General features: G+C 37.4%; 3 protein-coding genes and 1 long non-coding RNA gene across 14 annotated transcripts; 2 read left to right on the top strand and 2 right to left on the bottom strand.

Moving 5' to 3' along the window:
- Positions 1–26899: 26899 nt before the first annotated feature.
- BIRC6 (baculoviral IAP repeat containing 6) lies at positions 26900–213413 on the bottom strand. Of its 7 annotated transcripts, none has more exons than XM_074863354.1 (74): positions 213017–213411; positions 196667–196848; positions 193680–193817; positions 193097–193290; positions 191067–191178; positions 189370–189452; positions 187958–188180; positions 187697–187857; positions 185802–185860; positions 183073–184467; positions 172624–172773; positions 167701–167926; positions 163236–163396; positions 160511–160642; positions 159134–159265; positions 158699–158877; positions 158010–158140; positions 156981–157142; positions 156740–156871; positions 156388–156485; positions 155021–155168; positions 150519–150652; positions 149262–149408; positions 148539–148726; positions 147591–147905; positions 147070–147169; positions 146391–146605; positions 146010–146218; positions 145353–145699; positions 144184–144403; positions 143115–143248; positions 140434–140571; positions 139549–139676; positions 138819–138950; positions 136663–136878; positions 136106–136289; positions 135557–135712; positions 135075–135208; positions 133280–133433; positions 132405–132521; positions 131271–131425; positions 129962–130088; positions 129044–129154; positions 122586–122719; positions 121469–121596; positions 119453–120015; positions 116245–116420; positions 115556–115652; positions 115177–115371; positions 113103–113303; positions 112187–112466; positions 109712–109968; positions 108406–108514; positions 107697–107918; positions 103929–104709; positions 102863–103006; positions 100972–101101; positions 98119–98250; positions 95623–95790; positions 93525–93698; positions 89876–90072; positions 87401–87701; positions 84480–84697; positions 81984–82148; positions 79830–79998; positions 50501–50711; positions 42345–42490; positions 41401–41511; positions 39982–40199; positions 39161–39322; positions 37619–37696; positions 32657–32845; positions 29336–29470; positions 26900–28286 (listed from the first exon to the last, which is right to left on the bottom strand). In XM_074863354.1, exons 1-74 carry the CDS (start codon positions 213267–213269, stop codon positions 28107–28109), a joined length of 14583 nt encoding a protein of 4860 aa, XP_074719455.1. In that variant the 5' UTR covers positions 213270–213411; the 3' UTR covers positions 26900–28106. The 7 variants fall into 7 exon arrangements, with proteins under 7 accessions (XP_074719455.1, XP_074719460.1, XP_074719456.1 ...); XM_074863359.1 differs by having other exon boundaries at positions 148638–148726; XM_074863355.1 differs by having other exon boundaries at positions 149274–149408.
- Positions 68578–72207, top strand: LOC141941140 (uncharacterized). Its single transcript, XR_012628230.1, has 2 exons — positions 68578–70328; positions 71455–72207. It is a non-coding gene; the product is annotated as an uncharacterized LOC141941140 (long non-coding RNA).
- A 1759-nt stretch (positions 213414–215172) lies between the features above and the next one.
- Positions 215173–231293, bottom strand: YIPF4 (Yip1 domain family member 4). Of its 5 annotated transcripts, XR_012628227.1 has the most exons (8): positions 230989–231293; positions 227323–227476; positions 224321–224492; positions 222175–222252; positions 220219–220332; positions 219550–219697; positions 218112–218230; positions 215173–217811 (listed from the first exon to the last, which is right to left on the bottom strand). XR_012628227.1 is itself a non-coding variant. In XM_074863353.1 (7 exons), exons 1-6 carry the CDS (start codon positions 231071–231073, stop codon positions 218492–218494), a joined length of 606 nt encoding a protein of 201 aa, XP_074719454.1. In that variant the 5' UTR covers positions 231074–231283; the 3' UTR covers positions 217676–217811; positions 218455–218491. The 5 variants fall into 5 exon arrangements, 2 of the variants coding, with proteins under 2 accessions (XP_074719453.1, XP_074719454.1); XM_074863353.1 differs by lacking the exons at positions 218112–218230; positions 219550–219697 and adding an exon at positions 218455–218494 and having other exon boundaries at positions 217676–217811; positions 230989–231283; XR_012628229.1 differs by lacking the exons at positions 218112–218230; positions 219550–219697 and adding an exon at positions 218260–218366 and having other exon boundaries at positions 217696–217811; positions 230989–231285.
- A 656-nt stretch (positions 231294–231949) lies between these two features.
- Positions 231950–247461, top strand: NLRC4 (NLR family CARD domain containing 4). The gene is given in 8 exon segments (XM_074864619.1): positions 231950–232022; positions 241204–241329; positions 241332–241465; positions 242785–243331; positions 243334–244353; positions 244356–244760; positions 246380–246463; positions 247235–247461. Coding segments are annotated over 8 exon segments (2616 nt in total).
- The last annotated feature ends 9360 nt before the right edge of the window (positions 247462–256821 follow it).

The following is a 256821-nucleotide window of genomic DNA, read 5'->3' as shown; positions in this document are numbered from 1 at the left end:
CTCATCACAAGTCTTATTTTTTGTATAGAAATCTAGTGAATGATTATCACTAGTCTACATGGCCTCAGCCTGCGACTTTAAAAGAAGAACTTTGTAGCAGTATATAACTGGTTATATAGTTACTCTATATCATTCCTTACTTAAATCCAAATCATCAAAAAGCATTAAACTCAGCTCAAATTAATAACAAATCAGTAACACCGTGGTGCCAGGAGCAGCTCGGCCAGCTCATTGGTAGCGAGGATCCGTGTGTTTGTCCCTACAAGCTCTCAGTTCTACCTGACGGGCAATGTGTTCATCGTGTTTTCTCTCAGGCAACGTTTGCACAGGATCGGGAAGTTAGAACATGTAAAATCAGTTTTTCAGCTCCATAGGTGAGAAGAATGATAGTGTTTCAGATTTAAAGTAGATTAAGAGAGAAAACATTAAGCGGGATTAGTAACTAGGGATGTCTTTTGCATAAGTCTAGGTACCTGCATACCTGAAGGTGGTTTGGACACAGAGAGGCCGTTGAATTGGCTTAATAAGATGTGAAAAGAGGCGAGGACTGTGCTTTGGTCTGTTCCTGTGTCTATTTCAGCACCTGTCCACATACCGAGAGGAACACAGTTCTGCCCCATTGTTTCTGAGCTCTACACTTTCATCATGTGCATGAACATCAGAAGAGGAGAAAAAAATCCCATGCCCTCATTCAAAATCGAATGAAATAGTTGAAACAATAAAAATATTCTCTTGGAGTTGCTACTGAAACTTGAAGGTAATCAAGTCAGAAACCAGAAAACCATCACAGCGGTGGGCAAATTCTTAATAAGGAAGGATGAATGTTCTGAAGATGACTGTACTGTAAAGGTTGGAATTAGTTTTGCTATTAGGTCTAGTGCGTAGTATCATGAATTAGCATATTTGTCAATCTTAGTTTGTTAGCCTTCAAAAATTAAAAATATCTAATATAATCATTAAAATTTGAGGAAGACAATGCAGCTTTTTGTTTAGATGACTGCAGTAGGTTATTGCCTGTTTGAGCTTCAATATGCAGGCTGTTAAATTTAATTTTAAACAGATTTATAGGACCAAAATGCAGTTAAATAAAAATGTTGCTTTTCAACTTATTTTCTGACCTGAAACAATTCATTCTATTTATATCAGTTTTTACAAGAAAACTGATAGAAATTTATATAGTTAATAGATAGCCATCAACTCACTGTCAGTTCCAGGAACTGTCAACAAAAGTGAATGTTCATCCTGGAAGTAGTGTGTTACAGAAATTCTTAAACATAGTAAATAATTCAGTTTCCATGTACTGTGTTAGAAAAATAGTGAAATCCATGAAGCTTATTTTATTAAATTCACTGTTAAAATGTAGAATGTCTGAAATCAAAATTATTTTACTTGCTTACTCTTTGTGTGCGTAGCAATAGAATTGTGATTCTGGATGAAAAATATACTAGTCAGGAGTTAGGCTAATTCTTTGTTTAAATGTAACTTACCCAGTAAAAAATTTCTTTACCTTCCAAGTAATAGATCTGCATCAAATGTACATAGATTTTCCAAAATTAAATGGATAAATTCTTAAATGAGGTCTAACTAAATACTCCTTTTCACTACCACCACTTTTTTTTTTTCCCCAGAGAATTCAGAATGTCTGTCAAAATACAACTACGAATTTAGTAAATAGATGAGAAATACATTTGCATGGTCTTGTTGAGAGTATGAAAAAATTCCTCTTGTGACATTTTCTGATTTTTTTATTTTCAGGCAGAACTGGTAAAGTAAAATTTTCTGGGAATAAATAGTTGGGACAGGAATTGGACACCAGCAGGAATTACTACAGTCCTGACTGCCAGTGGACTGATTGTTACTGCTGATGTGAAAGATGTTTCTGATTGTTTATCAGTTGCCGTTTGCCACAGACTTTCTGAAGTCTGCTGCTTAAGCTAGCTTCCCTAAATGATTTAAAGAATATGCATCTATTTCTCAAAGAGTAGTCAACAGGTTTTGTTTGAATTTAAGGATTGCTTCTGCCAATTAGCTCAAAGGGAAGTAAGCCTTTTACAATACACTGCTTAGTCAGTGGCGTGGAGGTAGAGAAGCTACATTTCTGATGTGCTAAAATAATAGCAGTTAGGAAGTTCTTCTCTTACTAACAACTTTATAAAGCAGTAACAGGGAGAGGTGGTGTAGGCCACTGCACGGCAAGAAAAGAAAGAGTGATTCAAACCAGTCTTTGAGAATGTACAACAAAGAAAATTATCCGTTGCAAATAGCCCTGGACAGCAATTCTCTGATATTGTGGTGATGCTCCTAAAAGTGCTGACATTAATCTTCATTGATGAAAATATTACATACTAATGTTACTGTATCTCTTTTTGTATGGTACCCAAGATCAGTAAAAACTTAGACAATGATGAAGTAGGTCTCGAGTAAATATATACTCTGTAAAACAAGATTGTAAGATCTGAGGCACAGTCTTCCCACTCTTAATAGGTTAGTTTTTCTTAAATTTAGTCATCCATTTTACTATTGTGTTTCCTGATATCCACAAATAGCAAATGTTTCTCCATTCCTTCTTTCTTCTTTCTGTCACATCAGAACATACCTCATCTTAACTTTTATAAACTAATTCTTGCCTGGTTAATCAGCAGAAATTTGCTCTGCCTCAACTACATCTAAGAGTTTTTAGACAAAGAATCCAAAGTTTACATGAAAATAATTCACTGTTCAACAAACGAAGAATTCAGAAATTACTCTTTCATTAGATAAGCATGTCGTATCGTGCCTGAGTTTGCAAAGGGTTTAATGCCTCCTTAGATGAGCTCACACAGAATCATTATCTCATGACGTCTTAGTTTTTTATACAGCAGCATTGCCTGTCTTTCTTTGCTAGCTTCAAAAAGAGAGAGAAGGATTTAAAATCAGGGTTTTTTTTTTTAATATTAAAGAGCTTTCATTCGTTGGATTCTCTTTGTTGGTCTGGAGAAAAAAAGCCAAACAAAATTGCTTCCAAACACACTACTTCAAACAGAAATTTTAGCTGGAATGGATAGAATATTGAATTAAAGCTATATGATAACTTTAATCTCTTTTGTGCACTCAGTAACATGATTATATTTTTGAACACAGAGTGTGAAAAGTGCATGGTCACCTGTAAGCAGAAGTATGTTTTTGAGATTACTTCACATTTATGGATAGTTCTGGTTCTTGGTATGCATGTGTGTCACAACCAGGTCAGGGTGGCTGCCATGCTTCTACTGTGTCACAACTGTGAGACTGTGCTGGCATGGGACTGGTAGGTTAATCAGAAATAATCAGAAACTCTGATTACAACAGGCAGTAAATGATGAAGGGGTGATGAGTTTCATATTCTGAGAACCTAGTTGAACTCCTAGCATATCGTCTTTCACCAGGGAACAGTGAAGCTCTTGGGTAGTCAATTCCAATTGTGCTTGAAAAATCACTTACAGTGCTGATTTCTATGTTGGTCCTCAAAAGTTTGAGGTATCTCTGTGACTTTCAACCTCAGTAAGGTTTGGTGTGTGAGTTAAGAGAATAAGGACCATTGGTCATCCCTGTTTTATAACGTAAGATTTGGTGAGTACTGTGAATGAAAGGGGGTATGTGTGTGGATGTGTGTGTTAATTGCAGAATATTCCATGTGAATAAGCAGAAAAATACCAGATATGTTTTTGTGACTATTTTTAAAACAATATAATAAGCAGTTCTCTTCAGCTTTCTGTCTTAGATTCTGTAAAACAAGTTAAATTGTTATGTGATTAAGCATTAATGCATTTTACATAAATTGCATTCCAGAATTGGTTTAGAGCTACAGAACAGTCACGCAACTTAGATGTTACAATGTACCTTCCAATATGCTTCTTCCAACTAATTAGTGTGAAGAATTTAACTTTAATAGTGGTATTAGCTTAAATGCTCCATGGTAAGTTATAATGAGGGCCAGGAACATCCTGTCTGATAAGTGTACTATCCCAAAAAACTTCCAGTTGCTTACAGCTTTGTCAAATAGCACAAATATGTAGTTTGATGTTTTCTATTTGGAGAGTGTTCCTTAGCTTGGACTTCTAAGCAAAGGAGGTGCAATTTATCTTTTTTTTTTAAACAAGGGCACAGAAAAGTTTCTTCCTGTGTTTTCTATTTTTTTCTCTGAAATGTGTGTTTTGGATGAGCAGGTATTTAGTGATTAGGGGCATGGTGCCCTATATGTCCAAGAAGTACTTTTTTGCCATCTCAGTTTGAATTTGTGTTAAGTGAAAGTTCAGCATGGTTTTGCTGTGTGATAGAATTATAATAACAGACAAATAATGTTTAGGTGTGAGGACCAAGTATTAAGGCAGGAGGCCTCAAATTCTCGAAGCATCTGGAAATGACAGAAATTTAGTTTTCTACTAAATTTAATCTAGATAATCACTTGTGCAATATTTATGAGAAGTTAATGTTTTACAGTGATTTTGGATAACATGGAGCATCACTGAGGATACTGTTGGTCCTCCAAAGTTTGAGGTAGGCAAAACTGACTGCAAATGTTAGAAGTTTCAAAGAAGAAGGTTCTAGCAAAATAAATAACCAATTCTGGCTCAGCCAGACCCGGTACACTAGATTATAGAGGAGGGAAGTGGGCGGAGAGAAAATATTCACAGTTAAAACACCAATAGGTCTCACTGGCCTTTAGCAACCTCAAATCTGCACTAAAATGAATTTTTGTATTCTCCGTAATGAGTTTCTCCCTAAATCTTTGAAACTACTCTCTTATTTGAGGATTATCTGTCCTGGGAAAAACAAAAGCAAGATAAATGTTCTCTTTCAAAACCTGCATTGAAATTCCTGTCAATATCTGCTATATATTTATAATCTGACACAGTGAAGGATTGATGAGATCATTAACAGTGGACTAAGATGACTCATTTCCCTGTCTTTCATAACTGCTTCTGCTGAGCTCTTTACTTCTCCTGGCTGCCCAAAGGAGAAGCTCTGGCATGTTCTGAGCAGGCTTCCAGAGAGTTGGGGGAAACTGGCCCATTCTTTTACAGTCCTTCTTTTACAGGTGACCAAGGGATTCTTCAAATCTTACAAATTTTCTGTGCCAGCAGCCGTGATATACTCAAGAGATTTTTTCATTCATTTTGCACAGTCATTAATCATTAGACTCCACAAACATCAGGAAATCTGCTAGTGTCATTCACAATCTCTTACTTTCCACAGGCAAAACTCTTGGTATTGATAAGATCAGGATTTGACTTTCATTGTCATGTGTAACTTATGTACAATCTCTCAGATCCTATGGTAAGGGGAACGGTATCTGTTATATTCCAATCCCCTTCTGGGTTTCCTGTGGCTAGTAGGATGAAAATAAGTTCCCATAGGTTTTTTCAGATGTTCTTCTCAGTAGCAGAATTATGCCTTACTTCTGTTGCTGTGGGAAATTCTCTCTTGTTTCAGCTGTTGTAGGTTAAGGAACATTCTCGTAGGGTTATGACTAGAGAGTGGACTAGAAATGTGTATGATGAGAAATCACTTTTTATATCTTGTTGCATGCCCTAACTCTGCTGATCTATTATACATCCATTCTGTTCAAAGGCTAATTGTAGAAATTATTAATAAAAATTTAGGAAATGGTAAGGGATTAGTCCATGTCTACATATTAATTTATGTTCTGCCACAAAATAAATTACAGGGCTTTGTGACCATACTTTGAACATGAGAGAAGGGAAAACACTCATAGTCAACTTGTTCACTTGAGAGAAAAGCAGTTGCTTTAGACTTATCTTGCATCTCAGAGGAAGACCTATTCTTGTTCAGCTTTATGAATAAAAAAATAATTAAAGGCAATTTATAAAAAATAATTAAAGGCAATTTTTTGTCTTTTATCTAGTCTTGAGTCTTGGTTTTAGGATATTTGCCTGAATTGCTTAAGGTTCTATTTGGCTATGTTAGCACCTCTAGCTTTACTGATAAAGAGTGGCCTGAAACAAATATGGTCACTTTACTAAGGATCAAAAGTAGGCTAAAAACAGATTTGCAGTAACAAATTTGGGGGGAAAAAAAAAAAAAAGAAAAAAGCTTATCAGAAAGTTGTTAAAGATGTGGGAGTCTATTAAGAACTGGAGGATACTTTTTGTCTTCATATGGATTCACACAGAGCAAAAACATGTCAGTGGTCTGACATCCCAGAGTGGCTTTGAATTGTCTGAATCACAGAGCTGCATCATAATGACTCATTCTCATTGCATACTGACATCCCTGCTGGGAAAGAACTGCTGTCTCTCGCTTGTAGTAATTTCAGTTTGCACACTTTTGTTTTCTCTTCTCACTGAAGTTTTTGTTCTTACAGACATCTAGAGTTGAGATTGCCTTCTTCAAGAAGACAGGCACTGTTTTGCAGGTGCAGTAGGTAATTTACTTCTGTATTAAGAGCAAGTATTTACTCCACCAAATGGAAAAGGAATATAAAATCCTATCCAGTGTCTCTAGGGGCTTTGCTAAAACTGAAATCCCTCCCATGTCAGTGCACAAGAGGGTAGTAACACAAGCACCAGTTGCAGATTTTTACTGTTTGTGTACACCTTTCCTTTATACATGTAACATCTAAACCCTTTAGAATAAATAAAACAAGAAAGTGAGTAGCCACTGAAAGAAAAGCCTTTCTAAAATAAGGTGATCAAACAGTGCCATGGATTTTTTGTATTCAGTTCCACTCAGCTCAGAGCTATCCTGCCTGGGGTGAAACAGTATATATCCTGAGTTTTTCCCCATCATAGATCAGTCCTCAAACAAGTGAACCAGGAATGGCACACACAGAGCAGATGCTTCACTAACCACATGTTCTTCTAATCATTCTGGATGTAGATGAGACATTGTTTTCAGGGCAGATTTCCAAATTTATGCTGGGGGGGGGTAGAACCCAAAACATCCTTTTTTTGGAAATTATAAAATTTTTTTTCCCCTTCTTATGCTTACCATCTTCTGTAACCTTGGTGACACAGTGGGTGATCTGTCCTTCCACAAAGTCATTAGAAATGCTACTCACTGCATTGTTCACAGGGACTTTTCAGGTGTATGTTAGTATTACTGCCAAATCCTTGTCAGCACACTCAGGCTAAGAGCATATGACTGTTGATGTCTGGCAGTAGTCCTACAGGATTTGCTTCTAAAGATTGATAAGTCCACACAAGATGAGGAGAGATCACGCTAAAGAGGAAGAGTGATAGTGCCCTCCTGAATACATCTTTTCTTAGAACCTCCAAGGAATAGGTTTTGGGTCTCTGCTGCTACATGTGTCTCGATAATATTCTCAAATCTTCTTGTCCAGATTTTTTTTTTTTTTTTAAACTTTATGAATCCATTCCTTGTCTTTTCTTATCCAGGAAATTGAAGCTTAGGTTATTTGATTCAAGTTTTCCTTTGGAGTTGGCAGTAATTCTAAGGCTGAGGGCCAATTCATCGTTCCCATGCTGGATACTCACATGCCATTTCAACCTTTAATGCAGTTAAACTTTGTAAAACTGTTTAGCTAGCTTTTTCCCTTATTGTCAAATAATCCTTCTTAGAACCCATTTACAAATTCTTCTCAGCCAGAGCTTTTCAGAGTGGTGAAAATGCATTTATACATTTATGCTTATGTTTTAATGAGTATTTTTTTAATTACAAAAATCAAGTATAAGTTAAAATTTCCTCAAATTAAGTAAACATGTCATCACATAGTTTCTGAATGCTCAGAGGCAAATTCATTAACATTTCTTGAATCTTAGGGACAGGTGGTTTGGGGTTTTTTTTGTTTTTTTCCTGGCAATGGCTAAAGAGTTAGGGAACCAGAAGTTTTCACTTAAATTTCTTAGCCTTATTTTTTCTTTTAATCAGTAATTCTCAAATTCTCTCTGGTTTCTTTCTCAATTTTTGTCCTTTTTTTAATGAACTAGACTCTGAGAAAAGAGTTAGAATGATATTTAGTCAAAAAAAGAGAAGCCTTAGAGTTCATGTAGTCTTCCCATTTGTAATAGTTGCTATAAAGACGATGTTCAGCACACACATTCAAACTTTTGTGGTCTTCTGAGGGTAGGAACTTTGCCTAAATGATCTCCTGACCTCCCTAATGAAGCGTTTTCCTTGTGGTTTTGTCTCCTCTTAAGTTTTTCTCTGAACTTTGAATCACCTTGATGGGGGAAGGTTGCATTCACATTTGGTGGCTATGAAATACTCTTTGCAGCTGTACTGGGATAGAAACAACTTTCATCAATATAGAGCTTTACTGGTCTGCTCTGCTGAAGGTGTTAGTCCTAAGGGAGATGAGATCTTTCCATAGATGGTTGTGATCTGATAAATGAGTGTGTGTGTTGTTTAAAACTGTGTATTCCATTTGCAGTGCTGCTCAATCATACTTCAATACTTTTTAGTCTAATGATTTTAGACAAATGATTCAAAGCATTTAGTCAAGTGTGTCTCAAAAAACCCAGCAACAACAAAAAAGAACTCTTCCTCTTCTTCTTCCTCTGCTCTCTTCTTTTAGCTCGTTATCTCAGTCCCCACTCTGCACCCGGGCAGAGCCCCAAAATGAATAATTCTCCTTGTGGGAATGACATTTGCATGACCTTAGAAGACTAGGTAGAATTATAGCTTTGATTGGAAATTGCTGCTGCTCTTTTATTGGTGGTTTTTAAAGTTATGTATTATTCATTCTTAATGGCATTAGATGTTTCATCTTCTAAAATAATGCTTTATTACTTTTCTGTAAACTTAGAAAGGTTATCAACAATTGTGTGTTGCTTTCCTTCTTTTCTATGGATAAGTATATTTTTTAACAGCAGACTATAGATTGCAGAGGCGACATTGAGACATAACTGGCATGGAGCCAGATTCTGATAGCATCACAGTGTGGTATAGGTCAAGACTTAATTTAGTCTGGCTTCTAGCGTGAACAGATTCTCCTCTAATGTCATCATCTCTTTGCTCCTGACATAGAATAATAGCTATTTCTATTTACATCTCATTTTCAAGCCAGAAAATTTCTATGCTAGTACTAAAAAGGGAAGAAAGGTACAGGATATAGTGTCCTTGCTATAGTTGAATTGTTTCTGGAAGAATAGAAGTAGGTGTTAGGGACTTGATTTTCATCTTGCTCTCTTAAAAATGAATAAATAAAGGTAAGATAAGGTTTGTATCTTTAAGCCGTCTAGTTAGTGTAGCAATATATGGTCATTTATGTTGTGAAGCCCTCCAGTTCCTAACTTAAATGAATCTGCTGCAAGAATTTAGTGTGTGAAACCTGAGTTTTGCAGAGACTATAGGTCTTTGATAGAGAAGTTACACCTAGCTTATACTTGTAAGTAATATTGTGCCTTGATCTTTTTTTTTTAAACATGTAGTAGAATTTCAAACACATTTTCATATCTTCTAGTTCCTTACTTCTTGCAACAGTTTTCTCCTTAAAGTCCTTCTTGACAAAGTCACAAAATGTATTCTGTCTGTCTCTTTCTTTTTTTTAATAAACCATACTGTCTTCCACTTCTGGCATTCAAGTTTCTGGTCTTTCCAGGTTTTCAGCTGGTTATTTGGGAACTCTGCTGCTGGTTTTGTTTAGTAGTATTTGTATCATCTTCTCCTTACTGCTTATTGGGATTTGAGTTTTATATGCATGGGATCTTTAATCACCATTTTTTGGCATCTTAACATCTTGAATTAATTTAAGCAGATGAAAGAGATCAATAGGTAAGGTCTTAAATATTCTTGCTAGCCAGATGCTCATATATTTTGCATGCAGAAATCTTCCAACTGCTGTCAGGTTGACAAATGAATTGAGTTTTGAATGTGTCCCCTGTTTGCTTTAATGGCTGAGTGTTCAGGTATTCCAAACCCCATGTTCTGTCTCCACATTGAAGTGTGTAGGCCTAATAGCAGGGAAGCTTCATATTTATTATTTTAGTATATAGTACATTTCTGTTTTAGTGCTGTCAGAAATAGTTAATTTTAAACATTTGTAAATATCTTCGGACTTAAAACTCCAAACACAGAATCTTTTAACTGCTTCAAACTTGCACAGGGGGTACTTGGGGGAGGAGGAGCTTATTTCAGTAGCTGGCTTTTGAACTCTAGAATTAAAAATTTAATTCTTTGTTACCTGTGTTACCTCAAATTATTTTTTGAATTTGCTATAAAGTTGCTATAAATCAAAACTGTCTCACCTTAGTGTATAGATATTTCAGTTAGTCCTAGATATTATTGCATTATTTCAACCTTTGCAAACAAGCTTAACAAATCTATAGCAGTTACTATATTCTTTGATATTATTTATGGTAAGGACTGGTACCAAAATACACACACTGTCCTGCTGTAGGAAGGTCCCACACTCGGAATGTACAGAGTACCTGTTGTCACAATGTAAAGCCTTGAGATTCTTGACACATAAGTTGGAAGGTAGTGCAGCGTGTGGGAGCAAAATTTTAAAGACATTATGAAGTATGCTATCATTATACTACTAGAATAATTGTTGTAGAATTCAAGACATTAGATATCATAAAGATTTTATTGTTGCTTAATGACTTAGAAATACAAACATAGGGAAATCCCATGGGTCTAAGCACAGTCAAAATCTCTGCCAAGGTGCAATTTGGAAAGATGCCATTTAACCTCCAGGAAAAGATCCTGCCAGAAGCTTGGACTAATAACACAGTGTTCAGACTCACTGCCTAAATAAATAGACTTTACAGCCTATTGGATGATGACGATACATAAAAATATATTAACAAATCCCAGTAATGGGATAATACCAACATCTTAGACCTACCTATGATTGAAAATAAACAGAGCACTTAACATAAGGGAGCAGAAAGAAACTATTCAGGCCCTGTATTACTGTTCTTTCTAGCCTGATTTCCCAGGGAAAATAGATCTATGCAGTCTTGTCTTGCTGACTGTCCTCATTTAGTACATTCAGAACCCACTGTTCAGCCAAAGTTGAACAGAAGCATAACTTGCCTCTAAGATTATTAAGTTTTTTCTAGGTTTGTGGAAAAGCTGGATAGATAAGGATAAAAGAAATATGACAGCCCCAGTTTGTGTCTCCTACATGAAAACTTTTGCATTGCTATGTAACAGAGAATTCAACTGTGGGAGCTGAGGGGAGGTGGGAAACCATTAAATTCCCTGAGAGCAGAAAAAGCTTCAATTGCAACTTGCAGTCAGCTGAGACACCAATCAGTTGGAAGCCAGGCCTTACTGACTCTTACGTATGCAAAACTCCTGATTTAGTTATATCACCATGATCCTTAAAATTTCTGGTCACAGCACACAAATTTGGAAACTGTTTACTTTTCCCAGTAATTTTTTCTATCTTAATTTCTCTTTGTGTAAAGTAGTTTTTTGTACTTACACTTATTACTGCTTTTCCAGTGTTGTAGTATCCATGTACATGTAGGCTAAATTCTGCTGCCATTGGCAATGGAAGCAACTATAGTTCACTTTTGTCCTGTATTGCAATTAGTGGTATCATTGTCTTTCATTATATGACAAGCTTACATTCAAGCCTTTTTATCAGTAAAAATGTGTGGCTTAAAATCTCCAGATTTCAGTTATGAAACAGAATTTGTGACTATAACTCATGCTGATGTCTTCTGGGGAAGGAAGAGGAAGATTGGATTCTGATGTACAGTGATTTTCTTTGTAAAGTTTTTCTGTGTCTGTCACTGTAATGCTAGTTGTTGTTCTCAATGTGTTCTAGACTTTCTAACATGGAAGATGCATTACTTTGCTTGAGGTTACTAGCACAGTCTTGAAAAAAATTTCCAAAAAAAATACTAGCTAAAGAGAAAAGCGTGAGAGGGAGACATGAAAGGGAAAAGGCTTTATATTTTTCTTTATTGAGTCAGATCTGCCAAAATCCTTGGATTTGAAAGTGACAATTATTTTCTTCTGGTGTCTTCTTAATTTCTCTTAGGATGCAATATATAATATTATTGAAATATCTTTGATTGGTAGCAGGGCGTTTATGAGTAGGATATGTACTATTGTCCATGGACTTGCAAAGTTTATCACTTAAACTAAAAAAAATTGTGAAAAAATGAAATAGTCCCATAAAATACCCTTCCCGCACCTGCCCTTGCAGTGAACAGCTGAATGTTGCCATTAGGCTGTGTATATTTCAATGAAATTGAAAGTTGCTGCTGCTACAGGGACACCTTCTTGGTGGTTCCCAGCTGCAGCAGCACTGGCCCCTTCCTTTTCACATTTAATGCTTTGTCTGGACCCAGGAAAGCAGCTGTCAGTTTCTGGAACAGAATTTCTTTAAGGAAGGGGTTCTTGTTCCTCACTATGTAAGAGGAGGTCACAATTCTAAGCTACAATTTTTAAAATGCTGACAGGGAGGGTAAGGCTTCAGTCTCTGGATGAGTGTTTGAGGCTGGAATTTTCTTTTTTGAAGCTGTTTTCAAATCACACTTTAATTATTAAAAAACCCCAGCTAATAATTTGAAGCAGTGGTAACAGATTAAAGCCAATCAGAAATAACCAGTTTTAAAGTAGTTTCCTTTGAACAGTTCTTTACAAAACTTTCTCTTGGGCACCAGAGCTATGCTGACAGTGGAAGTCAAGTATAAAGCATTCTGTCTTGTTGCTTTTCTGTAAAGAAACCTAAAGCAACAGTAAACATAAAGAAAATGTTACTACTAGTTTATTCATTTGCATAACTTACAGGACTCCTAAATCAGTTTGTAGCTGGCTTCACATTTTAATGCAAGAGAATGTGAAGTTCAGCTTTCATGGCAAGAATGATTGTAGGTGACATTCAGAACTTCTCTTCTGAACCCACCAAGAGCTTGGGGACAGTCAAACTTTTTTCCTCCTTGTCTTTCAAATGGCAAAAGCAACAGCCATGTCCAAAAATAACTACTGAAAAGGATGTAATGTGGAAATCCCCAAACTCTTGAGGATTCATAAAAAAGTTGTTTGCTGAATATGACTAGAAGCTGTCTGCCTTGTGGGTTCTTTTTAAAGAAAGCAGCTGTCCCTGTTCTGATCTTTTTTCATCCTAATGATGTTTATCTATACACCAGAACTAAAAGTGAGATAGATTCCTTGCTCACATGTGTTTGAATATAATTCAAGATGGAAGAGTAGTCTGAGACACAGAAAAAGGATCAGTTCCCAGAAATAATGATCTTCTAGTACTTCTAGAGGCTTCATAATTTCCCTAGGCATGAGTGAATTCACAGCTTCTGTAATGTGTGACTTTTTGAAGAAGATGAAGTAAAATATAATTGAAATTTAAATAAAGCCAATGCTAAAGCTTACTGCTTTGTGTGTTAATGCAGTAGCAGTCTGCATTTTTTTTTCAGCACACACTTCAGTGCTACTGTGGTCAAATATCTGTGCTTGAAAAATTTTACGGATTTTTCAGGTGGAATACCTACCTTTAAATTTTCTTATAGTTTTTGTAAGTGAACCTCACAGCTAGTATTCAAATGTCTAAATGAAGTGAGAGAGATGTCTTCTTGATAAATATTGCTGTGTGGTGTGAGGCAATTGGTTTTACTTAGAGTTCTGGCAGCTGGTAGATTTCAAATGTGAGAAACTTGGCAAGTTCAGTGCAGGATAATCTTCAAGCTGCAAGTAGCTTGGATGAAGCCATAGGATGAAACAAAACCAAGAATGACTTCTCTTGAAAGTGATTCATCTGCATTCACCGAATGTAAGAAAACCGAGTTTTCTCTCTGATGTTGACAGTGCAGTTCAGCGCCACCAGCTAGAGCTTTGCTTACAAATAGAGTGCTTGCATAATAGAGTGCTTGCAATTTTTCCTATTTGTAGATACAGTTTTTGAATAGAGAACATTTCAGTAATGGTTTTCAAGCTCACCTTTCTTTCTGAATTTCCAAGGTTGCGTTGTTATTTATTCAGATTAGGGTAGGACCTCTCATAGACCCTGCTGTGCCAGTCACTATACAAACTCAGCATAAGAGGTTTATCAGTTTTCAGAGAAATAGTAGTCTAAATTCAGTACTGCAGTGGAACTGCTTTTCTTACTCATTTCCTGGGAAGTAATTTCCTTATTTTTAATGAACCATATTAAAATAGGGCCTAGAAACCTTAATCACAGCAGAAGACTTGGGTAATAGTCCTTGCTACAGGACTGGCAGGCCAGTGAGGTAAGTGGGGGGCAGACAGCTGGCAGGGCAGGGTCCCCCCCAGCCAGGGCCCACTGCCCACAGTGCCTGAGCAAGGCAGGACCACAGGCTGGGCACAGGTTCCACCAAGTCTAGATCATCACAAAAACTCACAGTGACAAGGCAGGTCCAAGGTCAGGCCAGGCGTTAGGGTCAGCAGCTGTGACAGAGCTGGATACTAACACTGTGGTAACCTAGCTCAGGCAGAGACTGATGGCCCTGGGCTGGGCTTAAATAGAGCTCCTGGGCCCATGGGCACAGGGGTGTGTGGAGGCCTCAGGTGGGGCTGGTCAGGGCTGTTAAGGCCTATCAGTGTACTAGAGGCTCTGACAAAAACTCTTTCAGTGTTTAGGATAGGAAGATAGAGTTGATATAAGATGTACTTGGAGATGCTGTGCAAAGCTAATGTAGTAAAAGAGAAAATAATGTTTTCATAAGCCAGCTGTGTGAACAGCTGCATCTTGTCTGATTTTATCTTTTTAATGAAAAGATCTGAATGCTACGTAAATAACGGAAATTGCTGCAAACCCTCCGTGTATATACAATCAGTATGTTGCAGGAGCTGTCATGGTAGATACTGAAAAAGGATGAGAAAAGAGTGTTGAGAAGTGGCATTGCAGACAAGCCTGGAAGGGTTTTGTTTTAGTTTGTCCATAATGCAGTGTGAAAGATAGCATGAATGTGTTTGTGGAGGAAAGGGTAAATAGGTGATGGAAATGGCTGTTGCTAGCTGCGTGAGGGATCAGGCTGTACCAATTTACATACATGTATATTAAGAGTTCTAGTATCTTGTTCAGGAGGTGATGAATAAGGGGAGGGGTTGGACATTTAAGAAAGAGGCCTGATACATTATTGTTACTGACAAGGAAAGTAATTAATGGTAGCATTTTATGCTGAGAGTCATGTTATGGAAGAACCGCTCTGTAAGTTGTGGCAGCATTGATGGTAGATGTCAAGCATCTGGACAAGAGGTCCAGTGGCTGACCAAGACTGGTTTGAAGTCTGCTTTGTTTCATTGGAGTGCAATAGAATTTTCTAAGCAAATGAAACCTAGTTCGTGTTCTCTCCTCTCCCACACAATTTACATCCTTTTCTCCAAAAGACCTCTTGGTTGTTTTGGAATAAAGAGCATTTCAGCCTCATAGCTCAAATACAGGGCAGATGGTGCCCTTGCAGAATTTAAATAAGATATCAGCATGTTGTCACCTGTAAGTGCAGTGGTTAGAGCAGTTCTGCAGTGCAGTCACTGGGATGTCAAAAACAGAGGAAAGAAATTTTACTTCAGCAAATGCTGCATACAACAGTTTTACAAATTGGTTAATGCTATTTGACTTGCTGCAGTGCACCTGGCAGAAAATTATTAGAATGAGACACATATGCACACAAAAGTACTGTGAGTTTAAAAAAAAATATGTAATTGGTTTCTGCATGTAGTAGGTTGAGGGAATTGGAGGGAATTTAATATATCCATAACTAGCAGGTTTAATTTGTCAGCTTTTAGCATGGCTTTAGACATTAATGGGGCCCAGTATGAATTTAAAAAAACATACTACCTTTATCATCATCAAGAATGAATACTCAGTTTTCTTAAAGTACGTACAAGGTTGTCAGCTGCAGTCTGTTCCTAAAGTGAAGGCTATATGGAGAATGTGTACCTACATTTCCACTTTCATTTGTGTTACTATTATCATTATCATTTAAACATAATGTTAACATATTGCTCAAGTGAATCATTGTTTCAATTACTGAATTCCATTTTATATTTTCTTCTTAAAAGGGGCAGAAAGGTAAAGAGCTTGAAAAATAATTTAGATGGACACAGCTATTTAGGGTGCCATTTCAGGAAAAAGTGGTGAGGTTTTTATTGTTAACCTAGAAAATACTATAGGATTGAAGAGAATTGAGCATCCAAGTATGAGACAAGTGCTAAACACTACTTAAATAGTCTAGAGTGGAGAGCCTCACATTACCAGAACAGACCATTTTTTAAAGAAAGAAGTGAAGCTTTGCATGAGCAAGGAGAATATAGAAGGGAAAGAACAATGCAAACATTAGAAAAGTTGGTAATAGTTTTTGCAGTGAGAATGAGATAAGTGAATGGAAAAATCTATGAATTGATAAAGGGAGTCACACAGGGAAACAGCACTTGAGAACACAGTGTTTGAGTGTAAAATGTTTTAGTGAGATAAATTCATACTTGTTTGAGTCAGTGCTTTTTTGGATTTGATTCTGTGTTGTGTCTCTTGAGAGTCAGCAGTAAAGATTCTGTTTTGGGGAGTTACACCACCCAGATGCTGATTGATTGCTACCAGGGATTGTTCTCATTTAAGGTGGCATCTTCCAAGATGCCATTGAACCAATATGCAGCTATAGATAATCCAAAGCACTTGACGTTGCACATTAATCTATTTCCTTTCCTTTCTCCCACCTCAGTATTGACAAATTAATGAAGCTTACCAAAGCTCATCAGAAGAGACCATGTCATCCCTGTCAGAAGAATTATTTTATTTGATTTTGCTTTTCTGTCATCATCAGTGGGCTCACACACAGCCACAACTGCAGAAATACAATCTGTCTCTTTATGAAGGATAAGAACAGAAGACAGGGAAAAAAAAAGAGTTATTGTCCCTGAGGTGGTTGGGTTTTATTTTGGTGTGTCATGTGAGAGGCAGAAGAATTCCCAGACAATATGCAGACATATGGAAAAAGAAAGATTTTTGTTTGTTTTCTGTGTGTATTCAGGAGGATGCTTTACTGGTGATGAATTGTTTGGGGTTTTGTTTGTTTGTTTGTTTGTTTTCCTGATCTATGCACTAAGGTTTTTCTGGTGCAAGGGCATGTTAGTGATATATCTCACCCCAAAAATATATTCCAGAGCACATCTAGAGGAATTTAAAATTGGTGAGTTAATCAAGCTGAACCAAAATGAATAAACATCACTGGTTAAAGGGTTAGATTGAATTCACCAAGAAACTGTCCTGTTCTAATGAATCAAATTACTTTAAGGCTCTATTAAAATCTATAAATAGATTTTTTTTTTTTTTTTTTTTTTTTTATGGAGAAGGAAACTGGCAGTTATAGGGTAAGTTTAAAAATTAGCAAGGTAGAAGAGCTGAGGCTGTACTTGCATGAGCAACTGAGCTGACCAAAGAGCTCACTGCCTCTGAAAATGAGAGGTCTCACCACCCTGCCCTCCTGTCTTGCTTCCATCCACACTGCCCTGTCCCTTCCTTGGAGGTTGCTCTGCTACCCAGGAGACCCTTCCCTTGGCAGGCTGCAGTTCCTGACACATTCCTCTTTGGACAGGCGGGTTTTTGTCAAGGTGAGGATGACACTGTCACAGTGATGGCAGCGGTCAAGATGAGCACTGGAGCTCATCTGGCAGCTCAGCTGTAGGAGTGCAGCTCTGAAGTGAGGAAAAGGTAACCATCCTCATTGCCACAGCAATGATCTGTTAGATCAAGTCACGCCATCTCATATGGCTGTGTACTGTGCCTCAGGATGAAATGGATAATTAAAACATTTGTGTTAAATATCAAACCTGCTTAACTGTTTTACAGAAACAAACTGCCCTGACAAAATTGCTTCTCCTTTGGAGTCAGGTGTTGAAGTATAATTTGAACATGAAAAGAAACAAATCATGAACCAATCCATATTTTTAAGTGTTAGTTCACTTTGGCCCAGAGTAGGTGTTCTGCAAGATGGTATTTGTTTCTTTGGGGTATCTAATTCGTAAGTGAAGATGTAAAAGTCTTTTGTGCAAAAAGCTGCTTTAAAGGAACTGATCGGGAAGCTGATAGAGCTACAGCCCTGCAACCATTAGAGGCTGTGAAACCCATTTTAAGAACTAGATAAATGCTGAGGGGATATCCAGCTTTCCATTTTATCTGTATCGGAAATAGCTGTTTTAAAGGGGACTTGCTTCTTTCATTGCACCTGGTCTGGGTGGGCTGTAGCACACCTCTGATTAGATCAACTGTGTGGAAAGAGAATTGCTACGCCGTATCCAGCGTGGCTGTGGTTACTGAGTATACCCACTGCTGCAGTAAGGAGCAGGAATTAAAGCTACGTGAAACAGATTTCCATTTTTTTTCTCCAGTTTATATTTCATCTATTTTACCCAATGGAAAAAAAGAGCAAATAGAAAAAAAATGGTTTGAATCAAACCAAAGTCAGTAATTTCTTCCAAAGCCTGTCTTGGAGAGATCTTACACAAAGAAACAGGGAGTAACAGCTTTGACTTCTAGGCTTTGTCACAGTCCTTCCATTTTGCATGATGCCATATGTATTTTTGTTCTACCAGGCTGCTGTAGGATTTCGAGTTACATTTTGGTTAAGGTATAGACTGCAATTCAGGCAAGGTTGGATGCTTTTGGGGGGGAGAAATAAAATTCTGTTTCTCTACTGTACTACTGTTTCATTGTTTGAGAAACCTTATGCACATAGTCAAATTAGATGCAAAGCTAATTTCAGTTAAAAGAATTTGTGTGTTCAACTCTATGTACATGTACAAATGGTGAACATGAAGTGCTGAATTATTGCTCACAAATTGTCCTTAAAAAGAGGAATGAAATTATACAACTTGCAAAGTTAATTTTTATTTTAATTGTCTTTTACAAATTTCAGAAAATCTTACTATTAGCTGGAGCTAGATTTTTATTCTAGAAAGGTCTTGGGTTCTTACTGCTCAGTCTGTAAAAGTGTGTCTCTGTCAATATAGTATTTAGGTCTATTTTATGAAAATGAAAACCAAATTTTTCATACCAGCAGCTGACATCAATCATGCCCTGCCCATGCCCCTGCCTCCCCCCCCCCCCCCCCCCTTTAATGCTAAACAGTGTTCCAAAAGGAAAATTTATGAGATCACCTATTTAGACTCTCTGACATCATTCTGTCATGGCAATGAAGTGATTTACGTGGAAAAATGTATTAGCTCTGCTTTTAGACAAAATGAGTTTATGATGATTAATGGTTTTACTGCAAGTATGAGAGAAACTGGAAATGACCAGCCTTTTTAAAGTGAAACATGACCTATGCTCAGTTTTCCTCCTTATTTTCTTCACCTATTGTAAAATGGTTTTGGTTTTGAGTAAATTAAAATGTACAAATTATGTCTTGTAGCTGAAGTAAGCTATAAACAGAGGGTATCCATGGTAACATCACTATATAACTGGAACTAGAGATAAAAGGGAGAAAGCAATTAGCTTGAAGCACAGAGTCTAAACTACCATGATGGTAGGGGACCTAGATCACATATTCCATGAGTAGTAGTTGCTGAGGGAGTTAGATGTTTAGTTTGGGGAAGAGCAGGCTAAAGGGTGATCACCTTCAGCTGTTCCTCCTGTCAGCATTTCCATAATTCTATGATACAATTGACTTTGGGCAGAGGACTTAGTATACAGAATGGTCATACGAATGGCAAAATAATATTTTAATAAGAAAGCAAAGAGCAAATCATCTTTCCTGATATATACCTTAAAATGACACTTGAAACATTTCCTTTAGCTTCATACAGAGCTGTCTTTTTCCTTAGATGTCATATAAATAACAAGTAACACTCAAAGGCCTAAACTAAGATGAGAAGATGATGTTGAATAAGAACTCTGAAATATTTACTTTGCATATGCTAACTGAAACTAAAACCCAAAGGCCATTAAGGCAAAAGCTGTTCAACTATGGAAAAAACTTACATTTAGGAAAAATGTAAATAGTGGCGTTTTTTCCAGAGGGCTTATGGAACAAATTCAGTCTGATAAAAAGAAGGCAAAGGTTGAGGTGAACGCTGCTGGCAATTTAATCTGCATGACTACTTTGCATCAGTCACAGGAAGTAATATTTGGGAATGAATGGAGAATAATTTCTTTACGACAGATCAAGCATGCTTTGCTGTGGGACCCCAGATTCTGACCAGGAGGACGCTTAATCACAACCTGTGATGAATGCTGGAGCACTGAGCATTGTTCTGCTGCCTCAGTGGAGCTTTGATGCATAGAAGCTCAGTGTGTTGAAATGTGGAAAACGAACTGTTAAAACTGGATGAATTTATAGTCATGATTTGTCCTTAGTGACATTGACTGGACAACTGTCTTTGAGAGCACACTTGGCAATGGAAAATCACTTGCTGTTGAATTCTGTGCCTGAAAACGCATTTGCAAGTAAAAGCAAAGTGTATTTAAAGTAGTAATTAAAAATACACTTATGCAAGTCATACTAACATTTTCAGGAAGACAGCAGTATCACAACAGGCATTTTAACTGTGTTATTTTTATTCAGATGATTAATCCATGTCTTGCATTAGGCATACATTGAATTTAGCATTCTACTGCAGTTCTCTATATGCAATCTTGAAATTTCAGCAGTATCCTTCATTGATTTCTGCCAGCAGTACAGACTCTTGAGAGCTCTTCAAGATAGAACCATATTTCCTGAATTACACAGTTGTTTATCAGGAGCCATGTACTGTTGTTCTCCTATTCTTTGTTTAAATGGTTTGGCTTCTCCTCTGATACAGGTTATTGATGTTCAGTTCCCTGCTGTGTGTTATTTGTTCATCTGGCTATTTGTTTTCTAACATGAATGATTTCCTCAGAGGAACAGGTAGAAAAGAGTGGAAGGAGGTTTAACATATCAGTTGGCAGTGCAGATACAAAAGGATATTTCGTTCTCTAGAGTACCTCTGCTTTGCTCTGCATTTGCTGTCATCAACAGCAATTGTTTGTGACTGAGTGTATGTTCATAGTGTTGTGTGCTGGTTTTGGCTGGAATATAGTTAATTTTCTTCACGGTAACTAGTATGGGGCTATGTTTTGGATTTCTGCTGGAAACAGTGCTGATAATGCAGAGATGTTTCTGTTATTGCTGAGCAGTGCTGACACAGCATCAAGGCCTTTTCTGCTTCTCAGAGCACCCCGCCAGTGAGTAGGCTGGGGGTGCACAAGAAGCTGGGATGGCTGACCCCCGTCATATTCTATACCATAGGATGTCATGCTCAGCATATAAATCTGGGGGAAGAAGAAGGAAGGGGGGGGATGTTCAGAGTGATGGCGTTTGTCTTCCCAAGTAACCATTAGGTGTGATGGAGCCCTGCTTTCCTGGAGATGGCTGAGCACCTGCCCGCTGATGGGAAGTGGTGAATGAATTCATTGTTTTGCTTTGCTTGAGCGTGCAACTTTTGCTTTACCTATTAAACTGTCTTTATCTCAACCCATGAGTTTTCTCACTTTTACTCTTCTGACTCTCTCCTCCATCCCACTGGGGAGGAGTGGGCGAGCAGCTGGGTGGGGCTTAGTTGCCAGCTTGGGTTAAACCACATGTTGGTCTTTGTGTTTGTTTTTTTTTTTTTTTAAACAAGAGTACAATCTGTATCAAGCCAAATCATTACTTGGATGTAATTTCCACCTTTTTTTTCCCGTTCTGTCATATGGATCAGGTGGTCTCTATCAGACCCTTCATGTCAGTAGTGTTTAAAGCCTCCCAGTGAGCTGTATGACAGAAGGTGTTTCAGTGTCTGTGTGACCTGCCTGCACACTCTGTTGCTGTTAGTGATTATGAGACAGACAGGATATGTGTTGAATTGAATCTGGATAAAATTTTTTTCCCTAGTCTCAGGCTTCTATAATGCTATGGGACTTATCCAGAATCCCACATGGTATGGCAAAATTCAGCTAGCCAGATGGTCGCATGATTTCTCTTGTGACTGCTGCTGAGCTAGACACCAGCCCCTGAGAATTTCATTATCACACCAAGTTTCACTGGTTGAAACTGCCTCAAAATCCAGTTGAAATTTGCAGTGACAACTAGTAGTTGAGCGGATGGATCCTGTTGGCAGGCGTATCATTTCCTTTCCACCAATCTTGCTGTTGGCTATTAGTTTTTGATCTGCCATGTCACCTCTATTTCCTCTTGAATCATTGCCACAGTACATTGCCAGCAAACATTTGCAAGGTTTTTAGGGCGGCCTGAACTGTAGCTGTAGCCGGGATGGAGGCTGGGACTCGCATCCCACAGGGCTGTTCCCAGCCAATGTGCACAGGGATCTGGCACCCTGGCTTCCCTAATGTGAGAATGCTGGTGCTTGGCTGGGCTGGTTGCACATATGTAATGGTGATGGCCTTGTTACATCCTAAATTAACCACACTGGTACCCCTCGTGCAGTGTTAAAGAGTTGCTGCTGTACTCTGGGCTTAGAATTGTGCTGTGCTGGGCTTTAGCTAAGACTGCTGTACAGCTGTGTGGCATCCAACTCCTTGCCACCTTCCTACAAGGTGCTTAAAATAATTGCAGAAATAAGCTTATTACTATTACCAGAGGTTTCAAACAAAGGAATTTTGACTGACAAAGTCCTGGAAGTTTGCACTGATTTAGGCATGGGCAAAGGTTTTCTGTGGCCGAAAACTTTACAGTTTCAAGGGCAGAGAACACGACTTCTGGAGACATCCAAATCATTGTTTAGGAGTAGGTTGCAAGACATTTTCTGTTGGTATTCTTTTTCTGAATCATATACTTGTTTAAATATCTGAAAGAGAATAGAAAAAAAAGGAATACACCCCCACCCCCACCCCTCCCCTTTAGCTTTTCCCATTTACTCTCCTGGTAAATGAGGAAATGCTTAATGAAGCAACAAAGGCAGTCTTTAATGATGGCAAATTGAATTTTTTTATGATGAGATTTTAGTTTGTTTTAATTTTCTGATTGGGGGGGTTGCATTATTTTTTAAGAGGTGTTCATATATTTGCTATTGGGGAACTGGGATGTGGTTGTTTTCTACCCATAGAGCTTTATGCAAGGAGTTTATGAACTACTGAAGGCTTTGTGCATGTCTGTGGATGTGGGTCAGTAGGCAAGGAAGAGAACAATGAATGGAGGTGCAGGACAAATAAATTAAAAAAAACGCAGTAAGTGATTAAGCTAGAAGTATGGAGCACAACAGTGGGAACAGGAAAGTGCCTGCAGGTGTTTAAATGCAGTGAGACATGATACGTTTGAGAAGCATGTTCCTCATGTAAAACCATGTCTGACTTGTTGCTAGCAATCTTACTAGATCAGTCCACTTGTTACTTTTATATTTGATTTAAGTATAATTTTGGGCATTTCTCTTGAGGTTTAACAACATCTGTTTGGAAGTCTCACCACAGTTAACCTCATTTCTAAATGTCTTTGAGGGGGACAATAACATGACTTACTCCTAGGAGATTTTCTTAGGGCTCTGCTTGCACTGGTTCCCAAGATAACTCAGCTGTCTTCCCATCAGAAGCTTGGCTGCTAAATGCCCTGCATGGTCTCTGATAAAGAACCTGCTTCTTTCCTTTCCGGACTTTTGACTAAACAACCTTAAATACAAAATTTTGCTATCTGAATTACAGAAATGTTACCAACTCTAGCATTAATATTATCTAGACATTTGAGGATGATATTGTATTATTAAATGATATTGATACTATAGGCACTCTTAATGTAAACAGTAAGTAGCATTAATACAGCTGGAAAACTAAGTGGACCAGCTTATCACTTTTCAAGAGCCAAAAAGTTACTTCTGAGGCAAGCAGCGCGGAAGAGATTGCAGCCTGCAGAGATGACAGGACACAATATGCAGAACTCTCTCAATCAAGACGGAGCATTGCGGTTTGGGATTTGTTTTCTCTGAGCCTTTATTAAAAATAGAGGCAGTGGTAGAATTATTTTAGAGCTCTACTATAGTAATTCACCAGGTAGATATTGTATTTTCTGCATTCGTGTTCTAGGAGAATAAAACAACGGCAACAACACAATCTCTGGGGAATGAAATGTTTTTACTTGTGATTCATTTTAGTATTGTGGAACTTACTTTTACCCCCATTCAGCTTATTGTATGACAGAAAGCTCATGCTCTGATATAAACACCTGCACATTCCACCTAATGTTGTCACTATCTATGGAAAAGGAGAGGAAAAATAAATCTCAAAATACTTTTTTGAGGACTTTTGCGGACTGCCAGACCTGATGCATTTATACACGTATATGTACGTGTGTATATACATGGTAAAAAAAATGATTATAGAACGTGTATCTGAAACAGCTTCTATACCTTATACTTGTTTCTTATGGTAAGATAAATGTAAATCTGTGTCTCCTTTCCATTGAAAAATGCTGCTAATTTCTGTTTTCTAACTACAGAAAGTCGACAGTCCAGGAAGGCGAGTCCACATGATGGTGACTGGCTTCTGGAGAGACAAATAAGGAAACAAGAAAGAACACTTCTAAACCAAACTATTACAAAGGCAGCTTGGAGGTAAAAAATGAGGAAGACATGCCTGAGAGACTGCAACTAAAAACCTAAGCCTAAATAATTCTTCTTCAGAGAGATCAGAGTAACATAGCATAGTCCTGGCCTAAAAGTAGGTCAGCTAGATTTGTGTTCAGATATTTATGGGTAAACAAGGTAAATTAATAATATGGTTGTTTGCTTATCAAGTTGTTTGCCTCAGGATGTAAAATAGAACATTTATTTATGTAATACCAGAAACATTTTGGAAAGAAAGGCTCCCCTGAAAAACATCTATGTATAGGATTAGATAGTTGCATGGGAAAAAAGATTGTTTTGTAGTAATGTTTTCTTAACAATGTGATTCCTGCCAGAAACTGAACACCCTATTTGATGTAGCGAGCAGAGGTTAAGGCCATTGTAAGTAGTGTAGTACATTTATTTCCTGTATTGTATGGGACCTTTTTTTTTTTTTAAGTAAAGAATTCAAGCTCTATTGCTGCTTAATAGATCATCATCCAACAACAGTACTGACGACAGACCCACACTGAAGCTCCCTAGAAGCTATCAGTAGTCCCAGTGCCTTACCTGTGTTGGCATGACTTTACCTGCTTGTGAGGGAGCCTCCTCGACAGGCTAGCAGATGTGCACAAGCTCTACCCTGAACTTACATCAAAGATTTAGAGAAGAAAAACAGTAACAAAACTCAACCAACAATGCCAAATAGGCTACTGTAGACCCAGTCAGTCTATAGTCACACATACTTTATTATGCTAGTACCTTAACATCCAACATATAATTACTGGAGTGGAACTTAGAAGTTGTTTACAGGGTTCTTATGTTTCAAATTTTGTTTTTTTTTTTTCTAGACTGTCATCTTTGGGTTTTTCTGGATAGCAGTGGTAGGATTACAGAGGAGCATTAATCCATACATTTATGCACATCTTCTACCCAAAGAAAATTCCAGAGGAAACCACTAAATCTTGCAGAGGTATCATTCCTGTCTGTATACGAAGAGTACTGTGTCTACAACTGCAAAACAGAACAGTTGTTTATGCACAGCAATCAGTGTAATGAGTGGTTTGCTCCATGGAGCACAAGTTCTCAGACTGCTGAGCTGTCCTCTCTTCAGTAGATAGTGTAGACTGAATCAATCAGAAAAGCTTGGCGTTACTGTCTGTGAAGCATCAGGAAAGGCCATGGACTTATTTCGTGGTGCACTCTTCCTTCGGCAGAGCGACTACAGTGATTCCAAGGGCTGGTAACATCACACTCTACACTGCATGGCAATGTGTCAGCGGTGAAACCTGGGCCAAAGTCAGCACTGAAAACTATGGGCTGAAGTTCCATCATGATCTAATCAGCAGTTTGCTGCCCTTCGTGCTTTTGAAAATAATTTGTTGATTTTTAAAACATTTTCTAAAAAAACAGCAAAAAACACAGGACTGTAATGTGATGGTTAGAAACTGAGATCTATCTGTACAGGTTTCTATTCCATTTGATAAAGTGGTAAAAGATGAGGGGAACTGGTTAAAAAAAAAAAACCCTTCATTGTCTACGTACCTCATAGAATTTACTGTGATTTTACTGGAAAGTGACATAGCTACCTTCTGTGTTCTATCTGAAAAACTAAAAATATGTATTTTGTATCTGTTGCCAAGTTCACAATTTACTAGACTGTAAAACAGTCACAAGTTATTAAGGATTGAATTTCTGCATTAATTTGGTACAGTACCCTTCTAGCTCAGGTTAGAGCAAAAACAAAAGGATATTTGGTACATGGATAGAATTTAGTTTAATATCCCATGCAGCTGTTTACATCTGCTTAATTAAGCAGCAGTGACTTCACATTAGCATTGCTATGATACCATAAATACACACTAGAGAAAAAGGTACATTCGTGTTAGCCACCCTCTTAATCTCAAATCACTGCAAGTTAGGTACGTTTTATTTCAGTGTTGATTTTTAATGGTAAAAGAAGTCTTCACGTTTAAGGAGGCTCTTCAGATCTGATACATTCAGGTTTGGTACAAGTGCCAGGATTTTATAAAAAGACTATGCTCCTGTAGGCAAACAGTTTAAGCACTAAATGAAGAGCTTTAATGGAAACCAATATATTTGGAAGTCAGCAGGTAATTTTGCTTTTGGAGCCTTTACAAGAGTATCACAGTCACTTTGTACAGTAATAGAAGGGAAATAAATACCCATCTAGAAAAATGCAGTGCTATTTTAACACTGATGAAGTTCTAACATTTTGACTACGTAGCATAAACTCTTTGTTTCGTGTATTTACCAGCAGCTCTGGCACAGAGCTGCTTGTTTTGTTTTTTGATTAAGGATCCCCAGAAGTAACATAAGACGTGCCTAAGTAGGCATTTTGAGAGGTATGTACAATCAGGACAGGCCTTGGATTAACACAACGTATCAGCAGAACAGAAAAATTGTACTTTGGTCAGAACTATCAAAGTCTGTTAACCATCAGCATAAGAACACAACCTCAGTTGGTGCCATTTTTAATGATTAGAAATAATACATTGTAAAACAAAAAGTGAAAAAATTCCAGCGTGATACTTATAAACAAAGAACAAATAGAAAACAAAAAAGTTTCGGTTTTGCCTGATTTATAGTATTTATAATACAACAGATCATTAGTCTGAGGTAATACCAGTAATAAATTTTTAGTCCTTCGAGGACTGCTCAAAAATTAAGAACAGTGATAGTAATGCATGTTATGTTAAAAGCAAGACTTGATTATTAAATCAAGCAAATCCCTTACTCTTTAGTCAGGGATCTGTGGTTGCAAGTATAAAATTGGAAGTAAGTCTATACAGTAGGAACTACAGAACGTTAGAGTCCTGCGTGGCACGTCGTTAGTCCCTGTCAGTACTTAAGCATACAGCTGATTATGTAAAAATCAGACATTTCAACAGAGAAAAGACTTTGTTCCAGAATAGCCCTTAAGAAATTTAGAATACTGTTAGTTTGCATAAAATAGCCAAACAAAAGATGAATTCAGAAATCCAAATTTTGGCATGAGGTAAAACCATATGCATTTATTTCATCTGCATTTTAGAATTAGTAAGCATAAAATTAAATATGTTGACTGTAATGAATTCAGTCATACAAGTGCAAGTCTTCAGCTAGAACGTATTTTATGGCAGTTTATTTAAAAAATGTACCAGTAAATCATAAAAGAGGGATCATGTCCATTTAACGTTTATTGAAGTATACAGGAGGTTTTCTTTAGAATCAAATATGAGCATGAATATATGGCCAAACGGAAAATCTATCAAATTCAGTGAAAATTTTCTGACTTTAAATAGTAGCTGTAAGAATGACCAATATATATTCTTTGTTACAACCGCCCTCACTCTACAAGTAAAAAAAAATAATAAACATTCAGTAAACATTCTTTCCTAAGGTAGTTTCCCTTATATATCAGTGATTTATCCATTTCTTGTATACATAACTTTTTAAACATACCAATCAGTGGTTCTCACAATTGAAAAATAAAAGCACAAAAAAGTTTACACTCTTGTACAGGTAAATAAAAGATCATCTTGAATTAAACTGTATATCCTTAAGGGCATAGTATAGTTTCAATTTTATTACCTATTACATAATTAGCTTCTTACATACAAATATTGACATATTTGGCTTGTGCTTCAAAGCCTTTGTGTCTAGAAAGTCCATGTCAATGCAACTCATAACTTGAAATCACTGGGGATATCTTTACTGCTGCTGGGTTTAACCTGTTCGTGCAACATAGTCTCTTCTGAACTTGCTGTGGCACTGCATTTTTCTGTGGAGTCGTCAGCGTCTGGATCCAATCCTTCAGGACAGGGAAGTTTTAGAAGTTCTTCCCGCAACTGAGCTGTATGACGCTGAACATACAAAAAGAAGCGTGGAAGACCACGGTTAAAACAATACTTTTCATAATGTTAGACAATATAAAGCAAAAAAAAAAAAAAAAAAAGAGTAAGTAGAAAAGGTTTAAATGTACTGTTTCAATGACTGGATAAACTTTTCCCCTGTGATTAAGGATTGGTACTTTCCTGGTTGTGACAGAATAATTAGAAAGTGCTGTTAGGGACAAATTAAAGTTACTAAACAGAACTGCAGCAAACAAGTGCATTGATGTAAGTGCTACGCTATTTGTCTTGCAGTCAAGTCATATCTGTGTTCTGTGATAACAGCAGAAACTGGCGTGGACTAGGCAGGTCATACAGTCAAAATGTAAATTTCTAAAGAATTCAGGACGAGATCTGTTACAGAGACACAGAGATTTGTATACTGATCATAGTAACTAACAGTAATTTCATTTTTGAAGACCAGTCACATTGAAAGAATACAAGTCTAGCAGTACAAAAAGAAAGCTTTAAAAAAATTTGTTTTGCTCTTCAGGGGAAGAAAAAAAATAATAATTATATAGGTCTGTTGTCTGTGTGGACACAAAATACACAAATGATAGTACTTGGTTAGGAAGGAAGCAAACCTTTATAGTGGTTGTAGCTGTTGATAAAAGTTAGCACAGGGCAAAACTAATTGTAATGGACCACAGTTTAGTAACTGTGCTTGTCTATTCAAACAAGCTTGTTTTCTGGCAAGGAATGGGTTGTAGTACAACTTTATCATAAACTCCCACCCACCCTTAGAGAGAACAAAATAAACTCTGTCTTACATAAGTATTTATAGAAAAATAGACAGGACAGGCACTAAAGGAAAATCGTAACTTGTAGAAAAAAAAATCCTGAGGAAGTGGAGTGAACATACACTTTACCTCCTGACAGTTCAGAGACTTTGGTTTGTTTACATGTTTTAAAGTTGCTGGGGTTTTCTAATATTGTTATTACAAAACTCAGCTGCTGAGCAATTTCATTGCCATTTGTCATGTTTGGATTAAAGAACACAAAATTACAAAAGCAAGTCTTACCTTCAGAGCTGCTGCATGATGGGACATAGTCCTGCCTACCCGTTTGTCACTGCTGTACTGCTGTATGTCTGCTATCCACTCCTCACACTGAGCCATGATCTCCACTCTTTTCAAGTAAAAATGTTTGTGAATGACCTGCAAGAAAACATTCCAAATGAAAGAACAACGTTCATTGTCTTCTAAGAACCATATGCCTTAACAATACAAAATCTGCAAGACCCCTATGAGTCCAACTGGATATAAGCAAAAAAAAAAAAAAAATAAATCAGTACAAGGATAATTCAGCATTGAACTAGACTGCAGATAAATTGTGGAATTTCTGTCCCTGGAGGCTTCCAAGGCCCAACTGTAAAAAGCCCTGAGGAACCTGGTCTGAATTAATCTGATCTGGTTTTGAGGAGGTGGTTGGCCTGGTCATCCCTCCCACTCTGGATGAACCTCCTATTTAATGTGCAGCCTGCCATTTCAGCATTCACTTGTTACCTGGGTGAAGGGTAAATAAGTGCCAGAAACACAGTATCACACCAGGGAAAAGAAAAAGTAATAGAAGGTTAGACACATTCTTCACATGATCTTGCTATGCAGGTACTACGTATGTATGGACGTTCATGTTTGCATAGGAGCAGGGTTACACAGATCAATGTTGAGGCTTTTATTGTTGTTTTCACAGTCTTATTTTATGAAAGAAGCATAGGCAGGAAGTACTAGCACCAAGTCTTTCTTCCCTGGTCACTAACCCACTTGCTGCCTGAACAGAAAACAGAGAAGCAGAAAGTGTCCACAGTATGAGCACAGGAACATAACATGCTTCTGCACAGAGGAGGATCACACCAGCTGCTGTGGAAGAGGTTGCAACCACAGTTACATGCCCTAGGCAGAGACAGCACCTCTGGGGACACTGGAATTCTCAAGCAATAGTAGTTGAGCTGCCCACAGTTTGAGTGGGAATCAGTATTTGCGTAGTAATTTTGGTATTTCTGTACAGATTTGAGTTTAAAACAAACAACCAATCAACCCTCAGACAAAGTTGTGAAACGCCACTTGGTGTTGGCTTTGTCTTAAAGAGTTTTCTAACACTGCCTGGTGAAAGAAACAATAAAATCAAAGAAATTTTACTGAGCCCAGAGAGTTCTTGGCAATAGTGCAACATAATTGACAAAAATCATCTTTCCCCCTAGAGGTTACAGAATATAGCTATCTTGTCTAAAGAAAAACTGCATATTGAAAGCGTAATTGACTTCAGTTCTGGATGCATTCCTTATGTCCATAGTGGAGCTTGGAAAAACTCCCAAAGACTGGCAGTTTAGATCTCCTGAGCCTACCTGTCTAAGACACTGAAGGGAAGACACTTCAGGTTTGTGAAGACACAAGATTTTAGGAGCTGAAGGATGTATGTTCTTTCTGAGACCTCAGTTTTCAGGGGGCCTTTGCATTTATGTTACTGAATGATCATCATTGTTAAAGTTCTTAACACAACCCTACAAAAAACCCTGAGGTCTGAACAACAAGCTAGTCTCTCAGAGAAGTGCTCAGATAATCTATACTAGAGATGTATTTTCATTTAGACGGGGCCCCAGATGTGTTCCAGCGTTCTTCCAAAACTTAGCTGTTGCATCAGAGAAAAATGCAATGCTTTCCAGGGCATAATTTCCATTTTTTGATATGCAAAGATACATGCCACTTTACATAATGGTAGGGAATATGTATTCACAGACATAGAAGGGGAGTTCTCATGCTGCACAAGTTGATAAGCTACTGGGTAGGACCCCAAGCTTAAGCTAGTATGATTGTATTTTTAACAGAAAAGCAAGCTATCTTAGCCTCAAACTTCTCCTTACAGAAGCAGGCTATCTTCCTCATACTGTCCTAAAGACCTCAACACAGAGAAACATAGAAAACTGTATATTGGGAAATGAGGAAAACTGCAGTTACCTAAATTGTAACAAACCACTTTGGATGCAAAGCTTTTAAGGGTTGGTCAGTTCTCCTCCGTGCAGAAAAACTCTTGTCTGTTCACAGGTTAACAGAAGGGAGTTTCAAATGTTCAAGATAGCAGTTTGCAGAGGTATCTATCTCTTAATGCTACTTTTCATTTACATGTGGCTTAGCTTAACTTGGTCCTAGCTACACACCACATTTAACTCCTGTTCATGCAGGTAGAGTGTCTATGGTTTCTCATTCCACAGAACACAGTAATGTTAATGGAAAAAGGCTTTTGCATTCCGAAGGATGTTTTTACAGACAGCAAGGAGAGGTTGGGAGACTACACTCTCACTTGGATGCCACACTTAGCAATGTGCATAATCCTAAAATAATTATGCTTTTTCAGTATTTTAGTCTACAGACAATTGAAAGCACAGGTGATGCTACAAGATGGTTCCACACTTCAATTTAGAAGTGTCAACAGTTTTAGTAGTTCAGAGTAAAATGTGGTTTTCTCCCCAAGTATTTTCTGGTAGTACCATGAGATGACTCATGTTTGACCCACCATTTTGCATTCATGTTCATACAGATTCTCTTACTTGGTGTATCTTTGACTGTCTTTTCCTTGAATCCTTTGCCATACATGTTCAAGTCCCTGAGATCTAATTGACTTTGAGAAAGGAGTTAGACTAGAGATGCTGAGGGAAGTCCCTAACAACTAAATTATTTGATGATGCTATGGGTGAGTTAGTCTATTTTCAGGAACGTAAACAAACTTGATTTCTTTCAAATAAATTTTTTAAGACAGGGTGAATGCATGAAGATGAGTATTACTTTTATCAGCATCAAGACAGTTGTTTTCAAGGGCACAGATTTCTAGTTTAGCACAGATACTTTGTGGATCCTTCCATAAATAACATTCAGGTTGGTATTTGTTTTAAAGTATTTTTCCAGTTTGCATTGTTTTGGTGTATCCAAAGTGCTTCCTAATACTTGCTTCAAATTCATGTTTCTTGGAAAAATACTTCCTGTTAGCTGTGCTGACTAACAAACACCGAGTGCCCTTTGTTGGGCCGATCAACAGTTTTCATATGAAATGTAAAAGGTACCACCTGGCATGAAGAACGAGCCAAGCTGTATGAACCATGTTTTATCAAACTGTGCACCAAGCCTCCTTACAGGTCACTCTCAATTTGTGTGCATTTCTCCTTCCCAGAAAAGAATCTGTGAAGCCAGATGCATCCTTATTCACTTCAGTCTCTAGAGTGAGCTGCCCCAGGGAATACAGAGGCAGCTAAAAGGGACATCTCAGGCATGATGTTTCCAAATATTTGCATTGTTCTTAATACTCGAACAAGATCAATAAACATGATATTTACTGTGTTTCACAAAACCTACCTCCTTAAAACATGGCGATGGATTTCTGATTTGTTCAAGCATTGCCCACTTGACTGTTGCCTGTCGTATATTTCCATCATACTCCCTGGAGCTCTGGGTACCACTCGGAGTACCTCTTGATCGTTCATAACCCGGTTCATTGAAATATGGTTCTGCTACCAGTATTAGGGATTGGACAGACACTAACACCTGTTAAGAGAAGAAACTAAATATTAAAATTGTGTCATCCACCTGTTTTTACAAATATACATAGTTTGCTCACCTTATATACAAAACCACTTTAACGGCAAAGTACTGTCATTTGTAATACAGGCTACGTGCGAGTAGGGAATGTGCATGCTTTCAAAGCAAAACTGTTACTACACACAAAAAACATTAAGTCCCTCGACTGTGTACTTAGCTCAAACACCGAGAAAATGACAAATATAAGTTAAAAAATAACAAAAATACAAATATAAGTAAAAGAAAATGCTTAAATGAAAAGATGTCTTCTTGTACCCTTTTGTGAAAGAAAGCGTATTTTTCAAGTTCTCAGTCAACAATTCTTGTACTTTGCCTGTGGTTGAGCTTACTAATTCTTCTAATTCTGAACTAGATGGAAAAGGAACAAGGCAGGTGAAATGAGAACCACTGAAGTTAAGCTTGGTATACATGCTCTCCCATTTTTTCTTTCAAAGGCATTCAATTGATTTAGGTATGCTTTTAGCCCTTTAGTTTCAGATTTTACATTTAACACTCTGTGTCATATGCCATTAAAACAAAACCTCAGTACTTCTCTTGAGATAGGAAAGAAAGTATTTTCAGTACTCTATTAACCAGGCACCAACTATTCAGTGACAAGGAAATGACAATTTTCCCACTTTCAATTTTATTATCAAATACATGTGGGAATAGATGCTACATACGTACAAGGTATCTAAGTATATACCCAAATACTCCTAATATAAAACAAATAAATAGATAGATATATAGGGCACTTAGGAATCCAAATGTATATCTATTGCATATTCATGATTTGATGACTGGCTAATTTTTCCAGTATTACAATGTTCATCCCTGTCAACTTGTTGTTGTACTTAATCAAAATTATGTTACATGCAAAAATGTTATACAGCTAGAAAGACACAGTTGACTTTTTAAAAAAAAAAAAAAATTAAATGAAGGATAGGTTTTTCTTATGTACTTAGGACCAAGTCCAGCAAGAATTTTAGGGATTACAGAGCTCTGTGACACAAACCTAGTTCCAGAACTGTAAAGAATTCAAAAAAGGTGATTTGAACACCTACATTTCCTTGAGTATTTTAAAACTGATGATATGCTACATGCTGAAGAATGGCATTTCCAGCACCTGACATACTTAGGTGCAAGACATCCACTGCAGTAGATTAAAAATGTTAAGGCAGCTGTTTCTGCAACTGACTCTCCTCCCAGCCTACATACAATTTAAAGCTTGAAGCCATTCCCTAACTTAAGAGCCCAGTTTGTGAGTTTGGATATGGAAGACAACAGTCCTTCTTTTTCGTGGAACATGCAGAACGTACCGCTTACATCAGATAAGATACCGTGTCAGCGACAGTTCAAGACTTTGGTTCTTTCACAGGGCAGTGCCCCAACAACTAGTTAGTTGTGCTCTGTGCTTAAGTGTAGCATTCGCTCAGAGTTTCTCTTGTAGCAAAGCCAGCACAAAAGCATTCCCACCTTCCGTACTCTCTGTGATGTGTACTCACTCCATAGACGCAATGCCAAACCAGCAACTCCTATCAAAGCCACAGCCCAAGAATCAGCTGAATGACCCACATTAATCTCAGTCCCACCATCACCTCAGAGAAACACACCCTTATCTTTTTGGTGTCACGACACTTTCCGTTTGTAGTGGTGTAGTTGCTGTGCTTTAACCATAGCACAGGAGGGCAATCTAGAGCAGCTAAGCCTTTATCCTGATGGACAGGGCTGTGCAGTGGGAAATGTGAACTAGCATCACCCGTTGGGCTGAGAAGGGAAATAAGCTTTTCTGTTTCTCAGGCAGGTGCTCCAGTCAGCTGCTGTTACATGGTATCACAGGCACTATCACATTGTCCCCCTGTGCCTGCCATGCAGTCAACTAGAAGCAGCAATGGCTATTTTGTGTTACACTTGCAAATTAAAATATGGTTAAATATATTAAAATATAAAGAATGTGCCTCACAAATCAGGTTCCAGCAAGCCAATGGTCACTTATGACACTAAAAAAGGCCAAATCTTAATGCAAATATGCTAAGCCAAAGTACAGTGCTTCAGGTACCTAAGGTGTTTTGGTGACCTGTGGCCTTTACATGTGTCTGGAAGTAGTTGAGTTTTGCTTTTTTTAATTTTTTATTTTAGATACTTTTTTTTTTTAATAGCTATGGTAGAGAAATTTTACACTATGCAGCACTGTACTTTCTTGGCTGTAATAACCACTTGTTACTTTGAATTATAATTGGAATGAATGAGAAACTCTACACTGATCTTCCAGTTTCATTTGGGTTACAGAATTTCTGAAGTATTTTGGGTGGTCTGAGAATAGTTTAATCTCTGTGCCAGAAAAAACATGTAGTGCTTAATTCTTTCCAAGCAATTTATTTAGTCCTACAGCTGTTTCCCATTTAATAGCTATAAAAGTGTTTTTCTCCCAGAATGGAGGGGGGGACATGGGACTTTTTCCAACAGCTTTCTTACCATTTTCAAAATGAAAGCCTAAAAAACTTTTAAATTTGAAACTTAAATGCTGCAAGAGAATTCTAACAACCAAACCTAACAATTTAATCTAAGAAAAAGGAGTTTAGTTAAAATAAGACTTCCTAATACTTGCACCTTTCTACACTGATTTTATAGTTACAATCCAGAATTTCAGTTCATCTCTTAAGAAGTATCTCGGGAGAGTTACACTATGTAAGGAACCACAACTTAGATCTCCAAATTGTAATTGATCCGTGAAGGGAGAGGGAACATTAATATCTCCAAGAATGGAAATTCCACAATCTCTCTTGGACACCTGTCCCAGTGTTTGATTACGCTCAAAGTGAAAAAGTTTTTCCTAATATTTAATCAAAATTTCCTGTGTCTCATCCTGTGTCAATTGGTACTTGTCCTAGTGCTCTGCATCTCGAAGAGGTGTCTGGCTCCATCTTTGCTGTACCTTCCCCATTTAGGTACTGAAGACAGCAGTAAGATCTCTTTGCCATTGGTCCAGCCACTTTTCCGCCCACTTATAATGCACATCTCACCAGTTTGGCTACAGAGGTACTAAGGGAGAAGGCAGAGGTCTTGCTGAAGTCCAAGTAAGCTACATCCACTGCTCTCCCTGCAAGCAGGTTCGGCGCTGCTTGCCCCCAGTAAATCCACATTGCCTGTGCTCAATCACTTTCTTGTCTTTCATGTACTTGAAGATAGCTTCCAGGAGGATCTGCTCCATAATCTTCCCAAGGACTCGGCTGTTGCTGACCAGCTTGCAGGTCCCCAGATCCTCCTTCTTGCCTGTCCTGAAGCTGCATGTAAGAGTGGCCAGGAAGCTCCCTTGAGTCTTCTGACCTTTCAAAGACAAGAGCTAGTGGCTTTGCAGTGACATCAGCTGGCTCCCTTGGCACCTCCGATGCATGAGGTTTGGCTCCACAAACATGTGGGTCCAATCTGCTTGAATACCGTTTTCTCTGCTATGGGTAATTCCACATTGTCACAGACCTTCCGAGTGAGGGCTCAGGGACATGGGAAGTCAAACCTTATCCCTAATGAGTGAGGCAGAGATGACCTCTGCCTTTTCTATGTCCTTGTTAGTAGGTTCGCTGCCCCACTGAGCAGCAGGAAGGCCTAAGGAAAATGTGTTCTTTTACTGCCAACATACTCATAAGAAGCCCTTCTTGCTGCTCTTTATATCCCTCGCCATTTTCAACACCAGCTGAGCTTTAGTTTTCCTGATTTCTCTCCTGAATGTTTGGCTGATATCTTTTTATTTCTCACAAGTAGCCCATCCCCTCCTTCTACCTGTTGTGTACTTTCTTTTTGCAGTTGAGCTTAGGCAGGGTTCCTTGTTTACCCATCCTGGCTTTCTGCCACTCTTACTTGACTTTCACACACTGGAACAGACCGTTCTTGACCTTCTAGGAGACTGATCAACCAGCTCTCCAAGGCCAATTCCCGAACAAACTGAAATCTATTCTGCTGAAGGCCAGGGTTGTAATTCTACTATGCTGAAACAGAAACTGTAGTCTTTTAGGATTTGGAATGGAAAATATACCTTGTGCTATGTATTAATTACTCCAAGGAAGGAATAAATTCAGGAAGTGCCATAGGAAATAAGGCACTGCAAGCTTTACTTTTATTTAATGTATGTGCTTATTAGTCAGTGTGTTTCTATGACGTAAAGCTGAAAATTATAATGACTGTATGTCCCAATAAATTCCAGTTTAATTTAACACTAATTGTTACTGAACACAGTAATCCTACACTTAAACTCCCTCCAGCTTTATTCCTCTATTCAGCTTACTTGCAGACTCTGGAGGAGTACCTTTACACTTCGCACTAGCGTACTTTGCTTTCACAACATGGAGCCTCCTTTGTCTTCACCATAAATACCTTGTGATAGAGACATTATGTGAGTTCCAGAAGGTGATGCCATCCTCCAGTCTTTTTTTTTTTTTTTTAAATAAAATATTTGAAATCATCCAAGCAAAGTCCAGGCAGTGCAGGAATAAGCTGCACACATGAACTGCCATTCTTCAAGACAAGGCAAATAGAAATATTGGTTGGAAAGAACACTTTGAAGAACTTGTCTACTCTACAGTGTTTCTTTTCTAGTGTTCCAAGGATGTTTTCAGGACTTTTGTCTTATTTATGCTTGAGGAAGAAAATTCTTGTTTAAAAGCACTAGAAAAAGAATCCTTAGGACTGACCGACCAATTACTACTCCTAAATGACATCTACTGAAGAGAAAGAAGAAATGCTCACCTGCAAAAAACTTGATGTTTGGGGATTCCATTTCTCTTCTGGCCTCCCATGCCATGTGTTAAGTATGCTTAAACACACCTGAAAAGGTGACATTATTAATATCACAGACAAATATGATAAAATTGTTCTGCTTGGGCAGAACAGAATGTTAGCATTTAATTTTTTTCTGACAAACTTTTATATAACTGCATTTAAAAGACATATTTGTTTCCTATGAAACTGATTGGAAATGAAAGCAGATAAAAATAATGTGGATAAGCAAGAACAGCATGTTAATAAATGAACAAGGCAAGGTATATTACTTTTCTTCACGGAAAACCCAGATTCTAGTGGCTCAAAAATAAATGAATGATGAATACTGTTTGATTCTTTACTTTCCTCTTTAAATACCCTTCTAACACTTATTGTTGTGGTTTTTAAAGACAATCATTCTGCTTAAGCATGTGAAAGGTGGTTTCTGTCACATAGACTATCAAGGAATTCAAAATATTCCTTAACTTTTATGACTGATCTGGACTTTAGGGAAGTCTATGGAGTTCTTGAACCTTATCACAAAATGAAACAATCAAAGATAGGGAACACAAAGAAACAAAATAACCAGAAGAAATTCAGAGGCAAGTATTTGCCAAGACTTAATGTTAGACAAAGAAGAAAGGAGTTAAAATCTCCAGTACGAATTACATTCTGTGTCCATGTTAAGAAAAAACCCCATGTCTAGTACTGGAAAGGAGTATTATAGCTTGTGAAAACAGGGAGCATGTGGAACCTGTAAATGACGGTGGAATAAAGGAAAAACGTTAGCCTATGGATTAAATGTTTACACACAGAAAAAAAGCTATTTAATATTAATATATTTAAAAGCTATTTAATATTAATATATTTAATATAAATAGAAGTTGCATCTCCCTGATATGCACTTGACATTTTGTTAGTTCTTTGGAGCTTTTAGAATGAGCCACAACATACCAAGGAGATGGGAGGGAAGGGGGAAATCTTATTTGTTTTAACTTTTACTATTTCCAAAAGCTTTACTGTCTTTTGAGAAAACTAGCACTAAGTCAATATTTTAGAGTTACATTTTCTTTTATAAAGGATACTGAGGTTAAGGAAAATCTTTATCTTCCCTCAAGAAAAAGGACTTTTGCATTGAAAAAAAGACACAAGGCACTTGGCAAACACATCCAGTTGCAGCTGATAGTAGTGTGCTTTGTCCATGGAAAGGGTATGTCAGCTAGCCAAAATAGACTTCTGCCTGGTTAATTTAGCAAAGAAGGTGGAAAAGAACATTTTTCTAGGTCAAAGTTACTTGATTTTTGGTCCAATCCAGCTCATAAAGGCTTTAAAAAAATCTCCAGATTCAGAAAGGAGATCATTCTCATCTGAAACTGTTAAATCACTCTTCATTTCAGTCTGAAGACCACTTTTAACCGAACAGCTTCCTCTGGTACGTCAGGAGTGGCTGACCATTTGATTGCAAAAGGAAAAAAGTTTCATCCGTTTCACTTCCTTATTAATCTATACACAAGAACAAAGCTGACCTACCTTGCCATCATTGTAGAGGTTTGGATTAAATCTCACACTGTGGCCTCCAGTTGTTTCCAGATTCACAAGCGGAGGGGAATTAGGATAGTCTTGTGGAAAGTATACATCAAATTCAAAGCAACCATTTGCGTAAGGGGTGTCTGCAGGACCAGTAATGAGAACCTACCATTGTAAAAGAAAAGATGACAGTTTTCAAAAAGTGCATCACACAGTTGAGATTTTTGTAGGTTATATGAAGCATTTTATTTCCACATGCTACTTACCAGAAAATACTGTTAGCCATCATAATCATATGCAGGCTGTCAGTCTGTTCATTTTGATACTCTGGGTAAGTGAAGCCCCCTGCTAACGTTCATTTCTCCAGATTACAAATGGAAAGCAAAACAGACGGAGCTAAAACTCTACCCCCTATTGGATGCTGTTAATAGAATTTTTCTTCAAACTTCAGGTCCAGAGATATTCAGTGCACTTCTCCATACCTACTGCTTTTAATCGACTTAAATGGTCATATGCAAATAACCACTTTGACCACAAATTAAACTTCTCCCGTCAGAACAGCTAAAGAAGAATGAACCTTGTTCTGTGAAGCCTCCTTGGCTAACAGAGCAGTCCTGGGGTAGGTGAAGTCTCCTTGCCCCCTGCCAAATTATTGAGAAATCAGGAGCAGACTCTAAAATTTACACTACTACTTATGTTAAAGTTTGGACAGCAATTAAAATACACACGGAATACTTCTGGTTTTTCTTAAGATCAAAGGCACCTTCTTAAACATTTATATGCCAAGCTGAGGGAGGGAAATAAAAATAACTTTGCTTCTTTACCTTCATAATGTCAAGCCGCTCCTCATCACAACGTACGAAAACGCTGGATGAAGATGAGAGAGGCAGTGAGGTTGAAAGAGTCACAGCTTCTTGAGCAAGACGTCGGGCTCTGGCAGCACTGTTGGCGTCACTTGCATTTTTTACCTGAGACATGTAGTGGTAATTTACTTTAAAAACCAATTTTCCGTCATCATCTTCAGAAACCATTTCAAATGTATCTAGAAGAGAAGAAAATTTTAATGCATCAGGAAAACAGTGAAGTTAATAGATTAGCCTTGGATAAAGATTCTGAGTATTAAAACCAGGAAAGTTTAATTTGCATTATACTAATGCAAAAAATATGTATTTTGTGAGTTAACAGTGATCACAGAAAACAAAGCATTAACAGTCCTGGGTCGAATTAATTTCTGCAACAAATTTACAAGCTTTCATATGCAACTTGTCAAATGTACACCATTTCTGATTTGGAAAGCTACCAGCTACTCCAGACCAGGAATATAATGATACTTATGAATACATAATAATACTAATAAAGGGATCAGTGTGAAGCAGAGTGCCAGCAGTACTTGTGTGGTGGTTGCAATCTTATTAAAGAATCATAAAAAAATTAAAGCGAAGCCAGTTTTCTTTAGTCACTTACTACACAAAATCTGCAGCACGGCTGCCAGCGTGAAAAGCTACTGCTACAAACTTCCCCACCTCCTATTCCTGGCATATGCTCCACAAACATTTGGGAGGAAAATCCCTTACAAATACAACAGCAAAGAAATGTGATTGCAAATGCTGTCACTGCAACTCAAAAAATACTCATAGAACATGTTTTTGCAATACTTTTCTAACTCTTTTTGGATGAGATAGTATTTGTTCTTCATGATTTTTTTTTTAACATGTTCCCTTTATGGTGAAAATAAGCACCGATTTCCATCACATTTTCCAAATGCAACATACTGCACTCTGTGAAATGACACAATGAAGTTTATTACAGTTTCATTTTAAAAAACACATTTTGATCTGAATTCTATTCCTTTTAAAAAAATAAAAGCTACATTAACAGACATCTATATACAGTCATATGTGAGCCTTAAAAAAAAAATCTACTAACATTTCAATATAATTTGAGGACTGAAAGACTCACAAACCATTACTGAAATGAAAACATGAACACCACTGTTGAATTCATCTGGTCCCTCGAATTCATCTAGTGTATGCTTAAAACATTTCTTATTAGGTCAAAGGGTGCGTAAGGTGGTACCCTGAAAATACAGATTTATATAATTTTCCATATGTGAAAAGTATCAGTGGTCACATATATAAGAAAGTTGGTAACTTTTAAAAATAATTAGGGATTCCATCCAACAGATTACATATTTCCTCAGTATCTCATTTCTAAAACACAAATATTCACACTTCTCAACCTACCAAACTGGAGCTTTTTCATGACAGCCACATACTTTTCTTCAAGAGACCGTAAAACAGATAAAGGCTTGGGCTTCACAGCAGCCTTTTTGGAGTATTCAGCCATCTTCTTTTCTGTTATAGAAAATGTGATGATTATTTGTAGTTAACCATGTAATTTTGAGACAAGTACAGCAAGCATTTGGGGATTATTTAACTTGAATTCTATGGTCTCAAAACTGGGAATCGCAGTATACAAATCTGGTTTACTTAGCACCATATATTTCATTACCTGAATGGCTCACAGTAAATAAAGTTCATAATCTCATTTTAGAAATAATTCATGACTGCTGCTGCTGTGAATATTCTTTTATTATTTCTTCTAATGTGTTGTTTTTTTTTTTTTTTTTTAACTTAAAACAATAAGTAGGACATACACTTGTGTGGATGGACACTCACACATGTATTCTTGATACACACTCCAAAATCAGGCGCTGATTATACACGCCTTTTTAAAATCCACCCCCTTGATTAAGCTGCCTAATCTTTAGTTTTCTTTAGTAGACAGCCAGATGGTCTTTTGAATGTCTGCGGGTCCAATCCCCGATTTAGATTTTTGTTCTGCATTCATCTGGTTAAGGATTCATCTAATTCATAAGATTTAGTTTTACCAGCAAAGGTTTTACTGTTAAAGGTCACATATGTTGTTTTCTGCCAAGGCAAAAGAAAAAAAAGGTGCTGCATAATTGGGCTGAAAGTCATGACATGTACTCTAACTTAGCTGAATGATTCTGTTTCCTGGTCAAAACATCTAAGACTACCACAAGGTTCCAATTGCCTTTGAAAACGTAGTCTGTGGCTGGGGGCAGGAGGGAAGTACTTTTTCTTGCTTTTAAGCTAATTTATCTGTTAATGAATGTATTACAAATAAACACCATACCGTATTTATAGAAGTATTTCTATTTTACCTTGGTTTGCTTGGCGCAAACTAGTGGTAGCAGCATAAACTATCTCCGCAGTCTTTTGGATGTCTGGTACCAAGAGTGTCAGTCCCTCTGGTTCTTGATCAGAAGTATCTGGTTTTACTCCTGCTTTAGCTTTGTCTTTTTTAGACCTGTTTTGGGCAAAGAAATAGGATATAGCACGAGGGAACATTTTTCAACCAGTCATACAGTACTCAATGTATTTGTCAACAGGAAAAAATACCAAGGATTAAAGGATCAAGATTAAAACAAGTCTTCTGAAATAGAGTGTCTCTATGTATCTCCAGGTTAATCACTGAATATAGCAGTCAGCTGTGACAATACTGAACATACAGTCTTGGTTTGACAAAAGAGAAGTAAATCTGATATGAAGAGCAAAAATAAGAATACAAAGCCAATGAAACTAGTATACTAGTTTCTGCTTCAACTATTTAGTACTTTTGACTGTTATGCTGCATGCTGACCTTATGTTTGCACATTTTCAAAAAGTATTAGGAAAGCTTACTGAATCAACGTAACAAAGATCATGTCATGAATGTGCATTTCATCCACCCACGCAGATCCTCATGCAAAATCAAGTCCTAAATAGGTAATGAAGTGCTTTTCCCTACTACACAATACACTAGCAATTATTTAAAATACATGAATGGTAAAACACTAGGAAACCTCTAGTAAAAATTCACAGCATGTCTATGAACTACAGCCCGGGCATCACAAAGAGAGTGGGTCAAAAATGAAGTCTGTCTCTCTCTGCAGTTCTTTTCTGGGCTATAGAAGTTAAAACCTTTTATTTCAACATTATTTAATGTAACATAATTTTAAATGTCTTACAAATACAGAAGGCATCTGTATTATACTGGATGTTTATAATCACTATTGCAAATTAAAATTTCAATTTAAACACCTCTAATTTTTATAATGAAATAATGTGAAAATACAGTATATACTAACACCATTCTTTGATAGAAGCTAGCTGCCTAGCAATTTAAGATATATTTAAATATTTAGATTGTGACAGCCCAGTCTTTACTAGCATATATATTCAACTGTTGAAATGAAGACATGGTATTTGATAATATTGTAACCTAAATGTGCATATTTAAAAGCTTCTAAGAGGTAGTAAAACTTACATTATTATCCTGCAAAACTTACTGAGATTTTAACGCTAACAGCCCCAAATAATTTTACTGCAATTTCCGTAAATTTTTTGTTTTAACAGCACTTGTCCATTTTAATGGACAAAGTCCACTTTTGAAATGGACAAAGTCCTTTTTAATGGACTTGTCCAAACAAGTTCAATAGCCAAGCAGCACTGGTTCTCTTTCCCCCTACCATACCTAGGCACAAACCAGAAAGCTATCTACACAAAAAAGATAAGCAATTTAATGCTTTGATGTCCCAAACATATTTTAGCAGCTACCCCATACTATATCCTTTCTGTATTTTAATCTAGACTGAAATCATGCATAAAGAATGAGTCTCTAAACTATTCAGCAGAGGTGATTACAATAATACTGAAAGTCTTTATACTGTACCTAATCAAATGAGAGTATCCCTAGAGTGCATTAGTAACAAAATTCATTACTGCAGCATGGTACATTTTCCCAGTTCCAGATTTAATCCAAATGATGTTAGCCTGCTGTTGACTTCAAGCAATACCGAGCTTTCAGGTGCTCAGAGTTAAGAGGAAAGCATCAGAGCCAAACAGTGTCATTTGGCATTTGGGGAACAGTCTAAGACAAAGAAGCAGCAGCTGCCTCTCCCATTCATACTTCCCCAAATCCTCATCACTGCCTTTTTCCTTGCTGAAATCCAGGCCAATATTTTTAAAATAATCTATTAAGCAGGTTCAGAAATGCATATTTAAGACAACTAAACCTCAGTGATAACCTCTTTTAACATCACAGACATGCTAGCAGCCACCAGTCCCAAGAAAGGTGTACAGATTTAGAACTGCTTCCTGTTGATGTAGAATCCTTAAGCCACTTACTGCAAAATCCCTGGAGAAATTTTGGCTAAAAATGAAATGTCAGTGGGCTTAACCAAGAGAAAGATGCGTAAAAAGCAATAAAAATGTGATTGGTGAAGGTACTGAAAGTGAAATTAATTCTTACAAAGTTATTTTCAGGACAGTTATCTTGTAGGTCTTTCATCTTCCACATGGTTTTACAATTTAGATCACCAGGTTTTTTCCTTCTACTTGGTCTTAGAATGAAAAACATTAAAGTGTTGGCCTCATTAGACAAAATGGTTAGCCACATGCTTAAAACCTCCTACAGATATACTGAGTTACTGACAGCCAACTAAACAAAGGTCGAAGTCACTTAGGGTGTCCGTACACCTGTTGTGGCCTTGTGGCCTGCTGTACGGATCTGAAGTAATAAACACTTTAACAGGCTCTGACAGATTCAGAGGTGAGAAACAGGATTTTCAGGGGAGTGCAAACATCACTCTCAGGACAGAATTACAGCATTACTGAAGATGATTTTTTTCTTGGTCCATAAACCTATTTCTTAGTGTAATCTGAAACACATGGTGTTGCTTTGTGTGTACATGAAAAAGCAACCTGGTGACCGTTCTACCATTTGTGAGCTTGTATATCATGGGCAAACCAAATTATTAGTTGAGAAAACGTCATCCTCCCTTCTTGGTGTCATCTCCACTTCCGTACTGTCGCTGCACTCCTGACTGGATTCAGAGCTGCAGCGAGCTCTCTCCAAGCTGTGTGTGACAAATGTTTCAGAGCGACAAGTAGAGTCCCAGCTTGAGAGAGGGAATTACAAGACTTGCCCAAAAATGTATGAATGAGGAGATGAAATACCAAAATTAAAGTGATAAAGCCAGTAAGATCCTCCAGCTCCTTCCCTGCACTCTAGCAGCCTGCATATAAGTTTATGTATGCAGATAAACGAACAGCATTATCAAACTCCTGAGCTCTAATTGTCTGGTTTTCAATGGTATTCCAAAGAAACATGAGAACCAATAATATTCATAAATAATACACGATGGTCAAATATATAACCATATGAATATTTTGCTGTGTATTTTCTCTATTTTTAGAAAACATTTAAATGTCTGCATTATACTGTACATTTCTTTCCACCAAGATTCTGCTTGTGAAGCAAAATTTAATGGTTATTTAATACAGGCCAAACGTCACAATTTTCAGAGTGGAGCAGGAGCCAAATATTTAATTTAGACTTAGAAACTTCCCCATACAGTTTTTCAACCATTGAAGAAAAAGCAGACAAGATCCTGTCAACTCATATTTAAAGGGATGACAGTCACTAATATATTTGCTAGAAGAGACAGCAGTGTGCATGCTAATAATTTAAGCCATTAATTTAGCTTGTGTTAGAAGATGACAGCTTTCTCTTCATGCTGTGCTAAATGAATAATGAACGATACACTCCCAAGGCAACTTTAATTTTTAAAGCCAATACTAATACTTACTCACCCATGCCTGATACTTAGAGGTAAACATGATGATACCGAATGATACCTTTATCAAAGTACTCACAAAAGAAAGCCAGTGAACCATTCAGCCCCTGTGTACTACAGGGACAGTGCTTATAGCAGAATTCTGCTCAGTTTTATACTGACGCTCACTGTCTTGGAATAAAACTGCTGTAGGTTTGCAACCATGCTACCACTCAGCCCTCATGGTCCCCCATCTTCTGTAGGTTTCCACAGGTACCAAGCAGAAGCCCATTCCTCCCAGTAATTCGTGGATTCTTAAACCAATCTCCTGAAATCAGGCAAAACAAGCCAGGGACTGTGGCTTTGCAAACAAACACTGGAGAAAGCTCATAACCTCCTCTGAGATGGCTCTGCATACCCTTCCTTGGGGCTTCGAGCACTGTATTTACAGCTGGAGACTTCCAAACCAGCAAAGGCTGCAGGACTGCTCCCTGCAGCCAACCAGCAGCTCCCAACATGAGCTTGAGAGCGCAGCAAAAGAAACTGACAGTTGTTTTGTCTTTTAAAGAAGAATAAATTAAAACAAATTAGGCCTCAATTCTTGGGACCCGATTATAAAGAAAAATCTTTTTTTGCAAAATGCACCCTTTCACATAGAAGTTCTGCAAAATAACAGTGAAGACAATGAAAAGCCATAGCAAGGAAAATGCCTCAGGCCTACCTGGTTGTATCCTAGCATCCCCATGCAACAGAGAAACATCTAGGTCATAACAACAATTTGATAGGCAGGGCCTGATACATTCAGACAACCTCAGAACTATGCAGGACTGACCCTTAGTAGCAGGGTGACAAGCAATAGAAGTGTGAAGATGACAGAATTCAGACCTCCCTCAAGCAGTTATCATGGGCTTGGCCAGGGTGATGTGGAAATGAAAGCATAATTAGGAATTTTAGACATAGGCTTGCTATACTGCACACAACACAAATAAGCCATCAGCTTACTTTGCCAAACTGAACAATTTGCCATGAAGCTCACCTAGCAGATGGTGGTTCAGCCGAGCCTGCTTTGCTATACAGCAGCAGTTCTCTGCAGCAGAGGGCTCTGCCCTCATAGCAAACAAATGTCTCAAACTCGGCCCTAGTGGCAACCCATTACACAGCCCAACCACTCTCACATTAGTGATGGCTTTTGACTCCTTAGCAGTCCAACAAGCAATCATGAGAATCATCTCATACTTAATGTCTTCTTCACTATCCAGAAATTTCCCAATTTTCTAACAGAATATTATGCCCTTGAAAGTAAATGAAATCAAATGCTAATTGGAGTCCCAAACCCAAACTGTTCCCCTTAAATTCTGGATTCAACTGGACACTCATGCTCCAACATGGAGATGACATTTGGTAGACATGCAAGAACTACTGCTGTTCAGATAAAGGAAAGTTTTGTCTTTGAAAGTAGATCCCATAATTATGTTGTTGTTCTGGCATGTGACCTAAAAGGGGCAGCAGATTATCCTATTTAAGAAGTTCATGCCAACACTTACTTATATTGTTGGCACACGTTCAACTAAAATGCTGAGAATTACAACCTTCCACCCCAGTGATTCCGGGCTGTTCAGGCTGTTGGCATTTTCATCCATGTCTATATGCCGCTTTAAAGACAAACAGTATTATGCTTCAACCAACCAGTGAAAGACCAAGATTTCTTTTTGTGCTGATATATCAAAGTAATACAAGAAAATTGTACAGATAATGTAACTGAAACCAACCATGGAAGTTTTTTAAAATTCATCAATTATGAAAATAACACCAATTGCACTTCTAGAACTTTGTTTTCAGATCCTAAGCTGACACTGAAGAACTAGTCATACTGCATTTTATTTTATCAAATTAAAGAGAGCTTATGAGTAGTAATCATGTGCCATTTTCACAAAGAAACTTTTTAGAATTCAACCCTGGGAAGTGACATGAGAAGATACAGGTTTCCATGTCCATTAAATCTGAGGCTAAGAGATGACCACATTAGTAAAAAGAAAGTGATTGTGGTGAACAATTTTATACATACTGGAAATATCTATTCTGGAAATGGATTACACAGAAGTCAAATATATTTTCTTTTCTATTTTAAGACAATTACATATACTATGATCCCCATAATACTGCCAGCAAACAAAACCTGACATTTTTAGATGAGTATTTAACATAAAGAACTGTTATTTGTCCTTCCTAATTCTCTTTCTTTTGCATTAAGTCAGCAAAAAAAAAAAAAAATATCCCACCACAGGTACACTACATGCTTGATATGCAAGACTGGCAACCTCAGTCAAGAAGGATTAAGGGAATTCATGGGTAAAGTCCAGTCCATCAGCAGTTACTAGAAGGAATTCCCAATAATAGGATTCCTACTCAGAAAATCTCCCAGATATTGGTTGGTAAATATTCACAGTTTACAGTGGGAGGAAGAACATTCTACACACCCCTTTTCCTGACACTGTATTTATCTTCTTTTCATGATGTTTCAGCATATGCTTAGTGACAGCGCTAAATTTTGTGGGGAAGGACAGGTATTATTTCCTAACAAGTCATCTTTAAATTGAAAGCAAATAAACAGAATCAAGAAACCAATTAATTGCTGGAAGCAGAAAATTATTAAAAGAAAGAAATTAAAATTTGTATTGTAGCATTTGCTTTTCCAAATTCCTCCGTCAGGGCAGAAAAAGATGATTCAGCCATTAAAACCCCGCAAATCCTTGGTTCTGGAAACTAGAATGGTTGAACACATACAGAAACAGAGATGGAAAGTTGGTTGTGAAATCTGTACCAGCTACAGCACCTCCCAGAGCAGGAGGTACGGGGAGGCATGCTGGGGCTCCTTCTGTGCGTGCTGGTCTGGTGACTGTCCCTTCCAACAGCAACCACATGCAGCACTGACTTAATCAGTCAAATGACTAAACACCAGGTCCTCTGACTTGTACCCTGCCCTGTGGGCCATAACAAAAGAGCAACATTTCACAGAAGATGACAGTCAGATCTCAGTGATAGCAGCATTTCTGAAGAAAAGAAGCCAGAAGTTTTACAGTGTGAGAATTGATGGTAAAAGCAACCATGAAGTAACACTGTGTGAATCACTCAGCAGTGCTCTGAGAAGATGATTTGACCTTTGGAACAGTCAGAAATGGCAAAAGAAACATCAGCAAGGTAGAAGTAAGTAGTTTAGCCTGTTAAAATAATACAAAGCTGCATTGTATTTATCCAGAATGTGCAGTTGTTCTTTGTCAAAGGAGAATATTTAGAGGGAAAACTGATTTAGCAGTATGGGTACTGGTTGTTACTGAGTAGAACAGGAAAAAGAGTGCTAGTCTACATCTTATTCTTCTCCAATATCTATGGCCCAACCAGCTGGAGGGATAAATAGGACAATAATACCAGGTTTGACAGAGCAAAACTGTCTTGTAACTGTGGACCACACCAAAATCATCAAGGAAGAAAACCATCTAACAATTAGTCTGGGCCTGGAAGTGAATCTATCTTTATTATTGCCTTTATAACCATTTTACAAAGGGAGTTACCTAGAGGCTGGTCTATGGTTACTGAAAGAAACTGTCACTCATGGTTTGTCTGTATGTGTTTCCTTAAAAAGTCTGCTGAATTCTGGAAGGTGTGAGAACAAGCTCAGATAGCATCCTATTGCAACGCTCACACAGCCCGATGGCATTACAGCTGAGATGGGATATTCAGACGCTTTTCCATTTGTTTGCTAATTGCTCTGCCAGACTGCAAGTGTTTGACAAGAACTGTCAAACACAGAGTTTTCTCAGAGGAGGCTGGAAGACCCTGAAGTCTGGCATGGATGGCTCCACGGCATTCGTTTGTAATTTCACATCATCTTCAGCATAGCGGCTCCCCTTGGATGCCTGTGCTAATGGACAAACTAGCTGTCATAAAATCACCAACGTATAGAAACATGTTTTTCATATATAGCACCCACAGATACCATTAGTCAAAAATTTTCAACCATCTCTCTATAGTTAGGGTTCTTATCACAAACAGTGACTCCCAAATCTTTTGCCTCCTGAAACTTATTCTTCCTGACAGAAGCCAAAGGGCTCCTTCCTCTCCTAACCAGTTAGCCTCCAACAGAGAATCCACTGAGGAACCCAGTCCTCACTGAATGGGTAAAGCAGCACAGAAGCATATAGAAGATAGTTAGGACTTCTCTTGCAAAAACTACCATTTGGTTTGGTCCTCCCCAGTCCCACTCTTTACAGAATGGGATTCTTCAAGGAGGAGGAATTCTGCTTCTTCCCAAGGAATGCTCCTGCCTTCAGACTGAGAGCAGGAAATGCAGAGTCCTGCAAAATAAAGATTCACCTCACTGAAGAGAGAAAGAAATTTAAGAAAGATGTGAAGCTCCTAGATTCTTGAGCAACAATCCTCTTTCTGATCAGTGAGCAGGTAGTTACCAATGAAGTGACAAGAGTATGCAAACCTACCAGCTTCTTGGTGCCATACAAAAAACCCCTTCTTGTAAACAGTACAGTAAACCAAAATATATACATATAAACATAAACCTAGATCAGATAGATGCTATGTTTTCACTCTGGACTGCAGCACCCATTCAGATAAATATACAGAACTGAATCTTCTTTCACTTCTATATTCATAATATGTAAGTATAAAATACAGTTTAAATGAAAGTGAGGGATGATAAAAATGATTACCTCAGTCGATTGGTATAAGTGTCTACACAGGTCTTCATTTTAGCCAGCAAAGTCCCAACAGAAGCTTGTGACTCCAACTGTTCTTCCTCCTCTTCACTACTTTCTCCCGACAGAGGAAGCAGTAATGGTACCATCGATGTGCAGGATGCAATAGCACGGAGTAATTCTAGCAGAGCTCGGTAAAGGGGAACATGTCGGGCCATATCCAAAACTAAGAGAGAAAAACAGTTTACAAAACTTGCTAAAACTGAAGACCCTTCCACGCTTAATACAGATGTTTTAAATAGAAAAGATAGATTTTAATAATTATTAAAATATCAATATTTCATGATAAAAGACAGTATTTTTAAAAAGCCATTTATAATTTGTGTTTTAATGGACTTGTCCAGAAAAAATTGCATAAGGTACCTGGAAAACAAAGGTTAGCAAAAACCACAAGAGGACAGAGGTGCTAACAAGGTACAGAACAGGATTACCACATGCTAGTAGCTTAATATACAATCCTGGCTCAAGTTGTATGCCAACAGCAATCGCAAACAAGTATCTGTGGAGGAAAAATTGTAACCTATGGTGAAGCAGGGTAGCATTTGCTGATTCTAATAGCTTAAACATTAATAAAGAAAGACTTTCATATCACCCACTTTATTTATAGTTATCTCCTCCATTGGGAAAATTTGTCTGCATTATTGCAGGAATATTTATGGTCATGAAATAAATGAAATTATCTACTAAGAAGTCTAGCTTTGCTCCTTTTCATGGAGAAAGCATCATTTTAAAAACCATTATGTATTCTTCAGAGCATGCAAAGGCTCTGAAGAAGATGCAAATTTTATCTGCATACATATGAACCACAAAATAGTAAAGATGAATAAGAATATATATTAGGTAGGCAAACCTCACTGTCTTAGGGCTGCCCAGTGTGATGTATACGTATTGTAGAAGTAACTGTGGGTAGAATATAGATATCAGGTCCTCTGACTACGAAAGACAGGCAGACACGCAATTCCAATGGATTCTCTAGCACCACTTTGTTTTTCATTTCCACTTGCTTGGACAAATATGTAATGGATGTTATTTCAACTGACTTTGTATCATTAATAGAAATCATGAAAACATAGCAATACGCAGATACTTTAACACAGCTGCTTCCTCTGGCCCTAGGACATGCTATTTATAACCTAACTGCAGAAAAAAAATCGCTCTAGTTCAAAGAATTTACAAATGACTGAGTTTATGAGAAAATAAATTACGCTTTTTCCAGCAAAACCCCCCCAACAAACAAAGAGTCCCTGACAACTTGCATTAGGACAGAACAAAGCACAGAACCCTTTAACATTTCATTTAGCACATCTCACCTTCCAAGCTAAAACAGATCACAAATTCTCATCTCTTGTCACCAAACCCTTAGCTCTAAGTACAGCATGATGGGACAGTATAAATTGCCAAGCAAAATTTAACCAGCTGGTTTATCCAGGTTTAAAGCTGGATTTATCTCTACTAAGAGTTCTTTGATCAACAGCTTGCTATTCATCTTTTGAAGCTATTACAATGGCAAAAACTCTCAACTGGGTGAAGTTCTGTTGTGTTGGAACAGGAAGAAAATTTACTGAAATGAAGCACTGGTCTGTCAGGCCTTGTATGATGGCTCTAAAAATATCCTGTGTCAAAATATTCCACATATTTAAAGCAAACTCCATTGAATTTAAACATTGGCATTAAGAAAACTAGTTTCAATTATTTGTCAATTCTTATATTTTATATATTTTTATATATATCTCCATTCCTTATGCTCAGCCTCTATTGAACGATTGCCCACAGAAAAATCCCCACAGTGTGTAAAATGGCCTTAAAATAACCACCGATCTGATGATGTGTGAATTTAAAAAAAAAAAAAAGAAGAAAAAGTGGTGTGTGTGTGAGAGCAGGGCAAAAGACAGGGAGAAAAGGAGACCATAAAGCCCCATAGTGTAGCCCTCATCAGAAACCACCTCCCACCTGAAGTGTTAAGGATCAAGCAGCTCCTCAATTTAATCAATAGTTGTTTATTATGAAGATAGCGAGTGAAGGAGAGATACAACCGCTTAGATAACCACAGCATTTCACTTCTGGAAAGCTTTTATTTATTTATTTTAACCATTAGATTTTCCTGAGGTCAGAATATATAATTTCAAATCCTTCAATGTTTGCTTGCCCTTTTCTTTGCCAAATGGATAGTTAAATTCAAAATTACTGTCAGGAGAGAAACTGAACTGACATAACTTTAAAATGGGAATGTTTTCCAGAAAGATAGGAGAGAATTTCTGGTTTTAGCAGATTCAGCTCTCTTGCACTGCTTTGCAATTGTTCCCATGTGAAACAAATGAAATACATTCACTTGGTTTCAAATGAAACAATCTTTTAGGGGACAACTACCAATTTCTTTTACCTTAATGTTAAACTCTTTGAAACTCAAATTTCTTGACATCATTATGTGTCTTACACTATTTTTGTCCAAGGCCTTTATTATACTTACTAAGGATTATGATCCATGCAAGTGTCTGTCCAAAATGCCAGACTCCTCGCCCCGCATCCCCAATCTGAATCCTAAATATGTTTATCAGGACTGGATATCTGGATAAGTACCAGAAAAACTTTCTCTAAAGAACTCAAAATTGGCAAATTACTATTTATTACCTTTACTTGGCAGTTCATCTACTCCTTGTGCCTACTTTGCTTTCAGTTGAGATTGCCAAACTGACCACAGTATATGTTTTCTGCAGATACAGCTGTGCTTTCTGAAATAGGTTAAGAAGACTTGAGCATTTTTAAAATATCTATATTTACATGTAATTAGATATTCCAAATTGAATAATGCTCAATTTTTAAGACACTATGTTTAAACCACTAGGACTACAAGATACTCCTTTGTAAAATACCCCCCTGGCCCAGATCTACTGTTTGCTAAACTGTCTGTCTCCTCCTGGTGCGGCCAGTTGCATCTCCAGATGTCCTAACAGCACCCTTCTGGACTGTCAGAGGCTTTGCAAGTCCAGCAGTGTTCAAACTAGAACCTCAGTGTTCAGGCTGTACTACTCAAAATGCATCATCACCTTTACTGCTTTTAGTGTCTGCAGCATATTTAGTTGGTTGGGATTTACGATAGGTGTCTTCCCTTTATGTATTATTATGTATATATTTGGGGAGAGTATTTCAGAAATATAAATGATTCAGCTTTGTAAAAAAAAAAAAAAAATTTAGATCCTGTAACAAAGTCCTTTAAAGTAACTGAATCAAAAGACTAAAAACACAAATAAAAATATAAAATACAAATCTGCAAATTAATGAATCCTATTTCCATCAAATAGAAGCAATGGAATCTTTGGACTATCATCCTCACATACAGGCATTTTACCAAATAAGACAACAGAAATTTGGATTTTAAGCAAATATGAACTTTAATGAAGAACAAGTACTAGAAGTTTTCTTCAAAGTGTGCTATTCCTTGGGAATCTACCCATCTTCTTTCTGCCTGACTGAATTCAGAAATGCAGGTGTAGCATAACATTTTACTCGAATTAAATGAGGTAGCTTCTTGTGTAGGAAAGAAAATTCAACACATCACAAAATAGAAACAAATACTTTTGCTTATAGCAGAGCTATAATTTGAATAGCATTAGCACATCTTAAATATGTCAGAATTTTTTTTACATGGGTACTTCAGTTGTATAAGAAGGCACTAACAGCATTTAATTGATATGGGCATGCACATAAGCACAGCAAACTGCAAATACACAGCATTCCCAAGAAAATGAAAACAGGAGATTAAAATTCTTGGCTTTGTAAGACTGACAGATGTATATATTATCCAGGATTCTCTGATATCCCAAAGTCAAAAACGTTATTAAAAAATGACTCTTCTTTTCCAAACAGCTCGGTTTGGTGCTCTGACTCCTGCGCTGAGTGCACCTGGACCATCCTGGCTGCTAGACACAAACTGGGGGTCTTTCACATGTGTCCATTTCTGTGCTGTCGGTGCTCCCTGATTCTGTGGGGCAGTGAATTGTTGAGGAAGGTCCAACCCCCAGTACCAGACACCAGTTCAGAAGCTCCCCCTTGCTGACTCTCAAACAGAAGTGCTGCCCGAGAGCACCTATCTGAACATTTGCTAGGTTTCCTGAGCATTTCTTCAAATGACTACTGTATGCCACATACTTACATCAAAAGAGAAGTAAATATTATTTTATTACTAGACTCAGAGCAGGGATTTGCACTCAGTTTTTATCCTGCTTCCTTGTCTGCCTTAAACAGGGCTGGCAGGACAGGGCTGCCTGGCGACAACAGTGTTGTCTCAGAGAAGGCTCTAAAATCAGTGTCTGGAACAGGGCTTTTGCACCACCTGACTTCCCCTGCGAGCCTCCTAAAGTGCTTCTCAACTTGCATTCAGCAAATACACCGCATCTCACCTTTTGGCTATACCAGTAGTTAACCAGTTCAAGCAGCAGAGCACGAAGCAGAGCACAAGATAAAACTGCTGCTGAACCTGGAGCATGAGCAGCCAGCTGCGAGAGACCTGTAAAATGTCCCCTTGCCAGCAGCCGGGAGGCAGCTGTGACAGCCCAGGGTGAGGGAGTGGGGCCGGGAGGTGACAGAGAACAGCAGGGCAACACCACCACGGGGTGGGTGGCAAGACCATGACAGCAGTGCTCTTGAAGGTTGATAATCCCAGTGCTACCACAGACAGCTGATTTAAAGGATAGTAACAGCAGCATCCTTATTACCACCTTTGTTTTATTAATTGCAGGAATTATGAGTACCAGAAGGATGAGTGGATATGTCCAAAAACCAGGCCAATGTCTTATTATCCTTGATAATTAGCAAGCAAGTTCGCTGTAACTGTTCTGGACAATAGGCAGCACGCATATATACTCACAGTTCACGTCAAAAAAGTGTCTCGTAATTCTGCATTTGTGAAAAGCAGAAGTCTCAGAAATGTCACTGCCATTTACTAAGATAGGCAGGGATGGCAAACATCTGGAAAACATCTCATGGTTTAGTGGGACAAGGTCTTGTCCCTCCCTCCCATTCCTTTGGGTAAATAAAGGTCAAGTTTTAGTGGAACCACTACAATTCAGTGAGCCTCGTACCACAGTATTTGCAATGTAGAAAGACACTAAAGGCTAAAATAGGTATAAACCAGACATTTCATAAAACCAGATCTCCCTCACATGCTAATAGTAAGAAGTCTGATTTGGGGTGGTGGTGGAGGGAAGAGGAGTCTGACAAGTTATTTTAAGAAGTCTTGACTTTCAGAAACTGCTGAACATCCTGTCTTTTCAAAACTGCAGGCTTTCATAAATGCCTAAAGGTCATGAGATATTAAGGTACTGATCACATTTTTGAAAACTTCTAGACACAGCCTACTTATTCCTGGGAAACAACTGATTAACATTCAAAGATTGCGTGTGTGACTTCAAAACATTTCAATGACTTTCCACACGTCTATTTATTCATCACCAACGTAGATCTATTTCTTACAAAGACCTAAGACTACCCATATGCAATTACAACTTTAATATAATGAAAAAGCATATGAGGGCAGGTAGTTTCATAGGATCAAGGCATCACCTTCAATTGCATACATATCTGTAAGAAGATAATGGCCCAACTGAGTCTAATGCTCCTTTGCTTTCTTTTAATATTATACAATATTCAAACAAAGAATAGCCAGGCCTAATGGCCCATTAAATAGATAGTACTGAAGAGCAATAAATTTTTTTTGCAATTCATTTAACATCCTCAGTACAACTTAACTGGCTATGAATAAGATTATAAAACTTATTTCCATTGCAAAGGATATTTAAAACATACCACAAAGAATATGCAAATTTATTTTAAAATAAAGGAAACTATTAATATAGCAGATTATACCCCCAATCTTCACATTTTACAGCAGATAAAAGAAACAATTAGAGAAGAATAGTTTGTAAGAAGATGATGAAAAGTTCAGCTTTAGTTGCATCTAATGTGAAGGCCTTCTCACTGTGATTCTCACTATGACCAAACTAGGAATTCCTACCCCAAAGGAGCTTACAAACTTGATGTAAAATAAAACAAAACAAACACTTGAGGAAAAAAGCCAAACACCTCCACCAGTTTTAAATATATCATATTGCCAGATGCATGCTCTCCTTGCTTCTGTGCTACAAGAAAGCTGTGTATATAATGCTCTCAATCTACTGTACATTATTTCTCATTTACAGACTTGCATCATTTAAGGAATTCTTTCAGTTATTTTAGAGGCCCACAAATGTATGGATATTTCTTCTTATGTGCAATTTCTTACTTGTGACCAATCTACATGACTGACTTTCTGCCTTTGTTGAAGGAAAGAAGACTGTGCTGGCAAGGCACCACTGGAAACTCACTCCAAATTACAGCCCTTCTATTTGTTTTCTCAAAGAGATCTGCCACTGCAAACATGAGAGGGATGGTCATGAATGGACAATTCAAAGGAAATAACTGAAAAGAAAAAGACATTCTGGAAAGAATGACTATCTAAAACCAGGAAATGTAAATGTAAACAAAAAAATTCTTGCAAGTAACTACAAGTGTGGCTTATATTTAACAGATCATAAGAGGGAAAAATAACAGGTTAAAACTTGAAATTAACAAATTGACCTCTACAATCAAAGATGAAGTTGAATTCTGATTTTATAATTACGCTCTCATCTTCCATTCCAAGAGGCCTCCACCTTGCATGCGGTAGTTTCCAGTGACCCAAGAGATGCCTTCAAGTCTCATTTCATATTTTGTTTTGGATCTATTTTTCTCCTATTTCCATGAGAATTTATATCTTCCTGGAAAGATGAATGGTTGTATTTTGTTAAATATTTGCCTAGAAGTAGCCATCTAGGCCTGCCTCAGTTTTAAGTAATGCAGAAGAAAACCACTGACGGTTACGTAGAGCAGCTATATTATAAAACTGTTCTATTCACATCATGCACAAATGTTCAAAATTTACTACAGTGTATTCAAACCTCCCCTGCAAAAAAACCCAGTACCTTTGTATTCCAAGACACCTATTTTTTCTTTTATAGCAATAAAGTTTAAAGAACATTGTCTTATTTTACTTTCAGATTCTTAAAGTGATGAGACCATTCTCATTACCATGCTACTTACTCAAAAGTTTAAGTCCAATGTTAAGATCATGACTGCAGTACCACACATACCTGTCACTACATTTTTATTTTTTATTTTATTTTACATTTTTTTACCTCTCAATAATTTAAAAATAGATCTTAAAGTTCTGCCAATTTTACACCATTTCTAAAACAAGCTTAGTAATTACTGAGGAGATATTTTTAATGCCTCAGTATGTTATTCACAAACCTAAAACCCATAGCCATGATTAAATTAAAGACTTCAGCATCTCATTATCATATTAAAGACTCTCAGTAGCTACAAACACCGCTGTTCAAAAAAGCCACACAAAGGAAACACTCATTTTGTATTTTTAATTAAAACCTTCAGACACAGTCTTGTGGCCACAGATACTGCCAAGCATGAGTGAAACATGCTGTCTTTCCAATAGGGCCACATGTTTTTTTGCTAAATATTTTAAAACCAGAGCCTTTCCTCAGCCCTCCTTTACTGCATCTTTGCAAACATATGATCTACAAATGCAGTCCACGCTGCAGGCAATAGTGTCAGTTCCAAATACGTCATGCTCTGCTGCTTCTTGATTTTCTGTTTCAGAATCAACCCAGGGCAAGCCTCTTTTATAATAGGCCTAATTAACACCCTGTGTTCTGCTCTGTTTTGATAGAAAAAACAGATTGCCTACAGAGTATTTCAAAATCAGATCTCTTTAAGAAAACATCAGCCTTTGGGTAAAAATAAAACAAAAGCTTTCTAAATACTGTCATAACAATTTAATTACCCTGACTTTTTCTTCATTTTTCTTTATAGGAATAACAGAAGCATTTTCACAGTACCATTTTGAGTATCAGAAAAAATGGCATCAGAAAAAACTAGTCCCCTTGTATAATGAAGCAGGGGAAAGAGGAGTTAAGTCCCCTTACAGGTCATGAGTTACAAATCCTATGTCAGAGCAGTAAAACAAAGCAAGAAGGGTGGGCGTCTGAATTCAACACATAGTGTCAGGCTCCAAGTTGGTTATTATTATTGTTCAAATACAGCCTTAAAATTTTGCTCTTCTGATGTCAGCACTGAGCACATTAGCAGTTAAAAGAAAAAAAAAAATCAAATCGGATGTTAGGAAAGGTGAGAAGAAATTAGAAATTACTTAATGAGACTGCATTCAATCATTAGTACCACTTCAACACCATATGCATTTTCCCTCTTTCTCAAGGAGACAGAACTGGAAAAGGGACAAGAGAAAGGCAACTAAACAACCCAAGGTACAGAGTGAGCTGCTGTACTATCTAAAATGAAATAAACTAAGACTTTGCAGCCTCAATGACTAAGTGTATCATAAAGGTTTTTTAAAATTATGAGTGGTAAAAAAGTGAATAGAATTGGACTGACCAATATATTCAAAGGAATAGGCGCACCATTAGAATAAATAGTGCCACTTGTAAAACAACTGATGCTACACAACACATCACTTAAACTTTGGAAAAGCTCAGCACTAAATGCTGGGCAATAAATAGTTACAGGTTCAAAAGTAACTGGGTAAATTCATGTATGAACAGGCTATCAAGGGCTAATAAATGAGGAGATACCACCCTTGACCACATACTAGCAATACCAGGGCACTACCTGTGTGTCAGCCCCATCCCTATATTCTCCCATAGGCATCTGTTATTGTCCACAATTGGTGATAAAGTAATGGGCTAAGAACCTTGGTCTGTCTTGGCATTGATATAAGTGTCTTCTAGGAAACTGGGAAAAAAAATAATCACTTAACTGCAATATAAAAGGAAAACTGTGTTCAATTACAGAAGCAAAACACATTGCTCAAGTTAGTTGGTCGGTCATCTGGAGTTAGTGCAGTAATGTGGCTCAAGGGAGCAGAGACCATTGCTCTTAACTATTTCAGGTTTGCTTATTTTTAAAGAATATTTGATTTTGGTGAAGTTAAGTATTTTCAGAAAAGCTTTGTTTACAAGTAAAGTCAAAGAACACTTAAAAACTTGCCACAAATTTATTCACAGATCCAAAAAAAAAAAAACTTTGCCAAAAAAAGCACCAGGCATTATTTCATTAGGCTGTTGAGTAACAGTTGAGTAAACAACACAATTTCCTGTATTTCAAAAGGACAGGGAAAAGAAACTCAAATGTTATAACACACATAAAAATCAAACTGAGCTTTTAAAGCAGGAAGTGACTACTAAAACCATGGTCTCCAAATATGGTCCCCAGTTTTGGAGATATCACTATCTTCATGCCACATTCTAGTCCCTGATAATGGAATCACTGTCTGCCATTAAATAGTGCTCCAGTGACCTTAAAAAGGTGGTCAGGTAATGAAGGGATGCTTCTTGGAGGCTACAGAGCCATCTAACATGGGGGCTGGGGAATACATCAAGTAAGAATAATTAATGAAAACTAAAAATACAAAATTCTATATTAATTTTGTTTGTTTGTTTAAAAAAGAATGGCACAGTAGGCATTAGTGTAGAAAGGATGTGAACAGAGTACTGCAGAGGAAGTCCATACTGCCATGGGATCCAACCCCACCATAACTTTTAAGAATCTCTCCTCTCAGAGACTGCTGGTTTTATCCAACATCAGTTCTTTAAAACCAACAAAATATGAAGAAATATAATTAAAGCATAAAGTTATAAGCAAATCATGTTTGTACCCAAATCTAGAAAACAAGTGTAAGGAAGCATCAGTGTAAAGCTACAGGATTGCTCTATATTATCCAATAAATACATAAGGAAAGGCATATGTAAAAGAAAGATGTAAAAAAAAATACATGCAGAAAGATACATATAAAGAAAGGCATTCAGAGACTGCATGAGAATAAAGTTTTTTGACTGGTCCGGGGATAAAATAAACCCTTCTTATTAATACAAGTCTTTACTATGACATTTAGTAAGATAAAAAGGACTAGTAACTTCTATTTGAGGTAGATGTAATGAAATAAATCTAGTATTAAAGGTAAGCTAGAAGTGTAAAATTAATCTTCCACTTAGCCAAGAAAATAAGAAAAATATTTTCTGTAGAGAAAAAAATTACAAGATTTAAACATTCTGCAGACAAAACCATTCTTGAAAAAGTAAAAATAAACCCAAAACTTGCCTACCACCTCATGTTAAGGGTCTCAAGTGCAGGCACTCCACAGAGATGAAAGGACAGGCATCGCTACCGTAAGAACATGAGGCAGGACTTTTAAGGAAGTTAATCTGGCTTTCATCATCCCTGCACTGGAGGAGGGAATAGTGATTTCACTATTTTTGGCAGAAGAGTGGGCAAGCAGCCACCTTGAAATGGTCTTCAGTCTGAGCGTTACCCCTTTCAGCCCATAAATGTCACTAGTATTTTAGAATAAGATGGGACTTGAAAATAAGATGGAAACCTGCCATTTCATTGCACATGCTGTAGAAATCAATGTGGAAATTCAAAATTAGATAATGAAGTTGTGGGGTGTTTTTAAACCATTACTTCAGCAGATGGAAAAAGGCCAAGACTTGGGTCTTCTGTTCTAACTGTCAGCAGGGGTTACCAGCATTGTTACTGAAATGAAAGGACATGCGGTTCTTGTGCTTTATGGCAAACTTTCCATATGTGTGAGCACACCTAGAAGATCATGTCCTCGGGGAACAGAAAGAAGACTACTTACAAACCTCATTCTGCCTTAAGCATCTAATTATTTCACTTGGCCAAGATGGCAGAGCCCCTGTGCATATGCAAAACAGAACCTTTATCACTTCAGTATATTTTCTACAGAATAGTTGGTTGTTTAAATACCAAGATGGGTTTTTGGTAAACATGCAAAGCGCAGGCTGAGGAGAAACATTCAAGCCTAACAGCCTCCCTGAGTCTATGTTAAATGAAAGGTAACCCCTTGCACTCAACTGTATATTGAAAGTGCCTTAGAGTGCAAATAGCTATGTGGTAAATTTATTAACCAGTTTAACTGAGCACCACGTTTGATGGGGACAATCATCTCTGTGCCCAAGACTTCTGGAATAAGAGAATTTGCGCCTTCTGTGCAACCTCCTGCAAGTTCCTGCATCACTTATTAAAATGGATCATCCTCCATTATGTTACAGTATAACAATAAAGACTAATTAAAAAAAAAAAGAAAATATTCCTTTGTTAATGAGTGGTACTATCTTGAAGTTGTCCTCTAGAGAGGACAGGAAGATATAAATACTATTTAAAAAAGCTAGAGTTTGTGTGTTGGAATAATCTACCAGAGATTAACTCTTTCTTTAGACTACTCTTTCAGCCACAGAGATCCATTTCCATTTGACTTGTACTCAGTATTATGAATACTTTCAGAGAAGAGTAGGAAAGGAAATACTATGAATGGGAAATGTTTGCATAAGTGTATGGGAAATGCCAGGTATATTTACAAGATTTTATTTTCAAAAACAGGAGAGAAAAGAACACAGAAGAAATAAAAGAGACTACTACCACCCATAATAATGAAGACCTATCATTTGACCAAACAAATGAGATTTTCAACTGCTGAAAACAAAAGCCGGCCTTCACCTCAATGTTCCGGTAAGTTCATCTTTAAATGCATGCCGAGCTACACAACCTCAGCTGACAAAACTCTTCCCTGAAAATACAGTGAGCTCACTCTTAGGAAAGGCAAAGTAAAAATGTCTAGAACTAACCCCAGCAATCTGCTCTGTACATGAACAGAAGGAAAGGTATTGCTAGTTTGTTTGGTCAAGAAATTTTTAGCAGCTTATCCAATTGTGCTGCCATTAATTGATAAAGCCACTAATATGGAAAAAGACAAAACAATTGAAAATGCATTACTTGCAATCCTTTCAGGAGTCTCTCATGTCTACCAATAAAACAAATGGTTACCGTATCTTTAGCAACAAGGACCAGGAAGGCATGAGAGTTTAAAAAAAAAAAAAAGAAGCAGATTGTACATTTCTGTGATAATATATGGAACCATAGGACATCTAGTATGGTGCCACATTCTCCTCTGATGTCATATTCTCTTCTCAAAAAAGACTGAGTCTGTTGGTGATGAGAGGCATCATTTTAAAAATTAATTCTTAATGCCTCCAGTAAAATGTGTGAATGTCTGCAGCATGTGGTGCTGCACAGCAATCTGTTCCAGACACCCATCACTCATTCCCAACCATGAGTACCAAGTCTAAATGAAACCACTTGAGATTTACTGTCTGACTAAAATAAGAAAAAATGAGAGGCCCAATAATATTTACTCTGGAAATTTTGAAAGATGCAATGTGGTATCTCAAATTTTAAAGCGCCTGCTGAACGTCTTTACCAACTACACTCGGAGAGGAAACCAGTCTAGTTCTTAAAGACTCCCAGTCTTGTCCTATAAGTAGGAATACAGCTGCCAGTGTTGGCTTTCAATTAATGAAGGGAAAAAAGGAACTCCTGGATGAAACACTCATGGGCCTTAGCAATGGGATAAACGGACCAGGAAAGCTTAAGGATAAGCTCCCTACACTTTAAACAAGGCATAAGCTTTACTGCCTTGTGCCTTGAACAGTCATGACAGTGACCTGTACTGTTTTCTGGAAATTAAACAGCTATCACAAGATGGTGACAATCTGCTCTCGGAGAGAATTTCATGGAACACGTATGGCCAAAACTAAACACTTCTGAAGACAACAGCCCCTACCTTTTATTTCTCAAGTGAATAATTCAAAATAAACACACAGAAATTCTTCAGGAATGAAATGAACACCAGCTGCATCTCATATGATTTGTTAGCTTCTACACATCCTTGAATCAAGGATCAGCATCTAATTGCATTTCTTCTGAGAGCTTATTAAAAAAGGTAACTTATCTGTGGGAGGCAGGAAGGCAAACACCACAGTTTAGTTTCTTTTTACATCAAACATATTGCACAGTGGAGTGCAAGGCATCAAGGTCTGTCAAAAAATATATATTTTTTTGACACATTAGTACCAGAAGAGTGATGTCTAAGTGGATCCAAAGAGGAATCGTATAAAAATTACAGGTCCTTGGCAGGCAAATACAGATACATAAGCAGTCTGTTGCTTATGCTTCCAGGACACTCATACTATCCTGTAACCACAGAGGTCCAGAACTTCATAGTAGTCTCCAGATGAGAAAGAAACCTTGTTTACTTATGTTTTCAGGATTGTCCTGTAAAACACCTTCAGTGGCTTAGTCATCACTTGGAAAATTTCTGTGATTTAAGGCTCATAAAGAGAAACAGACAAAAAACCCCACCCCACTCTTAATTCCAGAGTAGTATTTCTGAAAAGCACTCTGCATTATTTAGGCAGCAGGACAAAGAATATGAGTGAGAAGCAGCAGAAGGAAGAACAAGGTGAGATGCAAGAAGTCCAACTGAAATCTAGCCTTTACCCCTCCTATTTCTCACCTGATAATTTCTTGACTAACTTTCCCACAAAACTCCCTTCCTTCTGGAAAATCTAACATGCACTTTAATTTACTGTGATCAAGGGAGTGGGGCCAGAGGTTGCAAGCTAGTCTGAAGTATAGTCTGTACCTGCAGCTGCAAAATCCACCACCAGCTGTAGAAATCAATGAAGAGCTCTCCAGTTAATGGATTTATGTTTAAAAGTAATCTAAAACAATGTGCAGTACAGAAAGAGATAAAGACTGAAGCAGAAGTTAGTCTCTCAGTGATCTTTGCTAAATAATGATTTGCTGAAAAAAATACTTCCATTAGCTCTTTGAAGTAAGTAAACTTCAGTCTTCAAAGGACCAAGTGCTTTATCTGTCATGCAGTCCAGCACCCAATTACAAACAAAAACTAAGCTGCTTCATTCTTCATAACTAGGTTCTTAATTCTCAAAGATCTCAATACCATGATGTTTCAATACATAATTAGTAATTACTTCCTATAAATTGCAACAAACTTCTGCAACACAATAGAGCTACAAGTACAAATTTACAATTCATTCTTTCATAAATATTTTATATTATTAACCACTCAGATAATAGGTTTTGACATTTAAAAAAAATTCTGTTATTAAGTTCTACTAGGGAATAGCCTGCTACTTTAAATGTTTTGAAAATATAATAAGCATATATATTCATGTTCTTTTGCAATAGAAAATAGATTTCATGAGATAATAATTTCATCATCTTATTCCAAAACTATTTCCAACTAAAGATGACAAATCAGAAGAAAAAAATGTGGCAAAAGGTGCTAGGATGGTCGTATCTTCTAGGTTTGTTTTGTTTTTTCAGATCAGTCATCTGGAAAGTCATATGAAAAGATTTGTTCTTTCTCACAAGGTAAGATGCTTTAAGGGCTTTGGAGAAAGAGGAACTTTTTTAGTACTGCTCTTCTCTGAGAGCCACTAGGATCAGACTAGGATCAGTTCTCACTACTCTGCTTCCCTTTGCTTGCCCAGTAAGGACCCAATATTCACTTAATGGACTCCTCTAACACGACAGAATTTATCAACATGACAGCTCAAAAACCTGATACTTGAAAGCCCTAATATCCTTCCAGAAGCATGCAGCCTACACTCAAATCAATGTGAAGAAATAGTCCCAGGTACCTGCTGTTTTTGACCTCTTGAGCTGCAGAGAACAGCACTGAATCATGACTAAAGCATTTTAAAAGTTACAAACCTCTTTCTAAAGGTACAATACCCATACAAGAGATTCTTTTTGACACCAGTGAACAAGAGAAAAATGAAGATTGCCTGATATCCCATGTGAGGCTAGAGACTGAAGAAGAGAAAAAAACTTCTCACCTTTTTTCCATCATTCCCTTCCACCATATCCAGAAGGTAGCCACACTCAGCTGGGGCTGAAACCCTCACCTCTAACTCAGGAACATTCATCAGTCACCAACTTCTGAGTTGCTTCAGTTCATCATGAGAGTGATTAAAACGTTCCCTCAAAACAAATAATGTGACATGTCACTCAACACCCTCCAAAGGCAGATTGGCTCAGTTTTTCCTTAACTATTACTCAACTGTCAAACTTGCCACTTCTCTTGACAAAATACCAGTGTGCATTCTGACTGTATTCACAGACAACAGAGCAGTGGTTGAGCTTGACCAGTCTTAGGAGAAGCTGGTGTCAAAAGGGGTGTGGCAGAAGAACCTGTACTACTCTGTGTCCATTAAACTGATTTCTTAATACAGAAATGTTTTAAAGAAAGTGTGAGAGACTGGAATAGGTAAATTTCTGGTAAGTGAAGACTGACAGGTGGGAACAAACTAGAGGAACTTCTGTAGTTAGCTACGAGAAAATTCTGAATCTTTCCAAGCATATTCCGGGTTAGTAACTAGGTTACAAAAATCAGGAAAAAACCCCAAACAATAGTCAAAAGGCATTGCAGTTCCTCAATCAGGAGGAAAACAAGATGTAGACACAAAGTTGAAGTGACAAAATTCAATGTTGTCAAAAGTCAATGCTGAGACGAAACACATCAAAGAGGTGTGAATGAGAACAGTAAGAAATCTAAAAGTAACTTGTGAGCTACAGATGAAGAATCTGAGTTCTTCCTCTTTTTTCAATGGAAGAGTAAAAAAATACTTTGAAACCTGGTTCAAACTGGCTATGCCCATCAATACTGACTCAAGGGCATCACACATCAATCTGTATCATAAAAAATAGGCTAACAGCTCCCACGAAGAAAACAGCAGCTGTGCTTAGCTCTCAGGAGAGAGAAAAAAAAAAAAGAAAAAAGAAACCTAAGGAAGAAGAAAGGAACGTGGATATCTGCTTCTCAGTTATGCTAAGCAAACCAGTTCATCTTAATTTGTGCATACTATTGCATCTCCCAACAGATACAGCTTTGCTCTGTTGTTCTGCAATTTAACTGAAAAAGTGTCCGATCTCATAAAAAGAAGTTTGTGGAGGCTGTCGAAGAAGAAAATTAGAACGCATCACCTACAGGATGCATGTGCTACTACATTTCACGTAGTTTCCTACATCTTAGGGAAAATGCAGAACAACTACAAGGGAAAACAGTCTTCATGGACAACTGATGTATGAATGATCTTTTGGATTTCATTACAGCATTTTAACTTAAATAGATTTTTAAGTCTAGACAGCTCTTCACATTTTTCTTTCCATTTTCTCCTTCAAATCTTCCTTTACACTCTGCTTTAACTTGCAACCTTCTTCTGAGCATTTGCTCTCTATAAGGGCAAACAGTATCTGACTCAAAACATGCTGTTTTAATGAAAAAATACAGCATATAGAATAATTTCAGCATACATGAATATAACAGTTATTATATATATCCATAAAAATACATGAGAAAAAAGAAAACTTACACTTTGGTTAAACATACTTCTGTGTTCCTTTTGTAAATGTGATGTTCTGGGTGTACTACATTACTCATAGCAGTAGCATATAGTAGGGTAATAATCATCTAAGGATCAAGACTGCAAATTCTTGGATTTATACCACTGAGTTTTTACAAGATATCCTGGCAACTTCCTCTTGAAGTATGAATATCCTCAAAATATGACATACATTTGTATTGCCTAAGGTCTATTCCCATGCAATACAAATGCTCAAACATCAGCAGTAATGAACAGGATGACCTCTAATCTACAGAATTTGTTCTGCTCTTGGGATGCTACATAAATCAGTTATGAAGAAGTTGCCAAAGTCTTACTAAGTGCTTGAAAGCTCTGCCTATATGGAAGTAACAGAATTAAATTTAGGATCTTTTTGGATACCAGTGTCCAAACGCAAATACTATGTAACCATGTAACGTTCACCCCAAACCAGGTGGTTTTATTACTGACTTATATAAAATGTACTCCCAGACTCTAATGCTATTTTACACAAAATGTAAAATCTCCCCATCTTTCCAAATATCATCAAATATTAAGGATAAATCAAGGCCTTTTCAAAACAACCTATATTACTCATTTCACTCACATGAGAAATCTGGCATGAAATTTTACTGGAGATGCATTGTAGCCATAAGGAAGTTATTTGCAAATACCGGCTTCCACCCAACATGGATGAATCCCTTAGGCCTAACATTTTCTCAGTTATAGGAAACTTGACAACCTCACTTTTTTTCTTCCCAAACAGCAACTCTTTGCTAGCACTGACATCTTAAGCAGCTACTGCCCCATTCCTTTTACTGTGCTGCGCTAGAGATTTATTTTTGGCCAGGTCTGTTTTCCAAACCAGTTCACGGCATGTCTGCACAGACACGCATATCAATGCAATGGAAGGATGGGAGGGGAGAAAATACATCAAACCAAGTTCCATGGTAAACATCGGATCTGAATCATGGTGTGCAGGAGGTGTTGCTCCCCCTTGACTGCGTGCAGAGGGAGCCCAGAGAGATTTGTTTCCCTGGGTTCCCCTTAGCCAATGAAGTTCCAGTTGCATCACAGCTACAAAAATGGCAGACTGCTATGAGACCTCAACCATGGCAATAACCAGGCAAAGAAATATTTTGTGAATCTTTTGCTGCTCTCTGTGGATACATCTTAATTAGCTGGTTATCCTGCAGCAGAGCTGCTTAATTTACTTTATTGTCGCTATTTATACTTGATAATATTGCAAGAAATTCTTCTGCTGACCTTGAATCTTTATACCTGGTTGTGTTGACAAGGTGACAGATTCCTATCCTCCAAATACGTCATTCATCTTTAAATAAAAGATGCACATTGCACAATTTCTTCCCTTTTACAAAGGAAAGGGTTTGATTTTTAACACAGGACAATGGCTTGAACACTCCATTATTGCTAGGTGCTCTCAGCAATGTGAATGGTCATAATACACAGGTGAAAATTTCCCCATCTTTGTATCTATGAATCGATCTAAATGAATACAAAAACATGTTCAAGATATATAGACAGAAAATGATTCCAGGAACAAGTGAAGTTACAGCAGCCTTTTCAGAATAAGTGAAGAGCTTAAAAGGAAAGACCATATACATATATTGGAATATATTTTAAGGAAGCTATGCTGGAGAGATTTAACCTAATTACTTAATTCCTCTAGAGTCAAGCAATCTCACTGAGGCAATATTACTTTCAGGATAAAGGGCAAATCATGTATAAGTCCCATACAACTCATGATACTTCAAACATGGTATTTACCATTAAAATAATGCACATGTAAAATATGTAGTTTTGTCCATTACTAAGAAACCAACGGATATACTTAGACACTTTAGAAAAATAATGAGAAAAAAAAATAATATGTAAGTAAATTAATTTGAAAATGCAAGTATTTAAAGCAATGATTTTACCCTCTTTTGCTGAATTGCTTGATATTGTAAGTATTTTTTTAAAAATAAGTTTTCCAGGATATGTAAAATATAGCTGCCTTCATAACAAGATGCTATGCTATACCAATGAAAACACACTGCATTGGTAGCCTTCATGGAAAGTGACTGAATAAAATTATTTGTAACACAGATACTTTCAGAGGTTATTAAAATTGTTGCGCTTTATCTGAAGAGACTGGGAAGAAGGGAAGACTTTGCAGAGCTCCTCCCCTTTCCAACAGGGCAGGCAAAAAATACCCCTCTGATTTACCTAGGAAAAACTGAGTTACTTCTTCCTATGAAATCAGAACAGGAATATCTTTAAGTCTGTGTTTTCATTAATTACACACTAACCTGCATTCTTTAGGTGGCAAACAAAAAGAGGAAAAGCGTTAGAAGTAGTATTTCCCATAGAAACAATTGCCTGTCAAACAAAGCATAAAAAGACAAAAGGCAGAAACACTGTTTCAGCTTGAATGCCTTAATGTCACCATTTGTCACGCAGCACTTCCTCCGAAAACCCCGAAGTACAGTTAACTCTACTCCTCTTTACACCACACACTTCCTCCACTGGTACAGGATTAAAATGTGCAGGGCCTGACAATGAAACAGCAGAGCCATCGCACATTGTTATGCAACTCACTGTCTGCAAGGGTGGCTCGTAGCTCCTTCTTTATTCAGCAAGTGCCAAGTGCATGTTTAATCAATGTCACAGCTCACCACCGTGTGCAGCTAAAGCCACTGTCATTCCTCTCTTCAGATGTGCCTGGCTAAGTTATGCAATGCTCCGAAGAATACCTTGCCATTCTTTCCAGAGGCTCTGAACGCAGGTGTGAGACAGCGTTCACACTACTGCCACTAAGGCAGACTTCTTTTCATCCTTTTCCAGGCTGGACTAAAATTACATAGTGTGACTGCACGTACTTCGCTGCATTTGGAATTACAGCATGTCAACGTGAGAAAGCCTCTTCAGACGGCTGCCACAAAGAGTAAATCAAAGGCTGGGTTTTTCTGAAGTCTTAATAAATAACTAAGTATAACTGAATAAAACCAGAAGCTGTTTGGGTTTGTTTGGGGTTTTTTTTTGTTTTTTTTTTTTTAAAGACAAAACTGAACAGCATGCATTTCATTGCTCTGCATCATCTGAGGAAAAAAATCCTCAATTTTAATGAGAATTAGTCAACAGCGAGGATCAGTACCAGAAAGGGTTTTACTGTTTTTTGACTACACTTGCTTTACTGGATTACTGAGAGAGGAGGCCAGACATTTGGAAGATTCTGTAACATTATCATCCTCACCGATAAACTTCTTCATCAAGGAACTGTTCATGCTCCTATCTGGTCTGTCTCAGTGAGGACAGCAGCCCCTTCATGAAGATAAAAGCCTGGTTTGCCACTGAATTGACGAGTAAGAAGCATGTCTGATGACATTTTATTCCTGATGCAATGTAGGGTAAGAAACAATTTTTTTTTTTAACCTTTCTGTGAGATATGCTCTGAGCTGTTGGTTTTAATTAGACTCACAGCAGAAATATGTCTATCTCCAATGATTAAAGATGTTTGCCAGGAGAGAAAAATGCTATTGCACCATAAAATGTGATTGCAAATCTTCAGTAAATTGGGATTATCTGAACTAGTGGAAATCCCAATCAAATTTTGGTTTAATGTTAGAAATTTCTGATCAATAAGGCTAAAACAGCATAGCAGATTATATGTAATATCGACATCTCAGCCACCAGTGAACATAATTTTACACAAAGTATGTTTCTAGAGGATATCTGACTACAAATTAAGAGTCCAAGAGCAGCTAAGTAATAGAGACGACCTGTCAACTTCACTTTTGTAACAAAAAAGGTAATAAATCATACAGGCATCTGTAAATATCTATCTCAAATCCTTATAGTGCATAGAATTTTGTTACAATAAAGTACTCCTGTCCTTTGGCATACTGCAATAATAAACATATATAATAATAACAACCTTTATATATGAAGAGACAGACATTTTCTGTTAAATGTTTACTGTTGCAGGGATGTCCAAAAGCTGATCTATTAAACAATTAAAAGGAGAAGATCTCACCTGCAATTGCCTGTTTAGGGCTCACTGGCCAAAAAAAGACTGTGATACTATAATTAAGGAGGCATATTTTCCTTGTTGAAAAACAGTAGACATGAATATTTCCAACTGTTTTTGTCCTGTGACAGTTAAATATTTAACAGCTGAAAATTCACATAATGTCCCCAGGCATTTCAGAGTATCTGGCAATGTCCACATACCTGCTTTCATCAATTTAATGTTTCATAAGGAAACAAAATAGCTGTCTGAAGACAAATTTTAAATTTCTTTTATAATAAAGCATATTAATTGGCTTGAAGCATCAAGCTATTTTTCACTCCTATCAAATCTGTATCTACAGAGCAATTACTTTTAACATGGACACGTTCATACAAAAAGAAAACAAAGAGGAATACATCTCAGCATTAAGAAATATTGTGTAAAGAAGTACAGAATTGTTTTTTAAAAGATCAAAGCTTGCATGTTTGTCAGACCAGATTTACCATTTGCTTTCTTTCTTCTAGCTAGCTGCCAGAATACTGGTGAAGGTATTTGCAGGAAAAATGGGGACCTCTGCCATCACAACACTGGAAGATGTAAAAAGGCAAGAGGAGAAAGAGGAAAAAGAAGAATCTGTTTTAGCACTGCTTGGGATTATTGGAACTGTGCTCAATTTATTTGTTATCGTTTTTGTGTACATCTACACTACACTTTGATGACATTTTTGAACATCAATTGCACAGCACACAGTGCAAAGACCAGCGATGGTAAGAATGATTTCTAAATTTAAAGCAAAAAACCCCACTGTCTGAAAAGATTATCAAAAACATTCCAGAGCAAAGTGTCTGGCTAAAGGCACTGCATCAATGACTGCTAAATGTATCTGCGAGCCCAGCTAGGGTTCTAAATTACGTAAATGAAGGCAGATGATATTCAACTTCTCATTGATAACAGATGAAATCCAAATAGCAGAAACAGAGATGGCACTGTTTTACTCCCAGCAAACATGCAAGACACAGGAAATGTAAGCAAACACTGAAAACAATCAGAAGATAGAGATTAAATATATGAATACATATAAGCAAGCCCCATGATGCTTTCTATGGTTTTGTGCAATATGTCTCTTCATAGCTGAGACCCGAAAACAGACAAAAGGGTTTTATTTTTAGATCACCATAATCTAGGCTTATAACTTACACTAATGTATAAGTGTGGAAACAGGAACTGTTATACCAAAAATTGTAATATTATAAATAAAATTTTAACTATTGACTACATTCTGCAGCATTTTTGTTAGTCTTGTGGAAAGCTGAAAAAGGTTACATTTTCTTGCCTTTACTGAATCTGTATTTGAAATCATCATGCTATACTATGTGCTTTTCTAATTAAAAATCCTTTGAAGTGGTGTGAAAAAATAAAGAACAGTTTCAGTACTTCTTTTAAGTAGTATTAATAATTACAATGACACGCTAATACATATTCTCCAAATGAAAAAAATCTTGCTACATTTTCTATATCACCATTTTTAGAATGTGTTTAACATAAGTCAAATACAAATTTCATGTTTTCATCCTGATGCTTATTTTCAAGTAAAATAAAACTTATCACACAAGGATTCATGGTGTTGCATGGAAAACAGGTTTAATGATCTTTGCCCAGAAGAGTGTACTCTCTCCTTCTGGAAAAGGTCCTGAAGATATTTTCCCTTTTTGTACCGTTTATGATTGAGGCCTAGAATTGCAACTCTTACGCACACTTCATGGAACATGCAGTTAGACTTCTGAAATTAAAACTATTTCCATGTTTTAAATTAAACCTATGTATGTCTTTGAATTAGCTCCAAAGCTGCAGACAGTCTGAGATCATGTAAGTTTTTGTATACATGAATATATCTCACATTTATCTTCTAATAGAAAAGCTACTTTTGAGAGCTTATGATTAAAAACACAGTAGAAAAAACACACCAAAAAAAGGGAAACACTGATTTTAATAAATACCGTTCTTAGTATTACATGCGCCACAAAGGAGCAACGGAGGAGCTGCAGTTCTGAAAATCAGCTCAGTTCCTTCTCCTAGGCTGCAAAGCTACATCCAGCCCTTCCATAAAATGCCAAGCAAAGAAATACATCCCTTGTATAGGTGATAGCTTATTACTGTATAGAACTTCATAACTGCTAAACCGACCGAGCCTTTGGAAGTCACTTTAAAACAAGCACATGCATAAAATAAGGTCAGGGATCTAGACCAGAATGAATTTGGCAATGATATTTCAGTCAGCTGCAGAAACTATGCTGTAACACTGATTTATGGATGAAAGAGGTGGAATACGGTATATTCTGGTTTTGCAACTCTGAGTCAATACTGGCTCAACCAGAAGAAACGATAAACTGAGCTGAGGCTGCACTGGAAGGAAGCATGGACAGACAAGAAAACTTATTCACTGTCCATAGTCTACAGCAAGTCTCTAGTATTGTATACTCATTTTCAGTATATGAAGCACCAAAGCATTCTGTACAATTAAGCTACATTCTAGAGGAATTATGCAGGTTATTCACGTTTATTTAAACTGTAGAAGAGAGTCAATACATTATTAAATTTTTCAATGTACTTCTTATATCTACATACTTATGGGTATTATTGCATTAATCTCATAATACAAGGATATTTGAGATGGGTCTTAAAATGAGAGGTTACAAGAACCTGAAAACTGAACAGAAATATGAAAGTCAGGTAGAAACTACTGCTGTTTATTTTGATCCTGAAGTTATTTAAAACTTGTAAATTCTGTGAAATAAACAGTTTTATTTCATGTCATTTCAGTGCATAGCTCTCTTCTCAAAGTTGTGAATCAACTAATACTCCAGCACTGGAGTGAGATACTGCACCTTTTTTTGTAAACACTTCCAACAGCAAAACAGATAAAAAGCAATCCCAAAGTTATAACCAAACGTGTCAAAGGTTCAGCATCTTTCTGTTACCAATGAATGAGTTCATTAACATTAATGAAAACTAGTGGAACTTTTAATTTCGGTAATTATATACTGTCTATATAAACTGCCATTGTACTTCTAATTTCAATTATAGCAAAAGGCTTTGACCCTCTGAAGGAAGGCACAGGGTAATAATATCATTAGAGACTGCCCGGATGTACAAGTCACATTTTATTTTAAAACAGAAGGCTAATATCCTCTCTTAACAGGTAATACTTGTGCTCTATACGCATGTGGACTTAATTCTGGCTTTAGCTAAATGAGCTCCAGTATACAGCTCTGGTGCTTATACCTTTAATCCGATATATGCATAAGAATCTCAACAACAAAAAATATCTGAACAGCAGCTACCTGTTATTGGACACAGTAAAAAGTCAACAGTCTAGGCAAAAGCAGAATTTCATGATTCAACGTTTACACTGCTGTAGTACCTTCACACCTTCAGCAATGCATGACTGAAGATGTAGTACTCTTAGCTGAATGAGCTCAGTGTACCAACTTCAGAGGTCTGTAAGGGAACACAAGCTTCCTAAAGTACTCAGCCTACTCAGTCCAGTGGAACCAGACTGCTTTGCAAAAAGTAAAGCAACACCATATAATGCCTTGAGAATAAGTACGACTAATTGAAAAGAAATACTCCAACAGGCAATCTAGTGTAGTTCAAGTTCTGAGGTAAGGAGGCAACTTTAATGGACTCAGCTAACAAAGGTATATCAAAAGAGCCACAAGAAAGAATTCAATACGTTCACCTTCAACAGATTTGTCCATAGTACTTACTGAATAAGGTTCTCAATGAGGTATTTGGCAGCAGGATAAAGCAGCACAACTGTTAATGAGGTATTTGGCAGCAGGATAAAGCAGCACGACTGTTAATGAATCCACAAGTCCAGGGTGCGACAGTACTTGGTAAACTATGAAAGGTGCATTAAAAGCAAATATTGGACTCTTACGAAGTGGAACATGCTGGTCAGTAAACACAATCCTTTTAGTAAAGCCCTCACACAGAAATGCACCATCTCTTCTCAGCAGTCAAACCAAGGAAGAATGAGCTAATCTAACACCGCAAGCTATGCTAACCACATCACATGAAGTCTTTGTCCACCAAAGAAGGAAGGGTAGCTAGGAGAGCTAAGAGGGGAGCACGCAAGAAAACCCCAGCTAAAATCACAGTATCAACTGCTTCTGTAAGCCCGGGAATTCAAGCAGGATTCTGCAACTTGCTATGAGGTCTGTCTTCCAAGGAAGAGGTAGTACCAAACCTCTCTCCCTCTTTGGCTTTAAACAAGATTAAATCATCTCAAGGTTTGCTAGATACTAGTTTAGGGGCAAACCAGCACAACTATATTGTTAAGCAACAAGAGTCTACCTAATATTGTGGTATCACTGATAAATGCCAACTCCACTGGGCTTTTTACTATCCAAACCCATAACAAAACACAGTCCCTGTCCTAAAAGTCACTTGATTTTCTTTCTGTTTCATGATTCCCTTCCACTGTGTTCTCTCTATAAACCTTGTTAGCTACAAAGACTACTATTACTACTGCTTTCTTTTCTCCCACTTTTAAATACTAGCTTGTATTAGTCTTCATAAACCTAGGGTTCATCAGTCAAATAACTCTTACTTCTATCAGCAAAATCTAGACCTTCAAGATAGCCACATACTCCAGCTAGAATCCGATGGACACCTTTGCTGGGAACCTGTTGTTGCAGAGTGAGAATTTTATTGTGCATTTTGTTCAAGGAGAGAAGTGTTCACATATTTGAAAGAATTCCTGCAGCAGTAATTCTTTCAAATGAAATGTGCCGTATACAAGACAACAGTGAAACGGTTTTACATGACAGCTTTTGGCGTGAAATGTGCATAAATGTGTGGTAATGATGTTCCATGATACAGAAGAACGACAACAATTTTACAAATGTAAACATGAACTAAGTCCTTAGGAATAAACACAAGTGTAATAAAAATATCTCAACATGTTACAGAGATAAGCATTTTTCATTTATAAAATGAAAGATAATAAAAGCTGCAGTAATGCCATAACAAGATATGAAGCAAACACAGGAAAAAATGATCAAGAAATGGGGTGAGGATTACAGCAGCTATTGCTCCTTGTGACTAGGGCTATGATCTATCTTCCATAATAAGGTAAGTCCTTCATAGACAGATAAACCCTCCTTCTCTACAAGAAAAAAGCAATTATGGAAAGTAATGAAAATGGTCAGTTCACAATTTTCAAGGACTTCACAATCACCTTGCTCTGATGCAGATGAAGCTGCAGAATGTGTCAGAGCTATCTGGTTTGCAATGATCTGCTTCAAGGTGAGCTTTCTAAAAGACTAAATGATATGTGAGCACTCCTTATCTGATCAATATTCCTTTTATCTAGAACAATCTATTCCATGTATGTTTTGGGCAAATTAAGCAGGGATAGCAAAACATATTTAAGCAACAAAAAACCTAGATAAATTTCTAACAGTGACATAGGCCAATTTTATATTCTGATACTGGAACTGTTCAAGAATTTTGCCAAAACAACTTTATAAGCAGGACGTATCATGCTTGTAGCTAACTGAACACATGTAAACAAAATATAAAATTCTCCTCAATACCAAAATACTTACTATTTTGTATCACCACTGTGGTATCAGCCTACTGTGCAATAAAGGGAAGCAGCACATTTGCAGCTTCATTGCACATATTTCCTATAAAGAAAATTTTTTCCCCATAATTTTACACATATAGTCGATATATATGTGAAGATCACTGTTACCGCAACCATTAACAACAAAACCTAAAATCTAGTAGAAGAATACCTCCAGCATAAGGGTAACCTTTAACTGGTCCCACCAGCATCCATTCAAGTCTGAGAAAGTTATTGTTGCTGAAAATTGCTATTTTCTGTCAGCATTGTGCTGGGCACAGTTTGTTCCTGCTGGGGTGCCAGAACCTGGTAACACTATTAGCATTCTGTATGCAGTGCCCTAATTTCTCAGTCCAGCATATTACAGGAAGAACACAGTTACCTGCTTCTTCCACATGAAAGTACCTTTTGACAGCAGAAGGTACACTGATCTGAAAATTACAGTACCATGGACATGAGTGTTACTACTAATGCTGTTCCCTTTCCTACTCCCCCTGGGTAGGCACGCAGCCCTACTGGAGAAGAAATAGTATTCAAGATAGAGAAGCCTAAAATTAGATCAGGTCTAACAGGAAAGACTCAAATATGTTCTACTACATTGCATTGGTTTTAGAGGTTTTAAAAAATAAAAATAATTTAAAAAAAAGTCGCTTCCACATTTCAAATGTTTCAACTATAAACACATTGTTTAAGTGAATTTTTCAGCCTTGTAAGCACTGTATCAGAGCTTAACATAGCCCCAGAGCTTCTCAACCTCCGTCTCTCTTGTGACAGCCAGGCTCTCTGTTAGCTATGTCTCCTGACACTCTGGCAGTGACACCGAGAACCCCAGCACTACCTCCAACTCACACTCCCTAATGTGAACATTATCTGTCTGCTTTTGAACTAAACAGTAACTACTGCATTGGAATTATGCCTGGCTATCACTAAGACAAACTGTTTTCAGGGACTACTTTCAAACTAAATGCATCTGACTCAAATATTCACGAAGAGATTCTTTCCAGAAGTCATCCTTTTTGCACATTTCATACTGATATCCTATTACGTTTTCAGAGACAAGCCTGACTGATATAAACCTGAAAAGTTTTTATAATTTTAAATCCAGAAGAACATTGTTAATTACAGTTTTATGTATAGACTTTTGAACAAACACAGCAGGAAACATTGAAGACTATTGCTTGGATCAAAGCATAACAACCTTCAGAGTTTACAGTTCTAAATTCCAATAGAAATAACCTCATCATTTGTGAATTTGTAATCAGAAGAGCAGGTAACAGCTTTTTGCTGAAAAGCAAGGTTTTGCTTTGCTTTAATACAGTTTAGCTGCTACATTAAGAGCTATACATCCATTTATGAAAAAGCAGGAAGCATCTGCTTTGTTCACTCTTTACTAGTTGTTAATTCACAAGCACATTTCAACATCCCCTGCCAACCACAAACAACAGTAGTCCAGCAGTGGAAAACATACCTAAAATGAACATTTCCCACTGAAACTTTGCTTTTTCTTTGTACTTTGGGAAAACAAATGGTCCCTGAAAGCCAAACTAGTTTGAACTTCTCACCATCAGTCACATACCTCATCTCTCCTATCAGTATCTGACTGTTCTTCCCCAGTTAAAGGTGACTTATACAGACAGATATGTTTTTCTATTGAAAACAGCAAAAAAGCAATTTCAACAGCTGCAATTCATTTATAACTCAGAACCAACAGCTTCATCCTTTAGATAACATAGCATTTTTGCCAGGTCTTTCCATGATTTTTCCTTTCTACCTCAACAAAGAAGAATTTATAAGTATCTGTTAGAATAATTATTGTTTCACTTTATCACTTACTTTATTGTTTTACATTATATTTTCACTTGCAATAATGAGCCTGGTGTACAAGCTACACAGTTCATTTTCCTCACTGTAATATGTGCAAAACAGAACCAACAAATTCATTGCAAAATTAGGGAGATGTGTCAAACTGGACTGGCAAGTGAAATATCTTCATATTTTTATTAGGCCTCAGCAGACTTTTTGAACTACTTACAGTCCATCATACAAGATTATGTAATGCTCTAGTTATTACAGATTAAAAAGCCACGTCTTGTTTTAGCCACGTTCTTGTTTTAGTCCTATGTAGCTTTGTAAATACTTAAGACATGGATGATTCTCTTTTACCTCTGAGATAAAATATACTCTGTAATTAAACAGGAAGCTATGACATTGTTTCAAAAAATTCACATCACCACACCCTACAATTGGCATCCAAAAGAACTGCAGTAATGTGACAAGAAGTTTACCAGTTACTCCAAAAATAGGACAAGCAAAATAAGGTCCAAAACCAAATTTTTCAGATTGGGAACAACTTCTGCTACTTAAGGATTAAATTCATCTTTACAAACAAACTCACTCAACAAAAATCCAACCTAAGGCTCAGCCAGTGTTTAAAAACTTCAAAATTGACAGTTATCTAAAGAAAAAATGCTTATCAGTATCTTCATACTAAAGCCTGTCATCTAGTGAGACTGAACATAAACCACAAAACTCAGTCTGTTGGTTTTGCCACTAGTTCCACACTGGCATTTGCTTAACTCATACTGCTTGACACTACATCTTGTACAACTGAAATGGTTTCCACAGCAAGGTACAACATACTGGATGAAAACTACCAAAACATCTTTGTTTTAAAATTATGAGTAGAAATGTGATGACAACATAACTCTTTTGTTTTTCCTTTAAAAATCCCCAACAATTCTGTTGTTCCCATATATTTGAAATATTTTGCAGTTTTGACAAGAGGCTTATTTTTGTATTTCCTAAATAAAGCAGAAAAAGCTCTGGTCAAAATAAAAGACTATTTCCCTAGTATGTGCAACATTTATCAACTTCAGGCATATACTTGCTCAATTTTCTTACAAAATTAACATTTTACTTCACAGTAAGATTCAGGGTCTTGTCTAAAGTAGTCTCCACGTATATTCTGTAGAACTAAAATGTAAACTTTTCAGATGGAAATACTGTTTTCCTGTTAGTTTCAACAGTTTAAGAATTAAATTTCAGATTTTAAAAAGACATTCAAACAACGAAGTTTAAACTCTTACAACAAATGAGTATTTCAATGAACACTAACATTTTGTTTGCTAAGGCTCAAGTGATTGTTCCATTAGTACAATTCTAAATTGGCAAATGTACTGAAACTGCCCCAAACTACCTATTGTTTACATAAAAACTTATTTATCAGAAGTAAGACAACTTTTGATTTAGGAGACAACGGCACATTACCTGAATCGTTGCGGAGGTATGATGACATTGCTGGGATGAGGCAAGACTGACTGAGTAGCTCTAGGAGAACAGATGGAAGAGCACTGCTATTTTGTCCTCTACCCTCATGGCTAGTTTGGGTCTCTCCGTTTGATGTACTCCCTGCAGGATTTATGTAACTGGCAAGAACCTGAGATACACAAAAATATTTAATCAAAACTGATTTATTTTAGGTAAAAGAACTTTGACTTTCCTCCCTTAAAGAAGATGCCATAATACTTCACTAGCTGTTTTTCTGATTTAGTACTGGTATTTATTTCAGCAGTCCCAAAGATGTCTCAGAAGAAATTCTGTACAGTTATTAGATCATGATTCCAACTTTGGCTAACGATAAAATTAAATAACTATTACAATTCTGAATGACTTTAAGAGATCAATTAGTATGAATTTTGACAAACCCACTGGAGTTACTGAAAGCAGGAGTTCATGAGCTCACACCACAGACATGCAGCTGATCGGTCCCATCCACTTTAGAACATCAACTAGCAGCAAAAGATTTTTTTTTTAAAACTACGAATATCTCAAAACCCCTTTCTTTTTGGATGGGACTTCAGTGACTTTACAGATGAAACCACAACTTACAGTGAGCATGACAGTTACTAGGCACACCCACCTGTGAGCACAGCTCTTGCAAACACAGAGCAGCCTTCCCCTCAGCAACGGCAGGGGAGTCACCTCACGACTGCACACCTGCTCCTCCCAAGGGGAGCTCTGGCTGAGTTCACAGGCCCTTCCACGTGCTGTAGATGTAAAACCTAATGTACTTCCATGGGTCTGATTTGTGTGGCTGTACTCTCAAATTTAGTAACTTCGAAGGCTTGAACGGCTGTATTATGTGAAGTCTCAGGGGCTCTATTCCCATTTTAACCTCTTCTCCTTTCATTCTCCCTCTTTGCTCTAACCCCATTTTTGCTGCAGCATCTTATCAGCACTCCGTACAACAGAATTTTTCTAAGCAACTTTTCTAGAGAAGGGACCAGGGAAAGTCTGCTGTACAACTGGACTGACATCTTCAGCAAAATGCTGAGGGGTTTTCTACTTCTTCCTCCAATTGCTAACTGCCCAAATCCAATGCCTCCTTACCTCTTGACTTATCACAGTTATGACTAAGCCTCTGCATGGCACAATACCAAATACTGCCTAGAAGCTTTGCCAAGAGTAATTCAGGTGATTTTTCCTCTTTCTTGCTTAGGAAAATTGTTATGGATTTTATTTGTTTTGCTTTTGCAAGGGACATGATACAAGTGCCTTGTAATTTACAGTAACTGAAATAACTGATTACATCAAAATGATATCTTCATCAGTTGGGGCATGGGCATTTCAGAATTTCATCTCCTTTGTGATCTACCCTAGCAGTGAGGTTAGCGAATGCATTTGAGCTGACAGTTCTGTGAATGAAATTTTTGACAACTAGATAGAATCTCATCTTCCTGACACTGACCTCAGATACAGGGGTTGGCTGCATTTCACAATGGACTGAAAAGCCTAATTATGCAGAATTTTCTTCTCCTTAGCATAAGGCATTCGTAAGGCATCAGAGTTTTACGAAGATCTGGATGTTTACTGGTGATTTACTATTGTAATTTAATGGACATACTCATGATTTTATATTATGTCTGAGTGAAATGTTATTGTATTGGCATAACACATTCATGGACACTTGTAACAACTAAGTGCATTTCCTTAAAGCAGAGCAAAGATATGCGAGAAATGAATAGGTAAGATTATTTGGCACACAAAGCAATTCCTATTCCCACACCCTCCCCCTTTAATGTACAGCCTTTACTTCTGACTGAATGCAGTGATGTCAGAGATATGCAACAGCTCCAGGGAAATACACTGGAATGCTTCTTGGTTCACTGTCTATTCAGAGCTGTCACACAGGCTTACCCACACAGGTCTTTTTTATGCAGCAGCCTAGTGATGTTTGAAAACAGCCTCACTCCAAATATAATCTATACCATTTTTCATGTAGACAGGCGGTTGTAAATTATCTTTTGCCCAAAATACCATAATTACTCTGCTATATGACTGAAAAAATACAAGTTCCATTTTTACCTTCCAGTCCTAATGTTTCAAGTGCTTATCATTAATCAAAATTTTATTGTTACACACCTGTAGAAGGCAGGTCACATGCTCTTCTTCTAGCCTTTGCTTAGTCAAAGCTTGTTCAACATCCCATCCTGAAGCTGTGGAGCCTGTTCCAAAGCCTGTACCCTTAGCCCAGTACAACTGTTGTTCCTCTGTTGATGCACTGTTGTGTGTACTTGACACCTGTGGCTAAGTTAAAAAAAAGAAGGTCACAAAATATTTCATGTTTTTTATCTTATGAACATTGTCTTTAGAAAGCCTTTGTTTTGCAAAAGAATGCAATCCCAATTTATTAAGTTTATAAAGGTATCGTCGGGATCCAGTGAAATTCAAAGCTTTAGACAGGAAAGAGACTGCCACATACATGAAGTCCTAGTATAGGTCGGCACTGAATTGTTCCAAGTGATTCTTCAATTTGACTAGGACTATAAGCCCATTTTTGTTCTCTTTTAAGATACTATCACTGCTTATATGATGAAAGGTATTAAAATGCTACTTAATCGATATCATGCTAAACATCAGAGCTCTGTAATTATTACTATTTAACACCTAGTCAAGTTTAATAACATAATTAGATGAAAGGAACGGGATTAGAAATGTTTTCAAAAGTACACAACTGAAATGTTAAGATGCTCAAGCATGCGCTGATTTTGAATAAATGCACCAAAATAGCAAGAGGTGTAAGTTACATGTACAGCTCTGCATGGGATCTCTGGGTCACTGCAACACACACTATTTCCTCTCCAGATAAGAGGAGGGAAATACCCTGTCCTTAAAATGTTCCGAGAGATAGCATTTTCCCAAAGATGCTTGCACAGTTTTTTCCAATGGTCTGCCTCACTGCATTTTACTAACATAACTCCAATATTACATTGCCTAGCCTTTATGAAACTATTTAAGTACTTACGTTAATTTTGAAAGTTTACCAGATCTTTGGGGGAAAAGATGCAGAAAAAATTCTGATAAGCAATTTTAACTACTGTTTTCTTAATTATTTATTTAGCACCCTAAAAAAGTGACCTCATTTTCTGAAGCAATGAACACTTGCTACTTTCATTAGAATTACTCAGTGACAATTAGCCTTACTAGAAAACAGGTCATGTGAGTAGCTGCCCGACTTTAATTTGTAATGTCTGTTTTACAGCTCTGAAAACTTTCGTCTTCTGTTCAGACCTTCTTCAGATTATACATGAAGGAAAAGAAGTGATGCATGAACAGATGCAACGGTAAAAAAAGTGATCACCTATGAAGTACCATACTGACGGCAGTCTTGAATCAGCATTTAACTTTTACATTGGGAATGTAATGCTTCTCGGTGATGAAATAGCTGTGGTGTTATTCTCGTGTAGATATTACTCATTACATCACTCACGAACACATTGTGTCTTTAACACTCAAGAGGACTGTCATGAGCACTGACTTAAAGCACTTAAGGGAAAGCCTAGCCCCAGAAATACAAGCCTCAGTGCAGGTCTGATAGATCTCTAGTTTCAAGTTACCATCTATCACCTGACAGATATGAATTATGAGAAAGCAAGCTGGTTAAGGGGTCATGGTAGAACTGAAGCAGAGATAAGAATTAATGGTTGCCCTTTCCCGCCAAAAGCACAAAAATGCTAAGGCATTAATATGTCAACAGCCTGATACACAATTAGAAGCAGAATATCTCAGCTGCCCCTTAAATTTGACTAGCCATTAAAGTGAATTATTCTCAGGCACAGCTTCATCTCTTCCTTGCTCGACCCCTCATCAGTATCAGTGCTGCTAAAATACAGACAGCCCTATATTTTGCAGCTACTTAGCCATATTTAGCCACTGGGAACTTTTTTATGAAAGTCTCTGCCACAACAATGCTGAAGAGGGCAAGTCATTGATATTTTTAAATGCTTTTATAGACAATTGCTATGTTAGGCAGAAATGGCAACTCATAATCCTAAAAAAATCAGGGGATACATGTTCTGAATAGAGGGTGGTATAATACAGGAAGTACTGTGAAAAAGTTCGTGGGGATTCACTCAGGATCTTGAACACTATGGAAAATTTTTGTCTTTAGGTCTCACTTCCCCCATCAGTAAAAAAAGTATTAAAAAAAAATCACTGCATTAATTCTTTAATTTTCACAACTCATTTACATTAGTGAAGCATTTAAGAGGAAATAATTTGCAGCCAGTAGAGTTTAGATGATGAATGCTAGATAAGGTAATGAGGTCATGCTATGTAATGAGGATTAAAGAACCACCATCCATTGAACATTATGACTCTCATGCACTGGAAAAGGTCCTGTGAAAGAAACTGACCACACCTTAAAGCCTTCTTTGTTGGATAAACTTCATGATTACTATGTTTATTTGCAACACGCAAATACAATTACTCAATCAAGTACTTTGTAATTATTTTTGTTCTTTATTGAAATGCCAACTCTGCAGAAATGAGACTATAGTGAAAGCAGTGAGATTATTTTCTTTTTTATAGTTAAAATTCTTACTACTTCTCAGTTGCAATTACTCTGCTTAAACATACCTCTGCCTGGTTGGGACTAGAGTTGGGCACTCTTGGTGCATGGTGGCTTAGAGCAGACAGACAAGCAAGGATAAGATGTATAGCCCCAATCTCCAGTGCCATCCGCCTAAGCAGTACTCCATCATCAGTAGTCAATGGTGTAGTGCTGAACAAACTGCGCAGCACATGGAAGGGCAGAGTTGGAAGCACGTTTGCTGAAGGAGACTGCAGGATATGACCTAGATTGAAGAAGAAAAATATCAAAACCACATTTTCTTTCAATAGTTCAATACAACCTGTTAATATCTGCAATAGTTTATAAACAACACACAGAAATCTACTGGGGATCTGCATAAGCAATCTAATATTAGGTTTCTCTTCACAAAAAATTTTCAGCAGAAGAGTGTAGAAGAAAGAACGTTTCTTTATTTCCTTCATGGATTTGGTTAAGAACCAACCTTATAAAATCTGATTCACCATTTCCAGGAAGAAAACTTATATTTGTGAATAACAGTGAGTATACTTCTGTATTAGACTCCACTTCCGGTTGTATTTCTGAATGAAGAAAACAAAGGTAATTCGAACTACTTTTTTTTTTTTTTTTTTTTAGAAAAAAACCCCATTCCAACTACAGCAAGTTAAAAAATGCACGTGGTCAGCTAACTGCAGCTCAGCTGACAAGGTGTAGTTTACCCTGATAAAGGATTTTTTTTTTTCGTATTTATGTGCCCAAAGTACAAATTAAGTCACTGAAACAATCCAAGCTGTGATGCTATTCAAGATGAATACATAACAAAATACTAACATAGTTTTAATTAGATGAGCTACATGTTTGAATTTTGTAGTAGAATTATTTTAAATTTTTAACCCTTTTGCATTCTGAGCAAAAGTTACTTCTTTTAAAAGCCACATTTCAAATAATAGTGTGACCTACTAATGCAACATACTGAGATTTCGGAAACTGTCTTGATTTTTTCTGTACTTAACACTACATTTCACATTCCTTCTGCAGTGCATATATAAATAGAGATATGTGACAACTGAAAATGCTTCAAATACTGAAAATACTTCAAAATAGCCAACTGTTCAGAAGTTTGCTTATTTTAAATATAAGCTTATTTTCTCCCTCATTCTTAAAGTTTATCAGCTGTCTCATCATCCAGAGGTCTAAACTGAAATACATTGCAATTATGCATGTCTATATATGTATGTATATGTATCTACACACACATATGCATACACACACAAGTTGATTCATATCTCTTTTGAAAAGATGGAAGTAAAGAGTCCTCCAACTGGTATCTTCATAAATAAAACTGAACACCTCTGGAAAAAAGCCCATCTGACAGACTTTCAGAACTGCAGGTATAGCCAAATGACAAGGAGACAAAAAAAAAAATCTAAACATTTGCTCATGATTTATCTTGCAGACAACTGAATCCATGTTTGATCTATAAGCCATGGATTTCTAAGTGCAGCTCTTCATATTATGCGAGAAAGTAAAGAGATTCTAGGTGTATGAAAAGATGCATTTCCAACAGAAAAGGAAGATATTAATGCTTTGTACAGAGAATTAAGGTGGACTACTGTGTACAATTGAGCCCAAATTCATAAACTGTTGAATTCAGTCATTTAGCTTAGGGAATGGAGAAACTGACTGCTTAGTCTAGCAAAAACAAAGGCTAAAAGGGAATACAATTCTTGTCAACAAATGCATCGGAGAAAGAATAGCTATTTATGATGAGGAACAATGCTGGCACAATGATAAATGGGCACAAACTGCATATGAATAATTTCAGGCTGAAAATTAAAGAAGGTCCTACCTACGAGGAAAATGATGTTCTGGAACTATATTCCAATAGCAATAGTGGATACACAAACACAAAAAAGAAAGCAATCCAAATTTTAAGGGTTTGAGGTGGTCTTTTCATGTAGGAAAAAAAATAATCTAAAAATTGTTTGCAATAGCAAGGGACTGGAACCACTCAAGGACATAAAAATCTGAGGGACTGCATATAGTCCTTTGGTTAATTACTACTCAAATTAGGTGGGAGCAAGTAGCTAGACCGAATTTTTGTCATTCAGTTTATTCTTGTCTACTGTCCTATACCTAAATACAAGAGAAATAACAAGATAAACAGAAAGGAGGGTGTAAATGAGACTCTTAGTTTCTCAGTTGGTCTTATGAGCTACACATTGTCCACCAGTCTATAGGCTGCTGAATAGAGACTAACTTCAGTTGACTGTTGCATAGAAAAAACAGCATTCTTTTCAAAGTCATAATGAAAGGGAATGTCTTAAAATTACTAAAACATCTTTCACATACACTCTTCTGGTTTTTCAAAACACTAAGAAATACAAATATTAGAACTACATGCAGAATTCCAGGTTGGGTTGCAAAGACACTGACTACAAATTGTCTCTTGGCTCATCTGTTCATCGAAGAATATTCCATTTCTTCCTCTGAACTCACACCACTAAGGTAGACCTCCTGCTCAGCTAATTTGATTGCCGAGATCTTTAGATCTTTCTCTCCTTTTCTAAAACAGTATTATTCAACATCTGCTATAGCTATGCTGCTATCCATAGTATTCTGAATTTGGTTGCAGAATTATGCGATGTTTGCTCAATTAGTCGAGCATACCCAGCTACTCAGATCGTTGTCTGAATGCACTGTTATCTTGACAGTGTCATTTTAAGTTTTATCAGCAGTTATTTTACAATTACTCTAACATCTAGATGAGAACACTTGAATACTTATGTGACAAAACTCTACCAGACAGAATTTAATATTTAGAGACAACAGACTATCAAAGATACTAGTAACAGAGTTCTGCATAAACCAATTCTAACTTCCTGCTAAAAGCATTACAGTGTAAACAAATTTAAGTAAAATGATCTAGCTGTGGACTACAAAGAAACATAGTAATTGCAGCACATACTTCCTTCACCATCATCTGTAACTCCCAACACCAATCTCAACAGACACTGAGCATGTTTCCGTTCTTTTAGCAGCACCTCAGCATAGCCCGGGAGACGAAGAAATAAACCAAAGGCAGCCAAAGAATGTGCGGGTATGGGAGACATAGTCTGAACTGTTGACTTGATCGGTGGAGGTTCTGCAGCAATTGTTTCTGGTGCTTCATACACCAATTCCCCTGACTGTTCAATGGTAACCCATTCAAACTGATCACTGTCCTTCTGCTTTTCCTGTGTGGTCGATGTAACCACTGGAGTGCTCACCTTAACCAACAGAAACAAAAAAAAATTTGGTAGTCATTCAGTTAATCACCTAGGCAAAAATTTTATTAAAGTTAGGATCTAAAGGACATACAATCTTAATTCAGGACACTGTTAAAAAGTCACATGAAATTCACTACCATGGCTAAAAAGGGCATACTTGTTGCATTTTCAATACAGTTCCCAGAAAGTCCCCCCTACAGAAGCAAACAAATATTTTGCCAACCTAAAATCCTCAGTTAAAATGTATTGCTTAAAGTCTAGAGGTGTAGGAGACATAAATTACACTGAAATAAACTATACAAAGATTAGTTTATATATCAGACTGTTAAATAAGAAATGCCCCTTTTATTTTTAACATTAAGCACTGAGTGTGAACTCAGGTGTTTAATTTTTAATTACATATTTCAAAAAGGAGAATAATTAATCCTAATACCTTTAAAAACTAAGAAGCAACTTGGGTATCTTAGCAGTCTTGTAGCAACTCATGTACTCCTTTTGGGCTTTTGATTGATTTGGCAGGCTTTATTACTATTATGCTCTAACACAGTGGTTCACTGTTCTATTTTATGAAGTAACACTGCACAGAGGACTATGCAGCGAAGCATGATAATGGGAACCAGAGTTTAAGGGGTAACAGTTGTACAGTTCCCCAAGAAACAGTTGTACACGCAGTTAAAATGAAGGTATGACAGGTCCCTCTCATAATTAAACATCAGAGACGTTTCAGGCTTTTATGCTATTCAGATGAACTAATGCAATCATATTTAAAATTTTAGTATTTATCACCACACTGATCTAAACTGGAAGAGATTAATCTGAAAAACCCTTGCAGAATTTATTCAGAATACCAAATTCATAATTAAAAGTCAAAGCCATGTTTAACTGCATTTATTCCAATCATCTACACATTAAGAGAATCAAAAGTATCAGTGACTTTGAGAAATATAAAATTAAAGAATGAAGTGTCTGGAGAATTCATCAGTCTTCATTCCGAATCTTCTATTTGATATTATTGTACTTAATTTTTATGGATCACAGAATTCTTATTCAGCATTTGAATTCAAACTTATATCTCAAGCTAAAAAATTGTGAAAAGAAAGTAACTTTCCAGGACTACAGAAGAAGAAGGAACAAAAGGGATGAAATTTCTCATGGTCATAAATTGCCTTTCATCGGTTGCAAAATTCCATGAATCAGTCTTCTTCAATACAGAGTACACATTAACTCTCTTGGATTTCAAAAATACAGTAGTTGTTTATGTGAACACACTTCCTTAACTTTTAATTTTCGAACAGGCTTGATACTGGACCTCTAAAACATCTTCGCGTAACTATTAAACACAGGATTCATATTAATTATCCGATCTCACTACAGGATTCCCATTCCTGTCATAGCTTTGCACTCAGGGTACTGAAAAGCCCCCTTAATTCATGATTAACTTACTTTCACAGGGAATAAATATTCACAATCTTTCCTGTTAGGAGTATCAGCCAAAACTTTCAAAAATATAGCCAAATAGAATTTGAATAATTCACAGGTTATTACTTCCCTTTTTAATAAAAATTGTGTGCCTAGAACAGCAGTCAAAGGAGTAATTCTGCACTAATGCCACTACTGACACTTTTGAAACGCCTATCTGTGCCTCCAGTGAAATTCTATACATAAGTATGCAAAGAAATAACATATATTATTATTTTATTTAAATATATTTATGAAAATAAAGATAATTAAGATTATACAGTTAATTACCTATAATAATAAATCTAAAATAAAATTATGTAATCTGCTTTGAGAACTAAATTTCACTTAACCATAAAAAAAATCCCTGAGGCTACTTTTACATGAGCAATTAAATGATAAGCAAGTATGGCTTCATAGTACATCAGCAACTTCACGTTATTCATAAAATATTTTGGCGGGTGTAGTAATAAAAGCGAGGCAAGCAGCAACTGAATTCATGCTTTTGTTCCACGAGGACAGTGCTACTCAAGCAGCCTATAACATGCATAGGGAAGCAGCATGTATAGCTGGACTGGGCTGTGGAGTTACGCACTTGCCTATTTTAAAGCAGCTTCCCCACATAACTGAGGTGTCAAACTGAACCATAGAGAAATATGTCCTTAAAGAAACAAACCACTCTTCACAAGTTCTTCTACACTGATTTTTTCACTCACTTGTTGAATTACATCGGGATAAAGCATGGGGAGTCTCTCAGCAATAAGGGCCAATCCACCCATTCCTGCAAAAACTTGCAGTGGAGACTGAATGGGACAGGTTTCAAGCAGCGATTCATCTAGAACTGCATCCATACACTCATCCCCAGGACTGATGGCTTCATCTTCAGGGCAAGGTCCCAGTAAGTCTGCATGCTCTACAAAAACACAGAGGTAAGAGAAATTAATACATCATCATCAATACTGTGTTTATTTTTTCATCCTCATTTAAAAGTGGACTTAAAAAGTATCAGTTCCTTCTTAAGCAAAACCTGAGTCGAGAACCTGAAATGAATGAGTACAAGAATATCAAAAGAAAGTAAAAGTATTCGAGGTACCTTTTTTCAGTGATGGCAAGATCCATGTCATAACTTGGGATTATTTATACAGGGTTACATGTTAATTACTAGAAATTTATGTTTTACTAGAATTTGATCTATACCTTCAAGATTTTGTTAACATTGGAATTATGACATTTTTTAACTGTCTTTCATCTAGGAGGTAAGTTTGTTCCTCTCGATGAATAGTTTATAGCTGAAGAAAGGGAAGATAACCTTACTTAAATTAGTCTTTATTTTTCCTCAAAAATGCTGAACAAGAATTTTTTTTTAGTTTCCCCTTTCCCATTATTTAACTCACCATCCATGAAGTCATATCACCTATCACTCACCATACCTATCATTCTCACATCTCACTGAGGTGTCAAAATGCCCCTCTGACAAAGCTGTGAAATTTAATTCTATTGTTCCTCATAAAAAAAAGCTCAACATCTCTATTTTCAACTTTCTATTAGGCTCCATCCTCCCAGTTTATGACTAAGCACCCTAATATCTTGTACAACAGACAAAAAAAAAGATCATTTTATACACTGATGCACAGAGGTTATATATACAGAACCCTACCACAATCAATTTTGCCAAAAATCAACCCTCTTTGCTTGTTACCACAGGTAAACTTCACAGTCAATATTCAATGTATTTCAGCTAAAAAAAATCCGTATTGCAGAGTATGTTGTTAAATACTATAACGCAGTGGTCCTCAAAGCCTTCACAGTATACCCACATCAGAAGGCAGCATAGATCAAGTGGTCTTAGTATTTCTTTGCTGTGAGCAGCCTGACACTCAGCTGAAAATCCATGATTATACTTAAAATGTTTCTATGCACACAGTATCACTTATTATATACTTATAAAAATGCAGAAGCATGTGAAAGCATAATTCTCGCAGCTACCAAAATGAACTTTTTAAAGTTTTAACCATAGATACTTTATCTTTTAAAACATTTTCTTCTCTAATTTGAAAGGGAATAGGAAACAGCAGGTGTTTCTCCATCCCAATTCTCAACTTTTAAATGTGCAAGAAGCACCAGGTGACAAGGACATCACGCATATGCTGGGGGAGGAGCAATATGATAAAAGTATTGAATTTAACAAGCTCAAATCAGGAATATGTAGGAATATGTACGTCAATGCACCCTAATTCAATGTGATGGACTATGAGAAATAGAAAAGGTCACATACACTTTGAAAGCAGGATAATCCTTGTACAAAAGAGCCCAAATATAACACTTCCAGTACATACAGCTTTGATGTCTACTGTTCTTAAGAATACAGGCAGAAACCACCTCTGTGGAAGTTTTCCCTATCACCAGAGATAATCAGTGAGGATATCTGCAAACATGTTGGTCTCAGCAAGGGACCACCTTCTGTCAGACATGTGGAGGATTCTACCACACTAGACTGAACATGATTGACAATTTGATTGCTTGTGATGACACGAATTGATCAGGAAAATTTTAAAATAAAGATTTTGAAGGAAGACTCACCCCTCCATTTTACACTGTTAAAAGCTGTAAGCCTTCCCAAAGAAGGAAAACAAGAAAACAGACACACACAGATACTCACAATGTACAGAAAAATCACTAAGACTAGATGCTTCTCTGCAAAAGACACTTGAAAAATATGTTATCAGTGAGTACGGGTATCAACAGATCTCTTATTATGAGTGCAAATATAATGCTATTCCTTTCACATCTTAAATATTGTTGCAAGGAGTTACATTTAAGTATGCTTCTCCAGTACTTGCTTTAGTTAACCTTCTTATAACCCAAATTTAAACCATTTCACCTCCATGAATGTCTGCAAGTTTTCAGTGAAGTCATGCACTTCAGCTGTGGAAAACTGCTGATCTCAAACAAAGGCAATGAAGCACACAGAACAAAATGTAAATAAATGACACTTTTCTGCAAGTATAGTACTAGTAAATGCAGCACTAGAGACATCATGTGAAGCTATAAAATCTATCCAGCAGAGATGGTGTCAAAAAAAGTCTACTTCAAGTAGCAAGTAAGGAAATATTCACGTGTAAGAACGATTTCTATGGATATTAAAAACTAGTAATGAAAAAGCAGTAGCACTAACCTTCTTAACTGATGAGTAGTGAGTGTGAAACATCTGAATGTAACTAATATTTTGCTGTACAGCACCACAAAGTCAAATTTTCAGCAGTGTTAGTCTCAAGTTTTTAAAAAAAGCTTAGTAACTTAATAAACGTTCAGAGGATCTTCACGTTTTCACATGCAACTCTACTACTAAACTGAAACTCCTCTAATGATTTTAAGTTTTACTCAAATAGAAAAATATTTATTGTAGGTTTAGAATTTAAATAGACAACAAAACAAAACAAAAATATTATTTGAAAGGCCACTCAATATTGTGAGAGATCTGTATATCCAGACATTACATGAAGTCCTGAAATATTCAGCTCAGATCAGATAACAAGAAAATAGATTTTTTTTTCAACTTTTCTTTCTGTTTCTTATCTTTTCAAGAAAGAGACTGATTACCAAGTGAACATTTTTAAAAGAAGCCCTGCCTTAAAACAGCCAAATGATTAACTCTGTAATTCCATGCTGTGTCAGCAGGCTGGTGATCAGCAGATCACCTTAGCTTAATTTCAAGGTCCCATTCCTTTAAGTCCTTCCCTAAAGGAATGATATACAAATATTTCAAACCAGATTCCTGAGATACAGCACCTCCCTTCCCCAGCACTATGTGTAAGTAGATAGCAAGCAATTAGAAAAAACATTATCAAGAAACTGACCGTATTAGAAAATGTTAAAGATAATGTTTTTAAAAGCTACGTTACAAGACCTGCTTAGATGGGCTTGAGAAAAATTCCCATTTTCAAAGAAGCATTTAAAGGACCCAAGTTGCTGCAATAAAAAATGTCATAGGCTTCCATAACTTACATGGTTTCAAACAGCTCCTGCATTACTTAATCTGCCCTGGTTATCAGCACAAACACTTACTACAGAGAACTGGTATACATGTCAAGAAATAAAATACACTGTTATCTATACAATCATATAACCATATCATATACAACATTACAATGAAGAAAGAAAAGTGAAACCAGAACAACAATATTGTGTATCTTGAATTTGTTCTTTATCAGGAAGTTTAGCACTTGTCTTGTAGAGAATGGCTGAGGAACATCATCCAAGAACATACAGAAAACTGCTGTTTCTTACCAAGAAAATCAAAACCAATTTGTCCAAAAAGACCATGCAGATTAAAAAGGAAGATACCAAAGAAGTAAGAACACTCACCTTTTTCTGTGTGAAGACGTTTAAATGAGTCTGTTTTCGATAAGCTTGGATCTGAGATGACTTTGGAACCAAGCTTAACTGTCAAATCTATTGATCGGTATCCCTGAGGGAGTTTACGGTCATACAGCAGAGTCAGAAGCTGGGCAAGTGTCATTTCAGCTGGTAATGGTTGGCCTAAACAACAATGGCAGAGTCAGAGAGGAAAATGATGATTGTTATTTTAACATAAGCATCCAGGTGCTGTTCATCACTTGTACCACAGATGCCAGGTAGACTAAATGTTATTTGGCTCTAAACCAAGGCCTTAATTTTACCATTTGTTCTCCTGGGAAAAGGGGCCCCCTCTGTTTGGAACCAACTATCAAATAACTATGCCAACACTCCCTAAGGCAGCTCTGTGCTGAGAGCCCAAGCACTTGGCATATTTAACAAATGGCTAAGGCTGTAATTTGATGTGCATTTTAAGCAGGTACTGCCTGTCCCCTGGTATTAAACCCCACCTCTGAATCACCCTTGAATTGTGGTGGCATAAAGATGGGTGACCATAAGGTAAAATGGCTGAGAAAAGTGGAAAACAAAGAAACCTACAATTCTTTTCCAGTCCTATTAGTCCCAAGCATAGCTCACTGCTCTTGTGTCGAGACACAACTCAACAAGAAAAAATTAATGGCGCTGCCAGGAATACTTTTCTCAGCAGCAACACAGACTTGAAATGCACATGTAATACAGCCCAAACTGATTACTCAAATCAAGATTTTGGCCACTCTGTTGTTTACGAAGAATATGTTCTTCCCCGAAATTACAAGTTACTCTCAAGGCAGAACAATTTTTCCTGATAACGAGTAGGCTTATATTTGAAGTGAAATGTTTTCAAGTTGGACCATATAATACAATTAGCATGCCCATTTCATCTTGACTGTACTTAAGTAGCACAAGTTCCAGGAGTGTTTTTAGTAGCAACCTGTTTCTTCAGTGGAAGATGGTGTCTTAAGCAATGAAAATTAAAAATGTCTTGACATTGTGCAAGTGAGTAAGCTTTCTGCCCTGTTTTTCATCACTGATTCTGCTTTTCATGGCTTCTTTTTTGTAACAACTGGCTGTTGCGCAAGACGTGATCAACCAGATCACAAATCCAGAATGGTCTATATTACCATTAGTAGACAGTCAACCTGTACCAGCTAGATACTGAAAACAGGTACTGAGTTTTGATCTCCTCTTCAAAATAGCAGCATTAACTGTATCAATTTCAGGTATTTTAATCCAAGTATGATTCCTCTAATAATTGCCAGCAGATAGCCTCAAAGCCAGTAATTCTATAGTAAGTTCCAGATTTAGTTTTTTACTGGGTGAAAATGACTTTGATCAGAAGTTTACCACTTAATTCCACTAGCTGGTTCCTTGTTTTTATACTATGAAACAGATAAGAAACTCTTTTGCATAATGTTAAAGTGTTTCACCCATGTTCCTGTCCTTTATCCCTGATCTAAGACTCAGAATTCCAGTCACACCACTCACTACAGGAGAGAGCTCTCTCTCTATGCCCCATCTACAACATTGCCATGAGCTTTGTCCAGATAGCTGATAAAATATGAGCACATATCTGCTACACAGAAAATATGAACAACAGCTTAAAACGTGCTGCTTTTGAAAACACAAGTATTATGGAATTCATGAATACTCCTGAACTGACAAATCAACCTTCCAGAAAGCAATGCAAATTGGCTGCCCACTCAGAACATGAAATAACAGGGCACAAATACCAGTTCTGTTCTGCCTTGCAGGTGAAAGAAAATGTGAGTCACCTTACAAATCCATCCCCCTCTTATTTCTGAGTGAAAGTAGAAATGTTTTTGAGATTTTGTTTGGGAACAAGGAACTACATTTCAAGGAAGATCAGCATAATTGTTAATTTTGCCAAGCTACTGTGATGTTATAATGCTCCACTTCCAGTTGAAAGACGTTACCAACCCAGAAGGGTTCTATACGTCAAGATACTCAATAGAAAGATGCCCATTAGCATTACATCTACTTTCTGATGACCTATCTGTCACTGAAAAAGATCATAAGTTTGAAGTTTAAAACGAGTTACTAAAGGTACCTGGTAGAAGTTTATGGTATAGATGAAAGACTGGAACACTAATGGTCTTGCTGGAAGATTCTCCTCCTGAGGAAGAGGTACCTACTTTATCCGCCATCACTCTTCCTCGCCTTGACGGTGGACGTGGAGGGGTGGATGAAACAGCTCTTTTTGACTGAGATTTCAAACCTAGTACAGAAGTAAAAAGTTCAGTCATTCTAATATTTAGTAACTTCAGTTAGCCAAGATGCAATGCACTCAATACCTTCAATGACAGCAAAAAAGTTGAATTTTTCAGCACTGACTAATTAAACATCTGAATAGCACTGACGTATAAAATATATTCGGATTATAAACCTGGTATTTTTACAGTTACAAGGCTACACATCCTCCTGAGTCCCAAATGTAAACCAAACCGTATTAGATCATATCATCCATAAAAAATGCAAAAGCTATTCTGATTCTGCTCTTAACCTTAGTTAAAGAGCCTGTCTAGCAATGAGCCCTACAGTAAAAGTTTTTTAGGTTGCTTTCTCAATTGAAAGCAAGAAAGGCAAAAATTTCTAAATTGACAGACATTTCAGCACAGACTACAGATAACAACTACTTGTCTGGCCTATGAAAGTGATGTCAACTGCAGTACTGTCAGTACCACATGTGATGAAAGGTGTCTTTAAACATGCTTGCAAAGTTGCCTATGTCAAAACATTTAAAGTAGGCACTATATGAAAATGAAAAGGCAGAATAAGTACATAAAAGCTCACTAAACTTATATAGCAAGACTTCCATATTTTGGGACAGCTTAAATAGACTTAAGGTATAGTGAAATTATACTACTATCATGTACCCTTCTTTGCACATGACAGAGCATGTAAAAAAGCCAGCAGGTCAAGATACAAAGACACATACAACTACTGCCTTATAATTAGCCAAGAGCAGCTGCAAAACTAACACCCCCCACACCTGAAATGCAATAATACACTCTGGTTTCAGCTGATCAGTAGGAACATCTAAATATGCAACACATTCTCCAATAATCACAGTATACTAAACTAGCTTGTCTCAGGAAGATCAGGCTCCAAATATCATCTCTACTCTCTATTAATTTCACTGATATGAAACAAGTTAAACAGTGGCTGCATGAGGCTCTGAGGACAGTAGAAAAAACCCCAGAATATATGAAAAGATAAAGGCAAAAGAAGAAAAGACTTCACAAACAGGTAGTAAAAACAAATGCAAATTAAATAAGTTTACTTTTAAACTGTTTTATTTAACTGGAAAAAATACAAACAAAAGGAAGGAAGAACTTATGTCTGCTCCTTTCAAGTAGGGAATTGGCTGTATCAGGCAGTGTGATCAGAGATGCAACTGGTATAGGGCATAGCATAGTCAGCCATGTCTCATCTTCAAGCTTGGTATATTATTTTTTTTCTTCCTATATTCTTCATTCATGTTTTAACCCTTCATTTGGACCTATTGATATTTTAGGTGCTACCAAAACATGTTTACCCTCTTTTAAGTGGCACCTACTGCAAATATCTTTCAGATAAAGATGCTGTAATTAAAGCTTTAAATATATACCAAGATCCCTGAAACTGCTGCCACATTCAACACTTGAGTTTAGAGTTATATCTACATCTAAAAACCTGAAATAAAAAGCTTAAGAAATATTAGTGCCAGAAGTCAAAAGAAATTGGCATCTCTTCGTCATGCTTCATGAAGTGTAAATGAAATTCAGGTATCTCAATGAAAGCAGAAAGCTAGATAGGAAAAGAGTAGTTTGAGGTTCATTAATCTCTCTCACATGCACACCAGAACTTCAAACCAAAAGACTAATGTTCTCTACAGCCATCATCAGAACTGTAATCTTCTTTCATCACTGCAAAATTACTATGTTCAATCTATCACTTCCATACTAGTTTTGGAGGAAAAGGGTTTACATGAATGATTTCAGAAGGATCTTCACATTAGTTTTTAGAAGGTGAATGCTTTGGAAGAAAATCCTGTATTTGTGGTTTCCAAGTGGAATAACATGGTTTTATGCTTACATCTCCATCTGACAGTTTTTAGCTGAATACCACCAGTTGTTATGCAAAGTATATGGATCCTTTTATTTTGAAAGCATATTGCAGGAGTAGAGGTCATTAAACTCTGATGCACCAGCCACTGCAAAAAGGTAGAGGTAGTAATACCCACACCGAAGTAATAGTACACAAATACTAATATATTGCCATGTAATTCAAGCTCCAGGTGTGATTCTACAAAATCCTGCTAGATGCACTAGCAACAACATCCACAATGTATCACCGACACACACATTTAGGTACAAATATGTCAAAGTAAGCTCTACCAGAAACCAACCTTTGCTGCCTAACAGCCAGTTAGATTAACTGGGCACTACAGGTTTTCTAACCATCATCAGCAATAAAAAGAACTGTTGGTAGGTATTTCCCACCCTGCCCATACTTTTAACCCAAGAAAGATCCATTTTTCAAAAGGTGGAAGAAAAAGACATACCAGAAGCAACGACGACACTATAATTGTCCTGAAATCCATTTTCTGCTTTAACTTTTTCTTTCTCTTCATAGTTCTTCTTTTCTTTATCTTCCTTCTGTTCATTAATCAGTTTAGCTGTAATACTGGGTGTATCTATAAAGGGGGAAAAATAACAAGGAGGGGAAAGAAAGGCAATTCAAGATATCGAGTTGATTTTATTACAGTTTCTATGCTGTTAACAAGGCTATTCTCAACTATTTTAGTGACTTAGAGTTCCATCCCAGGCAGAAAGAGTCTTTTAAATATCTATGAATTAAGGTATTATGGTAATTCTGGTCTTCTCTTCCTGTAAAAATCTGTTGTGTGACAACTGTACTACTCAGGTGATACCCAGATTTGGTGTTCAGTTTTTCTGATCAGCCAGCAACAGCAACTCAAGACTAAGGTGAATAAAATACCAAACAACTGGTATGCATCCTTAGATGATCCTATCTGCGGTGATATTGCACATTTTCTTCCTATGGTGAAGGGATGTGAGCAGCAGATATAGCAACGATTTTAGTCTCCCCTCCCTCCATTTTTTTTTTTTAAAGGCTGGGAGAAAAATTATGACATGCAGGTGCTGCTTGTGATTTATTTTTGCAAAAAGTAAGATATAATCTATTTGAGACATTAACAGTGTAGTTAAGAAAAAAAGAAGTTAACCCAAGGGACAGACTCTGACATAGGATCTTCACGACTTCCTATTGCTGCAGTGATGGCAGTCTTTTCTTCCTTTCTGCTCCCAATCCATTCTTTCTCTCTCCTCCTCACCGCAAACACACAGTGTACTCCTCATATATTCAAGTCTTCTTTACTATGTCCTAACCATGGACTTCATGGAATGATATACAAGTGCCATAAAGCTTTTAATACCATCAGAGAACTCACATTAGATGAGGTATGGAAACAGGAGAACCTGAACCTTTACAGAATTAAATCTTCCAATTTAAAATGACAGTTAAGTTGAGGAATAACAATTCTGTAACAAAACCCAAAAGTTATGGTGCCCTACAAAGTCGGCATTTGATCAATTTCAATTACGGATGTTACAGTATATCACATCATCACATTCCCCTCCCCAGTCCCTATTAGCACTGGCTATCAAGTTGACTGTAATACACCACTAAGGCAGCTATGCGGTACAGTTTATGTCACTACTCAACAACAGATCTCTACCTCACATGCAGTGACTATCCCACCCATTACACTAATTCTGACCATAAATTGCACAAAGATAAAAAGACCTTAGTCACATTCTATACATGACTGTATCTGGACAGTAAGTGAAGACAGAATTCTATCAGAAATAGTAAACCATTCCCTGGTAAATAAGCTTCAAGCATTTTTCTAGGATTTACTGTTTTTAAATTAATATCCCAAAGCACACCTTGTTCTGTCTCATATTCTGCCAAATACCATTATAGTACTTCTATCACCTTGTTAGGTAACATATTTCATGCCCTAATGAATTTGTTAATAATTTTAATGTAAAGATTTTCAGTAGATATAAAAAAGCAATAGTTCCTCTGAACTCCACGAAGATCTGCTTCAGAAATTAAAAGTTGATCTACACCGAGTTCCAAAAAATTACAGATATATTTACATATAAAAACACACATACTTAGATGAGCATGTAACTAAGCACACACACTTCAGTGCACATCTGCAATATGACAAAATCATAATTGCTGTGATGATCTTTGACTTTTCTTTGCTATAACTGAGAAATACATCTTAAGAGTAAAGAGGAAGTGCTACCCTTTTTTTTTTACTTTTTTTTTTTTTTTTTTAAATTAGACATGCTTAAAACAGATTTTTGATGTAAAATGACCTAATAAATTTTACTCTATTTCCTGCCTGAGGAGAATCACCTTGTATCTTGCCTGGTTTTATCTAGAGAGCTCTGGCACAGACATGATACCTTTAGTATGAATTCTACTCTTTAACTACATTTAAAAAAAGATCACTAAACCTAATATTTAACATATAGTTCTATTTTCTATTCTATTAAATAAACACTAGAGTTCAAGGTGGGATTCATTTTAAGATTAAGACATCTACCATTCAGGTGTCAAAATTCATATATGGTCTGTGGAGGCCTGATCAACAGTACCCTACAGAGGGGTTCATCTCTCCATGTGTATTCAGGTAGTATAACTGAAAGTACTGAACTTAAAAAACAAACAAATTTATGCCTTAATATTATCCTCTCATTGTAGATAATTATAAAATTAATCTCTAAAAGTAAATTATGGTTTTCAATCTCCATTTAGTAAGCAAACTCAAACATTTATATAATAGGCAAATGTAAATCCACAGAAAGTAGATGAAGTCTTCATTAGTATCCTTTTCAAGGCAACGTGATTTCATCTCCATCTTGAGAAAAAATTTTAAGTTCCAGGATATTTAACTGACATAATGTGGTAATATTTAAGTGGCTGGATGAAAGACAGGGTCTTTAAAGACTGATATTTGCAGTATCATTTGTATGGTCTTGCAAATATTCCATGAGACATTTGAGAACACATTAATACTAAAAAGCAACCAAAAAACCCCCAACCAACCAAGAAGGGAACAAAAATCCCACCTTCCCCACCACAGTTTTAAAGAAGAAAAAAATAGTATTTGACCAGTAAAAGTGCATTTCACATGCAACATATAAGGCATATGCAAAATCTTACAACTTAAACCACTGTTTTATATTCAGCAATAACTGATGAACACTGCAAATATGCATGTTAAACAGACTTGGTTTATGCAGGTTTTTTGGTTTTGGGGCTTTTTTTAAACTGTATCTTAAAAAAAATAAAACATGAACTATTGCAAACTTGCCTGACACACGATCAAGAACCTCTGCTAGAGTTGTTGAGACAGGCAAGTGAAGAGTACGAAATTTGTGTCCAGCTCCATACATTGGATGTTGAATTACATGACTAGTAGCATTAATTCTACCTTTGTACAGCTGAAAGGAAAAAAGTCAACATTCAACATCACTTTAATGTTCAGAAATAAGTTAAAACACTAAGTCCTTATAATAAAAAAGAAAACTGACATATCCTTCAACTTTGGAGGTATACAGTAAAAATGCATCAATTAGGACTAGTTTAATTTTTTAACTCAAAAGAATTTCCTTAGAAAGCCTAGAATATTTTTAGGATCAGAAACAGTATGATATCATATTTGTTTTAAAAAACCCAATTATTTTACATAGCTGTATATGAGAGAAAAATTGAGTGTCTGAGACTTGCAATTATTTATGAAATTAAAACTTAATTCTGAAATTAAACTAGGAAAATCACAATATACTTGGAGTAGAGAAAGATGTCATTCATTTCTCTATTGCTCTGACTTTGGGATAAAGTTTATTCTAGACTTAGTGTCTACTTTTTGCTATCATGATGGATAGCTGCGTTACTAGTAGTTAAAGCATTTCAAATATTTTGTCATAACATATTTTAGCCTGAACTCTGTTCGCATTTTGTATCATTCTTTTCTTGCAATACCTTTTTACAGACTTTTCTGCAATGTGAGTGCCACTTATCCCCTTCCTCCTATCATCAGGAGAACTTTTACTAATATTCACATACAGGACCAATTTACTGTTGTGCAATATTCTATAAAAAAAATTAATCCTTCATGACGATCAGAATTCAGCTTCTAAAATACAGGTTTGGTAAGAACTAAAGAGATAAAAATGGAGATCTAATCTTTGAAAGGTTATGTTGTTGGATATACCAGAAGTATATGCTGCATATCTACACTATTTTTAGGGTTTCTTTTTGGATGTTAGAGGAGGAATCGTAAGAACAGAGAGACTGTTTTCTAGTGATTTTAATAGAAGAAACTGAATTATCTCACAACTTCTTTTCAAGATACTTTTTCTGCTTTTACATATCTAATAACAGTCTGTAAAAATCTGTTGCATGTAAACCAAATTACATTACCAATGGCTATAGTAACAATTGATCTCAGCCAGGTTAAAAAGAAATATTTAAATGTTTGTGCTAAAACTGTATTTGTTCCTCCAATCTGATCCAGTTTCCCTGGATATATCTCATGTAGTACTTTAGTTCTGAGATGTAGTAAGAACAATAGAAACCAAAGCAGAAAAATTTTCTTCCTTGTATAGGAGTACCAGATCTTTTAATAATTTGTTTTTCCTGTATTTCTTTATTCACAGCCTTTAATTGAGAGCATAGCACTTGAGTCATTAATTATAATTCTGTGTTCTGGTGAAGCATGTGGAAGTATAAAAGCATATATCTGCTTTATAAATTAATGCAAGTGTTTGTCACTCAAGAATTTATTTGTGGTGTTTTGGCTAATGCTGAAGGATCTCTGCCAGTTTTGAAGCATCAGAACTGTGACTGTTTCTTAACGAAGCTGATAATGAAGAACTGCTGGAAGAACTGGAACTTGTATCTATATTTGCTGCTAGTGTGTAAGGATACTATTAAAAAGTCTTTTATAAGATAGATTTCAGTTGTCAATTCTTTCAGAAGCAGTCTATTTTCAATAAGATGGCTTTGTCTTACAACAGTGCCTTAAATTTTCTTTTAAAATGCGGAGTTACAATTTACCAACACATTCCTTTCCAAAATTCTGTGATGTGTACAGTAGGAAAACCTGTCATCTGACATTTTCAAAGTTGAATATACCCAGATTTTTTTTTTTAAGGCTAAATTTATTCCATGTTCACCATATGAATATCAAAAATTCTTACTGGACACGGGGACTGAAGAAACAAAGTCACTTTCTCATCCTCTAGCATCAGCTGCAAAAAAAGCCTCCTAATAAATCCTGAAATATTTCCAGAGGTTGGGAGGTTCCCACGCTGAGGAGAGGACTGGAACAATTCACAGAGAACCTGGGAATGCAAAATGACATCAGATTTAAAATATTTTTACATTTAGGTCTCTACAATATACTCTATGCAGGCATAATAGGCATTGCCTAAGATCTACCTTCTAGTTATCATTCAAACCAGATCAGAAATGAGCACCACTGAAGAAAATACCAGGAGCAAATAAGGTTTTTTTATAAAAAAGTTCAAAACACTGACTAGAGCATCAAATTTTAAATACATAGGCTACGCAAAATGATAAAAAACTGAAGATAAATTATTGGGAAATAGAGCTTTCAAATTCCTAAAACAAAAATTTCCCACAGCATAATGCAGTATTACGACCCACCATTAACAGAGAACTGTACTGAATTTTTTACCGAAGTCTACTTGCTCCCAGGGCATTGTCAGTCTTACTGTTGAAAAATCTTTTTTAAATAATACTTTTACTCAACTAGGTCTGCAAGGATAACAAATGTAAGGAAAATAGCTGAATGACAAAAGAAAAGCCATATTCAGTGATAGCCTGTATTTCCCTGGTCACAGATGGCGCAGGGTATGTGGTTGCACAAGCAAATTTACCAGGAAATCTCCTTAAGTTACTAATATAACAGATGTGTATGAAGCTTGATTTTCAAATTCCATTTCAGAAGAGTTTAGACCTATCCAATTAAATATAGTATTTTGGATTTTGTCTAAAGTTTACTCCTCTAAACCAAGAGGAATACAAATCTATACATAGGACTAGATGGCCACGTGAAAACATTTTTATGCTTTCAAAGTCTAACTAACAAGCTAACAACTTTTACACAAAACTTTTCCAGTCAATGACAGCTTACAAAAACCCGTTATTTTAAAGAAAGCTAAAAAAGATAAAAAGCTTTGAAAGTTGGCTGTAGTTATTAATAAAGAAATTGAAAGTTTATTTTTTCTTTTCCTCTCTCACCTGTGCCATAAGTCTCTGGTTATTCGGATGGCAAGAGATGCACTGCAAGAAGAAAGCAACTGTTGCATTTTCAATTGCTGTCCGTTGCTGAGTGGTCAACCCTGTTGTTACAGTTGAAGAAAGCAAGCTAGATCTTGCAGTGGTCTGTTGTGCTGTCACACTGTGTCCTCCAGAAGTAGCACCAGAATGGCACAACAGAAATAAAAGTGCTGTCCACAATGGATTGACTTCAGAGCCACCCAACCAATCCTTCATCATGTGGCTGTTGCCAACTTCTGTCAAAAACCTGAGAACAGGAGCAACCAGGTCTGCCGTGATAGGCATTTTATTAAAGTGCTGTGGAACATGATGCCTCCTGAGCCTGTCCTGGGTGATATCCATTGATTGTGCAGTGCAGTCAGAGCTAGAAGTATGGTTTAAGCAAAAACTAGCAAGACTTCTTACAAGCAATGAAGGCAAACCTGAGTCCAGTAATTGCTTGATAGCTTCAGGAGACTGAGATGAGGCAGCAAGAGTAGCCAGGTGAGACTCTGTAAGTGCAAGAGGGGCTTGTGCGTTTTTAGAGTCATCTGTTAAAGATGAACTAAGGTCCTGCTTTTTGCTGTCATCAGTCATGGACAGTCTGTGTTGACACTGCATTGGAGGAGGAGTGATACCCATCCATCCCATGAGTAAGGAAAAATAATTTGGGTGGATGTGGCACATTGAGCAAAGCAAACTATCAACAGCTTTCTTCAAAACCATGTTGCAGGGAAGAGACATGGACCAGTTAAACAGTGACCTGTAGAAGACAGAAAATTGTGTCAACACATAGTTTGCCAGTCATACTCCCTTTTCTTCACTGGTTCATAAGACATCTTTCCATATTTATGATTACCTATTGTAGAAGCTGTTGTAAAACACACTGCTAAGCCTGAAAGCCTCTTTTGGACCACAAAATCAGAAGGACATTTATTACCCAAAAGGCATTCCTCAACTGTAGGTTTAAATTTCTTTCATCATACTGCATTTAAAATAGATATAAGCCAACTTTTCTGGCATGCTGCACATGAAAGACAGCATTTCAGCCTTTTGATAGTTGTCACATAATTTATGCATTTTTGAGCCAACTGCAACTTCTTCACGCTTTCAACTCTCCAAGCTGCAGCTACTAGTATCACATACACTCATTTACATAAAGGTCTCTTAATCCTTTGTAAGAACTGAAAGTATTTTAACATGTTTCCAAAAATTTTTAAAATTTGCTCTGTAAGAGTTCTACTTAAAGATGTTGCAAAAAAATGAAAACAGCAACAATCTTGCTGGTTGAATGTTGTCCTCACTATCCTTACCCAACCTGAACTTAGGATACAAGTTCATAACAGAATTATTCTTCAGAGATACTAAAATCCCACCTATTTTTGAACTTACTTCCATCCAAATACTATCTGCTTGAATGCTAATCCAAGGCAAAAGCTTGAATGCAAAAGCTAATTCACCTTAAATTTCAGAAGTGGTATTCGTACAATAGTGAAATCATCGTTTCTTCATATGGACTTGTTCAGAGTAGGTGAAGTATTATTAAAAAAAACCGCACAGTTGCACTCACAGTACATTCACACCATACCTAAGTTACATTATCTTAACCTTTACAGATAAAGGTGAACACACTCTTTGTGCCACTTCAATGTTAGGTCTTTAAATAAGTTTGGATGTATCATCATATATCACACTTGAAGACAAGGATTGTTTTTCCCTCTTGTGGATGGAAGTGTTATTCTATGTTTAGTCTAAGGGACTCTACGAGTCTAGAACAACATGGGTCTAACCAAAAGTTATCACCAGTCTAGTGAATGGTTGATTAAAAACCCTGTCCAAAATAAAGCATCTCAGCGACCAAATGACCCATAACTTTGGGAAGATAGTCACAATTTCCCAAAGTCCACATATCATAAAGGTACACTTAAACTCTTCTCCAACCATATATTCACACAATCCTTCCACCAAAATTTTCTGGGTAAATTAATGCTCTATGAAAAATAAGATTCTTTTCCAAATAGATATTAAAAAAATAACTAAGAAATAAATTAGTATCCATTGGCCAAAGCAGAAATATTGAAATGGAAAATGGGAATGATGGGAACATATATCCAAGAAAAAAGTGAAATATCACATGAAGGAGAAATCAGGAGTTATAGCTAGAATCATTGAAAATATTTCAAAATTTAAAATATCAAAGAGGATGAAGAATGCACATGAGAAGTTATTTTTATTAGAAGAATTATTTACCCACAGAAGTCTGACAAGAATTCTTCTATATTTATTAAAAATGTATTTTACGATTTTCTCCAGGTGTTGGCTGATACTAATTGGTTTTATTTGGCAGGAGGTAGAGGAAAAGGGCTATATTGCAACATGCATACTCAAACTAGGTATAATAGTTTTATTGTTTTCCTTCATTTTGTCCCGTGATGAAAACAACATACAAAAAAATTCCTCCAAAACACAGGAATTCAGTTGTGAAACCCACTTCTATATTAGTATAAATCTAAATGGGCTATCCATTTCAGGAAGTCTATTTTTATCAGAGTTCTTCCTTTTCAAATGTTAAAACTCTTAAAATGTATCCTGAAAATGTATTTCTGTTAAAATATATGGCTGAAAGGACTAACTGACCTGCAATTTAAAATCCTTAAATTGACTCCCAAAATGAACAAGCTCATTTTGAATTAACAATTCTTTATATGACAGTATCACTGAAGTGTCTTTGGAAAAGGTCTAGCTTGCTGTCATGTATCTAAAGACAATCATGCTGCGCATACACAAGAGCTTGTACCAGTACCCGTAAATTGGGCATTTCCCAGTGTTTGAATGGTTGACTATGCCTAAAGGAGAGAGTAAGGTAGTAGAAAGATAGGAATGTTTCCTAAGGGCAACACGAAAGTTATGTGCTATAAAAGTTTCTTTCATTAACTGGAATTGTATCCAATGGTACAAATGAAAGACACTTTACTAAATATAGGAATTTACTAAATACAGGAATTTAATAGCTGTATTTCTATAATTCACATGAAACAAAGCTATGTGGCTTCTCTTTTTTCTTTTGTTTAAACAGAAGAGATGGTTAGGCAACATAAATTAGGAATGTTAGCTCATATATTTTCAATCTGGAGTCACTAAAAGCATACATTTGGTGGTTAGAGTGAACTCTTCCAGAATCCAGTAACATCCAGCAAATTCATAGTTCAAGATTTTGTGCTTTGTTTCTTTTGAATGAAACTGGCTGGAACAGAAGTGGTGACTCCACCGAACCAATCCCCTCATCCCCTAGCTCTTAGCTATCAGTTAGAGATTGGATAACATGAATAATTAAATAATGCTTATATAACAGGATCCTAATAAAGATCATGATTTATAGGTACTGTGAAAAATTACCACAGACACTCAATTTCAACAAGAACAGCTCAGTTTTCATTAAAAAAAACACAAACAAAAACACGCAACAGTTTACCTTTCACATATGTGCAAGTATATACATGGATTTGCTGTTTTGTTTTGGATTTTTGTTTTTAAACTCAATTATACCTTGAGTATGTGATGTGCCCTTTTGTGTTTAGAGCTACAAAACTACCTGTTTAGATATCTTTAAGTATTCACTCTATCAATTAGCATCACGGATGACAATTTCCACTACTACTTCACAATGTATGCACTTCAAGTCATATCATTTCAGTAAACAAAATAATTCAGTTATAATAAGTACATGATGCAAAATTTTGCTTTACTTACTCAAAGAGCTCTCTGTCCAACAATGCTGGTAAATCATATTCAACAAGCAATTCATAGCTATGCCACAAAATTGCTGCTACGCAATGCAAATGGGAAGGAGATGGCATCAAAAGACCATACTCTCTTGTTGAGCTATTTGGACAAATGTAGCTCACCCAGCCACTTTTTTTCATAGCTGCAACTCTTGCGGAATCGCTGACCCATTTCAGCAATGCTTGAATTCTGGAAGGCAAGATGATGTAGTACATTATAAAGGGTCAAAGAAACACTCAAAACCAAATTACTTTGCTGTCTTTTGTAATCGGATTTATATATTTATCTCTTCCTTTGAAGCAAAGTTCAAGAGTGAGCTCAAACTCTGTTTTCTCAAGGCTTAGATCACTAACAGGGAAAAAATTAATTAAAACCACTTATCTTGGACAGCCAAATGTAAGCTTTCTTTCTACAGAGAAAGAAAACATAGCAGGTGTCTGAGTATTTGAGAGAAAAGTCAGCTGAACAACAGAAGTTTAATCACATTTATAAAAGCAAAAAAAGAGGGACAGCATTCTCTTCAAAGGATGCAAAGAGCTAGGATGGATTTCTGCACTGTCGGGCTATCTCATAACAATCAGATTTCAAAAAGTCTTGTTTTGTGCAGTAATATCAAGCCACTATTTAGCAGATTATTTTTGTATACGATTCCACATAACAAACCAAATAACATTACCTATCTTTTGTTCCAGGGTCTTGAGTTGTTCCAAGCTGATAAAGAATGTCTATTGTGGAGTCAGAAGAGAGACCGTTTAATCTTCCAAACAGCAAAGGGCTATTCAGATCTTGTCGCATTCAAGAAAAAAACAAAAACAAAGGGGAGGGGAAATAATAGAAGTACTTACACGTGTATTTTTTAAAAGTACTAATGAAATTGTTATAGAATTGCAATATTAACACTGAATTAAGTATTGCCATTAACATAAGGATGCAATTCTTATACACACCACTATGTCAGAGCTCTGCATTTTGTATGTTTAGTGTTCAGCCTTACTATGAAAGGAAACATCATTGCAACATTCATCAGATACAGGATTTAAAAGGTTAACTAGTAGGATTTTCTTCAACATATTCCAAAAAGACTTAATTAACTCCAATAGAGCTGTCAAACTGCATGCTTCACAGAAATGAACATTTATTTCAAAATGTAAGCTTATTTAACTCCAATTTCCATCAATGGAACTAAGGCTGAAGATTTCCTCAGATTATTTCCTATTCATCTTCTCCTCACTGTGTTCATTTCCTGCCTTGTAGGTAACTCCTCTCTTATCTAACAGCACTCCAGCAAAAGACAGTAGGCTAGACTGAAACATTAACTCATGGCAAAATAAGTCATGGAAGCCATTTTGAAAAGTCTTTTCTATTAGTATTAGCAACAGGAAAAATATGAATTCAGTTTTGTTTCATTTAAAAGGCACAAACCAGCAAAGCAAACTGGTATGGAATAATAAATACAAAAACCCCAGTGCATTAACAAAAGAGTTACTGCAAAATTTCACTGTGGGACATAGATTAGCTGTTCAAACATCTTGATTATGTACCTACACTTGTAAATGTTTTCAATGCGTAGTGCTGTTCAGAATTTATACTGTCCTACAGACTATTATTGCCCAAATACTGCTGCATTTGTTTTCCTTAAAACTACTCATGGATGCTCTTTACTTTGAAACATCTGGACATAGTATCTATAGTAATACGCACTTACAATATACTGCATGTCCTACTCTTGTGTCTTGAGAATATGCACCTAATTATCTGTTCTACACAAAAATAACAAAAAGCAACCCTGGTTGCACCGCTTTACTGCTGTAGAACTACCCATATACAAAGACTGTGATACTGCGAAGCATAACAAAGCACAATGGCAAGTTCTGGTAACCCAGATTCAGAATCAGAAAGTAACATGCGAATATACTATATTTGTACATTTTATACCAGCAATGTTTTTAAGCAACAACTGTAAAGAAAAACATTGCACTCACCTGCAGGATCGCTCCCTGATGCTGAGCAGTTTCTTAGAAGAATGTCAATCAATTTTAGACCTATTCTGGTGGACTGAAGTCCGATTTTTACAAGCACGGCCTCAATGTTTGGAGAATGCATACCACAGTACGGTGACATTAGTAAAGCAGCACATGTCTGCAACAGATTAGCAGTGGGTGCTGCAGCACTAGCCATCATTCCTTCTAAATCACTTATGTGAGTGAGACAGTGGTGTAATAATCTTAACCATCCAATACTGAAAAGGAAAACATAAAAATGAGCTAATGCATCATTTTCTTATTATTTTGTTTTTCATCTATAACATAACTACCTGTATTAGATTCTAGGACAAGTACTGCAGAAAACTGCTGTGACATGATTGGACATCATCTGAGAAAAGCAAATTAAAATGACTGAATTTAAGACCACAGTGTAATATTCATTAGTAATGCTGTTGTTATCATTGGTTTAAGGTTGCAAGAAAGGCAGGGTTTGTGGGTAAGAAGAGTTAAGAGCCTGCAAGTTTTATTACTAAAGTTTCTCAAGATTTCTGGATTCACATACATATGTCTTCCAACAGGGCCAACCTATTTGGGCGAAGGTGGAGGAGAAGGTGTTTATACAGGGGGAGGGCAGCAGGGAGCATGTGGGGTTCTTTTGGTTTTGGGGTGGGGTTTTTTGTGTTTTGTTGGTGTGTGTTTGTTTGACATTAAAAGGAGCTTGTCAAAACATAAATGTGAAACAGCACACTGCCTCACTTAGGCACCACTGGATTTATTCATATTTAAGGTCAAGATTCTGTCATAGTGATTGGCAATAAAATTATACACCTGCACAGCTTCCCTGTCATTACAAACTTTTACAGTCATACACATCTACAATAAATTAGTGAACTTTGGTTAGATTTAAAAAGCACCCAGATAAAGTGCAGAAATTAAAAATTTTAGCCACCTCATTTCTCCATGTCTCTCTCATTCTTTAACGATAGCGTTCCATATTCCTTTCAATAACAAATGTTGAAAAGTAAACCTATTTTAATTGAATCAATTTGGAAACATATTAACTAGACTATTATTTATAAAAATATACTACAATGCTGTTTAAACTAGTATTATGAATGAGATGGCAATCTAAATTGCATGTGAAATAAATGGCATCATTTCACTGACAGGTTCTAACAGGTTAACTTGTTTTCACAGCTAACCTTATCTCCTATAGTTTGAAAAAAGACAAACTTGCATATTAGACCTTAAATGAAGTTTACGATTTTATTTTAGGAATAATTTACTCTTAAATATTTATCATTTTAGGAAAGACCGAGTTTTGTGTTATGTCTAAAACAAAATTATATCCAAATGTACTGAATATATCTATTATATTACTACCATTATTTATTGAGATACTTACAAAACTAAGCTGCAAGTCACAGTAAAACGTTTCAAGACATGAAGAATGTACACTCACCTTCTTTCTTTAGATACTTATTATTTTTGTGCAACTTTAAGTTAACCTTTTCTGAAGTACAAATACAGCAATAGTATAATTTGGCTATAAAAATTTGTTTCACTGCTATTCAAGATCAAAGACCAATTTCAGTTACACAGCTTTTATCAAATATACACTGGATAGTACTCACGTTCTCTCAAAATTTTTCCCAGCAGAAGAAGAAAGGTTTTTAAAATCTTCCCATGCTCTCTTTTCAAATTTATAAACATTAAGGTTCAAAGATTAAACCTTTCAAATTAATGAATTTTTACAATTTAGTAAGCTAAATTTCAGAACTAGGAAATCTTAAAAGTTCACCCATTAAATAAAATTCAAAGCTGGAAAACTTTAACACTTTTTTTAAAAAATCCTTAAGGGTTTATTTATTTTTGTTTAAAAAACGAGTAAGAAAGTCAAGATGCCACCTAACCAAATAAAAGCTTTAGAAAACTTGCTGATATGCCAGAATCATAACAACATTCAGTTCTTATTTCTCAAATGCCTGCAAACAGCAATATTAGACATGACTTCCACAAAACATCTCACTGCTTTATTTCTATTCCTGCTCCAATACTTATGTAATTCCATTGACTTCAGTAGGGATAAGAAATATGTTGCTATTTCAGGTTTTTTTGACAACTGCCTACCCATTAAAACCACAGAATGCAACTCTAAATGCTTTCCTGTGCTTTGCATTCTTTCACCATTGCAGAGATGAAACATCCCCTTTTACAGATGCACATTAAGCATGTTACCAAAGAAGTGAAAAGCAGTGCTTATATTTCCCTTCTGGAAAAAAAAAAAAAAAAAAGGCGGCAAGTTTTCTAAGATATTTGAAACAGATTCTGTAAACATTAAAATTCAACTACAAAAAACAGGTAGTCGTGAATACAGTTTGCTACTGAAACATCAGACTCACAGGCAAAAAAAAAATCCCACTCCATGGACTGGCACAAACATGCCTCTGTCCATTGATACTAGAAGCTTACCTTGTTTTAGAGACCTGATCCTCAGAGGGAAGGAACGGATTATTGACGGTTGCAGACGAGGTGTTTCCAAAGGCTGTGAGGCCTAACAGTTTGATCTGAGAGAGGCCTAGTGTACTGGCATCCCGAGGACGATGGAGACGAAGGCAGACAGCTGAGGCAACTTCAGCTTTTACAAGCTGGATTTTTATGTAGGTGAGACCGCTTGTGATAACTGGAGTTGACAAAGGTAACATATTGACGCCATCTGCGCTTATTTCAACAGACACTGATGAAGGGCAAGCTACAGAGTAAGATAATAAGGTTTAATACTATTTAAAAATCTGTACTGGTTTGAATTTTAAGTATTAAACACGTATCCCTGTTAAAGATACAGAACAAGATGAGTGAAGTGATCTTAGGCAAACACTACTCCAGCTGCAGTTCTGTAGTATTTGACCTGTGCAATGGTATACGTTAAAATGCATAAACTGTATATACCATCTATCAAAGTGCTTATTTCAAAGACTTGAGATGAAGAAAAATTCTGCCAGTGTAAAGGCCATATTTCACTAGCAGGGCTACCACAGTAAGAGCTGAAAAATCTCATGCTTTATTCCAACTACCATAACAAAACTATTTTGCCTGAAGACCCCTGACCAATATCACATTCTCACTAGGGAGAGTTTTGAGAAGTTTGACAAGGTTTTTTAGCATATTTAACACTAATGCCACAAGACATGTACTAAGCTAGGAGAAATCAAGCAGAGGCAGGGCCTTCCATTCTCAAGGAAAGCAGAATTAGCAAGCTTTTCAACTTATTTTACAGGTACTCTTCAAACCTGTAAGCTTTAGTTCCTCTGATTATACTCTTTGTATCGTTTCTAAATCCTACCCTTCAAATTTTCAAACCGGCATCCATGTCAGTGAATCTACTTACTTGCCAGAGAGGCCAGGTGAGGCTGGATGTGGATCTCCTTGAGCAGCACGGCCGCGGGAAGGTGAATCGTGAGGTCACACCAAGCTTCCTCAGGTAAAAATATATATGACCATGCAGCAGACCGAGCTCGTCTGTGCGGAGGAGTAGCCTGCAACAGCACTTCAGCAGGCTGGGCAGTGGGACTGCTTGAGGTGATTGAACCTTCAAAACCAGCACAATTTACATTGATTATTAATGTTTATTAATAAAACCCAGATTAATTTACAATCTGAACTGTGGAAAATACTTTTTATTCCTATGTCACCTGTTTTGGTTTATTGATAACATCCCACATGTAATAATGACAACTGCTGAGATATTTTTCTTTTACTCAGACTGTTTTACATAGGCTGTTTGCACATCCACATGCATATGCATGTGCTTGAAAATTTGCTAGGGGACACTTGCTACCAAAATCCTAAACTTCCTATCAAGAGTTCATTACAAAAACAAACCAATCAAAAAGGTGCAGGTTGAACATCACGCTTAGAACTTGAACTCAGTTAATTCATAGTTAATATAATGAAGGCTTTAAAGGTTTAAATATTACAATGATAACATAAATGACTTTATAATCAAAGTCTGCAAACCTTCTTTAAAAAGGGTTGTTTCACATTAAAACTTTTTTCTAAAAAAGATACTAGAATCAAAAAAATCTCGACCACAGCAGCTGCTTATTTTTCTTAGCATGAGTTAAGAATGAAGTAGGAAGATACAGGTTATGTCTTTTTTAGCAAGTAGTATGGCACAACAAGACTAGACTTGCGCTGTTCAAACTACAGGTACTTGCAGCATTTTACTTTAAAGTAACTCTAGCCTGGCCCCATGACTGAATACTTAGTAGCAGCTGGAGGTGAATTCCTGGACACATTTTGATAGACTTTCACCCCAAATTAATGGAGTTAGTCTCTCAAAGAACACTACATGATGGGAATCAGTGTAGTTAGTGAGAACACGCAGAAGGTTAATTTCAACAACACACTCCTGACTGAAAGTAAGATATTAAGATAGATGCACTCATAGCAGAACACCAAGAACCGCAGCACTTTGCAAGTTGGGAGATAAGGCATGGAAGAACTCACCACCATATATGCTTAGGATTTTTACTACTTAAAGTAATCAAGTACCAACATTTGCAGGATGCTTAAATTTACCGTTTAGGAATTTGTGAAGAGCAAGGTACAGGATTTCTAACAGACCTGAATTCTGCCAAATAAACCTCTTTTTTTTTTTTCCCATTATTTTTGACACTCTTAAATTTCAATGACAGAACTGAATGGATTTCTCTCTTGTCCGACAACTTTTCCAGAAATTTTAAAAATAATCCTTTCTTTTTTCCCTCTTGACAGTAAGACACACTGTATGAATACATTCATGGGCTATGGTAGGCTACTGGGCATCAACAGAAAACACTGAAACACTAGTAGTGAAAAGAAGCCTTTGTAAGATAGTAGAGTACATCTACATTTTTAAACACATGCATTTTAATTAATTGGCAGCCATTGCATTGATCCCAACACAGCATTGCAATTCTAACAAACATTCATGCAGGCAATGCTGGAGCCATTAGGTGCAGGTGTGAGAGCAGCATCAGCAATATCAGCCCTATGCTCCAGCTTCTGCTTTATTTGACCCAGTTTGGGGTCATTCTTTGTCATCCAACTTTGCTATGCTTCTGTAACAGCTCAATCAAACCTGATGTGCCTTAAGTAAAGTCAGTGAGTCTTAGTGTGTCTGTGGCAGATGGTGGGCTGGAACTGGGTACCCCTTGCCCTATGGGAGGAGGAAGGGGCCCACCTTGATGCATGACTACATCAGATCCACATCACTTCCTTTCCTTCTTTCCCCTATCCACACAAGGTCTGCAGAGGAGGGACTACCCTCCTCCCTCAACACCTTGAAACACCAGCAACCCCTGTGCTTAGATTTAATAGTATTGCAACATTTGACACTATCACAATACTTTTTGTTAAGAACTTGATAAAGATTCAAATGACCAGTGGATACTAATGTAAGAAAAAGAAGTATTACTTACCCAAAGGTGCAAAATTGTGAATTCCTTCTGCATTATCAGGCTCAGAAGCTAGCACTCTAGCTTTCAAACTGCTATCTGTTGCTTTGGTGGGACCAGAATCAAGAAATTTCATAATAGTCGAAACCATACTTCTTGCTGTGTTAACAATAGCTCTTGTGCTCGTTACCATGTTGTTACAAATAAGCTGAACACCACCTGTGTATAATGGGGAGGGGGGGGAAACCAACACTGTTCAGAAGCATGCAATAAATTCTAAGCAAGCAAAGGCCTATTTAGTAAATTTGCTCCTCCAGACACATATCTGTATTCCTTCTTTAAGTGCCAAAAATATCCACAATAAACCTTTTAGTTGATGCAGCTAAAGAAAAGACATTGTTACCCATATCATGGAAAGCCTTCAGTGCCTCACTTGTATCCAACACTCGTAAAATGAACCAGAGCAGTGGCTCAGATAACTGACAAGTGGCAAGAGACCCCTAGAAGAAAAACAGATGAAATTCTGTATTTCCAGTTAAGAAGTACATGGTTTCACACAAAAGTGATACGACAGAAATAAGTATGACTGCTGTTAGCCTCCCCTTTTAGTAGGCAAAAATCCCAGAGAGCAAATGCCACCACAGTTGACCTCTCTGCCACAAAATAGCAATCCCATGTTCCACATGGTTCACTTCTTATGTAGGAGAAGCCTTTGTGGTAAGGAAAAGATCAAACTACTGGGGTAAGCAGCTGAAGGGAAATAAGAATACCGAGCATTTAAAAAACCCACTAATATGAACACAATAAATATGTTTCCCACCTGCACGTAATAAAATATTCAATCTATCTTCAAGCCTTTAGCCAGAAAGATTTATGGGAATGTCAAAGTGTCAGTACAGAAAATCTCTCTCTCCCTCTACCATGGACAACAGAGAGGGGCTTCCTAACTTCAACACCAAAGTGAAGCAGGGGTTGGAAAAGTGTTAACATTTCTTTTATGTAGCACTAGCTCAGTTTCCTGAGCTTATTATAGGTTACAGTATCAACTAACCTATAACTCCCTTGAAGCACAGCAGACCTAAGGGAACTTACCTGTCTTCCCATGTACCCACAGGCCATGTAGGTAAGAATTGGCTGAAGCATCACTTGCACCGTTGTTGCTTTTTTACTAAGCGTTGTCAGGATAGTGAACAACCCATCTCCAACTGATATTGCATCTAAGCCACCATGAAAGTTTTCATGTTTAGTGAGATGTAAGCCACTTGCACCTTAGCAGAAACAGAAACAGTTCAAACGTCAGAAACCAAGACCTAACAAACCACTACAGTACATAAGAGAACTCAAGGATATTTAAATTTCTTTTGAATTAAATGTTCACATGGATTTTACAAACTATAAATGGGCCAGTTTTCAGGATCATATAAATTACTATTGGTGTTCCCAGATACATGCTACCTTCTTTACAGTATAACTAGGAAGGCTTGACCCAGGAAGTCAGGGAATTTAAATCCAATTTTAGATAAGACCATAAAAATGAAAGTAATTAGTGAAGGAAACAGAATAAAAACTACACAGATTGGAATCACTCCTAGCCTGAAGCAACTAACAAGTATTTCAGATTTTTTTCAGATAATAATAGAAGGCCACTTTTGCAGCCAAAAAACCCCAAACACTTAACATATATATCAGAAATACCTCTCACAGAATTCTCCTTCTCAGTGTTACAGCTCAGGATTTATTCATGAGGATTTACTGAATATCAGTATTCAGCAATATTGATTATGCATTGCTGAAATTGAGGATGGAAAGCAAAAGAATAGTTTTCCCAAGGAAGAGATTACCTCCGTAAATACAACTGTCTTACAAAGCATATGATATCAATCTGGAAGAGCTTTTAAAAGTGGTTTTAGATTTCAGTGGAGGGAATTGATAGAATAATCCCGTTTCATTTCGAGAAGCTGGAGTTATACTAATAAATAATAATAAAAAAATTGTGTTCAAGTGATCTTTGGAACACGCCTTAGAGAAACATTTTGTCAAGAGAATTGACAGCTGTAGTACTTTAATCATCTTCAAGCTGTCATGAAAGAAAATACTGATAAGCACTGGATGCATGCAGACAGAGAAAGAAAAGTCTTAAGACTCAGCCTCTGCATGGTCTAGTAAAGTTAAATGGCATGAATAATGGAGCTGAAGCCAACTAAGGTGAGTTTGCTGTGAAGACTTTGAAGTGAGGAGAAGGCAGGATAGGAGGGGAATACTGTTAGTTGCATGATTTTCATAGTCTGTCAATGACAAAGCATAAAAACCTAATGAAATAAATAGACAAAATGGTCATAAAGAAAATGAAACAAACATTTTAACTTCATGTGACAAGTGAATTACTCAAGGCCATCCTGGTTCCTGACCAGCTGGCTTGCCAGGTGCAGTAAATTAACATTAGCATATATTTTGACACCAGAGCCACTACTTATCAGTACACATCTGCAGACATTGTCTTGTTTATCTTTTCTGGGTAGCTAGCTCAATGCATTAGCTATTACATGTTTACTCTGTGCTGATAACTGATTTTTGGATCCTATAGAAACTTGACTGCGGTCCTGGATAAATGTTTTGTTCACAGAAATTGTCTGGAGAGAGCTTGATACAGTTTTTCATGAAGGAACTAAAACCACAAATAGCTGTGTTACATATTCCCAAAATAGACATATAAATTAGTTTCAATAATCTATATTAAAAGACCTTGGGAGGAACAATCCACTGAAGGGATCAGCTGGCCCAGTATCCTGAATTCAGTGAAAAACATTTTGAAACAACACTATATTTCCAAATTGCCTTTTTAAAAATGCGAAACAACTGCTGGACAGAAATCGGTGGTTTAGAAAGACATCAAAGTTGAGGAGAAGAATATCGGAATTTCACTCCAAAGAAACGCATACTCAGAACAAACCATCATTCCTAGAATGAACTAATTTCAGTGATCACAGCGTATATGCAATATGACACCAACTACCCTGAGTAAAGTAGGAGACATTCTGGAATTAATTTCAGGAAGGTTCCAACAGCACAATCCAGGCTTGTCAAATCCTGCCTGCTGTTTAATTTGACTACTGAAGATTACTACTTTTTCCTCAATTGCTTTTATGCCAAAATGAACCACTGGTCTAACATTCACATGCTCTCATCCAAAAAGTATACTGTTTTCTGGTAATAGCATTGGTTAACAGTTTCACATCTGTTTAAAAGAGAATAGCACAGAAAAGGCCAGAGATGCTTTCTTCAAAACAAAGAAAATCACTATAATTTTGCAACTATTATGCCTGAAATTGAGTTCAAGCTCTTTGCCTATGCTCCTGCAAAGTGTTTTTCCAGTTTTGTGCATTCAGAAACATTCACAGTATTTCAGCCAGTGGTTTAATTTGTGCAAACAAACTCTATGCTATCATCACAGCTCACAAGCAAGTCACATAAAAATAGACTCTCTGAGAAAATGCACCTTAGGCACATGTCTGACAAACAGCAACTTTGCTGTTCAAAGTGTCATCAGCTTCCTCACTTGTTTGTAGCAGGAAGATCCCACCCACAAATACAAGACTGGAACTCCCAGAACATGATGTTAATGAGATTTCTGGTGAAACAGAGGAATAGAAAGTTTACGTATTCTGTTCAAGGGCCACAACTGTAATTTGTCTTTTTCATAAATGACTGAAAAAAAAGGCAAATAATGCAATACATACAGAACAACTGAGGTAATGTGTCTGTAGTACAAACTGAAGACTAATCCTAATCTATGCATAGAGGCATGCGAGGGGCACAGACTGAAATATAGGAAATTCCATTTAAACATAAGAAAAAGGATTTTCTACTTTAAGAATGATTGAACATTGTAACAGGTTGTCCAGGGCGGTTGTGGACTTTCCACCCTTGGGGAATTAGAAACCCAACTGGACAAGGTAATGAGCAACCTGTTCTCGGAGGCAGGGTCTCAGCTGACCCTCTCTGTGCAGGGAGGCTGAACTAGACAACCTCCTGAGGCCCTGACCATTCAACACTGACCATTCTGAGATTCAGCAAATTCAAATGCCACATGTTTTCCTGTTTGGTTTTAACCACTGTCTCCCACCCACCTCATATTAGGTTTTTTTTCCACATACCTGTCCCCCCTTTCACTATCAGTATCTTTTTTTCCTGTCATTTCTGTGACACGTTCTTTCATGTCTACACCCAATTTATGGTTTTGTTAAAGTTTTAAGTGTTTCACCACCCCAAAGATTTTCCTTTTTATTTACAAAATACCTACCAATAATCATTGCCATAGCGCTGCTATTACACTGTCCAAGTGCAGACAAAATCTGGCTCATAATTTGTTGGTTGGCTAACACCAAGTCTGCCACATACGCAGTTGATCCTTGAGTATTAGGGTTGCTTCCATTGCCATCTTTGCCTCCCGAAACCTTTTCTTCATCAGACACACTGTCTGTAGTACTGCTTGCTACTGGAACACGGGCACTATATTCTCGGTTACTGGAAAGAGGCAGCTGAACTAAAATGTTGACCAGCTTTAACAAATCAAACATAAGTTGATCCCTTGTCATTTCTCCACAAACTGCTTTAGCATCACCTGGACGGATAATATTGGCAAAAAGCCCTCCAAAACACGCCCGAGCACCCACAGAGCTGTCTGAGCCGCTGCGAGACATCACTTTGTCTGAACATGTAATGTAATGATGCACAAGGAAGGTTATAGACTCAATTACTGCAGAAATAGTGCTAACTGATACAACTTCAAAATTCTGTTCCAGGGTAAATTCCAGGAGTTTCACTTGTGCATCCAAGGGTCCCTGGCCTGTCTGGAAAGCACCCCTGAAAGAAAAAAAAAAAAAGATATTACATTGTTCAATATTAACAAGTTGAACAGATTTAGTTGCTTGTTGTTTGTTGGTGTTTTTGTTTTAAGAATCTAAAAGCACACCAGAGTCTTACTATAACTCTTAAAATTAAATACAGAACAAGACAGTTTATAGAAATAGCCCTGAAGAAAATATTTGACGTTTAATTAGTTCTAACAATAAAATACTGATTTTCTTCACAATCAGTCTTATGCTTTGATCAGACATGGTATACTTCAGTAATTACTTGAGGTTTTAGAAATAACCATCTGAACCCTTTTCTGGTTGTTTGCTTCAGTCCCACCTTTGGTTTGTCTCAAAAAAAAAAAATCTAACACATTTCAAAAACTATCCTTTCAGTGGTCTCACTAGCTTATTTCAAATAAACTATAGCATGCAGACATGTATTCCAAGATTCACTGTGAATTAATGATTTTATTCTATTATGACATTTCTTGTATAAGTGATTGATCAGCAATGTAGCCTGGTAAACACCACTCATTCAATTTCATTCAATTTAACCTACTAAGGTCCAATCTCTTAGAGAAGGCAGAAACTGTTCTCTGTATGATTAAAGAATAGATAACACCAAAGTGCCCTCTACTGGGAAGCCAGAAACTGAGGAAGCTCATCCTCAATTACAGAAAGCCTTTGCCTTGGAATGAGAAGAACATCAATACCAGAAATAAATGATAATTCCTAATGTACTTCAGACCAAACAATTGCCACATTTTCGGTGTATTGCTGTATACACAACAGCCTTGTTCTGCCCATCAACCTAGCCTTGAAGAAGCAGAGCTGTAAGAGACAAACCATAAGGTCTTATCTCTCCTCTGGCCAGCGGCACTTCTTTACAATAGTGAGGAGACAAGACATCAATAGGCCTCAGAAGGAGAGTGAGGCAGAGGAGGGTTTCCACTGTCAAGTGAGGAGAAGAGGAAAAAAAAGACAAAGCAATAAATATGCACATTGCATAAGCAGGATTATGCAATTTCATATTTCATCCTACCATGTTATAAAAGCCATCCATACTATTTTCACGATCTACAAATAATTTCTAGAATCTTTCATTAATTCAGGCCTCTTAGAATACATTTTTCTTTTTTAATACATAAGCTCATCAACAACGCCCTTATTTTAGGGATTACTTTAACAAGGCCTGTATCTTAGCTCTAGATAAAATCAGTGCAAACAACTGTTTAGTGCTTCTATTCACTGTCCCTCACACATGGATGGTTGGGTGTGGATTCCAGTCACACTTCCATGTGCAAGAAACAGCTCAGATCCAGCTGGTAGTGCTGCAGCTTCCATCCATATACAACTTGACAGTATGACAGGGTGGGACATACACATCTTAGTTGTGATTCAACTTGCACAGATTTTAAAGACAAAGAGGGCATGAAAGGAAAAAAATAGTTACAATTTACCTTTCTGTTGAAAGTATGTGTATTAATTTCAATAAAAATTCACTGAACATCTGAGGACAAGTTGAAGAAAGGTGGACTTGTAATCGAGTAAGAAATTCTTGCATAGCTTGCGTCGCTGTTGGCCCAACCTAGAGGGAAAGGCATTTTAACAAGTATTATATAAAACTGAAATGTCTTCAAGAACATTAAGTCATATCTAAGCAGGACATTTTCTAATAACAGAAAGTATCATGTAGCTTAACTTGCTTTCTGAAAAATGTTACAGGGTTTTCACAGAACTATTCCGTATCAATTTATACTATCTGTTTTTCTATTATTAATCTTGAGCAAAAAGCAAATAATTCAGTTCTTTGCCTAAGGCTCATTTTGCAGCTTGAGACTTTGTCTTTTCAGTAATGCATACTGTGCTTCACATGATACATTTCTGTGCTAATCTGAATGTCTTTACACAAACTACACCCTTACATATAAGCGCTTTAAATTAATGGCACTGTGCTTTTCTGGAAAAGACTGTATTTTCTGGAAAATACCGGAAATACCAGGTGTTTTCTCTCTCCTAAACTAAGTGTTTCTGAGACTCCTGTCAAATATTACATACAATTAGGTTAACGTGGGCTTTTTTTAAATCACTATTCACAGATGTTTCAAAGACTGCAAAAAGCAAAAGACAGTAGTTGAAATTAGGAGAAACACCACATGAAATCAGAAACAGGCAGAAAATAAAAACGTAACTTTAAATTCTGTAATTATTAGATATTTAAACTTAGCCTTCATTGGCATTTTTATCCCAACCCAACAAAACTTCAGGAAACTAACTGAAGTTACTTTTTTCGTGCGTGCAACTAAGGAATCCTAACATGGAACACATTCACTGACATATTGCATGGCATTCTCTCCCTGTGGCAAGTCTCCAGATAGTTGTAAAAATGTATGATCACTACACAGAGTGTATCACCAACATGAACTTCCCTGGGGTTGCTCATCAGAAACAACTAAGACTGTAAGCAAAAAAAGAAACAAGCCAAGGATATAATAGATTATGAGTAACACGTATTCATATCAAGTGTACTGAAATCCTATTAGGAAGGGGTTTTCTCTTATTTTAATTACTAGTTACCTGTGGACTGTGTTGATTTGTTCCATGAGGATTAGTGCCGGAAAGAAATTTCACTAACACATGAATGAGGTTTGGATCTGACACCAACAATTGGGCAGTACTTTCCTGAGCTCCAATGGCACTACTTGGACCAGCTTAAAAATAAAGACATAAAAATGCAATCTTTAATCTTGAGCACTAAGTGTAAATCAAATATATTGCATATCCCTTATACTTATTTCATGATGTGCAAATATTCTCAGCAAAATCAGCTACTGAATGCTGCTTACTCGGTTTACAGATGTAAACCTCCGAAACTGTTCCATCAGTGTTCCAAGCTTCCTAAGGCAGTATTCCTGAAAGTAGAGCTTTAGAATTCTGTAGAAGCAATATATACAGACATTTTGATTTGTATCTCTGCTAGTCTAACACTTTAATAAGGCTTAAGTGCATTTGTTAGTTTGTCAGAGACCCCCACGTTCTATTATCCTCTAAACAATCAAGATATTTTTGTCCTTGGCACATTCAGAGACTTGTCAACATTGACTACAACTATAGGGAGCTTAACAGATAAGAACTCTGAGGCCCAGAATTAGAATTAAAATACACCCTTCCATGATCAAACAAATGAGCTTTATTAAATGTGGTCTTATTCATTAGTGGTATATTAAATCAATTCAAAACACAATTTGAAAAAAGCATAGCTACCCATTGAGTAAAAATATGTATTCTTATAATATTACACCTATCTAAATGAAGTTATAGGTTATTACATGCTGAAGATGCCATCTCTTTCAGACTATCTCATCATAAATAAAAGAATAAACCAAGAGGAAATGATACTCTGGTACAAGAGCTTGGCTGGCATCCTTTCTCATCCTAAGATAAGATTCTTAATTAGGAAGGTTCTTAAAAAAAAAACCAAATCCTGAACTACTTGCTAGTCATTCTGTTTATCAGAGTCTTCATCATTCACAATGATGTCCTTTAACTAAGGAAAGTTAAAGCAAAGATCCCAACCAGGAGGGAAACATCTCCATCAAAACCAGAATTAAACCCTGACTGTTTCCATCTCGGTTGAAAAGCTTTCAGTGCAATGAAAAAAAACATAATTGAAAAGACACTTGCTACGAGAAGAAATCATTATGGGAAGACAGAAGGAGAAGATAATTCACACTAAGATTTCCTTTTATCAAATGCCATTTTATTCTCAAACTATAAGCAGATTTCTTGCTTTAGATGAATGCAGAAAACTAATGCTGAAAGTATTTCCTGTACAGCTATACAAACATTTTGCATTGATTTATCAACATTAGTAGTGGAACAAGTCTGTATGGCTATGACTGATGGCATCACAGTAACTGGAGTTAAATAAAAGCAAAAAGCATCCCACAGCATTCCAGTTCCACTGTATTGCAGACAATAAGCCTGTTCTAGTTTACATTTGATAGTGCAAAAGATGGAAAGGCTAGGTCTTGTCTGGGTCAGGGAGAAGTATGTAAAAAGTTAAGCACACAATTTCACAGGCTCTCTGAAAGAAAAACTGAAGCCTGCCATTGCAGGATGTCCCTTGAAACACCAGTCTGGGTGAACTGATCAAGTTTATTTTCCCCTGCTGAATCTGCACCCCTAAACATTTACTTAAGTAAAGCATACAGTACACTGATTTTTCCCTCTAAGAAAACTAGGTATGTAGGTTGTTGGTGAGTTTTGGGGGTTTTTTTGGTTGGTTATTTTGGGGCATATATCATGATACAAGTTAAAAACTAAAATTACACTCAGGTCACTAAGAACACGAACTGGCTAAGGTCATAGCTCTTGCAAGTATACTTAGACCTGTTATATTACTGCCTTTTGGGTTTGCTTTCAAAAAAGTTCCACTTATAAGCTACTAAGACAAATCACTATTATTAAAATTACATTCAACTGCGGCTGATATAACTAATCAAAATTAAAGTTAATCCCAATTTGGTTTTTCCGTTTTTCATAGTTTTCTGTAACTTTTCATTGTTTCAATGTAACTGCATCATTCGAATTTTGTATATGACATCATTTTTGAGCTAGATGTCACCTGAGTTTCTCCAAAAGTACTGAGTCTCCAAATTAATTTCAAAATAAGTGTACAAAGCACCCAAAATGTTTATATTTTTATTTGAAAAAGGGAGATACTGCTGTGCTTTCCTGCATTCCTGAATGGTACCTTCATAGACAAAAGGTATTTAATTTTCTTCAGAGACCTTGAATCACCTATGAAGTCTATGATGATCAGTGTCACAAGCAACACTGCTATTCAGTGTTCTTTGAAAAGGAAAACAAAACAAAACAAACTCTCCATTGAAACTACAGCTTTTAGAATATGTATGCTTGCATTTTTCTGAACAGGGCACATTTGGGGTGTAGCTTCAAGTCATTTAATTTGTTCACTTGGCGTTTTTTTTAAGGTAACATTTAGAAACTCCAGCTTTTTTTTGCTGTGTTCACCTTCGCTTGTTAGGTTTAATTAATTAAATCCGGCTATTTGCGAAGACTTCACATCTTAATACAAGCAGATGTTATGTTAGAACTCCCCCAGAACTAACAGTCCCACCTCATCTCCTCTTGACAAGCAGCAGCCAAGTCCACATGCTAACCCTCAACTCATTTCCTCCAGGATTAGAAGGCTCCATAGTTTTTCTACTGTTTCATGATAGTGCTGATGCTATAACTGAATAAATGCCCCTTCATTACTTCCTACTTCCTATGTTATTTTATTTTTATATTTTCTATTTAACAGCTGAAAATAACACTACAATATAAAAAGCCCCTTTTTTTTTCTACATTATATTTGTAGTCTGACATGTTTTGTTTGACATTCTAACTCAGATTTCAGGATGTATCTACATTATCTGCTCTGTCAGGTAGTAGTCATGCTTAAAACACTGCTCTCGGGCAGTATTTCTGGTGACAACAATAACATAAGCAAGCAAAATGGCATGTGAGGAGAGCACGAATAGCTCTTGCTAAAGAAACAGATGACAAAATGCACTATGAGATTGATTTGAGAGATGACAGCTGTTTACTTTAGAGCCACTGTAGCTCTCAGAAATTCTTCTTAGCCAGGTATTATTGTATTTTTGCTTCTACCCACCTTCCTTTACATGGCATTAAATGGTTCTAGATGTCATCCATCAAATACTGATTTTAAACACCATCCGTGCAAAATTTGTCCCTGGAACTTGTAACCAATTAAGGTCATTGTTCTGAAAAGAAATGGCGGCAGCATTGGGTTTATCCCTGAAAAAATCTTGCACTCCTCAGATAAGAGGTTCTGAAGCACAGAAGTTACACAGCCTGAGCTCTCATTCCGAAGACATTTATAAGCACATAATGGCATAATGAAATAAGATTTTCAGACCATGAACTGACCTGCCCCAGACTGTGGTTGTTCATAAAATCCCAACATAGGACAGTTCCCCAAAAGAATCTACCCTGTTCTCAGGTGGGGAAAAAAAACTAACTAAAAAACCTTGATTATTACTGGAGAGATCTGGGGTTTTGGAAAAAGAACAAATAAACAGCTTTGAAAATAGCATCAGGATGAGATCTCTAGAACCACCTCATTTCTCATTACAAGATCTTCCAATTAATTGATCTCTTGAAGAAATGGTGACCAAAACTGTAACCTTCAGAGTACGATAGTTCAGAAGCAGGCTCAAAGAGACTACTCGTAAAATGCAAATAAGGCAAGACCCTTATCTAGAATGGATCGAACAGTATGAAAAAGCACTGCCCCCTCACCGCCCCTTTTCTCCCCTTCCTTTCCTTTCTTCTTTTTAAATGAAAGACTGGGGAAAACAGAACAGCTGAATGTGAACATATGCAGCAAATCGTCATAATGAATTTCAACTAATAAAGGAAACTCAAGAAGGAGGTTCTCTGAGATCCAATGGTTTAGAAAAACAGTGACAGTGGGATTTTCTCAGTGCTCAAATGCCCATCTGCAAAGAAAGCTTAGTGAATCATCTGAGTGGCTACACCTCTTAAGTTGTTTTTCAGTTTCCGAAACAGGAAATATCTAATGAGGATTATGTCATGAAGAGGTGCTTTCTTGCTTATTTAAAAGGCTTATTGCATCTGAAGAGGTTTCTTATACCTGAAACCATCTGAATAAAATATTTTTGGTGGTGGTGGTAGTTTTTTCATCAATGAAGATATTCTGCAAATGAACACATTTGTGGGCTTGTTGTATTTTGAGTATTAAAAGGGGAAAAAACCTCATTTTTATAACCACACATGTCTAGCAACACGATCCTAAATTATTCCCAATGAACTGTAATTGACATCTTAGCGGTTTAAAATAGAAAAAAAGAATAACCCTAACCATAACCTGTCAATAGAGTGAAGATATGTGAACAATTTGTACTTCATAGCTTGAATTACAGAATTAATTACAGAATTAAAGAGGATACAAGAGAAACTTCACTCCAAAGAAAGCTGACATGTGACTTACATTTCACCAGTCTTTAAACTGTTCACTCTCTACTGGCTGTATATATTAAAAAAACTCAAAAACCTATCTCTCTTGGAAAGCATGATATTGAAAATTTTAGGCTGATGACAACTCCTGAGACACTGTCTGTAATGGTTTAAGATACTATAATTAGTCCCAGTTCTGAACTAAATCACAGGAAAACCAAAATTATTGACTGGAGAAGTGCTCTGATGGATTCCACCTTCGATTGTCAAGAACTGAACAGAGATTATTTCATTTCCTAAATATATATATATAAATATATAAGTATTTCCTAAATAACTCAGTGCCATTGAGACAGAATACTGTTTTGAATTATTAGCTGCTGAGGCATCCTGGCACAGAAGTTACCTGATGGGTGCTTAAACCTACTTAGTTCCTGGTTCTATCAGTGAGTATAGGAAAAAGGGCAGTTAAGGGATATATATCTGTGTTAATACACACACATGTATAAAAGGAGACACACCTTCAACCCTTTTCTTTACCCTTCAGAAAGCTTGCATCTCCAACCCTTTCCAATTCTACTCCAACCTTGAGCTCACAATCTTATATACACAAAAATCTACAACCATATTCATATGCTGAAATGCACCTGCCATGAGCCATAGTGGTTGCTTCTGAGCAGCTCTTCATTCCCATCATCACTTACTGATCTCAGGCAACTGCCTAAGAAACTCCCACAAACATACAGCTGCTTCTCTGTCAGTGTCAAGAGCACAAACAGTAAAGCCTCATACCACTTGGAAGAGATTCACATACGGTCTCAATGGTACACACAGCATAATTTTTGGAAATTGCTAGTCTACAGTTACAAACTGGAGTGTTGAAAATACACTTGGGTGTTAACTGCAGGCATGGTTATCCTACAAATCAGGCCACATTCTATTCTCAAATACCAAGCATAAGATGGGAGGTCTCAGTTTGTGGATATCATTAAGTCTTTTCCATGAGTTTATTCACAGCTCTACTGCTTCACCTAATAGCAAAAATTTCAGCAGATTTTTGTGAGACTGATCTCTAAATAACATCACAGAAAAGAGACAGAAAATGAAAACCTAAAGAAGAAAGCATCCCCAAAACAATGATTTGAATGGCATCTATGAAAAAAAGGTTCATAAGCATCTTTGAGGAAAACTTGAAGAATAGCTGTGTCATCACAGGATGGCAAATTGCTTCACAGAAGTGTGATCTTCAGGTGGTTCTGGGTTTCTTTCTTCTGTAATTACTGTCTTGTAATTATGCTTGGAGTGAAAACAGAATTTAAAAGAGCTCTGACTTGGTCTAACATGTAGGTTTTAAAAGATTCCAGTCTCCAAGTTCTTACTATTTGAGATCTTCTTTAGCCTTGAGGACAGGGCCACCAAAGCATTCCTCACGACAGCTGTGCTATGATAGTGAGCCATTTAGAAGATTAATTTCTTCATTTAAAAATTACATCCTTTAATTTATACCAGTCTTGTGGCAAAATCTCATTCACAAAGTGAGATTATTTCTAGTGTGTTATGGAGCAATATACAGAACGTGAGATAATCTGGTGTGCACAGGAAAATTAAATGAAAGGGATGGATTTCTTTTTTCACAGATTCAGCTTCCAGGGACTTATTTTCAGATAGCTTAACATAAGCAATGACTAGCGCCCGCCTATTTATGAAAATATCTCTCTCACAGCACCTTCATCCTTTCTCTGCTATCTCTTCCCATAGCATAACGATCACTAGCTAGACCTAAAACTCATTTTTAGAAGACATTGCCAACCTACCTATAATGACATTTCCTTTTACCACCAGGGTTGCAGTTTCCCATAGTACAAGCAATGCAAGGTGCCCACTCTTGAAAAGCCTGAAGTTATGAAGAACCAGCAAAAGTACTTATATGACAACAGAAAAGTTCTGGTAGTCTTCCGGATGGGAATCAACACTCATTTGAACGTCACTAAAACAGGCAACATAGAAAAAACCCCAAAACTTACCATTAAGCTGCATATTTGTCATGAGAGTTAGGCTATGAAGCACAAGGCACCATGTCCGGAGTAAGGTATTAGGATACCATGCCAGTACTGACAGGAAGCTAGTTACTGAAGCTGTCAAGAAAAACATGTTTTTCTAAGCTTTAATCTTCAGGGTATTACTATAAATTTCTTATTTTTACTGTAAGGTGCTATATTTATTATTGTTATTAATATTACTGTTTGTTGTATTTACTTTGTTGTGACAACTATTGTTGCAGGAAATTAGGAAAAGCCACACCACCAACACTTCACAGGAACTGGCCCACAGAACTTTATACAAGTGCCCAGACCCTGACACCTCAGAGAAAATGATGCAAAGAAACCAGTTTCTAAACTCTCATGGAAGTCAGCATAACAGGTTCATTACAGCAGGCATAAATGTTTTGGACTATCACCACAAGATACCACAGATTTTCTAAACTATACAATATAACATGTTACAGAAAAAAAAAATTCAACATGTCTTTGTACTAGATTAGTAGTCTGATGCCAGAAAGTAATAGGGGTTCCCACCTCTGCCAAACCCTTCGATGACGCAGAGATCGTAGGAGAAGAAATTTGTCGGAGAAGTGTACACAGTTCACCATAGACTAAGAAGTGTATTTTAAAAAGCCCTCTTGGGAGTAATGCTGAGTTAAGATCAGTAAATTTTACAATTTATTTTCGGAGGACATATCCAAATTCAAGGAATCTTCTCTCAGTTACATACTAGCTACACATTTTTCATGTTAAGAAGATAATGAGCCCAAGAGGTTTTTAATAAGAACACAGAAATTAGACCAACACTAATCTTATCAAGAATACCTATTGTAATACTTCTTGCTTTTATCTTCTCTCACAGTTCCTGAAAATTAATTTCCCACATTTAATGTATTTTACCTTGGTTCAAGGAAATGACAGGTATTCGGTTCGCATTATAAAGGAAAATATCAGCGCCACTATCTTTACTTCCAGAGGAGCTGGAGTTCAGGCTTAATGTGAGCCATAACTGTAAAAGGGATTCAAGCTGAAAAAAAGGGAAAAAAAACCCACTATCAGACAACACTCAAGTGTTTTTCCACAACTCCAGAGCATAAAAGGTTATCCGTTTTGATTTTAAAAGGCTCATCTACATTCTCAGCTGCTACTGTTTCTCACCCCACCCCCCACCCCCCCCCCACCACTGGATTTGAAGATTCTCATACATGTAACATTCAAGGCAAATTCAGCATAACGAGCGAATGCTTCTGCTACATTTTTGTAACTGATTTCTTCTAAATGCAATTATGTTTCTCTTAAGAAGTTTCTTCAAACTTATGTTAAAAAAAATCCAGCTTTACACACTGCTCATAAATATCTGTATCAAACTTACACTTGTAACAGTGGTTTGCATGTAAGCTTTTAGAATGTCTCAATATAGCCAAGTGATGTTTACCAGTCAACCAAAATTATTCAAAAGGCCAATTTAACTATTGGGAAACCTCCTTTACTATCAGAGAGACACTGATGCTCACTCTGCATAAATCCTGTGAGGAAAATAACTATTTAGATATTCTGAGGGAAGCATCAAGCTACTTCACACCACAAACTGTATTTGGGATGAGATATTTAAAGAACAACTGAGGGATGGAGTCAGTCACACAATTAAAATATAAACAGGCAGGCAAGCACCTAATCACTCATATATAGCACACATGGCATTCTTTTGTATGTATCAAGAGTGTTGCTAAACCAATTCAAAAAGTACACTTTTAATGTTAACATTTAGGATCATTGGATAATTCAGGTTGGAAGGGACCTCTGGACATTATCCAATCCAATCTTCTGCTCAAAGAAGGGCCAAAGATGTCAGACTGGGTTGCTCGGGGGCTTGTCCAGCTGGGTTTTGAAAACCTCTACAGATGGAGGCTGCACACCTAGTAACACTCTTCCTAACAAGCTAACAATTATCTTTCAGTGAATCTATGAACTTTTTTTTAAATATGAAAATGTATACCAACTTTTTCACTGTAACAAGAAGTGTCCTATTTGATAAAAGCTTTCAGCAGCTTTTCTATTACATTATTGGTACTGTTGTCCATGACAGCTTCATAAGCAATAAAGCACATAACAGGTTATTTGCATCCCAAGTAATAAGTAGTATAGAAAAACAACTTTCAAATTTAGAGAGAAATACTGTCAAACCATCTCAAAGTTAGTAATTCTATACCTGAACATGGTGCACTTGTAGCATGGAAAAGAGTTTGTTGAAGCAGGTGCTCAGCATAGGTATAGATGACAACTGTACAATCAACTGGGCATTTTGGTTAGCAGCATGTAATCCTCTTAGCAATGAATCATCTGTTCCACTAGGAGACTGAGTTACTAAAAAACAAAACAAAAAGTACAATCCCTTCACGAATTGTTTTGTAAAAGTTGCTAAAAGTAACTTCGTATTTATTTTCTTGCATGTTATACTTAAGGGAAAGACACTGATAAGAACACCTTCAATGTAGTGTTCAGCTGACTTAGACTACTGACTACCATGCTGTGAAAGGCATACTTGAATATCTATCTCCATCTTCACAAAAACTGTTTGGAAAGTGAGCCCACATAAATACTTTTTCACAGTTCTTGCTAAACACATATTATAGGAGTGTCCTGATAACATAATGGTAAGACAAACAATTGGAACATCTCTTTCATGCATTATGGAAAAACTATTGCAGTCAATAATAAGATTCCAGAGAATAAAGGCTGAGAAAGTCACTAAACCTACTCCATTATCAGATATTAAACTAACGACTTGCATGCACGTTAAGATACATGGAGAGCTACAAAGAAGCACATCTTAATAAGATGAGCAGTGCAACTCACTGAAAATTTGTTCAAAAAGTAAATCATCATCATGAGTGCTTTTACAACATAAAGTTTACTGAACAGCTGAGTTCAAAATTATATTCAAATCTTTTCACTTTCATCACTGAATAGGTGAAACTGAAGTGCAAAGCAGCTTTCAAACAGGTGAAATTTCACAATGAATACAAGAATGAAGCTCACAAAACCAGAAAATTTAATGTTTACTTGCACCTAGATGGGAAATGAAAACAATTCCTCCACTGTAGTATAATTCACTGTAAGAGAAATCCTGCGTATTTGACCAGTTTCACAAAATGTCTTAAATATATGCGTATACATAATTCAAAAATCTGAATAAATAAATATCTCTAAATCTTGCCCTAACAAGAATTCAAGTGAAATATAACTTTTTCTAAGCTGCTAAGTGACTGCAGAAAAAATTAGTAAAAATTTCAAAGCATCATGGTCATTATGTGAAGAGAATGATTTGACAACGTGTAATTACATGTAGGAGACGTGTTTGTTAATGCTTGTAAAATGGAATCAGCCTCCAGGGTGGACATCATTTTCAGCATCAGCTCAGCCTGCTGTTCAAGTCCAACTTCTAGACGTGCATCTAAAGCTACATAAGGCAACAGACAGGGTAAAACTGAATTATATCAGAGACATATATAATTAGTTACTCTAACTTCCTGTACAAGCAATACAGGTACACAGTACACATTAAACTGAAAAAAATCTCAATATCACTAACAGGAAGATTCACTTTTATATACAACAGAAGCAGAATGTAGAAACTTATACTCTGAACTGAATGTAAAATTCTTAGAGACGTGAAATATATAATTAATAAAATACTAAATTTCTGTGAAACACACACATATTTCTTTTAATAGTCACTTTAATATCACACATGACTAAACCTGCATATGTTTAAGCCTGCTTTTCCTAAGATAATAGCTCTCAAACAAGAACCATAAGCTGTTTTTCCTGTGTGGCAGGGGAAAGATCTATCAATCCCAGTTCAGTAGTACTCCTCCAACCAAGTGTGCCATGTCATTCCTTAAGGTAGAGCCAACTATCCAAAATCAGACAACTAGAAAAGAGCTTCCAAATTTTCCTGTGAAAACAGGAATTATTTACAACTGCCTATAAGTGCTTGTTCAAAAATGTTAGAAAATAAGATTTTCTGCTGTTAGGCTGTTTTAAATATAAACTTCACATAATACTCGGTTACCACAGAAAAACCGTGGCATACAGAAAATTTAATTCTTTCCACTTAATGCACATAGTGATAGGCAACATAATTTGATATACAAGTTGTCAAATGCAGTTATCACAGAAAGAAGACCCTGAACAGAACTTCAGTTCACTGCTTACCTTGAGAGACTGATACGCTCACAGTTTGTGATCCGTTTTTCTCTGTAGTTACTGGTGGTTTTGCAACTGGAATCCCAACGCCTCCAATGTAAGGATTGTAATTGTAGGTGCCATAATCGGCACCCCAGTAATCATACCAGGTGCTGCTTATAGGCTTAAAAAACAAAGAAAACAAGGAAAAAAAACCAAACAGGAACTCTTTAGACTACCCAAGTACAAAAATAAGATTTGTAATGACTAAAAACAAAATTTAAGTTACAAAAAGTTAAAGCGAGAAGATTGGATCCAATAGCTTTAGAAAATTTTGTTACAATTTTTATTGCAGCATAAGCTACTGAATCCTTAGCGATTGTCAAAATCCAGTGACGTAGTTAGCTGTCTCAAAGATTCAAGAAGCCAATTTGAAATTGTTATAATCAGCTTTTATTCACAAATTTGTACCATATTGTAAATTTGGAAGTGAAGTATCACACAGGTATTTTGAGAAGTTATTTATCAAGACAGAATGCTATATTATTAACTGTACTATTAAAGTACCTTGAAGCCTCAGTGAGGCTCAGGGATTATTTGTGCTGGGGTCTGCAAAAGAAAGAGTTGAATAATCTCTACTCAGGTGTCATAATTTAAGACACTAAAAAAACATATGGATCACAAGAAAAAAAAAAAAGTAATGTAAGACTGTATGAAAGCAATTTGTATATGCCTGTCTTTTTTTATGGCAAGATCCAGTATTAGCTGTCATTTTACAGATACAGAGGCAAATCTTAAGAAGGATAAAGAATGAAGTGTTTTTCTGGTTGTTTTTTAGAGGACATCCAATCAGGTAATAAGATAATGAAGATACCTGTGGATGAAGTGGACTGTGGAATACTGCCACATGAAATAAAGAAAACAGAATACATCAGCCACCACAAATGAAGCAATAAGTGGAATTTTTGGTAAGGTGAGATTTAAAGAAAAAAAATCTTTACATGATAGGTAATCAGTGGAATGAGGGAATATAGAACCAAAAAAAAAAAGAAAATTTAGTGTTGTCTGAGCAATTGGTGAGAAATATAATTCAGGTTAATTCAAATTAATGTCAGCATTTAAGTTAATAGCGAGAGGAATGGGAAAACTCCAAATGAGAGCACCATCCCTATGAACAGAGAAAAGAGACTCAGCATTTTATTATGAATAGTGGTGTTTCTTTACAACCAAAATATTTTTCTTTTTTAATATACCTTGACAATATACTATTACATCTAAATGTAATTTCACTACCTGTGATATGTTTAGCTTCCATTTTAAGTATGAAAGCATTTAATAATTTTCTTGTTCCACAGTGAAGTAAGTTGTGAAGTTAGTTATTTCTCTTCATAGTCTGAAGCTGGTCTGAGCACTAGCTATTGCTGACTTTTTTTAAAACACAATACTAGCAGTATTAACTCTTAAGATCAATCACAGGAGCAAATGGCACTCTATTCCTAATAAAAAAGGACAAGACTAGGTGTTATTTTTTCTTTTATATTATGCTTTTGTTGTCTTCAGTGTGCTAAACTATGAGTAAACTCAGAACCTCTTGTTTACACAGATATCTTTGTGTAAAAGCAAAATATTTTGTGGTCAACTGAGATACGAATACATCTGAGATCTGAATGCAATCTTTACATTCTTTCCTGTCATTCCACATCAAATGTTTATAAAAAACTAAAAGTAGGTCTAAGACATAAAATACCATTAATGAAGAAGCCTAAGAGAAGGATTTTACCATTTCACACATAAAGGTTATCCTGAAATCTCAGGTGTGTCATACCTTGAAGACTTTAGCTGCAAGGGGATCTTTCTCCAAATCAATATCCAAAGGATCAATATCAACTTCCATTAGGTCTTGCAGTAATTCAAGGTCAATGTCCTTATCTTTTTCCAAAGATGACAGAGGTGGAGCACCTTTGAATGATTAAAAGAGTATTAACACTACTAAGTACAAATTATAAAACATGGATATATCGTACACTTAATGGATAATTTTAAGGCTTTTAATATTACAGCTCTTAGTAAAAAAAGTTGATGAATGCAGTCAAGTTGCCTTTTTTAAATAATTGGTAAAATAATAACTTTTTACTGATCAGATGTAAAACTAAGTTGAAGAATTGCTCGTATTCTGCCTGTATTTTCAGAAACGAATTGTCCTATCACCAAAACTCTTTTACTGATATTTTGACAGATGAGTAACAGCAAAGGTTTTTTTACTTTTTTCAGTATACATATATATGTCAAGATTATGGAATAATTTACCTGTGATGTCATGTGTCAAAGGCTCATCTATTGTTTCCACTAACTGCACTGTGGACTGCTGGAGAGAGTCATCAGAATCCCCAGCCGAAGCTCCAGCATCTTCTCCCAAAGCACTTTCTTCCATAGCTTCAGCTGCTATAGGTGCCAACAACTCTCCTACGTATTAGATTAAGCAGACAACTCCATTTCAAGGTTTATTCCAGTTACAAATTCACATGCCAGCGTGTAGGCCAACTGTCTGTTTTTATTCATCTAACTCTAAATTCTCTAAGGGCTACTTCTTCAGGGGAAGGAGTTCTGAATAATTTTCAAATAATCAGGGTCACACAAATATTAACTTTTCAATGCAAAAGTCACTAATTCAGGATTGACTGTAATCGCAATTTTAAATTTCATTTTTAAGACACTAATCTCAATTTTATGATTTTTTTTGAACTATCTTAGTCGCATCAGCAGATTCTAACACAATAATAAAAAACCCAAAAAATATTAAAGGAAGAAAGTTTCAAGCGTAACAAACATTCTGAAAAATATGAACTTAAAACAAACCTGCTAGAATATCCTGCAGCATACAGGTCAGAGAATACTGAGCCCACGCTCCTCCCCAAGAGATGTCTCCTCTGTTAAAGTCAGTTCCAACGAGAAGCAGCAATAATCTCTCCAACTGAGTCTCATTCACAATCTCACATAAATGAATTGTTGGTCTTGTAGCATTTGCAATTCTAGCAAGAACCTATGAAAACCAAAGAAATATATGCCTATTCATATTTAACACTAGGAAAATATTTAATAGTTTTAATTACTGTGATTATTAGATTTTGCTTACAAGAAAATCAGGTATTTTTACTAGCTTAAATTTTAGAATTTTACAAGTGTAATTATATGAGAATTCATTTTTAAAGTTACTTTTTCTACACAATTTTGAAGCCATCATATCATAAGTTACACAAAAGATGACAAATCAGAACAACTATCTCACCAGAAATTACTAGAAATTTTAATGCTGCAACTAATTTTTACCAACTAATCAGCAAAAGAGCAGTAACAGAAAGCTAATTTAATGTGGTTTCCATTGCAACTGCAGTGATTTTGCATATTCTGTTTACCTTACAAACAAACAGAAGTAAATCTGCATGACAAGTAAAGTCCATGGACAAGAGAAAGAGTGCCAGTTTCTGCACTACAGAAATACAACGTTCATGTGCCAGTGTAAATGGAAGTGGTTCAATTTCTGGAGTTTCCTTTGTTGTCGATACTTCTGTATCTAAAGTAGAACGAGGCCATTCTGCGGTCCGACGTAAGCGTATTAAGTCCTTGAAGTGCTGCAGAAATCGTATTTGAAACAACAGTTATATTTTAAAATTAAACTCTAAATCTTTTCCCAGTAAAAAATCTGAGGCAGCAGTAAAACTTAAAAAAAAGAAAGTCTATGAATATATGAGAATCTGGAATGGAATTAAGGCTTTATCAGCAGAAATTTGTTTTGGCAGCATGTTATTTCAGGTGACAGACTCATAACCAAATTATCCAGTTCTGCATAAGTGCTAATTAAGTCTTTATGTTTGCCATAAAATATACTGAGAATATGTATTTTAGAAGTTTCTTTCATATTTCCACATCTGCATATAAAGCTATGGTTACCAAGAAGCAAGCTGCATATAAAAATAGCTAATATGGACATTTACCCTTACAAGAATGCTGACTTCTCAGTTCTTCGCATTAGATAAATCATGAGTAATTTCTAACTTTCTTAATACTTCCAGGGTACAAAATGTCCATTAGCCACCATAAATTGAACTAGTCTGATACTTGACAAGGGCTCTAAACTACAACCTTTCTGACAGAGGGTCTACAAATTCAGTGGAGGAAAGAAGGTGCTTTTATTAATCCTCCCATCCACCAAGGGCACACATTTAGCAGCTCAGTTCATTGTATCAGCTACACAAGCAGTCTAAAATTAAGATAACACAAACACCTCTTACAATCTCACTTTAGTAGCTACTAAAGTAGACCAGATAATGAACTATTTACTATCACAAAGGTTTCAGCTTTCTCCTAAATGCAATAAATGTTTTAAGTTAATCACAGCTTGTCATAACTGAAAGTGATTAGTAGGCGAAGTAGTAAAAACTGCATGAAATGCATCTATCAAGTGTACAGTAATACCATAACTAGATGTTAAGATAATGCAAGGGGGAAACTCTTTAGTTCAACATGCTTTTTTGATGCAACATGGCTGCTATAAAGTGAAACTTAAACAGCTGAACAGCATATTTCAGACAGTGACTTATTTAAAGATGCTTCAAGGGGGCCACCAGTGGAGTAGCCCCCTTGATATAACCTGCTGAAATAAAGCAGAAGATAGTGCAGGAAAGAACAGCTCATGACAAGCAGAGTTAGTGGAAACTTAGGGCTTTATTTTTATGCTGGTGTTTAAATTTTGTCTGTCTCTTTTTTTTTTTCCATAATTACTGGAAGTTGTTGTAAGATTTCCCTTTAAATTGCCTGTAAGGTCCAACATTCTACAACCTCTTTCCCCATGCCTACTTCCAGTCATCCTAACAGACATTAGTATTTCTGGAACTAGAGAGTAAATATTTAAAGAGATACCAAAGTAGCTAGAAAGATTTACACTTTTTTTTTTTCTTTTGTGTTCCCTGCAAAGTCCATGTTGCCATCTCTGGAAATGCCTGAATTTTAGCACCTCATCTCATAATCAAAACAATTCTTTAACCACCACATCCACTCTCAGTATCTGGGGCTTACTGCAAGATGCAACAACTTACATGATAAGTACTTCTAGGAAGCTAAGAAGCTACTGAAGAAGCTCAGAAAACATTCTCAAAAGTCGTATTTCTTAAGTTTGGGGAGACATTCATTGGCACGATTATTTTCTGATTACTCAACCAGGAGAGCATCCAGAAGAGTATCATGCATAGAAGTTTGACATATAAAATATTATTTTACATTTCTACTGGTATATGTTATCCAAAGTTTAAAGATATGACCGGCATTCCCAAAGCTACAAGATTATTAGTGATTTTGGCCATGACTACCTAAAAATACCCTTTAGAAGGATAAACTATTTTTCACAGTGCAAGAGATTTCCAGATGGCTGCTCCTTTCAGCATCAGAATATACTTGATAGCAGCCATGATGAAACTACTTTTTAAAATCAGGTCAATATAGGACAAAAATGACTTTGCAGGAACAGGTCTTTTCACACAAAGGACAAGTCAGTTACAGTTTCAGAGCATCATACCTTTGAAGTAGCCTGCTTTAGTTTTGCCTGTTCTACTAAAAGTTTGTATGATGATCCTTTGTTGCTTTGTATTTTCTCTTTTTCCATCTGTTCCACCAAAGCCTTCTGTTTTGCTTTTAATAAGTTAAGTTGCTAAAAGAAAATGTTAATAGGAAAAAATGAAAATTTAAGCAATAAGATGTTAAAAGGATCAGTATGTTCATATGATAGTAATCTTCAGTTCAAATTGTAACTTGAGCTTTTAAAATACAGTTTATATACAATTTTAACTAAGGCACCGTAAGGGGCTACTAGCAGACCCAGAGCAGATGAAGTTTAAGAAGAAACAGTATTTTTAAAGGAGCTCAAGACACATGTCCAGGGTCATAAAACCTGCATGGCTGCATTTAGAAATGAAAATTTTGTGTCTTAAGAATTACCAACTTTTAAGTCACAGCTTAGGTGCTTGCATTCAGGTGTACCCAGATTTATCTAGAAAGTAAATTATATTTGTTGTCCAATACGGGCCACAGAGTGCAACAGTACATTTCAACATCTGTTCTTCCAGCAGATCCCATGCCCCATGGTTTGAGGTGAATGTCAAAAGAAGTTAGGCAGCCTTTAGCTACAGAACCAGACCTAGGCAAAAGCAAGGCTGAACAAGTCCCAAGGCCTATTCATTCAAGAAATGAGATATACTATAAATGACATACACTTCTGTGAAAATAGCCACTACCGTGCTGGAAGTCACCTGTTTATGATGCACAAGCTGTTTTCTGATCTTTCGGGAATACAGTCTATCTAGGCTACTGTTTCCTTTAGTAGATCTGCTCAGACTCTGAGTGTGAAGACTATTATTTATAAAACTCCACTGGTTTCCTAAAGGAAATAGAAAAAAAAAAAAAGAGTTATTAATCCATCTTATTAAACCTCACTTAACTCCATTTAAAAGCATTTACGTTGCAGCAATGGTTAGCATCTCCATACACTAAATACTAAAGAAACAAACAAAATCTAACTCTCTTAGTGTTATGCAACTATCATCACTGATGGCAATATTTTGGTGTAATTTTAAAATGCAGTGGCACCATCTTGTTTTCATTGTTTTTAAAACATATAAGGAGGTAAGCAAGACCATCCCAACTAAAAGTATCCAAACAGCTTCCATAACACAAAAGCTTTATAGTTGTCACTTTTAAAAAATATGTTCAAAGAAGACCATAGCTAATCCACTTAAATAATAACAAACTGACAAAAAATGCATTTAAAAATACTAGATACAAATACCATGGGAAATACAAAGCAGTTATGAAGTCATACTGTTGCCCTTTCTCTCAATACAAATGCTCTCAACACGGTGTACTCTCAGTTGCCAGGTCCTGGAGTCACAGGATAATATACAGACATTTTGCAAACTAAAATCAATCCTGAACTTTTCACTTTCAACAAAATGAAAGAGGTCATATTTCTAAGGAGAAGTGGATGCAAAGAAGCAGACAACAATGCAAATAAAATGATCACAACATCTGTTTCCAAAATCTCATTTTTCAAGTGAATTGAAAATGTATTTTAAGTATTTGAACAGCTCCCAAACCAATACTCATAGAAGCAAGTTTTGACAATAAGTGTTACCTACCTGTCAAAAATCGTTCCCTCTCTTTTCCATTCAGAGGTTTCTTGGCTGTGGCTGCTTCGTCTTCAACAGTAGCTACATAATCCAGTAGTCTGGACACCAGCATTACAACCCAACTGATCATGGGAATGTCTAAAACTCCTTCAAAATAAATAGATTTGAGTGCCTTAATAATGTTTTGAAGCCATAACAAACTAGTTTTGAAGAAATCATAAAAAGCATTAGATGGCACACATTTCACTAGGTCACAAAGATTCCGTTCCTTTACTTTTTAAAACAAGGGTAAGAGTCTGAGCACTCATAAATGAGGGAAGAAATAAAACATTAGGTATAGAACTCAGGTGCAAGAGAAAATGTCACAGTTCTCTTAGTCTGATGAAGTCAGAAGTCAAAAGCTTCACCTCTACTGTTAAAACTAAAAATTAAGCAGCATTTAAAAAAAAAAGTCAAAAATTGTATGTCTAAATTTCCTAAATACCAAATGCAGAATGATAGCTGCTTGCATTAAAGCACATAAATTAGACATCTGAAATTCCATAGTGTGAAATTCTGCCATCAACCAGGGCTTGAAGAGAGTTATTTTTACTCCTTCGTTAGTGTATTTTCACGTAGTCATTTGAATAAGATGCAGGAAAGTCAAGACTGAGTTCAGACTAGATGAACCAACCATGCTGGCAGTACTAATGACTGGCTATTGCCTATTTCAGTCTCACACATTGAATGAAGTATTTTTATACAGGCAGGAGGGAAAAAACCCCTATCTTACACATGCAAGAAAAATCTTTGTGTGCATGAGCAAATCTAAATGAACAGTTCTAAAGTGAACTCATGAGTGCTCAATAAAGATCAGAAACCTACAATTAATGACCACTTAATCACTGTCATTATGCAAATGGCATACTTTTACATAACACCAATACAGCAAAGTCATTAGTACTAGAGGTTACACACACATTGTCATATCTGCACACTGTGCTGAGCCACATTTAACTACACTACACTTCTCATGCACTGACCTCAAAAAGCTTTAATTAATTCATACTATTATTAATTCCAGATCAAACAAGAAAACTAAGGCACAGAAACAACTTGTCCAAAATCACATATAGCTGCTGGCAGACTTAGCAATAGGATGCAGGCCCTGACTCTTAACTCCAGTTTCCTGTCCACACTGTCAGAAACCAGTTCACCCCAAGCTGGTGGAGGAACAGGAGGCCTCCCCATAACAGGGCCTGAACAGGAACTGCAGACTAAATGGCAATAGAAATGAGTACCACTGGTGGCCACTACACACCTTTTTGGTTGGGAAAATAAAAAGAAAGGAGCTTGCTGCAGAATGAAGTATACACATTTTCATAGTTCTGTTTAAACAAGTGCATTTCTCTTCCTTTTATCTTTTAAAAAAATAAAAATCAAAATTTTCAGCTTCTCTCCCTCCCTCCAAGTGTCTTTTGCTTACTTCTTTTTTCCCCCTTTTGCCTCAAAGTTTACAGCTTCTCTCTACCTACAACACTCACCTCTTGCTGATTGTCCTTTGTTTTCTTTTTCCCCAGTAAGTTTTCACCCCTTTGACCCTTAGCTATGCATGATAGCTCTCAAATAGGAATTTCTTCTGCTGTACCTGATGCTTCCACCACACATAATAATGCCCTAGTACTCACCTGTGCTGTCCAGGAGGAAGGAAGCTGGAAGACCAGCAAATAAAGCTCTGAAGTATCAGTTACTTCTGCTTCCTAAAGTCCTCCGTGAGGACAACTAGTAAGGCAAGAGCTATGAAAGGAATTGGCAGCTGTGGGGAGAGTGCAAACAGAGGTAGAGGAGACGTAAGCTTGGGTTTGCCTCAAACTAGTTAGAGACTACAGCAGGATATGGCCAAGATAGAGAAAGTACATGGTAGACCAATGGGAAGCAATAGGACAGCTTCTGACACCAGCTGTAGGCTTGTTTACATGAGGAGACAAGGTAAAAAGTAAGAACAGAGTCTCAGCTGGCATTTACCAACTCCACAATGCTAAGAATTTTAAACAAGGTACCTTCTACAATGCTCTGCTACATGTACATAACAAATGAAGCAGCCTAGAGTTTGATGTTTTCAAAAGCAAGTGCTCTCTTCAAACTCAGGGTAGCTAAGAAAACACTCAAAGAAAATCAAGGTTCGAGAATGTAATTTCAGTAATTTTTTTAGGGTCAAAAAAAAAAAGAAGATTCCTTGTGATTACAAAAAACCCCACATAGTTTGCAGGAACCATGCAGATACACCTAACAAACTTGTCTTCATAACCACGTTTCACCTCCAGAGCTTGAAACTTAGAAAGGATCTCATGAGCAAAAAGGGGCACTTCTTTCCAAAATGCTACATTTGAAAGTCATTAACTAGAGCGTCTAGAACTGTCTACACATTGGATGTTCCCCCCCCCCTTTGTTAAACTTTAGAGCTTCCTAGCTGTATTAAAAGCAACCAAATAGATTTTGCTGAGGTTTAAACAAGGGGTTTTGGGGGGGTGGGGGAAGGGAATGTCTTTTAGCACCTAAAGAGGTTTCAGCACATTTTAAAAGACAACTGTTTTGGAAATATAGTAAACAAGCAATTTCTTCTTTTAATACACCAAAAATTGTGAGCTAGTCCCTCAGTTTTCTAGCTTATAATGTATATGAAAATATAGTTTCCCAAATTAGAGGGCTACCTTCAGTTCTTCTGTGCACAGGTAAATGAGGTTGCAGTGGTGACAGCAGGTTATCCAGGAGATTAAGTAAACTTTCTAAAACACCACTGTTGCTAAGCGATCTTTGGCCAATGCAAGAAAGCAACATGAAGACCCTAAAAATAAAATTTACATATTTAAGATTTTATTTCTTTTTCAGATCCGGCAATATTCTGAAACACCCCTTACAGAACAATATTCCCCAAGGCCTTCATCTGAGACATAAGCATATTGCTACAGAAAGCGGTACTGTGGCCCAGCAAATGAACTGGATTTCACATTCTATTGTAAGGATAGTGCAGTATTTTAGGGTGAACATTTTCTCTTTCACCCTCAAGAGGTCAGCAGAGCATTCAACTTTGTACATCTGAAACAAGATCTCATCTGGTTTATTTCCTATTACATATGATATACTGAACAGCAGGGATAGAGAATTAAATCCGTGTATTCTTATATCCTTAAATTAATTCATTAAAAAATATGAAAATATAAATGTTGCTGTCCAAAGAAGGCAGAAAGACACAGAACAGCAAATATGTTTGATTAAAATAAAACGCTAATGTTTAGAATATCAAAGACTTTAATCAATAATCTGAAATAATCAACACACCTAACATTCAGTGCTCAGGTCTACATCTGTTTGCTTGTATCTCAGAGAAATCTTTTGTATTAAATGCTAATAGCGCTCTTTCCAGTCTCAATCCTACTTCCAAGTGCATTAGAAGAGCAGCTCTATGATGAGGGTGCATTTAAGCCTGATAAAGGAGAAGGCAGTTTTTGACACTGGGGAGCAATCCTGCTAGGTATGCGAAGATCTTCAAGTAAGGAAAAATAGCAACTTCTTGTGGTGCAAGCACCAAATAGGTACAATAAATAACTGCAATCAGACATTTATCATTTGCAGTGCTTTTTGGGGACTATTTCTTAAATCAATGGAATAGATGGATAAGTATCCTTCAATCACATTTTGTCAATTCCAATGTTAAGTTATGAACAACAGAATGATTTAAGTGATTCACAGGTAATGTATCAATATAGATTTATACCTTACCTGTCTTGTGGGAATATGAGCAGTTGCTCTGAATTGTATAATTCCTGCAGTACATTTGAGAGAAACTGACCCCACCATCTTTCTCCTCCACAGAGCTGAACCAGCAGAAGGCCAGTATGCAATCGTATCTTTGGGGTTCCACTGATACACAGGTGTTTAAATAATTCTTCACAAGCTTGAGCATGAAAAGTACTTTGCAGAACCACAGGAACAGAGTGCCCTTTTAAAAAAAGGGAACAAGCAACTATGTTTAAGGAGACAATGGCTGGAAAACATAGCAGAAAAAGGTTTGCAGGAAGTTTTTAAAACTATTATGATTAGACAAATTGAGACGGGGGGAAGGAGGTGGGAACACATGGGGACACAGTAATTTGCAGGTAACCCCTAACAACCAGGCCATTGGGTCAAAACCAAATCCATTCCATGTCAGTGCAAATACCCCCATGGAATCTACACAAGGCAAAAACCAAACCACCATTATGTTTAGAACAAACTGGCACAGAAAATGACAAAACAGACACACCTATCTATCAATAGAACAATGTTCTGCTTTTTTTTTTTTTTTTTCTTTTGAAAAAACCACCACCGCTACTTAGGTTTTTCAATTCTCCAAGAACTTTCAGCATCAAGTTTAGGAAATAAAAATCCTTACTGGATATTGAAAATCATGAACTGAGTAGAGATATGGGTTTTATGACTTCCCCACCCCACCCCCTGAAGCAATTTCTGCTTCCCCTCTCCACTTCTAACTGCCTAATCCATACCCAGTGTTGTACAGAGTTCCATGCTCACAGATCCTTCCACAAGCTCATTCTACCTATGATAGCAATATAAGTATTCTGCCTGGGCACTCTTTTGTTACTTCAGCAAACAGCTGAATCAGCCCACAGAAGTATCAGATGACTATCTGAACAAAGGAATATGCAGCCAGGACTATGGAAAAGGACCCTGACTCTCTCTCCTATTCTTTTTGGGAGCAGCAAGTGGTTAGGTCAGCTTGGTGCTACTAATGGAACTTTACACTGTATGTTACCAGCTACTGAAATCTTAGTAAAACATATCTGAACATAGTTTAAAAGATTTATAGTGGGAAAGTACAGACCAAGAAATAGAACACTTGCAAATTGTTTCTAACACACAAAAATATCAAACCCTCAAAAAATACTAACCATTGGAAGAATGAAGCAAACTAAGCAAAGTATCCAGTAAGTATCTAATGATGGTGCGTAACTGTTCTGTGGATGACATCTGAATCAACTCTTTTGGATCAGATTGTTCCTTCAGTGTTTTCCTGCTTGCACCTAAAGCTACTTTGAGCCTCTGAACAGCATGGTGAGCCAAGTTGAGTTGAAGCTGTAGCTGAATGCAGTCCTGGTAAGCAGAAAATACTCTGCTATCTTCTTCTACTGCCTTGTCTGGCTTTCGTAAAAAGTACTGGGCATTGTTAGCACTATTGAGTGGTGGCAGGTCAATACTCTGCAGAAGGATTTCTAACCGGTGACAGGCCAAATTGTACCTAAAGGAAAACAGTCCAACACACAATTCAACAGACATTAGCAAATGGCAATGACTTGACAGTCACCCTGCCAGAAGATGACTTCTGGTCCATTTTGAATGCACTGTTAAAACAGATATCGCAAAAAAATTACAGTGCAATCTTTGTTATTGCTATAAAGATATTCACTGTAACAACTCTACAACAAAGGCAGACTTCTCTCTGGTCTGAAGAATATCATGCGAAGAAAAAAAAAAAATCTAGAACATTATGATATCCCAGTGTTTTAAGTTCAAATAACTAGTAAGTACACATATTTTTTTCTTCTAACCTGCATTGTATGTCTTCTTGCAATGCAATCATCATTGCCAAGTGTTGGTCAATTTCTGGCTGATTGGCAGCTTCACCTTCTCCTCTCAGGGGATCGTGCATTAGTTTCAGCTCATTTTCAAAGGGTAAGATGTATGTATGGCCATAATAAAATCCTAACGGGATTTTTGCTCTGGCATTTGTGCTACCGTATCGACCAATAACAGTGATCTGAAAGAGAACACAACTATACTGTAACAAGGCAAAATAAACACCAAATCAAAACATCATAAAAAACTGATAGCCAACTAAAGTTTGGTCTGAAGAGAACTTAAGAGAAAGTTCACATACTAACAAAGATCAAGAGTTTAAAAGACAGAGTATGCAGCCTATCTGCTTTTACCTTCATAAACCTGCAAACTGGGGGTGGCAATAAGTCATGTAAAATAAGTGAATGTGTGCTAATATCAGTGGCCACTACTAGTCGCCTTCCATCTACTTCTTCTCCTAAAGTCCAGATATCAATTGACAACGAAGCCAAATCTCCACAAGTGGGAATCAATACATCCGTCAGCAATATAGGTCTTCCAAAATCTAAGGTCACAAATCTTCTTGCTCCTAGAGGAAAAAAAACACAGGATTGCCTAAAATACCAGTGCATGCTAACCAGCAAAGAGATGTTACTTCTCAAAAAATAAAGATATTGTTTATTGTTCAAAAGATGGATATTTGAGGTTAAAAATAGCTGCACAGTCTCAGAATCTCTCACTACAACTTCACCCTTTGAAAAGAAAACTCTGGTTTCAACTTAAAAATTGTTATGCTTTTTATGCATTATTTCAGAGAATGGGTGCTCTGTCTAAAGACTCAACATATTTCCTCAGCCCCCAGGATTTTTCACATTGACAAGCATCACTGAATGCTGGGCCTTAAACTTCCAGATACAACAGAAATGCAAACTGAAAAATATCTGTTCTTTGGAAAGCCAAGTGAGACTGCAGCTAAGCAATTGTCTTACGACCCTGGAAAATACTTCTTATCAGAAAATGTGTCAAAATTATTATTGGGAACTCTGGTTTTACCTGAATGCATTCGCTCTATAATAATTGACTGATGAGGTGGAGGCTGAAGAAAATGTGAAGCGTGAGATATTGCAAGAGCAAGACCAGATCCAAGTGGATTCTGAAGAGTGGGAAAACATCAGTAAAATTAAGTCATTAAAATCTATGCATTTATAATAAACTGTTCTTTACAAAAGACTGTGAGAAATCCTCTTGTGATTTAAAGATGCACAATTTTGACGACACCTCACTACAACTTAGATTTGAGCATGAGCCATCAAAATATATTAACTACTAAATTCAAAGGTTTAATAACTCCTTATACAGTTAAGATAGCTCCAATTAAAAGAAATCATTTAAGGTACTATAACAACTCTGTCTTGTGTTAATAAGTCTTCCTTTTCATATGGTCTAAATTTAGTGATACAGTTTTCACAGCTCATCCAAATAAACAGGTATTTGCTAGCACTCAAGTACAAATTAGATCCTGATGAGGCTTACAGCATCTTGTTTCTACACGAAAAGCAAACAAAAATAATTACCGTTCTAGACTTGCTTGTATTTTTGTTATGTGCTGCAAGGTTAACTGTTGGGGGATCAATGACTGAACCAGGGAAAAGCTGAGCAAGCTCTGCATTAATAACAGCAGAAACTGCCTCATTAGGTGGAGTCAAAGGTGGAGTCATGAATAGAGGAGTTGTTTTTGGTGTGGGTGGAATGACATCTGAAGGATGGATGAAGAACCCTGGGGCTGCTACTGGATTAGAAGGCACAGAGTTGTGAACAGGACCAACTGCTGATGCTGCTGCTGCTGCCGCTGCTGTTGTCTGATGCAGTTTTGCTTCCAGCTTAGCTTTCTGTGGGGAAAATGAAAGCAGTGTATGTAGCAGATAATACTGCTTGTGAACACAGCAGTAGTATTGAACTAGAAGTTCAACCTTCATTATAAAACTAGATTTAGTAAGTCCAAGCTACCTACAACATAGGCATATTAGATGTCCAACAACATGAAAAACGAAACTATTCAATTTGACCTCACTTGCTGACGAGCATGAGTAATTAAGTAATTAATTGGAGTAATCAAAAAATAATAAAGACCCTACAACTAAACAGCAAAGTAGAGTCAATACAGTCAAGCTTTATACTGACAATGGCTTTATGACTGGTACTTCCCTGTGTCACCAATTGCGCTTTTCATTTCAGCGGGCTTTTTCAATTTCACACTGGTAAGTATTAAGACTTAGTTTTGATTACAAATTCCCAACCCACCCTCAAAATACACAAAAAACAAGTCTGAAAGACCAAAGCAGCATGGGAGACACTCTCAGTATTTTGCTTAATATGAGTGATCCTCAGTGCAGAGCTGTTTCTTCCTCAAATACACTACGGAGAAAAAAGGAAAAAAAAAAAAAGGCAACTAGCTCTGCAACTACTTTCTCAGCTTTTGAAGTTTAGAGACAGCATTAAAAAATAGCCAAATAGCCTCCAACCTGTTGCTGAAGCTTCAAAAGCTGCTGCTGTTTCTCTTGCAGCACCTGGAGCTGTTGCTCGGCTGAGGCCATTGCATGAGAGAGAGACTGCAAAGCTACCTGGGCTGCTGAACTCAGTGCTGTCGAGGCTTCCCCAACCGTTCCAGAAGAGAGGCCACCAACTGCTGGGGTAACCCCAAAGGTACTCACTGGCATGAAACAAACAAACAGAAAACCAAACCAAACATAAACGTTTATGTAGAAAAGAAGTTATAAAACACACTTCTGATTTAATTCCTTACTAATTGTTAAGAGCAATGTAAAAACAAGACAAATTTCCTTTTACCTAGTTCTTCCTACAAAGTAACATCATCTTGATTTACGAAGTATATAGTTTATAGACTATGCACACTCATCATACATGCAACATTTTTATTACAGGAGAGCCACCTAATGTCCTGGAATTCTTTTGCCACTTAAGGCTGCAAGGTAAAGATGCAAGCTTGTATGTTATACTCTCCAACAGAAACAAGGATTCAAATTAGTGAATTTGGAATCCAGTTTGTTTGCTAAGCTCTAAGGAGTTTAACTTCGCATATAGTAACTATTTTAAAAAACCCAACATGTTTCAACACTTACAAAACTACAGGCGATCTGTTTGTCAAACAGTGCTCATTATGTCCAATTAAAAATATCATTTTGTGGAGCTATGCTAAATAGAAAAAAATGAAAAATTGTATATACCAGTAAACGTACTTGCATCGTCCCTTTCTATTCTAGTTCCATCACTTGTTGAAACACAGGTAAAGTGCAGAGGTTCAACTTCCAGAAGTCCAGTCAGGGAAGTAAAACTACCTTCAGCAGCTGCACAGCTACTTATTTTCCCATTTCCTGAAAGAGAAATAAACATCTGCACAATCAGCTAATGTTTTCTTGATGGTGACATTTCAAGTCATGAAGAGTCAAAAGGGACAACTAAATATAACCCACATAGTTTATTACTTCACCTTAACACTATCACATTCACAATATAAAGGGAAGTATATTTTAAAATGGATAACGCTGCCAAATCTGAACAGCGTATCTTAATAAGTCAAACTATCACATGCGACAGCAGAAGCATAGTGTAACCTTCTTAAATCCAGAAATAAATTATATATGGATGATCTAGTCTTTCTACACTGTGAGAGAATTAGCCTGCAAAAATACTTCAGTGTTACTGGAAAGGAACATAAAGTAACAGACCGACTAAGATCATACACCAAGTTAGTATAGAAACTAGTCTATTATTCAATATACTAACAAATTCACAGTGTTGTATGGAGGGAGGGATAGGAAGGAGATGGACAAGAGCATACAAAAAAAGCAAAGGAGTCAGTATGACTGATGAATATGCTTGCTATGAAAAGAATTTCCTGACAGGTAAAAATTGTCTCATTCTTAGGACATTCCATGACCTAAAGATTCACTTATGAACTAACCCGAGATGATAGAGACAAATATGCTTTTAATATATTTTAATGCCTCTGAAACAGAAAAAAAAAAATCTCATTAAATCTGTAATATTTAAGTAGAAGAGTACCATATGGCAGCTTTCCAACTTCAGAAAAATCCATTTAGGTTTCTCTGCATATGAGACGGTTGCTAGTCTAAATGGGTAATAACATATCTCAAGGAAGCTGCTCAACAGAAGTGACAGATGCTTGCTTCCTAGATGATTCTGACCCAGGAACGATAGCAGCCTTTCTGTTTAATCTCTAGCCTTTTCTTAGATCTTCTACAGGATAAGAAAAGATCAGATTCCAGAAAGAAGCTTTTTTCCTGCCCCAAGGGCTACAGGAAATGTAAGAGATCTCACAAAGCAAGAGAATATCTTGATCTTCATTATGTACAGCTATAAAACAGATGGAAAGCATAAAAACAGATCTTCACTAAAGGAAAGTGGTATAATAGAGAAAATTACCAATTCTTCCACAATAGATTACTATTAAACTTACATACCTGATAGAACATCAGACAAATCAATTTCATCTGACTGTACTCCAATGCTGCTGTTGTATACATTTTTACAAGAAGAGCCACTTATTTCCAAATCAAACAGAACTGGATCAAAAGGTGAACTATATAATCCATATCTGCAAATGGAATAAGACAAACAGCACTGTTCAAACAATAAGAACTTGTATAAAATTATTTACAGAAAAAGGCCAAGTATTTAATCATCAGGATTTATTATATTCCAAACTATTCTTTTCAATCAATTGACGTACCTTAGAAGTTACCCTTTACTTTTATTTCATTAAAGTAATTTATTAGGTAACCTTTTCAAACAGCTTATGATGCTAAATAAGTAACTCTCTGCTACTAAACAGTTTTGAAGATGTAATACTGTCCTGAAAACATGACACAATCACACTCAGACATGGAAACTAGAACTACAAGCCTTAGACAATTAGCCGCAGCAATACGCATGCCTGCAAATGGTAAATCAGACGTTTATCTGAAGTCATTAAAACACAGTGCTGTTTTCCAAAACAGCAGAAGAAATTCCACCTCAGCTTCTTCTTCCAGCTGAAGTAAGAACAAAAAAAAGGAAATGCTACTAGGGATAACAACCAACATTTCTGAGTAATTTAAATATCTCAACATAAGAAAAATCTCATTATACCTACTCTGGCACTATGGCGGTGGAAAAAATAATACACAATCACTCAGGTAACAAGGTGGTCCCAAATCAATTAGGGTTTTATAAGCCAAGAAAAAGGAAAATCCAAAGTAATAACAACACCAGTGGGGTTTTTTTGGTGTACCAATACCTATTACCAGCAACTGACAAGCAGTTAAAAATGGAAATCAGGCCAAATTATTAAGCAGGAGTAGAAAGAATATAGGTGTGTAGGTAAAAAAGTAAGAAACACGTGACGCTTCACGCTTTGACTGGCAAGAGCCAAAACAAATATGAAATATTTCCATAATCACACCAGCAGTGACAGGAAGTTGTGCCAAAACTCTGCCTCCAAGCAGCTTCTCTGTTCCTTAGCAGGTGAGGAAAGCCCTCAGTAGGTAATGCTGAGAATGCTGGAGTGTTTAAATGTCTTTTTTGATCAAGCAGTCACAAAAGGATAAACATTTACATGAATACTACAATAACAGCCATAAGGTAGAACAGGTTCTAGAGTTTTCTGAATGTTAAAATGCTTCCATGTTGGCTGGGCTCAATGCTTTTTGTCACACAATACCAAGAGTAACTAGTCAGAAGTCAGACATTATACGAAAGGGAAATAATTGCTATTGATCTTAAGAAAAAAAAAAAAAAAAAGAGAGAGAGGAAGGAGAATCTGAGAATTACAGACCAACCCATTTAACATACATTCCCCAACCAAGTTACTTACAAGCACCTACCCGGTAGCAAATTTAAGATGACAACTTTATACTAAGAACACATATTAGATGAATCAAGGTTGCTCTCTACAAGCATGTACTACGCACAAACAGTGCATACTGCACATCTAGCAAGACCGACATGTTTGCTGTGTGACCTTTTTTTCATAAGCAAAGCAAGACAACATGCTACTGTAAAGTGGTTACTAGAACACACAAAAATGCTCAGACAAAATTCAGTAGGGTACCTTTCACAGTCTGTTTTAGACCTCAGATTTACAAACTCAATAAATTAGGTCAGCTCAACATTAACCCTGATTATTTGCATGATTTAAGTGAAGTCTTTGATTTATTAAGTAAGCACGTGATAAAACCTAAAAAGGGGTTATAAGAGCTTTGTAGAATAGGATCAGAATTTGAATGTATTGCAGAGACTTCAAAATATTCTGGCTATCCCAGGTTTATTTCAATAAGCATAGTGCCTTTTACTGATCCTTCAGCAGGAACAATCAGGTTCACAGCTTAAAGCTGCATTAGCAACACTTTTCAGAAAAGGATATAGAAGTTACATCAACAAAAAACAAAGAATGAATCAACAATATCACATAAAACACCCATCACGCTATTCATCTATCCAATAATGAATATAAACTATGTGAAATAACTCTTCTGCTTCAGTTGGGAATCTCAACTGGAATAATATTTACAATTTTGTGTACCACAATTCAAGAAAGATAAGGACCAAAGAAAACAGCTCAAGGAAATGCTTTAAGAATTACTACAGATCTGGAGAATACAATCAAGATAAATAAAACCTCTAGACATTCAAAATTTGTTAAGAGTGAAATACTCTGCTCTTTATCACCAAGGTGGACAGGACACAAACTTTAAAAGGCTTTAGTTGCAGCAGGAGAGATTTCAGATTAGATGTGGGCAGAAGATGACAGTTCAAGAGCTAATGATAAGAATAATTAAGCTACGCAATAACTTGCAACACTTAGAATAATTAAATTCCACCACTACTTTAATCAGGTGCTTTCAAGAGCAGGCTGGAGAAATTTGTCAGATTTCCTAGAGACAAACCAATCTGCTTTGTTGCAGGACAGCCTAAAATACTGTCTGAAATTCCTTTCTTCTTGTTCTCTGAACTGCAAGTCACGTAACATACCCATCTAGCCTCATCCTTGCAAGTTTTACTTGCTTTATTGCAGCACGTGATAGTAAAATGAACACTACTCTGCATTAAGACAACATGAATGTGCTGATCCTTTAAGCAGACATCTGCTTTTATTTGATTACCAAATGTTAGGCTTTTGCACACAGGAACAATGACAAAGAAGAAAAAAAATAGTACTAGAAACTCTGCAACACAAATGCACACCAATATGATAAATACAACTCAGAGAGAAGGAAGGGAAAAAGTGTAAAACAATGGCTGCCTAATAATTTATCTTTTTAAATGAAAAAAATTAATGTTAATCTTACAGAGAAGGTCAAACAGTTGTCTAATCTGCCTCTACATTAAAAAAAAAAATCAAACAAGAAATGACAGTATTCTTTTGATCTGTAGACATATAAAGGAAAGACCAGTAAATTTTGTCTGAATCAGTAAACTAAGTCAAGAAATAGTCAGCCCTTGCTAGAGAGAGCTACAGTTATCAGATGTGGGATTAGACATGTGTCTGCTGCTATTCTTATCCTAATTATGGGGATACTGAGTTAAAAGAAAGCAAATTTAGTTCCAAGAAGAAAATCAGTAAAACACCATCTAGAAACATTCAGAAAATCTAACTTTGAAAGATGCCAAGAACAGGGCTCACTTCAGAAAGCTTCCCTTGAGATTGAAGTCAGCTGTGTTGACCACTAAGTGATCTGAAATGTCACATGTGCCAAACTCAGAAGTGGGCAACTGGAAAGGAAAGAAACTTTTATTTCAGATACGCTGTTTAAAGGAGGTACTTGGAAACAATTTGTATGAAGGAACAAGTCAATTTCTACAGAAAGGTGCCATTCTCATGTCAAGTGGAATTTTCATGTTTTTCTCCACCATTTGGCTTCTAAATAAAATTCAGCAAGAAAACACAAAACCTTTTATTTTCCAGTTCAGTTTGTGTATTTTTCAAAATTCTCCATTATCCAGTCACCATTTCTATTGCTGGGATAAGTCTTCTAATCAACTGCAAGGATTACAGATGGTGAAATAACAACACAGAAGATGAATGTAGTAGACAGCATGGTAAGGATCTACGTATAACACCTGAGAACAAGTTTTTATCAAGTACTTTGGGATTATAGTCCTTTTAAAAAACAGCCAACCAAACAAAAAAAAAAAACCACCAAACCATCTCCCCCTCCAAACTTAGCTTACTAAATTTTCTATTTGATCCGAAGATTCTGAACTAACCTCTACCAAACCTCTTCTACCTCGATCTTGCTTGATTTGGAGGAAAACTCTTGTCTACAAATCACAGCTGAAAGAGCTGTTTAACAGTAGCATGTTCCCATCATCATAATATGGCTTTGGAAACTGCTATGAAACTGAACCACCAGAGATTTCTTTAGATATCACGTAAATCCAAAGTTAAATGGCCAATCAGTTCAATATTTAGAAGATGCAACATCAGAGTCTGAAATTACATTGATATACAATTTATACGAAGAACCTGCATTCCCAGTAGATTACTCCAGGTCTCTACACTTAGAATCCAGCCTTCAGTAGCAATATGTTAAATGTATGGTCAGCTTACAGAGAGACTACAATTTTGTGTAGCAATACGCAGAACTTGAACTATTCTGTATATCTGATTCCCTCTCATACTCAAAATAGGACTTACACTAAAAATCATAAATACTACTTAAGGATTGCACAGACTTCAAACATTACATACACATTTGCTGATTTAAAGTGCACTGTAAATTGCAAGGTAGCTATTAAATTCACCTTTAACTTTGCACAAGTTAAAAGTATTTTCCAGAACTGTATCAAATTAACGCTTGCTCAAACAAATGGCAAAATGCATCTTTTTTTAAACAGCTAACCTTTTTCAGAACACCAGAGGATGGCATTAGATAGTCTGTATGTTTGTTTTTACTAAGTTTACAACAACCACATTTCTAAGTACCTTGTTTGAAGTAATGCTTCCATAGGTGTTAGGCGATCCTGCAGCTGTCGGGACACAGCAGTTAGCAACGATGCGCAAGCTGTACTACATCCTGCCAAATCTTCATCCTTTACGTAATTCAGCAATACAAAATACCAATACACAGATCCTGCATTAAAAAAATAATTAATTTCAGGTGAAACATGGTGTGAATTTTCCATCAGAAAGCATACTTTGAAGCACAATCAATGGAAGTGATAAATGAAGTATCTAATGGTTACCAAGTATAGACTAGGCAGCGTTCTCCCCCTCCCCTTTTTTTGAGAGACTTCAGTTTTGAATCATTCTGTAATCATCCGTGTCCACAAGTACTTCAAATTCTCTTATCAACTAATTCATAATTGAACAAAAAAAAGGTTCCCAAGAGACAGCTTCGCACATACTTCTTCCATTGCTTCTGCTCACTGCTTCTACCGAGCACAACAATCAAAATGCTCTTGATACGCTAAGGTGCTAGGATATGGTTCCAATCACTTCAGAGCCAAGGCTTACTCTAGATTCAGCTCTTCCTATCCTGTTATTCTCTGGTTTTGGCTGCTGTCTCCTTAATTTGCTAGAAGTACTGTTTACTTACAGTGCTGGGAGCACAGTGCAGTGGTTCTGTACAAAAACACAAACCTCAGCTTCCTCCTCCTCCCCCTGCTATGCATTCCATACCCTCAATAGCAGTGTGTTAAATGTTTCCACCTGGGTGGTAGCATAAGGATTTTGGACTGCAAACTAATTTCCCTGAAAGACCCCTTGATCATGTCAAGGTAGAAGCAATTCAAGAATGTCATACTGTGAAAAACACAAAGGAGGTCTTGCCACCTCAAATATGAGTGCTAAAGTCATCTTCCCATTCTATTTGGTACACAAAAGGCTTCAACAAGGTACTAAGATACCATTACTCTTAGAAGGAATTTAATTTAGTTAAAAACTTCCTTTTGATGCAGAAGTAACAGAAGTGGATTGCTAGTTGGACATCATTTGGATATCCAGGCTCTCTGGAACAAATCTCCTAACTTTCAAAAGTAACAGATAATCCTGACTCTCACTTATGTCAACAGTATCTGTGATTGCTGAACACCTTTGAGAATTATTGGAAAGCTTACTTAAGCTCTCCTAAAAATGTCAGTGCCTTAGCACTCTGTTTTAAACAAGCGAATTTGCTTAAAATTCCATCATCTACAAATACATGCTTCATACTTAGATACCACCTGACCAGAACACTCCAAGAAGCAGTTTGTACTAACTGAACAATTACCTAACTCTTACTAGAGTCCAACAAAATGTGCCAAATAACAAATGTACTGTGTATTTTATGACAACAAATACTGTGTACATACCACCGGTTGCAGCAGCAGGCAAAAGAGGCATATTGTCAAGTAAAGCTTTTAGAAGAACTGATCCAAACCCCTGCTGACTTGGGTCACACCTGCCATTGCTACAAAGACAGACATAGACACTTAAACATTTAATGAAGTTAAGAATGAAACACAAAATCTCCACCAGAAGATGAAGCTCAAAGACTGATGTTCTTTGCAGTCATACCCTAACACATTTTTCCTCAACATACAATCTTCCAGGTCTTGATGCTTTATAAATTAAATGTTAAAAATAACACGTGTACAATTCAGACTGCATGCAGAAACTCCCAATATATATAAATATATAAAAATGTGTATAATTAACACTGACCTGATGCATAGTGCAAGAAATCGTGCACATTTGTGAGCTATGCTCCGCCCAGCTTCAAAGAAGCAAACACGTATAATGTCAGAGACACATTTACGTGTTTTAGAAAGCAAGCTGTCATTTCCTTCCTTTGAGCTGTAAAAACAAGTTGCATACTTTAGAGAATCAAATAAAACTTTACTTTTTTTAACACAACTGATACTAAGAAATAGCCATGCTAATTTAAACACAATTTCTCTCTTACCTGCCAGGTCCATTTGAATACACTCCGGCCAGCCAACAAAGCGTGTCTAGTACAAGACTCTGAGCATGTTCTGTAGTCAGACCATCATCTGTCTTCTTGCAAAGAGTGGTGAGCAGCTTCTCATGGAACTCTGAAAACTGTAACATGGCACACCGTTGAACTCTAGGGAGGAGGGGAAGGAAATAAAAAAACCAGAATTATCCAATATGGCCATTCTCCCATTAAAGTGTCCCTCCAGCTTTGTATCCTGTCTTAGAAGCAGCAAAAAAAGAGACGCCTAGATAAGAGTAAAACTAGTGCACAAGCTTATACGATACTTTCCGTGCACACATTCCTAATCTTCCTGTTTTCTGCTCACAGAACTTCCCAGGTTACTGTATATTTAGTAACCATCAGGGATTTTTTCTTTCCCCCTCGAACTTCTATACCTAAACAAACTTTCATCTTCTACAACACTCTTTGGCAACCGTTTACACATACCTCTTTGCAGCCTCTTTGACATCTCTAAGCCCATTACAGCCAGTGCCACCATTCTGGAGTGGCAGTTAGCAATAAAAATTAAACACTATATTATTTGTATTTAATTGTGTAGTACCAGTCCATAGAGACTTTAACCAGTTTTTTAAGTAACCATTTCTTAGTTAAATTTGACTCTAAACTTTTTCACAAATAATACACTCTGCTGTAAGAAACAAGACAAGTGAAAACAGAAAGGAAAGATGCTTCCTTTAAAAAAAAAATCTGTCCAAATAGTTTATCTAATTTACCAAGAAAACTTATTTATATTTATCCTTTTCAAGTCAGGCAAATAATCAGTCAACATACAATTTCATGCATGGTGTTATTCTACCACAACTTGCACAGCACAGTGCCCTCCAACTCATAATTTACAGGATTTTGCATATAAAATACGTTTATGAAATGACAACTTGAAACAGTGGTTTGACCTGAACTATTTTGAGAACTAAAAATTTTATGAGAAGTGTAACTAAAGCTAATATTTTTTATAATTAAGAAACACCTACTAACCTTTCCTTTGAAATGGAAGTTTTTTTAAATCTTCGAATTGTCACAGAGACTTCTTGAAGTAAGTCACAGCCTCTCAGATTATCTGATTTTCTTGAAGAATTAGTGGGTTCAATTTTGGTAGATGGCTTTTCCTGATTTTTTTTTTGAAAAAAAAATATTTCATAAATCGCATTGTTTTTGACGGCTTCATTGTTCAGTGAAATGCATACAGTTCAGTAAAATCTCTCACTCAGTTTGAGCACTGTATTAAAATAGAGTACTTATATTCACTAATTGCTTTAATACAGAACATCGAATTTAACAGTGTTCTCTAATTTATTATGTTCTAACCATTCTAATAATGTCCACAAGATGTACATCATATCTATCATCCAATCTTACAATGATCATGAGTAAAATACACACACACATATGAGAATCTTCATGGAGGATGAGGTCTATCAACTACTGAAAACGTTCACAGAAACAGAAGTTTCAAAAACAAGTGCTCAGAATGGGAAAGTGCCAGAACAGACCTTTTCAACTAAACTTGCACAGAAGAAACAACTTAGAGACAACACAGTGTCAACTGTTAGAAAAGTAATTTTTAATGGATCTTCAGTCTCCTAACAGCTGTTTCATTTTCAGATTATGTAAATCATACCATTTCTACAGCTTTAACACAGATGTCCTTCTTGGCTATTCATTACCTTGCCTGCTGCAACTTTTGCCAACAGTGAAGCAAGAGAATGGCCCTTGTTAGTCTGAGGTTTTAGAGACGGTATTCTAACAACTGGTCTAATGCCACCATTGCAGATTTCTTCTGTTCCTCTGTCATTCACTGCTTTAACATGAATTAAAAATGAGCGGTACTTGCCACCAGCCATGCCTAAAAGTGGAAAAAAGAAGGGGGCGGGGGGGGCGGGGGGGAATTTGCATAGTTTACTAGGGCAAGTTGTAAACAGATTTCACCTTCACAGATACAATGTACAAGCAGAGCTCAACTACATTAATTACAGTACTTCAGCATCAGTTTGAAAAGGTAACTCACTATTGTGTTCTACAGCAATGTGAAAATAAATACAAACCAAAGTCTGACTACAGAAGTATGAGATGCACTTCAGTCATGCATACTTCATGTTTACCTTTAACAAGCTTTGGACTTGTTAGTGTCAACATTCCAGCATGTCCTGATAGATCAAGTCCGGTAGCCAGCCATACTGGACCACAAAGTATATCTTCCTTGTGTTCCTCCAGAAATGGACACAATCTAAGACCTTAAAAAACATGAGTAACATGGACCTGAATTACTCATAATTAAGTCAGAAAATCTGATCATTTACATGGGTTCAAAATACACCATGTCAAACTCTGATCACTAAATACATATAAACTCTATATCGAAAAAACTAACAATTACTTGAGGTTCGCTTTTAGCCACTTTCCAGTGAAATCAATAAAGGTAAATGACAGTTTTCAAAGAATTTTCAGTTATATGGATAATATGTACATTAATGGGTTCAGAGCCACAAAATACAAACTGATAAAATGATAAGCCAAAATATTTTGATCCACAACTCTCACTGGGTCTTTTCTGAAACAGGCCAGAACCGTTTAAAAAAAACTCAAAACAGCAAAGACTGATTTGTTTCTCCTGTGGTATATTGAAATTATTCAAATTATCATTCACTCATCTGCTGCTTCTTTCTCAGCATGAAACACCTCCTTCCAGCACTTTTTCTTTTATCACCCCTTTGATCCCTCCCCTCATCCTTTGCAACACCTTTCTTGGAGTCATAGAACAGTTTGGGTTGGAAAGGGTCTTTAAAGTCATGCTCTAGACAAGCCTGATCACGTGAAAGAAAATAAGGTATAAAGTAAGACTGTTGAAAGGAACAAGAAAAAGAACCAGAGTTCTAGAACTGATTCGCCCCAACTACTGATTTTTAGTCTGCAGCTCTCCTCACTCAGACCCAATCTGATTGCCTTTCAGACTCTCTAACAGATTTTGTGGAAGAGTACTGGTTAACAAAAAAGGTTATAAAACCAGGCACAGCAAATCTGATGTGGCTGAAAGTCAACATGACTAGTTATGAATTCTTTACTAGCGATTTATTATTTTTCTTGATTTACAGCAGCAATCTCTACAAAAGCCAGGTATGAAAAGAAAAATTCTATTAAAACTAGCTAAGGACACCAAGTAAAATACTGCTGGAACAGGGTAAAAGTTATAAAGGTGCCATATCCATCTACTTTATTTCTAAATTTGAATAAACACTAATTTGCTTTTAAGCACCAAATTTCTGCAGTAGTTTTGGGGAGGTTGGGTGGGTGTCTGTGTGCCTGTGTTTCCAACTCATACAGTGACCACACCACTGAGAGAGGCAACACTGAAGAGGGCTGAGAAATTAGTCTATTTTAAATGGCTGAGAAACTTTTGCAAAAATTCCAGTGTATCATTAAAAAAATAAAAAAGCAAGCTCATATTTTAAACAAAGTATAACAACATAAATAAAACTTACATTGTGGCTCTTCTACATCCATATACTGCATTTCTTCATTGAATTCAACCAGTCCTGGTTTTCCATTTCTCTCCACTTCAATATTATGAGCTGGAGATAAAGGAAACGTGATCTGTCTATCTACTGCTGCTTCTGGAAATAAAAATATTAGCAAGATTTCATAAACATTGCTTAAGGCTCACAGAAAACAGAAGCAGTAGTTTTCACAGCAAATTTATCAGCTTTCTGCCCAAAACACTATTTCTAATTTAAGAACCACAAATATACAAACTCATGTTTTTCATATTAGGATTGCAATTGAAGTTGCAGCAAACAGTTAAACAAATATTTCTTTGAATGACCTGTAAACAGCCTGCTTTGCTTTAACGCTGCCCAAATTATTTTCTCCTAATAATCAACTGCAGATTACTCCTAAGTAATTAGATTCCAGTATTGAAAGTTTGATAATTTAAACTGAAAATAACTGGATTGCTCCTGCTGAACATCAGATGTTGTTTTGATAATACTTAAGTACAGCTCTTTTTTCAATTAAATGGTTCTCATGAATCACAGATGAAGACGACATGCAAGCAAATGAACAAGAAGCGTATACAGTAAAATAACTGCCATCAAAAACATTAGTTCCAAACCAGAATAATTAGGTCTCTGGCCTTCCCGTTATTACACACTACATATTTAACTGATTCCAGGGTTCCTACACATCCTCCTTAAGTCTCATTATCTTGAAATTTCAGTTCATTTCTCCCCCTTGGAAGGAGACAAGGGGAGGCAGTTGTGGAGTTAACTGAACTTCAGTCTGAAGATTTTATACATTTTCAAGAGCCACCAAACAATCCTGAATATTACTTCTCTCTGGGATTGGAACATTTTGGTTAATATCCGGCAGAGATACACATTTTCTACATTTGCTCTCCCTTATAATGAAATCATTAGTAGCCTATTACTTCATTCATAGTGCATAGAAAAAAGGCAAATGTCATTAAAGGTCTTTTTCCAAAACCCTAGAAATTGAAAAAGGGTAGGAAACAACTGCAATGCAATAACACTTAAGAGGATGATGGTTAGTTGAGGCTCCCCAATCCTACTGAATCAAAGAAAAAACCTTGCAAAGGTTGCCTCGCAGGCACTCTCACATCCCCCAGCCTTTTCCAGACTGCCTGTGTAAACCCTGGCCCTCCATTCCATGCTTTCTCCACCCTATCCGTAACAGAAAAAAAGCAAAATCCACTACATCACATGTAGGGAAGTGAAACGTCACTTTCTGGAACAACTCTGTCACCAGTATGTTGTACTGTAAAGCATTCACAGAAAGCTCTGGCAATCTGTTTCACAGCCAAATCAAATGTCTCCAAGTATTATCAATTTATGGAACTGTTTGCTCTGAAATATTTAAAACTGAAACAGTAAGGAAAATGGTTTAGCCTTTTTTCTGTTTTGGTTCACAGGTGAAGATTTTCAGATTAATTCTGACATCCAGACGTGTCAATGGACTGAATTCTAAAATCCATGCTTTAAACAAAGCAGGTTCCATTCAGAAAAGCAATATGGGCCATCTGTCCCATTTTTTGCTTTGATAGAACAAAATTCTGCTATGTGTTAAAATTAAGCTTTTACTTCAAGCATTAAACAAAGGAAGAACCTGTAAGAACACCTGTTGACTGCTGTCCTGTAGTCACAGCTAGCACTTCTGTTAAAACTCATAAACCACCTTGTATCCTAAAAGAATATGCTGTTCTCCAACAATATTACTATGCTAGAATATTTTGTTCTTGGATAACCACCAGTTTATAGGATTTCTTTAAGAAGCATCTCCAGCACACTTTTTTTCTTGTTAAACACTGGGGGATGCTACAGAGTGAGAAGTTGTATGAAAGCATGTCAATGAATGAATGTCAATGTATGCCTGTATGCCTTCTCAAAATTTACAGCTCTGTTACCCTTGTTTAACTGTGCAGCTCTTAGCATTTAAAAAAAATTGAACAAAAAAAAAAAGAGCTTTTATAGTTGTGCTTGCTGTTCTACCCAACACATTTCATATCCAGCAGCCAATTTACTAATATCCGACAGCAACATTTCCCTGAAATACCAAGTTCCTAGAAGCTTTTCAAAAAGAGGTGGTCAGATAAAGATAACTAATTAATGCCTCAATAAAAGGAAGTGCTGCATGTAATATCTTCCATCCCTAGCAGACAGGGCAGCTTAGTTAATGAGCCAGATGATGAGAGAACTCCCAAGGAAGCCAGGTTTTATCTACTGCCATCAAAAAAAGCCTTGCTATTTTCTCTTATGCATCCAAGAAGCACTGGCAAATAATTTCCTTCTGTGACTTGGAATAATTATATATTTTTAAAATATATCAAGAACATTAAGAGCACCATTTGTTTCATCAGTCAATCCCGAGGATGATTTACACTTGACAACATTTTTTTAAATCACTGTAGGATTCAAGCAGTACAGAATAATAATTCAGTTCAACCTTTTTGAGCTATGCACTTTTATTTGTATAGAATTCAGGATTTTGAAACTGTTCACCCAGTTTACTTCCCCAATTTACATTCAAACATCGTAAGTGAAAACAGACTACGATGCCAAGACATTGAATAAAATAGAAATAAGTAAACTGAAGTATTTATACAATTTCAAGCAATTCTTCTAATATACATCACAGAGAATAATGAGTTTGAGAAAATAAATAATCTGAAAGATATCTTAAGTTCTTTCTTACCATTGACTTTCCCTAAGCCTGGAGCTTTATTTTTCAGTAAAGTCACTTGAATCTGGGGAATGTTTGTGATGTTTGAATTCAAAACAAATTTGAAGTCCACATGTCCAACCATACAGGCTTTTGGTAGAACCAGTTCAAAGACATGCTCATCCCAGCTGTTGCTGTCAGGAAAAAAGACGACAATGACCCAGTGTTAAGAGAAAAATCAGATCAAGCAGGCAGCATTACCCAGTGCATTCTCCATCTATGCACACTTCCTTTAACAAGAAGAAAAACTTAATTTGCGTTAGTTGACATCCACATGAATTTCTGAAGTGAAAGTCTTTCAAGCTGCAGTTAAGCACATTCATTTTGTGAAAAACATGTTAAAAGCCAAATGATAAGAGAGGGCAAATCAATGTTCAGATAAAAGTAGCAGTGAAAAGATTCCCTATGACCTTCATTACAGTACTGTTTTCATATTACTATAAATACCAGTTACTCATTTCTAAAAAAAAAAAAAAATGAGGGGGAAAAAAAACCCACACTAAAAAAGGATCTACCAATCAGTGAAGCGTATGATAGTAACTACCTTGCAATCTCTTAAATTGGCCTTCTCCACTGGTTAGTGTTATAATATGTGACTTTCCAGTGTCACAACAGCCACATCCAGGAGACTCAAAATACTACTTTCAATTATTTTTTTAAATACATTTGATAATTTATACAGGATGCGAAGTGAGTCTTACCAGGTGCACACTCAGAAGCCTGTGCTGTGCAAAATGGGTGCTGCTTTCTTTTAATGAGTCATATTTTTCTTTTGAAACCAACTTTGGTTTACACTGGAAGTGTAAACTTGAGATAATAAGTACCCCTCAGTGATCAGCTCCATAGTTTGATACACTAAGGTTTGCAAAAAATAGTTCAAACCAACGAGCAATTCAAATAAAACTATTCATGTGTTGTCACATTTGTATACATTTTTAAAACTGCACCTCCTAATCTTCTCAATTTATCCGTAAATAATTTTTTAAAATGTAGTAACTTTGATAGTCTGTGCTTATTTAATCGTATAACTAAGAACACTAAGAAACTGAGTATGATGCTATAAATATTGGTTAGATTTTTTCCTAACATCCAAATTACAAAAAGGTATTTTAAATCAAATAATATGCTGCACAGTGAGTATTACGCAGAAAACCATTTTAAAATAGATTAAGGATTGATACAAAGCTACTTAATTCTTTGCATTTTTTACAGTAGTATCTCTGAAGGCCATACCTCCCCCAAGCAAGTATATTAATACACTTATGACAGATTCCAGGTATTCATAATGAAAACAACTCCTCAAGTTTCCAAAACAAGCAACATAGAAAAGCAGTGATTTTGGGAGGAAAGATGGACAGAAGCAGAAGATGGACAGAAGAGAGCTTGTGGTTATGATTTAGGAAGCAACAGTGAAGAATTTTTAGCTAACTGTACAAATAACTCAGTTAAATAAAATATAATGAAAATTTATCCTGCAACTCCAGGGGAAAAAAACCTGTTAGCACATGTAACACTAAAAACTTAGAATCACTCATGCCTTTCCTCTGGCTCAGAGAATGTGTAGGTCAGTGCAAAACAGGGAGAAGTTTGGGGATGGTTTTATGTCTGAGTATTTCTATAGGTGTCATGCAAAGCATGGAGTGAATGAGACAATCAAAGGAGTAAGCCTTCTGAAAGACTAAGTAATATTCTGCTCATCCAGTTTAAGTTAAAAGATCTGGTACAAACCCAGAAATTAATAACAAACCAGTTTGTCTGCAGTAGTCTTTTGTAGTCTATATGCTGCATACGACACATACTGCTGTACCAAATTACAACTGTTATTTGTCTACCCCAGAAATCTGTTTTTGACAGAATTCAGCAGCAGATGCCCCAAAGGAAGTTTTAAGTATCTCTCATTAAGCATGGAATAATGATCCTCTATGAAGGTCTCACCTTAATCCAACAGTGAAGAGATCTTCTTACACCTGTGGCAATGAACTTAATCTATTTCTGTGATGAGTTAAAAACTCCCCTTTAAACAGTTTTTTAATTTCTCATAGCTCTGTTTAAGTGCATCCTCTTTATTTGTGTGTAAAGCTTCAAGGAACCAAAGAAATTAATTCACTTCCTTATTATTTTCTCAATATTTTAGCATATCCATCCTAAATATCACTTTTCTCTGATAATCTAACACAAGTTCTTTTAGCAACTTTTCTCACCTTTGAAACTCTTCTAAATCTATAGCGTCTTTTTAAAGAACACACAATCAAGACTGTGTTCTAAATGCAAACATACCATCATTCTCACAACTACAAAATATGTTTCCAACATATTTTTCATTCCCTTTCTAGAACATCTCATCAATATTTGATCTTCCACTACAACTGAACTTTGAGCTGCAAACCCATTTCCAGAGTTTAAACACTGGAAAGCACATCAGTGGGTAGCTTTTCCTTCTTTCACATATTTCCAAATATGTCTGCATAAGATTAATACATAAAATATTTTATATATAAACTTGAGAAAAAGCCAGGAAACTCAGATGTCACTGTTTTATCAAAGCACATTAGGAATTCATGTACTTTTTTTAAAAGGATTAGCCCAATTTAAGATTTCAGTACCACTGAAGGGGAAATACTGATATTCAGATAATTCATAAGGTAAACCAGACTGTTTTTTCTGTTTTCTTCAATACATACGCTTTTTAAAATAACAAAGTAGGATTGAAAGAGCATGAGTGTAATATAATGCCATTCCCTAAAATACATTTACAGGATTATTTCCTTCTATGTATTTGAGAAACAAAAGAATTACCATATCAAATTGCATTACTCATCCATACCGCATCTTGATAAGAATCAGTATGAGACACTCAAAGAAGAGATAAAAGGAACCTCATATTAAGGACCAACAAAATAATCTAGAAATAAAAAGTTTCTTCCCAGATAACTTTTAATTAAGAGCTAACATTGCTCTCAATCTTAAAACTATATTCTACCCTATGAACAAAGGGACTGTAATTTAATAATTTCCTTCATGAGTCATTGAGCAGCTGTCAAAGATTTCCAGTACTAAACCAAAACTTTTAACTTTACCCCTTTACATTCCTGTTCTACTTTGCAGCAGGCATAATTCTTTTCCTCCAATGAAACAATATTCATAAGCTAATGTTCTACCTATCACCTTCCAATTAACAGCTATTACCCTCACCGTTTGCTTCCTTCTATTTTCATATTGGTAGCTTTTTACTTTTCAACTGTTGCTGAGCACACTGGATAATCAGTATTTTTAACTGCAAGTTATTTCACAATGAACCGCCTCCTTTCCACTTGTTACATACAGAATATTTTACTCACACAAAGCAAAACCCCAAGATAAAGGTTTTAAAGCCTATAACGCACTGCAAGTTTTTAACCATAGCTTATGAACACTTAATTAAAGCAAAATTCAGCTCATGTTAGATGTCAGCCCTGGAAACACCTGCAACTACTACCTTCCAGACCTGTTTTCCCAGCTGGAATGCTTCATTATCACATGCTAGCTTTCACTTATTTATATGACAAGGTTTTTTTCCCCACATATGATCTCTAGCTCCCCTAGCATCCTTTGGCTATTTCACTGTTTCCACTGTATGGGCATTTAGTTTCTACATTACTATCCAAATCTTATATATCAGTAGGACAGATGTGTGACAGCCTGACCCAAAAGATACGTAGTGCCTTATTACACACAGTCCCTTAAAACAACTCAACTTATACCTATATTTTGTTTCTCCAAGCATTTTCAGGCAGCAACACTGCTGTTCTAGTCTTTAGGATTCCAGAGGAATTCCAAGTTCTCATGCCACGTGTAAAAAATTAAGTACTATACATACCAAGTCGGTGCAGTTCATTTTAATGAAAATACTGCCTAAATTTTAGCACACCTTAAGTAAATGTCTTGCATATAAAGATTTAACTTGACATGAGCAGACATAAATCCAGATTCTATCTTCACATCTTAAAATAAGTTACAATACAATTTCATTTAGGACAACTAATTAGTCATACTGGCACCTGCAACTTGTATTTTCTGATTAAAATATGTACTAAGAATGTGTGTATGCATAAGAAGGGTGAAACAGACTTTTAAAGAAACAATCAAGAATATCTGAAATTCTGGCGAACATGCTTCTCTAATTACATAATGAAATGGCAATATTTGGAAAACAAAAATATACAAATTCAAAACTTGACTTCTCAATTTGTTTCACGGTCCACTAAAACAAACCTGGCAACCTCACAGAGGCCTATAATGCAAACTACCAAACAGGGATTATTATCCTTGAATTTACAGGCTCTTAAACTTGCACACAACTTAAAAACAATTATATTGCATGAAACTGGTGATTATAGCAGCCATATGAACTAGTTAAGCAACATACACGTAAGTCTTTCTGCACTGTTACCCCACCTACCTGTCTGTCTGCAACTTCCAAGTTCGAGTATGCTGAGCTGCATCCCCATGGTGCTGCTGGTGCAAATGTTGAGGATGCCGCCTTTGCTGCTGCTCTTGCTGGACTTCTACCCAACAGGGAGGGACAGTGGCTGAAAAACGTGGCGTCAAGGTCTCAAAACGGGTCAGTTCCACCAGGGATGTCAGTGTTTCAAGGGTAAACGGCTGGTCCACCAAAAGATCAACTCCTGAATAGTTATGGAACATACATTAATTACTACATAGATATTTTTTCCAGAACATCCTACAGTTTGAAATATATACGAACTGCTACAGGTAAGATTAACTACATGTTTTATGAAGTTTCTAAAAAACAACAACAGAAAAAAACCCACACAGAAAAAACCCACTCAAAAAACCTCCCCCAAACAAAAAAACCCAAACACAACCACCAAACAACTCTACCCTTAAGCCAGTATCCTTTGAAGGCAGCTCATTTGGAGTAAGTTTTCTAAGCACTAAGAGCTCTGAGCAAGATGTCTGGGATTCAACCAGAAGCATCAGGAAAAAATAATTAGCCAGCTATAATTTGATGAAGTAAAGCTGATTTAAACATTTTTTTAATACCTTTATTGACTCAGATAAAAGTACCTTTTTTTTTTTTTTAATATTTCATGAAAACAGACGAAAGAAATTACTACACAATTGCAACGTTTTTATCACTGTTTAAAACATTACTTTGGCACCTGCTTATCAATATAGACTTGTTCTATAGTGAATTAAAGGAATGTTTTGGAAGGCTCCCAATTTAGCTTAAAAGAGGGATAAGTGAAAAATAAACAAGCTTTACGCAATGCACTTAAAAGACACTGGGCCTCAACAAGTATTTTTAATTCTTGTCTTCATACTCAAGTCTTGTCCTGAGGAAAGGAGGATATTAATTGAAGAAGTACTGAAAATTAAAATATCACAGAGAGACAAACTCCTAAAGAAACATTCCAAAGGGACTCTAAAAATAATAAGGTTTCCTCAGACAAAAAAAAAAATATTGAAAACTTGAGGGAATTAAGATGTACAATGTCAATTTTCTTACATTTTGAGCATTTTCCCTTAAAAATACATTTTGGAGAAAATCTTTTACTTGTAAAGAAATCATGATTTTTGAAAAGAGAAAAGTTTGCTACCTGATTACTACTGTCACCACCCTGCAGTGGGAGCAATATTAAATACACCAACACAAATACCATCCCCAAAGTGAAATCTGAACCTAAAGACTATCTTGCAAAGCAAGCCACGTTGAAACCAGAAACCAGCTTGAGAGTAGAAAGGCACATGCAATTCTTCCCAAAAAGTGGAGAACCTCAAGATACCCACATTTATGGCAAAAAATTCACTCTCATTAAAACAACTATGATTTCTGCTTTTCAGTCTAGGAGGCAGGGAAATGCTGAAGAGATTACAAATAACAAATGTTTTAAAAATTTAATTTCAATACTACAAACACCTTTTTTTTTTTTTTTTACTGCCAAATGTGAACCTCATTAGCACATTGAGAAGTGAGATCATAGCTCAAACTATGCAACAATTCTATCTTTGAGTAGACTGGATTTCTTCTGCTTCATTCTCCCTCCTCCTCCAACAGAAACAATTACAAATTCAGACTATTACACGTGGTTGCTCCGAATGTGGTATCAACCCCTAAAATTGAAAAATGGAGACCTTAACTTTCCAGTGCTGTCAAGTATACTTGGCTTCTTTTGCAAAATTACACGATTTTTTGTTATATTGTAATAGTGAGTTACGACAAGCTGAAGTTCTAACAGCAAACTTGAAAAAAGGTTTTGAACTGGTCAAGAAAACTAACATTCTTTTTCAATTAGCTTCTAAAAAAAGCAGTATTTCAAATCACTGCACCACAAAAAACCCTCTGCTCCTTAAAAGAAAATATTAATTTTAACCTAATCTAAGATTTACAACTCAGTAAGGTTAACATATTTCCTTCTAAAACAACACAATTTAAAATGTATCCAAGCTGTAAATGCAGGCTAAAAAATAAAGTTTAAGAAATGCATTACAGAATGTCAACAACAGAGAAAAACAAACACATGAACAAACCCCACAATATATATGAACAATATATGGACAAAAGCTTGTGCTTGTTGCTGTGGCTTCTATCCTGACTACACTATGTTTTAGCTACAGTTTCAAAGAACACCAAAGTGATTTCATAAAACCACCCTGCTGCTGCCTGCTGTTAGCTGTGAGATACACAGATCAAGACTTCATGCTCAGCAAGATCCACCTAGCTCATTTCTCCAAACAGAAAGCTTTCTGTTGAGCTATGTCTCTATCTGCTAAGACAAAAGTGGAAGAAAACATTTTTTCTGCTGTTTTGTACTTTGATTAAAAAAGAAGCAACACTGATGTACAAATGTTGGGGGCAATGTCTGATCATGATCCATACACATGCTGACAACCTCATTACTTAGAAAATGTTTGCACAGTCCTAGCAATCATTCGCACATTATAGGCTAAGAATCCAGTATTATTGACTTTATTATCTTTAACCCGGATAGCTCAGACTAAGAGCTCTGCAACCACCATTTGGTTTCAACCTTCCCTCCAGCCCCCTCATTTCAGCACTGGCTTCCTATGACACTTAAGCTCCTCTCACAGCTTTTAGTGGCTCAGTTCGATGCCACAGCAAAACAGTACTCAATTTATCTGACCATTACTGTGTATCCAACTACTCTTTGGAAACCATTACAGACTCATATCAAGCAAAACTACACTCTGAATTACAGGACTACTTAAAGGAGGACCTGCAGCTTGTGCACAATCTAAAGATACAGCTACTGTGAAGTGTCTACATAAGTAAATCCCTTTCTTGTTTGAATAAGCCATATTTGAGCCTATACTGAAAACTGGATGGGAAGGAAAACAAGAAAAAACCCCAAACAAACAAACAAAAAAAAAACCCAGAAAAAATTGCTCCATTGCAGTACTGGCAGAATTTAAACAGTAACGATCATCAAAATTACCATTTGATTGGAAGTCACTTAAATCTGCTGATAAGCTACTGTACAGGGAAAGCATCTATTGAAGCACATATATGTCCTGGATATTCATATTCTCTTTATTGCTTTCTTTGCCATTAGCAAAAGAAGAAAGGTGCAGAAGAAAGCCACAGACTTCTTTCCCTCACATATGTACAATGGTTTATTACCTAGCGTTTTTCAAACTTCAGGAATGGCTCCTTTGGTGAAAAAGAGGAGCAGGAGAAATTCAGTCCTCAAAGTAAAGACAGCAACTGCTGTACCGCTGCTTACAGACAATCTTATGACAAAAGGCATCTTTTCCTTCCCTCTTTTGATCATGTCTTGTGGAGTAAAATCAGGGGTCATACAAACACAGCACAACACAACTTAAAGTGTTACAAGGCTGGCAGCAAGCAGGGGTTTGGGGAGAAAGATGGCAAGTAGCCTGTTGTCAACAAAGATGCCATGATCCAAAATGGTCCCTGTACTGCCACTCAGTCCTCTCCCAGCTGTTTTCATCCTTTGCAGCTGCAGGCAAAGACACCCTCTACCACACACATGCACAAAATTAACATCACTTCTCTGAACTAGTCAGAGCTACATGAATGGTTTATTTCCATTGTATCATTGTTTTACCTTCATGCTTTATATGATTTATTCTTGTATTTTAGATTCTAGCTCATCTATCCCCAGTATATCCCTATTTCTGTCCAACAGACACGATCAAAACCTCCAAACTCCAATCCAACTAAAATAATTATGCTTTGTGTCTCTATCTTCAACAATTTCAGGTTAAAACAAAATTAAAAACGTAATAGTTTTACAGCCCTCTCATAAACAATTCCCTTTAAAACACAAAGCAAGACTATATATAGAGAGACAGACTTTAAAAACCTCAGCATGACTCAAATCTTTCTCAGGCTTAACCAGCAAAATTAGATTTGTTGTTAAGTTTTAGTTACAAGATATCTACTCTAAAGCATCTTTGATAAGGGCTGAGAAAAGATCAATAGACCCATACAGGATCTCCCATAACCTATATACTTACTGTTCTCTCTTACAAGTAGGAGGAGCCCCTCACATTTTTCCCCTTCTACCTGACTACAAAAGGAACAACCCTCTCACCCAACTCCTTATTTTACCTAAGGGGGCCAGGATACTACAAAAGGCACCAGACTGGTGGCAGGACTGGTATATGAGAACTGTAGTAAAGACAAGACCTAAATATGATGTTTAGGATAAAAACAGAATTTGGACAATTAGAAACAATTATTTCTTACTGTCCAAGGGCAGACCACTTTCCAGAAAGGAAACTAGTAGGTAAATGACAGCAGCATTTGAGCACAGTTCAAACCAGACTAACTGCTAAAAACAAAAATTCAAGAGTTCACATCAAAAGCTTAATTTATCAACAGCAACTGCACTGCTTGAAGTATAGAGAGCATTAATGTCACTGTATGCAACAATACCTGTTGAAGACATGTTTTGTACAGTTTTATTAAGTAGAGCTGTACAGCTTCTGCATGAAACGTTAAGCCAATTTTACATAATGAACATATGATTTTACTTCCAAATAAAGAGCTCAAGCCTATTTAAATAATGAGGGAAGCTCACTGTCTGCACAATTGCCTGTTTTTCCCTGTCTCCCACACTTAAAATAACATCTAAAGATTGGAAAAACAATCAATTATACAAAAGTGTTGCTTCTTTTAAAATCAGGAACTGCTAAATTGTTATGCTTGTACATAACCAGGGATAGACATACAGCAACTACAGAATTCCAACTTCGGGCAGCAAAAAAAGTATAAAGCAGCATGCTATTAAAGAACTCAAAATCATCTTAATACACAACTTCCAAAAATTACAAAAGCATTTTTACTTACAATACATTTAAACGTGCAATTTACCTGTAATGCCTGGACTAGAAGGGTTAGATAAGGGCTTGGTGCCTTCTGATGACTGTTCTACACTTTTGGAAAGGGATCCATCTACAAGTATATCAGCTTCATCTATGTCATCACAGGTCCCTCCAATCTGAAGGAAATGAAGTTCTCCACCTAAAATTGTCACAGACAACAAAAGAAGAAAGTTTAGACAGGTATACAGCTAAACTCAACTCACAAGACAGGCTTGCAGTTGAAGTGCTACACAAGTATGACAGTAATTATGCAGGACCTGAAACCAGTAAGATTATACAGGAATACTCACTTTGCTTTACTACTACAAATTTTTTCAGGGTAAATGCAAAAAAGAACTACAAAAATACTGACTGCAGTTGTGAATGGCATCAAAGGAAAAAAAAAATAGGGGGGGGGGGAATTAAAAGGTAATTAACTAAAGAAACTTCAATAGAAACACAAAATCATAACCATTATGACACTTTCCATAATCCAAATTATGCTTTTAATCAGAAAATATTCCATCATGTCAACTGAAGGCCTACACTACCTCATTTGTACAGGTTGCATATATTTCCTTTTAAGGTTCAATATTTGAGAACCAAAAAAAACACTTCACCACTGAACTCTCCTAACTAAGGGACTCTTCACATTATTTCATCAAACCTGGAATTACAACACTGATCAGGTCAACAGTCAAAAGAGCAAGTCCAACATTTTCTATGGACACAGTGTTTTGATGGAAACTTGAAATCATTCAAAGAAGTTGCCCATTATTTACCATTACAGATATACATAGATTAATTCTGTCATTCACAAAGAAGTCACAGAGAAGGAATGCTCAATTTTACATAAGGTTGGAGGGAGGGGAAGAGTTGTTAACAGTTTCAGAAGATACAAAAATCCTAATCAGGAGGATTTAGAGAGGAAAATCCTACATTAGGCCTTCCATAGTTTTCCTGAAAATTGATTACAGACTGTCCTTCAGCATGTGACTAATGTAATGACAAACCCTGTTATACAAATTATCCAGGTAATCTGAAACAAGCAAACTTGAGATAATACACATAATAAAAACCCAAGGTAAAAGCATAATCAGCAGGTACATGTTCTGCACTGTGAGTGGTAAAGGGAAGCAAAACAGAGAGCAGTAGAGAGGCACAATGAGGCAGACAGCAAGCATGTGAGACACACAGAGAGAAGACACATGAGAGGCACAGAGAGAGCTGGTATAGGTTTCTCTTCCTGACATCAATAAGAAAGGCCCGACAACAAATAGCTTAATAAAAGAGCTTTTTTAACAAGACAGAACAAAAGAAGGAAAATAATAGCTCAAATGACCAAAAAGGAAGAACCTCTCCATGGACAGGATCTGTGCAGTGTGCTGTGGGAAAACCTACCCAGGGTCTGGGTGATGGTGCATGAAAGGTGCTGCGCCCTCCCAGCATCTGAAGGGACGTGAGGTTTTCTAACTATCTATATTTGTCTTATTATTCTATCCCATTAAACATCTATTTCATTAAGCCATTAAGCCATTTCTTGGTGGGGCCTTTCTCATCAAGGTCCAATAAGAAGCCTGTACCACCCCTCTCTCAGCTCCAGACCACCTACCCTCAGTGCAGAACAGTACATCCCAAGTAGATCCCAAGAGTGGAGGGGAAAAAAAATAGTTCTAGCAAATAACGCTTACAAGTTTCCTTGAAATCAAACAGCCCACAAATACGTAATTTTCCTCAAAGAAAGAGAATTTGGGACACATTAAAAACCACAGACCTTGACAGCTTCATTTGGTAATAAGCCAAACCTCAGACTGTTTCCTGTTCTTTTTACTGCTCAAAGATCAATGATCAGAGTGATCTCAACAATCAAAACCAAATAATCTCCTGTCCTGGAAATAAAGTACGCCCTCATGCAATGGGAAGCTCAGCATACTGACTTGCACCATCTGCCAGTTTTATGGCTCACAGCAGGAGAAACGCTGAAGAACTTCCGAAAGTTCTGGGTTTTTCTAAGGGGAATTTATGCCAACGTCTCACTTATTCTGTAGCTGGTTGGGTAGGGTTTGGTTTTAAAGTCAATCTGGTGAAATGTTCAGTATCCTGAACACATCCTGCACTCTGGCAGGAGTCTGGAAGAGTGACACAATTGTTGACAGCAAATCACAACACAAGCACATAGTTAAACAATACCCAAATAGTTAAAGGAATTAAGAAAACAAAACCATACCACAGGAAACTATCCACTGGAGAACTTACAGTCCTCCTTGTCTCACCACTGGGCTGTAGAGAAAGGGTTAGTTCTAAATATTCTAGTTCAGAACACTTGAAAATGTCCTGAAGAAAGCTTCCCCAAAACCTCACTCCAACAGAATTTACACTATTCTTGGAGATTTCAGCTGTAAAATTCCATCCAGCTTATGAAAAAATAGAATGCAATTGAATAGGGACAAGTGAAAGTTACTATGCCTAGCAAGAAATAATTAAATGCACTATTACGGGATGAAGAAAAATCAGCTAGCCAGCAGTTCTGTAAAAGAGGCTCTTCTGAGTCAGAAGATAAACCTGATTCAATTTCCTGCTCAAAAGTGCAAACATCCCACTATGTATACGCACACATGGTATGTACAGACTCCAGAGCTGCTAAGGAATCCTTCTGTTCCATTCAAAGACATCTGCAGGATTACTGTGCCTGCTTTTGGGTATCTCATCAAGAAACATGTGGACTGACTTGAGCAGGTCTTTTGGAGGGGAGAATAAGGGTGTTTTTTTCTTTCAAGGCCCCTGATGAAAGCTTAAAAAGGACTGAAGATATTCAGCTTAAGAAAATAAATGTTTGGAGGAGGCCAGTACCTAAATAAACTCTGTCTAATAAACTCTGTCTCCCCCCTTTTTGAAGCAATATAATATCCATGTTCATAAAGAATAGTAATGACTCCAATCAGCAAAGATAGTACAGGCTAAACACTAGGGGAAAAAAAAAATCATCAAGGACAGCATGCAGTAGAAGAAGTTTCATGAGTAAGTTGTTAAATCTTCATGCTGAAGATCTTCAAAAACAGGCTGATCAGTACTCCTGAATGGGTAAGTATAATTGATCCTGACTTGAAGATGATCTCTTAGCATCACTTCCAACACTAATTCTGATGTGGAAAAAAACTTGACCTCTCCCCAGTCCCATTAGACCCCATTGCCTATGAAGGCACAAAATTGAAAACACTAAATTGATTCCTGAACTTCAAATACACCAGTACGCAAGGCTGACAATGCCTGATGACATGAAAGAGACAAACAAGATAGCCAAACAAAACCAGCAAAAAGCTGAGAGAGTAAGTAATACACTACATACAACTCAAGAGCAAGAAATCTGTTGTAATTGAAAGGTACAAGATTTGAGGGAATCAGTTCTCAAATGTATGAAAGCGCCATCCAGTTCTGCCAGGCTTGCAATAACAATATCAGCATGGACAACTCACTTTCGACATGCTAAACTCCAGTCTGAAAAAACAATTTCTCCAAAAAAAGTGAGTGACTAGAAAGCTTGTTATAATGCAATACTGCAGGCAAGAATTTAGGAGCATTATGTATCTAGAAAAGAACATTAAAAAAAAAATAATCACAAAACAGACACCTAAAGAAAAAAGTGCTTATAAATGAAAGTGTAAAACAATCAGTAAGATACAAATGTACAAGATGGGTTACATCCAGTGTTCATGATCTTCTTTTACCACTTTCAACTTTGACTAATTCAGAACCAGACAATAACCAAAATAAGTGATCCAATATGATCTAGGAATCACTATGTGAGAGAAGCTGATTATCAAACTTCTATTAGAGCTGGGTCTTTTTGTCTGTTGACTCTGAAGCAATATAGGCAGAAGACAGAACTGCTAGAATGAAAGAGCACTAGAGTTCTTTCTGATGAAGAAAACCAGTAGAAAACCCTCTATTTTTCCTCTCCCATTTTTCCTGAACTACTTCCAAATAATAATTAAACTGAAAATATAACTAAATGAATTTAGGGAATTACTGAAGAACCACTTCTTAAAAATCAAATTTACTTTTCGTTGAGAATTTTTTTGCTAGATGCAATGCAAAGACAAATACTAGCATTTTCAACAGGATTCAACAGGGAAATGATTTACTGTAAAACCTTCACTCAATACAGACATTCAAAAGTTAGATTTGTGAAATAATTAGATTGCAAATTTCAGGTAAACACAATCCAAGAATGCTTCATTCACTAGAAGGAACTTAAGCACTTAAACAGATCTTACAGATTTTAACACCTACTTAATCAGACAGTCTGGCAGGGAAATACCTGCTTCACCACAACACCATGAACATTTCCACTTCTGGTAGCATTTGTCTGAAATGCCACCTCACTTTCCTACTTGATAATATTTCTTCAGAGAGCTTCAGACACTTAAGTTCCTAACTTGACAAGGGAGAATATCAGTAGCAGTGCAAGAACGCTATGCAATGATCTTCTTAAAAATACTCCCAAAACCACAAGTATGCATTCAAAACTGTCAAAACAAAATACAAGCAGAGATTTGCACCTTTATGTTAGATAAAAAAGGAACATTTCAGACACATCAATTTTTCCTCCTTGTTCCATATTCTGAAACAAAGTTCAACAAAATTGCCTGAATGGTAAACACAGCTAAGCAGCTAAACTACGGAAACAATCCAAAACAAACCCAACAAAAGAAAAAAATAGAACGTATGCTGTGGACTGTTTTCTTAAATAATTTTTGGTAGGGCTGTAATTTAAAAAAAGAAATATAATTCAACGAAAATTGAGATATAAAGAGGGTGGTGACAACTGTAGCTCTGGAAATTTATGCATCTAAAACAAACTATATCTGATTCTCTTACACACCAGATAACAGGTTTCGAAGAATATCAAAAGACCATGTTACGGCTGTAACTCTATTCAAAAACAATACCTGTCAGCCTACTGCATACATTTATAATAATTTCCTTATTTTGGATGTTATAAAAGCAAGACTTAAGCTGTTTTATATTAATGACACAAGACAAAACATTTTAAAGCCCCATATAGAAAAACAGACTGGTTTGGGTCAGAAGGGACCTTAAAGATCATCTAGTTCCAACCCCCCTGCCATGGGCAGGGACACCTTCCACTAGACCAGGTTGCTCAAAGCCCCGTCCAACCTGGCCTCGAACACTTCCAGGGAGGGGGCAGGCACAACTTCTCTGGGAAAACTGTTCCAGTGTCTCACCACCCTCACAGTAAAGAATTTCTTCCTCATATCTAATCTAAATCTATCCTCTGTCAGTTTAAAACCGTTACCCTCATCCTATCACTACACTCCCTGATAAAGAGTCCCTCCCCACCTTTCCTGCAGCCCCCCTTTAAGTATTGGAAGGCCACTAGAAGGTCTCCCCAGAGCCTTCTCCTCTCTGGGCTGAACAACCCCAACTCTCTCAGCCTGTCCCCATAGGGAAGGTGCACCAGCCCCCTGATCATCTTTGTGGCCTCCTCTGGACTCACTCAAGCAGGTCCATGTCCTTCTTATGCTGGGGTCCCCAGAGCAGGACACAGGACTCCAGGTGCAGTCTCACAAGAGCGGAGTAGAGGGGGAGAATCGCCTCCCTTGACCTGCTGCCCACACTTCTCTTGATGCAGCCCAGGATATGGTTGGCTTTCTGGGCTGCGAGTGCACATTGCTGGCCCATAGTCAGTTTTCCATCCACTAATACTCCCAAGTCCTTCTCTGCAGGGCTGCTTTCAATACACTCATCGCCCAGCCTGTATTTGTGCATGGGATTGCCCCGACCCATGTGCAGGACCTTGCATTTAGCCTTGTTGAACTTCATGAGGTTGGTACAGGCCCACCTCTCAAGCCTGTCCAGGTCCCTCTGGATGACATCCCTTCCCTCCAGTGTGTCACCCACACCACACAGCTTGGTGTGGTCGGCAAACCTGCTGAGGGTGCACTCAATCCCACTGCCCATGTGTCCAACAAAGATGTTAAACTGCGCTGGTCCCAGCACCAACCCCTGAGGAACGTCACTCGTCCCTGCTCTCCACTTGGACATGGAGCCACTGACCGCAACTCTTTGAGTGTGACCATCCAGCCAATTCCTTACCCACCAAGTGGTCCATCTGTCAAATACACGTCTCTCCCATTTAGAGACAAGGATGTCGTGCGGGACAGTGTCAAATGCTTTGCACAACTCCAGGTAGATGACGTCAGTTGCTCTTCCCTTCTCCACCAACACTGTAACCCCATTGTAGAAGGCCACCAAATTTGTCAGGCACGATTTGCCCCTAGTGAAGCCATGTTGGCTGTCACCAATCACCTCCTTATTTTCCATGCACTCTAGCATAATTTCCAGGAGGATCTGCTCCATGATCTTGCCAGGCACAGAGCTGAGACTGACTGGCCTGGAGTTCCCCAGGTCTTCTTTTTTTCCCTTTTTAAAAATGGGGGTTACGTTTCCCCTTTTCCAGTCAGTGGGAACTTCACCAGACTGCCACGACTTCTCAAATATGATGGACAGTGGCTTAGCCACTTCATCTGCCAGTTCCCTCAGGACCCACAGGTGCATCTCATCAGGTCCCATGGACTTGTGCACCTTCAGGTTCCTTAGATGGTCTTGAATCTGATCTTCTCCTACAGTGGGCAGTTATTCATTCCTCCAGTCCCTGTCTTTGCCTTCTGCAGCTTGGGCAGTGTGGCTGAAGCCCTTGCTGGTGAGGACTGAGGCAAAAAAGTCATGAGTCCCTCAGCCTTCTCAATATCCTGGGTAACCAGGTCTCCTGTTTCCTTCCAGAAAGGGCCCACATTTTTCCTATTCTTCCTTTGATCACTGACATACCTATAGAAGCTTTTCTTGTTGCCCTTGACATCCCTGGCCAGATTTAATTCTGCCAGGGCTTTGGCTTTCCTAACCTGACCCCTGGCTGCTCGGACAATTTCTCTGTGTTCCTCCCAGGCTACCTGTCCTTGCTTCCACCCTCTGTAGGCTTGCTTTTTGTGTTTTGAGTTTGTCCAGGAGCTCCTTGTTCATCCACGCAGGTCTCCAGGCATTTCTGCCTGACGTCCTCTTTGTTGGGACGCATTGCTCCTGAGCTTGGAGGAGGTGATCCTTGAATACTAACCAGCTTTTTTGGGTCCCTCTTCCCTCCGGGGCTTTATCCCATGTTACTCTGCCAAGCAGATCCCTGAAGAGGCCAAAATGATAACAAAGCACTACTAAGGGGGATATTAACTACAGTCTCCCTTGACTAAAGGGAAGAGAAGAAAGCAGAATACAAAGAGACTAAAGTCCACCATGTTTGCTTAACAGAACTGGAACCAAGAGTGTAGTTGCACACTTCCCCCCAGAGGTCAGCTCCAGGTAATCCCTGAAGAAACAGAACTACCTGAAGCTGACACTGAGAGATAACATTTTGAAGTGGAATAAGAATAATTATTCCCAACTCACAAAGATGAATGATGTCAAATGCAGGTCTAAAACATCTTTACATAAAACCACTCAAAACCTGAAACACCCATTCACATAAAGGTTTCTTTTCAGTTATATCTTAAAGGCAGCTATGGGAAAAATTATATGATCTACTAACAGAAATAATATGTCAACAAGCAGAAGCAGTAGAAAAAAAAAAGGCTATTCTGCATCCAAAACTTCTGGACATTAAAGTACCTCTTTGACTACTCCCACCATCCAAGTAAGCAGGGAACAACATATTCCTCAGCTTATATTTTTGAATAGTTTTCCAACACCATCCAAGCATTTCCGATGCATGTAGGTTTCAAGTCTTCTACTCAGCAGTTTCACTTATGTCTTTGCACTAGAAGCTACTTGCTAGAAGGATTAATGTTGAATACATCAGTGAATCTAGTTATTCTACTTTCAATACATATATTCCTAATGCTGTCAGGCTGCAGGCACCATTCCATATGTGGCAGTAATTACAGAGGAGCAAACACCTGAAACTGATTTTGGAAGAAGCCTAAGAAAATTGCATTTAAGAAAAAGTAATAATATTTTCAGCCACCTAGCAGATAAGCAAGCAATTTTACCAACTTAGAGAAGAAAGATTAAAAGATGATTACAATTCGACACAAAAATTACGCAAAAGCTATTCCTTACACCAAGTTATTCAAATGTGCAATAAGATGTAAGATAAATATAAGTTAAGCTTTTTGATTTGCTTTTTCTTTTAGTATTCCTGAATTTTATGCAGTACAGTTATTTATAAACATTTAAGATCAAGACACTCTTTACAAAGCTTCATATTTTGGCATAAACATTAGGACTCTCAGGCTTCATATGTATCTAGTATCAGACACTGAAATCCAGACTTCTAATGGACATTGGTCCCTTAATTTCTCAAAAGCGAGAAAAGTTATACCAGGAGAAGTGACTGAAATGTTAAAATAGGAATAGAAATTGAAAGCTTCTAAAGACATATAAACAATGAAAATAATGAATTCTGAAGTTCACTGTAATTTGGATGCAGTGCAGAAAATCAAATTCCAAATAGAGGTGCAGTAGGTGTAAATGAAAGATAAAAATAATCAATCGATAAAAAAAAAAATAAGAGTTATCAAAGTACTATATTCAAAAGAGGAAACTTGAGGGCAGAGAGATACCTGTAGCATACTGGATTACAGAAGAAAAAAACCCAAAATTCCAGTCATCTTAAACACAGCAAGAACAGACGAAGTCACAGCAAAGCTATTTATAAATTACTAGATCGAGATTGTAACACTCTCAGAGGGAAAAAAGTACAGAGATATTTACTGAGAAAGCAGAATAATGTGCTTGTCTATTATGAGGAAGATAAAGGATTCTCCAGTCAGTAACAGAGGTGGTGGTTACCTAGGCAGAAGACACAAATACTCCTACGCACACAGAACAAATGCTCCCAACAGACCTGCATATCTTACACTCAAAGTTCCAAAACAGGTTTAGATAATACCAAATGCTACAAGAATATAATTACCATACACGCTAACGCTGGATGGGAAAGTACCGTGCACGTAACAATAAACCCTTTAACTTTTATAATTAATCTTAAAACACAAGAAAGACAGAACAGAGTTATGAAATAAATGAATAGTAGTAGAATTCTGTAGAAGAAAAACCTTAGTAAGGCTTGGGTTTTTTTAAATGACATTGCAGTTTGATCAGCAAAGTATAGGTAAAAACATTATGACATAGATGATATACCAACAGTTTTCAAAGGCAATTAACCTTTCAGTTAGAATTCCATTTTAACTAGGAAGAAAACATGCATTATTAAATAAAGCTAGATCAGTTTAATAGACATTTCTTCAAAAGCAGTTACCAAAAGAGAACAATTTAGTAAATATGAACGTTTCCATTGGGAATCTGCAAATGTAAATACTGGCTGCTAACATGTGATGTTTTCACCCACACTAAAAAAGCAAATCCAAAATCTCCACTGCTCAAACTCTTGGTAGGTAAGTGATAAACACAGGGCCCTTAACAGACATGAGGTTTTTATAATAAGCTTGAGTTTATCTGTTAGAAATAACTGGTAAATCTGATTTGAGTTTAACAACTGCTCATAGGAGAACTGTAATCAGTATGACACCACCATGAAAGGAAGAAATGTGTCAATTTAAACTCTTCTAGTAGAGATAAAGTTCCACATGATATTGGTGGGAGTTCATCTGAAATGTGTGAACCATTACATCAGCTTAGACCCTCTGAGAGGCTAAACATTTCCACCAGAGCTCTCAAGTGCAGAACTAAATGAGACGTTGATGCATAGAGGAATTCAGCTGGATGACAGCCAGAGCTGCTTCCACTGCCCCAATGGGACACAAGGAAGGAGGGAGGTGTGTGGTGGTTTAGGGATGAAGTAGCAGTTGCCTGGAGTTGAGTTACACTCCCCTCCTACCTGTCCCCTTCCCCCAAAACGTCTTGTATTCATTCTGAAAAAGATTTAACAATCCCACACAGATAGTCCTGCTCTCAAGCCCAAGAAAGCATAATCCCATTGCAAAAGGCTGAAGCAGAACCAGCAGCCCCATGTGAAAGATACAACTGACCCCTGGAATAAGGAATAAAAGCGTTATCTTCTCTACCCTCTTGAATATCACCAGACTGGAAACTTTCTTCTGAAATGTGGCTCTCTAGCACAGAAATAATTACATACAAGAATTACTTTTATTTGGTTTGGATTTAAGAAAATCTGTGCCTCTACAAGAACAAATTTATTAGTATATTGGAGATACCCAGGAGTTATTCCCATTTTAGAGATTAAAAATCTACCTTTAAGATAAGGCATTAACTAGAGTCCATGCTCCCAAGAACAGAATTAAACTGTACATAAATTCAAGGGAATTTGCCTATTACTGTTTTGAAACTTAGACTCTGACATTCTATAACATAATCCAAATACATACAGTCAAATGAAGCATTAAAATAAAATTTTTAAGAAAAGTCTTACCTTTGGTGCATGCACATAATCTGTCTGTGCCCGAACAGTATATCACAGAGACAAACATATCTGGTTCCTCAGTGCCCTCTTTTTTAGGTGGCTCCACTTTGGCCAGAATTTCAAAGTTCGAAAGATCTAGTATTTTTACATATCCTCCCTGAGTAGTTATTACCAGGTGCCCAAGAGTAGAGATCTCAGATCTTCTCTCTCTCCCACTGCCATTTTTAGAAGTTAACTGTATTTCCTCTACAGGCTCCTCACAGTCATCCTCTCGATTATCCAATATATCAGGTGGGAGCAAAATCATTGAGGTAATTGTGTCTTGGGGGTCTTTGATATGTTGGATTTTTACTGGCTCCTCCTCTAGAGTAACTATTCTAGTGGCATAATTCATCTTATAAAGCACTAGGTATCCACCACTAACACTTCTCTGTTCAGGTTGAATTATTAAAGGAGTTGGTACATCTGCTGGTGACTCATGCTGGATTACATCAATACTCGTGCCATTCACTACAGCAAGACTTGATTCTAGTTCCCCCTTCCTTCTATTACATAGTGCCGAGTTTAATTTATTTAAATTATTCAAGGCCTCTACTTGATTTATTGCACTCAGAGATTCAACAGGACAAGTCCGCAGTCCTACTAACAAATGAACTCCATCTGCACAAGGAGTGATTGAATCTACACACAGGTTCTCCTCCTCTGCAAACTTTGGCAGACGCAGGCACTGAACCAAAGTCCCAGGCTTGGGAACCATAGAGCTCCACTTGTCCGAGTCCGGAGAAGTTAGGTTGGCTGCAGCATCTGCAAACTGCTGAATGTAAGTCACAGGGGGATCCTGTAACAGCAACTGTTCCTGACTGTCCAGTTCCATTTCAATGATCTGTGGAACTGTGAAACCATCATCGTGTATACTTTTACTCATAATATTGTTCATCTGTGAAAACAGTTTTCCTGCTTTTTCATCAGACTCCTTAATGCTGTATAGCAGCAATACAGGTAAAGTCCTCCTTACCAGAGGGGAATTCAGTTCTGAATTAGTGCAGGATTCATTGTCAGTTGATCCCTGTTCCGAGACACTCTCACCTCGAGTCCTACTTAAGCCATCCAGTGACCTCTGAGAGTTGCTGCTAACAGGAGAGGTAGCAGGTGATTTGTATGTTAATAGACCTCCGGCTAATAAACAAGGAAAGGGAATGTTGTGCTGTTCTAGATGTTTTTCCTTCATCTTTTCACTCTTACAGTTGGCTAAACAGGGATTTGCCCCAAGTTCTTCTAGATCCTTAACCGTGTCTTCCAGAACATTTGCAACAATTTCCCACTGAAGTTTTTCAGGTTGCTGAAGAATGCTGAGAGCTGTTATATCAAGGCTGACTTCCATAGTTTCCTTCTGTGATGTATGCCCTTTAAAACACAAATGCTTAATATAACATATGTTCAAAAAAACCAAAGGAACCATATTACATATATTATGGATTTATCCTCATAATTAAACAAAAAGCTCTACAGTTTCAATACATTAAAACATTTCATATATTCAAGATTTGATAATCAAGAAACAATAAGAGATACCCAGAAACATTCCTTCCACTAGACTAATGGTTCTCCTAATTTTATCAAAAGAGAACAGGACATTATTCTTTGGAACAAGTCTCCCAGCAAACAGCATTATCATTCTACCAATTATTCTACTTGGGCTAGACCACTATACTGAAAATCCAACTAATCTAACCAACTCAATTCATGTTCTGCCATGTATTTTTCCCCTTCCTTCCCAGACAATCCTGTACCATCAAAAATCTGCAATTCAGCAGATTCATTCTCCAATCTTAGTTGAGAAACATGTCATTTTACTCTAAAACTTGGTAATTCCCCCATGTAACAGACCACCTAATAGAAAGAACTCCAAGCTATGATAAAATAAAACTCAGTAAAAACTTGAGAGATAGCCTGACCAAATTAAGCAGTACTGCAAGAATAACAATGAATCAGAAGAGTTCAACTAACTTGAGATTTAAAAAATAAAAAAGGACATGGTACAAATCCAGATTAAGAGGTGATTTAAGCATAAATGACAGAACACCATCTTTGCTAATACTTTTTATCGAAAAAAATCCTTTTTACATCTCAAATCTTCTATGTATGTACATGCACGTGTTCTTTTCTTCCCCACTTGCTGATCTTTACTCCAGATGTAAACCGGATTATGGAAAGTAAGCATGTAATCTTCCCTCCCATCAAAATTTCTCATTCAACCTCTAAGAAAATAACACAAGAACACCATGCATAGCACTGTTCTGCTTCCATATGAAATCCTTATTCAGGAATAGAAATACTCTACTAAAGTGCATACTCACAGGGAAACAACCAAGACAGAGGAACTCTCTCTGGCAGTCCTCTGACTTTAAAGGGTTGTGTACAGCTGTAATTTGTTCCCATTCAAAGCAAGTTCTTCTAAATTAGTTTGTGTGGTTTTTGACAGCAAGATAAGCAATGCTTGTTGACAAATAAGACATTTATTAACCAACAAAGTAGGGTTTTTCTTTTCTCCTGTGTGTAATCTCTCCACCACACAAACAGTGACTTAAATACTGGCATTGCTTTCAAGGTCAATCATTTTCCTTTTTTCCAATACAGTGAATATAGTATCAATGGTTTTGACACTTTTTTTTAAAAGCCTGAGAAGAACAACTTCCCTCCTGACCTCTAAATTATTACATAGATCAGATATAACCTACCTGTCACAGATTCCGATCTGGAATGCTCTTCACTGTCTGAATCCTCCAGTAGGTCATCACTGAAAAAAAATAATGCGTGTATGACACCATATACACTGTAGCTGCATTCTTATTTTTAATTTTTTTTTTTTTTTTTTAAATTGGTGAAGAATACTATGTGTTTTATAACCTGGCATTTCTTTTAGTCAGCATTGTACACCCATTGATGAATTGGTCACAGACACTAACAATATAAAGATTTTTTTCCTCTGTCATCGAACCAGTAGACCAGCTTTCTGTTTGCCTCATTTTACTGTTGTATTCCCAACAATTCAGACACAAATGAAATTAAAAATTCTCAGGAATCTTTCCAAGAAAAACAAAACCAACCAAACAACCTCTAAAAACTGATGACACCTTCTTCAAAGTTCCTCAAATATTCTCTGACAGGTGGAACTGCCAGACTGGTCTTCAAATCTACCAAGGCGATTTTGTGGCTAGTACAGAAAGGGTGTATGAAAAGTGTGTTGCTTTTAAAAATACTACCAGATGAATCATTTTTTCATAAAAGCAGATTCTGTTCAAGACACCTCTTCAAGAGAAACAGGCCCTTCGGTAGTTCTAAGAATATATGAAGATTTTATGCATGTGGCTTTTCCAATATAAGAAACAATTTCCTGTTACAAGCTCTTTACACACAGGAAGAACAGTAATGCCTTTGCAGCTTCAGAGATAACTACTCACAGTACCAAGCCAGTTACCAGCTCAAACTTGATCAACCTTCACTTCATGACAAGAGAGTGACAATTCAATACTTGGATTCTCATCCAGCTTCCCTTTGAGCAGGAAAGTGATAGTAAATTTCATATACATTAGATGAAGTGAAAGACGCTTAGTTCTGAGCAGTATGATTGTACTATCCTTTAACCAGCTCTTTAAATGGGCTTAATTCTTTAATTCTCAAGGAATTTACAGCCCTAAAGCTACAGTAAAAGTCTAGACCCCAGTGGCTGTTAGGCCACACACACAGATGTTGCCCACATTTCTACATACCCTCTTCAGAAGAACAAGCTTCATATTTGCTCTGCAGTACTGCAGGAATCACACCAAGCTTAAAACCAAAGATTTGCTTTCCTGTGCATGTAGCAGTACTGTTACTTTCCATGATGCTGAAGTTTAAGAAGAAACATTCAGAAAACTAGCAAGACTCCCCAAACACCTTTTGTCCTGAGTTTTCCAACAACTATTCACTCTTTTGTTTGAGTTTTAGTAATATGAGAAAGGAGTTTCCAGTAATAGACTGTAAGAAGCCTAAATGAAAGAACAGTGCTTTTTCTCACATGACACTTTCTAAGCACTGGCACACCCTCTAGCTTATTTAAAAGCCTGCGAGAGGACTGTCTAATTGTTTAGAGTCTGTATGTATGTGTTAAAAGTACAAAATGAAAGCAATATCCATGTAATTTATTTTCAGAATGACATAACCAGAAATTATGATGAAACAATCAGATAAAAGCATGTTCCAGAAGTCCATGAGTAGCCTTTACTTTCAAAACCTGAAATGCATAATCCATAATTAAAATTAAAAGCTGTTTCAAAACTTATATTCCTTTCTCTTTTTTTCTCTACCTCTGGAACATCATCACAGGGCAGCAATGAGATTTGTTACCTCTCTGTTAGTGGAGTATAAAAACTGAAACTGCACGAATAAAATGGAGCTGGCTTTAAAGATAGCAATTTAGATTATTGTTTTTTTTAAGTGTTGAATTGTGTACAGATATACAGTGATTAAAAAAAATTATCTCCATTAAAAAAAATCTTACCAATCTTACATTTCACAAAGCATGACTTAACTAAACGGCATTTACCACTTACACAGCAGCATTTCATATTTCTTATTTTGTAGATCAGCATACCTGTCTCCTTCTAATTTTGGTATATCTGAGCAGCTAGATGAATCTTCTAGCCATGCCAGTGTTGGTCTCCTTGAGTCAACCCCTGAGCTCTGTTCTCCTGATAACATAAGTTGCTGCACAATAGCCGGATCATATGCATTGATCTCAAATTTTAAGTGGACCTGAGAAATAACAACAAAAACCAGAAGAGGTCTTTGATTTAAATCGAGGTATGCTTAATCAGTAATCAGTTAATAAAAACTGGTTGTTTATATTGTATACCTTCATAAGTTTGGAAACATCCCATATGCAGATCTTTCCTCGTTTTGTTGCAGCAGCTAGAAAATGAGGGCAACTTCCAGATCCAAAGCAGGCTATTCTGTCAGTGCCATCTGTGCAGGGAAATTGTGCTGGACTTGTTGCCAGTGTGACTGAAAGAGGTACATTCTGAGTGTGCTCACCCTTGACAAATGGGCAGTTTGGGGAATGTCTCTCATGTTCAGACCTTTTCATATTAAAAACAAACACAGCAAACATTGATTTCTTACTGTGAAAAAGATACACATCATATACAAACTCAGCCCTTGAAGTGAAGCTGAAACTGAGCTGTTTGAACTGTACTGCAGTCAACTATACAAGAGAGTTCTGAAGTTACTAACACAGGTTTCCCTGCTGTTTCTCAATAGGAGACCATATTAAAGTCTTTGATCACTTAATGAATAGTCATATTCAAGTGGAGAAATCTACATACAGTGATCAATATAATTAGTTCGTTTGAAAAAATAATTCTTCTATAGGCAGTAGCCCATTATATCCTCATGAAGAAAAGACTTCACAGACTAAATTCTACAGAACGTACACTAGAATTCCAATGTTAGGAGATACTATAAGTAACCTTAATAAGATGAAGCTATGTCCTGTCTTTAGTTCTACATCCACACTTACAAAAATCAAAACTGAAAGCAGTCCTGAATGATACATTGACCAAGAATTATGAAAAAAACCTCTTAATCTCAATATATACTTAAGACAGAGACATGGCAAAGAGCAATTACACTACTACAAAATGTCTGGAAAATAACAAGGGAAAGGATGAGACACGGACTATGAAGATAATATTACAACGAAAAGTTTCAAGCAAGTCATGAATCTGATGTGTTAAAGTAACAATTACAAATTACCAAATAATCAAGACAAAAAATAGGTTAGGAATCCTTTTAAAATCAGTATAAGGTTCTGCATTTCTGTCACTATGCGCAGTTTTAGTTGATTCGGGAAACTAGTAATGGATCTTGCAACTTCACATAAAAGGCAAATATGCACTGCATCGCCATTACAGTTTAAGAACTTAAAAAAAGATGTGTTCTAGTCACAATCATATAGAAGATTAAGTTTAAAACCCTGCAAAGAAATGTTGGCTGACATCTTTGCTATGGCACAATTTTAAATGAAATAGCAAATCAAAATTAAGACATAAAACCAACTACAATTTCTTGGTCTTACAATTATACACAGATTTGACATAGTAGCAGGAATTATTCTGGATTTGTCCCATAGAATCATTCTGGAAATCCGTTCTTGTTCCCTAAACTCATCAGAAATCCCATTTGTGATAATGTTGATCTTTGTCCTCCAAAGCTTGCTAACCTCTTCACGCACAGAATTAAGTCTACTCCAAACATCATTAAACTTACCAAGGCTCATCTGTAGGCTCCCAGCATACCAAACACACACTGCAGGTAAAGCACATGGCTCTGTCATCTCCTGATGAAGCAGGCTATAAAAATAAGAAGAAACACTTGAAATTTATATAGTTATGTACTACGAAACACTCCAACTAGGTGATCAAGTCCTTTTCTCCTTCTAGTGGCATAGCAAAGCACCACATCAAATGTATAAAAGGCCACAAATTACATAAAGTGGCAGTATTTCACATTAAAAAAAAAGGATACACAATATTACTATAGAAGAGATTCAGAACCAAAACCTGTGCAAGCCACAGGATAAAAAACACAGAGACATAGAACAGAACTCAGCATTACTGCTAAGACCTTTTTTTCTTTGAAAGAAGTTCACAACATTCAAAAAATTTAGAACCTCAGCAGAATAACTGTACATCTGCATGCTTGAAAAAACACACGGTAGACAACTATTTCCTATTATTCCTTCAATCTGCTGGAATATAAAGCATTCTATATCACTCCTCTGCAAAGAACAGTTGTTTCTAGATGAAGCGACATCGAAGAAAGAATGGAAATTTCCATTCTCTTAAAATTTAGCATTTTCATGATGACATTTCAAGTTTCGATATGCTTGGGAATATGCAGATGCAATTCTAATATATGAATTCCCTGCATTTCTCGTAAACAAGCTTAAGAAATCCCCAAAAACTTTATCCACTTGCACCTATCAGGCTTTGCAGTTGACATAATGAGGCAGACAATATTGACATCAAATGATACGCGCTGCCTAGCCATCGGTATCTAGATCCATACTATAAATAATTCTTGTATAATAGAAATAATTTCAAATAATGAAAAATGGAAATAAACAAGAGTAGTGAAATAAAACATTGAGGTTGTATTTATTCTCTAAGCTTAATAATTTAGCAATGTGGTCTAGAACTGTTGCTTGTTACAACACAGTTTAAGTCCCACTAGGAAAGTATTGTTACAAAACTCTGTCAAGCTTATTGCTTTTTTTGGCTTTACTTATAAAAAGTAGGGATATTTACTCAACAATCTAACAAAGAGAAAGAGACTCCATGTAACAAGTGTTTAGAAGTGTTTTATATGCTGAAGTTCAGAACAGTATTTTCTGTGATCTCTACAAAAAAGAAGAAACCTCAAGGCATGGAAAAAAACCTGAAACTTAAAAAAAGAATAGACCTGAATGACAAACTCTTTCATTATGATTTTTGCATCATTGAAGGAATCCACATTAAAAAAAAAAAAAAAAAAAAGACATTTTCCTCTGTGTCCTGGTTTAACCAGGATAGGGTTAAGTTTCCCCAGCAGTGGGGGAGGAAGCTCTAGCCGGGTTATTCATACGCCATGTTGAAGTCAGGTCCTGGGCGGGAGCGCGGGAAGAATCGGTGATCACGTGGGGTTCGCGCCGCTGGGTTTTCTCTCACTGCTATATTGGTAGATATTTTGCCCTGTTCATTGTTATTACTATTATTCTTACTGTTATTGTTGTTGTTTGTTGTGTTGCTATTGCACTGCTGTATTAAACCTCTCCTTATCTCAGATCGGGGCTTTGTATTTCACTCCCTTTGTGGGGGAGGGGCAGCGGCCGCGTGGTCTCAGACCCCGGCAGGGGCTAAACCATTACACTCTGCTCCCCAAACCTTCATCTAGGGAACAAATACTAAGACAACTAAACCTTTTACCTGGTGATAGAATCCAGCTTGAGCCATAGGATCTGGTTGTGCCCACCTATAACCCACATGAGGCCATGAAGTGAATGTCTCCCGTCTGTTAGCTTCGCTATACATCAAAGACCTAGAAAGGTGAAAAATTCTACATTACCCAAAACTGTCACTTAGAATAAAAAAAACTATGAATTATTTTCAATGCTTTAGTAATCATTAGAAATACCACAGATAGTTATCTATAACTTATACTTAAAATCATCATTAACAATTACAGAAAAGTGACAAAGTTCTCTCACTTTGGTGCCTAAAGTACATCCTCAGCGAAAGACCAAAAGCAATACAACAACCTACAGGCCTTAAAAGCAAGATTAATAAAATAAGCTTCCAGGTAGTCTATTTGGTCTTACTGCAGAAAAACATCACATATCCAAAGCTACCCTGCATTTAGGGAAGATGTAGAATCTAGCCCAACAGAACTGCTGGATTTTTTTAACATGACTACTGCAAAAATTTGGGTTTACTAGTTGAGCAGATATGAAAATGTGCATTTGAAATTACTCCAAAGTGATATTTTAGGCTTAACTGAATACATGGTACAAACCCCCAACATTTGTCACTCACTGCATACTATAACACTTAAAAATTATAAACTACTGAGTCACAAAATATGAACTCCTCTGCAACTCGATATCTACAGAGAAGAAAAGCTCCTGTCTTTTCCACCCTCACTCAATGCATGTCCCTCATCTGAAATGGTATATAAGAAACAACTATCAGCTTTTTTTTTTTTTCTCCTTGACAGAGTTTGTTCTCCAGGATCATCCCAAGAACAAGTGCTGCTAGACTGAAAAGTGCCTCACTTCTTGTTTCTGCCCCTCAGTTTCAGGAGATTTTTGCTGTCTTATAAGAGAATGGACATATTAAACATTTCCTACCAAGAAAGTACACTATTCTTGCAACACCCACATAAAGGCTGTCTTAACTCGACATTATTCCACCTTAAGAGACAGATCTCAGAGACCTCTAATCAAAAATACAGTATGGTGAGGTACAGGTGGACCTGGAGGCTTGGGGAAGAGAAGTAAGAGATGAAATCAATTTTACTAAATTGAGCTGTAAGAAATGGTAACACACTTCCAAAATAATACTTTTATAGAAACTTTCAAGAAGGAATTAATTTATAGACTTAGAAGATTTATCAGCATTCTAACTAGTCTTGGCTTTGGCTTAGGAGGGTTAAAATAATGGGTTATTTGCTTGTGCATACATTATCCCTTGGATCAGAAAGGGATGAAGCAACAGCCTGAGGTAAAATTTTCTCTGGGCCCAAAAACATAGCAGGTGACTAGAGTTCAGAAGTAGCATATATATACACTCTGCAGAGGAACAACTTCCTAAACTAAAACACAAAACATAAGCATAACGCTTCCTTGTGTGAAGGAAAAGGAATTGATTTCATGCTGCAACATAGTATGTATGCCTTATCTTTGGTAGACAAATGAGTGCTCTCTTTGCATTCAAAAGAGGTGTACATAATGCTCTTAAAAGCTACGGTTTCTGAACATCTCAATATTGCAGGCTCAGTAAGGTTTCAGTATTAGTCTGAGTAAAGCCAGTAACTTAAGTAACTAGTCATATGCACCTGACTGTTCAGATAAAAGCCATAATCAAACATGATGAAGAGTAAAGCCTAGGTGAACATATCACATTAACATATTACAATACCACCTAGGGACCTATATTTAGGGCTGCTATTGTTACCTTTCTGAAAGAGTATGTTGGGATTAAGAGCCAGGTGAATTCAATTTGACTGGCATTAAAGTCAGAATCTAAACAAAACCATCTTGTGGCACCCATAAAGGTTTCTCTTAAGTTTAGTAATATGTACAGTCCATTATGCATTAAACAGTTAATTAGCAGTACATGTAAGAGCAAGAAAGTACAGAATAGGACTAATTCCTTTGGCAAATAAATTAAAGTCATCTAAGAGCTTATTTTGATATAATTAAGCGGTCAAATTCATCACTTATTTCGTCTTAACATACCTGTCCACAGATCGACCAGGTCCCACACCAAGTTCTGGTCGTGCACTGGGTAAGAGGTAAGATAACCTATCCATCACAGAGGATGCTACAGGTAAGGCAGCAATATTTTGATTTATCTTCTTGAGTTCATTTACAATGGCACTGGCGACAGACTTCAAAACATGATGAGGAAGGTGGAACGTAACCGTTGCCCACTAAATTAAGACAAAAAGTGCCTAGTTTCAGTTTTAAATTTTTAACATCTAAACATCAAATCACAAAAGTGTCAAAAGTAAAACCACATGCACTTCTTGCATCCTCTCTTGATTTCAAGAAATAATACAAGAACAGACACACAAAAGCAACACGGACATAATGCAAGGAAGTAACTTCAGATTTTAAGCTCGGTTGGGTTTATCAGCAAGAAACTAACCTCGTTTGTTCTCTTAACAAGTGAAACTTCACACAGAGGAACTAAGGAACACATAATACATTTCATTCTCTTCAAACAAAATCCACCACACTAAGTCAAGCATTTTGTATGCATCAATAATAGTAGTCAAGCAAATTAGACTTGGGAATCCACGTTAGCACAAATTCTTACCTTTGCAACTTTATGATTTGCTGCTGTTTCATGTGAGGTATTTTTTAAACCATCCTTCAGTTGTGTGATGAATAAGTCATATCCCTCTGTGCTAGAAACATCTACTTTTTCTATGCAAGCAGATAACAGCTGCTGAGCCTAAAATGCAGATGTGCAAGAAAAGTTAGCATCCACGTTGAATAACTACAGGCAATAATTACACCTGTTGCATATCCTACTTTATCATATATTATATCTGTATAATTCCCATAAAAAAAGCCAGAGTTGAGTAAGCAGTTCAAACTTTCCTATGTAGGTCTTATCAATGGATAAACTTCAGCAATAGTAACAGTAATTACTACAAGTTCCCTCAAGGGCAATATTACCAAATATTAAACAAGTTGGTCATATAAAGAATTAGAACATATATTAAAGCCAAGCAAAAACGAGACATCTATTGCCCAATGCTTCCCCTTCGAAAGGATTCATTCAGCTTTAGGGACAAAAAATGAGAGCAAGAAGAAAGTTGGGACATTTTTCTGAGTAGTTTTGTATCTTAAAAAAAATAGATGACTGAGAAAAACAACGTTGCAACAAAATTAGAGAAAAATTACTTACAATACTAGTATAATGAAGTTGAAAAGGACAAGCTAGTTTAGAATCTAGAAATTCTCAAAACTCAGAAATAATGCATCTAGAAAGGAACACTATAAACATCCATTTATAGACTTTTTTTTCTTCCAAGTCCCATCTGTTTCTAGCCTCCCTCTCTCTGCTAACTTCATGCAGACAGGTAAGATTTAAAGGTATGCTTTATGTGCAAAGCACAGAGCATTCTGTATCAGTTGTTAAGCGGGCTAACATCTGAAAAATGTTATATGAAAACTTTCAAGTTACAAATACAGGGAAATATTTCCCAAGGGCAATGGCCAGCCAGTCCTTTAAACAGCCACAAACTGCTCCAAAACCAATTGGTCAAACGGCCACTTGGTTATGTCCTTGTGGAGTTCAGGGGCAGAAAGACAGAAACAAGGCAAATCAGTCTCCTAGCTAAGGCTGTATCTGTTTCTCAGATTCCAATAAAAAGACAATTACAATTCTTGTGGCATCAGAACAACAGAGGTTCATAAATTTACAGTGTTCTACGGGAAGTAAAAACAGCATAGGGGCTGCATCATAACTTGTCAATGCTGCCAATCAATCAGAAATTCATAAATTACATTACCAGCTGATCAATCATATAAAAAGACTACTTAAGTGCAAAAGTTTGCAGAAAAGTTCTAGGGACTAACAAAAAAATAAAGGCTCTTGCTTGGATAAAGGTTCTTGACCTTCCTATGATGAAAGAGGTGGACTGATTAATTTGTATGATATTTGCTTAATATTTACTAAAATTTTCTGAAGTCTGGGTATCTCCTCTTTACAGTTAGAAGAACTGAAGACTGCTAATGTTTTTCCTCCCATCTCACTGATTTTGCCATGAACTTCCCAAATCTGTTCCTAGTGAATTATAATTTCCAATTTTTTCCAGCAGGAAGGACCTTTACAGAGAAGTGCTCTATACCTTGAAATAAGAGTCTGCAAACTCTTTAGAACCAAAGAATCTTTAGCTGAAACTGACACAAACTTATAGGCTGTATTGAACCATGAGAGACTGCAAACCAGTGACACCAAACTTATGAAAGGAAATGCTGACCTCTGTCAGCCTCTTCACACTCAGCCACACATACCAAGATTTTGTAGTTACCCAGAAAGGGTGTAAAAATTATGCCAGTGGCAGCAAGCCTGAGGAACCCAGAAAGCTCTCTTTGGGGCCCTCTATGAAGCATTTTATTGCGTTTCCTCCTACTCAAGATAAGTAGTTAAAAACCTCACATACAACATATTCTTCTAAACCTCACATATAACCATATTCTTAGTTCCTAATAAGCATCTATTATTCAGTAGTCCAACAGAACATAAACATTTTAAATCAATTCTCAGGAAAAGTTTTTGGTGGTGGTGCATCATTCAATATTCAAATTTATTTCCCACGGAGATGAGTGGGAAGTGCTCTTTTCTCAGACTGCTTTAAAGATTCAGAACCTGGCTCTGGTAGCCCAGTTTTGGTTTTTCAACTGTAAGCACTATTCTAATTATTACCATTGGCAGATGCTCTGTGTTTTTCCCAAGCAAAGAATTAATGTCGCTTGTAATTAAAATCGTTGTACAGATTTACTTCCCAGGTCTATTCCTTTATGACCACTACAAAGGTGAAAGCTACTTTCCTCATCACCAAGTGCCTTAGAATAGAAGCAATTCTTAGCGATCTTGTATTAGACAACACTTGAAAATAAGAACATACATGCTACCCCTCCTAATAAACACTATGCTAGCTGAAGGTAAACCAATGCAACAAAATTCTCAGCATTACACTCTAAGCAAAAAGGTACACATTAGATTCCCTTAAAGTGATACTAAATGCTTGGCTATACTGTCTCAAACCAAGAGGAATTATGTTCAGCTGCGATAGTCCAAAGGTAAAAGGGAAACCAGGTTTGCAGGGAAAAAAGTCTTCTAGCTAGGTCAGTTGCCCTAATAAAAAAAAGTTAGATTCCAGGATTCATTCTTCACATGTAGCAACATCATATTAGCTGTTTTTAATTGTCTTTTTTTCCCTGAAAGCCCAAACCAAAAAAATCCAAGGATGCCTAGCAGCCCAGACTGACTTCTAGAAGTATATATAGATTCTACACATAAGCAGTGACAAAGCTCTGGAAACAAGTCCTTATTTCTGGTCACTAAAAAGTTCTTTCATCTGAAATAACGTGCTCTTGACGAGGCAAGCTCTTATTTGTTTGAGATACGGATAACTGCAAAAAGCTATTGCCCTATGACAGCTAATAACTAAGAAACTTTTCCATTACATGCTGTTAATATCACAATAGAAACTCAGGGTCAAACGTCTGGTTTCAGTATTTCTGTCAAGAGTTATTTACATACCTTCCCCCCCCCCCCCCCCATCTTACCTCTGTAACCGGCAATTCAAGCTGAACCACGTCATCTTGTTTTGAAACAGGTGTCTGCAGAGCTGTGTCTAACAGTAAGATGCCATTGAGATCTTTCCTACATCCTACTGCATAGTCGTCCACAAAGATCACTTTATCCACAGCAGAAATATACTGACATTTCACTCGTCCACCTGGTTTGGCTATAAAGTGAAAGATAAAAAGCAAGAGCCAATTAGAAAACAGCTTTTATAAAAAGACCTTGAATATGTGTTCTGGAAAGTAATGTAACACTTCAGCAAAATCTTTACATCTTGAGATGATCAAAAACTAGCATTTTAGCCACTACAACCTTCAAACTTTTGTATTTCCTACATTAAAAAACAACCAACCAAAATCTATACATCCCATCAACAACTACAACCACTGTATTCCTACAATGGAAGCCATCATTCAAGTCCTGCTCCTAGCAGGAGGCCTAAACTAGTGTTTTCAAGCCTTATATAGATGCCTGATGTACTTGATGTTAGCTGACAATCAAGAATAAGAAATAAATTGTACAAATCAGCGTGAAAATTAAGACAAAGTTGCTAAACTACCATTAAGGCTGATTAACACCATTTCATCAAGCAAAACAATACTCAAACTTCTGAAAACTAAGTAGAGCATATAACATGTGCCAATGCTACACGTGTTCGTTGAGACACTAAGGTACCTTATTTCTGCTCAGAGCTGTACACGTGATTGTCAGTAACAGGTTAGAGAAGTTTGGTGGGGGTGGAGGAAGACTGTCAGCAGATAAGTAAGGAAAGGCTGTGGCAATGGATATTATCACCAGAAATGTTTCATGTTACTTGACATTACTACGTATCTAAGGCTGGATGGATTGTAAAACTAAATCCATGTAATATGCTACCTGTGTAGAAGGCAAATTGCTGCTGCTACAGAAGCAGGCTGCATGTATGTTGTAAGTATACAGACACATCATCCAAAGGGCAAAGCTGAAATTCCTGGATTGTCAACATAGATCTCTTGTTGCACAGGAAAAGGAGTTTCATTAAATTTTGCATTAATCAAGTCCCATCCCTCTTCTCCTCTTTCCTCAGACACTGGATACTGTTTTTATTATGAATAATTAAAAATCACCGTTTAGGTAGCTAGCATACAGATAAAAAATCCAGATAAAGGCAGCTACAAAATTCTGTTGTCTTCACACTTTGATATATTTAAATGGAAATTAAAACTTCTCCAAATATAGGGCACATCAATCCAACCACATTGCGTTTGTGGTATCCTCTCTTGAAAACTCAGGTCAAGAATAGTTGTCAGCTGCCCTTCTCACCAAAATTTTGGAAACAATGACTCATATATTCTCAAAATATAGGACATACGCCTTTGCCTGCATGAAGTATACTGCAATTGTAATCATTGCTATAACAGTCAAACACTTCAAGAGCCCTGGAATCACTTGATAGCTGTAAAGTCGTTAGTCCTAGCTCAACAAAAAAGGGTCCCCTGAATGGCAAATCAACTAGTTTCAAACTGTATTTTTGCCAATACATTGGAGTTTCTCACACAAGACTCTCTACAGACAACACAGCTGCAGGCAAGGAAGTAAGTCATTCTACAGGAAAAAAGTTTCAACAAAAATTCAAATACAAGTTTTAATGTCTTTAAAAGTATTAGTTTCAACAATGTACTGGAAACTATTATGGAAATAAACTGAAAGGTATCTGATGCCCTAAACTTGAAACCTCAGTAGATTCACATGGTGTTTGCAGCCTATTCAGTGTGATCCAAGTGATGGATCACTACAGGGCACTTTCTTTAAGCAAGCACTTCTCCTCATTCCAGAGAAAAATGGAAAAAGCAGCTCACCTCTTCCAGCAGTGCCAACGCCATGAACACTTTCTTTTGCGCTTTTCTTATTTCCTGTCAAGCACAGGAGTATGCTCATGCCCTGTGACTAGGAGTTCAGCAGCCTGTAGGAGCCCCAGCCCTTGTGGCTTTCCAGGCTAGAACATTCTTATTTTATCATTTCTGTAGTGAAGTTAGTGAAATCTCATGTCTAAACCACCAAATGGTTAACTAATATCCTCTGTGTAAGTAGTCCCAGTTTTTAGAAGCCATTAGACATGTTACCTACCTGCTAAAGAGGTAGGTAACATGCCTAATCAACATAATATTTCTGCTCCATTAAGAAACAAACCAAAAAGTTATAACTACAGCAACAAAAAATACATTGCCTAACAGCTGTGATTCTCACTGTGCTGATTAATATTTTTGTTGGTTACACTGACAGAAAGACTTGAGCCAAACTATCTCTAGACAGTTATTTACAGTTGCTGGTTGTATTGTATTTGAAGCATATAAAACCAAAACAAGCTCCCTTAGCCTAAGTCGATGGAGCTTCAAGGAAATGGTTCAATCAATATTTAGTGTTGTTCCAACACCCTGGGAAACACATTCTGCAACTGACTGGTTTACACTTTGAATAGTCTGTGAACTGCTGACAAGCTATTTGCAAACTTAGGAATTTGATTCTGAGGTTCAGAAAATATATTTCACAATGGTTCTCTACTAGTCACAAAGTATATCATAGCGCACACTGGCTGGCCATATGATTAAAACAGTAGGTTGAGAACCAGGAAACTAAAGAATTTAGAAGTCACCACTATAGACGAAGTCACCACTGTAGAAGAAATGCCTAGAAAAGTTTAGTCATCCTCAAAAGCATTGGCAGAAGGGTCCTTTCTACCTCAAGATCAATGTTTTACAATGTCCCAAAGGACTCTGACCAATATCCTTTGAAAAAACCTACTGGTGGCACTACAATATTATGTCCTGCCTGTTCAGCCTGGCTAAGTTTACTACCATACCAGTAAGTCATGATCTGCATCTTCACAAATCACAGTTCAAAAGTTTCACATAAACTCACTCAATGACTTAAGCCAGATCATCAAAACCCCACTGACATTCTAGCCCTAATTTCTTCAGCTGTAATTTATTTTGGGTGATGGAAGGAGAAATAGTAATTCAAAGTTTTTAACAATTGTGCTTTTCAGTTTTGGCACAAGTGGATCATAGCTTCTCCCAATATCTCTGGCTTATCTGTCTAGGTTTAGAAACAAACCAACTCACAAAGAAGTCATTAAGCCTTTTGTCAGTTCCTATACGGAAACTTGGCAGGCTGCTAGCATGCTAGAATTTGCAAGTCCAATAGCATACTACATTATGGTATGCCATCTACAACAACTTTAGAACTAGCAACCTGAAATTTTAAAACAAAAGAAGATAAACATCATATTGCAGAAAAGAAGAATTTGAGAAAAAGAACATTCCCCCTCCGCCACCTTTGTTTCTAACAACACAGAACAGCGATCAGCAATTTCCTGTGATCACAATCTGACCTATAAAAAATATTACAGAAAACAAACTTGTTTGGAGAATACATAACAGTCTAAGCAGCATCTACTGTCCGCCCTTGTCTGCAGGTATTAAGATGAATCAAACTAATTAGAGAATTAGCCTTGCGATTCGAGAAGTAGAAAATGAAAAGCTTGTCTCCATTTCTCTGCTACAGATAGGTTTAGTTTCAAAGCTTTAGAGCTTAAGAGAGAGTGGCTGTCACCTGAATATGTATGGCCACCACCAAGAAGAGATGTAGGTTAATGTCGACATTAGCACCTTTGATCTTTTCTAATATTGAAAAAACATTAATTCACCTTGAAAACTGCTAGCCAGTAATGGCACTAAAACATATCACAAAGTAATTCTCTTGACAAGAAGCTCACAATGCACAGCATACAAAAAACCCAAATAGTCTACTGTAATTTAGAAACTAACACTTTTATCTGCAGCTATAGAGTGGTAAACATGCATCACAGCACTAATTCCATACCGCTAAGATCCAAGACAAATCAAATATCTAAAGGAACATCCATAACTTCAATCTACAAATGCAACTAGGTCTTAAGATTAAGAATTAAAGAAACATTTTTGGAGAAACAGAAATCCCATCAGGTCAGCAAAACACATATATTACATGCACTGATACCAGTTTTTGCACTTCCAATTTAAACCAGAATATCCAGACAATATTTCAGTACTCATTTCAAAATACTGCAACCACGGGAAGCTAAATGGATGAAGTTTCAGGAGATCAAAAGCCCTATCTATCCTGTTAACTTTGTATCATTAGATTTGAACAACAAGCTATTTAAAGGGAAGAGAACTCAAAAACTCAAGAGAAGGTAATGGTACAACTGCAGAAGTCCTTAAAATTTCTGTTAGAATTAAAGATAAAATTTTAATTTTCCCTTTTCTGTTGTGAAGTGTGGATGTAAAACTTCACGTTTAGGAGATATTATCACTCATGGTAATATGTTGTGTGAAATTCTCCTTCCAGAAGTCAGGTTAGCAGACAGCAAAACTATCCTTTCCATTAGAGACAAAAATGCTTCTTGCCACAAAGTTGCTTAGCTACTTCTCACACATTTTTCATATGTACCTGGGATTAAAAAACCCATACGTATCAGTTGTCCTCATCTGTTGCGAGGCAGGTGCTTTTCCTATCGCTACCGTTTCACAAAATTGTATAAGCAACTGAAAAATCCAGTTTGCAAGTACAACACCTCACTGTATACTACCCAAGTAACACAAGTTTGCCAAGGCAAGCATATCAGAACACCTACATTTTGTGGAAGTTCTACTGTACAAATGAAAAAAACCAAAAAGCCTTAAAGTTTAACTTGCTGTCTTAACTTGCTATATTTGCAGGAACCTATTTTGAACTAATACTACACAAAAATCACAACTATGGATTAGTTGCAAGGGGTAACATTTTCACACAAAGAGGATAAAAAGCAAATCACTGCAATTCTGGTTTAAAAAGGAGAGATTTGTCTCTAAATTGTTTTACATTGGTGGCTCCCAAAGGAAAAAGACATGGTGATTATGAACATTTGGGAACATAGTAATAAGATGGCTAAGACATGGCCAAACCAGGCCGTGACTGCTCATCATTACTGAATTTATCAGTTATAGATTATCTCTTGTTTCTACTCTTCTCCTCACCTACATCTTCGGTGGAAACTTCAGTGGCACAGTTTTATCTTCCAGGTCCAGGCACCCAGCCCCTTATTTGCTCTAAACATCACCTCAGCAAAGCACTCTCTGAAGACACTTCATGGGTCCCTCCTTTCCCAAAACAGAAGCATTCCCAGACTCGAGGAAAGGATGGAAAGGAAACAATTGGATGAAAACAAGTCCAAGTTGCTATTTTACATGAATGATGAGGATGGGCTTAAACCAGCTATACATAAGCAATATTTTCTCTTTTAGATTTCACTATATACACACACCTCCATCTGCCACATCACCTGGAAGATCAGTTCAAAATGACTGAATAAAGCAAAAACACATTCAGAGGTGAAACAGGAAAGAAACAGAAGAACGCTAAAGGAGGCAGAAATACCCAGCTTAAAAACACAAAGTGCCTTCAAACTCCCTTATTTGCCAAAACTGGTACCAAGAACAATACATGTGATCTACAGTTTATCTTCTCCATTAGCAACAAACAGGACAGAATTGCTTCAGTATCAGCTTTATTATCTGATAGCTGGTTTTAATAATCCTTATTAGAATAGGAAGATGTGTTATCTGGGACAAAGCATTGCAGACTGCCACATGTATATTAACTAGATGTGTCTGATCAAGCAACTACTAACAGAAGCTAACATTAACAGTTAAAAGGTTTCAGAACATAAACAAAAACCCACTGAGGTCAAGGCAGTTCATATCTCACCAGCTTTGCAGGCATAGGGTCCTCTTCCACTCTACAGACTTAAACTGAGACTGAGTCAGCAGGAAGATACTGGTGAGCTCTTAGTGCCCACGCTCTTCACGTCATTTCAGATCTCCATGTATCTAACATTACTGCCAGCTCGTATGCTGCACAGAACGCAACTGCTCAGGGCTTTATACCATTATCCCAAGAACAAATTACAAAAGATTTCACACGGTATTCTACAATCCTTCCTGCAAACTCAAGTAAATTGTGAAAATTTAAGTCCCTGCTATTCTCCTGCAAACACCTCACAGGGGACAGTGTCTTCCTCAAAATTTTTCTCAAAGCAGAAAACTATGATTAAAAATTTTCAGGAAAGTTGTCTTTCACAAATTGCAGACAGACAGATGACACAGCATCCACCCAGACCCAGAGACAGGCAAGGAATAATACTTCACAGCTCAGTAACAGGAAGTTCCCGTTCTTCAAGAGCAATTCCCATCGCAGCATTTCACAACAAAGAACCTTTGCCAGATGAAGTTTTACCACCAGTTCCTCTTTTTGTCACTACAGTGGCTAGAGCATCAAGAGTTCACCCAATATGTATCCTGCAGTCTCTGTAACAGGAGAAAACATCTCCAGTTATGGCACTTTTTAAACTCCCAAGACTGTTTGGCAGGAAATGGTTTAGCTTTCCCCACCCAAACCCCAATATTATAAAGAGTTTCCAAAATACCAAGCTGAAAGAAGCAGCAAGTTCTCAAAAGCAGATGGGTGGGCTACAAGGCAAGTGAAAAACTGCCTAGACTGTCATGCACAATGTTAGTAAATGATTTAATACCTACCTGGCAGCAAGTTACAAGTGGCATTGAGCAAAGCTCGGTATGATTTACCATCTTCATCAATGCCTTGGATGATGGGACACCTTTAGCAAGAGTGGATGACACCAAATGGGAAGCAACTGATACATTAAATGGCGGGCTGCCTTTTAAAAGGATCTCAAAAAGCCAGAGAAATGGCTTGATACAAACCTCCTGAAGTTCAAAGACAACTGCAAGGTCTTACAGCTGGTATGGATAACCCCATACACATCAACTGAAGCTGGGGACCAACTGTCTAGGTGGCGACCCGACAAAAACAACCTGGGGATCCTGATGGACAGGCTGAACAAGCAGCAGCAACGCATCCTTGAAGTGACAAACTATTACCACACTGGGGATCTCACAGGCAGTAGATCAGGGGAAAAGATTAGTCTCCTCTATTCAGCAATTTTCAGCCCACATCCAGAATATCATGCCCAGCTTCCGTCCTCCATCTGAGATATCAGCACAAATGTGAAATTCCCATGAAGGGGTACTAAGACAGTGTTATGGTTTAAACCCGGCCGGCAGCCGAACACCATGCAGCCGCTTGTTCACCTTCCCCCGCCAGGAAGTTGGAGGAAAGAATTGGAGGGATAAAGGGAGACTTGTAAGTTGAGATAAAGAGAGTTTAATAATTGAAATAAAACAATAACAATAAGAGAAAGTACAAATGGATAATGCACAATGCGACTGCTCACCACCTGTCAACTGATACCCAGCCCGTTCCTGGCTAGCAATCCCGAAAACCAAGATCCCAAAACTGCAATCCTGGAAGCAAGAGAGAACCCCCTCCTTCCCAGCCACCCCTCCTTTATATACTGAGCATGACATTGTATGATATAGAATACTTCACTGGCTAATTTGGGTCCAGTGCTCTGGCCGTGCTCCCTCCCAGCTTCTTGTACACCTGCACACAGGCAGGACATGGGGGGTTGGAAAGTCCTTGATCTCTTAGCAACAACTGAAAACAGCAGTGTATTATCAGCATTCTTCTCATACCAAATCCCATAATGAATCCAAAACACAGCACTAGTCTAGCTACTGAGAAGAAAAATTAACTCTATCCCAGCCCAAACCAGGACAGAGACCATACAACACGTGAAGAAAGACCAAGATAACTGCACTCATTCAGTCTGCAAAAAAATGGGTTTAGGAGGAAATCTAACAGCAGTCTTCCTTTACTGCAGCAGTAGTTCAACAGCCATGTTAGACTGCTGAGCGACTACCCATCTTTCTCTGTTTAACATTACTTTTAAGGAAATACAACACTGAACACAGAGGCAACCATACTGGATCAGAGGATAATGCACATAACCTCATATTTTGTCCAAGACAGTGGTCTGAACCAAGTGGTTAGTGAAGAATTTAAGACAGGGTATGGATGTATGGCACCTTCCTATAACACTCTCAGCCCCTGCTAATTTGTGCTCAAGGACCTTCTGAGTCAAAAGTGATTTCTTTTTTGTATAATGACCTTTGATAGGTTGTTCTCCCATCAGTTTGTCCAACACTGTTGTAATTCTACAAAATCTAGCATCCACAATATTCTGTAGCCAGGAGCTCCATATTTTACTATTTCTTACAATTACTTCTTTTGATGCCCTCAGCTCTTATACTAGAAGAGACAATCAACTCTCAATTTACATTTTTCACACATCCAGAATTTTGCAAACCTCTCTCTCTCTTTTACCTCCCCATTCCATATCATCCCCACCATCTTTTTTTCAGATTGAATATTGTCTGACATACATAAGCCATCCCACACCGTAAGTTTCTAGCTCTGTTATACTCTTTTTCAGATGGAAATACTAAAATTGCACATGTACAGGCATTGAAATGGACTTATATTCTCAGCTGGGTTCTTGACAACTTCTCTAGCAATTGCTTATATGATAACTACTGAGCATTTAGCTGGTATTTCATATTTCTAGCACAACTCCAAGATCTCATTCTGGCATTATGAGTCCAGTATACCAGGCTCCACTAAATTCTTATGAGTACTTCAAATTAATTAAATGCATTCTCACATTCTCCTAATAACTGCTTCTATACAGGAAAGCTGAAGTAGAACAGACTAGATCCATTCATGTTTAAGTTATATTTAAAAGTGAAACTATTCTTTAAGATGTCTTTCCAAATTCTTTAGAGAAGCTGGCAAAATTGAAGGACCTTGTATGTTTAAGACACCTGTTTGCAGCATAGGAATATTTGAACATGGTGACTACGCAGGTTTAACTTTAGTTCTATCTCTAAAATGGGACATTCAGAAAAGCTAACTCAAGCCTTGTAAGACTGGTCTTGCCAGGCCTCTTCTATTGGTAATGGGAAGCAGGTTTCTCCAAAAGTTCAGAGTAAGGACTTTTCCTCTCTCTGTAGCGAATGGAGATCATTTGTTGGAAATATGATTATTCATTGAAAAATGTTAATCTTGTTAATTCTGATTTATAAAAGCTACAGAAAACTGAATAGAAAAAACCCACTGTTAAAAAATGTCTACTGAGCAGTGTTGCATGTCATTGTTTACATAACAACATGAATCTAGGATCCCGTAGAAGACAGGTCAACTAAGTTTATCACAGTATTTCTCCACAGTAACCACAGTGCCTTCTTGCTCTCCAGTAAAACAATCCCTATCTTCCCAGCCTTCTCTGCCATCTGCCCACCTTCCTACTTCCCTAACCCCTTCCCCATTGTCATCCAGCCACTCCATCCATTACAGTTCTCAGTCTCACACCCTCCCAGCTCTTCCTTTCCAAAAGGAGTTTTTCATGATAGAGTCTCTGTAGCCTGTTGCCCAGTAAACAGTTTATCAAACTCTTCTGCTACAGCTGCCAAATGCTCAGATGAGATCCTGGTCGCTTCACACTCACTCAGGTGATCAAACAGTTTTCCCTCCATGAACTGTACAGGGAACTGAAGAACTGCCGACAGACTGTATGCTATGCAAACCTTCATTAACCAGCACTTGAGACTGGATATGTGTTTTCACGAATGCTATTAATTTTCAAGACTACTTAACTGATAAGCAAATTCCCTCCTCTTTTAAGTTACACATTAAAAGAATTATCAATAAAATACTCACTGAACAGCCCAAGTAAATACTTCAAGAAAATTTTAAACATAATAGTGTTTACATTTATGTGACAGATAAGTTATGATTTCCATAATTTTACACTTTTAATCTAGACTGTGAAACAAAAGCCGTTCTCTCTCCCTCGCTTCTTCTGCATCATCCTTACCTGTGGAGCACTCTTTCCACTAACATACATGCAAATCTTCAAAAGAAATGTTTTGCATGTACTAAACTTCCTGTCTACTTTTTGACTAGCAGTGTGCACTAGGTCCTTACCAAATCTTGATACTGTTCCCAAAGGCAAGGCAGCAAAGGAATTGGGCCAATACGCAATCCCGTATTTGCCTCCACAGAAACCAAAAGAAACTGCAAGTGTTTGTATCCAGGTGTACTTCACAAATGGAAGAACTGAGGGCAATAGCTGTTCTTTCTTGAAGGGTCCTCTGAGTGGTAAGTACTTATCTGGTGACTGCAAGTAGTCACTGCAACTAAGAGAGCATTAAAAGGACAGCTTTCTAACAGCAGAAAGCAATCCTGTGGCATTGCTTAAGATCCATCAGGAAAGTGAACTAATCCACACGTAAATTTTTTATTTAAAAATAAAAAAATGGTGAGTAGCCACTGATCTCAGTAGAATAGACAACATGCAACAAGCTACCTCATAACGTGACCTAGGACAGACTGATACACATAAAAGTTGTCCAAGAGTCCACATGGTTGTAAGCTTTATCTCCATCTCCAAGACAGCTTAAGAAGAACTTTAGAAAAACGTCACACTGTTCAGGAAGAATTAAAGAATCCTCATACAAGAAACGATGGACAGCTTTGCTTCCTGACTTGAAAGTAAATTGGAAAGAAAACCTGAAACAACAAATCAACACCATACCAAAAAAATCAGACATACTTGTTATTAAAAGCTTGAGAGAAACTATCAATGTGAATCTTCAGTTTAGGACTGATTTTTTTTATACTGTCTTATAAAATCCTAGATGTTGTATTTCACTTAAGCTCAAGTTATGGATACCAATGCAATAGCAACCATAAAAATATTATAATAAACGGTTTAACTAAAGACTCAGAAAGGGGTTCTACTGAGCCAGCTAACATTACGGTGGGCTGCTAGAAAGGACCAATTATGGGACAGGAGAGTATACTAGATCCAAACCACTGATCACCATGACGTTCAGAACAGTAAAACATCAGAGCTTCTAGAAATCACTAGGCTGGGCAATCCAAAGCAAAAACCTTCTCCATGTTTCCATTACTTCAAGTCCAGGAGAGATTTACCTGCTTTCTTTCATAACATTCTGGACTTGAACTAATCAATTATCTCTACCAGAACACAATTCTGCCAAGTTTCTTCTACATTTTATATAATACAGTATACAACATGACTGGGAGCTGAGCTGAAGGGTTTAACACATAAGCATACTAAAAGCTGTCTTGACCAAAGCTGGACTGAGGTTGAAAAAAATCAGTATTTTCCCAAGGATTCTTCATATCAATAATACCTTAGCTACCTGCGAGATGGAATAGGGCAGGAAGTCAAAGTTCAAATTCCCTGATGTAGAGCACAATACTTCCTCTTCGGTTCAGTAAGAAGCATTTCAAGATACATCTTCTGCAGAAGGCCTTTTTCTAAGTCCATTTGCAGAGGGCTAGGAAATTCCTGATTATCTGACATTAAAGCATTCTGCAACATTTAATAATATGGTGATACTGTTGCAGTGATAGCCATGAATCCATTAGTCCAGATATGAATGATCTGTCAATAAAATGAAAAATCTTGTGCCTGGCAACATAACATATGCCTGCATTGCTGTCTGTTGTTACTTCTGGATCCCTACAACAAACATAGTAATGCAAACACCCCTTTAAAGGCACGTGAAAAGATCTCTATTTTTACTCTATTTTAGCTTTTGCATAAGATAATACAGATGTGCTTGCACAGAGCCTGGAAATACCAATTAACAGTATCTTGACAGTCTGGCAAGATGCATACCAAGTAAGAAGGGATATCTGACACACTCTGACTAAGCTAGAAGACAAATGGAGCACTAGGCAGTCTGGAATCTTTACTGGTATAGAACACTGAACTCAAATCTTACAATTTTCCTATTCTCTTTTTTCAATTGCTTAAGGCTCTCCATGAATGACCTTAAGATCACATAAATCAATGGAATGATCTCTTTGAGAAGCGTTTACCCAGATCAGCATTGTCATCCAAGTATACTCAAATGCAAGGTGGGCTATAGCGGATCACTAGATATTTGACAATACTCCCCAGGCAATGAGAAAATAAACAAGGAGAAAATTCTGTATTAATAGCAAAAGCCTTCATTATTAATATTTTTTTAGTCTCATAATTGAACAAAGGAAAATAAGAGCCAAGAAGATGAATGAACTCACTCCAATTTTGAGGAATGAAGGAGACAACTTGAGCAGTATTACCACAGTGAGCTTGAACCAGTTGAAACTGCTGATGACGTCTTCAAATAATTCAAGCCTAGAACTGCATGGCAGAGTATCCCAACAGTTTCTTCCTGGAGACTGTGAGAAGCGTACACTCCTCTTAAGACTTGCAAGATGCAAAAGAGAATATTTTCTTCTTGTTTTACCTCCTGTATCACATGGAAAGGAATCAAAAAGAAACAGAACTGGATATCCCTTGATAGATTTCCAAGGCTTCATAATTCAAAGTAATCAGGCTGAAGACAAACAGAACTTCCCAAAAGGGAATGCTGGCAGATAGAAAATGGTGTTGAACTTGCTGCCACAGGTGAGCCTCCTGGGCTGGGATCTTCTAAATCCTTCTGTAGAAGGAAGAGTGGTTGAGGGCCTCTGGTGACAATGCAGAGTCTCCATTTCCCCTATAGGAACTCGTACATATGTACAATGAACAGATCCTTCCCTGTATGGATTCAGAAGTCTGTATTTTGATTACTGTTAGGGCCTCTATAGTAATTTAGAAGGTTTTAGCTATGAAACACTGTGCATTTTAGTGAACAAGGCTCTGAAGCTACTGCTATGTCTAATTAATCTAGAAAAACCGACAGAAACATTCAAGATGGTCACTGTCCATCTGACAGTACATTTTAGTTTCTTACTGCTTCCTGGCCAAGCTTCTCTGGCAACTACAGCACTCTCCCAGTTCAAGCAGTTTTCTTGTTTTATTCGTAAATACAAGGAACTGATAAATCAAACATCTCTAACACTAAGAGAGTCACTCAATATTATTCTGAAAGTTGTTTTGATTCTTCAGGGGGTTTGTCTGGCTTTTTTGTTTTGGTTTTGGGTTTTTTTTTTTTTTTTGAGGCAGAGAAAAAGGCTCATCCTCAGTGCTGTATTTGGAGGTTGATCATTCATGCTCTTTCAGTACCAGTGTTCAACTTGAAACTGAAAGCACACGAATATTTAAATGCCTAAGAGGGAAAATAAAGTACTTGATAGACTTGCATGACAAATTCAAAACTAGTCCTGACTAACCACAACTAGGAAACACACTGAAATGCATAATATCCAGTAATCACAAGAATTGTCTTTGCACTCCCAGTCTGGCTCTCTGAAATGCACAGTGTGTGTGCAACAGCCTTGGTAGAATAAAGAGGACAATGTTGTGACCAGGTAAAACAAAGATTAATGTTAAAGGATCTCCTTATTTTCCCCTTACCAATGGTACTCTTATGTACCACCATTCTCTGAGTAAATGATCCCTGTTGAAGGAGTGCCCATATCGGAAACAGATTAAAGATGACCACACACTTTCAAGGGCTAGATATGATGAAGATTCAGTGTGGTATAATAATAACCATTATCCTTACTGGATTGCTACAGTTTGGGCTCAGGAGAACAATCCCTGAATCATCACATACATCAGACCAATGATGTTCACATGAGAAACTGAAGCATGCAGACCAGAGACCACATTCTAATGTTTGGACCTAATGATCTATAACTGAACTGTCTCCTGGCTGTGAATCTTTTTTCTTGCTCTTTCACACACCAAAGAGAGCAATCTGCATTTACATTCTAATGAAGGCAGCCTCCACTGCTCTACCAGGTTCAGTACTCCACAGGTTCAATCTTTTCACTGAGAATGAGCTCAAAAGTTAATGTATTGCTGCAGTGAACTGCGACTGCAAATAAAAGCAACACTGAGGCCTGGTGGTGTTTCCTTCCCCCCCCCCCAGTCCCTTGACGGAGGATCCTTTTTCTTGCTCTGCTTTCTAGAGAGGCCTACTATGTTTTGTTTTTCCTTGGGTAATGAGCTACAGCATTTCTGTCCAACATAAATCTTTTGGCAGGGCAAAAGACCCCAATCACCAAGGAGGACAACCAGTCTCCCAAGAGAAACAGTTTCAGTTCCTAGGGACTCTATTTTTAGTTATAGCACCAGGAGTCCCTGAATCAACAATATCCTTTGACCTGTCATTCATGGCAGGGGAGGGAGCAGGGACAGAGTTGGTCTACAGGTCTGAGTGTCCAACTACTACTATCCTACATGAAAAGAGCTCACGCTGTACAGAGCTGACAGAATCAGAGAAGAGTTGAATTTGCTTTTCCTCCTCTTCCCAAAGAAGGGCTGAAGAAGGAGAGAACAAGAGTGAACACGGTTGCTAAGAGTCCCAACAGACACCAACTGCTGAGATGAACCAGATTTCTGACAGGCATGACGGTCTGAATCTATAAGGACATTCATTTAAAGTTTCTGCAAACTGAACCAGGGTTATAAATTTTTTCCAGTAATACCGCATCAGCTATACTGCATAGATAAAATCTGGGTAGATTGCAAGTAATTCTGTTGTTTCATGTGAGGAGGAGTAGACTCCATCTTTTACAGTCATGCTGTCACAGAGAAGACTGACACTAGAGGAAGTATACATGACTGAATGTACATAACAGAAGCAAAGCAGTAAATTACTTTTAAATAGTTACTATTTAGGGGAGAATTTCCATTAGCATTTTGAATACTAAATCAAATCTCTTGCAAGAATTCTATCAGAGAAAAGTGTAAAACAACAGCTTAGGCTTTGGTTTACAGTTCACTTATTTTTCTGTTCATGAGAGTTAAGCATCTCCTATATAGACAACCAATTACAGATTAAGTCCTCAATTTATGCCCTCTTCATCCACAACTTAAAAGCAATTCTCAAATTCTGGCAACAGCTTGAAGAAAAGTAAGAAATTAAGTTATTAATAAAAAAAACCACCTTCGGAGAGAGGAAAGGGAATTATAAAAGCAGAGTGATCGGTATTCTGAACAAAGCAGGAAACACCACACAAGAGCCTCATTTTCGACATAAGCAACCGACAACAAAAGCAGCTGACAGCTTCTTAATAATTCCACAAAACTTTTTTTTTTTTTATTGCCCCGAACACTTAACTTTTGCATCTTACGATGCACCACCTTTAACTTATGAAAGCAAATCACAGGTTTTTGGCCCATTCTCTTCAGTTTGACATTGTAATACAGTTGCAGGTTTTCAAGGTGAAAGTATACACAGTACTTAGACTATGGCATCTCCGTACAATTCTTGACATTACTATGTGGGCAAACATCAACCTGTCACTACCACCACGCAGCAAAGCTAGATCTTACTAGGAACACCCAACTATACAACTGTAAGGAGAACCTGAATGTGGAAACACACAACTAGTAAGAATCATCTCTTTCTATTCCAAGGGCTGGTCTCACTAAAGAAGCCCCCTGTCCCTGCCAATATTCAGACAAGCACCACAGTTTAAGAACCATTAATGAACCAGGAACAAAAGCTGTTATTGGCATATAGATTTTTCTATTGAGCTAGCTTGTAAATAGTAGAAAAACATCAATGGGCAACGAAGAAAGTTGCTTCGTAGTTACGGAGATGCTACAGTCTCAGCCTCTACAAAGTCAGTACATAATCATGCCTCCTTAACATAATAGCAGGGATACTGTTACTAGCACCAGAGAAAGTCAAGATACTCAGCAGACTGAAGAACTACACAAACATATATAAAAACATACCATCAAATAACTTGATGAAGGATTCTTATCTTAAATAATTCTGAACCGTAAGAGAAATGACACCTTTAAGAAAGAAGCCTTCTTAACAAACCCAGATTAAGGCTCAATAAATAAATTACTACAGTATCACATATCAATAAGAACTAGAACTACATGTATCCTCCATAACATGCTGCTTCGACTCTCTGGAAGGTTCAGCGTTATGCTATCCACAAGCACACCTGAAAAACTAAAATAAAAAAACAGAGCCCTACACATCACAGCATTCCATCCCCATTTAGTCTTTTAGCAAGCACGCCAATACATTTCACAGAAGAAAAACGCCTCAGTGCTGCCTACACGAGTACCTCTGCCCCGAAGAGTAGGAACCGTTCAGGCTTGAAAAACAAGAAGAGGTGAAAAGGAGCCAGGGGAACCCCCGGCACCGAGGGCCTGAATCAAGCCCGGCCGCCCCCCCCAGGAGCCTCCTCAGGCGGAAGCCCCTGGCCCGCCACGCCACCTGTTTCCAGGCGAGCCTCCCGCCCGCCTCCCCCGCGCCGCGATCGTGCCCGGCAGCCGCCCCGAGGCTGCCCTGGCCCGCTCCCCCCGCCTCCAGGCCGCGGCCGAGGGGCCCGGCGGGCCGCGGGGGCCCTGCGCTCACCGTTCAGCGCCGACGCCTGCAGCGTGGCCCCCGAGGTGCCGTCGATGACTTTGATGGCGCCGCGAGCGGTCACGGCCAGGATGGCGTTGAGCGCCGGGTGGTAGCACAGGCTGCAGAGACCGTCGGCATCGCAGCGCAGGCAGCCGTCCCGCAGCAGCAGCCACTCACAGGAGCCCGGCCCCGCCGACACCGGCCCGGGCCCGGGCCCAGCCGGCGCCGCCGCCGCCGAAGAGCAGGAGGCCGCCGCAGCCATCTTCCCGGCCGCTGCCGCCGCCGCCCTCAGGACAAGAGGCCCGGGGGGAGCCGCTCACTGACAGTCCCTAGAGCCGCCGCCGCCAGTCACCATCCGGGTCCGGGGAGAGGGGGAAAGGGAGAGCGCCAGCGTGCGCAGGAAGTGACACAACCGCGCCGGATGCGGAACCGACCGCGGCCTGACACTGGGGGTGGGGAGGGGGCGTGGAGGCGGAGCCAGCAGCCGTCCGTCACGGAGAGAGGAGGGGGCAGAGAGCGGGCGGGGCGGGGCGGGGCTCCGCTAGGCGCGTGCATCCTCCTCCCCCCCTGCACGCGGCCGCGGGTGGGGGCCGTGCCAAGGGTAAAACCCCACCCCGGGGCCGTCGTGCGCATGTGCGGGGGCGTGTGGGAGGGGCGTTGCGCGCGCCTCAGCGCGGGCGGGCAGCGAGACCTGAGGCAACCCCTGCCGCGGCCAGCAGCGGGCCCGGCGCGGCCGCCTTGGCCCTGCCGGGAGAGCGGCGGTGGCGGTGCCGCGCCCCGACCCGAGGCCGGCGGGGGGAGGCTTCTGCCCCCGGGTGGGGCGATTGCTTTCTTGTGGGGAGCGGGCGTAACTTCCCTCTCCGGCTGCCTTTCCTCCAGGGCCTGAGCGCCGTCAGCGGGCCGACGTCTTTCCCCGGCCCTCGTCGCTGCGGTGTCGTTACCGCTTCGGACAAAAACTGAGTCGTGAGCGGGCGAGGGTGTTCGCCGCCTTCCGCCCCGGGGAAAGGGGAGCGGGGGTTTGATTTTCCATGCCCTGGCTCTGAGACTGATTTTGTACAGGAAGAATGATGTGAGAGAGGCCCCATTTAAGTTGCCTCCAGCATTGGTACCAAGTCGAAGTGCCAGTCTGCTACAGCCTCCTCTGGGAATAAACTCGGTCCTTGAGAAGGGTGCCCTGGCCGCCGGCGGGGTGGGGAGGGGGCTTCTGCCTCTTCGTGTGAGCGCGATTGTTACGGGGAGGAGGGGCGTGAGTATCCGTGTCTAAATAGATACAATGGTTCCAGGCTGATTTTTTCCCCAAAAAACCCCTATGGATGGAGTCATTGTCCCGAAAAGCATTTTGTTCTGAAGCAATGTTCACCATGCTTCCAAAACGATACAAGCAAAGTAAAACCTTCTGTATTTTGTTGAGATTTTCCCTTTTCACCACTGGAATACCAATGCAGCTTGTAGCTAAGCCTACCTGGACGCATTATTTTACCTAAGTGACCTGTTCCACTAAAATACTTGAGAAAGCTTTTAGGCTACTGATGGTCTAAAATATAACAAGAAGTTTCCTACAGAAGAGTATTTTTATGAGGAGGACCAAAATTAGCACAGGCTGCCGTAGGAGGGAAATTAAAGAAATACAGTGTCTGTGTAAAGAATACAAAGAACAAAACAAACCCAAAAGGTTATGCATGGCACCCAGGCTTATCAAAATTGTCCTGAGAGCAAAATAAGCAGCCTTTAAGCTTGCTTCACTGCTTCAAGCAAAACATTAAAGACCAGTAAGAGTAGCAACAAAACTTAAAGCAGATCTCCAGCTGTATGTTGTCTCTACCTCAAAGCAACTGATTTCACATACTTTTCAAGTAGGTATAATTTTTATGATAAACAACAGAGTATGTCTGATGGGTAGAGAAAGCCATGTACACATCTAGTTGCTCTATACAGATCATCCCAAAAGCCTGTCTCACTAAGGTATGATACCCATATCTCTATCTTGAGATGAGGTGTTGCATCTTGGAAAGGGTATTTTTGGTAGGTGGACATGCTCTAAGTTTCCAGTTTGACAGAAGTGTATGTATTATCACAAAAGCTTCTTTATATCCTCAAAGCTTGAGACTGATTACATGTATAGGAATATAGATGTGTCTTAATTCAGTAAATATAAATGAGCTTCATACATTCTGTAAACAAGTTTAATTCAAAATTTTTTTATAAAATACATCTTGTATTTACACACATACCTCATCTAAAAATATGAGTTTGTTGAATGCAAAGTTATTACAAACTATCAGAACCATTTGAGAGCTGTTTGTACATATTTCTTGCACAGCATATGCAAAAGGTGACCCTAGAGTTACTAAGATTAAAAGGTGCAAATCTGCAATTGTGTACAAAATCTGTACTATGTTAAGTGCATATCTACATTGCATATTACACATGTGCCAAGTCTGTGGAAAGGAACAGTTAAAATTGCAACTATAAATTTCACAGAACATTAGTAAAGAGGAAATTAAGGTATTTGGAGATTAAACAGAACATTCTTGCATCCTTTGAATATTCATAGTCATTTCAGATGCACAGGATCCATTATGGACATCTAATGAACAGCTATGCAAAAAGAAACTAAGCCTAAAACTCTCTGACAGCCTAGTAACCTACATGTGTCCTCGCCCTTCATGTTTGTGGTGATGTCAGTTAAACATGTATTCACAGGGTCTGGGTTGAGTCTTCTAATACTAGTTGGATATTCCTGTTAAAAAACAAATGTAAGTCATGAAAGAAGAGAGAAGACCAGATTATCATGCAAGATTCCAAAGCTAACATGCTTTTTTTAATACACTAACTTGCGTATTTTTTTTTTTTTTTAGAATGTGGTACGAATGCTCACAAAACACTTGCAGACAAGAACTATAAGCTGCTGGTATAATTGGTTTAGTACGACTGCAGTAATTCCACCAGAACTTCTGCAGAAGTCAAAAATTATGGGAAAAGTTGATCACTCTACTAGTTTTTCTCCTTTAATGTATTACAAGCTAGAGTATTACATTACAATTTATATCCAGCATCAACTCTAAGTAGTTCTGTTTAAAACCAACACAAGAATCAGCCAGAAAAGCAGACTGAATAAGCTAAAGGTTTGTGGTTGAGTTTGAATTTAAATATGTATTTTGCATCAGTAATGATTCATAAAAATAAGTTACCAAAATGGCAAATAACACAGTCTAAAAAGCTGAAAAACTACAGTTCTGGTAAGGAAATATGTCCATTGGGGATCAAAGACAGCTCTTGCTATAACCTTGTCATGGTTTTTTATATACAGCATCAAAAAAAACCCCAAACAACCGAACATGGGGAATACATTTTTTCCTGTCACCAAAAGAAAAAATGTCAAGAAACTTAAGGTCTATTTGGCAATACTAAATACTGAAGATTGCAAATGCCTAAGTTAGTACCATGCAACGTGAACTTCAGTGGACTTCCCTTGTGAAGAAACATTACCATAAGGAGCATTACATAAGCAATCAACACAGTACACAGGAAATATTTAACATGTCATCACGTTATTACATAATCCTTGGATAGTCAAAATTAGCAAGACTGTAATTGTTACTAAGGCTGTGATTCTGCCTTATTTAGTGGAGGGAGAACCTGGCCTTACAAACCTTTTTTATTTCTCTTTACGAGGGATTAATAGTACTGGGGGGAAAAAATGGATGCGTGTTAAATACCATGCTATTAAAAGCAAGACAGAGCAAGATGTTGTAAAACATAGTTAGGGAAGCATTATTTTTATTTTGTCATCATAAAATAACATTGTTTAAAGATCACACAAATTTGATAGATCTTTTTTCTCCAACATTAAGCCAGCACTACAGTTGAGAAAGGTGTTCACCCGTTTCTCTGTAAATTTATACTTTTAAGTAAAATAATTTGATTCTCTATGCATTTTAATTAATTATGTCGCGCAGTAAATATCTTGCTCCTTTGGTCAGAGATAGTAAATGAAGACTTCAAATACTTGTATCTTCAATTTTTAAAAACTCAATATACATCCTTAACCAAGGAGTATTTACGCTACACACAAGCCATAGATACAAAATACACAGTATATACATGTTTTGAAAACAAATTGGAATTTATAAAAACTCAATAGCCAAATCAAAGTAATTGAGGCACTAAATTAAAAGTAGTATCTTCACATCTTGATTATACACACTATTCTGTGAACAATCAGGACTGTTTCATAAATATATTTTATCTACAGAATTTGCTGTGCCAAAAAAGCCAGCTGTGTTTAAGCTCAAAAGAAAAATTGCACTTTGAGACTGTTACAGTTAACTTCTCATTTTTCTCCTCGAATATAGTAATCTGGTCCTAGTGCTTTTGGCACAGGTATTGAGTTGTGGTTTTGCTACACTTTCTTATAAAACACAAGGTTCTTTTATTTTGTTCATTAAAATCTGAAGAGTCTTAAACAAACCTAGAACTTTGATACAAATCTATATAGCTACAATTGCTTCATTAAATAATATACACAAATATGCTCTTCGATCTTAAAACATCTTGACAACTGGATACAAAACAGTCACTTGTATTATCTCCAGCCTCCTTAATCTTATGCATTATCAGTCTGCAAGTGAATAAAATACAGTTTCTGGCCACATCTTGCACTAGATCACACCCCAGTGTACAAGGACAGAAAATAAATGTATAATAAAAAGATTGGATAAATTAGAAGGGGTTTCTTGGTCTTGAATTCTTCTCCAACTAGTAATGATGCAGCACTGTATGCAGCCCAAAAGACTCCAAACAACTGAAAAAGAAGAACAACAGTCTTAGCTGACACCACAAGAAAATCTCTCCAAATACCAAGATAAAAATCGGTTCTTCTCTCAATATAATTAAAAAGAAACCCCCCAAAAAATAATTTTGCAGGAAGAACTACACACACACACACAAAATACTATGCCTTTTCATTTAAGTTTAGAGAAATATTTAACAAATAGGCATGTTATTTTCATTTGAGACATTTTTACTCAAGTGAGCAGCTAAGGATCTACAGTAAGTTTTCTCTTATGTAAGACATATAGATACCACAAAGCAAGCCGCTTACATGCACTGATAATTTGAAGCTTCACTGGATTAATAAATTTTCTTTCTACCTTGGCTGTCCCCAACTATTAACCCCTCCCTTTCTTTAAGCAAAAGAGTTGATATACTTGACTCTTCCTCCTACAATATATACCAGAGAGTTAAATTACCATTTTTTATTTCAGGATTCATCTGGCTCTCAAACTTTAATTATGGTGCCCCCACCTCAAGGTAACTGAACCTCATATTCCTATTCCTTTCAGGTACAGTGAGAAGCCTGCCAAAATACAATCTGTATTAAAAACTATATTGCTTACTAAGTTAAGAAAGAACCAGTTTAAGAGACTGGTAGAAAATAACATTACCTATGAATATCCACTATGTTGTATGAAGTTAGCATGCCTACTTTAAAAAAAAAATAAGAGGTCAGTGAACTCGACTCAAACCTCAAACTAACAAGGTTATAGCAAAAAGTAATCAGATATTATTATCCTCTAGCAGCACCTTGAATATTAATAAAAAAAGAAAAATACTCAAAACTGAGTGGCATGTAAAAACACTGTAATCTTCTGCAAAACATGAAACAAAAGAGGGCAGACATAATAGGACCCTACCAAAGAACTTCTTCCACAGTTCTGTCAGAGAAGCCCCTTGAGGGATTATGGGGCTCATTCAACTGTTGTTGAAAAAAAAAAACAAACCAAACCAACCACCAAACAAAAAACTCATCAAAAAAAACCAACCACCAAAAAAACCTGCACATGATTGCATACTTCTGTTTTTGCTGCCTAACCCAGGACTGTAGAGGTGGACAAGGACCATCAAGATCAGGACTAAATTCCCTAAAATACATTAGGAAAATAGCAGCAATTAAAACAATTGAGGTGCATTACTAGAATAGTTTACTTTTCTGATTGCAACTGGAAAAAAACTGACTGGAATGACATTATTTCACTGTAAGTTTCCCAACTTCAGGACTGTGAAAGATTTCCCCAAGCACAGAGCTCTCACTCAAGCTGTAAGTAGTAGTACTTGTCACAGCATAAGTAGTTTTGGCCACATGGGGCTCATCCTGCATTTTTACACTAATGATACAAAGGTAAGAACCTTGCACAGATTCACCCTGAAGTTAATGTAAGACTGTCAGTAGTAATCAAGTAACTGAGGTTTCATTAACATATATTTATTTTCAAGTTATATATTAGTTAACTGGGAAGTTAATGATTTGCTTTCTGACTCTATCACTTAATAGTAATGGCAAGTTATCAAATCACAAACACAGCAATTTTGTTATCATACACTCTAGTTTTACTTCAATTATACTGTTTACCAGCAAGCTAAAAGGACAGAAAAATCAATCAAATCAACAGAAGAAGAACTCAAAAAGCATACAGCTTCGCTAGTAACAGAATTTTCTCAGTCAACCTTTCCAAAAGTTCAGCAATAACTTCAAAGGCTACCTAAAAGGGTTTTAAGCAGAACTGGAAGTGTTCAAGAATGTTATGTAGTTCTGGGATCTATCAGGGAACGTTGCTAGCTTCATAAAAGGTGTCCAACAGCAGGTGGTATCAGGCAAATTATTCTTGCTTTGTGCCTTATATTCCACATCTGTAAAACCAGAACAAGACTTACCTTCTCTGCAAAGGCTATCGAGAGCTTTATACTGCTACCACTATGGGAAGGTCTCAGAACAATGACTAACGTCATATTCATGCTGCAGTAACTAAAAATAAACTGGATGATGGGGGAAGGGATAGGACAGCTTATTTTCAGATTCTTCATTTTGAGGTTTAATTATGCATCCTCTTCTCAAAATGATAATCCTATTTATTTTTAATGCAACTATTATAGCACAGTGAAATACTTACACAGAAGCTAACCTGATAACACCAGGTGTTGTTATAGCAACGGCACTGTATATCCCTAAGTACTCAAAAGAAGCATTTAAAACAGAATTCGTTTAGCAGTCATGTCCACCATGCTAACCAAAAGGATCACAGAGCTCACACTGTAGTTCTCAATATTTTGACACATCGTTATGTTGTCCTGAAGAGATTAATACTTGAAGTGTTAGGAAAGTGACTTAAAAATAACTGTAAACAATTCTCAATAGATGATACTGAACTTACTTTTATTAGGGTAGAAACAACTTCAAATGATCCAACCACCAAAAGTACAGGTGCTATGACAATGAGGGGAAGTAGGGAATATCCTATCACACCAAGAACTTGGCCATAAGCAACCTGAAATTTTCAAGAACATAAAAAAAGCTTTGTAGTACTCAATCTTTGTCACCAAATGCAATTTGATCTTGTTTTAACAGTATGAATAGCAGTAATAATGAGTTAGATATTCATGACATTTCAGCTAAAGGAAGCTTGCTAGGATGAAAATTAGTTTTGTATGCTACCCCCTATAATTTTGTAATTAATCATTCAGTTCTCTTAGAAACATGTTGTCTTTTTTTTTTTTTAAACACTGTAAATGACAATTTTATTACTTTCAAGGGAAGTATTTACACAGGTTAAAATATATAATTTCACCCCTCACATTTTCATGTTCTGCCTTAAGTGGTTCTCAACTGCCACTCTCCATGGAGTGTACATACGATACCTAGGAGCACAGAACTAGAACAGACCTCTCAGTCATCAGCTGTAGTCCTGGCTGTCACAAGCAGCAAAGATTAATTTTCTGCATTAACATACTCATATCCATTATACATAAATAATATACATGAATGCTCCTGGCATCAGTGGAAGACCTAGAACCTGATCCCTCTAAGGCACAGAAGTCTTCTGATTTCCAGTTTAAATTTATTATGAATATCTTAAACAGATTTGTTCAAAGTATTTCCGTAACTGTGTTCAGCTTCATGCGCATTAAAGGGTCTGATTCTCCCCTACTACTGTTTGAAACATTCCTAGGCCCAGGTGGGCTTTTTGGATTTAACAGGAAAAATAGTTCCAAGACAAGTGACCATCTTGCAAGCAATCTCTGTAGCCACTGATCCTTCACAGTGAATTGTTCAGACCTATACTTTTTCCCCAGTTTATACATTCTGATAATTTCACATTTTGAGCCACAAAACAGATTGATTTAAGGGTATCTGGATTATGCTGGTTCGCAGAAATACCATATGATCACATTTCTAAAAGCTTTTGCTTTCAAAACAATGTTCACACAAGAAGACTCTAGCAATTATGATAAAAGGAAAATGTAAAAAAATTAGAGTGTAAATAATGTAGGAAGTATGCAGCATGAGTTCATCATTAATGCAAGATTCATAATAAACATAAAAATCAAGTATCGCTGAATATTTAGTTCTTCACGACACAGTTCAATGCATTTTATGCTGCAGAGCCATTTTAAGAAGTTTCTACCCTCCTGACTGTCCATTGTAGCTGTCTGTGGGCCTCTGCTGTAAGTCATTTTTTGTTGTTTACACCTGAATCTCTTAGTGACTCAATTTGTAAACAGCTCAGACAGCTATTCCAACCCTGCTGGTGCAAGCAGCTGGAGGGAGGGATGTAGGCCAGAACTTCAATTGGCTTTGCAGCTGAAGAACATGCACTGACTGTCATCCTTTAATAGGTTTGAACTGCATCAGACCAGGGATGAAAACAAACCCTGGTAGCTGCTCTACCCACAAGGGCATTATGCAACTGCTGTTAGCCCCATTTAAAAAAAAAAAAAAAAAAAATTAAATAGAGAGCAGTGCAAGAGCAGTGCAAAGGAGGAGAAAGGATCCCATTTAGCTCAGTGACCAAAAAACTGAAAGCACTCAAGGATGGACTTCAGTTCTGAATCACAGGCACCTGTTAGAATGTCTGGGATTCAAGTACAAATTTCCAGATTATCACATCCAACATGCCATCCACAGCATAGAAAGATTAGCTGACCACCTCTGTATTTTAGATTTGGAGGCCAAGAACCTGAAATGTAGACATTACACATACCAACTGCATCCATTCTTAGTTGGCTACAAAGACCAAAGCCAAGCACCAAGGAAACTCAGCTACTACTGAAAAACATACCAAGAGACTACATTACCTCCCTCTACGTCCTTTTTGCATACAGGTACTTACTTCTCCTCCAAGAACCCTGGCCAGTAAGAAAATTGTCAAGGATCCAAATATCCAAATAGTTATAATCCAAGAAACAACCTTAAGAGATAAAGAACAATTCATTTTTATTAATAATTTTCATTGTGAGAAAGAAAAACTCATTTCTATTAATAACTTTCATGGGAGTCAAGGAATTTATTATGCAAAACTGAATTCCAAATTGTGGCAAGAATAGTTTTACTTAGTATCACAATTCAACTTGAGAATAAAATTCAGAGGTTACATTTACAGAATCACATTAATGGTAATTTTGGTGCACATGGAAAGCACATGCAATGTGTTTTGCAAGTATTGTAATATTGTAGAAGACTAGGAAGAGTTTAGTTAAAACCAAAGCTAGGACTGCCCTAGCTAAATGTCTTCACATCCTGCCTATTACAAACTGGGGGGTCAGACAGTTTTTAGAAGTTGGCCCAACAAGGGATTGGAATTCTGCTTCTTTCATCCATAAAAATGCCACTTGATTCTTTACTCAAAACGAGAATGCTCAGAAGACATGGGACTTTAACTTTCAGTAGAACTCAGTGATGATTACAACTTAATAAACAGCCCCAGACTCCTGAGATAGTGTCATTATGTTTTCTTGCTTCTTTCACTGCTCTACTCTTAAACTGAAGAAGAAATCTTAAAATCATTCTCCAGATTAACACAACCTTCAGAGTAACTTAGCTACTCTTGGAGTTTGAGCCACGGGGAGGATTAGAAGTGAAGCTCTCCCTTTTGACATACTTTAGAAGAAAACAACATCAGTCCGGTCTCCGTATTTCCAAATGTACAATGACTGAACTTAAAAATTAAGTTAGTAATCAATATTTTGCTTAATTAAAGGTTCCAGATTCCCGGAAGAATCAAGTAGGGGATAAACAGATAAAAATCACAGCACCACTTTAAAAAAAAAAAAAAAAGACAATGTACCGGCTTTGTGCTATTTGTGAAAATAGCACATGGCCTCCTACTTCCTTCTTCTAGACAGTGGAGGAAAGCAGAGGACCAGATTAAAGTCTTAGTGCAGGAATGCTCATCTCTTTCCAGCTTACAGCCCACCATTCAGTTCATCTAGTCCAGCTGCTGTCAGTCATCCTGTTGCCAGCTACTCGCTTTCCCTCCTCACACATCTACAGCACTCTTACATCACTACGGTACATCCTCTGTTCCTAAGAAGCATCAGACCTACTGTTCACGTACAGTAGGTGTACAAACTGCAGACGGGAGTTCATCTGTCGTGGGATCAAGGAATGGTCCTTGCTTTGCCTAGGAGACAGCTAAGTGGTCCACCCAGATTTTATCTCACCATTCACAAAAATCTTTGTATAAGCCCATTCTGCTACTTTACATATGGCTTACTGCTATACTACATTGTATTCAAAACAACTCTAACTACACGTATAGTCATAAAGATCTCTGAAGCAGGATCACCTAAGCTCACATTCAAATTGTGACTATAAATGATACCACTTCTCTATTTCAATCTGAATGTAAAGAAAAAAGCTAATGGTGTTTATGGAGGCCAATTAAATCTGCACAATGCCTCCAAATAGCTATTCGTCCTGGAGTTCAAAAGAAATTATGGAAAAAGTCTATTGACCAGAGGAAAGTTACTTGATTGTAATTGAGCAGGGAGGACAAAATAGCAAATGGCACTAATGAAGACTAAATATACCAGATAACAGCAGTGATATAGTATGAATTAAACAAGTAGCTTTATTTGTCAGGAAATTAAAATTCATGGCATCCAAACAAATGTTCTTCAGTAAGTTTTAGTAATAAAAAACACGTTAACAAAAGATCACGATTAAAATGGAAAGATTCACTAATATGACTATAAAGCCATTAGTATCAATCTGTTTCCTCTAGAAACCAAATCTTTCCTTTGTTTTACTGTATAAAAACAAACCTGACATTTCATCATGATTAATTTATCTGTGGGCTATTTAATACATTTCTTACTGCTGTCTTTCCACCTATCAACTTGAAAAACACCATCTGAAATGCCCCACATTAGTATGTGAAGGAAAGACTTTCTACCTACGTAAGAATGCTAATTGCTTAGCAATCATGTTCCCAAATTTAGTTTAGATTTCTTTTTAGGTATAAGGCTCATACATACCTTAAATTGTCCATATAAAGAAATCATTGAGAAGAAGAGAACAACTGCCAGAGGACCCCAAAAGTCTGGATTGTCTCTCACTACCTGCCTATTAAACCCAAGAGATGGCATAGGCATCAACACGCATCGAATTTTGTAGTAAATATCCTTTAGATCAATGTCAAGTTCTTCCCTGAAAGTGTAAAGCAAGAGAGCATTACTATACACCACAGTAATGAAATAGAGCATAAAAAAGTAAGTGCAGGGGCAAACAGTAGGCTTCTAGAGCAAGCCTCCCATCACCCATAAGCCTCTCTGAAGCTGTGACTAGCAAAGGCACAGTTCATCCACAACAAAGCAACACCATATGTGCATCCCACACTCAGTAACTGGTGTGACACAGTTAGATATGTTTAATTGTTCAAAAATCAAGTACATGACTGAGAATAGAACACATACACAGCATACCCTGACAGCCTACATTAAGACAGTAGATCTATTTTCTGACATGCAGGAACACATGACACATGCATACCATAGTAACTACTTAAAAGCCGAAGACATGCATACACAAAAGTAGGATGTCTGTATATTCCTGTGCTGAGCAATATGCCATGAGCACACTTATTATGGAACATTTTATTTCAAATTCTACAAGAAAGAATACCTTTACATTCACTAATCCTAAACCATTCAAAATACATCAGGTAGAAACAATTTTTTAAAATACAATGAGTTTCATTTGCTTCAACAACAGTAGTTTTCAGCTGACCAGTTTATGCCAATTGTTTAATTACTGGTTTGTTTCCAATATGGGTAAAAATAAATAAAAGACATTGAACTAGCAACAAATTCTATCAACAGATCTTGACCTTCTCTAATTGCCTTCTCCACTCCTTGCTACAAACTATCTGTAAGCAGCTACAAATTGACCAGAAGATTCTTCTGTAGAGGAGACTCTTAACTGGTACATCTTGCCCTGACTGTCCTACCATGGGAAGGAACCAGAGTTTCCAAGTAATGGGCAATTCCACTTCTTTAAGTTTATGCATGGAACCTTAAGACAGAACTGTATGCTAGTGTCTTCCTTATGCAGTCATGACTGAGGAGCTCCGAAGAGCTGCAAGAGACTTCTGGCAGATATCTCTCTGCTCTACATTTAACAGCACAATGGAGAAAAATGTAGAATCATATCCTAAGGCGCTTTACGAAAGTTTTGTACAAAGCTTTGATTTATGGCTTTCTCCTCAGAAAAGCTAAAGCAAGAAATAAACACAAAAACAGGATCCACCACAATTTCTCTTCTAGAAAAAAAATTAAGTACTGCTCAGTGAGTCTCTCAAGGCACTTTCAGGATTGCTATTACTGAAGGTATTTCAGAACTGGTATTACTAACCTGTGACTAAATAACAAAAATTGTTCTTTAACACATCCCTGAATCTAAGGAGTAGACTAAGAAGCATCCATTTTCCTCCATTTATCTGAACAGGATGGAGCATTCCTGTATTTTACTCTGAAGACTATGTAACACAAATACTTCCTGTCTGGAAAAAATTCTTTGTCATCTCCTAGGGCTTCTGACAGTTTCTCATGTGAATAAACTGTCTTTTGCACAAAGCTGACAGTCACCCCACCTAAGAAGTGAGGGTAGCTGTAACAGGAAACAAGTGTCTGGAGTAAGGCTGCCCATTGAGAAAGAAGAAAATAATCTCACTCTATTGAACAAACGATTGCACAGTAGCACCGCACTGGTGAACTTCTCTTAGCTGCCTGCTATTCTTTAAATCCTCAGCAGGATTCAGGTTGCAAGGCTTCATTACAGCACATGTCCTGGGAATAATTAGAATTACATAAAAACTGGTACGTGACAGTCAGATTAAGGTCTTCTCTGTTAGGGTGATTATATTCATCCTGTTTGCCACAAACTGATAATTTCCCTGGCATGTTGTCCTCACTTCCAGCAATCAGCAGCTTAGAACACCTAGCTGCCTTTGAATCACAAACTTGGGTTTTGTGGTATAAAAAGTTAAACAAAAGAGGGAATTCATATGTTGTCACCTCAGTACACCATTCTGTTTCTTAATTAAAAGGTAGAGGTTTACAGAACACAAGGAGATACTTCTGCACACTTTAATGTACTTTTCAAGTAGCAGTTTCATTATTAAGCTCTTTACACTTCAGTTCTCTCCCAGCACTCTCATCTGAGTTCTCCAGAGTACTCTCCTGCTCACTCCATTTTTTTTAAAGCATCATTATATTTAATTCACAGAGTAAAACACTGAGATACTGAGAATGAAGTTGCTTAGGTGCAGAAGAAGGACTAAGACCCAGCCTGCCTGACTCACAATGTTGTAAACTTAAAATACAAACTTTCTTCAGCCAACCACGTTTCTGTGAACAGAAGGAGGGATGCAGAGATTTTCAGTCTTAAGGACATTTTTGTCTTTCAACACTAACACACTTTTAATCTAGCTTTGCAGTGTAAAATAGCATCAAAGATTATAAAGTTTGTACTACCTTACTTCTAGCATTCCTACTGTAATAAGCATGATTCACAATGCTTTTACTCAGAGTAACTGACAGAATTTCCTTAAGATTTATTTAAGGTGGATCCTTCCAAGGGATTGTCTTAGCCTCTGATTCTCTGACAGCATTAAGAAGCTCGCAACATCAGGCAAAAGGTAGAAATAATACAATCTAATTTTTTAAACCATTACAAGAACAACAGTTGAGAGCAGAAAAGCCATAAAAGCTTTATACATATAGAGATTAATAAAATTGGATTTTACTTCCTCCTTCCTTCCTCCCCTGCAGTGAATAACAAGGCTCTCTTTTACACTAAAAATAAAACCCATAATGAGAAACATGTTTTCAGTCCTTCACCAGAAAACACTCATTGGTCAAGTAATTTGTCAAACAGAATTCTAGTGACAGCAAAAGGCTGTGGGACAGTGTGAGGGGCTACAAGTTGTTTTTCCTACACAGCTAATAAAGATAGATACCCCAAAATAATTATGACATACAGGAGTGGCTTGTTATCTTCCGGGTCATCATCTTCCACTTCCAAAAGCCAGCCATACCCTCTCTGTCTTAGGAATGTAGTTGCAGTAGATTCTTTGATGAATTCTCCTCCAAGATTTAGCTTAACATCTGGAGTTGTTATGGAGCCACTAAGATCTTGGAGAAAAAGGGAGAGAAAGATATATCTTTTTAAGTCTTGCCAAAAGCCATTTGATTTCAAAAGTGCTGGAAGATAAACAACAGACATCTAAAGCTACATGTGCTGGTCAGCACCATGGCATATTCAAAGTTAAAAAATAAAATTATACTGTAACAGATACATAATTTGAAAGGGTACTTCTGGTTTTAATGCAATAGAAACTGTTGGTTTAGGTCTCAAATTACCAAATTTTAGCTTCTAGATGTAACTCTTGATGACACAAGTGTTCTGGTATGACAGAAAGGCTTCAAATCGTGGTTTATCATTAAGTATTTAAAGGCATAAAAGGAGTTAACTAATCAAAGTCTCATAATACTGTAAATTGTGGATTATTTACCATTTTTTTGCTGACCACACTACACCTGTTTTGGAGCCTATTTCTGCACAGGGGCATTGTTTCAGCCAAAACCATTCTCTGCTTTTAGGTCCAGTTTTTCATGAAAGGAAAACATTTGTAGGTGTTTTCATTTGTGGTCTGCCTTTAATACAGGTGAAAATGTTAGAAAAAGAAAACTATCAGATACCCTTAGGCTCCAGCCAGTAAGAAGAGACACAAGGAGTTCTCTTCAATATACTATGATCTTGCTCTGCCACAGTACTACACAAAACATAAAGAGCAATCTATGTATGTTCTGGCTATGTCAAAGTCACCAATAAATATTAATTTTATTCTCTCATTGTATTCAGTTATATACAGATGAAAAATACAAAATTTTCTGAAATATACTGAAAATATATAAAGCAACTTGAATAAAGAAAAAATATAGAAGAGGGGAATAATTATTCTTTTAGGAAATCACGGATTTCCATTATTTGCTAAAAAGGAAAAATCCAAACAGAAACACGTAAAATTTTTGTACAAGTCTTATTACAAATATATTGAGGGACAAAACCTTTCCCCTCATCCAACATCTTTTCACTTCACAAAAGAAAATCTTATTTTGCTTTCCACTGTTGTGTGTTCTGCACACAGAAAAGCTCCTAGGCACAAGTTTCCCAAAACACCTAGCTATAGCAAGTATTTCTGAAACACATACAGAGGCAAGTCAGGCCACATCTGTAGATTTCTATCAAAATGTAACATAGTTTTATAGAAACAAAATTTTTACAGTGACAGAATCTTACACAGTCTTCAGCTGGCATATCTGAAGTGTTCACTGATCACGCAGTATCGCAATTAATTTAACACAATTCTCCTTCCCAAATCAGCTTGCCAGGCCACTAAAGCTTAAATTTAAGATTCTCCATAAATACTTTTCAACCATTTCATAATCATGAGAGTTAACGATCCATTGCTTTGATTCTTGGAACACCATATGCGCAAGATCCTGGTAAAGATCACTGTAACTTAAAGAAGGAATTTCTCTTTGCTCCTGTCAGAATCAGCACACATACCCTGTTCTCACCAGACACAAGTAAAGCCTTCCTCTGCTGTTTGCAGAGGGAAGAAAAAAGAAAAACGTATTCTAAATGCCTGGGCATCAAGGTAGAGAAAGCCTCAAAGTTTTCTACTACCACTGGGACTCTTTTGTCATTTAAAAATATTTGTTTATGCTATAACATAATACTTCTTTGCAAGGAGAGGTCCTTGCTATTCTATGTGCACAAAGGTGGCTGTCAAAACAAGCAAAAGTAACAGTCCAACCAGCCATTTATTTCTCCTTTCTCAGTGACCACTGACAATCCATCCTGAGACAGGGAAACTTCTACACAAGTCTTATTTACCACGACTCCTTCTAGCAGTCAATGGTTGGTGAAAACCTACAACCACACTTTTTTATCATGAAACCTATTAACGTGATGTTAAGTCTATTTTGCAAGACATCTCAGGTGGGACATAAAGCTGCAGAAACCAAGGAAAGAAGTCCACCACCTCCTCTTCTATAAACGGCAGGGCAACTGAGCGCTGAAGAATCCGCCAAGAACTGATGGTTCTGATGCTTGCGAGTGAGAGCCAGGGTGCCTTCAGGCAGAACACCACAGAAGCAAAACTGAGGTATCTCACATGCCTCATTTCAACCAGGCATTGTGGAAAACCAGCTTTCAAGACTGTCTTTGCTCTCAGTTTTGAACAAGCAGTACAAGAGGCAAAAAACCTCCCCAAACAGTCTGTTCTTTATACCGTATCTGTCCACTTAACTGAGAACACTTAACTGAGGACACCTCTACAGCATTATTTCTCACTAACAGCTCCTACCTCTCACGGAAATAAGACGGGAAAATAAAACAGCTTATACTTTTACTTTTCATATGGATCAAGATTTGGGAAACAAATAGAAATTAGAGTGCAGTGTGTAGTATTTTAATTTAAAAATATCAAGCTGTTTATGTTTTTGTTAGGACAGGACTATGCAGCACTTCGCAGACAGATCACACTTTGCTTGTGTTCACAGAGAACACCGAGCCAAGTCTAATTCAACAGATCCCGCTGGAAAGGTGGCTGTAGTGGATTGGGTTCAGCATTGGTCAACAAATACTTCCACGGTGAATTCTGAGAGTTTCTATTCAGAACTACTTGGATCCTTTTTCAGGCAAAGGTGGAAAAGAAAAACAGAACAAACAAAACCAACAAAAAACCACAGCTGAGATTGTACCTGTCGATTAGTATTCCTTGTCAGGACTGGGAAGTTCACCAAAGAACAGGTATTCTACAGTAGTTTTTCCACTCAGTAGCTCTTTTCCAGGGTGAGGCACGAGTCAGGATTTACATGATTGCCTACCCCTATTCGGAATTACAACAGTAACTAAATACACATAAAGTAGAATGTTTGCTGTTTAAGTGGGTAGAGCCCAAAAGATCATTCTCCATCAGAATAAGTTAGCACAACATTCACTCTTGTATGTTCCTTTTCATAGTCTTAAGGCAGATCTTCACGGCATGCTGGTACACCACAGCTATGCGGGCAGCAGGCAGGCAGCGGGCCACACTTCACACCCTAACCGACACACAGGTCTCCTTTTTCCCCCCCTCATTACTGCGCTGAAATGAGACACGGCAGAGACTCCGGCACAGCATTACAGCAAATGCGAACATCGGGTACAGCCTTCAACAGACACCGGGCCGCGCTACCAGCAAGGTGGGGAAGAGGAGCGCTCTGTGACGGCGCTTGCGGCGGTTACGCCAGGCCGCCGCCGCCGGGCACAACCTCGGCTACGGCTCTGAGAGAACCCGAGGCACGGCGCAGCACGGCCGGCTCTGACGCTCCCACCGCACCGCGGGTAACGCCGCCGCTCGCGGCCCCCTGCTGCGGCGGAGTCCCGCAGTCGCGGCCCGAGGGCAGCGGCCACCGTGGCCACCTCAGCCACCCCGCTCCGCCTCCGGCCACGCCACCAGTCCCGGGGCGGGGGGAGGAAGGCAGGGCAGGCGCCTCTCGCCTCCGCGGCACGGGAGCCGCCCGCTCCGCCGGGGCCTGGCTGAGCCCCTCTCCCGGGAAAGCGGGAGCGGCACCAACCGCGGCCCCGCGCTCACCTTCGGCGTCTGCCGAGGAGACAAAGGTGAAGTCCCCGCTGCTGGGCGCGTAGAGCGGCGGCTGCTGAGGGCCCGGGGGCTGCATCTCCCCGCCCTCCGCGGGGCCGCTGGGGACAACGAGAGCCGAGCGAGCACCAGGGCCTGGGGCCTCCCGGATCCCTCCCGAGGCGGCGGCGGCGGCCGGCACCCGACACCTACAGCGCAGCCGCCTCACGGGACAACAACAAGCGACACCGCCCCCCCGATTGGCTGCTTGCAACGCGCGTCGTGATTGGTCGCTGCAGGGCCAATGCTGACTGGCTGCCCGGCTCCGTCTCGGGGGGTGACGTCACCTCGACCCCGCTATAAAGCGCCTCCTGATTAGCCAAGGGACGGCTCTTGCTCGGTAGGAGGAGTGCGGGTGGGCGAGCGGGTAGGCAGCTCTATTAGCTAGCTATGGAGCGACGTCGCCATGTCCCTCCCCCTGAACGGATGGTGCCGCCACCCAGCTCCTGCGTCATCATTCGGCCAACAGTCGCCGCGGCCCCCCGGGTGGCTTTCTCTTCCCCCTCCCGCCCCTCCAAGGGCGGCCCGCCACCGCTGCCGGGTTTGCCCCGCTGCTGTTAGTATCCGTTCCCCGGGGCGGAGGCCCCTTGGCGGCGCAGAGCTGCGGTGGTGGGATGGGGATGGGGCCGGGTCTGAACGGGCCCCCTTGGTAGCGCCCTGGGCTATGGACCTTCCGAGACCTGTGAGTGGCCACTGCACCGCGTCGGTGCGGCACGTGAATCCAGGCCAACAGCCAGCCCCGGGAAATTCACTACTTTCGAACACCCCCCCCGCGAAGTATTTCTCCAGCCCGTGCCGCTCGTGGCAGGCCGGCTGCCCGCACCTACCGACGATGAGAAACAGCCCCCGCGGCTTTGTAGGACTGCCAGGGCAGCTCGGAGCTGCTGGCCGCTTCCGTGTGAGGGCTGCCGTCATCATGACGGGCAGTGTTCACGGCCAATGCTCTCTGGCTGCCCCCACCTACCATCTGCCTGTTACCATGTTTAATTGTAGATCTGTTTCTCATTTCATAGTGAAATACTTTCTTCATGTCTTTCTATATACTGTTTGACCCAAGTAATTGCTTCCTGCGTACTGTTAAAAAAATATTTTGAACTTTCAGTAACAAAAGATTTGCTGGCAGATACGCAGCCTTTCAAATAGAACTCTGGACTCTTTCTTTCTTTCTTGAATAAAAGCATCATCCCGAATATTTTCCTTCCATGATTGATATGAAAGAATTGTAGAATGGTTTGGGTTGAAAGGGACCTTAAAGACCATCTAGTTCCAACCCCCCTGCCATGGGCAGGGACACCTTCCACTAGACCAGGTTGCTCAAAGCCCTGTCCAACCTGGCCTTGAACACTTCCAGGGAGGGGGCAGCTACAACTTCTCTGGGAAAACTGTTCCAGTGCCTCACCTCCCTCACAGTGAAGAATTTCTTCCTCATATCTAATCTAAATCTACCCTCTTCAAGTTTAAAACCGTTACCCCTCATCCTATCACTACACTCCCTGATAAAGAGTCCCTCCCCACCTTTTCTGCAGTCCCCTTTAGGTACTGGAAGGCTGCTAGAAGGTTTACCCAGAGCCTTCCCTTCTCCGGGCTGAACAACCCCAACTTTCTCAGCCTGTCCCCACAGGGGAGATGCTCCAGCCCCCTGATCATCTTTGTGGCCTCCTCTGGACCTGCTCAAGCAGGTCCATGTCCTTCTTATGCTGAGGGCCCCAGAGCTGGACACAGTACTGCAAGTGGGGTCTCATAAAAGCAGAGTAGAATCACCTCCCTTGACCTGCTGCCCACATTTCTCTTGATGCAGGATACAGCTGGCTTTCTGGGCTGCGAGCACACATTGCTGTGTCATGTTGAGCTTCTTGTCAACCAACAGCCCCAATACATCCTTCCTTTTGACTGTTCAAAAGGCTTTGCCTCCATCTTTTTATATTTTATACGGCTCCACGTCCCAGTATCATCATGGTCACTTGCAACCCTTTTGCTAATTGTTTTCCATATACAATCTTAAATCTATTCTGTTACTGTACCTCCTTTTTTCTCTCCCATTCTTTTGGATTTGCTCCCTCTCAGTATCTACATGCAGTTTTCATGTTATTTGTTAAGCTATGCATGTTTCCTGTATATTAGTGGTATCCTTGGTAGTTCCCCGCAGTTCTGAGGTTTCTGGACTGCTCTCCTGCAATTCCCTTGTCTAGAAGGAAATCTGGCAGAGTCACAAATCAGACATAGAATGCAGCACATTGTGTGCACTCCAGAATGGCTGCCTTCTTAGTTCATAATTAAAATGCATTAGCATATCCAAAAACTTCACAGTTTAAGCGGCTACATCCAAGATAGCCCCTTTACCAGGCCTTGCTATCAGCAACTGTGATGGATAGAATAGAATCGATTTCAGTTGGAAGGGACCTACAACAATCCTCTAGTCCAACTCCCTGAGCAATTCAGGGCTGACCAAAAGTTAAAGCATGTTATTAAGGGCATTGTCCAAATGCCTCTTAAACACTGACAGGCTTGGGGCATCGGCCATCTCTCTAGGAAGCCTGTGCCAGTGTTTGACCGCTCTCTCAGTAAAGAAATGCTTCCTAATGTCCAGTCTGATAACCCGCAAGGCATCACCAAATGGTCTGTTCATGATCTGGTTCATGATAGTGCTGTGAAGCATGTTTTTGACTGACCTGCAGAGACCTATGTAGTACTAAAGAAGTTGTAAAATAATACAATTGAGATGCGCTTGCAAGAGGACAAGCATGATGGCTCTGCCTGTGATCTATGCTTTGAAGAATCAGGAACCAGGATCTCACTATTTATGTGTTCAACAATTACTAGATTTAACAGAAAAGCTCCCAAATAACACTGCTTGGGCTTAGCTATTAGCTCCTTCCCTCTGCTCCCTGCTAAATACCAACACATTTATTCTCAGAGGACTTTTTTTTTTTCCTGACATCTCAGGGAAACAGGCTTAAATTTGGTATTCATGCTACATATATTTAATTCTACTTCATACATAGAACTCATTAAATGCCATGGAGTATAAATAGGAATATATTTTAAATTGAGAAAGTTATGGGGCTAGAAGTTGCATTAGAGCAGTGGTTTGAGTTGGAGAAGGAACTTCCTTTCTCATATATATTCCATTAAAGGAAACCACTGCAAGTTCTATCTCAAATTATTTTGAACAAGTAAAAAGCAATCTGATTTTTATGGAGAGAGCATGACTGGAAAGTTCCTACTTTGCCATATCCAGCCATAACTGAAGTTTGCATTTATTTCAAATATAACTTAGGTTCAGGTTCTCTGTGGGCATTTTACAGAGATTATCAGTTTCCTTGCAGCAGCGGAAAAAAAAAAAAATCTATAATTGCACGTAAACTATTTTTTAATTGAAAACTGTCTTGATAATAAAAAATGGCCCTGCAGATATTTGCATAATTTGATTTCCCCTTCAAAAAGTTGAGCAATCAAGACATCTGGCAAGAGTAACTAATTTTCTTAACTATCATGTGGAACTTGTTACAAGACATTTGCAATAGGCTTCCTTCAATTTCTGATCTCTCTTCCTCTTTACTTTGTTACAGTCAGCCTGTCAGAGTTCAAGGAGCTTTTGGTTGATGCTCTTAGTCATATGGTTTATTTGTAGGTAGTCCTGCGAGGAGGAGGGAGTTAGACTGAATGATCCTTATGGGTCCATTCCAACTGGAGAAGACCTTTAAGGTCATCAGATCCAACCATTAACCTAACACTGCCAAGTCCACCACTAAACCATGTCCCTAAGCACCACAGAGAATCATAGAATCATGGATCTACATCTACATGTCTTTTAAATACCTCCAGTGTTGATGATTCAACCACTTCCCTGGACAGCCTGTTCCAATGCTTGACAACCCTTTCCATGAAGAAATTTTTCCTAAAATCCAATTGAAACCTCCCCTGGTGCAACTTGAGGCTGTTTCCTCTCATTCTTTTGCTTGTTACTTGGGAGAACAGACCAACACCCACCTTGCTACAACCTCCTTTCAGGTAGTTGTAGAGAGCGATAAAGTCTCCCCTGAGCCTCCTTTTCTCCAGGCTGAACAACCCCAGCTGCCTCAGCTGCTCTTCATAAGACTTGTGCTCTAGACCCTTCACCAGCCTCATTGCTCTTCTTTGGACACGCTCCAGCACTTCAATGTGTTTCTTGTAGTGAGGGGCCCAAAACTGAACACAGTAATCGAGGTGCGGCCTCACCAGTGCTGAGTACAGGGGTGAGATCACTTCCTTCGTTCTGCTGTCCACACTATTTCTGATACAAGCCAGGATGCTATATGTCGTCTTGGCCATCTGGGCACACTGCTGGCTCATATTCAGCCGGCTGTTGACCTACACCCCCAGGTCCTTTTCCACCAGGCAGCTTTCCAGCCACCCTTCCCCAAGCCTGTAGCTTTGCATGGGGTTGTTGTGACGCAAGTGCAGGAGCCGGCACTGAGCCTTGCTGAACCTCATATAATTGGCCTTGGCCCATCATCCAGCCTATCCTAATCCTTCTGTAGAGACTAGGCTCCTTTAGGCTCCTTTCTCTGTGGTTTTTGTTTGTTTGTTTGGTGGTGGGTTTTTTTTTCATTTTATTTAACTACATATAGGGATGACAACAGAGAATGCTGTGTCAAGGAATTGCTTGCATGTAAGACAAACCCGTCATTTGCTTCGTTGTAATTCTTATTTATTGAAGTTGGGTCTCAAAACCTTTAAGGAGTTTGGTACCTGTCTCCTAGCAAGACCAGCAACAAACACTGCTAGAATAAGACTTGGAGGTGTGTGGGACAAAAGTATTGTACAGGGCACTGTAAAACAGTGGGAGGAGACAAAAGAGAAGGTGATGAAGTCTTACACTGTATCAGCTTTGAGGAGAAAACTTGAGACAATGATAAATAAAGACAATATTATGCAATAAGATGACTCACAAATGCACATTTTATTAATGTGCCAAATAGGGGCAGTGACAAATGAGACTGCATGATAGGCTGGGTGACTGGTTCTTTTTCTCCTCATTTCATGGCTTCATGTACTGGATCCTCCTGTTCACTGTTTGGAAATATTTTCCATATTTTCTCATTGTCTATGATTCTGACTCTGATCTCTGTACGAACACGAGCAAGTAAGTCATTCTATTTCTCTGCTTTCAATAGACTATTTATAAAGACATGCATTGTCATTCACTGTCTTCTTTTTAAACATGATTGTGATAATAGAAGGAAACTTGTTTTAATTATTTCTTTTCCTATGAAATTTTTGACCAGCTGAGATCCAAATGGAATTTCACATAGAAGAAACGCTGAAGGAGACAGAGGAAATACATTCTGCCCATGTTTACATAAAATAAGAACAGTGAGTAGATTTTCAAGAGTTGCTCCTCCTGATGCCCTGTCATACAAGAACAGTCAAGGATCAAGAAACACAGATGATCCAGGTACTCTGGATTTTTTTCAGCATTTGCTCAAATACTAAGATTTTGGCTGTCCTCCCCCACCTTTCAGCTCTTCCCCTTCCCCTCCAGGTTCTGCAAGTGAGCAACCCTTTGTCCCCTGCCCAGGCTGTGCCAGTGGAGGGCAGTCTAGCACTGCTTTTGCCGGATCAGATCTTGCCCAGGGTTTCAGTTCACGGTGGAATTCTGAAAAAAAGTGTTCAAAACCAGTTGAGTAACCTATTTCACCCAGATGCTGCTTCTAGATTTCTCAGCATTTTATGCATTTTCCATTTCTGTGCACTTTAGAAATTACTTTCATTGATTAAGGCCCAGACTACATCTAAAAATGTGAGCAATCATAAATTGCTCCAGTTGGTCTGCTGAAGTTTAAGTTGTCTTGTCGCTCTTTGCACATAACCACCATTCCATGTATCTTAACTGTTCACAAGTGCTGGCTTCACTCCTGCCACCAGTGGAACAATTTGCCTGCACATGGCTTAAAGTGCAGTAGTCAGGGAAAGGAAAAGGGAAAGGAAGTATTTTAAAAGGCTGTAGAAAGCTGTGCTGCACACAAATGCCTGTGTGATAGCCATAAATACAATCTATCTGCAAATGGTTATCTTAGGAAGGGCTCCTGTTTAATTTTCATTTTAGAAATACAAGAATCATGCAGTATGTGAATTTACTGGAACATTATGTAATATTTCACGGTGTGAAAAGGAAGTCAGAATCATTGATGTTGAGTCATCTTCCAATTTCTTGGGGGAGGTCTGAAGCCAGCTTCTATGACAGGGGAAGTAGGCAGAGTTGCTGGGGAGTTTTATGCCTAATGTCTCAGAGTAATACCATATTAGGCTAATCTTCATGCTGGTAGTATAAATTATCCACTTTGAAATGGCTTTTGCATTTACATCTAGGGTTGTTAGACCCTCTCTTTGGGGCTGCTTCACTGTGTCTAGTTGCTTGAGTCAGTGCTGCTCTAATTCGTGAGGAAAGCCCTGAGCCCTGGCTTCTTGCAACAGCAAGACCCCATGGTTTAGTCTAAATATCACAGAGTCCCGCAGTGAACATCTCACTCATGAATTAAAGTTACTATTTTTCAATGAAACCATTAAAGAGTGAATGAAGTAAATGTATCATAGATACACTAATTTCTACTGATAGTAGAAATATTTACTGATTTGACCATTAACCCTGGACTGAAGGCTAGGTTAAGTGCTGTATCATAAATTTTCGAATAGTTCTGAACTGAAACTTGTTTTACATCAAGAAACAGTTCCTTATGTTTCTGGCAACAGAAAGGTATTGCGCAACATACACTTTAAGCAAACAAGATATTAAGTAATTGTACAAGGAGGAAACTTGCAGAGAAGGAACCTACAGATAATACGGAGTCAGTTTTTGACAAACACCATGACACTTTGCTGCTTACTGAGTCTTTTTGATTTAAGAGCACACTGATGTGGGTAAACTGCTTTCTTTCTTACCACTACCTTACTTCTTGAATATGTATAAAGAAGAAGGTTCAGAGATGTTTTAACTTTATTTTGCTATACATTTTTTTTCTCTTAAGAAACCTTACATGTCTTTGGCAGTGGGGAATTTGCATCTATTTATTTTAACTCTTTCTTTAAACAAAAAAGAAAAACCTGTTTGGCATTTGGTTAGAAAAACTATTAGAAAAGTTGAAATATTTAAGGTGATACTTGTTACAGGAGCAAGTTCAATTTAGTCTTCCAGCACTTTAAAGCCAGAATACTTTTCCAGAGCTTATGGCTAAGTAGTAATCTAGTATACTAGCAATTATTATTAATTGCTACTATTAACATACAGTGTGCTACAAACTATGAGATTATTACTAAGTAAAGCTGGTAATACTGGAGACTATTGTAGATTCTAGAAGCTTTAGAATATTTCAGTTTTGGCTTAGAGAGGGTTAATGTCAATAGGCTGTGCTTCTATACTTGATATTTGAGTATTTAAGGATTTCACAAAAAAGCTTGTCTAAGCAAACAGTATTTTTCATTCACTATATTGTTAAGTTACTCTTATAAATTGTGTTTTTACTTACATAAGGATGGTGATTAACATTTACAAACGAGCTGGGAGTTAAAATTGATAGCTCTATGAAAATATCTGCTCAATGCTCAGTAAAAGCAAATGGAAGGAATTGTCAGAAAATGGAGAATGAAAGAGAGAACATTATTGTGGCACTGTGTCCATCCATAAAGCCATATAGTATCTTAATACCATGGTCTGCTCTAGCATTCCATCTCAGAAAGAATGTAATGGAAATGGAAAAGGTCCCAAGGAGTGGAACATCTTGCAGAAGGCACTGCTGGAGATGGGATACTGAGCTAGATGGACCTTTAATTTGACCCGCTACCTATCATCACAAACGTATTTTATTTTCTCAGTTGTATCTATTAAAAGTGAGTAATTTTATTTAAGGTACCTTTATCTAGTTTTATGTAATGAATACATGAATTTAATTGTTGGGTTTGTATGCTATTACCTTAATTACCGTTTCCATGCAAAAGTATCTTTGTGTCATTCAAAGTAAAAACAAACAAATAAATAATATATGCCTCATTCCCTATCCTTAATGATAAAAAAATAAGAATCTGCATATATATATTACACTATGAAACTATGTGAAACATGAACTGAAACAATGTGGAAAATGAACTATATCTTTCTGGTTGTCAAAAATTATGACCAAATTTACTTTAAAGGTTATATTTTAATGATTATACTGGTCTGTGAGAATGATTTGTTTCTTAAGAATTAAAGCAAAGAAGATTAAAATCACTTGCTTAAATCAATTAAATAATTTAATAAATAATTTTATCAATTAAATCAAAATTAAATCAATTTAAATTTCCTGCTTATTGATTTGAAACATGCTTTAAAATTATCAAATCAAAGTAATTTTAGTCAATTCGCCTAGAGGGAATATTGTTATATCTGACTAGTTTCATATCAGCATTTCATGAAAGGTAATTTTTTTCCGGTCTAGGAAAATGACAGTAATATCTGGAGTATTCACTCTTCTGATTTGTTTTGGTTTTCAGTCTGGTTATTAGATTCACTGTTCACAGTTCAAGCATTGAAACTTTCAGTCTGAAAAAGTAAGATTTACAAACTACAGTTTCTTTGTATTTGATGTTAGATGTAAATAGTAATTAAAACAAATAACCTTAAGAAGAATATGTCTTTTCAAAAACCAATACATTATAATTGCTGTATTTATGTTCTAGTTATATAATACGGCTATTGATTAACATTGTAAAAAGTCTTGCTCTAAAATGTTTTTTAAAGGTAGCCTTCACAGAGAATTTTTATTAAAAATCTCTATTTCAACATATTACAGATAGACAATTTTGGATTAATAATTTTTTCTGGCAAAATATTTTTCTGAACTGGATACTTCTCGTGTTAGTTATCTTACAGTCATTTCTACAATTTATTCCAAAGTATTGCAGATAATTTCAGACTTGTAAAGACCACCTTCTTCCTTTCCCCCACAATTATACAGAAGCTTAACTTTTAGAAAATTATCCCTGTAGAAGCCTTATTTACTGTAATATTCAAAGTCTAAAAAAGTTAGAGGAATCATAGTCCAGTTTTATTTTGACATGCAGGTAAATCAATGCCCCTAATATTTATTTTAAATTCCATGCAATAAAATTGCAAATTTGCAAAAAACGTAAAATTCTCAAAATGCAGCTCTTTCTGGAGGAATGCTTGTGGCATATACACATCTTCCCACAAAAGACATTCCCCTGACTACGCGAGTTACTAGTATTATATATCAAACCTCTCCTGGATTTTGTGGAAGGAAAGAGAACAGAGCTACCCAACTCAAATGGGGCTGTCCCTAATGACTCCAGTTTACCAACATGAGGTCAGAGCCCCACCTCATTCCTATCACATCCATCTTTTATCTCCTTATTGCCTACACAGTGCTGTTACCTACCTTCAACTGGCTATTCAACAATAATTTTGGCCAGATATAGGCACTTCTTGGCTAGCTTGGGAGCCGAGAATCTGTGTTTCTCCAAGCTACACACAGATAAATATAATATGTATATTCCTTCTGGTTAGGAGTGCTTGCATGCCGTAACCCTGATTCTTAGCCATCCCAGCCACAGAGTACAGAAGCCTGTTTGGGGATGTTTTCATCCTGGGATGTGTTCAGGACTGCCTATGAGCTTGGGCATTAAGTGTAACTCATTTGATTTTTTTTATCTTAAGACGAGTGCAATAATGTTTAAGTATCTCATACAGGTTTTGTTTGAAGAATCAAATCATATTTGTCATGACCTGCATGAACTTACCAAGATTTTAAAATGTAAATCCAGAAATATGAACCCATATTTAGACATATCAGTAAATAATATAATTTTCAGAAGCAATTTCCATTGAAACTTTTAATATGTTTCTGCGATGCCGGCCAACATCTCTGACATATCATGTGACTTTCATACCTATACTGATACATTCCATACTGCATCTTTTTTTACCAGAAACCTCCCATCCATTTGCAGAAACTTTTATAAACTTTTCTACATTCCTACTAAGATCTCACCATTTCCTGAATACTATTTGTACCTGTGCAGATATTAGACACTCAGTGCACTACGGAAGTGTGCACTGAATACTGAAGGATGGTTTATCTGTCAGCTACTGTATGAGCTAGACTTATGCTAAGAAATTGAATTCTCTCTTCTCAGTGGAATTTATTGAAAGCAACAGGGTACATTGCATTCAGAGAATGGGAATGATCACTGTCAGGCAAATAGCAGATGATCTTTTGGCCTGCAATGTCATATCTTGTGAAGAAGCGAATACCATTTCCAATAAAAGGTTGAACAAGAAGGCTCAAGAATGATGATTTACATGGTTTTGAATAAAGGTTCAGAAGCCTGCAATATTTTGGTTAAGTCACTCGAGAAATGCAACCCTTTTCTCTTTCATGACCTGCAAGGATATTGTGTTACTGGCTGTATTTTTGTCTTCTGGCCAGGAGTTAAATTATTATAGAAAAAAAACATGAAAAACTTGCAATGCTCTCATTTTTACAATAGTCTTAAATTCTGTAGTTAAGTAAACTCTAATTTGATTTGTGTGGTCTGAATTGTTTCAGCTGGGAGAATAAGACAGTGAACACTGAAATTTTACAAACGCTAAGACACAAAGAGAGGAAACCCAAATCCAGTGAAAAATTCTGAAAGGGTGAAAATCATCTATGATCAGATAGCTGAAGTTTAAAATTTAATGTGGATATGTAATGAGTTTTTTTAATATAAACTTATTCTCTGCAAGCTGAAACTACTTGTGCACAGGCTTCATGTTCGTTGTGTTGTTAAAGGACTGACTATCTTATTGTACGAATGTAATGCATACACCTAGGCTAATCTTTTGGCACTCCCAGAGAGGCATAACATTTGTTACTGGAGCATTTCCCTAAAATAGGTTTCCCTGATTTCCTTCAGTTTGTGGGACTGTGCTTCTTTACTCCGCCTACTTCAAAAGTCTGATCTTGAAATACATGTCTGACTCAGCCCTGTCCCATAGTCTACATATATGCATGTTAAAAAGCAGTGCATAGAAACCTTCCAGGACTCCCTTTAGAAGCTAGGTTTTTTTAAGTTTCAGACTTACTAGATGTTAGTACATTTTACTATGTCTATGATGGAATGTTCAACTAAGCTTACCTCCACTATGATGGAATGTTCAACTAAGCTTACCTCCAAACTGTATGAAAGCAACTATTAGAGTAACCAAAAGAAACAAAAATGCAAAAGATGTAGTTTAGAAAAAGAACTAGATTAGAAGTTGATTTGGTCCAATGGTCAAAAACTGTTACTAATTTACAAATGTCTCTCTTAATACTCTAATACCTTTCATAGATATATGAATGCTGTATTTCCATGTTAAAACCTCATCACATAAAAAACTCAGTCTCATCATGCATTTTCACATATAAACCTTCATATGCTCGTATGCAAGCTTACGTTTTTAGAATCCAATGCATGAACAGGATGAGTTCAAAAGGCCCTCAAATAAGGAATCAAGTGGAGCCAGAGTGGTATCTGCAAGCTATATGAATTTTATGCATAAGGAGTAACTACAGCCCTTATCAATTAAGTCTTGCCTAGACAGTGAACAGTAGATACATCTCATGCCTCTTGCTTACCTCTATTTCATTGATTTAGCAAGTACATTCAGGCAGTTCTTCCAAAAGTAATGAAATTTTAATTGACAAACTTGTTGACTATTTAATTCACTGATACATGATCTGTTTGCTTTAGGTACTACCAGGCAAGTGCAAGAAGATAAGTTACTTGATTCAGTATTTAAAGTATATGTATCTATCTTCAGTTTTTCAAAAATATAATCCTCTGGGTAGTGATATTGACATAATTTTTGATTTGGGAACTGCCTATATTGACGTCTTGCTGTGGAAAAAAGATACACATAAGAGCAGGAAAGGGCAGCTGACGCTAAATGTCCTTCTGGAGGAACTGAAAAATCCTTGCGTTATAGAAGGAGAAACTGGTAAAAGAAAAACAACTCTTCTGAGAAGAATTGCTGTACTCTAGACATCTGAAAAATGCTCCGCTTTGAAAAAATTCCGATTTGTTTTCTTTATCAGCCTGACTAGCTCAAGAGGTGGAATATATGAGACCATCTGTGATCAGCTTGTTTTTGAACAATACCCCATCTGCAAACAAGATTTAATGAAAATGCTGCTAGCACAAAGACAAAGGGTTCTTTTCCTGTTAGATGGATATGATGAATTCAAACCTCCAAACTGTCCAGAGATAGAAGCAATGATTAAAGAAAACCACAAATTCAGGAAATGATTATTATTGCTATCAGGACTGAGTATATCCATAAAACCAGAGTTTGGGTCACTGCTGAAATAGGACTTCTATGGGAGGAGAGTTGCAAGAAGCTCATTAAAAATGTCTTGACAAATAAGCTGGCTGATGGTCTGTTAAACCAGCTTAAAGAGGGCACTTCCGTGAAGAACCTTATGAAGACTCCACTATTTGTCATCATAGCTTGTGACATCCAAATGGGTGATATTAATTTTCATCCAAGCACCCAGACTCTACTTTTCTCTACTTTGTATGACTTGATGATGGAGAAAACCAGGTATGAAACAAAAGAAATAACAGAAAATCATATTATGCTAAACATAAATCATTGTGTAGATTTAGCTTTAGATGGAATATTTGATCAAAGATTTGATTTTCAGTCTGAGGATTTAGCTGACTTAAAAGAAGAAGTCCTGCTAGCTTCAGCTCTTCTAAATAAATGCACAGCTCAAAGACTAAAGCCAACATATAGATTCTTTCATAAATCGTTTCAGGAATACACTGAAGGCAGAAAACTTTGCAAACTACTGCCATCCTGCCAAGAAGCAGAGGTGAAGAAAGGGTATAGTTCACTACAGAAAATTAATACTATTACAGATATTACTAATACTTATTTCAATTTTCTCCTCTACACTTGTGGTTCCTCTCTAGATGCCACTAGAATAATTTTGGACTTACTGAAAATAATTGATCAACATTGAGATATTTCTGAACAGTTTTCATTAAATAATTTGGCTTTGGAAAGAGAATACACAAAAAAATCAGAAAATATAACAAAAAGGAAGATTTTAAAAGAACTGACAAGGATATTTTTCCATAGTGTCATTAATTTCTTTTATGAAAGTTCTTCAAAATCAGCCTTGAGCAAAGATTGGGAAGAGTTTTTTTGTGATAAAAGTATTTACATTAATACTTAAAATATCCCAACTTATTTCTCTGGTTTTTTTAGGTACTTACCAAATTGTCTTAGTGTACTAGGACTCATTAAGTTAGATTTTTTGGAAATTACTTATCAAGTAATCAAATAGACGATAAGAATGTGGAAGATCTTCAAATTAGTTCACTTAAAACATACATTCCTGAAAAGGCTGTCTACTTATTCTTCAACTGGAACCAGAGTCTCAGATCTTTAGAAATTACACTGCAAAATTTCAACAAGTTAAAGAAATGTGATATTAAATATCTGGGCAAAATATGCTGCCCTACTGCAAGCCTCAAGCTGCACATCAGCGATAGTGCTGGTATCACAGGAACATTGAATGAAGTCCTTGAAACCTGTAAAAACTTACAAGATCTTACTGTGGAGTCCACACCTCTTACTGTGGAGGACAAGCACCAGATCACAACAATGATAAAGCTGAAAACCTTACATATAAGAGATCTGCAAAGTGAAAATCTAGAAGGTACAGTATTACTGGCAGCAAATGAGCTCTTCTAGATAAACGTGGATGAGAAGGTAAAACAAAGGGGCTCATGGCTGCCTTGTATATGGAAGATGCCTGATTTTGATCAGTTTGAGAATTGCTAGAATGCAATTCTGTATTCATGGTGAAAGTGACTGCAGTCTACTCAGTTATGTAAATTTACTTATGTTATTTAGTTGTGTAAGTCAGGTCTGGCCTTTGAATTCCTATAAGTTGCCATTTCATTATATTCTTGGTTCTTGCTACACAAAGGCCTTTGACTTCTTGTCAGTTGTCATTCCATCCTATTCTTGGTTCTTGGTACACAATATATTAAAAAATCTGTTTTTTTAAAAATAAAATATTAGGGAGAAAAAATTTAACAGCTTTGGTGCAAATAATCCACAGTAAATGAGATAATGTCTATATGCTAGCTACACTTTGTAAGTACCATGGGATACAGCATACCATCACTTTAACTTAGTTTCCACAACATATGCATATGTTTTTGGCAATCAAATGAGAGTGTTGTAGCCTAATCTAGACCTGTAACATTGGACAGAAATTTTTCCTCATTGCTTCCTACGTGTTTGTCATAATTTCTGGGTAAGCACTATTTTGAAAGAAGTCTAGTCCTGATGTTAATATCTAATATGATAGATGGATAATCTGCAGTATCTTTTAAAAAGTCTTTCCCATAATTAATTTAATGCTTCTAGCTTGAATAATCGTTTTCATTAAAAATTACAGTGGCAGGAGGGCGATCAAACATTGCAACAGGGATCTGGAGGTCATTTAATCACTAACCTGGAGATTTTCAAAACTTGGCTGGACAAGGCCCTGAGTAATCTCATCTAACTTTCAGATCAGCCCTGCTTTGAGCAGAAAATCAAAGTAGATGACCTCAGAATTCCTAACCTGAATTTTTCAATCATCCTATGACATATAATCTCAAGATTATTCTGGAACTACATATTAATTAATTCTCTTTCCTTGTGCACACATATGCCAAGATTATTAGGGAGAAAAGCATAAGAATATAATAACAACAGCCATACTGATTCAGAGGAAGGGTCGATCTACCTTGGTTCATTGTCTCCAATAGCACCTATAAGTGGATGTCTAAGGAACAGCAAGAACAATGCAAGAATCTATAATACTTTCCTTGTAACAATATCACACCTTATGTTTTAAGCTCAAACCAGTTGCATGTGCTTATGATTGTTTATTAGGTGACCTCCCCAAAGGGTCCTGCTAATACTTGTCTGTCTTTGCTTTGAACCCATGTAAACTTGTTGCATCTGCAGCATCCTTTGACAAAGCGTGTGAAGGGCTATGTCCTTAATGTTTGTTTTGGACTAATTTCAATTGGTATCCTCTTGTTCTTGTACTGAAAGAAAAAAAATGAACAGTCAGTCTCTATCCAACCTTTTTCTATGTTGTAAACCTCTGTCATATTCTCCCTAGGTCACCTCTTTTAGATGTTCATATTTTCACACAAAACTATTATTTACTTTTCACAAGAAGGTAATGTCACTGAAGTGTATCTGTTCTACAAACAAATTTGTTCCTGCATTAAATTAACATGCTGTATACATCTATGGGGTTTTTCTTGGCAGGTGGACTTACTGATGGAATAAAGAAACTTGTGAATGCTGAGGGGCTTGTACTTGGCAACATAAGTATGGATGAAAGTGCTGCAAAAAATTAGGCAATTTCCTCTCCTATTTTATGCCATACTCAAGTATATAGTGCTGAGAATGTGAATATTTTAACAAGTTGGTCTGAAGTTAGTACACTATTAGAAGTTGAAAATCCTATCATCTAATTTAGAGAAGTAATTTCTGATAAATTTGCATTGAAGTCTTGATATATTCTGTATCCTGACTGTCACAAAGTATTAGAGTGCTCCTTTCAAGTTAGTAATGCATACTGTAGTCAAACAGATCCAACATACTGATCCCAGGACTGAGCTAATCTGCATGAACTGCAAGTCAGGAGGTTGCAAAGCTGATATAGTTCCCCATCCTGACCTATTGCTGACTTTCTGGAAGGTCAGTCACTGGATACCAAGGTTGTAAAGTTTGAATAACGTTTGCTAGGGCCACACAACCCAGTAACTGAAATGGAGATGGCAATTCATATGTCTACCCATCCTCTCTTTGATGGCATGGTGAAAAAATGCTTCTCCTGGATTTGTTCCACAGGCAGATCACATTTGATCCTCTATGAGTTACTTTCTCAGGGCTGAGGGGCAGTTTATATTGATTACGTGATACAGTAGCTGAACAGAAGGCTGTGTTTATTATTTTTTTTGCAAACAAAACTTATTATGTATTTCATGGCATCAAAATATAGATAGTTGTAGTAGGCCAGGCAGTAAACATCTAATTCTGTCTAGCTGTTTGCTGTGATCAAACATATCAAAACAGTTCACCTAACAATGTGAACTGGTTTTGGTTCTTTTTCCATTCTATTCATAGCTGAAGGTATCAGAAATTTGAGAAAGCTACGCTTATTATACATGAATCATTTAACAGCTATTGGGGATGGCTTAACCTACATTGTAAGATCAGTCTCTGATGAAGTAAGTGAACTTGAAGAAATCCAACTAGTCAACTGCTGTATCTCCACTGATGCTGTGGAAATTCTAGGTAAGAATAGTAATAGTAACTTTACAAACAGAATACATGTGTTTTGAAAATCAAAACGTAATTCTGTAACAGAAGAAAAAAGCATATAAGGATAAAATCAGAAACACTTAGGTTCGCGATGAGTTTCAATTAGCAGAGATGTAAAATGCAGTAAGGAAAGTATACATAAAGCTTTTATATAAATCCTAAGTATGAAGGTTATATAAAAGAAAAAGATAAACTATTGCATAGCTCTGTAAACAAACAAAATAGGAAAACAAATAATGGATGATGCAAGCAAAACTAGTTTTCAGAGTTGTTTTTGTTTTAATCATTACCAAAAAGATTCATTCTGATCAGGTGCCTACTCAAATCACTTTAACAAGTTCACAGTACTACAAATAAGGATAAATAAAAATTATTTAACTAAAGGACATGAACTCAGGTTAGCAGAATTTAGGGAAATTCACAATTAAGTATGTAAGGAACAAACTGAAAGAATCATTGAACCGTAGAAAATTGTCTCTGAAAATTTGTGGAGGCAGGGAAGTGGTAAAATCCAGTATATTTTCCTTGAAAGGAGGAAATCATAGACAAGCCAACCTCACTTTGATACCAAGAAAAATTCTGAGACAGATTATCACACAAACATTTTGTAAGCACTTAAATGATAGAGGTAAAAGGTAGTGTGAAAAAATCATGTCAAATCTATCCAGGCAACAGAGTAATATGATTGTGAAAAGATACGTTTGGATCTACCATAACTCAAATGGGGGTTTTAACACTATCCTATACAACATCCTTAACAAGAAACTAATGAAATATATATAAATAAAATGGGTGCACAACTTGTAAAATTACATTCAAAGAGTTATCAGAAATGTTTCACCGAGAGAACATTTTGATACAATCAATTAAGTAGCCACTTAATAATGAATAAAAAATAAAAAATGGATTTAAAATTACTAGGGTGCATTTGTGAAAATAGACACAGATTTCTGTAGTAAATACCTATTTTTTATTTGGACACAGAAAAGACATCTCAATACAGTTTAAAGAAGGTAGTCTTATCAACATTTATAAATTTCAATCCTTTCAATTGCTTAGTTGCTTGGCAGAGCAACTTTGTACTTCAAAGCTCTCTTTCAGATTGGTCAAAATGTGAAAGAATAACCAAGCTCTTGGTGAACCCTCCATCCCTTTTCCCAGAGCTGTATCTGGTTTCTTTCCTTCCTACTTCCTCAGCAGACTATACTTCTCACCAAAGACTTTAGTTAATGTTGTTTACAGTAGAAACAATGAAAAGTTGAATAAATTAGAAAGACCATTTTTGTTCTGCCTCTTCCTTTATTTACTCTTTATCACTGGCAGCTGATGCTGCAGACCCAGGCAAACTTCTTGCCCTCCACAGCTTTCTTCTGTAAGAAAAAACAAGTAGAAAAGCACACTGTCTGTTTTCTTGTGGATATTGAATTGCAACATACTGAGTGTTCTTGTCTTGAGATGTATAAATCCACTCTGACAGTTAAGACATATGATACAAAGCCGAAGAGCTCTAATAGGCCTCATAATTAATGTACTAGGATGTGGACAGGTGTTTGAAACAACCATCATATTTTCAAAGGACTTAATTTTCAACTTAAAGGTAGTTGTGAAAACTCAGATCTAGAAAGCAGCTGACAGAAAAGGGTTACTCACTATTGCTGAACCTGGAGAAGAAAGTGTGGGTAGTCCAAGCAGGTGGCCTTGTAAGAACAAGATCTTGGAGAGGTGGTGGTAAAAATTCAGTCCTGGAGCTTGAATGGAGATGGGTGATCCTTTTGTGAGGCTGATTGCAATTAAGGCACTTTAGGGAGAAACAAGGAGCAGACCGGGAGCTCAGACAAGATGCTGAGAAATTAAAATGACTAGGAAAATATGTACTTTGTACTCTACATGGCGGTGCAGTTTTGTTGCCAGTTGGCATCTTGGACATACTAGGACCAAGCTGGAAACCTGAGCTATAGAGCAGGCAGATTTGAGTAAGGCCTAGAAAGAAAATAAGAGCCAGATGAGGGCTTACGTCTGATGCTATGCCAAAACCCAAAGGACTGTGTGAGCACTGAGGCAATCACCTTCTTAGAGCTATAAATGGAATATGTAAAGTTTTTCAGTGGAGAAGGGGAAAGGAGAACTAAAAAACAAGTACATGAAGTCACACAAATGAACAAATGATGTTGCTTAGATAGTTGGGGACAAATCTGTACAAGTTTGATTTGATAGTGCTATCAAATTGAACTGCTGACTTCAGTTGTTTTTAGGCTCTTGTGCTCTTCAGCCTTACTATTCCAGCCTGAAGGCCTTTCTGTTTTCTATGAAAAAATTAACAAAACCATGCATAATTTAATTATTGTAATTAAAGGGCTATTATCTTCTTTCCAACGTGTTGTGTTGTCTTTTGTCCCAGAGTGTCATGTTTCCAGAAAGTGCTTTGCATTGGCAGCCTTTTGCCCTCACTTTGTGCTGATGTAAGTAAATACATACAGTGCATAGCAATGGAAAATCAGGCACTAGAAATGTGGAAGACTATCTTGTGTAGACACCTGGAGTGTGTTCCGTGTCTTGTGAGATCAGAAACAAATGTCGTTAAATCTAGTCCTTGGAGGAATCCTTTACTTGGAAAGTAGTGGAAAAGTCTTTGTTAGGACTGCTGATAGCGGGAAAAAAGCAAGCAGGCAAAGAGCAATGTTTTTTAACCACTTTCAAAATGGGTAACTGAGCCTTTGGAAGACACTTCTAAGGAAGAGTCAATTGTAGCACGTGGATAGTCTCAACCCTACTAGAAGAAAGGCATAATAAAATGAGACCCCAGTTGTTCCATAGTGGAGTCAGTGAATAAACCTACATTTTGGTGTGCTGTTTTTCTCACTAAACCAGCATGTTTCAGTTCTTCTACAAAATATTTTAAAAGTGAAAAATTAACCAGCAGTGTTCTCCCCTCCACCCTATAAAGCAAAGGAGCCTGAGACATATATAAATCTGATTTTTCACATCCCCTCAGTTGCTTTCCCCAGTTTTACTCCACAATATCTTGGATCATTTTATACTCTGTACACGCCTGTAGTAAGCACAGTAGCGCTGCCTGTAAACATGAACAACTTTAGGTTTGTTTTTACAGTCTATCCCCTTCCTTCCTAAAGTCTGACGATTAACAAGCTGAGTTATAATGCTATTGCTACACATTCACAACTTAGGGATAAAAAGATGCTGATGAGATACTTAAAATGTTAAAACATAGATATATAGAAAGCAGGAAACTGCACCCTACAGAAGATCATTGTTTGTTGTTACAATACTGTATAGTGTATGCTTTCAATGATTTATGAACGATCATTTAATCTGCCTTCCCAGCCCTCTGGATCTGAATTAGTGTCTTGATAGCTCTGATTAACTTTGCCCCCTTCAATCATATAATGCTGTTTTTGCTTGTAGATAAGCAGCTTTTGGTTCGTTGTATTTGGACTGTTTCCCACAGTGGTATAAATGTGTCCTTAATGCTTCTTACAAGTTTGTTAATAAGATTAGAGGGATGATTGTAATATTTGTTGATTACTATCCAGTATACTGCTAATCCATTATGGCGGTGAGGAAAGGGAAGTACACAGCATGGATTTGAACATAAATCTCAAACAGTAGCACTTGTTAACTTGTAGCAGCTTATGTATTTTATTGTGCTCATTGCCAATTAAAATTCTTACACAGAAAGCTTGCTTCACCCTAAGCTTGACCCGCCTCATATGATGCACTGAGGTGGCAATTTCCTTGAATTAGGGTAGTTTGGGCATGTGACAAGTATTCTCTGATCACCTTCTTTACTGTGAGTCTCTAATAACTAGCTAGCACGCAAGAAGAGCATTAACGTCTTTATTGTGTTAGTTCTCTTGTGTGAAAACATAATGGGTTCCAGTGGAAGGAAAATAAGATTGGTACTATTTCTAACCATAGAGATTCCATCACATATAGCAAGCAATCCTTTCAATTTACTCCTCTGCATTTGCTTTTCTTTTCTCCTTTAACTTTACTCCTTTCTACTCCTGTTCCTTTTTATTTTTTTTCCTGCGAATCTTCCCTGACATCCTTTTAACAAGATTTAAAAAAAAATGTTTAACAAAAAGAGATTTTTAACAAAATGTATTTAACTAAATTTTGACTGGGATACAGAAATGATCAGGTTACTTTTGTGGGAACTGCAATTAACTGCTCAAATACTTTCAAGACTGGGACCTCAAAAATTACCTTGAGATTTGGATCAAATGGTGCCACCTGCCAAAAGGCAGAATATGAAAATAAGAATAGATTTGTCAGTGTTAGCAGTCAGAAATTTTTCTCCAAATTACAAAAATGTAATAGGGAAAACAGCAAAGGATTGTTCCTTTACAAGCCCATGAATATTCCAGTATCCAGAGAGAAATCTCATTAATCTGGAGATGCTTGCAGAAACCTAGCTGCGTCTAGGTCTTCTTTCTGGCACACAGATGTCTCAGGAGCTATACGCACAATCCCTGAGGTTCTCTACTCAAAATTACCCCAGACAACTTCCCATTGAAGTTCTGAAGGTATGAATATGGAGCACACCTAGCTCAGCATTGCTAGTAGCAATAGTGTCTTACTGGAAAACTGATAGGAACTCATGCACTCAGGGCAAGAGGACATGTCAGGTCACAGATAAGCCTCAAAAAAGACCTAAACAACCCCTGTTCTAAACAATATAGTAGAAGATGAGAGTGAACTTGCATGATTGGTAGGAAGGAAACCTTTTCCAGCACTACATGAAAAGAAGTAAGGGTGACTAGGAGGTTTTTCTGCAGGCCTTAGGACAAACCCAAGTATTTCATTAAAGCTACAGCCTGCAAAATGAGTCAGTATACTAATATACCACAACAGTCAGGGTTACACTGTTGTAGCATATTAGTCAACTCATAAGCATATATCTTCCCCAACCTTGAGGGATTTTCACTGACAGATTTGCAAAAGCATAACCATCTGGGCCAACACTCTGAGGCAGTTAGGCACAGTTATGCTCCACTGATGTCACTGGGAGTTTCTCTGGCATCTTCAGTGAAGCTCGCGCTTCATTGCTCCTTCTCTTGAACTGCTCCCTGACTCTTAAACATGCACAGGCTCGTTTTTTGCAATGTACTAATGCTAGTCTGTGCCTGGCACAGAATCACTCTTAAACTGTTGTACTCCTTCTGCGGACCATAAGAACGTAAGAATAACTGCTGTGAATTTTCAGCAAAGATTAAACAAAACTTTCAGATTGAAGGGAAATGAATTACTGAGCCACTGCTCTACATAAAAAATATATGACTCTACTGCCTCTAGATTAGAAATCAGGAATCACTCTTCAATATTCACTTCAAGCAGGAAACTTTTTATTTTTATCAAAATGATGTAAGGGCAATTTGTTTTTTAATTAAACCTGACACCAAGTTTCCATTTTGAAGCCTGACCTGGCTCCTACAAAAACTCCACGATAAAATCTCAGTCTGCACTTTAGAGGTAGAGGAAAGACAGCTTTGTTCTTGAAAATATGGAGTGGTCTTCACACATTGTCAACTGTAAGAGTGGATTTGCTAGCCAAAATAAAAACGGAATAACAAACTGAATATAAACCACCCCATCTCCTGCCCTAAAGATAAAACAGAGAATATATCCCCTACGGACTTGATTAGCAGAAGTTTTGTGACAAATGAAAACAGTTAATTATTTGAGTTGTACTTGAGCCAATATGATTTTATTTAGCAAACGCTCTAAGAAAACATTATATTAACTTCATGTTACTGTGGGAAGTTGAAATAATCCAGAGGTGTAGGGTTTTCTTTTCTTAAAGGAATTTTTCAGAAGAGAGTACAAAATGTAACCTAAAAAGATGGAGACTTGTGACATTTTTATTGTCCTTTGCTTAGTATGATTAGTGCTGTGTAGTTCTATTTTATTTTAGTTTAGGAGCTTCAATAAAATATATAAAATAGAAACAGATACTGACTCATGTTTCTTTCAATGAACAGCATACACTGGAACTTTTCTGACCTTGGAATGCATATGAGCTAGTTAATGATCTGATCCAGTGCTCCAGATAAATTATGGGTCAGTCTATTATATTTATTAGCAACCACTGGGTGTCACTGTGTGTCTACAAATGCAGATAAAATGGGCTTGATTTATTAAGGAAACAAATGACTATCAGTTGCAGATAATACATACCATTATTGAGTCTTTTTATGGAACTGTCAGGTTGCTTATTCTTCTGTATATACAAAACCCTTAAAACCCCCAAGTTCTGTATACTGAATAGCCAATGATCAGAAAACCAGCAGCCAACTAGGAGGTAGCCCTAGGAAAAAAGAGAGAATCCTTCATTTGCTTTGTAATGCGATCTGTAGTTGTTGATTACTGGCACTAGCACAGGTGTAGTTCATTTTATGTTTCGTTGTTTGCAATGCGTTGGCTACAGAAAAATGGCTACCATACATTTTGTCCAACCTCTGCAAGTATTGTATTGCTAAAGCTTCATACCTTATTGCAGCTAAAGGCCATTCTCCTTTAAAAATTCATAGTAGCTATAAATATCCACTTCAGCATGGAATTCAGCCTGTAAACAACATGTGCTGCAGAAGGAAGTTCTTTCTTCAGTGAATATTTTAAAAAGATTGATTGTGGCACAGAACAGCTCAAAACTCTGGTTTCCAACCCTCTTGTTTCATCAATAGCTTTCACTCTGACTGAGGAAGCAAAGGCCAGGGTGACTTTTAGGCTCTGGACAGATCATTGTATATATTAACCCCTCCAAATTCTTCTCCAACTATTTAGGTTTCACAAGACAGAGCGTAATTGTCAGTGAGGGTTACTGCGCCCTGCTCACAGGGACAGCAAAACTAACCTCAGCAGCACCAGCCCAGCCTGGAGCCAAGCTGTGCTCAGCTCTTGCCAGCAAGGGCTGAGGGGTTGCTGCAGGACTGACAGTGGGTAGAGCAGAGGCAGAAAGAGGTGGTGCTGTCAGCGGAAGAAGGAACCTGGAGCTTGCTCACCATGATACTTTAAAGTCTTCACTGGAGGGTCCAAGCATGCGAGTGGCCTCTGGAAGTCTTTTTTCATATGATTCTGTCATGTATTGTTGTCATGAGCTGCATATATGCAAGGCTTGAAAGAAATACGTGGTGATACTCTCCTGGCATCTGTGGAATTAACACCAGCATGAGCAGAAAGTATTAAGACTGGCAGGTTCTTCTGAAGATATGAGATGCAACATTTCTTTAGCTTTGCTCCTATGGTTACCACAGAGCAAGGACAGAAAGTGCTGGTGAAGTGCTTTTTTCTTTAGGGTCAAATTCATGTGATACATTCAGCTATCTGAAGCATTTATTATACAGACAGGCAGCTGTAGGTATCAATGACAATATTCTGATTGATCAATCACAGCAAGAGAGGCAGGAAGGTCAGTGCCCTGATGAAAATAAGAGAGAAGTACTGGCTTAGTGTGACCCATGTGTATTTTGTCTTCTAAAGTCTGAATATACGTTAGAAACATTCCCCAGTGAAGCGCTGGTGCAACTATGCAGTTAGCTCTGCCTCTGTGAGTCTGTAGATGCCTAAGCAGTTGCCTAGATTGAGGCCTTGAAGCTGCAGCTAGAATTGCCTAAAACTCAGTTTCTTGTACTCTGAAACATGGAAGATTCCCCCTCTGATCTGGATGGAAACTACAGTCATTGTCATTCCCCACAGATTTCTCCAGTCTTCTTGCTTTTTTTTTTTTTTTCAAAAGGCGACAAAGCTGACTTATCTCCTGGGGACTCCCCGGCGGGTTTGCTGCCGCAGCCCTGCGGCCTGGCACAGCATTCTGCTCTCTGGCGGAGAGCCCAGGACACTCGAAAGCCCCCATCTGTGTCCTGGCTTCCCGGCTCCTAACCCCAGCTCAGGCAGCCTAAAAACTGCAGTGTCTACATTTGGCACCCAGTCCTCCGGCAGCGAGAGGGCAAGTCTTGGGAGACCCTGTGTGAACTGAGGCTCCCAGTGCTCCGGTGCTCGGTGTTACAGCCTGGGGGGTCGGTGAGAAGGGAATCCTCCAGCTGGACAGTCAGGGGCCTTGAAATCCTGGGGTCCTCTAACCATCAGCTAGCCTGAAGAGCAGGCACCCACCCTTTGCAGAGAACACTCTGTGTTCTGTAAGCACAGAGTAAATGGGGGCCACGACCAATCTGCCATTAGCCATCCCCTGTCCAAAAATGAGTTAGATCTCTCAAGTCCCAAATCAGGTCTATACCTGTGGAAGCAAGATTTATGAAGAACTGCTCTCTGAGGTAGTGCTTCTGTCCTCCCAAGTCTGTAATGTCAACGTCCTCATCCTCCTTCCTGACACCAGGCAGAGCCAGGTGCTGTTTGGCCCTTCCCCTTTCTCAGCAAGGTTTTTCAGGGATGGAAATGAGAGGAGCAGTCCTCTTTCTACCAGGATGGAACCTGTTGTACTGGATTATTTTTGCTCTGGTCTTCTTCTGTCAGAAGGGCTGAGTGATGGACCTTGCTTGCTCTCTGCAAAAGTTGTCATCAGCTGCTGTAGCCCAGAAGCAGGGCTGTGAAACCAGCAACCAATTAGAGGGATTTCTTCTAAATATTTTGTCAAGTGCTCTCTTCTGCAAATCACCTTTCTGTTCACAAACTGTAAACTCTGGGTCTTCAGCTCTTTCCAACTCATTTTAAGCTTTGCCAGAGCTGGCCAGAGCTTTAGACCTTGGAAACACAAACTCCTGAACAGCCCGCTACATGAATTGTCAGAAAACTGGGCAAGTTTTTAAAGGATATGACTATGATTTTGGGAAAGTTTGCTGACACCAAACAATTTCCAAAGAATATGTTGGTTTTGACAGATCAGCATTTTCCAGTGACATTACATTTGGTCCTCAAATTCCTGAACAGCTCCAGTCAGGTCTTCATTCTGGTTCAGTGACAGCAATGAGATCACCATCCAGTCATGCCAGACAGCAAATCCAGTTTTGTAAAAGGACCTTTCTCAAGCTGTGAGTTTCTGCTTTGCAAAGGGTCTTGCCACTACTTTAAATTGCTCTTTGCATTTCAAATTTCCCTTTCTTGAAGGGAAAATCACAGGATGCTGAGAAAGAGGAACACCAAAGGCATACATTTACAGTGAGATCATTTGTTCAAATGTAATGAACTGCAACTGCTGATGACATTTTTGGAAAGGAAGGTTAAGATGATTACCTTAAGCCAAATAACAAGAAATCAGGATGTTTACACACTTCCTCTTCCATTCTGCAAATGTAGAAGGAAGATCTGTGGATATATGTCTTTTGGTTGAAGGCAAGTAGGGGCTGTAAGGTAGGAGGTGACAGAACTAGTAGGGATTTGCTGACATTCAACTCACATGGTGTGAT

This window comes from Strix uralensis, chromosome 3 (genome assembly GCF_047716275.1).
Source record: "Strix uralensis isolate ZFMK-TIS-50842 chromosome 3, bStrUra1, whole genome shotgun sequence".
NCBI classification, from domain to species: Eukaryota; Metazoa; Chordata; class Aves; order Strigiformes; family Strigidae; genus Strix; species Strix uralensis.
The sequence above is the reverse complement of the archived record's forward strand: the minus strand, read 5'-3'. Positions and strand labels throughout refer to the sequence as shown.

What these genes read in the sequence shown, in the direction of transcription:
- BIRC6 (XM_074863354.1), bottom strand. Translation starts at nt 213,269, where the DNA reads ATGGCTGCGGCGGCCTCCTGCTCTTCGGCGGCGGCGGCGCCGGCTGGG. An exon ending in TTTGTCTGATGTTCTATCAG is followed by an intron (nt 149,409 to 150,518) that starts GTATGTAAGTTT and finishes TTTCTCTTTCAG; the next exon opens with GAAATGGGAAAATAAGTAGC. An exon ending in ACTTATACCAATCGACTGAG is followed by an intron (nt 42,491 to 50,500) that starts GTAATCATTTTT and finishes TGCCCAAAACAG; the next exon opens with GTCTAAAAAAGACAAAGCTA.
- YIPF4 (XM_074863352.1), bottom strand. Translation starts at nt 231,073, where the DNA reads ATGCAGCCCCCGGGCCCTCAGCAGCCGCCGCTCTACGCGCCCAGCAGC. An exon ending in GAAGATAACAAGCCACTCCT is followed by an intron (nt 224,493 to 227,322) that starts GTATGTCATAAT and finishes TTACACTTTCAG; the next exon opens with GGAAGAACTTGACATTGATC. An exon ending in TTGTTTCTACCCTAATAAAA is followed by an intron (nt 217,812 to 220,218) that starts GTAAGTTCAGTA and finishes CTTCTTTTTCAG; the next exon opens with TTGTTTGGAGTCTTTTGGGC.